At 39.6% G+C, this 244,838-nt stretch overlaps 9 protein-coding genes across 25 annotated transcripts; 5 read left to right on the top strand and 4 right to left on the bottom strand.

Moving 5' to 3' along the window:
- Positions 1–3,443: 3,443 nt before the first annotated feature.
- On the top strand, positions 3,444–31,874 carry gopc (golgi-associated PDZ and coiled-coil motif containing). Of its 3 annotated transcripts, none has more exons than XM_054761552.1 (10): positions 3,444–3,630; positions 10,984–11,246; positions 13,345–13,509; positions 13,744–13,767; positions 16,996–17,171; positions 17,903–18,068; positions 18,141–18,236; positions 22,741–22,905; positions 22,985–23,150; positions 24,562–31,874. In XM_054761552.1, the coding sequence occupies exons 1-10, from the start codon at positions 3,588–3,590 to the stop codon at positions 24,675–24,677; spliced, it is 1,380 nt and encodes a 459-aa protein (XP_054617527.1). In that variant the 5' UTR covers positions 3,444–3,587; the 3' UTR covers positions 24,678–31,874. The 3 variants fall into 3 exon arrangements, with proteins under 3 accessions (XP_054617527.1, XP_054617526.1, XP_054617528.1); XM_054761551.1 differs by having other exon boundaries at positions 24,559–31,872; XM_054761553.1 differs by lacking the exon at positions 13,744–13,767 and having other exon boundaries at positions 24,559–31,872.
- cep85l (centrosomal protein 85, like) lies at positions 26,150–42,743 on the bottom strand. Of its 2 annotated transcripts, none has more exons than XM_054761550.1 (13): positions 42,433–42,743; positions 41,036–41,182; positions 38,109–38,983; positions 36,865–36,950; positions 35,512–35,626; positions 35,241–35,396; positions 34,874–35,026; positions 33,969–34,123; positions 31,414–31,531; positions 31,277–31,327; positions 30,387–30,485; positions 29,928–30,105; positions 26,150–28,791 (listed from the first exon to the last, which is right to left on the bottom strand). In XM_054761550.1, the coding sequence occupies exons 1-13, from the start codon at positions 42,479–42,481 to the stop codon at positions 28,625–28,627; spliced, it is 2,349 nt and encodes a 782-aa protein (XP_054617525.1). In that variant the 5' UTR covers positions 42,482–42,743; the 3' UTR covers positions 26,150–28,624. The 2 variants fall into 2 exon arrangements, with proteins under 2 accessions (XP_054617525.1, XP_054617524.1); XM_054761549.1 differs by having other exon boundaries at positions 26,153–28,791; positions 29,928–30,108; positions 42,433–42,734.
- Positions 42,744–46,443: 3,700 nt separating this feature from the next.
- On the bottom strand, positions 46,444–71,363 carry frk (fyn-related Src family tyrosine kinase). Its single transcript, XM_054761993.1, has 9 exons — positions 71,279–71,363; positions 70,779–71,210; positions 60,009–60,130; positions 54,120–54,283; positions 53,821–53,989; positions 51,016–51,174; positions 48,866–49,047; positions 46,861–47,020; positions 46,444–46,756 (listed from the first exon to the last, which is right to left on the bottom strand). Exons 2-9 carry the CDS (start codon positions 71,183–71,185, stop codon positions 46,548–46,550), a joined length of 1,572 nt encoding a protein of 523 aa, XP_054617968.1. The 5' UTR covers positions 71,186–71,210; positions 71,279–71,363; the 3' UTR covers positions 46,444–46,547.
- Positions 71,364–80,971: 9,608 nt separating this feature from the next.
- On the top strand, positions 80,972–142,388 carry lama4 (laminin, alpha 4). Of its 3 annotated transcripts, none has more exons than XM_054762224.1 (40): positions 80,972–81,279; positions 89,941–90,042; positions 91,281–91,408; positions 91,495–91,563; positions 95,243–95,457; positions 95,825–95,925; positions 99,511–99,691; positions 101,033–101,116; positions 101,210–101,361; positions 102,084–102,194; positions 103,577–103,688; positions 105,058–105,222; positions 105,660–105,853; positions 108,178–108,294; positions 109,126–109,274; positions 113,211–113,352; positions 113,435–113,528; positions 113,609–113,725; positions 115,856–116,041; positions 117,701–117,840; positions 118,938–119,102; positions 120,443–120,588; positions 120,674–120,836; positions 121,133–121,266; positions 122,942–123,113; positions 124,592–124,723; positions 124,811–124,953; positions 126,967–127,096; positions 127,176–127,313; positions 128,689–128,822; positions 129,017–129,181; positions 131,816–131,969; positions 132,040–132,197; positions 132,284–132,473; positions 134,596–134,751; positions 137,191–137,350; positions 138,237–138,361; positions 140,788–140,881; positions 141,744–141,851; positions 141,952–142,388. In XM_054762224.1, the coding sequence occupies exons 1-40, from the start codon at positions 81,175–81,177 to the stop codon at positions 142,095–142,097; spliced, it is 5,577 nt and encodes a 1,858-aa protein (XP_054618199.1). In that variant the 5' UTR covers positions 80,972–81,174; the 3' UTR covers positions 142,098–142,388. The 3 variants fall into 3 exon arrangements, with proteins under 3 accessions (XP_054618199.1, XP_054618198.1, XP_054618200.1); XM_054762223.1 differs by having other exon boundaries at positions 141,744–141,863; XM_054762225.1 differs by lacking the exon at positions 80,972–81,279 and adding an exon at positions 88,766–89,005 and having other exon boundaries at positions 141,744–141,863.
- A 3,543-nt stretch (positions 142,389–145,931) lies between these two features.
- On the bottom strand, positions 145,932–151,369 carry LOC129172471 (gap junction Cx32.2 protein-like). Of its 3 annotated transcripts, XM_054762228.1 has the most exons (3): positions 151,198–151,347; positions 146,814–147,528; positions 145,932–146,051 (listed from the first exon to the last, which is right to left on the bottom strand). In XM_054762228.1, the coding sequence occupies exons 2-3, from the start codon at positions 147,503–147,505 to the stop codon at positions 146,048–146,050; spliced, it is 696 nt and encodes a 231-aa protein (XP_054618203.1). In that variant the 5' UTR covers positions 147,506–147,528; positions 151,198–151,347; the 3' UTR covers positions 145,932–146,047. The 3 variants fall into 3 exon arrangements, with proteins under 3 accessions (XP_054618203.1, XP_054618202.1, XP_054618201.1); XM_054762227.1 differs by lacking the exon at positions 145,932–146,051 and having other exon boundaries at positions 146,788–147,528; positions 151,324–151,369; XM_054762226.1 differs by lacking the exon at positions 145,932–146,051 and having other exon boundaries at positions 146,788–147,528.
- A 3,140-nt stretch (positions 151,370–154,509) lies between these two features.
- LOC129172443 (gap junction Cx32.2 protein-like) lies at positions 154,510–159,982 on the top strand. Its single transcript, XM_054762160.1, has 2 exons — positions 154,510–154,988; positions 158,208–159,982. Exon 2 carries the CDS (start codon positions 158,227–158,229, stop codon positions 159,082–159,084), a length of 858 nt encoding a protein of 285 aa, XP_054618135.1. The 5' UTR covers positions 154,510–154,988; positions 158,208–158,226; the 3' UTR covers positions 159,085–159,982.
- A 1,194-nt stretch (positions 159,983–161,176) lies between these two features.
- On the top strand, positions 161,177–181,751 carry nt5dc1 (5'-nucleotidase domain containing 1). Its single transcript, XM_054762159.1, has 12 exons — positions 161,177–161,503; positions 165,591–165,682; positions 167,275–167,346; positions 167,462–167,571; positions 167,680–167,759; positions 167,837–167,918; positions 171,054–171,228; positions 172,139–172,236; positions 173,565–173,686; positions 176,992–177,165; positions 178,172–178,337; positions 180,751–181,751. The coding sequence occupies exons 1-12, from the start codon at positions 161,411–161,413 to the stop codon at positions 180,861–180,863; spliced, it is 1,377 nt and encodes a 458-aa protein (XP_054618134.1). The 5' UTR covers positions 161,177–161,410; the 3' UTR covers positions 180,864–181,751.
- Positions 181,752–184,626: 2,875 nt separating this feature from the next.
- Positions 184,627–212,485, top strand: dse (dermatan sulfate epimerase). Of its 3 annotated transcripts, XM_054761201.1 has the most exons (6): positions 184,627–184,880; positions 190,383–190,839; positions 198,202–198,455; positions 204,105–204,344; positions 204,460–204,667; positions 206,552–212,484. In XM_054761201.1, the coding sequence occupies exons 2-6, from the start codon at positions 190,427–190,429 to the stop codon at positions 208,296–208,298; spliced, it is 2,862 nt and encodes a 953-aa protein (XP_054617176.1). In that variant the 5' UTR covers positions 184,627–184,880; positions 190,383–190,426; the 3' UTR covers positions 208,299–212,484. The 3 variants fall into 3 exon arrangements, with proteins under 3 accessions (XP_054617176.1, XP_054617178.1, XP_054617177.1); XM_054761203.1 differs by lacking the exon at positions 184,627–184,880 and having other exon boundaries at positions 190,727–190,835; positions 198,202–198,322; positions 206,552–212,485; XM_054761202.1 differs by lacking the exon at positions 184,627–184,880 and having other exon boundaries at positions 190,727–190,835; positions 206,552–212,485.
- A 1,297-nt stretch (positions 212,486–213,782) lies between these two features.
- Positions 213,783–236,610, bottom strand: map3k7 (mitogen-activated protein kinase kinase kinase 7). 8 transcript variants are annotated; one of them, XR_008566872.1, is made up of 19 exons: positions 236,357–236,582; positions 235,844–235,962; positions 235,657–235,767; positions 233,203–233,268; positions 232,983–233,028; positions 230,220–230,358; positions 228,846–228,974; positions 227,434–227,558; positions 227,194–227,324; positions 226,770–226,851; positions 224,200–224,315; positions 223,963–224,110; positions 223,501–223,581; positions 219,858–219,925; positions 217,990–218,035; positions 217,375–217,436; positions 217,182–217,297; positions 215,574–216,023; positions 213,783–215,499 (listed from the first exon to the last, which is right to left on the bottom strand). XR_008566872.1 is itself a non-coding variant. In XM_054761207.1 (18 exons), the coding sequence occupies exons 2-18, from the start codon at positions 235,934–235,936 to the stop codon at positions 215,843–215,845; spliced, it is 1,740 nt and encodes a 579-aa protein (XP_054617182.1). In that variant the 5' UTR covers positions 235,937–235,962; positions 236,469–236,610; the 3' UTR covers positions 213,783–215,842. The 8 variants fall into 8 exon arrangements, 7 of the variants coding, with proteins under 7 accessions (XP_054617182.1, XP_054617181.1, XP_054617180.1 ...); XM_054761207.1 differs by having other exon boundaries at positions 213,783–216,023; positions 236,469–236,610; XM_054761206.1 differs by having other exon boundaries at positions 213,783–216,023; positions 235,844–235,959; positions 236,469–236,591.
- Positions 236,611–244,838: the final 8,228 nt, after the last annotated feature.

Genomic DNA, 244,838 nt, shown 5'->3' with positions numbered 1-244,838 from the left:
TGGTAGGTAGACCTCAATGGGTCTTGAATCATACTACCTTCCGACCAGTTGGTGGCGGTGCTGCACCGGCATGTGACGTACAAGAAAACGAAAAAGCTCGACATGGCCAAGATGGCGGCGTCCATCGTGGAGTGTCGCGAGGATGCCTTCAGAAAAATATTCAAGTTATACAAGCGGAGAACACCCCCGCCAGATTTCAGTGAAGTTGTTGATTTTTCTAAAAGTATGACAAGTGACAAGGTGAAGAAAATATCAAAGAATCGGGAAGAACAGAGCATTTGTACATGACACAGTAGCTTATTTTGTTTTGCAAGACTTTTTAACCAAAAATAAAATTTTGAGTCGTCATTCTGTGTTTGTAAAATTGTAAGGTCAGTTTACGCTAAAAAAAAAAAATTGTAGTTTATTTTGCTGCTAGCGTGTTGCGTTGCATTACAGATTGTGATTCTTGATTTGTCCACATTTGATTTGGTGGTGAAGAAAAAGCAGTAAGTGACACTAAGTTTGTAAGACTTGTGTATGTATGTGCCAGGTAGTCCCCGTCAAAATAGACCCTGATGCAGTGAGTGATGGTGATGCTGCCAGGGTTGGATTGCAGCCCATCAGAGACTGGAGTGCCTTTAATCTGCAGGGTTACCCAGGTATTACCGTAACACTGACCTATGGCACTGATAACCAACCAAGTGAATCTTAGTACACTTTCTCCTTAAATGACTTTAAATCTTTACACATCCTGTTTGTGTGACTTTCAGGCTTCATATTCATCAGTAACCCGTTCCTTCGAGGCTCCCAGGCCTTCTGGGTTCGTCAGTGTTTGAAGACTTATCCCCAAAAGCCAAATGTCTGCAACCTGGACATGCACATGTCTCCTACTGACACGCAGGATATCTGGGCCAAGAGTGTACACAACCTCAGGTGCGTGCACGTACACACGCACGGCTTAGCTGACTAATGTGATCACTGCTCTACCGTTAGGGGGGTTCACGCGTGCAGTTTGCGTATGTGGGTTGGGGTGGACTGGCGATACACCGATACATGTGCATGCTTGCATGCATGCAACGTAGTGTAACTGTAAAGTAGTGATGGGAAACTTGATTCCTATTACTCAAGGTCTTATCAGTCACCCACTGAAGGGAATCAGGTACTGGATTCACCCGTCACAAAGCACATGCAAAGAAACTGGCACATGCACAAGTGAAAGAAACTGGAGTCTGAATGGACTACCCATGAGTCAGTGAAATGCAGGTCTTTGTCGAGTACCCGTGAGTGTGAAAATCGAGTTTTTGTTGAGCATCCTTGAGTCAGTAAAACTTGAGTCTTCGAGCACTCGTGAATCAGTGAAACTCAGTTTACATGAAACTAGTATTCATTGAGCACTCACAAGTCAATGAAGCGCGGGTCCTCGTAGAGTACATGTGTATCAGTAATACTGGAGTCTTTGTTGGGTACCCATGAGTGAGTGAAACTCGAGTTTGTGAAACTCTGGTGACATAAAACTTGAGTCTTCATTGATCACCCGTGAGTCAGAGAAACTTGACTCTTCGTCGAGTAGCTTAGTCAGTGTAACTCGAGCATTCGTCGAGTACCCAAGAGTTTCAGGAAGTTGAGTTTTGGTTGAGCACCCGTGAGTCACTAAAACTCAAGTCTTAGTTGTGTACTCGTGAGTCAGGTTGCCTTGAGTCATTGAAACTCTAGCATTTGTCGAGTACCCATGAGTGTGTAAATCGAGTCTTTATCGAGCACCTACGAATCTTATGAAACTAGAGTCTTCTTCGAGAAGCCAATAGCTTGTGAAACTGGAGTCTTCGTCGAGTACCCAACTTGAGTATTGAGTATCAAAAACATAGTGAATCTTAAAATCGTCAAGGACCTGTGAGTCAATGAAACTGAAGTCATAGTGAAGAACTTGTGAGTCAGTGAAACTCGAGTCTTTGTCAAGAATTGAAACTCAGGTTAAGTGAAATTCGAATTTTCATTGAGCACCCGTGAGTCAGTGAAACTCCAGTTTTCATGGAGCGCCGCTGATTCAGAGAAAATCGAGCATTTGTTGAATACCCATGAGTCTGTGAAACTTGAGTCTTTGTCAAGCACTCACGAGTCAATGAGTTGAAGCTTTGTTTTGTACCCTTGAGTGAGTGAAACTAGGAATGAGCGAGTACACAACTATCTGTATCTGTACTGTGAGTGGGCGTGATTTAACTGACAATGGGTGGGGCTTAAATCTGTACATTATTTTAAGACTGAAATTGACATGGATTGATCAGAAGTTGCTATATTTATAGTTGATTATTCAGCTATAATGTATGTGTACTGTGTATGTGTGTCAGTGATCTGTAAGACTTTATTATTGAATTATTTTTTAATGATGTATGTGAAGTTGGCGATTCATGCAAACATCCAGTGATGGCAAACAGGGAGATAATCTGTCAGCCTTGTTCACTGTATTTTTCCCAAAAGCACCGCGTTCAGTACTACGAGCAGAGTTTTCCAACTGGCTTTATATCACCAGCCAAATTAGCGAGTCTGTCTAGAGGGGGCGGTCGCTGTGTTTGACTGGCCAATCACGGAGCGTGAAGAGTGAATACATAAGTAGTTACCCAATGAGGATTTTCCTTCATCACGATTACGGATAATGATGAGCTGTACTCGTTTCATGCTCGTACTCGGCAAAAATACATTATCCGTAACAAATACTTGTCCAAAACGAGTGTCCGGCTCATCCCTAAGTGAAACTCCAGTCTTCGTCGAGGACTCATGGTAGCTAGGAAGGAGAAAGGACAACAGCAGATGTGTTGATTTTTTCACAGGGTTAGTGTACATGTATACTATGTATTTATACAATACAGGTAGAGTAAGAGTTGCACAGTTAATGACGTGTGAATGAAGCAATAAGTACACTGCGTGTTGCCTTGCTTCTCAGTGTGATTGCACCAATGCACTCAACAGACTACATGTAAGTACGGAAGTGTGGAAGGTGGGACACATCTGAAGTGTTGTCTGTGTTTGAATCCCTCCAGTCGTCCTGCTGGGAAGAGAGAACCCAAAACACTTCTGGAGAGGCTGCGCTGGGTCACTTTGGGCTATCATTACAACTGGAACAGCAAGGTAACCTCAAGTGATGAAAATGAAACATCAGTGAGCAATTTTGCATAGGGTAAAATAATAGCACAAGAGTAAACCTCGTTAATCACGATTAATTGGTTCCAGGCCCGACTGTGATTAGTGAATTTTCGTGAAGTAGGATCCCTTACTAAACCGAGAAATTGGAAGTGGTTATGTGATTATTATATTGGAAACAGCGTTTGTCAATGCACATGTGCTACTTGGATGGATAAGTAAATAGCGTATGAATAAGGTACATACAATTTTTTAAAAAATGCTTTTAAGGGACCCATGCTATGTGCATAAATGCTTTCCTTTCTTGTTACGTCCACAGACGTACTCTGCCAATCACTACACTCCATTCCCGGATGAGCTCCGCCTCCTGTCCTACCAAATAGCAGCTGCCTGCGGCTTCCCAGGCTTCAGTGCAGAGGCAGGAATCCTCAATTACTACAGGTCCGACTCGTCTTTAGGGATCCACGTGGATGAATCGGAATTGGATCACAGTCGGCCGCTCCTGTCATTCAGGTATGTGGGTAGAACAATACACATTTTCATGTGTAGTAGGGACGTACATCTCTTTGTGATAAACAATTCGATTCAAATCTATATACAAAGGTATACGATATATTTTAAAAACAGAACGATTCAATACGAGTCGATGCCGTGCACAATGATGTAGACATTAATCTTACAAAGTAAAGATGGCAATTATATGAAAGTGGCATTCTTCTAGTATTTTCTAATGTGTAAAAGAGTACCTCATATCCCCGAGCATGCTGTAAGTCACTGGCAGAAATAAAGTCAACAGAGTAAAATGTCAAATGTATATATTGTTTAGACAAAGACCAAAAAAAAGACTTGCTGAGTGAACCTGTTTTACTCTGATGGGATCAGTATGTTACATACTATATTTTATATCTATATTTTTATACCTGTTACATTTGGAACATTTGAGTTTTAACGTCTTGATGTTGCTAGAAATGGAAGTGGAGCCACCAAAGTAAATTTCATTGTATACTGTCTGCAATGACAATAAGCCATCCATCCATCCCTCTACAGTATCTATATGAAATATAACTATGAAAATACAGTACAGACGTCTTAACATTCTGTCCAGTCAATCATACAAAATAAATAGTGCAAAGCCCCTTAAGTCATGGCACATCTCTTCAAAAGTGGGAAAAATGTGTCCAAGCACCGAAATATTTGCACATGGGTGCAATGAAAATGCTGTTTTAGCTTGGAAAAGTAAACAATCCCATACTCAAAATGTCACAACAATAGTAAGCGTGCAGCATTTCAGACTGAGCATAGTGTTTTCAACACGCCACGTAGGTAACAAAGGTGCAACATTTCAAAGTAATCAAGTTACAAAGCAAAAAAATGACCATACTCACCTCTGTTGATGTGGCTGGTCAAGTTTTGCGCCCTTGTAAAATCCGAAGACGTTTCAAACGTTAGTTGTTTTTTTTTTTGCTGATGTGTTGAAAATCTTCCGCAGTGCTATTTACATCCATTCTTGTCTTCAGTCATGACAAGCTATGGACCAGCGTGGCAATCCTGTCACCGGCAGGTCAGGCTCTCATGTTGTTTAAAAGACATTCTGTCAACCAAATCTTACCGATACAGGAGGATGCTACCGGCGCAGCTGAATCGTTCACTTGCAAAACCGGATATCCGGTCGCATTGATTTATCGTTCACAACCCTAACGTGTAGCAAGTGCACGGTCCCTCTAAGATTGGTACGGTTTACATATTATCCGAGGACGCTGCCGAATCGGTACTTTTGAAACTTTGGCAATGCTTAAATGGTGTCCACACCCGTACCTGAAAAAGGAAAACAATCCGAAATCAATGTCTTTTTATTTTTAGGGAATTATGTGACATGCAAATTGAATAGAATAGTTATTTAAATACTTCAATAATATAAATAACTAACTAATAAGTTCACCAATGTGAAATCAAATCCACAAGAAATTGTCATAATTATCACAACAAAACCAACAGCAATACATAACATTCCGCACAATTCAAACAAATATTTTTTGATACACAATTGTGGTTATGTTAGACTAACGCAGGGGTGTCCAAAGTGTGGCCCAGGGGCCATTTGCAGCCGCATGGCTGTTTTTTTTTTACCTGCAGCACATTCTAAAAATAAAATTTAACAAGACAAACAAAACAACAAGAGCAAAAAATCAGCAGCAATATTACAAGAATAAAGTCAAAATATTAATTTTTACGAGTTTTATGAGAATAACGTCAGAATAACTTAATTTTAGTTGCACAAAGCTAAAAATATATTTTTTAAACTACAAATACAGGTATATTTTATGGGAAAAAAAGTCATGTTATGAGAATAAAGTCAAAATATTATGGAACTAAAGTCATAATACACTCCTGATCAAAATGTTAAGACCAGTTGAAAAATTGCAAGAATGTACATTTTGCACTGTTGGATCTTAAGGAGGTCCTAAGTAGAGCTTCAAAATGCTAAAAAAAAAAAAAAAAAAGAAATGGGAGCGAGACTAAAACCATTTTTTGAATAATTTATTCCAAACAAGCATTAAAGTGAAATAGGCAGTTCATCAGCTGATCAAAAGTAAGACCACAGCCTTTAAAAGCCAAAATCTTGGCAAAAATGTGGATTCAATGTCATTTTCTGTCAGGTATTCACACCGTCATGATCTCTTGATGGCAAAGGCAAAAAAGCTTTCTCTCTTTGAACTCGGATTGTTGAGCTGCATAAGCAAGGCCTCTCACAGCAGTAAGACATTCATTTGAAACTTCTTCAAAGATCTTGAGGGTTATGGGGGAAAAAAAGCCAAGTGGTAGACACAAAAAAGACATGGGACCATACTCGGCACAAATGAAGGTTGTTGCTAGTGCTATCAGGCGGCATCTACGAGAGAAGGCTTTTAAGAACAAAAAACATCCTCAAAGGCCTCGTCTCTTTCAACGCCACAACATTGCCCGTTTGGAATTTGCACGAGAGCGCCAAACATGGGACGTCTCTGATGAGGAAAAAATTTAACCTTGACGTTCCTGATGGCTTCCAACGTTGCTGGCATGACAAGGAGATCCCACCTGAGATGTTTTCCACACGGCACGGTGGAGGGGGCGCCATCATGATCTGGGTTGCTTTTTCCTCCAATGGAACAATGGCGCTTCAGGTTGTGCAGGGGCGTCAAACGGCAGCCGGCTATGTGGAGATGTTGCAGGGGGCATCCCTCATGACTGCATTTTGAAGCTCTACTTAGAACCTGCTTAAGATCCAACAGTCCTAAATGTAAATTCTTATAATTTTTCAAATGGTCTGAAAATTTTGGTCAGGAGAGTATTAGAAGAAGATGAGTTACAAGAAAAAACAACAGCAGAAAAGGAGCAAACAGCTGTATGAGAAAAAAGTGAAAATATTAAGAGAAGTATTTTAACAAGAATAGTCACAATTTTACAAGAATAAACTTGTCATATTATGAGGGGAAAATAATGTCATTTTAGTTTAAATATTAAATTAAAAATGTATTTTTAAGTATGTCATAGTTTGAGAAACAAAACAAAAGTTGGGGAAAAATGTACTATTATGGGAATGAAGTCGTAATATTACAAGAAGAAAATTTACAAAGAAAGTTGAAATATTTGGGGAATAAGCAACTGCAAAAATGGGTAAAGAGTGAAGTTGATACTAATAATAGACTTTTTCTAATAGTGTTTTCTTGAAATATCCAGTATATAACTTCTTAGCAAATCTACTTGTACATGTGTTGCTTTACAAAACATCAAAGTGGCCCTTTGCATCCTTTCATTTTTCACGATGTGGCCCTCGCTGGGAAAGTTTGTACACCCCTGGACTAGCATTATAACGGTCTTTGCTGGTGAATCCTGAGTGTAAGAGTTGTGTCTTCATTGAGTAACTTACAAGACGTCACTTGCGCAATATCACCATCAAGTAGAATTCCACTGGGCTCAAGTCTGGAGACATCCTTGTCTCCTCCATCATCTTCACCTTCATCTTACTCAGCAAGAATCACTCATGTGAGTTTTCCAATGTTCCGCAGCAAACACACGGACTTTGCATGTTTTGTATTTTAGTTTTGGCCAGTCAGCCATCTTCCTCCTGGGCGGCACACAAAGACAGGACCCGCCCACCGCCATGTACATGCACAGCGGGGACCTGATGGTCATGTCGGGGCAGAGCCGCCTCCTTTACCACGCTGTACCTCGCATCATCCCAGCGCCTCAGGAGGTGGCGTGCAGCTGGCTTTCTGACCAACAGGGCGACACTGACGTGGCGCGGGTGTCGTCGGAGGACTGGGCTGTGTGCTCCAAGTATATCCAGAACTCCAGGATCAACGTGACTGTCAGACAGGTTTTGGGGCCAGGTCAGAGCTTCCCAGAGACACCTCTGGCAAACGAACAGCAAGCAGAAGGGAAAAGGAGACGTTGTAGTTACTCACCTGAACAGACATGATAGCATATTAGTGGCTTTTCTTTCAAGACTCAGGCTAAATACACACTTAATGAACACTTTGAACTGATACAATGTTGTCCTCATGTACACTCCTGATCAAAATCTTAAGACCAGTTGAAAACTTGCAAGAATTTACATTTAGGACTGTTGGATCTTAAGCAGGTTCTAAGTAGAGCTTCAAAATGCAGTCATGAGGGATGCCCTCTGCAACATCTCCACATAGCAAGCTGCCGTTTGACGCCCCTGCACACCCTGAAGCTCCATTGTTCCACTGAAGGAAAAAGCAGCCCAGATCATGATGGCGCCCCCTCCACTGTGCCGTGTGGGAAAACATCTCAGGTGGGATCTCCTTGTCATGCCAGTAACGTTGGAAGCCATCGGGAACGTCAAGGTTACATTTTTTCTCATCATAAAATAAAACTTTTCCAACTTTCAATGTCCCATGTTTGGTGCTCTCGTGCAAATTCCAAATGGGCAGTTTTGTGGCGTTGAAGAAGACGAGGCCTTTGAAGATGAAAACTTATTGAAAACTTATTTTTTTGGGGGGGTGTACAACTTGACTTGTTTGTTTCATAGGCCTCAGGATCTTTGAAGAAGTTTAAAATGACTGTCTTACTGCGTCCAACCTCAGCAGTAATGGCACGCAGAGAGAGGCCTTCCACGTTCAAAGAGAGAAAGCGTTTTTGCCTTTTGCCATCAAGAGATCATGACAGTGTGAATACCGGACGGAAAATGACATTGAATCCACGTTATTGTTGAGTTTTTGGCTTTTAAAGGCTGTGGTCTTAAACTTTTGATCAGCTGATGAACAGCCTATTTCACTTCAATGCTTGTTTGCAATCAGTTACTTACTCACATTTCTTTTTTGCATTTTGAAGCTCTACTTACAACCTCCTAACGATCCAACAGCACAAAATGTCAATTCTTGCAATTTTTCAACTCGTCTTAACATTTTGACGAGGAGTGTGGTAGACCGTGTTTATATGAACGTGTATCCGTAGAACATTTCAATAGTGTTTCTCACATTCTTTATCAAAATGCTGCCACTTGCGGCTTTGTTTGGCTCCATTTTGGCTTATTTTGCAGCAGGGATCAAAAGAAAAGCAGATCTTTGAGGTGAGAAACACTATTGAATTGAAGACATAACGTGGTGCGTTTGTCAACAATCATTTCTCCAATGAAAGCTTCAGAGTTATTTTGTACCTTATTTATTTGTTACATTAGAATACATCACATTTTACAATTCACAATTCCACATGTCCGAAATGGAGGAATCCTACCCCGTCTGTGTTTCACATCAGTTGCTAATACATCTGTTTGTTCACTTCCTGTATTCCACGTGTGCCATCTACCAATGCTGAAATAACATCACGAAATCACGAAAATAAGAGTTCATCTTTGTAAATCATTATAAATAAATTATTGAACATTCACAATAAACACAAAAGTTGTGTAATGTGTGTCCAGACAATGTAAGGATTGTAAGAAATGAGAAACAAGCAGTAAGTGCAAGAGTGATAAGACATCCAGTAGCATTGTACTGCATGTACGCAGTGCTTGAGGATTCTTCTTCCTTGCACTTTGTAAACATCCACTGCTTGTACTGCTTCTCGAAGTGGCCCGTTTGACTGCATTGTTGGAGTTCTTGACTCAGGCCGTTCCATCATTTGAGTCTACATCGCGATACATCAGCGTTGTTCGCAGGTGTACGTGTTTTAAGTCGAATTTGTCCCAAAAATCATATTTCTCCTCTCTTGTTAAGGATTCTATAACGTTTTTGGATTGCAGGTTATTGTTTGCTTTTATGCATAATTTTAGCAGTTTGAAGGTTTACCCGATCAGCAAATTTCCTCACATCTCCACACAATAACTAAGAGAACAATAAGGAGTATGGTGTGATTTTTGGTCCGGAACGGATTTTGTTTTATTCGGTATTGAAGTATTTCTTTCCACTTTATGTTGTATATTTTAATGTGGGATTTCCAGCTCATTGTGTCGTCTATTATAAAACCTAGAAATGTATTTTCGTTCACCCTGTCAATGTCTACGCCATCTATTGTGCATAAACTTCTGTTGAGGGATAGATACCATCTTTTTAGCTTTGTCATTTAATCTGTGACCTTTTGTTTTATTAGCTATAAAAACGTGTCTTATGTTAACATTCAGACCTTCAGGAACAGATTAAACCAAGGTTCTATTGTTTTTCTGAATAATTTGAATGATTATATCTTACAGCTAATAAAAAAAATAAGTATCTCCTAAAAATGTATTGTTTAAAAAAAAAAGTTGAATATTGTAATCTATTGGTAAAGTTTTTTTTTTTATTGGCAAGCATGGACGTCTAAAAAATGTAACAAAAATGGAAAAATTTGCAATAATTTTACAAGAATAAAATAAAAATATTAAGAGAAGTAAGTTGTTGAGAAAAAGCCATAATTTTATGAGAATAGCATTGTAATATGAGTCAAAATAACCTCATTTTACCAGTATAAAGTTGGAATTAAATTCAAAATTAAAGACAAAAGACATGACTTTTTAAAAAGTCTTAATAATATGAGAAAAAAAAACAAGTTGTAACTTTCGGAAAATTAGGTTGGAATATTTTAAACCCCCCCCCCCACAAAAAAGCAAAAAAAAATCAAAGTAAAATGTAATTTTTACGAGACTAAAGTCAGAATATCAAGAGAAAAAAGTCACATTCAAATGAGAAAAAAGTCACAATTTTAAGAAGTAAATTATGAGTAATAGTAATTTTAGTAGCATAGAGTTTAAACGTTTTTAAAATCTTAATATGAGAAACAAAATTGGAATTGTAAAAAGCAAAAATGAGAAAAAACAACAAAGTTGATACTCTTAGCCTTTCTCACCTCCTATCACAAAGCTGAGACATTTTTATTAAGTATATACTTAGCATATGTACATGTATATACCGTATATGTATACAGTATACAGGTGTATACTGTATATGTATACAGTATACATGTATATACCGTATATGTATACATGTATTTACAGTATGCAGTATGTACAGTACAGTGAAAGGAAATGCTTCCTACGCCAATGCAGTAGGTGGCGGTAATGCACCTTTTACGTTGAGTGCCACAACAAACAAGAAATTACACGCACACAATTTTTTTTCACGACAGCAGCGGTCGATTATCTATTGCTTTTCCTTGGGATCAGTCAGACCTAAATAGTCGCATCGCACAGTCTTCTGTGAGACTTCCTGGTCAACAGTGACTTACTGGCTTGTATGAGAAAATAGAATATATGTTTAGCATACTGTAACGTCATCGGATTTTGGTATTATTTAGCAGCAGAAACCAAAGAAGAGCCACACAGTCGTCGCCATAACAAGCAAACGTAGCGTAGTGGATGAGCTAACGTTAACGTTTGCTGGGTTTTAGCCATGTCCGCCTCTGCTGGATGCTCTCCGGCGGGCCACAACTCGGCCCTCAGCCCCGGCATGTCAGTGTTCCGCTGGTTGGAAGTGCTGGAGAAAGAGTTTGACAAGGCCTTCGTGGACGTCGATCTTCTGCTCGGAGAAATCGACCCAGACCAAGTGGACATTACGTACGAAGGCAGACAGAAGATGACCAGCCTGAGCTCCTGCTTTGCTCAGCTGTGTCACAAAGCCCAGACTGTTTTCCAGCTCAACCATAAACTAGAGGTTAGTAGCTCTTCATTTCCATCGCGTCATGGATGACTTACACGCCATACATATCTATAGAAATGGGATTGATGCCGAATGTTGTCTTGAAAGCTCAATCATTAACCTCAATTATTTTATGAAACGCTATCATGAACAGCCTTTCAAAACAAAGTAAAACATTACCACAGTCTGGTTTACGCCAGTGGTGTCCAAAGTGCGGCCGGGTGGCCATTTGTGCCCGGCGGCTGTTTGTTCATTGGCCCGCGGCAAATTGTAAATATATAATTTAACAAGAAAAAAAACAACAGCAAAAATCAGCAATTTTACAAGAATGTAAAAATATTAAGAGAAATTAGAAAAGTACCAGCGTAGACCTCTGCTGAGCACTGTAGTTCCCCCCATTTTATGATTCACCTTAAATATTAGTCCTACATTTATTTTATCTACATGTTTAGCTGGCTAATATTAGCATGCTAGAAGTACAAACATGCTAACACCTAGCATAATAGTGGTGTTTGTGTCTAGCTATGAAATTGGCTAAAAATGCTACTATGCTAATGTTAGCATGATTAGCATTGCTAGCATGTTAGCATACAGGCTAACACCTAGTATTAGTGATAAGTCTTTATATAAGTGTCTGTCTATAAAAATGGCAAAAAATTGTACTTTGCTAATGTTAACATGATAGCAATGTTAACATGGTAACACCTAGCATGATAGTGCTAAGTGTTTATATATGTGTCTACGCTTGAAAATAGCTAAAAATGCCAGTATGCAAACATTAGCATACTAATACGTAGCATGGTAGCGGAAGGTTGAATGAGGTGAATCTGTTGAGAAAGGTGGAAGTTAGTAGCAGGTAATAGCAGTTTTATGAAAACATGAATTTTGGGAAATTTAAAATTTTTTTCAGTATAAATATACAGTTGTAGGGAAAAGGGTGTATTTTGGGAAAACTTTGGATCACCTGCAAAATTTTATCAGTTCTTCTGTAACCCATTTTTGACAATTCCTGGAAATTTAATTCAAATCCATTCAGAAGAAACGCCGGCAAAACACAACCTCCGTGCCCGCGCTTGCACGTTGCGCTGTGCTTGGCGGAGGTAAGATGTTATACAATTATGAGAAACAAACAAAATAGTGAAGAAAGTGGTAACTCTTGGAAAATTAGGTCAGAGAAAAAGTTACTATGTTTCGAGAATTATTATGGAGATAAAGTCATAATTACGAGAAGAAATCTGACAAGCAAAAAGTTGAAATAGTTGGAAAATTTTAAAAAAACCTGTAATTTTATGGGAAGAAAAGTCAAAATATTAAGAGAAAAAGGTAATATTCATGCGAGAACAAAAGTTGTAATTTTAAGAGAATAAACTCGGAATACATTATTATGAGGAATAATAATCTCATTTTAGTAGCGTAGAGTTTTTGGAAAGTTAGGTTGGGGATAAAATTTTAATAGCATGGGAATAAAGTCAAAATATAATATTTCAAAAAGAAAATTTGCAAAGATTATATATGAAGGAAGTTGAAATATTTGGAAAATTTAAAAAAAATTCATGCGATTGAATGAATTTATTGATTATCGTCCCAGGCCTAACTTTGGCCACAATTTGGGTATTTTCTTTCCTGAGGGTTGAAGCCACCTTTGCTGCTAGCGGTTTAGACACTAGTGGTTGTGTGTGAGGGAGCAGGAAATGTACACAATTTCTTTGGTGTTGTCCCATAAAAAGATAACATCAAATATTAGCAGAAATATGAAGGGTGTACCCACTTTAGTTACAAAAGCGTGCTTTCAGGGTAAAATAAAAGTGACTGATGTTCCACATTGATTAGTTCCAGCTCCACCGATGATATGATGGATATTTCTTGTCCACTTTTACAACACAATGCAGAATTACAAGTCACATGGGGGGATGAGTACCCGACTCCGTTGCTACTACGGAGTACCAAGTCAAGTAAAATCAAACAGGACCATGTTTTGGTACCTAAACGCATCCTGAGATACGACGTGTCCCAAAGGCCTAGCTAACACAGAGCCAGCCTGTGAGCGGAGACTGTTGACCTGGATGCTTCTGCTGTTCCGCCCCCCCCGTGCTTACCACCTTCACCTTTCCAGGCCCAGCTCGTAGACCTGCGTTCCGAGCTGACCGAGGCCAAGGCGGAGCGCGTGGTGGTGGAGAGAGAAGTCCACGACCAGCTGCTGCAGCTTCACTCTCTCCAGCTGCAGCTCCACGCCAAGCAAGGGCAAGCTCCCGACTCTGACTCCATCAAACACCGACTGGTAAGCTGACGGTGTCGCGGTCTCATTTGCTTTTTCTTCTGCCTTTTCTCCCATATAATGACTTGTCTTTCTCTTCCTCCCTTTGCTGTGTTGACATTATGGTCTGTAAATCCTCTCTTCCGCACTGGCAAGGCCACATGTTGAAATACTACCCACTACTACTGAAGCTGGTTTTGATCACTTTTCTAATCTGTGACTTCTCTCTCTTCTTCTGCTGCCTCTTTTCCACTAAAGCCTGCCTGTACAGTGGAGCAGATGGTAAGTCTGTGTGTGTGTGTGTGTGTGTGTGTGTGTGTGTGTGTGTGTGTGTGTGTGTGTGTATTTGTCGTTCTTTAAGCCTTTGTACTGATGTCCTTGTTCTTGGATCTGTTCCTTTTACTTTTTGAGCAGTGTAGTGGAGATTTTATGAGTGTTTACTAGTAGTAGTAGTAGTAGTAGTAGTAGTAGTAGTAGTAATAATAATAGTATTAGTAGTGGTGGTGGTGAAGTAGTAGTTCAGAGTTGTACTCAAAATCATACAGTGGTGGTTCTCGGTTTACGGCGTTCCGAGTTTTGCTGTTTTGTGGATACATACGCATGCGCATGAATGAAATATTAGCTTAATATTGTTTGGTAAGCGTGAGGCCTGCTGGAGAACTAGCTACAGTGCGGTGCGCCGCAGGAGGATACACTATGCAGCTCACATGGAGCCATACTACTATCAACAGTGGACTGCCAGGACCATCCTTAAGGCAGGGCTCCAGACGTACTTAGTTTTATAGGGGCACAGTGGCCCCTAACGTAGAAGAAAACTGCACTTTTTGTGAGACATGAACACACATGCAGGGTTTTGTGAAGGCGTGGGGGTGGGCTGCATGGGACTGCAGCCGCTGTGTCGTGCTGCTGCTGCATCTGCAATTTTTTTTATGATGACAAAAAACGTTTATGACTTCATTATTTATGAACTTATTTAAGTAAGGTTTTTCAACAACCAGCAGAACATGAACCGAGAACATTGCAAAACTGTTAATTTAATGGCAGCGTGTGTGCTGCAGATGGCACTAATGTTTACAAGCTTGGTTGGAGCGCCTCTGCGAGTGAAAAAGGCTTAGAAGAAGATATTCAGGAAGTGTTGCCAGTGTTTACATAGGGATGGTACTGTATGTTCCCTAAATAATGAAAGAATAAATGGCCAGCGATTGGACTTTGTATTGTACATGGTGAGGTTGAACTGCTGTGTGCGTAGCCTAGTTTACACTTGCACACACTTTGTCCCCACCCTTGTACACAATGCTGCGTGCCAGTGAGTAACTTGGTCGTAAACAGGTGTGAATGGAGGACGTGTAAGCTGTGCGGGCCTGCGTGCCAATTCGAAAAGAAACTTTTGAAATGTAAAACATTTCTGGCATGCATAATGTTCGTGCCAGTTGCATGAACTAGCCAAACAATGGAGGCGGTGCCATGAATGCTTCCCGGATGCGGGAAGTGGTGCACGTACTACTGTATGCCATACACTAGATGTAAACACTACTTGACTCAGGTGTAAATAAGTCGTGCAGTGGGTTCGTACATTATAGCGATTTAATTTATCTTATTTATGATGTATTGTTTAAAACTAAGACATGAATAACATCAAATTAAAAGCACAAAAAGAATGCCGACCCACCATCCACCAGTTCAAGCCTGGAGTTTTTCCAGAGAGATTATTACATCGCTGTTTGACTTGTGTGGTAAAAGGCAGTGTGCTAGCATGAATTAGACAAATGAATTGAGACAAATGTGCACATTAGCACTCAATAAGTCATCAAAACTTACCTTTATGCATTCCCACATAGTATCAGCATTTGACACCAAATATGAGGTGAAAGAAAAATGGTAAAAATACAGTATAGTAGTCTATCTGTGCGGCATGAGATAAAGTTAGCACACGCACAATGGACATGCATCAAGTGAGACGGATGTAACAGAGAGAATCCGGCCACTTTTCAAAATAAAACATTAAAAATAATAATAATAATGGAAATTATTTTTTCTTTCTGTGAGGCCTGGTACCAAATGACCCACTGATCTAAATGACACGTATTGCCATGGCGACTTGCAGGACAATGTGGAGGCAAAATGCTTGTCTCTTCAGTTGCAGCAGGCCCCTTGTATGCTGGGACACTTCCTCTGTTGCGCCAGAAGGCAATTTGTTGTGTAACTGTATTGATAGTGAGTGCAGTTCATGCTTTCCACCAAAAGAGGGCATTGTTAACACACTAATGTTATGTTCTGCATCATCGTGGCCAAAGTGCAGCCTGAGGGCCATTTGCTGCCTCTCTGTTTGTTTGTTTTTTTTTATTTTTATGTAAAATATCATTTTAACAAGAAAACTAAAAAAAAAAAAAAAAAAGCACGACAAGACAGCAAAACCGGAAAATATCCGAAATTTTACAAGAATGTCATATTTTGAGGAAAAATAACGTCATTTTAGAAATATTACAGATAAAGTCATAATATTGGAAAATTAGGTTGCAGAAAAAATGATATTGTCACAAGAATAAAGTCAGAATATTATGGGAATAAAGTCAAAATTACAAGAAGAAAATTTACAAGAAGAAAGTTGAAGTAGTTGGAAAAAGAACAGCAGCAGGAATAAAAAAAAAATGCTGTAGTCTTATGAGAGTAAAGTCAAAATATAAAGAGAAAGAAGTCGTATTCCAATGGGGAAAAAAGGTTGGTTTTTTTACGTGAATAAACGGGAATAAAATGATGAGGAAAAAGACCAAAAAAAATTGTAACATGAAAAACAATCAAAACAAAATTAAGTTGTCATTTTTGGAAAATTAGGCTGAGGAACAAATTTCAGTATTATGGGAATAAAGTCAAAATATTATTGGAGTAATTTTTGAGTACAAAATTTACGACGATTAAGAAAGAAGACAGCAAAAATGGGGAAAAAACGTAAATAGCAAGGTTGATACTAACAGGTTTTTCCGTCTATATCTCAAAGCTGAAATGCAGTTTTTTCTTGAAATATATATCACTTTTTAGCATATGCTTTATAAAATATCCAAGTAGCCTTCACATCTTTCCTTTTGCAGTATGTGGCCCGTGCTACATGGTGATAGTGTCATGTCAACTACAGCTGCAATGGTAACAAAACTACTTCAGAGAAACACGTTTATTGCATTTGAAAGGGTGTACTTGCATCATTGTGATTTATTTCATTACATTCGTGGTTATCAACAAAATGTTGACAATGATACGGTTCATGTGTAATGACGATGACATCCTGGTATGATGAAGAATACGGTGGGTACACTTTGTGATTGGGCCCATTCAACGCGGCTTGCAGCTTTAAGAAATGTCCACAAGGGACAAATATAGCCATCTAGTGGATGTCTAATTCCTTGAGTCATGAGTCCTCATCCTAGATGCATGCGGTTGCGCTGCAAACTATTAAACGGTATTGCGTGCGGTGCTTGTTGTTGTGTTGTGTTCACATGTCATTGTGTTGTGTTGTAGGAACAGGAGCTGGAGGCCAACAAGAAGGAGAAATTGACTGAAGCGAGGATGGAAGCTGACGTTCGACTGTACAGGAAAGAAAACGAGGCTCTTCGCCGGCACATGGCTGTACTTCAGGCTGAAGTGTACGGCGCTCGACTTGCTGCCAAATACTTGGACAAGGAACTGGCTGGCAGGTAATGGATTCAGAAGTTGTGGTTTGGCTAACACTGTTGCTGCAGTGTATTGTGTTTTTAGATGTTAGAGCACACGGGGCCAAATCACGTTGCACGGTGTTCCCTCGCGCTATCACGGTTCACCTTTCGCGGATTCGCAGAATTATTTTTTTTGTTCCAGGCCGAACCTGGCCCTTTAAAAAGAACTGCATTGTGGGAAGTTGAGTGTCTGTCGCTTCCCTCTCTCGTTTGTTTGCATCGCCCGTTGTTTTCTGCGTCCTGATTGGCTGTAGACTATTGTCAGTCAATCTCCTTCGTGCCGTCCTGCCGTGTCTCCTGTGTCATCGCTAGCTTGCTAGCTTGTCAATGAATGTTGGGTTCGTCCGCAGCAATATGTTTGCACAAGGATACAAAAACACTACAGTACAGCAGAACGGCGCCAGGATGAAAAAGGCACGGTCACAGGAGTGAAATATGTGTGAGTGACTTGATTTCTTGTGTTGATCATGAAAATTTAAACAAAAGAACTTTTTGGAGAGTGTTAAAATAAGAGAGAAACGTGAGAAACTCTTATTGCCTGTGTGAGAAAGGAGTACAACATGTATGGTGAGGGGTTTTACAGCCTTAAAACATTTAAAAACTGTCAAAAAATGAAATTGATTTGGCTTATTGTGGGCTTTTTTGGGAACCTATCCCCCACGATAAACGAGGGAACACTGTATTTCACAGCTTTTCCAACATTTTGCTCCCAGGGTGCAACAGATCCAGTTACTGGGCCGTGACATGAAAGGGCCGGCACACGACAAGCTGTGGAACCAACTGGAGGCTGAGATCCATCTTCACCGCCACAAAACTGTCATCCGAGCATGCAGGGGGCGCAACGATCCCAAGAAACCCCTTCCCTCGCCTGTTGGGCATGTGGGTATCAACATATGGCATTCTGTTCTGTCACTGAATTGTGTTTCTGAAGCTGACATCTTGTGATCGTAGGAACCCGACATGCTGAAGAAAAGTCAGGGAGTGGGTCCTATCAGGAAGGTGTCGCTCATCAAAGATGACCATGAGGGTCTGGGCATCTCCATCACGGTGAGTCAGCCTGTAGCTCTGTAGCACTTTCACCCCCTGTGGTAAGGTTGAAAGTGGGGTGTTTTTTCAAAGAAATATTAATTAATAAATCATGCTGTTGTTTTGTAGTTGAAAACGGCCTATTATTAATCACAAAATATGCATATTCAAGCAAATGTTACTTATTTTTTGCCTAAAATAATCATTGCCAATAATCATATAACAACAACACGGGCTACTGTTGTGGCCGCAGTCCAGCTAAAACACAACTCTAAACCCCCCGACTCACTTCCTGTCCACACGCCCAGAAGACATTTATTAGAACACACACACAAGCACAAGTCTAATTTCTATCTTAAATTGATTATTTTCTCTAATTATAGCTACTGTATTGGGAAATAGGAGTGTAAATGTGACTATAGGGGTGTTATTTCATGTCTAGAGGGCTCTAATAATGTTGAAAAGTGTATTTAGAAGGTTCTAACTGAAAATATTCCATTCATAAATAAGGAATCCTACTTGGCGGAAATTCACTCTGTACATTACTGTACATTAAATACAATAGTACACTTATTACAATACATGTGCATACAATACAATAGAACACTTATTACAATACATGTGCATACAATACAATAGAACACATTACAATACATGTGCATACAATACAATAGAACACATTACAGTACATGTACATACAATACAATAGAACACTTATTACAATACATGTACATACAACTCCTCCCTGAGCTACCACCTTATCGTGGTGGAGGAGTTTGCGTGTCCCGATGATCCTAGGAGCTAAGTTGTCAAGGGTTTCTATGCCCCTGGTACGGTCACCCACGACAAACAGGTCCTAAGTGAGGGACCAAAGAGTAGCTCAATAGACCTCTATGATGACAAAAAACATTGGACCACATTTTCCCTTGCCTGGACGTGGGTCACCGGGGCCCCCCTCTGGAGCCAGGCCTGGAGGAGGGGCCTGATGGCGAGCGTCTGGTGGCCGGGCCTACACCCATGGGGCCCGGCCGGGCACAGCCCAAGGAGACAACATGGGTCCCCCCTCCAATGAGCTCACCACTCAGGGGAGGGGCCAAAGGGGTCGGGTGCAGAGTGAGCTGGGTGACAGCCGAAGGCGGGGACCTTGGCGGTCCAATCCTCAGCTACAGAAACTAGCTCTAGGGACATGGAATGTCACCTCTCTGGTAGGGAAAGAGCCTGAGCTGGTGCATGAGGTTGAGAAGTTCCGGCTAGATATAGTCGGACTCACCTCAACGCACAGCAAGGGCTCTGGAACCAGTCCTCTTGAGAGGGGTTGGACCTTGTTCCACTCTGGCGTTGCCAGCAGTGAGCGGCGACGGGCAGGGGTGGCAATTCTTGTTGCGCCCCGGCTTGTGGCCGGCATGTTGGAGTTTAACCCGGTGAACGAGAGGGTAGTTTCCCTCCGCCTTCGAGTGGAGGGACGGGTCCTGACTGTTGTTTGTGCTTATGCGCCAAACAGCAGTTCAGAATACCCACCTTTTTGGAGTCTCTAGAGGAAGTCCTGGAGAGTGCTCCCTCAGGCGATTCTGTTCTGCTGGGGGATTTGAATGCTCACGTTGGCAGCGACAGTGAGACCTGGAGAGGCGTGATTAGGAGGAACGGCCCCCCTGATCTGAACCCGAGCGGTGCTTTGTTATTGGACTTCTGTGCTCGTCACAGATTGTCGATAACAAACACAATGTTCAAGCATAAGGGTGTCCACATGTGCACTTGGCACCAGGACACCCTAGGCCGCACTTCCATGATTGACTTTGTGGTCGTATCATCGGACTTGCGGCCGTATGTTTTGGACACTCGGGTGAAGAGAGGGGCGGAGCTGTCAACTGATTACCACCTGGTGGTAAGTTGGCTCCGATGGTGGGGGAGGATGCCGGTCAGACCTGGCAGGCCCAAACATATTGTGAGGGTCTGCTGGGAACGACTGGCAGAGTCCCCTGTCAGAAGGAGTTTCAACTCCCACCTCCGGGAGAGCTTTGACCATGTTCCGAGGGAGTTGGCGGACATTGAGTCTGAATGGGCCATGTTCCGTGCCTCTATTGTCAAGGCAGCTGATCGGAGCTGTGGCCGTAAGGTGGTTGGTGCCTGTCGTGGCGGTAATCCCAGAACCCATTGGTGGACACCAGTGGTGAGGGATGCCGTCAAGATGAAGAAGGCTCATGGGACTCATGGGACTCCGGAAGCAGCTGACAGGTATCGGCAGGCCGAGCGGTCTGCGGCTCTGGCAGTTCCTGAGGCAAAAACTCGGACATGGGAGGAGTTCGGAGAAGCCATGGAGAACGACTTCCGGACGGCTTCCAAGAGATTCTGGACCACCATTCGGTGTCTCAGGAGGGGAAAGCAGTGCACAATCAACACCGTGTATGGTGGGATACTGTGCTGCTGACCTCGACTCAGGATGTTGTGGATCGGTGGAAAGAATACTTCGAAGACCTCCTCAATACCACCGACACGTCTTCCTATCAGGAAGCAGAGCCTGCGGACTCCACGGTGGGCTCTCCTATCTCTGGGGCTGAGGTTGTCAAAAAGCTCCTCGGTGGCAGGGCCCCGGGGGTGGATGAGAGCCGCCCGGAGTTCCTTAAGGCCATGGATGCTGTAGGCATGTCTTGGTTGACACGACTCTGCAGCATCGCGTGGACATCGGGGGCAGTGCCTCTGGATTGGCAGGCCGGGGTGGTGGTCCCCCTTTTTAAGAAGGGGGACCGGCGGGTGTGTTCCAACTATTGTGGTATGACACTCCTCAGCCTCTCTGGTAAGGTCTATTCAGGGGTTCTGCAGAGGAGGATCCGCCGGATAGTTGAATCTTGGATTCAGGAGGAGCAGTGTGGTTTTCATCCTGGTCGTGGAACTGTGGACCAGCTCTACTGTACACTCTCAGCAGGGTCCTTGAGGGTGCATGGAAGTTTGCCCAACCAGTCTACATGTGTTTTGTGGACTTGGAGAAGGCATTCGACCGTGTTCCTCGAGGAATTCTGTGGAGAGTTCTCCGGGAGTATGGGGTATCAGACCAGCTAATTCAGGCTGTTCGTTCCCTGTATGACCGGTGTCAGAGTTTGGTTCGCATTGCCGGCAGTAAGTCGGACCTGTTTCCAGTGAAGGTTGGACTCCGCCAGGGCTGCCCTTTGTCACCAATTCTGTTCATTATTTTTATGGACAGAATTTCTAGGCACAGCCAGGGCATTGAGGGGTTCCGGTTTGGTGGCTGCAGGATTGAGTCTCTGCTTTTTGCAGATGATGTGGTCTTGCTGGCTTCATCAAGCCGTGAACTTCAACTTTCACCGGATCGGTTCGCAGCCGAGTGTGAAGCGGCTGGGATGAGAATCAGCACCTCCAAGTCCGAGTCCATCGTTCTCGCCCGGAAAAGGGTGGAATGCCATCTCCGGGTCGGAGATGAGATCCTGCCCCAAGTGGAGGTGTTTAGGTACCTTGGGGTCTTGTTCACGAGTGAGGGAAGGATGGAACGCGAGATCGACAAGCGAATTGGTGCGGCGTCTGCAGTGATGCGGACTCTACATTGGTCTGTTGTGGTGAAGAGAGAGCTAAGCCAAAAGGCAAAGCTCTGAATTTACTGGTCGATCTACGTTCCTACCGTCACCTATGGTCATGAGCTTTGGGTAATGACCGAAAGGACAAGATCGCGGGTACAAGCGGCCGAAATTAGTTTTCTCCGTAGGGTGGCTGGGCTCTCCCTTAGAGATAAGGTGAGAAGCACTGTCATCCGGGAGAGACTCGGAGTAGAACCGCTACTCCTCCGCATTGAGAAGAGCCAGATGAGGTGGCTTGGGCATCTGGTCAGGATGCCTCCCGGACGCCTCCCTGGGGAGGTGTTCAAGGCAAGTCTGGCCGGTAGAAGGCCTCGGGGAAGACCCAGGACACGTTGGAGAGACTATGTTTCCCAACTGGCCTAGGAACGCCTCGGGATCCGCCGCGAGGAGCTGGCTGAAGTGGCCGGGGAGAGGAAAATCTGGGCCTCCCTGCTTAGGCTGTTGCCCCCGCGACCCGATCTTGGATAAGCGGTAGAAGATGGATGGATGGATGGATGGATGGATGTACATGAGACAAAGGTTCAAGGCAGACGGCTCCAAATTTGTTTCACTGAAAAAGTCAAAGACCATTTTGATATTTTTCATTTTGTAAAAATAATATTTTGACTTTTTTCCTTCATTATAACTTGTTCCCGAACCCAAATTTCCAACTATGACAACTTTTGTTTTAATATTTCAAAACAAGTTTTAATACAAGTTTTTTTCTCTGTGGTATTTTTACTTTATTCTTGTAAAATTACTGGTGATTGTTCCAATTTTGCTGTTTAAAATAAGTTACTGTAATGGATTGAGATCAAGGTTGCAAGGTCCACCTACTGAGCTCATGTGTGTGTAAATATTTTTGGCAATATGCATATAACCATAAAGGCAAAAAACATACCTGATTTACTCCTAACTGTGTGTGTGTGTGTGTGTGTGTGTGTGTGTGTGTGTGTGGTCAGGGGGGAAAGGAGCATGGTGTTCCCATCCTCATCTCAGAGATCCATCCAGGGCAGCCTGCAGACAGATGTGGAGGTTTGCACGTCGGAGACGCCATCTTGGCTGTCAACAGCATCAATCTGAGAGATGCCAAACACAAAGAGGCTGTCACCATTCTCTCCCAACAGGTAACACCACTTCACTGGTGTACACACACACACACTCACGCTTCTCCAAAGCTCTTTCTGCATCATCTCTTTGTACCAGTCGGGGCAGATAGAGTTCGAAGTGGTGTACGTGGCTCCAGAGGTGGACAGCGATGATGAGAATGTGGAGTACGAAGACGACAACGGTCATCGCTACAGACTCTACCTGGATGAGCTGGAGGAGAACAGTACCGCGCCACCCTGTGGCGGCTCAGCATCTTTACAAGGTGTGTTCACAATCCCTCCATAAAGTGGACAGAATGCATCATTCATCCGTTACAGAAGGTCCGACTCTAACCCAGGGTTAGTTAGGGTTAGTTAACCCAGGGTTAGTTAGGGTTAGTTCCTCATAATATTACACAGAACAAGAATTTCATTGCATAGTAGAACTACTGTTTTACTGTGCATATGACAATAAAACTCTTGAATCTTGAATATTATGACTTATTTTAACTCGATGCTACTAAAATTACATTTTTTCCAATAGTCTGTCAAGTTTATTCTCCTAAAAGATAACAACTTTATTCTCTTATTTTGACTTTATTCCCATATTGCTGCTGTTTCTTTACATTTCCAACAAGTTCAACTTTCTTGCTGTAAATGTTCTTCTTAGAATTATGACTTTATTCCCATGTTTTGACTTTATTCTCATAACATTAGAACTTTTTGTACAACCACATTTTTCAAAAATGACAACATGATTTGATTTGTTGTTCGGGGTCGTGTTCATGAGTGAGGGACGGTTGGAGCGTGAGGTCGATAGGCAGATCGGTGCCGCGTCTGCAGTAATGCGGTCGCTGTACCGGACCGTCGTGGTGAAGAGAGAGCTGAGCCGGAAGGCAAAGGCCCTCGTGACCTGGACAAGCGGAGGAGGATGGATGGATGGATGGATGGATGGATGATTTGTTGTTTTGATTGTTGCTCATATTTTATAGCATGTATATATTTAACCATATATAAAAAAATCATGTCGTATTTCTTTAATATTTTGACTTTATGCTGCTAAAATAGCATTTTGCCCTCTCATAATATTACGTTATTCTTGTAAAATGATGACACTTTCTCATCAGATTACTTTTAATAACTTTTTTCTCTTAATATTTTAACTTTATTCTTATAAAATGACTGCAGATTTTTCCATTTTTGCTGCTGTTTTTTTTTTTTTTAGTTCAATTATATTTTGAGAATGTTCCGCGGGCCAATAAGGAAACAACTGCGGACCGCAAATGGCCCCCCGGGCCGCACTTTGGACACCACTGGTCTAACCCAAACAAATGTGCCCATAAGAAGTAAGAAATAATGCAAAGCTAATTAGTCTGTTCCAGAAAGCCAAAACATGTTCACGCAAAAGGTTTATAAAGTTGTACATGCATAAAACAATTGTACATGAACAAACGGGATAAATGAACATTTAAGGTTACTTTTACCTTCATTGAAGACAAGATTGTTTCCAAAGACACGATGTGGCGAGATCAACACCTTTCTGTTTTGCTAAGAGTTATTCCTTGATTCAAAGACTAAAAAAATTGATCAAAAAATCCACAGATTTGTTGGGGCTGTGAATGCCGAACCATAAATGTAAAAGCAACTTTTGTGTACCTAATGCATCGTCTGCGGGTGTGTTTTCTCCCTCAGCAGCTCTAGAGAAGATGTCGGTGAGCAACGGCGCAGAGAACGGAGACGTGGGACTCTCCAGTGAGACGCCGTCAGAAGAAACTCCTTCCAAGCCTCCCGACGCTCGCAGCTCCTCTTAGGAGACACACAGGATTTGTATCTCTTTCCCAAGTACTGAATCACATCTGCAGCACGCAGAAGCAGTTTGTTGTCCCTTTTTTCTCTGTGGATGTTTTAGTGTTGACATTAGGAGGCTTGATGGCACGTGGGAATGCTAGCAGGAAGACGTGACTAAAGAATACAAGTTGGGTTGGTGATGGGAGGCTCCTGATTTTCTACCCAATTTCCTGGCATGTTTAGTGGTTTTAGTTGGCTTTGTACGCCTGCAAAAAGCCATGGCACTCAAAGGATCCAAAGAGAAGTAAGTGGACGCTAAGGGTGTACTCACACTAGACCACTTGTATGCACCGTGATGGACCCCTCCCGCACCTGGCAAATGCATCCCATCAATTCTGCACGGGCGTTTTACTGCAATTTCTCTCACTTGATCGCATCAATTTAATGACTCGTCTTTATTACACAAACAAACGTGCTTGGTTCCGTTTGTTTGTCCACTGTTACACTGCAATTTCCCTGACTTGGCGCATTACTTCCACTCGTATTTGGAGTTGGGATTATTTCTATTGGAAGGTGGTGGCTGTCATCATTCCATGCCCTGCCCCACCTCCGTGCCAAAGGAGGGGAAACGTTCATCGGATCGGAGCGCTCACACGAGCCAAACGTGCAGGACTTGTGAAGCGGCCAAGTTTGAGTACACCCCAAGTTCCTCGATTCCCTCCATAAACGAAGCATGTTCCTGCTAAAAATGCCTTAGATTGCTAACGTCCTCAGCGTCGCAACACAACCCTCCTATTTATATGGCAGCCACTGCAGAATAGACTTCTCAACCCGACGTCATGCTGGGAGTGATTGTTACATCTGACACCGTGTGATGTCATGCACTTCAGTAGATTCTAACCATGTGGATGGATAGCTGTTCAAAATGCTTTTTCTTTATTCTAGTGTAAGAAAGTTGACCCCCTGACACTTCAGAAACGTTTGTTTCCTTCACTTGATCCCTTATGCCAAAACATCATTCTTAAACCAAAAGTCATTCTTTTGCTTTTCTTCCTTTCCTTTCCACACCTTTATCGCAACTGTATTAAGCCTTGAAATAAAATGTGCTTCTAATTCTACTTTTTAGTACATACCAGTACGGTAATTAAAAAAAAAAAAATCCTGAATACTTAGTTGTATATTGAACGCCTTAATACAAAATAGAGTAGCACCTGGGCTTTCCAAGGGTACGATGAATTCCCATAGGAAATAATGCACATCCAACTACAGTAATCCCTCATTTACAGCGGTTGATCGGTTCCAGACTCAACCTGATAAGTGAATTTCCGCACAGTAGGATTCCTTATTTATAAATGGAGTGGAGCAAATAAACGCTGTTTAAATTCTAAATACACTTTTTAACATTATTAGAGCCCTCTAGACATGAAATAACACCCCTACAGTCAACTTTACATTCCTATTACCCAATATAGTGGACAAAATAAGAGGAAGTAAGACATAAGACTTGTGCTTGTGTATGTTATTATTGTAAATGTCTTCCAGTGCTAGGCGAGCTGAGTGGGGGGGTGGACAAGAAGGAAAGTTTTAGCTTGACGTGGGTGACAGCCGCAACGGCAGCCGTGTTTTTATTAGGTATTATAATTCAACCCTGCAATAAAAGCCTGTTCTGGCTATCATTGCTGAATATTACAGTATCATTACTGACACCTGCTGACCAGTGGTGAATACTTTGAATGTGTGTTTTATAGTCTCATATTAATATACTGCCGTCCCGTGTGACATCACGCTTTGAATTTCACGGCTTCACACTTTACGTTTTTTCAGACTATATTAATAAATCATGGTAGTTGTGTGGTTAAATATAGCCTCTTAGTCAAAAAATGTGCATATGAATTTTATGCCTGAATTCAGCATTGTCAAGCATGAAAATGACAAAGTAGAATACAAATATAAGGCATTCAGAAAATGCATTCAAAGAAATGTATGTAGCATTGTACACTGGTCACTAGGGGTCAGTAATGTCACATTGATGAGACAATAGCCACTGCATAGTGTGAGTCTATATTACCGTATTTATGTCTTATTTTCAACTAGATTAGCTAATGGGAGGTGACTAAAACTAACGAGGGATTACTGTATGTACACATGAATATACATTCCTATATATGTCAAATAGTACTTTGTTGCAGTAAGAGTGGAAGAAAAGTGGGAAACCCCCCCCCCAAAACAATTCATACTGTGCCTCCTTAAAAACACACAGATCACAATAACCAAAACACAGTTGGAATAAGCAATCATAAATATCATCGATGTTATACGCTTTATAAACCAAAAAAACAAACAAACAAAAACATAGCAATGCTTTTGTTTCAATTGGCTTTAATAGAAAGCATAGAATTGAAAGACGTTAGCATGATGCCAAACAAATGAACGTCTAAACAAATGTAAGTAAGTACATACATAAGTATGTAAAAAGCTGCAACCATTCAATAAATAATCCCTTAAAATAGGAATATTAGTCAAACATGACTGAACCGTTTGTGTTGCTAAGTATTTGGGTTCAATGACGTTAGAAGATAAGATGAACAATGTAAAGCACATACAACCAGTTACTTGATTGCTAGTTGGAACAAAGTAAAATATTCCTTGGGCACATTTATTAGTTGAAGGTTTACTGTGATTTAGATGCTAAATTGATTTAGGGAAATAATGGCAAATACTATCAGTTGGGTGGAAGACTTCACCCATTCATAAAACATATGTAAGCTTATTTGCACACAAACCGTAAAAGGTCACAGAAATACACAAAAGATACTACTGGCACCCATTAACATCTGGTAGATTGGGAAAACCGTGGTGCTGTGTTAATGGAATACTGTACTCCGTTATAGTTATAGTTTGCTGGCGTGCTTTTATTTTGAAGACCAAACTTTACCGGACCACAGGAAGTGTTGCGCCGAGTCGGCCCGAGTGTTGCCGAAGAGACGAAAATGCCTGGGTTGTTACAGTGAGTTGTGACTAAAGAAAACTTGCATGTGTCCCTCATATAAGAGATATGACATACACGTCAGTAAGTATACTGTGTTCTCAGTTCCTGAGGCTGCTAATGTTGACAGAATAGTAATGTCGATGCGCACTTGCCAGGAAGTAATATTTACCAGCGCCTCCTCCACCTGCTCCCTATTTTCCACCGCTAGGGGTTTCTCCTCAGCCACCATTATTTCAAATTAGTCCATCCCCTTTCGCTACGTGGACAACTGGTGACTGAGGTGTGAAGGGGGAATCAAACACACGTACACACGCACGTTACATTAAATGATATTAAAGACTGTCTAGCTGACGTGACCCAGGTACAAGAAACGTCCAACATGTAACGGGCTATGGCTAGCTAACGAAGACACCGGTGGGCAAGTCCACGTGCACATAGAGTGACAGCGGGGATGGCCGATCACACCCGAGCCAAAAAAATCAGTTGAGCCAATTGATGAGCTTTTGTGGGCGGTCTTAAATGTAAACCGGCTTCGGCTGGAGCGGTTTTCCGCTTGGTCCTAGTGCTACAAAGTGTCTTGTTTTAATACAGTATAGCGTAACATTGTTTTTGGACGGTACAAATTAGAGGGGAACAAAGCTTTTCGAAAAGGTGCTGCGGACACTACCCCCAAGTTATAATATTACAACTTTTTACCTGAAAATATTAGTCTTTATGCCTTATTTATTATATCTAAAAAACGAATTATTGAGTAATTAACTACTCACATAATGAAGCCAATGCTTTCACGTGAAATTAGGTGTACTATATTCCGGAGGTGATCTACTTTGAGTTGATGTCTCGTGTGAAAAATGCTGACACATCAGCATGGTTTATGCATTCATAGCCATAGTGAGTTTACCTGGATGAGGGAAAATTGCGTTTGAATTGAAACGGCCTTCATGTGCTTGCATAGAGTTGAACACCACCAACAATTTCCCGTCACTTCTTGGCCCTGCTGTCCACCACGTAGTGTGCGTAGCAGTCCGCAATGTTCTTCCTCAGCTCCTCAACGCCTTTCCTCAGCTGGCCCACCTCCGTCAGTTTCAACTTGGCTTCTTCCTCCTGCACATCCCCGCACTTGCTTTCCTCTGCGGGAATGTTCAACGCTGCACACAAACATGCGCAATGTAAATATGGAGGACAACGGCACGGACTTTGTTTTAGCACAATATGTACTACAAGCCGGGCGCAAGTACTGGAATGCAACGGTTGAATCACGTTTGTTACGTCTGCATAATCATTTTATAAACTTCCATTACTGCTATCAGTCATCAAGAGCAACTTCGGAGTCTCAAGCCAACTGGCAGTTTACCCTTTCCTTATTTAGAAATGAAATATTTTTGTACCCTAATAAGCACCTTCTAAATGCGGTTTTAAACATTATTAGAGCTCTCTGGACATGAAATAACACGCCTATAGCAATGATTCTCAATTATTTTTCCGTCCCCCAAGGACAGAAATGATTTCACGCACCCCCTATTTGAAATACTATTGAGAAACTGATATCTATTTATCTGGACTGAACTCGAAACTGAAACCAGCGAAATGCAGCAAAATGGAGAGCAATGAAGCATACGAGCGTATTCAAGAGTCAAATTGCATTCTGAGTATGAAAAATTCATACATGTTTGGTCTGCACTAACACTGAAAGTCCTCCCTGCCCCCCCCCCCCCCCCGGCAGTGCCCCGCACGCCCTCAGGGGAGCCCGCCCCACTACAGTATTTAAGAAGCCCTGCCTTATAGGCACTCTTACACTCCTATTACCCAATATAGCAGTAATTAAGACAAAATATTAGGAGACAAAAGTCATATTACGAGAAAAAAAAATAGCATAAAGTTGAAATATTACAGACAAAAATATGCAGCTAGAAAGAGTTGTATTATGAGAAACAAACAAAAATAAAGTGGCAATTTTAAGAAAATTAGGTTGGGTAAAAATGATAATGTTACGATAAAGTCCAAATATTATGAGAATAAAAGACATTACAAGAATAAAGCAGAAAGGAAAAACAAGCAAAAAAAAGTAACGTAAAAAGAAAAAGTTGATATTGATAAGACGCTTTGTCACCGATGACAAAAAGCTGAGATGCAGGCTCTTTTTTTCTTTAAATCTAAAAAACATGCCAGCATATCTACATGGGTTGGCCCTCCAATCATTTTTTTTGGACCAAGAATGCCCGAACTTGCAGGGACGTGAATGCGGAATGACGCTGTGGTGTGCGTGAATGTGTGGCGTACGTACACGTCATTTGCAGCAACAGAGACAAGTTGAGCTCCTTTCCTTGAGCTCTCTGAGCCAAGATGCTGCAGAGAGCCTGAAGGTCCAGCAAACAAAGGGACATCTCTTTCAGAAGCCGTCCCACTTGTGGCATCTCCGCGTGGGACAGAGAACGCTCCCGCAGCCCGTCACCCGCCTGTGGCTGCTTGATAAACACAAGATCCGCATGTCAACTTCCCTAAAGTCCTGCTCGGAAATGACCTCAAACACGATTAGTATCATTTTAATATTAAAAGTAGTGAATTTGTATTTAGCAAATATACTAAGTGCTTATTTATCAGCCGATACCTGATTAGCTAGAAAACAAAAAAAAAAAAAAAAGAGTGGACGTGAATCTGAAACACGGTCCAGAGAAGAACCAGTGGTCCATGTGTTCGTATCAACAAGTAAGAGACATGAAATAAACGTTTGTTCAATTGATACCTGCGGCGAGGCCGAAGACTCAATGGACGGACTCTCTTGGCCCTCAGGAGGACAAACGTGTGAAAGACTTCGTCCCTTGTGTAGTCTTGCACTGATTGCCTATCAAAGCACAGGGACGTGTTTTTCATCAGCATCGAGGAAGAAAAGAACACTGCAACTCTCACAAAACAATCCAACGCTTGGCTGGAAAAGCAACATGAATTCATCCTCAGCAATCAACCTCAAAAAAGCCAACAGACAGGAAGATGCAGCCTCAAACACACGCCTGATGAAAACGATAAAACCAGCTGAAACATTTGAGTAAGCAATCTATTTTCATGAAATAACTCATGGCAAAACAGGAAGATGGCGTCTGTGTGGTGTCCCCCTGCCTCATCGTGTCTTTGGGGACCGTCGTCAACAATCACGTCTTCAATGAAGGTAAAAGTCAACTTAAATGATCATTTATCTCATTCATCATTTACAGTATGTGTTTAATTTCTGCATGTTAAACTATAAAAATGCGTTTTGTGTTAACATTTTTGGTTTTCTGGAACGGATTCATTGGATTTACATTCTTTCTTATGGGAAAAATTGGCCATTTCGGTTAGAGTTGGACCTTCTGTAAGGAATTAATGATGCTAACCAAGGTTCCACTATATTTAAGTAAAAAATACAATGAGCTTTAATATGCACATGCATATATTTTTGAACTAATACAAGTAATAGGCTGGATTCAACCACAAAACCGCATGATTTATTAATTTATTTTTGAAAAACGATGATAGAGTGAAGCTGCGAACCCTGAAGTATTAAAGTAGTATTAGTATTCGAGGCCAAAAAGCCGCCTCCTACTCCATCGCGAGACCAGCTGTTCCAAGTACGTTTCCATCACTTGTTTGCTAGCTTACCTTTACGTGTGAGCTCAGTCGATGAATCTGTCCTTTCTGGTGCTCGATGAGCTGGTGGGGAGCAAAGAAAAGCAGTCGATGTGCATGTGATGCCCATGTGTACATACAGCATTTCACAGTGATGTGCTCCAAACTACCCTGCTGCTATGGTCGCGCTTCTCCAGAAGCTCAGCGTTTTCTTCCTCCAGCTGCTTCAGATCCAACACAGGCAACCTCACACCGTCCTCCAAGCACTGCTGCACCTTCTGCTGCAGGCTGTAGATGTCAACAAGGTGATATCATGCGAATACATGTTATTATGAGCAGGGAAGTCCTTCTATAGAGAGGAAATACTCATAGCATTTCCTCTCTATAGAAGGACGGCAGCTAATGCACACCCCCACCCTTTCAGGATGAGGCGCGTATTGCAAAACAAAACACTTCAGTAGAGCAAAACAATGATTCAGTTAGGGTTTTTGATTACACTCGACCCGGCGGTGAAGTGGTTGCGAAACATTTTTTTAGTGTGCCTACAAGACGGGTGTTTAAAGGGAGGCCATTTGCAGCCCACGGCTGTTTTTTTTTTTTTTTTTTTTTTGTATGCTGCACATTCTTAAAAGTACAATTTAACAAGAAAAGCAAAAGACTTTTTTTTTTTAAATAAGAATAAAGTCCAAATGTTAAGAGAAAAAAGTTGTAATCTAACAAGAAAAATAAAAATTACAAGAATAATATGATATTACCAAGAATAATAATGTCATTTTAGTAGTATAAAGTAGAAAAATTAAAGCAAAAGATGTTACTTTTTAAAAGTCCTAACATTATAAGAAACAAAAAAAAGTTTAATTTTTTTTTTTAATACTAGGTTGCGGAAAAAACTGTAATGTTACAATAAAAATGATGGGAATAAAGTCATAATTACGAGATGAAAATTTACAAGAATTTACAAAAAAAAAAAAAAAAAAACACCAGCAGAAATGGAAAATTACATGAATAAAGTCAAAATATTAAGACAAAAGTGTCATATTCCAACTAGGAAAAGTAGATTTTACAAATAGTAGCATAGAGCTGACATAGTAACGAAACAGTATGTTATTTATTTATTATTAATAGTTTTAATAGTATTAGAGGCATAGTATGGGGGAATAACAACATAATTAGGGAAGCTCTCATCAGGGTTTTAGGCTGCCGATACAGATACCGATCATTCACGAGTCGGATCAGCCGATACTGATACCGATCACATAGATAATGTACTTTTTTTTTTTTAAATGTACTATTGGCTATATCAGGGAACAGCAATGTTTTTTCCTTGTGAGAGCTACTTTTACAACTTTAAAATGCCAGATATTTTCCTATCTTATTTCAACCCAAACAAAGCCAATATGCTTGTTTTACCAGAACATGAACAGAACGCTGGTATCCACAACTCAAAGCATTTCTTTCTAGTGTTCGCACATTAACTGAAAACCTGAATACGTTTTTCTTGAAATATACAGTACAGTATATAACTTGTTAGCATATGTACATGTGTTGCTTTACTAAATATCAAAGTGGCAAAGTTGCATCCTTTCATTTTTCACTATGTGGCTCTCACTGGATAAAGTTTGCACACCCTGGCCTAGAATAATAGTTTGTTGGTACATTTCAAATGGTGCAAAAATAAATGTAAAATCTCTGGAATTAAATAATGCTAACAAAATTAGAGGTGCGCGAAAATTATCGGACCGATATGAGGAATTATGACAACATACCGATAAATCTGAAATCTAAAACTGATAATTTATAAAAATGCTCCAATGAGACAAGAGCACGCGTATTGTTATGGTGCTCAAATCAAGCGCTCCTTTTCTCTCCTGCCTGCGACATTTACGGCCGTCGTAACTTCCCCTGAGCTCACTTGTTTACAAACATTCCCGGTTTCAGAGGAAGTGCTTGTGCTTGTGCGTGTGCTAGTTGCACCAAATGCTGCGCGATGACGGCATGAAACAAACGGAGTTTCACCACATCAAACCTGGTCACCACCTGAACCTGGGGCCCGTGGAAAAAGGGGGGGGGGGGGGGGGGGGAAGAGACGACCCGAAGGCTCAAGCGTGATTTCATCACGGAAATGATGGCACTGGACGACCAGTTCTTTACCATCGTTAAAGATCCCATCTTTTGTCGGCTAGTAAACCCATTGGAACCACGCTCTGTACTTCTGAGCCCCCGCTATTTAAAAAAATGTTATTTTTTTTAGGTTTTGGGAACGTTCTGGTAACCAAAAATGGCTAGCTGGGGTATAGCGATGTCATGTTATTTAATTAGGAAAAATCTACAGGTACAGTTGATCAAATCCAACTTGGAGTCGTTCTTACCTACCTTAGTCGACAAACTACAGTTAATTCAACATTGTAAAAATAATAGATATAAAAATCTGTGGATTGTTAGCATCGGTATCAGTCTTGAGAAGCAGGACATTATCGGGAAAAATAAATATATTGTGTATTCCTAATAAAAATGTCTCTTCTGTACTAGAAAAATAATCTCTCTCTTTTCAAGTCTTAGTGGACAACTAAGTTAAATATGAAATAATAGCACATCCAGCAGCCTCTCAGGGAACATGTGCCCAATGAAACACAATGAAAACCAGGACACGTCCTGGGAAAACAGGATGCTTGGTCACCCTGAATGAAGGTGACGTGCAAGAATCTGCAGTCCATTTGAAGCGTACCTATGTACAGATGCAATCAGCTCCTTCTCTCTCCTGTCTTGTGTCCTAATCTTGACGTCTTTGTCTCTCAGCAGACCACAGCAGTCGTCTAGGTCCTTCTGTATGCCACACATCTTCTTCTCCAGGTCCTCGGCTTTCTTCTGCACCTCCTCCAGCTGAGAACAAAAACAACACTGTGTGCTCAGATGGAAGGAATTTGTGTAAAACTTCAAGATATCCCCGTCTTTCGACAGGGGAGTAGGTTTTTTTTCCGGCTTTATTCGACAAGTTCTGACTCCTGATATGGCCAGCAGCCTCCTGGAAAATGAGGAGAACTCCAACTATTATGCACATCCTGATTTATTAAAAGAATGCATACTTTGTCTACAATTTATATTATGGAGATTTTTCCAGATCATTCATATTGTGTGCTAAATGAGAGCAGGTCTTCCCTACGTGGTGCACCAAACAGAATACAAACCTGCCAGGAGATGTCTTAACCCCCTAAAACCCTCTCCGTTTTAAATTAAAAGTATTTTTCTTTCCTATTTCAACTACTGAAATGACTATTTTTCCTCATAATATACAGCAACTACGTTAGTACGTTGGTGTAACACTTTTTTCTCTTCATATTTTGGCTTTATTCTTGCTGATTGTTCCACTTTTGCCTATTTTTTTGTTTTCTTGTTAAATTATATTTTTAGAATGTGCTGCGGGCCAATAAAAAAAAACAGCCACAATCCACAAATGGCCCCCCGGCAGCACTTTGGACATGCCTGCATTAATGCGTGCCAATAGTGCAAAAGCCTGTTGAGTATTCATCTCCTGCCGTGAAAAAGGGCACAAACTGTGCATAAAGCATTCATCTGCACTGGAAGTTGTGCTGCCATTGCCAGTGAGGGTGGGGGTGCTGTGTGAGTGCGCACCTGCAGGGTCTGGACCTGCACCTCGTCCAGCGTTGGCAGATCCGCGAGGTACTTCTCCAGAGTTTCTATACGTTGCTGTTTTTCCTGGTTCTGTTCACTCTCCCTCTGACATTTCTTCTTTAAGCTGTTGATGTAACGATCCCTCGTCTTTATCTGCAGACAAAACCCAAAACAATGATGCACTCCACTTCCACAGCTCATTCTACGCAGGGTCAGCCTATCCCACCTGACTTTGGGAGAAAGGAAGGCGGCATAGTCACCGGTAGGGGTGTGGTGAGACTAAAATGTGATGACATTTCTCATTTAAGAGAAAAGCTGACTCCATGTATCGCTCGTACGACAAAGTCCACCGTTTGGCAAGTTGTACCTTTTCTTCCAGTTTCCTGAGGTCTTCTGTATATTTCTGAGTGGCTTGCTTGTAAAGCTCGTTAAGGTGGAGCACTTCCAGTTCAGCCACTGCCAGTTTCCTGCCGAGTTCTTCACGACAGCTCAGCCGATCAGATGCCACTTCCTTCACCGACTCCTATTACAGCAGATACCACACATTACAGGGAGTAATGTTTTAACATAACCGTGTGTTGTAATAAGGGTGATTTGAAGCCTTGAATTTCTATTGATGACAGATGGTTAAAAGTTACCTTCATCTGCAAAATCTGAGGGTCTTCAAACCACCTCTGACTGTGCAGCACCTGCTGGGCTCTCAGCTCATTCTCTCGAATGCGGGCGTGGAGCTGCAGGATCTGCTGATTCTGCCTAAAAGAAAGATCTTGCATCCGTCACAGGCACTGGCAATGTCCAGTCCAAGAACAAACCTGGCACATTTTACACGCTGCAAGGATAAAAGGTGAATGCATGGATTGCTTCATTTACTTTGGTATTACACCTAAATCAGGGGTGTCCAAACTTTTTCCAGAAGTGAAAAATAGTGAAAAATGGATATTGTGTAAAGCAACACATGTAGATATGCCAAGAAGTTATATATATATTAAAAAACAAAACTGCATCTCAGCGTTGTGATATAGGTGATTAAGTATTAATCCAAACTGTTTTTTCCTCATTTTTTTTAAATGTTTCAAATATGTCAACTTTCTTTTTCAACAATGTGCGTACATTTTCTTTTTTAATGTTATAATATTTTGACCCTACCACCATAATATTAAAACTTTTTCCAAAAATGACAACTTTTTTTGTTTTGTTTCTCATATTATGGATTTTTTAAAAAAAATTATGTATCTTTTCTTTTAATATTTCAACTCTATGCCACTAAAATGACATTATTTTCCTCATACTATTACGAGTATATTCTCGTGAAATTATGATTTTCTTTCACATTAGAATAGGACTTTTCTCTTATATTTTGACTTTATTCTCATAAAATTACAGCCATGTTGTCCATTTCTGTTGCTGTTGTCATCACAATTTTCCAACTCTTAAATTTTCCTCTCATAATTATGACTTCATTCACATATTTAGACGTTATTCTCGTAAGATTATAACTTTTCCCTGCAACCTAATTTCCCCCAAACTACAACTTTATTCTCTGTTTTGTTTGTTTGTCATAATCTTACAACTTCAAAAAAAATATTTTTCCTTTATATTTCAATGTTATTACGACGTTATACTCATAAAATTACAGCCTTTTCTTGTTAGATTTTTTTCGCTTCATATTTTGACTTTATTGTTGCAAAATGACTGCTGATTCTTCCCATTTTTGCTGCAGTTGTTTATTTTTTTAGTTTTCTGGTTAAATTATATTTTTAAAATGTGACACAGGCTAATTAAAAAAAAAAAAAAAAAACAGCCGTCGACTGCAAATGGCCCCCAGGGTGCACTTTGGACACCCCTGACCTAAATGATGCATACTGAAACACAAGAAACTTGACTCAGACAGTGAGAGTGACATCGTCTTCAGTGGTTGATTTCCTACCATTAGAAGACAAGCACAAGCTTCGTTTGCATTCATTGTTCAGCAGAAGCAGGTAAGTATTTACCTGTCTATCTCCAACTCTCTTTGTCTCAGCATTCCCTCTTTAACCTTCACCAGCGTGTTGATCATCTGGGATGTCCCCTGCAGCATCTGCAACGTAAACAGTTAGGTACAGTTAGACTCAACATGGAAGTCAATGTTCAACGGATCAATTTTGGTGATTTATTTGAACTGTTCTCTTTCTAGGGTGGAATGATTTTTTTTTTTTAAACAAGAATTGGGTGCACAAGTTTGAATTTATTTTGAATTTGTTGAAGATGCACATTGCACAGTAATCCCTCATTTATGGCGGTTAACTGGTTCCAGACCCGACCGTGATAAGTGAATTTCCGCAAAGTAGGATTCCTTATTGCCGCACGGTCGCCAAGTGGTTGTTACCATGTTGGCCACACAGTCAGGAGATCTGGGTTCAAATCTCCATTGGGCATCTCTGTGTGGCGTTTGCATGTTCTCCCCGTGCGTGCGTGGGTTTTCTCCGGGTACTCCGGTTTCCTCCCACATTCCAAAAACATGCATGTTAGGTTAACTGGCGGCTCTAAATTGTCCATAGGTATGAATGTGAGTGTGAATGGTTGTTTGTCTATATGTGCCCTGCGATTGGCTGGCGACCAGTCCAGGGTGAACCCCGCCTTGCTCCCAAAGTCAGCTGGGATAGGTATGTATGTAATAGGCCTGGGCGATAAACCGAAAATTTACCGTTACCAAAATTTACCACGATAACCGACGGTCGATAAATTCTGTGTTTTAATGAAAAAGAAAATAGCCTTTTTGGTCAAGGGAACAGACGATGAGGGAACGGCTGTACAGTGCCAGCATGTCACTCGCATATGCGCCTAAAAATGGATGAGTAGAACAAATAAAAAGGGAGCACGCGTGCGACTACGCTTTTCAACACTTTCATTCGCATTTTGCGAAATAAGTCCATACAAAGTGAATCACAGTAGAGTAACATTTTGGCGCATCTGTATATAAATCTAAAAGTCTCCTACAACTTCCCTTGGTCCACATCGACAACTCACGTTGACGCGCCATGACATCTCAGCCGTACGCATCGTATGATACTACAAACTAATAAATACTTGACTTAAATATATGGCTTTTTAAACCATGATTAGTTTGCTGTTGGTAGCAGTTTTTAAGGATTCCATGCTTTATCTGATGTCACAAATAGACGGTCACAGAAAGACAAATGTCAGCTACGTCCTGCACGCAAAAACATCACAGCATACGAGAGCTGATTGATCTCACCTGGTCCTGCAATCCTGCTTCAAGTGTTGGTCCTTGCCAGGGCGAGAATCCATTTCCACCACAGACCTTTGCTCCGGTACCGAGGAACTGGCCGAGTTCTCCTCCATGCTCAACTTTAGAGCTGTACTCCATCTGCTCAGTCAGCCACATTTGAGTACGGACGGCCGGCTGAATGGGAGAGTCTCTGTCAACCCGGTGACTAAGAGGGGACTCCGCTTGCTGTGGTGAACCAAAGCAATGAACCTGACCACCTCCCAGAGCCAGCTTAGCCTCTGCTAGACTACCATAGTTCATGTCCAAACTGCTCTGTTTAACGGGTGAGGATAGGGTTGAGGAAAGAGACAGGTCTGTTTCAAAACCAGTGGATTTACTACCATGTTGGCTCCAGTAGCAGGGACCGGCGCCAGGTGAGCGCTGCAACAAGCTATGACAGAGTAAGGAGGAAGATAAAGGTAAATAAAGGTCCCCATTTAAACCACGTGGTTCCTTTCTGTAGCCGTACAGCAGTCCTCTGTCTAGAGAGCCATGTGAATCTGTGTTGTGCTGGTGAACTGACGTCCGACTGGAGCCCTTTTCAGCCCCGGATGACAACTTAGTTAGAGAAGACCACCTCCGGATGGGCTGCTGGTCCCTCATGTCCACACTACTCGGTGCACTGAGAGGAGAACTAGCTGGAGGGAGCAACTGGCAAGACTTGCTCCAGTGACCTGAGCTGCTGGGTGAGGGTATCCTTTTCAGGCTGCTGTAGGATGAGGTGCAAGGGGATGGCTTGACATGGCCGACGGGGATGCTGCTGCCAAACGCATCCTCTTGACCAGAGTGACGGCGGGATTGTGGCTGCAGAGATGAAGGTGTGGTGCTTGAGCTGGAGTCATCTGAAGGAGGGTGGACATCGGAAAGAGACCTTTAAGGTTATACAACACGCATGACCATAATCAAGCATATCATTTAGGGCTGGGCGATATGGATCATATTTATGTTTAATATCAATATATATCCTGATATTTATTCCACAAAGTGAGCTTAGGTAAAGTCAAATAAATATGCATGCAAATAAGTTTCATTCAATTGTACAAAAATAGCCACTAAAATAAAATAGTCCATTCTCTTTTTGAAATAAATCCAGAAAAAAAGGAAAATATAATCATCAATCTTTCTAATAAAACTTTATCTATGCTCAAATCCTCAGCCAATACCAAAAGCGCAAAAGAACAAAATATGAAACAAAGTGCCCCGTTTAAGAGGACATTTTTAACTGTCAGCAGCAAATCAAAAATACTTTACTTTGAACGGTATTATTTTTAGAACACAGAACCTCGTAGGAGAGACAAAAAAGTGAGTAAAAACACCTTCATCACCTTTAGAACTACAAATGAACTGGATTCTTAGTTTGTTCAATTTAAAACTGGCCATCACTTCATCAAAATAAAATAATTGTAATATTTGATCATGGCTGGCACCTCTCAAAGTCTAGACGGCGTAATAATTACACTCGGACTCGCCCCCTAGTTAGGACTAGGAATCGTTTTTCCATCACACCTTCTGACATACTGGCAGGTAAGTGACTAAGTCCGAATGAGTATATGACTAGTCATTTAATGAAGATTAAGAAACATTCCACTCTGTAAAACAGGGTGAGATCCACCCCAGTGGGGATGCGTGGACCTCCACTATGCAGTGTGCAGCGCTAGCTGACGGCTGCATGGGGAGCAACCGCTGATGCTCCGTGACCACACGCTAACTGCACAATAATACGTCCTTTCACTTTTAAGTCCCCAAATACCAGAAAACTCTCCAACGACGCCGGAAAAAGTAGCCAGATTTGTCGCTAGTCGCTTTTGAGAAAATATGTCGACAAGAGGGTTCGGAATGTGGCCAGATTTAGCAACAGGGTCGCCAAGTTGGCAACACTGGAACTTTTTGCTTCCTTCATGCTTATGGGGGCTTCTGCTCCTCCTCTTCTCTCCTCCTTTAAGCTGTAGCCCCGCTCAGGAGCGTAGAAACACACACACACACACACAGATGAGCGAGACGTCCACGTCAACATACAAAAAAACAACGCAAATCCAATCTATATTTATATGAATGATATGTTTGTTATTGGTATCGTGCGTAAAGAAATATCGATATATATCGGGCAGCCCTGATATAATTCACACATCCAGCAATCCCTCCCCTTTCTCGCACAGACTTTTGCAGCTTCACGCTATTGTGTTTTTCCGGAAATATATTAATTCATAAATCATGCTGTTTCGTGGTAGAACACGGCCTATTATTAACTCATTCAATACCAGAAACGTAGTTATACAATTTTATAAACCCCAATGTCCCATCCCAACAACATATTTATACGTTTTTTATGGGGGTTTTTGCGCGAGAGGCTAAAAGAGGTTGTAACCTTGTGATTGATAATGGTTGCTGGTGGTACAGTACGTAGCCCTGGATTCATCCAACTCAGTTAACAATTAGTTGGACCAGTGTATCCCATTTTAGGTTCGTCTCACGAGAGCCTCGTAATTAAATACAAAGCTTCAGTATCACTTTTAAGGTACTGTATAATGTGAGAAGAGCTGCGTAGCCAAGGTGGCTAAAACGTGTTTATTTGAAAGGAACTCATCTTGAACATTTGAGTTGAACCATAAATACATGACTTCATATTTCTGCAATGAATTCGGGTGATGATGTTTGTATCAAACGTGTTATCAAATGTCTGCGATACAAATAGCTTTTTAACTTCTGGAAAGCAAATAATTTTGACTTCAGTCATGTTGCAAATACCAGGACTGGGCTTAAAAGTCTGGTCCCTGAAAGGAAATCAATACATGTTTATTGATTTAGCACCAAAAAAAAAATTATTCAAACCCCAAATATTAATTTCGATAAATACTGAGTAAATGTCATGACTGTTTTTGGTAGAGTCCTCCTACCTTCCACGCCATCAGAGCAGGTACCAATGCCGGTATCGCCACTGTCTGACACACTGCTGTGTCGACGTCGGAAGACACTGGGCTGCTTGCTGTGCCAGGTTGATTCATGGCTGGCGACACATCCTGGAGAGATTCCGCTATTTGAACCTGAAACACAGAAAGTTGGCTATGAGGTTTAATGCAAAAATGCATTCTTTAATTGGAAAAAAGATTTTTAACATTTTGGAAATGTGTATTCCCCGTGTATGTGGGCCCCACGAGGAACGTGCTGGTCAAAGGCACTCTGATGAATGCTTAGCATCCATTGCATCAAACTGGACTACAGTGGATCTCTGTCTAATCGAATACAGTAATCCCTTGCTACTTTGTGCTTCGAATTTCACGGCTTCACTCTCACAGTTTTATTCTGTTTTGTGGCAGAATACAGACAAAAAAAATGTCAGAAAATTTTATATATTCTTGTCCTAAAAAATACAAAAATACAAATGTAAGGCATTCAGAAGACGCATTCACAGACTTGCTCTATAATATGCTGTCCAGAACACTCTCCCAGTGCTAATATACGAGTCTGTTATGTCTTATTTATGTCTAATATGTCTTATTTTTTTGTTTTGTCTACTATATTGGGTAATAGGAGTGTAAAGGTGACTATAGGGGTGTTATTTCATGTCTTCACTGCATTAGTAATGTTAAAAACTGTATTTAGAAGGTCATAAACAGGTTTTTTTATGCTACAACTATGAAAATATTCCATTTATAAATAAGGATTCCTAATATTGGCATATCGGTTATTGCCAAAAAAGCCTAAATCGGACATCCCTACATTATTCTCATAATATTTTTTATTTATTCTTATAACTTTTTCCCACAACCCAATTTTCCAAAAATTACAACTTTTTGTTTTTCATAATATTATGAATATTATTTTAAAAAAATAATATATTTCAACTTTATGCTACGAGACCATAGATATTATTTTTCCTCACATGACATTCTCATAAATTTACAAATATTTCCTGCTTACTGTTGATTTTTCCATTTTCTTTTCCATTTTTTCTTTTTAAATGATAGCTTTATAATGTGCCGCAGGCCAACAAAGAACAGCCGTGGCAGCAAATGGCCTCCGGGCCGCACTTTAGACACCACCGGCGTAAGCACGGGGTATGAGAACACACAAGCCTAATTAGAATCAGGTGTGTTGCTAAACTACACTCCATTGCAGGTGTGATAGACAGACGACATGTCGACGTCCTCTCAAATGTGGTGTCACATTCTAGTCACTTGTTTTAGCAGCTGCAGTTTGCCCTTAGCAACACACATAAAATGTATGTCTCTAGGCGCTTCAACATATATCGGACGACATGTCACAACATCAACGGAACGGTCATGACTCTCACCTGTTTTAGAAGACTGGTACCCATCGTCAGGATCAGCTCTGTTCCACATTGGCAATGTTCAGAGGTTTTATGTAACAGCGGAAAAGCAGCTCTAAGGTCGGCGGGAAAAACACTCAACGTGCGGAATGAGGCCAGTGTGGGATTTAGACACGGTTACTACGCTAGCCGTGGTATTTTAGCGAGGTAGACGAGCTCTATTAGCCATTCCTGTAAGTACCTAGTCTGAAGACATTTTCTGGTAACGGTCTCCTTCCTATAAATTACATTGGATGACGTCAGATGCTGCGTGGAACAACGTCATTAAACTCCTCCCCTGCCAGCACGCTGTCTTCAGCAGTCTTGGCGAGGCACATCTATTGTCGATACCGATACGGATGTCGATACTTTTGTCGGAAGGTGAAGATAATTTCGCCTTCGTTGATGATTATAATCTTAAAAAAAACACAAGAAAAATATTTTAAAACGAAAAATGGTATCGAACTTATTAGTGAACAATTTTTCTTGTTGTAAATTGTGCAAAATAAGTAAAAAAAAAGCAAAAACTACTTTTGGCTTTCATTAAAATACTTTGACTTTATGCCCGCAACCCCCCCCCCCCCCTTCAACAGCTTATTCCCCCAGTATGCAAATACAACAATATATATGTACATATTACAACAGTAAACAACACAACAAATGAAGTCCTTAACAGTCATTTCTGTCATGCTTGTAATGTCCATGAATCACCGAGGTCACAGGTCACTCAATGCGGATTCAGCGGTACGAATCCGGGCCCAGATTCTGTCCTATACGGCCCTGGACCTACAATGAAAAAGTATTTTAAATTTTGATGGGGCGCTTTTATTTTGACGGGTGTCGCTTTTTTAGACTTTACACTGCTGGTTGACCAGAACTGCTTGAAATAGACTGCAAGGCGTATTCCACAATGCGGTTTTTAAAATAATACATCGCTAAATTATGCTCCTGGGCCACGGCGGCAACGTAAGCGACTACAGAGCTGTGATTGGTCGGCTTTTCTTCGTACATCATTTCCGGGTTTTCCTTCTCGGCGAGGCGCCAGAAAGTCCGCCATAACAAAAAACGGAGTAAATTGTGGCGCCTATGAGCAATTAATGTTCGAAAATAAAAACACCTACATAATACAGTAGCATTCTGATGTTGTTACACAGTCTGGTGCTGTTTTTAATTTTATTTTTTGCCAACAGTAGTTTTCAGTTGCATTCACGAACACCAGAATTAAGAGCATTAATATTAGAACATCAACAGGTCTCTACGTTAGTTTTATGCGGATGTAGCGAGGCGCCATTGTTTACTACTACACCGTAAGTTAGCTCGTCAAAGAGAAAGAAGCGAGCCCCCTAGTATTTCATTAGAGAATAGCACGTTAAGCGCGAGCGAGAGCAGGTGACCCATACATATGAACGACTCAAGACGCCGTCAGATGAGCCGGCGTAGTGACGTCACTGTTGCGTAATCCAGCGACAACCTCGGCCTAACATCCTGTAGTCAGTCAAACCTTTAAAATAAAAGCACATCAGTCAAATGCAGTATAACACGGCACTGCAAGGTGCATTTCAATGAATTAGATTATCTTTAAAAAGTTACAGTTCAGTAGTTTAATTCAAAAAGGCAAACTCATATTCTGTAGATTCACTGCACACAGAGTGAAATATTTTAAGAGTCGATTTCTCAGCCATCATTAGAAATGCAGTTTTTGTATGATTCCAATTGTTTAACAACTTGCACATTCCCTGATCAAATACAGGGTAGAAAGCAAAGACGAGGCTGCCGCCAGCACCCTTTCTCTGCTTAGTGAGCAAGCTTCGCCTACTGTCGGAGTTTTATTATGAGTTTTTCTTAATAATCCCACAATAAAATAAACTAAAATGTCATACAGGAGACACTTTCAGTACTCACATCATCCTCAAAAAGGGTGGGGGCGTGCATGAGCTGGAAGGCGCTAGTCATTGCAGTCCTTCCATAGAGAAGAAATTTACGGTATGCTCTCCTGAATGAATGAATTTGACTGCTAAAATGGAGGATTATACAGTATAGGCAGACTCACCAGGAGGTGACCAGACTTTTACAACAAAGTATCAGAACTTTTCCTGGAGAAGGATAGGGTGCATGTACTTCAGATACAAATAAAACACACAAATGTTTTTTCAGTTAATAAAAAAAGAAAATGGGACTAAGCAATATTTCAAAGTAAAATTTTTAACTAAAGTAGATTATTGTTTTTGTTTTCTTGTTATCCTCTAAATGAGAGACCTGAAGAAAACCTTCCAAGAGAACATGCAAACTCTACAGCGGCGGTGGCAAAAGTGTGGCCCATTTGCGCCTGTGGCACATTTTAAAAACATAATGTAACAAAAAACTGGAAAAATCAGCAGTAATTTTACAAGAATAAAGTCAAAATATTAAGAGGAAAAAATGTGTATTCTAACCAAAAAGTCACAATGTCGTCAAATTATGAGGGAAAAATGTCAGTTGAAACATTACAGAAAAAAAGACGACTTTCTTAAAGTCGTAAGATGACAAATAAAAGCAGCAAAGTTGTAATTTTTGGAAAAGTACATTGGGGAAAAGTTATGGGAATAAAATCAATACTATGGGAATGAAGTCATATTACAAGATCATTTATGAAGGTGATGTAAGAAGAAAGTTGAAATATTTAGAAAATTTAAAAAAACAGCAAATATGGGGGGAAAAAAGCGCAAGAAGCTGTTTTTTTTCCCTCCTTGAAATATACTGTATACTGCTCAGAAAAATAAAGGGAACACAAACATCTTAGATCTGAATGAAATAATACTTTTACGTAGTTGACTGTGCTGACAAAATCACACAGAAAATTATTTGAATGTATTTATTTATTGGGGGACAACCATTCACACACATTCATTCGTATGGACAATTTAGAATCTCCAATTAACCTAACATGTTTTTGGAATGTGGGAGGAAACCGGAGTACCCGGAGAAAACCCACACACGCACGGGGAAAACTCCACACAGACATGACTAGCGGAGATTCCGACCCAGATCTCACTTAGCCACCGTGCGGCCTCGTCTGCTACATTTACACAACAGAATGTGAAATTGATTGTCACTTTGTGTTGCTTCTAAGTGGACGGTTTGATTTCACAGAAGTGCAATCGATTGACTTGGAGTTACACTGTGTTGTTTAAGTGCTTCCTTTATTTTTGTGAGCAGTGTATATACTGTAACTCCTTAGCATATCCACGTGTGTTGCTTTACAAAATATCAAAATGGCCCTTGCTGGAAAAAGCTTGGACAGCCCTGCTCTGCACTGCCAAGAGTCCAACCCAGAACCTCGTAGCTGTGCTGCACTGTGAGCTTTAACAAAACCAAAATCTAAATCATTCTTTATGCGTTCACTTCATTGTTTCATTTAACATGATAAAAAAAAAAACAATTTGGTAAGGTTATCGAAACACTGATTTGACTTTTAATATATTAAAATGTACAAAAATCAACACATGTTGGCGGCCACTGCGGTTATTTGGTTAATAATACACAATTAGTCAAAGTAATGTACGTAGCTTACGTGTACCTGCAAATCAGCAAGGCAGGCAACTGAGTGCAGTGACAAAGGAGCAGTGTTGAACAATGAAGCTCAGAAGTACAGAAAGAATGCTTATTTTGATACATAAATTCCACAGAACCTGCCACGAACAATGAACATGCTTTCCATACTAAAAGGAACAGAGCCTGTAAAATAGTACATGCCTGGAACCGAGTCTCACATTACTCACTACTTATGCAATCTGTTAGTTGAGGTAAGGTGTTGTAAGCATGATTCACTCACTCATGTCTTTTGTTTAAATCACAGCAAGTCGACAGTGGAAAGAATGTGCACGAGGAAGAATTGCAAGAAGAGCTGGTTTATCAAGACGGGTAGATAGTCTTTCAGCAGCACCGGAGTTCATTCCGTTGACAAAATGCAGATGCTGGACAGGAGCAAAAGCTCACAGGGTGTCACTGGATTTCACCTGAAGTCGATACGGCTCTGATTTTAATTGTGGAATTTCAAAATACATACCGAGTACATGTATGGATTCAAGTGATCTGAATACAATTTGCTTTCTCTCTGTGTGCTAATAGCGGCAAGCATCATCATAGGAGGTTGCGTTCAGCTCAAAGAACTCCTCCAGCTTCCACTGCAAGGTCTCAAATGTCGGCCGATCGTTTTCGCTCTCCTTCCAGCATTCCATCATGATGTCATACAAGATTTTGGGGCAGTTGGGCGGACTCGGCATTCTGTAGCCCAGGGGAACTCTTTGGACAACTTGGTAGTTTGTCATGTCTTGAAGAAAAACAAGTACGTATTATCAGAGCCTAGCAAAGGTGAGGAAAAAACTCGGTATGATGGTTCGGGTGTGAATCATTCCGGAAACTTGAAAGTCTTACCTGGGTACGGCATCTTGCCAAATGTCATAATCTCATAAAGCAAAATACCAAACGACCAGACGTCGGATTTGATGGTGAATATGTTGCTGTGGATGCACTCGGGAGCGGTCCATTTCACCGGGAATTTGGTCCCTTCTCTTGCCTCATATACACTGTCGCTCTGGATTCAAAGCAAGACAAACACACAAATCAATGTGGATTCAGTTCATAAGCGCAAGACCGGGAAATACTAATAGAAAGATTAAATGCAACATGTTTATTGGCCCTGACTGACTCTTCTTCCGATTTAATGCGTTACTCCGGATATTTTCCCCACTCAATGGTCTATAAATCTCTAATGTACCATATTCTTGGTCTTTTAATGTGTTTGTGTCAATGTGTTGTTTGGCCAAGCGGCACGCGGCTTCGGCGGTGGTCGAAGCAAAAACTCGGGTGTGGGAGGAGTTCGGTGAGGCCATGGAGCACGAGTTTCCGTCGGCCTCGAAGAGGTTCTGGCAAACTGTCCGATGCCCCAGAAAGGAGAAGCAGTGCCCGGTCCACACTGTTTACAATGGGGACAGAAGCCTGCTGACCTCGACTGAGGAGATAGTCGGACGGTGGAAGGAATACCTTGAGGCCCTTCTCAATCCCACTGACATACCTTCCATAGAGGGAGCAGAGGCTGAGGACACGAATGTGGACCATTCCATCACCGCGGCTGAGGTATCACTCCCCAGTGGCTGAGCTCCGGGGGTGGACAAGTTTCGCCCTGAGTTCTGGCTCTGGATGTTGAGGGACTGTTTTGGTTGACAGCTTCCCTCAAAAAGTAGTCTATTCCAGGGTGCTGGAGAGAAGGGTACGACCGTTAGTCGAACCTCGGCCACAGGAGGTGCAATGTGGTATTTGTCCCGGTGGCGGAACACTGGACCATCTCTACACCCTTGCAAGGGTACCGGAGGGTACTTGGCAGTTTGCCCAACCGGTCTACATGTGCTTTGTAGACTCGGAAAAGGCATTCGACAGTGTCTTTCGCGGTGTCCTGTGGGGGGTTCTCCAGGAGTACGGGACTGGTGGGGCGCTCCTACGTGCCATTCGGTCCCTGTACAACCGAAGCAGGAGCCTGGTCCGCATTGCCAGCAATAAGACGAGCATGTTTCCGGTGAACGTTGGCCTCCGCCAAGGCTAGAATTTGTCACCGATTATATTCTAGGTGCAGCCAAGGTGTCGAGGGAGTTCATTTTGGGGGCCTTTGGATCTCGTCTCTGCTATTTGCAGACGATGTGGTCCTGATGGCCTCATCGGTCTGTGACCTTAAGCGTTTATTGGGCTCGGGCATCTACGCGTTGAGGTGGCTCGGGCATCTACTCTGAATGCTACTCGGACGCCTCTCTGGTGAGGTGTTCCAGGCATGCCTAGCCAGGAGAAGACCCCGGGGCAGACCTAGGGAATCATGTCTCACAGCTGGCCTGGGGACGCCTTGGTGTCCTCCCTTTTTTTTTGTTAACTTTTTTTCTTGTTTTCTTTTTTCTGTATTATTAAATTATTTTTAAAATGAAGCTCCAGCAAATAAAATTCTCAAATAAAAAAAATACAAATAGTGATATGGCATACAGAATATTTGATGTGCATATTAAAGATGCTAAAGGCAATCCACTGTAGATCAGTATATTGTAGTGTATTACAAGTATGAGCTTTGTAATAAAGGCAACAAACGATACCGTAACATCCCTAATATACACTACATGGGTCAAGTGAAAATGTCGATGTTTTGCTTCCACGTGGCACAACTTGTGTAAAGAGATCTGATCTGAATACGGTACATGAAAAGGCGTATTGACTTGTGAGTAAAGAAAATACTTGCGGACCTCGGCCAGGGTAATGTGCTGTTGGGCTTCGGTTTGCTATCCCCCATTCCCTGAGTCCCATCTCTGGGCCTTACACCCCCCTATATCTTTTTGCAACAAAGAAAGTGCGTGGGTCTTTTCTTGAAACGGGGTGCACGGTACAGTACGTGTGCATGGCAAACCTGAAAGACCCTGGCAAGGCCAAAATCTGCCACCTTGCAGATGTTGTTCTCCCCTACTAGCACATTCCTGGCTGCAAGATCTCGGTGAATGTAGTTCTGCAACTCCAGAAAAGCCATGCCTGATGCCACCTGGGCAGCCATCTCAATCTGGTCAGAGAGCTGTAGTTTGGTACCTTTGTCCTCTGAAAAATACAAAATGACGAAATCAGTCACCCTTGTTTTTCCCCCAATGTAAATAAGCTATATATATATATATATATATATATATATATATATATATATATATATATATATATATATATATATATACACACACACACACACACACACACACACATATATACATATATATACACACATATACATATATACATATATATACACATATACATATATATACACATATATATACATATATATATACACATATATATACATATATATATACACATATATATACATATATATATATACACATATATATACATATATATATATACACATATATATACATATATATATATACACACACATATATACATATATATATATATATATACACACATATATATATATATATACACACATATATATATATATATACACACATATATACATATATATATACATATATATATACATATATATATACATATATATATACATATATATATACATATATATATACATATATATATACATATATATATACATATATATATATATATATATATATAAAAAACTGCATCTCTGCTTTGTGATGTCTATTTTGCAGGGTTTTTTTGTAAATTTTCCAAATACTTCAACTAAAAATAATCTTTACAAATTTTCTTCTTGTAATATTATGACTTTATTCTCATATTTTAACTTTATTCCCGTATCCAAATTTTTCCCCCCAACCTAATTTTCCAAAAATTAATTTTTTTTTCTCATATTACAACAAAAAAATATACTTTTCAATATTTCAACTCTATGCCACTGAAATGAAAATTTTCCCCATTACGATGGTATTCTTGTACAATTACAGCTGATTTTTCGATTTCTGCTATATTTTTTTTCCGACTACTACTAATCTTCTCATAATATGACTTTATTGCCATAATATTTAGACTTTATTCAACGTCTCTTTTTCGCAACTAACTATTCCAAAAAGGACAACTTGAAACGTTGTTTCTCGGAATATTACGACTTTACAAAAAAATTATGACATTTTTTCTTCAATACTTCAACTCTATGCTACTAAAATGAAAAATGTATTCTCGTAAAATTGAGACTTTTTAGCTAGAATACTTCTCTTAATATTTAGGCTTTATTCTCATAAAATTCCAGCTGTTTTTTTTTATTTCCGCTGTTTTTTTTTTTTTTTTTTTTTTTTTTTAGAATTTTCCAAATATTTAAATTTTCTTCTTCTTCTAATTATAACTTTATTACGATAATATTTTGACTTTATTCTCGTAACATAACTTTTTCCACAAACAAATTTTCCAAAAATTACTACTTTATTCGTTGTTTTGCTTCTCATATTACGCCTTAAAAAAAATAAATAAATAAAAACCCGTCTTGAATACTTGAACTTTGTTACTAAAATTATTTTTTTTCCTCCTGTTACAACATTACAACTCTATGCTACTAAAATGACATTTCCCCCCGTATTGCAAGTTTATTCTCATAAAACTTGCAACTTTTTTCTCTCAATATTTTGACTTTATTCTTGAAAAATTACTGAATATTTTTCCATTTTTGCTGTTGAATTTTTTTTTTTTTTTTTTTTTAACCTATCTTGTTAAACTATATTTTTAGAATGTGCCGTGAGGCCAATAAAAAGCTGCACTTTCAAGTAAACAATGGTTGTCAACTTTCCATTGTCGGCCCTAATATGGTTGACATATTCCGGATTCTGTACATGATGTACAGCACATACAGGATAATAAAGAGACACCTACTGTAGATACTGCAATAGTATGTGTACACGTCGACGGTTTAATAAGAAATCATCATTGTACACCACTAGCTCACTGAAAAGAGTAGTGGTACACTGGTACTTTTTTTCTAATTTGAGAAGCTGCAGTAAAGAACAATTAAATTTACCATTTTCTATCATAGAATATACAGTATATATACACACATGAAGAAATGTTTGTTAATCTTACTTTGCAGGTATTCAAGCAAGCTGCCGTTCTTCATCAGCTCTGTGATGATATAGATGGGCTCTTCCATGGTGCACACGGCATACAGTTGGATTAACTTGGCATGCCGTAGTCTCTTCATGATCTGAGCCTCTCTGAGAAAGTCCGCGGGAGCCATGGTACCTTGGGTAGACAAATGATACACACACAGTCATGCGATGAAATTAAGATAACCCACAAAAAAACAAACACATGGTCTTTGAATCATTTTAATATGTGGAGGTAAAGCTAACAGGCAGACACAAATACAGTAGATGAGTGCAAGCATTTACCATAAGACAGTTTGATTCTCATGAGGCACGCAGGAGAAAACCCTTACTGTCAAAAAAGTCCATGATTTCAATATGATGACTGTCACAACGTGCTTTTTGTACGCAGCGAACCTTCGTTAGCGACATTAATAGGTTCCAGAAGGTCTGACTAACAAACTTGCTCGAACCAAATCAATTTTTCCCCATAAGAAATCACGTAAATCCAATTAATCCGTTCTAGAAAGCTAAACATGTCAACGCAAAACATGGTTGCTTTTACCATCACTGAAGACGTGATTGCTGCCAAAGACACGATGTGGCCGCAAGGGCAACACGAATGCCACCTTGGTGTTTTGCTGTGAGTTATTTCTTGAATTCAATAGCATTTCTTACCTCAAGCCTCTGCTTTTCTTTTGCTCACAGCTGCAAAATAAGCCAAACGGAGCCAAAGAAAGCTGCAAGTGACAGCATTTTGATCAAGAAGAGAACCATTGAAGTGAAGCAATAACTAATAACGGTGGTGTCCGTGTTGATCTTGCTGCTACATCGTGTCTTTGGCAATAATCACGTCCTCAGTGAAGGTAAAAGTAACCTTAAATGTTCATTTATCCTTTCGTTCATCATTTACATGCATTTAGAATCGTTTGATTCATGTAAAACTAGAATTGTTATATTATAAAAACATGTTTTGAGGCTTGTAACTGTGGTGGTTAGCAAAGAACTGCAGCGTCAACCGCAGATGACAACAGACGGGTGACGAAACTTACTTCCACTTCCTGTTTCCATGTACTGGCAAGCTAATGATGTGGTTTCATTTATTCCAAACATGCATACAGGTTACATTGGAATACTTCACACTTCCACATGTACGAAAAGGAGTAGGAAGAATCCTACCTCTCTCCTTTCCACATCAACTGCTAATGCATTTGTTAACTTCCTATATTCAACATGTACTCCTTTCCAAATCTGACACAACGGAAGAAAACGATCAGTAGAGTTAAGGTGTGTAGATCAATATATCATTTAACGTTCCCTCCACTCTTATTGTTCCCGTTGATGTAGTTCACTTCATATCCTTCCACCTGAGAATTCATGCCTTTCTCAGCGTCAATCCTAGCTTCTGAGGTCGTGATGATGTTAAGGGTTCCTTGAACTGACTCAGATATTGCTTGATATGATTGGAGTTTGCATGCATACTTCTGAAAAGTACGGATTTAACTAATAACGTTATTGTGTTTAATTCTTTAATTCTTCTTTTGTTGTCCGGATCGATGATAATCGTTTGTGGTCTGGTTAGCAAAGGTTTCCACTTCCAGGTCTTCCTGTCCTAGAGTCTATTGTTGTATTGTGAATGTAGAAACATTGGGTTCTAATTCCAGTACTTCTTGTTGTGCAGGTCTTTGCAATGTGGTACTGGATGTAATCCTTCCAACTGCATGAGTCTTTGTTTGCGAGTATCCTCCACATTCTTTGTCGTCATGGTGATGTGATGTGTAGCATTCATCCACATCCTTCCCATCTTTGACAACAGGCACTCTGGCTTCTTCTGGTCCTCCGTTTAGCGTGATGTAGATTTTGCAGTTGGCGCTCCAAGTGCCTTGGACGTTCCCCTGCTTCCTCAAGTTGTGTGCTTTCTTGGCGATGTCGGCGTTGCGTTTTGTCCGATGCTCAGTCATGTAGATGTTTGAACCCTTCAGCTTCTTTCCCCATCTCAGCAGCGCAGTTTGGAATTTTCTGTTGGTGAACTTGACGATGACGGGTGTGGCGCCGTTTCTGCCATGCGGTGGAATGCATGTATTCATGCTGCCGATATCTACATTCATCTCCTTTGATTGTATCGAATTGGCCGTTTGTTGCACCGGTCATGCAACATTCATCTGCTTCTCTGTTCTCCACTGCCCTGGCATGTACCCTGAGTATAATTCGGAGCCACATCGGGATCATAGTTCATTTGTGCATTGTTGATCCATCTCATCGATAGTGTTCTTCATTTGCGCGATGATTGTTTCCTTTCTCTTAAGGCAGCGTTGATATTGTGTAGTACCTTGGTATCTCTTTCGAAATGCTCTATTTTCCTCATGGATCTCAGAAGTCCAACCGCTTTGGACTTCAGCAGTTTGCCGGTTAGCTTTGCTTGCTAGATTGCAAACGAATCCGTGCCTCTCGCCGGTCCGAGTTCAAGTCAAGGGTGTGCGCCAGCTGTTTTGATCTTGTGATCCCGAAGTGTGGTCAGGAAAGCGGCAAAATAGATAAAAACTCCTGCAGCGACAGCAGAGCTCTTGCCGTGAACGTCCTTTCCGGTCAACAACATGAAAAGCACGTTTTGTGATAAAAATACATCAAGAACACATGACGTTCTCATGCGGTACATTAATAACATGACAAGACGCTAAACGGAAACTGTACGCAAACCAAATTTTACATTACCGGTACGCTAACCGAGGTGGCGCTTGGCAAAAAGGCTGAATTTGTCTTTGGGAAGACATTTAGAAGAGATTTGGAACTGGACACTGCTTACCAGGTTTGAGTGTCTTCACTGCAACTGCTGTGGTGTCGTTCCAAAGGCCCTCATAAACTTCTCCAAACTGACCTGCTCCCAGTTTATGCAGCAGCTTGATGGAGCAGCGGTCAATCTCCCATTGGTCCACGGTGTTGTAGGACAGACCGTGAGTCTGTGGCGCCTCGATCTACATACAGAGAAGCAGTCATTTCAGGTTTCAGTTATTCACATTCATTCAGAGCAAAACCGTAATCATTTTTTTAAAAACACTTCAGAAAAGGGAAGTTTGCTTTTTGAACGTCGTGTATAAAGGACACCTTTTTGCATGGTTCTCCCAGACGTACACAGAGCCCATCTGCTTGTGTCGAGTAGTGTCGCACCAACATCTTCAGCGTTTCAAAGAGTTTGACCCTTGAGACAAAGTAGTGACCCTTTTCAGTTCTTCTTAATTTATAATGCTTCACCCTCCCATCATCCAGCACTGAAACACAAGACAGCACTGGATTAGATGAACACAATACTTCACTGAGTTTACTGCATGGTTGTGAGCAATAAATACACTTTGATTGATTGTAAGCAACCATTTCACCATCCCCGTGAAACACGTGAACCGGGGGTGTCCAAACGTTTTCCACCGAGGGTCACATACTGAAAAATGAAAAGGATGCAAGGGCCACTTTGATACGAGTATGTGGGATGAACTTTGGTCTTGACGTTCTTGCTCAGTGGTGAAATCACATTTCCCATAATAGAAGGTACCAAACGCTTCAATCTCCACTTCCTTGCTAGCCGCTTGACTTTCATCTTAGCCGCCTCGATATCAGCGGGTAGCCAGGAAAATCACACAGGCGTCGCTCTCGTGGCGTGTAAAAATGTGCTTGAAAAGGCAGCCAGTCGTGGCGGCGGGGTTAATCATACGACAGGAGATATGTGATGGTGGTCATTGAGGGATTGACGATATCAAAAGAAAGAAAGAGACTATTCATCTCCAAAAGAAATTCACATTTCCAGCAGCTCTGCAAAAATGCCATAATGAACTTAATCACAAAATAAAACCACCAAGGCAAGACATGAGGGATAAAAATAAGAAAATTGTAGAAGAATAAATAAATAAATCAGGAACAGCTCACGTCAAATTTGTAGTGCAATGATACATAATAAATAGTAACACACAGTAATAATAATAATACATAATAAGGTAATAAGTCAAGTCCAGTCCTTCCACAACATGTGATGTTACACATATCCGTATCTGGTGATATTGGAATTGTGTCGGTTATCGACAAAAAAGCCAATATCGGACATCCCTATAAATAATCGTACATTTTTTCCTGTAATATTATGACTTTAGCCCCAGAATTATTTGACTTTATTTTTCCCCAACCTAATTTTCCAGAAATGATAACTTTCCAACTATTTCAACTGTTCTTCTTCTTGTAATTATGACTTTATTCCCGTAATAGTTTGACGTAATCTTCTGAAAATTACAACCATTCCTGTTGTTTGTTTTTCATAACGTTATGACTTTAAAAAAAGTCTTTTTTCTTTCATGTTAAAACTTTATGCTACTAAAATGACGTCATTTTTCCTCGTATTATGTTATGTTATTCGCTGCCCTGCGATTGACCGGCGACCAGTCCAGGGTGTACCCCGCCTCTCGCCCGAAGTCAGCTGGGATAGGCTCCAGCATACCTGCGACACTAGTGACGATAAGCGGCAAGGCGGAGCTAGTAATACTACACGTCAACCAATAAGGAACTAGAAAATTGTACTGCACGACAAAAATCAGCATTCACTCTTCAAACTCTTACTGTTGCACAACCTAAACAAAAACGGGTGCCCAAAGTGCGGTCTGGGGTCCATTTGTGGCCCCCAGCTTGTTATTTTATTGGCCCTGTGCATATTCTAAAAATAAAATGACACTTTATTGCTGTCTAAGAGAAATTCACACGAGATATTGCACTATTTGCTTCATGACTTATCGCCCTCGGTAGAAAAAGTTTGGAAACCCCTTCTGGAAACCCCCTACTATTTCAGATTCCATGATGACTGAATTGTTGAAAGGATTTCCTTATAAATGGAATATTTTCGTAGTTTGAGCATTGAAAACCTGTTTACCACCTTCTAAATAAAATTAGAGCCCTCTAGACATCAAATAACACCCCTATAGTCACCTTAATACTTGTATTAGCCAATATATTAGACATACAAAAAGAAAATAAGACATAAATAAGACATAGTATAGACTCCACCTAAGGTGGCTATTTTCTCAATGTAACATTACTGACATCTAGTGATCTGTGTAGAATACTACATATGATCACAACATCTTTGAATGTGTCTTCTGAATGCCTCATTTCTATTTTACTTCATTTACCCATTTTTATATTTGAAAATGCTTCATTTAGGCAAAAAAAAAAAAATTGCTTAAATAACATATTTTTTGACTGCTAGGCGGTAGTCAACCACAAAATAGTTTGTTTTGAAGGCCAAAGTGTCCAACTGTCCAAGTTTCAGCACTTCCTTTGACGGGAGTGGATGTTTCCTGCTGAGCTCCACTGTTGCAAATGGAATTTGAACCATTTTGTAGTTTTCCTGACCACACATCATCTTTGTCTGGTGCGAGGCACGGATTCATTTAAATTAAACAGAATGACGACCACCACTAGCAAGTCAAGCTAAGTTAAGTTTTAAGAAAATAAGTTGGAATAAAGTGATGGCTTGTGTCTTTAAACAAATAAAAGGAAGCATAATTCCAGGCTAGAATGAGATACCTCACATTCAACATGGCCGCCACGTCAAACACAAGTTGCAATGTTGCCCATAACTAATAATTACGTCTTGACATTGGGGATGCACCCATCCACTTTTTTCCCCCACTTCCAATCCAAACCCGATACCTGAATATGGATATCTACTCATGCCGATGCTATTTTGATACCAGAGCTCTGTTTGCTTTAATATAGTCATCATCATCATCATCATTATTCTTGACTTTTTATGAGGCTATAATAAACTGTAGGGTACAATATATCACAAAACGTACACCGCTTACATTTCATGATATCTTTTCATGGGACCACACTAAAGAAACACGTTGATAAAGTCGTCAGTGTAGAGCTTGGTGTAAATAACAGTGGAAATCTACTGTCCCTGCTGGCAACAACACTCCCCATGATAATGTCCAAATTGTGAATATTTAGTGTGGATAGCATTATTTTCGCCACACTGTCTGCTCCGCTCCTTTCGTGGATACTGTATTTTCCAGAGTATGAGCTGCGTTAGTCAAAAAATGCGTCATGAAGAGGAAAAAAAAACAAACAAAAGTGGCACTGGACTATAAGTGGTAGCCAACAAGGGCACAAACCAAAGCTCCACAAGGTGAAATAAGCCATATTTTTGCAAGTGTTTGGACATTTTTTCCTCTTCTGATATGTTGCGGACCAAACCACTGTTTCTGGAAACCTGAAAAATGACAAATTTGGTCTTTTAGACCGTCTATTAGCGTAGTTAATGGCTGAATAGTGCGCCAAGTACACTACCGGTCAAATGTTTTAGAACACTCAATTGTCATCAACAAATGACTTTCTCCAGTACGATGCTGTTCAGCTGATGTTCACCAGGTGTGTGTGTTCTGAACACTGTTTTTATGCAGACAGAGGAGGTAGTAAGTACTCCAGAACTTGGAACACCTGTAGGAATTAGTTGCACCAACTGCCAGGGCTTGATCAACCTCCATTTCTGCAGAACAGCTTTAAATTGTTGACCCATTTTGTGGTCCCAGAAACAGGACTTTTTGAATAATTCTGAAATACACATTTTTAACCTTACCTTTTGTGTAACCTCTGGAACTTCAACACTTACCTTTGTGCCATTTCAAGCTATTCATTGAACTTGAACGATTTGAATTTCAATAAATAACTGGGAAAAATTGGGGCGTTCTAAAACTTTTGACCAGTAGTGTTTCTGGATTCTGCTCCCATTGCGGTGGCCAAACTTGCGCAGGGTGTACTATTTGTATTTTTATTTGACACAGTTGTAATGAAGAAAGGAGCTCTGCAATCAGAAGATGAAACATTGTGAGAGCTGTTAAAAAAAAAACAAAAAAAACAAAAAACAACCTACAACAACCGTTAGTGACATCAGCAACAATCCGACTCTTCATAGACGGCTTCATGAACAAAAGTAAATGGACTCATTTGTGTTTCAAGGGCACATACACTCCTGATCAAAATCTCAAGACCAGTTGAAAAATTGCTAGAATCTGCATTTTGCACATTTGGATCTTAATGAGGTTTTCAGTAGAGCTAATATGCAAAAGAAAGAAGGGGGAGTGAGTCAAAAAAAAATTTGGAGCTGCCGACTGCAGCGCAATAACCATCAGACGACATCTATGGGAAAAGGCTTTAAAAAACACAAAACTAATTCAAAGACCTCGTCTCCTTCAATGCGACAAAACCTCCCGTTTAGACTTTGCCAGGGAGCATCAAACATGGGACATCGAAAGGTGGAAAAAAAGTTTTATTCTCTGATGAGAAAAAATGTAACCTTGACTTCCAACGTTACTGGCATGACAAGGAGATCCCACCTGAGAGGTTTTCTACCCGGCACAGTGGAGGGGGGTCCATCATGATCTGGGGTGCTTTTTCATTCAGTGGAACACTGGAGCTTCAGGTGGTGCAGGGTCGTCAAACGGATGCAGATGTTGCAGTGGGCATCCCTCATGACTGAGGGCCCTCGTCTGTGTGGTAACAGCTGGTTTTTTCAACAGGACAACGCTGCAGTTCACAATGCTCGCTTGACCAAGGACTTCTTCAGGGAGAATAACATCACTCTTTTGGACCATCCTGCATGTTCCCCTCATTTAAATCCCATAGAGAACATTTGGGGATGGATGGCAAGGGAAGTTTATAAAAATGGCCATCAGTTCCAGACAGTTGATGCCCTTGGTGAAGCCATCTTCACCACCACACCACCATCAAGCATGCCAAAAGCAATTTTTGAAGTGATTAACAAGAACAGTGGAGCTACTCATTACTGAGTCCTACTGAGAATTTTTTTTTTATTATTATTTATTATTATTGTTGTAAACTTTTTCTCAGCTGATAAACAGCCTATTTCAGTTTAATTGTTGTTTTCAATAAATTACTTTTTCAAAATGCTTTTTGTCTCACTCCTGCTTCTTTCTTTTGCATATTGCAGCTTTACTTAAAACCTCATTAAGACCCAAATGTGCAAAATGCAAATTCTAGCAATTTTTCAACTGGTCTTGAGATTTTGATCAGGAGTGTATCGTGCTGGTTGGTAGCGGATGAAATATTTACTTCCCTCAAATACACCTTCATTCATAACCTTTATTTAATATTTTTTTTTTACTGGATTCCTTCTACAGCTGGGGGTCAAATACTTATTTTCCCCGCTGTATGTTATTTTGAATGAAGATGTCTGAGCCAAATGAGCTTATCAAAAAGTAACCAACGAGCATTAAGTCCCCATTTTAAATGATTGTAGTTTGTTTTGTTTTTTAAAAAGCATTCGTCCACACAGTGCATGGGGACAATGTGGTAAACACCAGCCAGGATGAACATATTCAGTGACCTCACACTGTGCAGCAATATATTCATTGAAAATGAGAAAATGTTTCTCTATTCCATGATTGCGTTCTCATTTTGAATACTCTATTACTAACCGGCCACTGACAAGTTTAACAACTTTAAAATGAATAGAATAACTTTTTAAAAAGGCTTTAAAGTGTTTCATCATTGTCTCAATCTCCAGAAATACAATATTCTTAGTTTTGAGAATTTTCGAAAATTTTAACTAGCCTGTTCGATATATCGCATTTCAAATGGACTCACTCCACCAACTTCAGGTGGGTTTATTAAGATGAAATCCTCCATGAATGGAAAGGTAACAAGAGCCTCTACCAGAGGTGAGTGCAACACCTCAGACACACAACATTCAGCCAACAGGTGTCATCAGTCAAAGGTACCGAAATTTGGAACATCTCAGTTGCTATGAGAGACTCGACTAACTTCAATTCATTTCAAATCCATCTCAAACAATAGCTTATGAGGAACCAGCTGTGTGACCATTCATATTTCATCTTATACATTGTTGTACGTCGTTATGTAATACAACTGGTATAGGAGTATTTTAGTGGTGGGGGAGAAACAAGAAACTGGAATGAACTGCTTGTTTCTTACCTGAGAGGGAGAGTTCCCCTTTCTGGCTTTCACAGTTCCTGATTAGGAAGGTTCCATTGTGGTTCTTTCCAGTTAACAGCATCTTCTCTGCATCCAGCCTTTTGGTCTCCGGAAAATACCATCTGTACATCAAAGTCAAAACGGAAAAGTCATACAGAAGCCAAAACTGCCCCCGTAACCCGGATCTGTGATAGGTCTGATGCTGATAGTTCATTTGGTCTGATTTCTTCTCGGGTTTGGGAACAATGGATGCAACGTATTGCACAAAATATTCTATTTCCCAAACACGATGTAATATAACTTATTATTTTATTGGCGAAACAATAATTGATTTATTTTCATCAGCTTATTATTAGGTGGCTTAATATTAGATGAGGAAGGAAAAAAAAAAGTGTACAAAAATCCCTTGTTTATCACTTAATTGATTCCATAAGTGAACCAAGATAAACGAATTTCCACAAAGTAGGATTCCTTATTTATAAAATCCAATATTTTCCAAGTTAGAAAATAGAAAACCTGTCTACAACCCTCTAAATACGTTTTTTTTAATATTATATAGTGTATGTTATTTTTTTTTTGTCCAATCAGATTTCAGGTTCTATATGTTGCCATATCAATGTAATTTGCCCAGGACTTTCAGAATAAGGGTCCCAGACATCCTGGCGAGACTGTCGGGTCGCTGTCACATACACATTACTACCAATGGGGCTGTTTTTTTGGGTCAAACGTCTGAATCAACTTCCGCCTCAAAGCCAGCTTACAGGACCCCAGTTCCCATTGGCTGAACAGAGCAAAGAGGCAGGACCCCTGTCCTGATTGGTTGATCAGAGATGAATTGTTCAAGAAGATCAGTTACGCCCACAATGTTTGACTGAGGAGAAATCTCTGCTGAACAATGTATTTTACTTAAAAGGTTTTATATTTTTATCAACTGATGATGTTGTAGATGTTTGGAGTTGTTGGAACCTTTTAATCACTGAGCCGTGGCTCAGGCTATCTTACGTAATGTGCTGGAGTTCCCCTGTCTCGAAACACCAGAATGGCGCATCGCTAGCAAGGCTATTGCTCTAAAAAAGGCAATTGTTCTTCGTAACTCTGCCATGGCATACATTTACTATCAGTACTATAGTGTTTTTTGATACTGGCTCTCATGGGGTCTGGCCAGCCCACAGAAGGCCCAAGTACCAAATGCACTGTCCGAGACTGATTTCAACAAATCAAACAAAATATGAGTTATTTGAGCGCTACTATGGGACGAATCTGATTGGCCAAAATAATGATGATTGGCCAAAATGAGCGGGCAAGTTGCAAAAATGGAACAAAGTTGCGTGGTTGTGCATAATTTGCGGGAATTTGTAGAATTGGCACGATCGAAACTTTGCAAAAGTCCTGGAGGCTCTGGAAATAGTTTCACTACTAAAGCAATATCATGACCTGTAGTATGTAGGATAATATTGTTTTAATAACTTGTTAGCTGAGTGAGTAAATATTTATTACAAATAGATTTTAGAATCACTGTTTGCATTGATGTTTATTGATTGAATTATTAACCGAGTGCCTTAATATAAGTACAGTATAAAGTACATATACAGCCTAACTTATGATTAGCTGAGTGATTACAAGTACTTTACAGAAACAGGGCTTTCTTAAATAATTAGCTGAGTAGATGAACAACTGTTTGAAGCATATTAAAAGGTTAAACAGAAATAGCGAGTGCTCACATATAGTGAAGGCCAGCCGGGACCAGCAGCCAGATGTGGTAACATGAACAAGTCAATAACCTTGAGACAGACTGGAAAGTAAGTGCTTTTTCTGCAAGAAAAGTGTCGACAACTCAGCGAAGGTTCCCACTATGGCCTACTGGCGTCACCCAACTTCGTCAAAGAATCCGGGAGAAAGTTATCTTTGGAGAGACTGGCGCCAATGGTCCGAGGAAAACAATTATAAAAAGGTGGAAGGAGCAATCGTTAGGGACCATCTCTCGTCATCTGAGGTGGAGGAGACGGGGACCGGAACTCTGCAACTTATCCTATTCTGTCTGATTTATTCTCAATAAAATTTCTGGAACGTTATCTGGTGTGAGTCTTCTTTCCGTCTCATAACTGGAGATTAACGAACACGTAAGGGGAGGTGAAATTGTCTTAATTTCCTAAAGTGGTCCTTCATCTCCAACAAGTAGAACCAGCCAAAGCTACCGCTATGCGCCTGAAAAGTAAACAACTCTGTGGAGCAGAGCTGGGGTGCAAGCACTAGTTTTCACTTCATATGAAAACAACAACACGAAGGCGGGATGGCTGTGGACCGTACACCAATCGTGCTTTTATTGTGTTTAACACCGTGTTGGCTTCTAACCGAAGCAAAACCAGTTTTAGGAAAACGGGAGACAGTGCAGACCACAAATACTTAAACTGGCAAATGTCCAAAACATTCAAGTCATTAAGTCAACATAAAGACAAAAACAATTCAGCTAACAATTAGCGTTACAATTCACTTCACACTTTGCGATCATCACTTTGTTTTATATGCATGACGTTTCTACTATGACGTATTCCATTGTTTTGGGTCATAGAGAAAGGATTTCCACCAGAAACTATGCTGTTTTGGCTCTACAGCCAGAGTGAAGTCAGAAGCACAGTGTACAAGTTGGATCTTATACCTATAACTCGAAAAGTCACTCATACTGTACACAGTATAAAATTCAGTAACAAAACATGACAATTAAATGGAACAGGATACCTCTCCATCTCATCCATCTCTAATAAGACAACTATGCTTAGTTATTACTGTCACTTTCATAGGAGTAGAGTCTTGAGCATGCTTAAAGATACCGTAGCGACGCGGGCCCGTATTCACAAAGCTTCTCAGAGTCCTTTCAGAGAGCTCCGAAAAAATCCTAGCAAGGAGTCTTACATGAAGAGTGATCAACTCTGAGCAAGGGACAGAAACTTGTGATGAGGTGTGGTTGACCCCGTTGCTAGCTATGATGCAATCGTTTAAAACCTGTGAATGGTTGTAACAAAAGGGAACAAGAAGAAAAACAAACGTGCTCAGCGCTCCTAGTAATGAATGGATCGTCAAATCTATCCATTCAGACGCACCTGTCAGCAATTCCTGTGATTGCTGGCAGTGTTATAAAAAAAAAAAAAAAGCGCTTTGATTTGGCAGAATGATGACGATGTCAATCACAAACATTATCCCGGTATGATCATGCCCGTAGCGTGTTAGTAAAATCATACAGAGAATATTCCTCCTTCCTCTCTGTCTTTCTGCCATCTTGTCTGTTTAAAACACTTAGGCTTCTTAAAAGTCCTCCTCTTATCACTTTTTTCATCTTAGGAGCTCTCTTGAGGCCTATGATGCTTAGTGAATAACTATGGGAAAACAAGGGAAAATTTTAAGAAAAATTTGAGTGCGGCCCAGAGACCATTTGCGGCCCGTGGGCATTAAAGGGCATCAACTGTTTGGAACTCATGGCCATTTTTATAAACTTCCCTTGCCATCTCCAAAATGTTCTCTATGGGATTTAAATGAGGGGAACATGCAGGATGGTCCAAAAGAGTGATGTTATTCTCCCTGAAGAAGGCGTCCAGCGAGCATTGTGAACTGCAGCGTTGTCCTGTTGAAAAACCCAGCTGTTACCACACAGACGGAGGGCTGCAATATCTGCACGTAAGCAGCAGCCGTTTGACGACCCTGCACCACCTGAAGCTCCCGTGTTCCACTGAATGAAAAAGCACCACAGATCATGATGGACCCCCCTTCCACTGTGCCGGGTAGAAAACATCTCAGGTGGGATCTCCTTGTCATGCCAGTAACGTTGGAAGGCATCTGGACTGTCAAGGTTACATTTTTCCTCAGAGAATAAAACCTTTTTCCACCTTTCAATGTCCCATTTTTGATGCTCCCTGGCAAAGTGTAAACGGGCACTTTTTGTGGTATTGAAGGAGACGAGGTCTTTGAACTTGTTTTTTTAAACCCTTTTCCCGCAGAAGCCGTCTGATGGTTATTGCGCTGCAGTCGGCACCAGTAAGGGCCTTAATGTGGGTGGAAGACCGCCCTGTGTCTTGATGGACAGCCAATCAGATCATCCGGCTCAGCGCAGGTGTGATTTTTTTGGGTCTACCACTTGACTTTTTTGTTCCATAATGCTTAGGATCTTTTAAAAAATGTAGAATGACTGTCTTACTGCTTCCAACCTCAGCAGCAATGGCACGCTGCGAGAGGCCTTGCTTATGCAGCTCCACAATCCGACCACGTTCAAAAAGAGAAAGCTTCCTAGCTTTAGCTATCAGGAGGGCATGACAGTGGGAATGCCTAACAGAAAATGAACATTTTGAGCAGATTTTGGCTTTTATAGCCTTTGGTCTTAAAGTTTTTCTCAGCTGATAAACAGCTGTTTTCAATAAATTACTTTTTCAAAGTGCTTTTTGTCTTGCAAAAGCAAGAAGGGGGACTTTTGCATATTAGCTCTACTTAAAACCTCATTAAGATCCAAATGTGCAAAATGCTAATTCTAGCAATTTTTCAACTGGTCTTAAGATTTTGATCAGGAGTGTATATTTGATACATTACGCTTATAATTCAGTCCACCTGGAATTATTTGTCCGATATTGGCTTTTTTGCTGATATCTGATACGCCGTTATTGTCCAACGCTCAATTTCCGATATCAACTGATAGCAATACAGATGTGTAACATCACATATCTCCTGTCGTGGAATTAACACATCATGCCTATTTTTATTGTGATGGCCCAAATGCAAATGCAAACATTGTGCAAAATAAGAAAACGACTTCAAGTTAACTTATGGAAAAAGTGCCATACGTGCTCGTTATTACAGCCACCCACACTCCTTCACAACGCTGTTTGATACGGCCATCATTTGCGTGCTGATAAATATCTCGGGAGCCCATCGGCCTATATACAGAATTTTTAAAAATTGGTTTTCATAATAGGGAAGAAAAACATTTACATTTTTATGCCAATATCGGGACGATAATACTGGTGGGACGATATTAGCGGCCATCCCTGCTTATTTCATCTGGAAGAGTGACATACAATCTTCTGTATGTGCTTGTGTGTCCCTTTTTTCAGGAGAACTTTAAACATCAGACCACATCAAATTGAATTTTTGCAGTTTTTTATCTTACTGAATAAGACACCCCGGAATGCACATGAATTCTGAATGATAGACGATTAAAGAGTACGTGAGTGTCCCTCCTTTTTTACTTCCCAGACAGTGGGTAGGTTAAGCTGTGCGCCACATATTTGTAGACTTGTAGACTTGTAGACTTGTGTTTTTTTGGCACCGTGGGTGATGTAGTTGGTAGATGTCTGGATCACTGCATGTGATCCATGAAGCCATCCAAAGGTTGTCTCAGATTGACTGACTACTTGCAAGTCATGTTGCCAGCTTGCTTGCTAAAAGTTTAATTAAATACTTTGAAAGCAACTGGATTCAAACGCTTGGCGGGTTGGATGTGGCCCCCGGGCGGTAGTTTACCCACCACTGTTATATCTGAAAATGGAAGCTGCTAGTTTCAAGTACCGTGTCACTCATCCATACGGACCAGTAGGTACTGCTGTTATTCATATGCGTAATGCGCCACAGAAAACAATGTACAGTAAAAATTGCTTTCAGTATGTGCAGACAGCATTACACATTGTTGTACTGCTGGACTGTGGTTTCCTTAGACTACATTTCACTGGATTTTTCACAACGACGACAACAAAAAAAAGCAAGATGCCGAAGAAATTCACAATTTAACAAGCTCTGGAAATTCTGTTGAGCGTTAGTGCAGCTAATAATATCAATCCCTTGCATACCTGTCAACATTTGCATTTAAAAATACATGACATTTAGCAAAAATAAGTACGGTAAAAAGGTGTTTGTCCTTAAAAACTGAGCTTTTGGAAAACTTTGGCTTCCGAAGCGCTCGCTTCTACAGTCAACTTTCTTACCATCACGTCTCAAAATTTCCAACACAAGCTAAACTTTTTTTCCCCCTCATAATCTGAAATTAAATCAGTCGAACATTTTCCTCTCTTAGGTTAGTTAGGAGTCACAAAATTATTTCTATTTGCTAAATGCTGCAATTATGAGTTGTTTTTTTTTGAGTTTTTAATTTTCTTCAAAGTCAAACATTTACATACATTTCCTTCAGTATTTGCTGGAGTTCTGGATCAATCCTTCCGACAGAACTGGTGTAGCTGGGTCAGATTTGTAGGCTGCCTTGCTTTCATGCGCCTTTTCAAATCTGCCCAAAATGTTCTATGTGATTGAGATCATGGCTGTGTGGTGATAACTCCAAAACCTGGACTTTTCTTGTCCTTTTAAGCCACTTTCTGACCATTTTGGTTGAATGCTTAGGGTCATTGTCCATTTGGAAGAGCCACTGGCGGCCAAGCTTCAACGTCCTGGCCGATGGCTTGAGATGTTGCTTCAAGTGCAGCATCAAGTGCACCAATCTCATCCTGCAGCAAAACAGCCCCGCAACATGATGCTGCCACCTGCATACTTAACAGTTGGAAAAAAATTGGTCTTTGTTTCCATTTGCAAACTGCAATCTGGCTTTTTTATGTTGCTTTATGAGTAATGGTGCCGTCTTGGCTGAGTGAGTGTGTCGGTACAAGACTCTTGACTCTTTTCTCCCTCCACCCAGTCACCTTTGGTCCCTGGCAAGACACTTCACCCTCCTTGCCTCCAGTGCTGAATGAATGTTTGGTGTTGGTCGGAGAGAGGCCGTAGGCAGCCATATTCCCGCAAGTCTACCCCAGGGCAGCTGTGGCTACAGACGTAGTTACCACCACCAGCAAAAAAAAGTATCAATTATCATTATTATTATTATATTATTAATATTATGTCAAACAAGAAAACAGTGTGCTGTTTGAGGTGTGGCACATGCACAGGTGTGCCGCCAATTAACCCAAATGTGGTCAGTTAAACTTTCAGAAGCTTCTAAAGCCATTCCATCAGTATGCTGGCTTTCCCACTCTCTTCAAAGACAGGCACCTTTCTGTATGTTGCAAACCACATACACGTGTCGTTTACTTGCCCTGTGCTGGCACCCTTTCTGGGAAGAGGTGAAAAATGCTATAAAAAAAAAAAAAAAGGTACACTCCTGATCAAAATCTTAAAATTGCTAGAATTTGCATTTTGCACATTTTGATCTTAACGAGGTTTTAAGTAGAACTACAAAATGCAAAAGCAAGAAGGGGGAGGTGAGACAAAAAACATTTGCAACTTGTCATTTAAACTGGTTTTAAGATTTTGATCAGGAGTGTATTATTGAAGATAAATGGGACTATAGAAGCAGAAAATACGCTGGACGTTGATACAACACACAAAGTGAATTAAGCACATACACATCTATTTACAGTAACATATTAGGAATGACTGCAATAAAAATCGATAAGGACCTGGACCTTCGCACGTTATATAAAATCATGGACAGCATCCTTAAAACTGATAATGGAAATGGAGAAATTCACCTTTCACTATTAGGGATAAGATAGACATATTTCTTAAGTTATATTCATAATGTTAAAGAAAAAGTGTTATAGGATAAGATAATATGCACTCCATATGAACTCTGATACTGTAATGTGCAAATAAAAACATTCGACTTTGAAGAAAGCAATAAAACTTTAAAATATGTTCTCTCTCTTTCTGACAATTGCAGCATTTCGCAAATAGAAATCATATGTCATCCTAACTGACCTGAAACAGTCCCTCGACCATGATCAGGGAATTCCCGTGCCTGTAAACATCATGTTTACAGGCAAAGATTAGCAATGAGATCACATTTTTCATCCACTCAAACCATTTTTAACATGTAAACAAGACAGGAAAAACCTGTATGTTGCCAAGAAGCTCGACAATGAACAAGAACACAATTCTCCATTGACAAAAGGGCAAAGCCAGTGTTTGAGGAAAAATGAAAATACTTTTAGCGAGCAACTTGCAAACAAATGAGCAGGAAAATGGCTCGGTCATGTCTATTAATCTTCACAGCAGACATTCACTCAAGTCCCAGTAAAGATACACATCCTAAAACCAATGATTAACCACCAACCATTTCAGGGCCTTTGACAATTATTAACTTGTTTGAGACAATCTTTGATGAAAATAATGATATTATTGATACCATACTAGCGTGATGAGTGATATTTTTCAGTTCTCTTCTATGTTTATTGTCACAAATATATACACTGACATTTGTTTTTAATCTTTTAATATTGCACCTTTATTCTACTAAAATGACTTTTTTGTCCTCATAATATTCTGTTTTTAAATTACAACTTTTTCTTGTTTTTCCTCAGGCTGCTGCTGATTTTTCATTTTTGCTGTTTTTTTAAAAACATTTTTTAGTTTTGTTGTAAATTATATTTTTAGAATGTGCCGCGGGCCAATAAAAAGAAAAAAAAAAAAAAAACAGCTGCAGGCCACAAATCAAACAACAAAATAATGCAATTACATTTGAAATGTTATTTTATTTAAAAAATATTTAAATAAAATGAAATTGTTTGGGCAAAATGAAGTCAACCATTATAAAAAAGTAAAAAAAAAAAAAAAAAACAATAATAAATAAGCAAGAGCTACTATTGTATTCAAGGTTTCCCTAGGATTTTTGAAGCTGTGGTGGTTGGCTGCATGATTTCTGCATAATTTATATGACTTATTTATTTAACTTTTTTACAACCAGCAGAAATCGAACCGAGAACATTGCAAAACTGTTAATTTTATAGCAAAGTTGCAGAGAGCCCTTAAATTGAGAGTAAAATGTCGAGCCTCCTTTTGTTACCTGACCTTATTTAGTCCAATAGTACTATGTGAATAGTACAAAAGTACAACATTTTGTACTATTTCACACAAATCTAAATTTTATTTGATGCCTGTTTTAGAGTAAATTGGAAATTAATTGTTCAATAATTATTTTTTTGAGTTGAAAATAACAACAAAATAAGCCATTTACCTATTTTTGTTAGAAAAGTGTGTCCTGTATAAAACAGTATAAACAGAGTCCAGGGTTATGATAGCACAGGTGTATCCAGCTTGCAGCACTATTAATACCGGTACGTTGACAAAAAGAAAGCTATTTGTGTTTTATGTGACTGCCAACACTTTATTTACAAAGCACATCTCCACTCATTGTGCTCATTTGTCATTAAATACAGGTGTCATATTTGAATAGAACGCTTATAAAAATATTAAGAGTTGACGCAAATATTCTTTGGTGAACTACTCAACTTCTGCTGGTGAGCTACGGCTAGCATACGAGCTAACTGTTGGAGAACCCTGTGATAGCATCACTATCTTAATGCTGGACACACAGCTAGTGTTTTCAAGACAACCTATAATTCTGATAAGAGAGCAACATTGTTAAGTGACACTTTAAAAAAGTAAGTTAGCGTGTACCCCATGAACACGATAGCCACTTACAGCTCGCCCGTGGGACAAAAACGAGCTAGCTAGCTAGCCGCCGCCGGAGAGGCAGTGAGAGCCAACAGGTCAGACAGCCCATTCTGGTGCATGCGCAGTGAAACATTTATGATATTCTAAATTGTTTTCAAAATTATTGTGGTCAATATGTGTTTTAAGGTGTGGTGTTTTTATTTTGTTGTGGCGGTGTGCCATGATCAATTACATGTAGCGGAAACCCTGATATTGGCTTTCTTTCAAATCCCAAAGCCCTCCCGTGTTCAACTTATTCCTTGATATTGTAGATAATATAAATTTGTTTTAAAGTTGCGATATTATGAGCAGCAAAATAATGAATAAAGTTGCAGTTTTTGGAAAATTTGGTTGTGGAAAAAGTTATGTTATGACAATAAAGTCAAACTATGGGAATAAAGTCAGAATTTGAAGAAGAAAATTTACAAGACGAAAGCTGAAGTAGTTGGAAAATTAAGCAGCAGAAATGGGGAAAAAAAAAAATCACTGTAATTTGATGAGAATAAGGTCAAAATATTAGGAGAAAATCTGTAATTTTTTTTAAAACTCATAATATGAAGATAAATGTCATTTTAGTAGCATAGAGTTGAAATATTTAAACAAAAATACAATATTTTTAAAATGTTATAATAATATGCAAAAACAAAACAAGGCTGTATTTTTTTAATTAGGTTGGGAATAAAGTGTTAATAATATGAGAATAAAATCATAACAATGACAAGTATATGAAGATAAAGTTGAAATATTTGAAAATTAAAAAACAACAACAAAAAAAACAGCAAAAATGGGGGGGGGAAAGAGCAAAGATTGATTTTCATACTAATGACAGGCTTTTACACCTGTACCACAAAACTGAGATGCAGTTTTTTCTTGAAATATATAACTTCTTTGCATATTTACATGCGTCGCTTTACAAAATATCCAAGTGGCCCTTGCGTCCTTTCATTTTGCACTGGAAAAAGTTGGACACCCCCTGTATTAAACAGATTGTTCAGGGGGAAAAATGATTGCCTTTGTTCTATGTTTTATTTTGATTCTAATCATGATCAAATTGAAGGCAATATCACAAAATCAGTCAATGGATCTTGAAAAATGTCCAAAATTAAGTGTCGGTATCGGCGATACTTGCCCTGTATAGTATTTGGTATGGAATCGATACCAATATTGACACACCTTTACAATCCTTACGCAAAACTGAAAAGGTGCAGCACCTTTGAAGTGGGCAACACATGTCACCATAAAAAGTGTGTTTTTTTTTTTTTACATTTTTAAAGAATCAGACTGCAAAACACTTCAGGAAATAGAGAATATACTCACGGTTCTGCGTCGATACTCTCAACTCGGGCCACATAGTTAGCGGGGATGTATCCTTGTTTTGATGCAGAAATCCCAGTAATCGCTTTGGCGAACCACCAGTCTTCTGCACTTGTGTCCACCACTTCCAAGATGTCGCCAGTTTTGAAGCTCAAGTCCTCCCCGGTGCGAGCAGAGTAGTCATAAAGTGCCACAAAACGATCCTCTGCTACACTCGCCGGCGGTTCTACCACCGCTTTGGCTTTTCGCTCGACGGCGGTGGGGTTTTTAAAAACAATGTCAGGTATGTGAGTATTTTCTTTTTTCTGGTCGTTCGTCTTACTTTCAGTTTGATTTGTTTTTTTAAAACAAGACAGACATCTCTCCCAGCACGCTGAAAACCTCGCTCGGACATCCATGGTCTTCTCCATCAATTCCAGCAAGTCATTGTGCGATCTTCAAGTGATCATGAACACAAAAATTACAATAAATATCAAATGTTTTTTGGGAGATTAGCACTTTACCTTGGTGAGCATAGTCCAGGTGAATGTTGCCAGCATGTCAAACACCTGCACCTGATGAGGACTGGGGAGTGGCTCTCGCTCAAAGGTGAAGTTATGTTGCGTTCAGGTGCTACTGGGGAATCGGACACTTGGTTATACTGGAGCCTGCGTGAAGTTGACTCGCACAAGGTAAAGTGATCAAATAATATCAGTGGCTTGCTGTGCTTGTGCCAAACAAAAACAGCATGCATATTAGCTCTAGGTAGCAATAAATAATACACACATTTAGACCTTATTGTCCAATTGAGATGGGTCTTTGTATTTTATATATATTTTTGTACTAATCTGTTCCTGCTGAGCATGCTGTATAAATCAGGGGTGTCCAAAGTGTGGCCCGGAGGCCATTTTGGCCAGTGTCTGTTTTTCCTTTAATTGTCCCATGGCATAATTTAACAAAAAAAATGCCCCTCCAAAAAACCCAGCAAAAATGGAAAAAAAATCATCATTATTTTACAATAATAAAGTCAAAATATTAAGGGAAAAAACGTACGTAATCTAACAAGATAAAGTCGTAATTTTACAAGAATAACATCATAATATAATGCGGGCAGATAATGTCAATATAGTAGCATAAAGTTGAAATGTTAAAGAAAAAGTTAAATGTTAAAGTCAAATTATTTTTTAAGGTAAAATACTATGAAAAAAACAACAAATAAAATTGTAATTTTTGGAAAATTAGGTTACGGAAAAAGACAATGTTACCAGAATAAATATTATGAGAATGAAGTCATAATTACAAGAAGAAAGTTGAAATAGTTGCAAAATTCTAAACAGCTGTAATTTTACATGAATAAAGTTAAAATATTAAAAGAAAAGTCATATTCTAAAAAAAGCAAAAAGAATAAACTTGTAATAGTATGAGAAAAAATTATGTAATTTCAGTCAAATTACTCAAGAAAAAGTATATTATTTTTTAAAAGATGCAACATGAAAAACAAACAAAATAACGAATAAAGTTGTAATTTTATGGAACATTAGGTTGGGTCAAAAAACCTATAATATTATGGGAATTAAGTCAAACTTTTATGGGAATAAAGCCATAAAATACATTTATGAAGATTATTTAAGAAGAAAGTTAAAATATTGAAAAAAAAAAACAACAGCAAAAAGTGGTTTGATTTTTCAGTATGTGGCCCTCGCTGGAAAAAGCGTGGACACTCCTGATGTAAATAAAGCCATATAAAGTATGTCACCACCCATGCATCGATATCATAAAAAACAATACCGATATGAACCGATATCTAATTTTTATGCCAATATTGGCTGCTAATATCAGTCGGCTGATTTAATTTGACATCCCTAGATTGTGGATTATTTCCAGTCTTATTTCTAGTTGTTCTTATTATTTCTACTGTGGAAGGTGCAGCTCTCATGAGATACTTGCAAGAGGAGTGTTTTTTGTTGTTGTTTTTTTGAACCTGTCCAGTTCGACAGCTTAATCATGCAGACAGTACGGGTGGATTAGATGTTCATTTTGGCAGAACAGATTTGCTGAACAACAGGTGATTCGCGTATACTCCTCCTGTTGTATAACACTTTTATTTGTAAAGCCACAGTACAATACACGGTGTAAGAGGGGACAGACAAAAAGGAAAGAACACAGTGATGGAAGATATATATATACATACAGTGATAACAACAACTATAGCAATACCAGCATCACTTTGCTAATGCTTACCATATAATGCTTATCCTGTAAGACTGCAATAATAGCAATAATAATATGCCAATGTAGGAGTAAAGATGCAGGAAATGTTGCTGTTCAGTGGATCGCAGACGTGCCTACATCTGAGAGTTCAGCAGATTTTTTGTGTTGGCGATATCCTGCTGGAGTTCAAGGAGGAGCTATCCCAGCTGACTTTGGGTAAGATGTGGGTTAAACCAACTGGACCAATCAATCACAGCGCAAATATATACAACAACAACCAATCACACAGACCCACAAAGCTACCATGCATGTTTTTCACAGTAGACGCATGCAAACCAAACTCTGTGAGTTGAGATTCAAAACCTGAACTTCTTTGTAGAGGCTGATGTCCTAGCTCAGGGGTGTCCAAACCTTTTCCACCATGGGCCACATACAGAACAATCAAACCGCTTTGATATTTAGTTACTTTGATATACAGTATACATGCTAAGAAGTTATACAGTGGTGTGAAAAAGTGTTTGCCCCTTCCTGATTTCTTATTTTTTTGGATGTTTGTCACACCTAAATGTTTCAGATCATCAAACAAATTAATATATTAGTCAATGACAACACAACTGAAGACAAAATGCAGTTTTTGAATGAAACATTTTATTATTAAGGGAGAAAAAAAATCCAAACCTACCTGACCCTGTGTAAAAAAGTGATTGCCCCCTAAACCTAATAACTGGTTGGGCCACCCTTAGCAGCAACAACTGCAATCAAGCGTTTGTGATAACTTGCAATGAGTCTTTTACAGCGCTGTAGAGGAATTTTGGCCCACTCATCTTTGCAAAATTGTTTTAATTGAGCCACATTGGAGGATGAGCATGAACCACTATTTTAAGGTCATGCCACAGCATCTTAATAGGATTCGGGTCAGGACTTTGACTAGTCCACTCCAAAGTCTTCATTTTGTTTTTCTTCAGCCATTCAGAGGTGGACTTGCTGGTATGTTTTGGATCGTTGTCCTGCAGCTGAAGTTGGTTTCAGCTTGAGGTGACGAATAGATGGCCGGACATTGTCCTTCAGGATTTTTTGGTAGACAGTAGAATTCATGGTTCCATTTATCACAGCAAGTCTTCCAGGTCCTGAAGCAGCAAAACACACCGAGGCCATCACACTACCACCACCACATTTTACTCTTGGTATGATGTTCTTTTTCTGCGGTGTTACTTTTACGCCATGTGTAATGGGACACACACCTCCAAAAAGTTCAACTTTTGTGTCGTCAGACCACAGAGTATTTTCTCAAAGATCTTGGGTATCATCAAGATGTTTTCTGGCAAAACTGAGACAGGCCTTAATGTTCTTTTCTTCAGCAGTGTTTTTTTTATCTTGGAATTCTGCCATGCAGGCCATTTTTGCCCAGTGTCTTTCTTATGGTGGAGTCATGAACACTGACCTGAACTGAGGCAAGTGAGGCCTGCAGTTCTTTGAATGTTGTTGGGGTCATTTTCGTTGGCCGGCCACTCCTGGGAAGGTTCACCACTGTTCTATGTTTTCACCATTTGTGGATAATAGCTCTCACTGTGGTTCGCTAGAGTCCCAAAGCTTTAGAAGTGGCTTTATAACCTTTTCCAGACTGACTAGATATCAATTAATCTCAATTAATTTATGTTTTTACGGGGGTAGGGGCAATCACTTTTTCACACATGGTTTGGATTTTTTTTTTCCCTTAATAATAAAAAGTTTCATTAAAAACTTTGTGTTCAGTTGTGTTGTCACTGACTAATATTTAAATACGGGTGATGATCTGAAACATGTGTGACAAACATGCAAAAAAAAAAAAAGAAATCTGGAAGGTGTAAACACTTTTGCACACCACTGTATGTTCTTTACTGTGCAGCCTTTGCTATCCATCCATCCATCTTCTTCCTCTTATCCAAGGTCGGGTCGTGGGTGCGGCAAGCTAAAAACAAGAAGCTCAGACTTTTCTCTGCCAGGCTGATTCGTCCAGCTCATTTAAAACATTTTAAGAAAAAAACTGCATCCTAGCTTGGTGATATATACAATAGTTGAAAAAGTGTATTGTTAGTATCAGCTTCGGTCTGAAACCTGTTTTTTCCATTTTTTGCTGTTTTTTTAAATTTATTTTACAAATATTTCACCTTTGTTCTTATTACTTTTCTTTGCTTAATTATGACTTCATTCTCATAATATTTTGACTCTATTCTCTTAACTTTATAACTTTTTCTCCAACCTAACTTAAAAAAATAATAACTTTATTCTTTGTTTTGTGTGTTTGTCGTAATATTACAACTTTAAAAAATAACACATTTTTACTTCAATATTTGAACTTTATGTGACAAAAATTATTTTTCCCCATAATACTCAGATTGTATTCTCATAAAAATACAGATTTTTTCTTTTTTTATGTCATATTTTGACATTATTCTTGCAAGATTATTGTTGTTTTTTCCATTTTTGCTCATTTTTAAAATGTTCCAAATTTTTAAACTTCCTTTTTGTAAATGTTCTTCTCATAATATTACAACTTTATTCCCATAATATGCTGACTTTACTCACACAATATAACTTCTTGCCCAAACAAATTTTCAAAGAATTAGAACTTATTTGTTTTGTTTTTATAAAAAATCCGTAAAAATGTTTCTTTAATATTTAAACTCTATGAAACTAAAATTACATAATTTTTCCTCATAACACAGGGTTGGGCAAATGTGGAGATGCGATTCACAACAAGACAGGAGTCGAGTAGGTGGCACCAATCAGTTTACGCTCCACTAAACTATCGAGCATGGATGGCTTGTAGGACTCCTGACGCAGCTGACAGGTACCGGCAGGCCAAGCGGCACGCGGCTTTGGTGGTGGTCGAGGCAAAAACTCGGTTGTGGTAGGAGTTCAGTGAGGCCATGGAGCATGACTTTTAGTCAGGCTCGAAGAGGTTCTGCCTGACGCCCCAGAAAGGGGAAGCAGTGCCCGGTCCACACCATTTACAGTGGGAATGGAAGCTTGCTGACTTTCACTGAGGATATAGTCGGACGGTAGAAGGAATACTTTGAGGCCCTTCTCAATCCCACTGACATACCTTCCATACAGGGAGCAGAGTCTGAGGACAAAAACGCGTACAGTTCCATCACTGTGGCTGAGGTATCTGGGGTAGTCAGTGGCAAAGCTAAGGGGGTGGACGTTCACCCTGAATTCCTCAAGGCTCTGGATGTTGAGGGACTGTCTTGGATGACAAGTCTCTTCAACATTGCGTGGAAGTCGGGAACAGTACCTCTGGGTTGGCAGACCGGGGTAGTGGTGCCCCTTTTCAAGAAGGGTGACTGGAGGGTGTGTTCCAACTATATGGGGATCACACTCCTCAGCTTCCCTGGGAAAGTCTATTCCAGGGTGCTGGAGAGAAGGGTACGACCGTTAGTTCAACCTCGGCTACAGGAGGTGCAATGTGGTTTTTCGTCCCTGTCGCGGAACACCGGACCAGCTCTACACCCTTGCAAGGGTACTGGAGGGTACTTGGGAGCCCAACCGGTCAACATGTGCTTTGTTGACTCGGAACAGGCATTCGATTGTGTCCCTTGTTGTGTCCTGTGGACGGTGCTCGGGAAGTACAGGATTGGTGGCGAGCTACTACGTGCCATTCGGTCCTTGTATAACTGGAGCCTGTTTCGCAATGCCACCAGCAAGTCAAGCCTGTTTCCAGGGACATTGGCCTCCGCAAGGCTGCCCGTTGTCAGCGATTCTGTTCATTATTTTAATGGACATAATTTCTAGGCGCAGCCAAGGCGTCGAGGGAGTCCAGTTCGGTCCCTTAGGATCTCATCTCTGCTATTTGCAGATGATGTGGTCCTGATGGCCTCATCAGGCTGTGACCTTCAGTGTTTACTGGGGAGGTTTGCAGCTGAGTGTGAAGCTTCTGGGATGAGGCTCAGCACCTCCAAATCCGAGGCCGTGATTCTCAGTCGGAAAAGGGTGGGTTGCACCCTCCGGGTTGGGAAAGTCGAGGAGTTCAAGTATCTCGGGGTCTTGTTCACAAGTGAGGGAAGGTTGGAGCGTGAGGTCAACAGGCGGATCGGCGCAGCATCTGCAGTAATGCGGTCGCTGTACCGGACCGATGTGGTGACCGGTCGATCTATGTTACCATCCTCACCTATGGTCAAGAGCTTTGGGTCGTGACCAAATGAACGAGATCACGGTTGCAAGCGGCTGAAATGAGTTTCGTCCGTAGGGTGGCTGAACCCCCCCTAAGAGGTAGGGTGAGGAGCTCAATCATCCAAGAGGGGCTCAGAATAGAGCCGCTGCTTCTTCACGTCGAGAGAAGCCACTTGAGCTGGCTCGGGCGTCTAGTCCGGATGCCTTCCGGATGCCTCCCTGGTGAGGTGTTCCAGGCACGCCCAGCCGGGAGAAGATGTCATAGGGCATGTCATAGGGCAGACCTATGACATGCTGGAAGGATTATGTCTCACAGCTGGTCTAAGAACACCTTGGTGTCCTCCCGGTGAAACTGGAAGACGTGGTCGGGGACCGGTAAGTCTCGGCCTCCCTACTGAGACTGCTGCCCCCGCAACCTCGACCCGGATAAGCGGAGGAAAATGGATGGCTATATGGAGAAGGAAGCTGAGTGAGCAAGAAGTGAGAGTGAAACGTCGGAGCACACGAGGACCGAGAGAGTAAGGACCGGCATGAGTTGGTGGTATCAATGTGGAGTTGACATAAATCCAGTGTTTCTGCTGCACTGAATGGCACACAGTGTTACTTACCATCATGTCTCTGACAAGCAAGGAGAACACTGTTCCAAGATGACAACCAACAAAGAACTGTTAGCTCTAACAAACCCTCTAGTGGTAGGAACTTTTTTCCACCTACCCAAAATAAAATAGAAAAAACGCCCCAGGCCAACTGGACCAGATACAGTAAGTAAGTCACCATAATATTGATTCTGATTCATGGAGCACAGTGTTTGATATTATAGCTACAGTATATACACAGTCCGTCTACACCAGAAAAGCAGTTCCTCTGTGTCAACTCCTACAATAACAATATTGCTATAGCTTGGTTAATATGCAGGTCATGGCATGTAAATAAAGCGTTGATGTTTTTGGATTTTGATTTTTTTAGAGGGGCTTTATAGGCAAAATAGGTTAGTTGCCTCTTGCTAGCAGTTTTTTCACTACCTAGGACGTACAGAAAAGGGAAAACATGTGTTCTTTTCTCACATAAAGATTTTTTTTCCCCAAAAATAGGTGCAATTTTCCTTAAATGATCTTTACGTGCAATCAGCTAGCAATTAATTTTACAATAAATAAAAATATGAAATGATGTACTGTTTAGAGTTTCCAACTGTTATTTTTAGTAAAATGTTATGATGCAGACAAGGACAACAGTAAGTTTGAAGAGTGTGAATGATTATTTCATTTGTTGTGAAGTAAAGTTTCTTATTTGCTGAAGTGTAGTACTAATAGTTGCAACTTGTAGTCCCGTTGCTCATCTCTGTTGTACAATGTCTGCTTTCGTCTTATTCACTTGTCTTTGTCCCCTTACGCACTTTTGTCCATCATCCACAATCCTTACGTGAGACATGGACACATATCTCTTTCTCTGTTCTGTGCGTTCCAAAGATCTAAAAACAGATAAAAAGAGAGAGTAGTGCACGTAATGGGATCCTCCTATGCCACCTACCGCTATTAAAACACCTCCAAAAACCTCTGACAAAGTTTTATATCCATGCCGTGACCATGGAGTAACAGGTACATTCATGATAACATGTAATATTCACAGTATTTTGCGTATTTTGGCCATTTTAAGCATTACCGGACCTTCCTTCCTGAGCGAGTCGATATCACACCGCAACATAGAAAGGAACACCTACACCTAGCATTAACTTGTCCAAACTCAGAAATAAAAACACAGCAGCAGTGGTGTCAGCTCAAATATGTAGCCTTACTGTTTTTGTAGTGGTCTGAGGCGTTGTGAGCGCGACGTTGATGAGCGGCGGCCGAGTCTGTGGTGAGGCTTCGTAGTTGCTAGCCGGCTAGTAGCTAGCCAGTGTGTTATGGGTAAGTGTCAATGTGCCAGTAACATAGTTCGATCGGCGTAACAATGTTGATAATAATAATAACAATGTTGCTGTAGCTTAGTTAATTAAGTCGCACTATATGTAAATGGAGCATTATTGGTGCTTTTTGGAGTATTTTTTAGAAGGCTTAATAGGCGGAATAAGTGGTTCCCAAATGTGCAGTAATGAGCTGTCTCTTTTTATCTGTTTTTGTAAATGAGCTGTCTCTTTTTATCTGTTTTTATATCTGTTTTTATAAAGGTGTTGATGTCTCACATAAGGATTGTGGATAATGGGCAAAATTCCTATAACAGTACAGTTTTCCTTTAACGACAGAAGAATGTCATATTCCGCACGACAGATCACGCTTTTTTCCTGTTTAATGCTTTTATTGTTGTGTTTCCTGTGATGGAGTGAGCAGCGGAATCAGTCTAGTGCTGTGGTGGTTACTGACACCTAGTGACCAATGTGCAATACTACATCCACAAGTTGGTGGTCTTAATGGCTTATATTTTATTTGTATTTTAGTTCATTTAGCCGTTTTATGCTTGAAGATGCTTAATTTTGGCAAAAAATACATACAATTTGCTTGAATATGCATATTTTTAAATTAATAAGGAAACACCATGCTAGGGTGAGGGAGCAATGTTCCCTCCTGAGCATACCCGCTGCTGTAGTCTGTGTCGATGTGTCGCCTCCTCTTGCTACAAATGTCCACATGCACTTTTTGCACGTTGGGCGACCATCTTCCTCCAAGCTGTGGTTGTCTGTATTTTTACAGTAGTTGAATTATTCCTGAACAGCCAGTTTGGTTTGGAGGACTCGTCTCCTTCAGCCATCATAGAGCCTACAGGGCTGTGTGCAGGTGGAGGGGTCGTGATACTCCACACGACCTGAGGGATTTCTGACCTCCACTTTCTCTCATACCGCAGAGAGTATGATGAAAAATTTTAATGGCTTTGAAGCAGTGACTTTTTCATACGCGGTAAACCTTGAAACCGGTAACTGGTCCATGCCTATTGTCTGGAAAGCGCTAGAGAATCTTCTTCTTCTTTTGTTTATTGGCGGTTATCAAGCAATATCTCTGCTTGTCGAGGTCTGTTTTATTTTGCTCTGATCAACCACTAAGAAGATGGAGAAATGCTGACGTTACTGCTAGCTGGCCCTGTGAGGTGAGTCTGAAATCTGATTGGTTAAAGAAACATCCCCATTTCTAATAGTCGAAGTGACACGAAGTGACACAGCACAATTGATTTTGAAGGCCTTGGGCAGATTACATTGACATGGCGACAAAATCTGACTTAATATACAATATACAGCTTGTACTAAGATTGTACTATCAGAAGCTGTAGTTGGATAATAGACTGAGTAAATTCATACAATTTCATGGAAAAAATCCAGAATTCAGGTTTTAAATGCAGATCACTGCTTTTGATTGGAGCCTTTTATTTATTTCCTTGTGCCACCGTCGCCTTTTGTTAGATCTTACTTGCTCTCCCTTTATTTGCAGCTTGGATAAACAGAGGTTGCAGGCTATGGCTTCTTAGCACTATTGCTAGTCACGACTGTTATGTGTTTACCGAGTTGACGAGTGATGAATGGCACATTTCCCTTCTCTTGCTCGCTGTGTACCGAAATTGGTACGCCTCTGTACCCAATCGAAGAATCCAATTCTTCTCGCTACTGACCAAATACCAAACCTTCATGTCAATGGTCAATGTTCCAAAAAGATTACAAAACCACCAAGTTAAAGAAAAATGCTGCTTTTTTGAAAAAAAAACCCTTGTTGCTATGAAACTGATTGTTGCTGGAAAGGCTTGGAGTTGCTCCCATGCCTTTCTGTCTATCTTCTCTTGCCCTGCCCTGTCGTTCCCAGCCTTTCCATCTGTATGTGATTTAGACGCTGGCTCCCTGGAGAGTGGGGGAGGGCAGTTCCACCAAGTGAGAAGAATCAGAGCAGGGAATAAGGGAGAGAAAGGGAGGAAGTTCACACAACTATGTTTATTCGAGGCGGCCTGGGCCAGAACTAGGCACAGTGACAGATCTGTACGGCTGAACAGTGGCACAGCAGAGCAGAGGGAGCTGCCCAGAGGCCGTGGTCTGTCTGCACGGACAGACACCGATAGGGAGGACACAACTGGGCAAACAAAGAATATGGCTAAATTGACACGTTACCTCTGCCTTTTTGGCATACTCTGTGGGATTGTCTATTCATCTTCTGCTGCCAGACTTGGAGAACAGCAACATACCTTGTTGAAAGTAAGAGCTTGAGTGTATTTTTGGCTGGTACACTGTCCTTGCCAGCACTTTTTTGACTTCTGCCATGAATGGAATAACATATACCGTGTATATATTTGATCCTGAATGGATGATGATAAAGTGGGATGGTGCACGTTTGAATCCTTCTGTTTTGTTGGTTTGGAAGTTGCATAGTTTAGCTGTGGAACCCCAAGTTATTTTTGTCCTTGCTGTCAAATTTCCTAATGGCTAAATTTTGAGATCATGAGTATGTCATTATCACCAGGCTCTGAGTTAGAACTTTCACCATTGCCATGCCCCTTTTGCCGCACCCTGATGAAAGGAAAACAGCTGCTAAACATGCCATTTGCTTTGATAATTTCTTTTGCTCTGCTTTATTAAATGTCATATCATATTTACGCAAAAGCCCAGATTCAACACCAATTACTTTTCACATTCAAACTATTTCTTATTGTTGTTTATTACTATTGCCTCTGGCCTAACCCATTTTTCATATGCAACTTGCATTGTGTATCTACTGAATTCACTGCCATTGATGCCTACATTATACAAATACAGCATGAGACAAAAGCCGGATTATTTTTCTGACACAATTTCCCATTTAACAACCATTCTTAAAAAGATGATGACATTCAACAATGAAGGTACAGTAGTCCTTTGTTTGATTGGTTCTAGACCCGACCATGATCAGTGAATTTAGGATTCCTTCTTTATAAATGGAATATTTTTGTAGTCAGAGCACAGAAAACCTGTTTACGACTTTCGAAACACGATTTTTAGCATTATTAGAGCTCTCTAGACATGAAATAACACCCCTATAGTCACCTTTACACTACTATTACCCAATGTAGTACACATAATAAAAGGGAAATAAGTATAATCGGTATTATATTACTGATGGGGCTGCACGGTGGCCGAGTGGTAGTGTGTTGGCCACACAGTCAGGAGAAGATCTGGGTTTGAACGTCCGTTGGGCATCTCTTTTTGCATGTTCTTCCCATGCAGGTGTGTGTTTTCTCCGGATACTCTGATTTCCTCCCACATTCCAAAGACATGGATGTTAGGTTAATTGGCGACTAAATTGTCCATTGGTATGAATGTGATTGACTGGCGACTAGTTCAGGGTGTACTCCTCCTCTCACCGAAGTTAGCTGGGATAGGCTTGAGCATACCCGTGACCCTGGTGAGGATAAGCGGCATAGAAGATGGATGGATGAATTTTACTGACACCTAGTGACCAGTGTAGTATACTACATATCAAAACTTGAATGTGTCTTTTGAATGCCTTATACCTGTACATTTGTGCATTGTGGTTCGAACATTGTGCCCTCACTCGGACTGTGCAGACCTGCCCATTCATGCTGGAGAGACAGCTTCCATTATTAACAGATTTATGTGCCGAATCATGCTTCAGAATTTAAGTCAAAGTCAACCTAGTGAGAAAACTTGTCCGGAACCAAAATAATCATGGAAAACGTACCTACTGCTTGCAGTTCATGCAAGACGTGCTTTTATTGACAGCTCCTCCACACGGAAAGTTGTGTACTGCAGTGAGATGCGTCCAAGCGGAAACGGCGGTTAGGCTGAACTACTGTTCTGCACAACAGAGCCATGTTTGTCAAAATCGTCCCCCAGACATGGCCACGGCCCCCCGGCCACCACGTAGCTCGGCCACTGCTCCTTAACCACAAATATAGTATTCTACGCTGGTTATTCGGTGTCAGTAACGTTACATTGATTAGACAATAGCCACCGGAGGAAGTACGCTGTCAATGCTAACGTGTGAGTATTTTATCTCTTACTTATGTCTAAGATGTCTTATTTTCTCTTATGTCTACTATATTGAGTAATACAAGTGCAAAGGTGACTATAAGGGTGTTATTTCATGTCTAGATGGCTCTAATATTGTTAAAAACTGTATTTAGAAGGTTGTAAACAGGTTTTCTATGCTGTAACTACGAAAATAATACATTTGTAAAGAAGGAATCCTACTTCTCAGAAATTCATTTATCAATGTCGGGTCTGGAACTAATTCCAAGGTCCGTTGTTGTGCCATTCAACCACAACTGTCACCTCACGTTACAGCGTGATAATGCAGGGCCCCGTGTTGCAAGGATCTGTACACAATTCCTGGAACCTGAAAAAGTTATTGCATGGTCAGCATCAGGCATTTCACCCACAATCATGTTTGGATAGGTGAGAAAAATTATGGCCACTTCTCCTTGGCGTGTACAGTCATCCCTCGGTTAATTGGAGGTTAATTGGTTCCAGACCCGACCGTGTTAAGAGAATTTCTACAAAGTAGGATTCCTTTTTTATAAATAGAATATTTTGGGAGTTAGAGCATAGAAAACCTGTTTACGACCTTCTAAATGCAGTTTTTAACATTATTAAAGCCCTCTAGACAGGAAATAACATATAGTCACCTATAGTGACCTTTACACTCATATTGCCCAATATAGTAGACAAAATAAGAGAAATTAAGACATAAGTAAGACATAATGCAAACTCACCAATGTTAGATTGGGAGAGTTCCTTGTTCTTTTTTTGCATCCTGTTCTGTACAGTACTTCCTGCAGTGGCTGTTGTCTCATTAATGTGACATTACTGACACCTAGTGACCAGTGTAGAATACTACATATCATCACAACGTCTTCTGAATGCCTTACAGTATATTTCTATTTTACTTAATTTAGCCATTTTTATGCTTGAAAACGCTTAAAACATCTCGATGTGGAGTTTGGATGTTCTCCCCGTGCGTGCGCGGGTTTTCTCCGCGTACTCCGGAATGAACGAGTGAATTGTGCACGGAAATCCAGTGTTTTCCACAACGTCTGGAAATTATGCTCTTAAAATGATGTTATAATGACCAAATCATCCAGTCTATTGGCAAATCCTATCAAAGGCAATTGTTAAGTCTCACCTGTGAAATGTTATTGCCTGGGATTTGGTTTGCAGCACATGAATAAGGCATCTTCTCCGCTCCGACTCTTCCCACATCCAATATGGCAGCGACATTGATGTACGGCTCAGCACTTGATGCGGCGTCTACATATATATATCTATGAGCTACACCGCTCACCATTAGAGGTGTTTGCACAACCCACCACGTCCTGCCACCCCAAATACGGTTAAAACATCGGCTCAAGTATATGCTGCGTGTTGACTGTGATGGCGACAGCAATGTTGCTTGTGGCGCTTAAAGGGCCATATCGGCTTCCATCATAGGGAAAAAAACAGATACCAATATTGACCAATATTACATTTTTATGCCAATATAAATAATATTGGTGGGTCGATATTATCGGAAATCACTAATAATTACCAATGTATATTCAGCATTTTTATTATAATTATTATTATTATTTTCATTTTTTACAGAAAACGAATGTGTTGATTTTTGTATGCATTAACTTGCGAGTCTCGTTTTGCCTCAGATTAACTTTTACTCCGCCTCTTTTACGGCGGTTAATTGGTTCCAGACCCTATCATGATAAGTGAAGTAGGATTCCGTATTTATAAATGAAATATTTTTGTAGTTAGAGCATAGAAAAACTTGTTTATGACCTTCTGAATACACTTTTTAACATTATTAAAACCCTGTAGACATGCAATAGCACCTGTATAGTCCCAGTTACACTCCTATTTCCCAATATAGTAGACATAATAAGACCAAATAAGACATTTAAGACATAAATAAGACTATTCTGGTAATAGAGAAGCTGAGTGAGGGACGGGCAGGAAGTGACTTTGGGGGTGTGATTTGGATGTAGCTGTGGTTGATAGAGTATTTGTCAAGTTGTCTTTCTGCACTGCTAGAAAGACACCATTTTGGGCAACATACATTCTTTAGTCTGGAAAGGTCATCCAAGGATGGGGTGTTTGTAGCTCCATTACATTTTTTGGAGATAGTTTGTTTCCAAAGATGGACATAAGAAAACTTTTCTCCCTCCCAGGGGTGTCCCATGAGGATTTATTTACCCCGACTCACTCCCACTGAGATGACCTTCTCATGACCCCAAATATTTCCCTTTTTTCAGACTTTGAGCGGAAGTTTGCGTGAATAAGTTCAGAGTCTAACCGTGCTTCAAAGGATGACAGGGGTCAGTTCTCTCCACTTGGTTGTGAGATTTAATCATCAAGATGATATCATTTCATCTCACTGCTACTATAGCGTGGATACAGTCTGAACCTCATCAAAGATGTCATTTTCAGGTTTATTTCAACACAAGAGTAAGCTGTCTGTTGCAGAGGCGTCACATTTCATCAGACAGGGCAGTGAGAGGGCATGGCTGCCAAAGCCCAGCAAGGGTGTTGACTTGGAAGGGCACTCGTTTGAGGAGACAAGTCATGCTTTTGTGTTTCAAAAGTATCGCACAGAGAGCATGTCAGGAAAAACCCAATTATGATACAGACTGCAAAAGCAGCTTGAACAATTGACAGACTATGTGACTTGCTGAACACCATCTTTGTTGTTCACTATAGTGGGAGGAATATAGAAATGCTTGAAATGACAGGCGTGCTCCTTTCTCATGTCACGTATTGTAAACTGTGCGTCATGCTTTACCAATGTGTACAACTATACAGGAACCTATTTTTCATTTTTAAAGATTTAATTGTTTTGCAAGCAGCTTAGGGGGCTGGTCAGAGATTTTATGAGGAAGCACACAAAGGAAAGGGATCAAACAAGTATAAACACTAATAACATTCCCGATAAATTAATGAAAAGTTGATACTCATATGATTTTTCACCTACATCACAAAGCTGAGATGCAGTTTTTTCTTGAAATACTTCATATATAACTTCTTGGCATAGTTACATGTGTAGCTTTACAAAATATCAAAGTGGCCCTTTCATCTTTTCATTTTAACTATGTGGCCCTGGCTGGAAAAAGTATGGACACCCCTGACCTAGATGGACCAAATCAATATGAAGCAACAGAAGCAGTTCGAGGTTTGGTCCGTCAAAGTCAAAGCTGATGTGTGTGAATATCTTGTTTTGCCTAAAACACAAAGATAATAGGTCTGGATGACTAAGGAAATTAATTTTTTATCTATTAATCATTGACAATACATGTGAGTGCCAAATATTTTGCCAACGGTTGTATCAACATCTTTTTGCTGATAGAAAGTTGTCAAGGTTAAAATAAGTAGGAATAATAATGATTGTAAATCCCCCAAAGTTTGCACTTGTTATATTGCAAAAATAATCTAGTCTGAGTGCGTATGGAAAGGCGTTCTTATTCCCAATTTGGACCTTTGCTATATATGCAAATGTAGACAAAGCTAAAGCGTGCTACTTTTTAATATATCATGCCAAACAACAAACATGGATCCCTCACAAAAAATGCCCAAAACAAATGAAACATTTCCACACCCTATTAACAGAGTTTTCCCATAAATGTTGAGTTGCATACTTGGGATTTAGATCATGTTGGATGATATCCATCCCTTACGTCTTGGCCATCTGTTGCATTTCTTATAAACACTTCAACCCCCTTCATGCATTCTACACTGTATACGCTCTGCAGCTGTTACACACGTCAAACTGTCAAACAGCCAAAGTCTAAGCCAGCCTTAAACACTTTAGCAGGCTTACATGGTAAACAGCAGATCCTCTGACCGAAACATTTATTGTTTTTCTTTGTTTATTTGTCAATTGTTTCATTTTTGGCAGCCTTTTGAAGAAAAAACATTGCATTGGTTGCATGTTTGTAAAAAAGTGACAAAAGAGTTTGACTGCACATGCACACTGCATAACCGTGATGGTACACAGAAAGTTTGACTTCCAAGTTTATGTTGGATCAAAATACGTGGTTTTATGGTTATTGCAACTTACACATCAGAGGTGTCCAAATTTTTCCAGTGAGGGCCACATAGTGAAAAATGAAAGGATGCAAGGGCCACTTTGATATTTTGTAAAGCAACACATGTAGATATGCTAAGAAGTTACATATATTTCAAGAAAAAAATGCAGCTTTGTGATATAGGTGAAAAAGCCTATTATTAGTATCAACTTTGCTCTTTGCTCTTTTTTCCTATTTTTGCATTTTTTAAAAACATTTTCCAAATATTTCAGCTTTTTTCTTAAATAATCTTTGCACATTTTTTGTAATATTATGACTTTATTTCCACCATATTTTGATTTAATTACCATAATATTATAACTTTTCTCCATCCTAATTTTCCAAAAATTACAACTTTATTTTGTGTGTAGTTTGTCTCATATTATGACTTTAAAAAATCATGCATTTTGTCTTTAATATTTCAACTCTATGCCGCTAAAATGATATTATTTTTTTTCATAATATGACAGGTGTATTCTCATAAAATTGTGTGCATTTCTTTTTGTAATTATGACTTTACTCCCATAATATTTTGACTTTATTCTTGCAACATTATAACTTTTTCCACAACCTAATTTTCTACAAATTACAACTTTATTCCTTGTTTTGATTGTTTCTCAGAGTATTACAACTTAAAAAAAAGTTAATATTTCAATTTTATGCTATAAAATGATGTTATTTTTCTTCATAATATTATGATGTTGTTCTTGTAAAATGATGACTTTTTCTCATAGATTACAACTTTTTTGTATAATAACTACAGATTTTTTTTTCTTAAATTATAATTTTAGATTGTGCCGCAAACTTTCCCCTGGCCGCACTTTGGACACCTCTGACTTAAGTCTATATGGACACCACAGGCCTAACTATAAGCCTTCATTTATTTCACCCAGCCAATGATCAAAAAAAGGTAATAATCATGATCACATGGTTCTAACTTAATAGAATAAGTGTGATATTAAAAATATGGGAACGGCTACCAAGTAAACTGCAACGATTTTCTATGACACTGGCATATAGAAAATAGTTGGTTGCTTCCAGACCTGACGGATTCCTTATTCATAAATTGAATATTTTCATAGATAGAGGACAGAAAACCTGTTTACGATAGGGCTGACAAATGATTAAAACATTTAATCAAATATTAATCACAGTTTTCAAATTAATTAATCATGATTCATCACCATTTGTGTGAAATATGCCCGTTTTTGCTGTATTTTATTGTTAACAGAGAGATAAATGACAGAACTCAGTAATATATACAGCATTTGTATGTATTAACAGCTCCAAATGAACAGAAAAATTTAATCAAGCTAAAAGATAGCACACGTCTGAATATGTATTTGCCTAACATTAGTCTCTTTAATAGTAGCAGAGCATTTGAATCACGCTTTACTAGCGTTATGAGTCACATGGGGATGCGTTCAAAGACACCACGTAACTTTGACTGTCAATGTATTTTCCGAGCATACTTAAATGCAGCAAATTGTACGTTGTTGAGTTACGTTAGCGATTGATAAGACTCTCCACTTGCTGTGTTTCTTTGACTTTCTGTTTATTTAGACCACACATACATCACAAGAAATAATATAATTTTAATAATAAAGAGGTTGTTGTGATTTTCGGAGTGTCTGTGAATGCATCTCGCAATCATCTAGTGACAATATAGAAGCGTCGTTCCCAGGACGAGCAAACTCGTGATGTGTTTGTGTGTTGGAGATATATACATGGTGTTGGAATTGTACTGCTGTTGATGAGTTCAGGTCAGAATAACGTTATTAAAGAGCGGTCGACTCCGTGTGACTCTGTGGGGACGCTCTTGTGGCCTGTTCTTCTGGTGCTTTTGTGTCTCCCTGAATATTACAGGAACATTACTGACAGTGAGTGACCAGTGTTGAATACTACATATCATCACGTCTTTGAATGCATCTTCTGAATGCCTTATATTTGTATTTTAGTTCAATTAGCCATTTTCATGCTTGAAAATGCTTCATTTAGGCCCAAAAAATACGTGAAATGTGCTTATATATGCATATTTTTCAATTAATAAACATTATTTAAGTAATATAGTGAAGCAGTGAAATTCAAAGCGTGAAGTGGGGAGGGATTATTATATTGAAATATATATTGTATATAATTAAAAGCTAGGCCTGTCAATAGACACTGGATTTTGTCAGGAAGTGGGCATGGGTTCTTCAGAACATTTCTTCTCTAGACTATTGTTACTTTACTTCTGTAAAACCTTCTCTTGTTTGCAGATGTCCTGGAATACACAGACTCATTATACGCTTGAATAATGGGGCTAGGATATCAGCTGGTGGTCGAAAATTGTATATTTCTTTGTTTGCAGTCTGAAATGATGAAACTGGGGGAGGGTTCAGGATGTTGGAGAGTGTGTGGGCTGAGTTTGCATTACACTACTGTGAAAAATTCTGGTGAGCAAGCAACAGACAGGAAGTAGGCCTTAAAAGTAGGCCGGGGGGGGTATCATGTCATTTTGTCAGGTTTTAAATGAATGTGATTAATTATTAAGGGGGAATTTATGTCCATATTTAAATAAAGTTATTGAAATCATATCATGAAAACTATATAATGTTGGCCATGCTTAATAAACCGAGTGTCGTTTTACAATGCACTATACAGTGTACAGACTACATAGAATTAGAACACATAGAAAACATTCAGTGGCTCTCAGTTGCAGCCCTGTCTTTGTCAACAGAATGCAGGCAATTCAATAGCAAAATCTATGACATCATTGCCAGTTTGATATGATGCATACTATATATCTGAATCTATATTACTGGTCTCTCATCAGGTGTGTGCGAAGGGATTTTTCCTCAGCGAGCAAAACAAATGCTTGCCATGTAACTGCAAAGGACACGCGGATCACTGTGAGGACATCACGGGCATTTGTAGCGTAAGTTTATCTTGCAAATTACTTTGAACAGTGTACAGTAATCCCTAGTGTATGGCGGCTAATTGGTTCCCGACCTGACCGTGATAAGTGAATTTCCGTAGTAGGATTCCATATTTTGAAATGGAATATTTTTGTAGTTAAACCTGTTTATTACCTTCTAAATATGGTTTTTAACATTATTAGAGCCCTCTGGACATGGAATAACACCCCTATAGTCACCTTTACACTCATATTAGCCAATACAGTAGACATAATAAGACTTAACATTACTTTGCTAAATATAAAAAATACAGTTAAACTTCAAAGTCAAACATGATGCTAACTTGATTTACAAAATTTACAAAACATTTTTTTCCTATTGAGGTGAATTATAATTGAAGTAATTTGTCTTCACATCATAGACCTTTATTAACCGTTTTCACGTTTCATTCATCACCCTTAATTATCAAACAAGGCAAAAGCAAAGTAAACCACTGTACAAATCTCACTGCCAGCGACACAATTGACAACTTTTTAAGAGTCCTGATGGACATCTGATGGACATCGTGGAGGGGGGAACTGGAATGTTTGCAGAGCGACATTATCACCTTGTAATGCTCAAAAAGCAAAACGTGTGCTGATATGACAGGATTTCACGACTGGTCGACCTTAACGTCTTTGGAGCTATATTTTTCCTGAAAATGTTGTATGAACTCCAGATTTTATGACTTTTAGGGTTTGACCTTGGAGTTGTCATTGAAACTTTAAATGAAAACAGAATGAATAGTCACTATCATACTGACTGCTAATTATAGTATATATTTTGAATATTATTTTCATAATATGAAGAATTGTATTTATTATTAGTAATATATTTATTATTTATAAACTAAAATAACATCAATTTAAGTATTATATATATTAAATGGTATTATATAATCAATATTTTTATTTAATGTAATACTTAAAATTAATCATTTTAATTTATTAAAAAGATAACTAGATTATATTAATTATGCACCACTCACTACATTATACCATTTAAATTATTACATTAAAAAATGCTAAGAATAAGGATAACAGTGTGTACCAGTGTTTTGCAAAAAAAAAAAAAAAAACAGTTCAAAAGACACTGTAACTTTATGTTGTCTATGCCCACACAAACGCAGATATATCAATATCGCACATAATGCTCGTCATGTGATGAAGTTCATCAAGTTAATCAGTAAGGCTAATTTGTTGACTTTTCTCTCCTTCAGAATTGCAAGGATCATAGTACTGGAGACTTCTGTGAAATGTGTGAAGATGGCTACATGCTGGCACCTAGTCAGGGTGGACGCCATAGCTGCCAACCCTGCGCCTGCCCTCTCCCTGTGCCTTCCAATAAGTAAGGATAAGTAGCTGTTCTTTTTCTTCTACAAGAACGCTACATCTTGGAAAAGCAATATGTAATACTCTCCTGTGTCTCACCAGTTTTGCAGTACATTGTGACATTCAACGCTGCAAATGCAAGGAGGGCTATGCTGGTCATTCCTGTGAGAGGTGAGCTCTAAGTTGGCCCACGCATCCCAAAACATCCCATAGTTTAGTTATGTCATCTAGGAGGGCCACCAAAGAAGCCAACAATGCCTAAATACAGTGGTGTGAAAAAGGGTTTGCTGCGTGTTTGTCACACTTAAATGTTTCATATCATCAAACAAATTTAAATATTAGTCAATGACAACACGACTGAACAGAAAATACAGATTTTAAATGAAACTTTTTATTATTAAGGGAGAAAACAAAATTCAAACCTACATGGCTCTGTGTGAAAAAGTGATTGCCCCCCCCATGTTAAAACATAACATAACTGAGATTAATTGAGATCTACCAGCCTGGAAAAGGTTCTAAAGCCATTTCTAAAGCTTTGGGACTCCAGCGAACCACAGTGAGAGCCATTATCCACAAATGGCGAAAACATTGAACAGTGGTCAACTATTCTAAGGAGTGGTCGGCCAACCAAAATTACCCAAAGAACGCAGCAATGACTCATCCAAAAGGTCACAAAAGATCCCACAACAAAATCGAAAGAACTGCAGGCCTCCAGGCCTCACTTGCCTCATTTAAGGTCAGTGTTCATAACTCCAAAATAAGAAAGACACTGGGCAAAAACAGCCTGCATGAGAGAGATCCAAGATGAAAACCACTGCTGAGCAAAAAGAACATTAAGGCTTGTCTCAATTTTGTCAGAAAACATCTTGATGATCCCCAAGACCTTTGGAAAACTCTGTGGTCTGACGACATAAAAGTTGAAATTTTTGGAAGGTGTGTGTCCCATTATATCTAATACATAAAAGTAACACTGCATTTCAGAAAAAGAACATCATACCAACAGCAAAATATGGTGGTGGTAGTGTGATGGGGTGGGGCTGTTTTGCTGCTTCAGGACCTGGAAGACTTGCTGTGATAAATGGAACCATGAATTTCTGCTGTCTACCAAAAAAATCCTGAAGGAGAATGTGTCTTCTGTTCGTGACCTCAAGCTGAAACCAACGTGGTTTCTGCAGCAGGACAATGATCCAAAACACACCAGCAAGTCCACCTCTGAATGGCTGAAGAAGAACAAAATGAAGACTTTGGAGTGGCCTAGTCAAAGTCCTGACCTGAATCCTATTGAGATCCTGAAAATGACTCATTGCAAGTTATCACAAACGCTTGATTGCAGTTGTTGCTGCTAAGGGTGGCCCAACCAGTTATTAGGTTTAGGGGGCAATTACTTTTTCACACAAGGACATGTAGGTTTGGATTTTTTTCTCCCTTAATAATAAAAAGTTTCAATTAAAAACACATTTTGTGTTCAGTTGTGTTGTCATTGACTAATAATTACATTTGTTTGATGATCTGAAACATTTAAGTGTGACAAATATGCTAAAACTAAATAAATCAGGAAGGTGGCAAACACTTGTTCACACAACTGTAGGTGTTTTGTTCATAACATTTCTTAAAAATGTAATATTCTGAAGGGTTGCTCTGTATTTGGTGCCCACAGTTGACCACAAACCACAAATCACGCTTTTGGTATATGTAACTACATGACACAAATTTTAAATTGTGCAAAATGCTGGAAAGTTCTCAGTCTGTTCAGCTCCAGGAAAGATGAGTTTTTGCAGTTTTCTGGCTATTTCGGAGCAGTGCCAGTGTCAAGACAAGCTGCTTGGTCAGGTATCCAGTGTTTTTTGTGGAAGACAAGAATTTCCTTCATTTTCCAAAAGAGTTCCCTTATTTACAAATGCAAATGTTGACAGGTATGACATGAACACAAGACTATCCCTAAGGGTCACATTGGCCGCCCAACAGTAAATTCCTTGTCGCTAAGGAAACAATCAGCTGGGTTTAAACTTGCACACATTTTGTTCCTGTAGTGGTACGCAATTTTCAGTGTCAGTGGCGTGCCAATGAGTAAACTGGTCATAAACAGGTATGAGGTATATAAACTGTGCAGGGTACCGTGCGAGTGCGCAAGACTATTTTGAACATTTCAAAATGTTCTTGCGCACTCGCACGGTACCCTGCACAGTTTATATAAATTAAAAATGTTCAAAGGTGGCCGCACGGTGGTCTAGTGGTTAGCGTGTTGGCCAACAAAGTAACAGTCTGGAGATCGGGAAGACCTGGGTTTGATTCTCCCTTGGGCATTTCTGTGTGTTTGCATGTTCTCCCCGTGCGTGCGTGGGTTTTCTCCGGATACTCTGGTTTCCTCCCACATTCCAAAAACATGCAGGTTAGGTTAATTGGAGACTCTAAATTGTCCATAGGTATGAATGTGAGTGTGAATGGTTGTTTGTCTATATGTGCCTTGTGATTGGCTGGCGACCAGTCCAGGGTGTACCCCGCCTGTCCGTGAACTACTTGTGAACGCACCACGAACACACTACAACCTATGGGTTAACTTTTCCACCACCTCTTGAAGCAAATCGGGGGTAATCCTCAAGTAATTTCTGTAGCCTCTTGGATTTTCCTGGTGAATTTCTGTTAATAAGTGATGATAATTCTCAAACCAAAGTCTTCTAGTCAGCAATTCCATCACCCACACTGTCCGTGCCTCCCTTTTTCTAGTTTATGCCTCTTTCCTGCTCTTTCCGCATTCTCTTTCTGCAGCTCTGAGATAATATAGACTTACCTTTCTTTTCTGCAATGAGAGCTTCTTCTCTGGAGTTCAACATCTTGCAAATAGAGGAATTAATGAAGCTAGGAGTGATGCCTGCTGTTGCATGGTATCACACTGGACAAAGCGGGACCAAATATTGCTCTGACTGTTTTGCGGATGCATGTACAATGTCGTGCATTAGATTAGTTGTGCGGGGTGTGGTCATTTCATGCCAATGTTCACCATTTTCAGTCACAAATTGCGTGCCAAGTGCGTAATTTATGCTTAAATTACATAACTTGGTTAGCATGAATCTGTTCCAGATGGTCCGACTCTAACAGAAACACACTTGAACAGAATCAATTCTTTCCACAAGGAATCATGTAAATCCTTCTTAAAGTGCCCAGCACGAACGACATGTACTGGGCTGTTAAGTCTGTTCAATGTTTGCGTGTGTTCTTAGCAATTTGCAACTTGGAGCCGAGATCAATGTTGCCAGATCACTTGAGAGAAAGCGACTAGCTCTCTGAAAACAAGCCAAAAACAACAGGGAACCTTCGGAATTTGCAAGCGGCTTTACAAAAACAAGCCCAGAAAACAGGGAACTTCGGAATTTGCAAGTGACTTTACAAAAGAACAAGCCCACATAACAGGGAACCTAGGAATTTGCAAGTGACTTTACAAAAACACAAGCACCTGGCAACCCTGGCCGAGATATCTTGTTTATATGTGACAACAGGTCAACCCAAAGGAGCAAAAGCGCCACCTAGCGTTTTGGGAGGCCAATAATTGCATTGGAGATAGTCCATGTAAATTGGGTTGTCACACTGAGGTGTGAAAAATGGAGAGACCAGCTTATTTCAGTAATCAGTAAAGTGCGTGCAAACGTACGTGGTACAGGGGTACAAGTCAGATGTGGTTGCTTTTTCAGGCTTCTGATTGTCAAAAATGTGCATGCCGATGAATGTGTTCTTATGTGGACAGACAATTTTTTTACTATGTTGGTGTGGATGGTGATTTTTGTTAACACTGAATTAGGAAAAAATTGTTTTTAATGCTTACTAACTGTAAAATCCACACTTTTTTGTCATCCAGGTGTGCTCCAGGTTACTATGGCATGCCAATGACAATTGGTGGTTCCTGCAAGAGATGTGACTGTAACGACAACTCTGACCCAAACCTGATCTTCAATTGGTGCCACAATGTGACAGGTCACTGCCAGCACTGCTGGGGGAACACTGCTGGGCCCAATTGTGAGAGGTGTGCTCAAGGTTTCTACGGTGATGCCATCGGTGCCAAGAACTGCCGAGGTGGGGGGTACACATGAATGTGAAAGCGACTTGGTTTTATTTTAGCACAAGAGGAGCAGAGGTATTACGTTACATTGTTACAGGACTATGAATAGGGTTTACACCTTGTGAAGGAAATATCCTTTTGTTATACCAACCATGTCACATCTGGCACATGATTAGGGCACAACAAGTTGAAATAGCTTTAGGTCAATTAGATTTTTAAACCTGTGTAATTAATAAATTGGTTCAATTAAAGCCACAAGGTTATAATGTAACTGAATATCTCTGTTAGGCCTTTCAACACTAAAAATAACTCTTTCCCCGCATGCCTGTGACATCATTTGACCTCTAACACAATGCTGTATGTGTCTTGTGTCCATCCTAGCGTGCGAGTGCAATCAATGTGGCACATCCTCATGCGATGACCGGACAGGAGTGTGTCACTGTAAACCAGGCGTCACGGGGTCGCTCTGTGACCGCTGTGAGGTAAGAAAATGCTCGACCAGCTAACATTTTATATGTTACAAGGGTGGTGGCTGTGCTGTTGGTCGAACCACCAAACAGGGTGAGCAGTACTTAATAAACCACAAAATGAAAGGTTGACATTTATTGGTTAGAAAGCCAGAGGAACAAGTATCTCTCTCACTGTCACATACACAGTACATCAAAGTAAATTATATTCCATTCCTATGGAGTTCCTTCTTTTTTAACAAAAGTTCACCCACCAACCAGCATACTTTTTTTCACCATTTCATTGGCAGTCCATTGAAATGTGCCCGTCATTTAGATTCAGACTAAGGACGTTAGAAGAAGGTAGCGTGGTGTGGCTAATGCATTCAAGCTAACTTGTTTTATTTAAGTCAAAACCATGTAGAAAATATTCATATCTGACGAAAACAATGAAAGTCTGCAGTAGTGGCTGGCGTGTCTTTATGGATGCAAGGCTTGGTGTAGCAGGACCAGTTTTGTGTGACTTTTACCTGCTGTTGGACTACTGTGAGGCTGAGAAAAAGTAGCAAAGAAAATACTAACTAATACTATCGGAGAAAAGCAATAAAAAAAACTGGAGCAAGCTAACTAAGAGCACAATGGTAACAAGGAAATGCAAGGCACAAAATAGGTTGCAGCAAATACAACACGGACAGGAACTAGTAAGGGCTAGCCATCTTGAGAAACATATGCAAAGACAATAGCAAAGAAAACAGTCCAGTGTCTTTCTGTTGCAGAGACAGGCCATATGTCTAGACTGGTTACAGGTGTGCACAGGTGGCCCTGCTCTACAAACATTGGGCACGACAACACCACGACAACACCACATGTGTGGCAGGACAGAGCCTTGAAGAAAGTCTCCCAGACTTGAGACACAAACTGTGGCCCTCTGTCAGACACCATGAATGAGAAAGGTGTGCTGGACAAGGAGATGGGCTGTTTGTAGCGACAATGGTAGCTTGGGAAATATGCCATTTTGGAAACATGACAGTGTTATTGCGGAACAGAGGAAACGAGCAGGAGGACGATGAGAGGGCTGGTTCAGGGCGTAGACAGAGCAGCTGGAAACAAACCATCATCAACCTTCATATCCTTGTTCATGCATGGCCACCAGAAGCGATGAGCGATGAGAAATTATGTGCAGCTAGCGCCAGGGTCTCCCCATTGGATCATGCTTCCAAAGGTTACCTTTACTGCATCACTACTTTGTCTAGCTTATTACAAAGAGTCGCATTACTTAGCTGGTAGGGGTGTAATGATTCGTCACGATTCATGGTTGCCAGTATGATTCAAGTACGATATTGATTCATTTAAAAAGATACAATCGGTAACGATTCTTTAACTTTAAATCAATTCAGTAACTTTTAGCCAAAAATTCAACTTGTCTGACTGTGAAATAAATCCCTGGATACTGGACAGTGCAGGTGAAGTTTCCTAAATTCTCATTGTTTGTATTGGAATCAGGTCTAAATTAATTATGGATATAAACCAACAAGTAGTAAACAACAATTAATGGCACGTGCATTCACATTTCATTTGAATATGATACCTCATTCATTTCTCTACTCCAAAATATTAAAGAAGTTAGAGCAAATTTCATAATAATAATAACTTTTGTTTTAAAAGTCAACAGAGTAACCATGTACAGTTTTTTGATAATCAAAAAGTCCACGGATGAAAACCAAGTGTCATTCCATGTAGGCCTCACAACACATGCCGCACTATAAATTGCATGTACACAGTAATTCCGGGGCAAAATTAACATAACAGATTCTAACAAAATTTCATCTGAAGATAGATATTAAAGTGAATTTATATCCTACATAGGCTTCTTGAGACGTCATCTGTACTTCTGTGAAGAAGGTGTCGGACGTTTCGCTCCTCATCCGAAGAGCTTCGTCAGCGAACTAATAAGTGCTGGTAGCTTAGGCCTTAAATACAGTAAGAGTGGGCGGAACAATAGATGCTAACGAGCCAGTATCAGAGTCGTTCATACCCAATTCAGGGAGCGACACTTCCCTTTTATCGGAGGTGTTAATAGCAGGATAGGATTATACCACTACTCCGCCCAGGCTTAGTGTAAGGAACCAATAGTAGGAGGGTGTTGGCACACCAATTCCGCCCACTCTTACTGTATTTAAGGCCTAAGCTACCAGCACTTATTAGTTCGCTGACGAAGCTCTTCGGATGAGGAGCGAAACGTCCGACACCTTCTTCACAGAAGTACAGATGACGTCTCAAGAAGCCTTTTCCTCGATGGACAACTCCTGTACGACTGAGAGCCTACACAGACGTATATCCTACATACTTTTTATCTTGTTCTGAAGCTCCCGTCCATGAGTTTGAAAGGCTTAAATTTGGACTTAACTTTTGTAACACTCCTATGACTCGATGTGGCCGAACACTATATAAAGTATGTAAGTATAAATCCAGTATAAAGTGTGACGATAACAGTCACCTTTACATGATGTCATTTGTGTGCCCCACTCAACAGGCATGACTAATCAACTTACGTCAAATCCAACTGTTACACGAGTAACGTTTAATGCCTTTATCATTAAAAGTGCTAAAAAAAACCCACACAACCACATAAAGCCTGCCGTACTTAAATCCAATGCATTATTTCCTAGTATCGATTCAATTGATTGATTACCTTTTAAACGATGTCGTCCGGAATGGCAAATTGCTGAACACAGATCAATGTAGTTGGATCATAGGAATGTAATTCGATACATCAATGTAGTGTATTAATCGTTACATCCCTATTAGCTAGTGACTGAAAGCACAAGATCTCTGGTACAAGTGGTTGTGGAGTTTCCTCCGTAGGGCGGCTGGGCTCTCCCTTAGAGGTAGGTTGAGAAGCATCCGATTGAGGTGTCCGATCGGTAGGAGGCCTCGAGTAAGACCCAGAACACGTTGGGGAGACTTATGTCTCTCAGCTGGCCTGCGAACACCTCAGGATTTGCCAGGAGGAACAAAGTAGCTGGGGAGAGGGAAGTCTGGGCCTCTCTGCTTAGGCAGCTGTCCCCGTGACGTGATGTCAAATAAGCGGAAGAAGATGGATGGATGGATGGCATTACTTACGAAAGTCTAACATGTTAAACACATGGTGTCAAAGGCACTTTACAGTAGAGCAAGCAATGCAATCAATCCAATGTACCATAAAACAGAAGAATACAAGACATATACAGTTTAAATGAGAATAACTAAGCAAAAATGTGATTAAACATTACAAGCAAGTTTAAAGAGATGGGTTTTAGCATGAGATTTAAAGGTGGAGAGGTCAGTGCATTTACGGGCGGGTGCAGTGAGGGAGTTCCAGAGGGAGGGGGCGGCGAAACTAAAGGCTCTGTCTATCACATGTACAATGATAAGGGACATTCATGGTTTGCCATGCACCTGCTGCTTTGTTGGCATATTACACGTTTTTTCCGTGGTGAGGGCCGTGTGAACAAAGATTATTTTGGCAAAGAATGAAAAAAAATAGTTTTCCTGTTCTTGTTTTTGTTGGGTTGTTGTGGTACGGGCCATAAATCAGTTAGATACTGGGCACTAACATTGTTTTTTGTACTTGTAATGTAGGAGGGATACTCAGGTTTCTCCGGCTGTCAGGGCTGTCAGAGATGTGAATGCGGGCCAGCTTCTCTTCGTCCCACCTGCCATCCACTCACTCACAGCTGTCTGTGCCGCCCGGGTGCCGGAGGTCGTTACTGTGAGAGGTGTCTCCCAGGGTTTTGGGATTACAACCCTTCTGGCTGCAAGCGTAAGTCATCCAGTCATCATACAGAATACCGATTGTTCTCTAGCGCTCTTGACTAAACATGCATTTCCTCCCAGCCCATCAAGCATATAAAATGTATTTCCTGTGACTAATCCAGTGGTGTGCCGTCAGGGCCAGCAAGGACTTCTCTGCTGGCCTAAACACTCCCATAAGCATTGATCTACATTTACAACATAAATTCTAGTACTGTTCCATAAAATGGGATGAATTTATTCCCACAGTCTCTTATCTTTATTTCATAGCATGTCTCTTATATGTGGCTGAGTGGTTAGCATGTTGGCCAGACAGTCAGGAGATCGGGAATACCTGGGTTTGAATCTCCGTTGGGCATCTCTGTGTGGAGTTTGCTGTGTTTTCTCCGGGTACTCCGGTCTCCTCCCGCATTCCAAAAACATACATGTTAGGTTAATTGGTGACTCTAAATTGTCCATAGGTATGAATGTGAGTGTGAATGGTTGTTTGTCTATATGTGCCCTGCAATTGGCTGGCGACCAGTCCAGGGTGTACCCCGCCTCTCGCCTGAAGTCAGCTGGGATAGGCTCAAGCATACCTCTGTGACCCTAATTAGGATAAGCGGCATTGAAAATAGATGGATGGATGGGTCTCTCATATGTTGGGTTTTTTTGTCCAATCAGATTTCAGCTTCTATGTGTTGCCATGTCATGGTAATCTGCCCTGGGCCTTCAGAATCAGGAGCGCTGGCTCATGTCACTTAAACACTATTAGCAATGGGGTTGTTTCTTTAACGAGTCAGATTTCAAATTTGCCCCACAGGGCCAGCTAGCTGGCCGACAATAATGTGAGCATTTCTGTGTCCTCTAATTGGTTGATCAGAGAAAACTCTTTGATGAATAATCTCTAGCGATCTGGAAAGGAGGATGGATTTTGTCCATAAATAATCTGCAGTGAGTATGATGTATTTTATTTACATGTTTATGTTTTTGTGATGATATTCGATAGATAGTGATTCTGAACTGCTCCAGATTATGTTGTAGTGTAGAGGTTTGGAGTTGTCTGATGTCTGTTACTGGTACATTTGGCAGAGCGCAAAATTTACAGGCAGCTTCCACCGGCGATCGCCATTTCAGATAGCAAATTCACGGCCCCAAACTATAGTACATCCACAAACCTGATGAATATCTGCGATTTTAATGTTTAATGTAAAAAAATGCAATTAAAATTTTTTTCACACCACTACTATACTAATATAATTTTTTGTCCTCATCCGCAGCAGCTGTAGACCTCTGATTAACCACTCTCCCAGACAAAACGTCTTCCAGACTTATTGCTAATGTTTATAATGTGTGTTGATCATTTTCTCAGAGTGTGATTGTGAGAGCAATCATTGTGATACACACACTGGAGAGTGCCTACCAGAGCCTGCAACGGTTAATCTGTGCAATATCAGTAAGATGATTACACGACTACACCAGCAAATCTCATACAAATCACATCATACAAAATGATGATCCTTATTGAAGTCATGTAAATGATTTTCAGGTTGTGATGAATGCATCTGGCATGTCATCGGAGACCTGCGGCTGTCCAACAAAACGCTGGACCATTTGAGGGTCGGAGTGTTGAACATCTCCACCGGGGCTGCTGTTAACGACAGAGTCAAATACTATAATTATACTGCTCATCACCTGCAGGTAGATACACATCAATCATAATTACAATAAAAAACATTATTATATGCCCTGGGTAGCATGTTTTTCGGTTAACGTTGAGCATTCACGCCAAAATTTTGCTTCAATTTGAGTACATTTTCTGGTTAGCGGACAATATGGCGCATATCTTGTCGTGTTATTAATACACTGCGTGAGTGCAACTGTGTTCTTAATGTATTTTTATCACAAAATGTCCTTGTTAGCAGCCTATTAGTTTGCTAATACATGGACACAGGAAGCGGAAGTCAGCTTTGTTGCCCGTCTGTTTACACAAAATGTTAACACAAAACACATTTTTCTAGTTTTACATGCATAAAACAATTCTAAATGCATATATTGACACAAGAAATGGATAAATTAACACTTAAGGTTACTTTTACCTTCATTGACGACGCGATTGCTGGCAAAGACACGATGTGGCAGCAAGATCAACACGGACACCACCTTTGTGGTTTGCTATGAGTTATTTCTTGAATTGAGTAGTGTTTCTCATCTTCTTTGTCAAAATGGAACAGATGAATTGGATTCACATTATTTCTTTTGGGAAAAATTATTTGGTTACAATATGTTTCGGTTAGAGTCGGACCTTCTGGAAGATATTAATGACGCTAACCAAGGTTCCACTGTATATTACAATATTATAGCTACTGTACAATTAGATCATGTTGAATTGTAACTGCTCTGACTTTCTGTGTGTATTTCAGAATCAGTTTCAAGGCTGGAGGAACAAGTTGTCTGGAATAAAGGCTGAGGCTGAGGGGTTGGAAGACTCCACACAGGACGTGATATCATACATCAAACAGCTTAGCGAAGCGGTTAGCAAATGGTTTCATACTCTGTCAACTCTTAAAGGGTTCCTGACATGATTCATCAACTTTGCTTAAATATGTTATATATTGTTTGGAATTATGTTCTACATTGTTTGTTTTTTGAAAGCGAATGGTAAATTATCAAAAATTACATTTATAGTTCACGGCACCAGCCAGTTCATCCTCATTGTGGTACTCAGGTAAACAAATATAGCGGTGTATGAGACAGAGGATGTTTACAGTCATTATAGCAAAGATTTGCGCGATGTGTCAGTAGTTTTTGAAGAGATGAAATAGATAACTTGCAGAACATGAACTTAAGCCTTAAGGCATAGAGATGAAGCTTGGTCGCCTTCAAAACACAGACTGATAAGTGTAAATTTCTCTGGAGTTGCTTATCCTTCAATTATTGTTTTCAATTGGCTTCTTAATTAGCATAAAGGTGTTTTTATAGCCTGCTTGAGTGTATATGTGGCCGCACGTAAACACGCAGTAAACATATCGCTGTCAAAAGATGTTTATATAATGCTTTGCAGCCTTGTTGCTGTAGTGGAATAGTGTTTAGAAGACATGTAAAAATGACTTACTCTCTTCTGCCAACTTGACATAGAGGTCATTCTTCATCATGTTACTTTATCCCTGTGTACTGGCGGAATAGCATCCTTTTCAAAATGTGTTTCCACTGTACTTTTTAGCCAAATGCTTCTTGTAAAGGTGTTCTTTCGAAGTAGTCATCAGTGAAATGGTTACTGCAAAGAACAGAACTGGAGGTGGGCGTGCATTTGTCAAAGTATCACTCGGATACTGCAAACATCCAGCAGCAACAAACGTTTTGGCATGACTACTATTTTGATAAAAAATATACTGAACCAAGTCGACAATCTACCTTAAGAAACATTTGCTTACTCTGCTTTAGCTGAGAGGTGTCACCCCGATGACATCACTTCTGGAAATGAGGCTGAGCTGCGAGCTAGGTTGTCATGGCTAGCACCATCAACTATAAATGCAATTTTTGCAAATTTACCATTCGTGCTCAAAAACTGAACGATGTAGAACACAATTACAAACAATATATGATATATTTAAGCAAATTTGATGAATCATGTCAGGGACCCTTTAAGTGAATAATTGAAACGGGCTTTGGAAAGTTCAAAGTGTAATAGAAAACAACGGCTAATTTGTCAACTGTATGTGTGTTTAAAGCATTGAGTATGCTGTAATTGTACTTTTAAGCATTGAATATGCCGGCATTGTAGTGTATTCATCTCTTTCTACAGCCCATTTGACTTCAAGGCCCTTTAAAGTGTATCCTGTTACACGAAAGTCTTATATTGTATTGTTTTCTGGATATATTAAGAAATGTTCACCCTCATGAATGTGTTTGGTAGGAAAGCACAGTGAAGGCTTTGGGAAGCCAGCTGGACAAGAACGCACTGCAGACCTTAACAGTGGCTGAAAACTTCAGCAAAAACCTCACTGACCTCAACACGCGCATTGAAGGTACCAATCACCCAGCTCCCATGATTGAGTTTCCACACACAATACACAACAAAAGCTACCAATCACATCCTGGTCACGTTCTGCAGGTTACCCTGCAGAGGAAACACATTACGGCCTGTGATGTTGTTTTTTTGGACACTACTCAAAGCTTATGAGCATAAGTGAGGGTAGGAACAAAGACAGACTGGTAAATTGAGAGCTTTGACTTTTGGCTCAGCTCCCTCTTCACTACAATAGGTCGGTGCAGAGTCCGCATCACTGCAGACGCTGCACCAATCCGCCTGTCAAGCTTGCATTCCATCCTTCCCTCACTGATGAACAAGAGGTACCAGAGGTACCTGAACTTCTCCACCTGGGCGAGAACCATGGACTCAGAGTTGGATGTGCTCATTCTCATCCCAGCAGTTTCAGATTCAGCCAGCAACCGATCCAGTTGGAGTTGAATTTCAAGACCTGGTGACGCTAACAGGACCACATCATCTGCAAAAAGCAGACACACAATCCTGCTGCCACCAAACTGGATCCCCTCAATGCCTTGCCTGCACCTAAAAATTCTGTCCATAAAGGTTATGAACAGAATCCGTGACGAAGGGCAGCCCTGGCAGAGTTCAACCCACACTGGAAACGAGTCTGACTTATAGCCAGCAGTCGATCATTGAACTGTGGTTCAGCGTGGCCTGGTGCCATGTGCACATGCTTATGCTTGCACATAGTATTTGTCAAATAACAAACTACCACTCGGGTTCAGATCACGGGGGCTGTTCCTCCCAATCACGCCTCTCCAGGTGTCACTGTCGCTGCCAATGTGAGTGTTGAAGTACCCCAGCAGAACATCTCTGAGGGATCACTCTCCAGTTCTCCCTCTAGAGAATCCAAATGGGGCAGGTGGGCTGAACTGCTGTTTGGCAGACTAAGGCAAACAACAGTCAGTACCTGTCCCCCCCAGGTGGAGACTACACTCTCGTGCACTAGGTTAAAAATCAAAGTACAGGCCCTGAGCCGGGGGGCAACAAGAATTGCCACCCCCGATGCCAGAATGGAATAAAGTCCAGCCCGTCTCGAGAGGTGTGGTTCCAGAGCCTTTGCCGTGCGTCGAGGTGAGTACTCAGACCATATCACAGACCACAGACAGTACAGACCATATCTAGTTGGAACTTCCCGCACAAGGTCAGGCTTATTCCCACCAAAGAGGTGACATTCCACGTGTTCGAGAGCTAGCTTCTGCAGCCTCCTATGAGCGATGAGCTCATTGGAGACATGTTTGGAGAGTTGTTCTCTATCCCCTCTATTATCACCTGCCATTATAGGCCGAGTCTACCCTGTTAGCCCACACCGGATTGACGTTGCTTATTTATGTTATTGTCTGCAGACATGATCCATGAATGGGAGCTGTATAGTGTTTACCAGGAAGTGGACCCTGAGGTGGTCAGAAGAAACACAGACGAAGCCTTGAGTATTGTGAGCGACATGAGAAAACTCGACTTGTCTGCACAAGGACCCATCACCATTGAAGAGTCAACAGAAGCCCACGACTGTAAGGACATATACTTCACACACACGCACACGCATACAAAGTTAAAAAAAATGCAGAAATGTACACACTCAAAATCGCATTAATGTACATTTGTGTAGTCCTGATCATTATGATGGAGAGGCACTGAGGCACTTACCCAACCTTAATTATCACGTACCGTTACACTTCTAGTGGGTTCTTTAAATGTAATCACATACAGTACGCGTGTCTATACTTGCATAAAGTCTAAAGCAGTTCATGATGAAGCAGTGTACTGAAGTCACAACCTAATTTTGGGTGCTAAAGTGAAGTAAATTTCAATAAAATCATTACAAGAAAAACAGATACTATCAAGAGTGTATCCACATTAAAGTGAGGTTTCTGCAACAAATAATGCTTTGACACACATTGTGCCAGCACAAAATTTGTAAAGTACCTGACCACTATCGTATTTACAGTGCTAAGGCGTATTCGTCAGTTGGAGAAGAAGTCATTGATTACACATGGCCATCTCCCCCCACTCAAATCGGCTTTGTCCAACTTCACTACAAAGCTGTCGGACGCGCAGTCCTTCCTGCAGAAAGCTGCCAGAACAATCGAGGAGACACAGGAAAGGAACAGAGCCAATATCCTTAAATTCCAGAGGAATGAGGTGATTTCCCACGACCTTCATGGTCCTACTGAATGTTTCTATTCTCTTGTCTCTCCTGGCTTTTTCCTCTCCTACGTATTTCATTCACTGATCTGTCCAGCCATTGTACAGTGTGGGACTTACACACAAGGGTCGGCAACCCAACTTCTTGAATTCACTGGTGTTTCTCATCTCAAGTCTCTGCTTTTCTTTTGATCACGGCTGCAAAATAAGCCAAAATGTAACCAAAGAAATTTGCAAGTGATAGCATTTTGATAAAAAGGTGAGAAACACTATTAAATTAAACAAATAACTCACAGCAAACAAGGAAGGTGGTGTCTGTGTTGATCCTGCTACCTTATCATGTCTTTGGCAACGATTACGTCTTCAGTGAAGGTAAAAGTGAGCTTAAATGTTCATTTATCCCTTTCATTCATCATTTATATGAATTTAGGATTGTTTTATGCAGTAAAACTCTAATTGTAAAACAATAAAAATGTGGTTTGTGTTAACATTTCTGAGGCTAGCAAAGAACTACAGAGTCAGCCGCCGATGACATTATAGACGACAGACGGAGCTGACTTCTGCTTCCTGTTTCCATGTGTGTTAGCAAGCTGCTAATAAGGACTTTTATATTTTTTATATGGTAAAAATACATTTAAGAACACAGTTGGACTCACGCAGTGTATTAATAACACAACAAAACGCACAGCAACCTCAAAATGTGCGCAAAACGAGGCAAAATTTTGTTAATTTTTTTTTTAACCAAAAAACATGCTAACGGGGGCGTATTCTAGCCAAGGTTTCATTGTCTAATATTTTTGTGTCTTCGATAACAGCAATGTCTCTTGTGTCTTCAATTCAGAACTTAAAGATTTTTGTGGCCTTCTACGTCGCACCCACGTTTGTGCCACGGCCCCATGGTTAGCTCATCCAATCCCAGCCCTTTTTCAAAGGACAACCCTTTGACTGATCTTTTAAGGCACACAGAATACTGTATTGTGTTTGTTTGTAGCTTTTTCCGTTGTTTAGTAATCAGCAGTAGAACATAGGTAAGTTTCAGGAAAATATCAGTTCCCGACTAGAAAAGGCAGACACCAGCTTTTTGTGAAAAGATACATCTTTCACTTTGACACTAATATTTTTTGTTTTTGTGACAGCTCAAATATCTAAACAACTATACCAACATAAACAACACAAATAGGTTTGTTTTACATTAAAATAACAATTTATTTACAAATATAATACCATGAAGTATTTATTTTCACATTTGGAACTGAAGTATGTGTGTGTGCGCGTGTGTATTTGCGTGTGCATGAGCTAAAATTTCCCTACAATACGTAACCTTCTTGCACACTACACTCCTCCACGATCTCTCACTTTTTCCTTCCTGTCATGTATGATTTTCCATTCACTTGATCTTTGCTGAGCTCTTACCAAATGCACTTCTGCCACCTTGTGGCTGTTTTTATGGCCTAAAATTGCTCTGAAGTGAAATGCATTAGTGGAGGGTTGCGCCATCATCTCTTTTTGCCTCTCGCGTAAAAAAATGTAAAAGACGTATAAATACTTTGATGTGATGGGCATTCGAGATTACAAAAACGTATAAATGCCATTCATCCTTTTTCGATGCCGCTGATCCTCACTAGGGTCGCTGGCATGCTGGAGCCTATCCCAGCTGACTTCAGGCAAAAGGCGGCGTACACCCTGGACTGGTCGCCAGCCAATCCCAGGGCGTATACATAGACAAACAATCATTCATACCTATGGACAATTCAGAGTCGCCAATTAACCAAAAATGCATGTTTATAGAATGTGGGAGAAAACCGGAGAACCTGGAGAAAACCCACGCACGGGGAGAACATGAAAACTCTACCTAGAGATGCCCAACAGAGATTCGAACCCAGGTCTTCCAGATCTCCTGACTGTGTGGCCAACATGCTAACCATTCGGCCACCTATAAATACGTCTTTGGTATTGAATGAGTTAAGAAGCACTGATGTAGTCCACATTGCTGATGTTGAGTGAGCTCCAAAAGACTGGGTGGTCAGGTGGAAACACATTTTTCTAGCCTTGCAAATGATAGGAATGGAATATGTTCCCTCTACTATCAACAAGCCTTCAACATGTCTTGCTCAAAGCAGAGGGAAAATATTCCATTCCTAACACAAATACTCTAATATGTGAAACTATGACAGCATAGCAAAATAACCTAGTGTTTTTTCCTATTTCTTAAAGCAAACGTTTTTTGTCGTGGATCAGATCAATAAAGATACAAGCATCAAAAGTTCTATTTCTTGGAATATTTACAATTTTCCACGCTTTTGTTGTTTATTGACTTTTAGGCCAAGCAGCAGAGGATGACGACGGAGCTCACAGCAATCCATAACACGACAGAAAACGCCAAAGAGCTTATTTCTAAATCAGAAGAGACCGTGGCTGAAGTGGATATGTTGGTGCAGGTACAGTATGACAGCTAAGGCATCCATCTTCTTTTACACTAAAGCACATCTATGGGTGGCAAAGGGGAGAAAAGCTGTCTAATGACGAACATTATCACCACGGATTGCAAGCAGAGAGATATAATTCACTCACTCATTTCACGTCACTCTCACGTTTTTTTCCAAAGATATAATAATAAATTATCGCTGTTTTGTGGTAAAATAAATCCCATTATTAATTAAACAATAATAATAAATATACATATTTAAGCAAATATTATTGCCCAAATTAAGCATCTTCAAGGATAAAAATGGCTAATTGAAGTAAAATACAAATATAAGGCATTCAGAAGACACATTCAAAGATGTTGTGATGATATGTAGTATTCTACACTGGTCACTAGGTGTCAGTAATGTTACATTGATAAGACAATAGCCCCCGCCGGAAGTAAAAAAAAGGGAACAAGAAACTCTCCCAGTGCTAAAGTGTGTGAGTCTTTTTTGTTTTATTAAAAGTGTGATTTGTGTGATGCTAACATTATGCTTTTTCACCTACAGTGTATATCACAAAGCTGAGATGCAGGCTGTTTATTCTTTACACATATGTAGCTTCTCAGCATATCTACATGACTTTAAAAAATGTGAAATATAAAAGTGGCCTATCCCTTCTTTGATTTTTCAGTATGCGGCCCTGGATGGAAAACTTTGCACACCCTTGGCCGGCCCTAATTCAATACATGTTACTGTTAGTTGTTAGGAAAGGATGGGGCGTGTACTCTATGTATGTGTATGTAAAGCAATGAGTGTTTGTATGTGTATATAACCCAGCCTCCTCTTTGCTTTTGTGGACAGAATAGTACACATTTCCATGCTGCAATTGATGGTGCTGGGCAAAAGCTGATAGAGAAGATGGAACAACTCTCATTGGCTGATATAGACTTGGTTCAGAGGGCAGATGAGCATGCTGAGGAGCTGGAACGACAAGCCACCAAACTGGAAGAGTAAGAAAAGTTTGAATTTAACACTTGTTATTTTGTAATAGGACACCCTCTGTGATAAAGGCTGGGCATTGTTTGTGTGATCATTTAAGAACAATACATTTTAGATGTACAGACCAGTGGACGTTGTTACCACACAGTGTCCCATGGTGCTATCAACGTCATTATTAATTCCTCATTTTTAGAGGTGATTCCCAACTCACGAGACGAGACAGTGCACGAAATTGGCTCCACGAGAATGACACGACGAGATTTTAACATAAATTTTAAGAAAAGTACAATGAAAAAATATGACTAGGCAAAAAAACGTTTTCATTTACCCGAGTCACAAAACAATGCAGGTGCCTTTTGAAATGTTTGTTGTCCCACAAATTGATGCTCAATGATATTATTGACAACATTATTTGTGACCAAAAAAACCTCTGTCAAGATCTATATAATAATAATAATAATAAATAATAATATCTCATAACAATGCAATATTTCCTTTAATATGTCATCTTTGGTTTGGTTTGGTTTAATTTTATTTGAACGTGCATGAAGGTTACAATGGAATACATCTCATGAATCATTTCACAGTTCCACATGTCTAAAAGGAATATTATTCCATACAATAATCAGTGTAATAATAAATAAATAATAACAACTAAAAACAAGCATGACAGAACAATAAGTATAATAATCAAGACTCTTCTGCCTTATATTTAGCAAACATCAACTGCTTGTATTGCTTTTTTAATTCGCTCGTCTTGGTACATGGTACATATGAGATTTCCAACTCATTTTTTCGTCTATTATGATCCCCAGAAATGTATTTTCTTTCACTCTTTCAACATCCGCTCTGTCTATTTGTATTTTGATCGTACAAATCCTTTCTGCTATTGCCAAATTGCATTATTTTAGTTTGACTTAAGTTCAAGGATAATCTGTTTTTATCAAACCATGTCTTTAATATGACCATTTCATCCTTGACCTTTTTAATTAGTTCTTGTGTGCTTTCCCCAGAACAAAAGGCAGTGGTAGCATCCGCAAATAATACCAACTAACACCAACTTTAAGTCCTTTGTCACTTTATCTTTCACTCTATGAAGTTCCGGAATTGGTGTTTGTGGCATGTATTTTTTCACAGGCAATCTGTATTGTCTGTGTCAAATCAGTCGGGGTGTCAGCATCAATAGTGCCAGCTTGTCGTTGAACAATGCCAGTTCATTGTTTCATTTTATTGACTTGTCTTTGTCTATTTACCACAGGGCTGTCAATTTATCATGAAAAACAACTTTATAAATATACTTGAAGACAAGTCTTTGTGTTTGTGTTAGTTATTAATATCAACATTTAGGCTTTTTCTAGTTACATACTTGCGTTTTGCTCTATTTTTCCACTTTTGCTGAATTTTCATTGATTTTATTTAGACCGGCATCCGACCGGCATTTCACAGCAATAATTATTTACAATCGGGAGTGAAGGTTCCCAAATAATAAAGCTCATGATAACATCATTTTACAACAGCAGGGCTTACAAGCTTCGGCATCACGGCGAGCCATTATGTCATTTTCATGTCCATCAAACAGACATGAAGTATAACAAACCAAGAGAACAACAAAAACATTAGACTTAGTGTTTTTATTTTTGACTCTTCCCGTTGTCGTTATCAGTGGGAAATGGACCTTTGGGTCTGCATGGGTATTAAGGTATTATCTTTTAATGTTGGAGTCCTGGATGCTTTTAGCAAAATTGGCCCGATCAGTCGGAAAACATTCCAGACAAGGGTTTTCATCATCTACGTCTGCAGGTCACATGTAGCCTGAGGAGACCTGATGCTGTTTTCATTTCCAGACTGAATGGACTTGCCATGTTGTCCATTGAGAATGAGAGAGCAAAGAAAACGGACATACAAAGCATCGTGGATGAGTACGGGAAGCCTTTAAGAGGCCCGGCTCCCTTGAGTCCTACCCAGCCTGGGGCTTGGGCGTGCTGCCCTCCCAGTCCCCCTGAAGCCCCACCCATGGCTTGTATTTAATTACCGAATTAATGCGTGATGCAAGAATCACTGCCGATTTTCACTTTTAATCTACTCCACGGGTGTCAAACTCAAGGCCCGCCACGTCATTTTATGTGGCCCGCGAGAGCAATTAAATAGGTCAAACGCGTGCTTTGATCAAAAACTACATTTCCCACAATGCTTGTCGACTACAATACGAAGTGACGGCTCACCGCCACTAAACGGCAGTGTCTCCACATCAATGCCAACGAGTTGAATTGACAAATAAATAATGATCCCAAAATGTCCAGGGAGAGAAAAGTTGATGCGGATGCAAGACCGTTTCAAGAAAGATGGAAAAGTGGGTACTTGTTTGTGCTTCAAGGAGAAAGACCGGTATGTCTTTTGTGTTACGAAGCGGTGTCGGTTGTTAAAGAGTACAATCTGCGTCGGCATTTTGACACTTTGACGCTAAGTACGCCAAAGCTAGCCTTCAAGAAAAGCAACAAATTTATTTATGTGTAGCTGCTGTTTCAATTATTTAGTATTTGCAGGTTTTATGTATGCAGACAAATTATTGTAGTCAAACCATCAGTTGGATGCAAGACTGTGTGCAGCCTTTTTTTTGTAAAATGCTACATCTGTCATACATGTTAGCAGCTCAAAATTGTAGATTTTACAGTAATTAAGCCCATTTTAACTTTGACAAAAACGTCTGGAACAAAGTTAATGTCATAACTTGTGTTTTATGTTATTTTTCTTAATTCACTTGGATAATTTGATGCTTGATTGATGGAGTAGTGTGGGTTTCATAAGCTGACAAATTCAAATGATTTATGTTGTATGTATAACAGAGCAACAAGTCAAGATATTTTTTTCTATGCAACTGTAATGTTTGTCACTTGAATAAGTCATACATTTTGAAAAAATAAATAAATAAATAAATAAAAATTTAACATTAAGGAGTTGTTACGTTTATTTTACATTACATTCGATTACAGTTAATTTTATTTATAAGTTACATCTAGCCCATTGAGGGCAGCCATTATGTTGATGTGGCCCTAAGTGAAAATGAGTTTGACACCCCTGATCTACTCGCTAAATATAGCCACCATAAATTGTCAACACAGATGTCTTCTACTTATGAGGTGTGTTATGAAGCAGAACCGGTGATAGCTGGTGCTTGTAAAGTTGGCGCTCAGCGAAATGTAGCAAGCGTAAATAGAACGGCTCGGTGATTAAGGGTGTAGACAAATCCGAACATCTATGTGTTTTAATCTGACAAATTTTAAGTGACTTTTATCAAAGGTGGAATTACTTCAGCTTCTGCTTGGACATTAACACGGTGGCAGCTGTTCAACTCAGATGGACAAAACATAGTGTGTACGTTAAGCACTTAATGTGTGGTTCCAATAATGCCTTAAACACCGCCACTTCCGTATTACATGTATTAGCATTCATAGTAACGATACCATAGTTTACAGTCTGATTGGCTTCTGGCTGCCCTGTTTTCGTGAGACAGCTTTTCTCCAAATGAAAAATCTCATGACGTTTTAATCTCACAAAATCTTGTGACGCAAGATCTTGTGACATCCCTACTAAGTATGCTTACGAGCATTGCTATCACTTACAGGAAGTTAATAGGGCTTGGCCTTGTCAAAGTTAAGCATTCTGGAACCTTCAGCACCACTCATTAAAAGATTGAGGTCCATGTATGTATATATTTGACCCTGCATGAATTAGAGAAAATCCAAACAGAAATTTTGCAACATTTTGCACCAAATTCTTGTTTTTAAAAATAATTGAAGATGTACGTTGTATAATTGAGTGATCAAAAATTACATTCTTGTGTGTGATGTGTTTGTAAATGCCTGTCTTCAGCCTGCCTACAATGCTCATAGATCAGAGATGCAGAAAATTGTACGTAATAACGCTGAAACATCTGTTATCTTTTCCAGAGATCTGAGAGAGAGTGATGCCAATGGCTTTGTGCAGAGGGCCATAAGTGCTGCCAACGTCTACACCAACATCGTGAAATACATCAGCGACGCCAACATCACATCACTCACCACCTTGAACTTATCCCACACAGCAGATGATGTAAGAACACGGAATACACAGCAAACATGAAGTTTATTCTTGTAAACATTCTCTTGCGTTGACCGTCTGGTCCATACTTTAGTCCATCACTGGGATCAACATGCAGCTTAAGGATCTCGTGGTAAAAAGCGACAATGTCTTCAAGGAGTCCGTTTCATTGCATTCTGAGCAAACAGGTTGGCCACATTCAAACATTGCTCATGACCAGAGTATTCTGGAAAATGATTCCCTCATGTTCTCTACATCCTGACTCCAGACGTAAAAGCCGAGGTGGTTGACAAGCTGAAATACATTGAGGGGACGAAAGAGACCTTGGAAAAGAACACCAAAAAACTCCAAGAAACGGTGCTGGATATTAATGAACTCCAGACGGGTAAGGAGAGAGCATTTCAAGACAATTCATTGCTTCATTTCCTTGTGTAGAGCTGTCAATAATAAGGCATTCACGGGGCTAACTAATTTGTTTCATTCATGCGGTTAACATTTTTAGCGTAATTAATGCACTGAACACATCAACAGCAGTACAGTTGTAACACCATATACTGTTTATACACTTTCAGATCATCAAATTAATTTAAATATTAGTCAATGACAACACAAATGAACAGAAAGTGCAGTTTTTAAATCCATCCATACAATTTCCTCCGCTTATCTGGTTCCGGGTCACGGGGGCAGCAGTCTCAGTATGGAAGCCCAGACTTCCAGGTCCCAGGCCACCTCCTCCAGCTCCAAGGCGTTCCCAGGCCAGCTGTGTTTTTAAATGAAACTTTTTATTGATCAGGGAGAAATAAATCCAAACCTACATGGCCCTGTGTGAAAAAGTGATTTCCCCCTAAACCTAATAACTGGTTGGGCCACACTTAGCAGCAACGACTGCAGGCAAGTGTTTGCGGTAACTTGCAATGAGTCTCTTACAGCACTGTGGAGGAATTTTGGCCCACTCATCTTTGCAGAATTGTTGTAATTCAGTCACATTGGAGGGTTTTCCAGCATAAAACACCTTTTTAAGGTCATGCCACAGCATCTCAATAGGATTCAGGTCAGGACTTTGACTAGTCCACTCTAAAGTCTTCATTTTGTTCATCTTCAGCCATTCAGAGGTGGACTTGCTGGTGTGTTTTGGATCATTATCCTGCTGCAGAACCCAAGTTGGTTTCAGCTAGAGGTCACAAACAGATGGTCGGACATTCTCCTTCAGGATTTTTTGGTAGACAGCAGAAATTCATGGTTCCATTTATCACAGCAAGTCTTCCAGGTCCTGAAGCAGCAAAACAGCCCCAGACCATCACACTACCACCACCATATTTTACTCTTGGTATGATGTTCTTTTTCTGAAATGCAGCGTTACTTTTACGCCAGATGTAATGGGACACACACCTTCCAAAAAGTTCAACTTTTGTCTCGTCAGGTCACACAGTATTTTCTTGGCGATCATCAAGATTTTTTCTGGCAAAACTGAGACAAGCCTTAATGTTCTTTTTGTTCAGCAGTGGTTTTCATCTTGGAACTCTGCCATGTAGGCCGTTTTTCCCAGTGTCTTTCTAATGGTGGAGTCATGAACACTGACCTTAACTGAGATTTGGTGTCATTTTGGTTGGCCAGCCACTCCTGGGAAGGTTCACTACTGTTACATGTTTCCGCCAAGTGTAGATAATGGCTCTGTGGTTTGCTGGAGTCCCAAAGCTTTAGAAATGGCTTTATAACTTTTTCAAGAATGATAGATCTCAATTAATCTCAGCTATGTTTTAACAGAAGGAGCAATCACTTTTTTCACACAGGGCCATGTAGGTTTGGATTTTTTTTTAAACTGCATTTTGTTTTCAGTTGTGTTGTCACTGACTAATATTTATATTTGTTTGATGATCTGAAACATTTAAGAGTGAAAAACATGCCAAAAAAAAGAAATCAGGCAGGGGCCACCACTTTTTCACACCACTCTAATCCTGTCCTGCCATTTATCTTTCTGTTCATAAAATACAGTAAAAATTGGGACATTTCGAACACAGTTGCAAATGGTGATTAATCAGACTAACATTTTGAATAATTTGACAGCCCGAGTAGTTAAATAGAATCATCATCTATCTCTATATAGCACTTACTTGGAATTATTTCCCTTATTTGAGTTTGTCTGTCACTATACTCTGGTATGACACTTTTAGCATGCAGTAATGCAAAAGAGCTGCTAGACGATGGGATCCAAGCACATAAATAAGATTCTATGACACTTTTACAACTATAAAGGGGAACTGAAGAACTGACAGGTTTTTACTGAATAAGAGACCCAAAATGTGCATGAATAGATTATAGGATTAGCGATTTACAACATAAACTTCATAACATATCGAGGAGGGACACATGTTATCCAGGTGTGTATGTGTATGAATGTGAATGTCCACTTTGCATGTTATCCATATGTGTAAACATTTCCACAATATTTATTCATGTCTGCCTCACGCTTGTGGACCTACAGTATACATGACTCATCTTCTGTAACCCTTTCCAGACAGAACTCCACAGCGACTGGAGTACACGCTTAAGGTGGCAGGGGAAACGTATAACCACTCAGCAGAAGTGCTGAAGACCATTACCCCTATCAGTACCAAAGTGGAGGAATGGGCCAATAATCTGAGAAACAACAAATACTCTACCACTGCATATGAACAAGCCATCGTCTCTGCAAAGGAATCAGGTATCTTTACTACCTAGAGGAAAAATACTGCATCCAAACGGCAAATACACACTTATGTAATTGGACGATGACGCCGTAGCCACCTAACAATGGTCATTAAACTAAAGTCATAGTCCATGCTGCATTGTATCATGCATGGATGTCCAAACTTTTTCTAGCGAGGGCCACATAGTGAAAAATGAAAGGATGCAAGGGCCACATTGATATTTTGTAAAGCAACACATGTAAATATGCTAAGAAGTTATATATATTTCAAGAAAAAAATACATCCCAGCTTTGTAATATAGGTGAAAAAGCCTATTATTAGTATCAACTTTGATGTTTGCTCTTTTTTGCCATTTTTGCTGGTGGTTTTTTTTTCAAATATTTTAATTTTCTTTTTACATAATCATAATTTTTTTCATATTATTATGACTTTATTCCTTTAATATTATACCTTTTTAACTAACCTAATTACCTAATTACAACTTCAAAAATTACAACTTTATTTTGTTTTCTTTGTTTCTCATAATACGTCTTTCAAAAAAATAATGTACACTACTGGTCAAAAGTTTTAGAACATAAAATTTATATACAATTTATACAATTTCTCTGGAGGAAAAAAACTATATTTTTCAGTGTTAAGATGGTCTGTCTCCCTTCCATTGTTATTTCCCTTTTTTCTTGCCATTTTTGTAGCAACAAATGGCTTTCTCCAGTACAGTGCTGTTCACCAGGGTATAGTACCACAGTGTGTTCCGAACACCGTTTTTATGCAGACAGAGGAGGTAGTAAGTACTCCAGAACTTGGAACACCTGTAGGAATGAGTTGCTCCAACTGCCAAGGCTTGATCAATCTCCATTTCTGCAGAACAGCTTTAAATTGTTGACCCTCTTTGTGGTCCCTGAAACAGGCCTTTTTGAATAATTCTGAAATACTCATTATTTTTTCAGTTTTGGGTAAACTTACCTTTTTTTTAACCTCTGGCACTTCACCACTTACCTTTGTACCATTTCAAGCTATTCGTTGGACTTGAACGACGTGAATTTCAATCAATAACTGGAAAAATTAGGGCGTTCTAAAACATTTGACCGGTAGTGTACTTCAACTCTATGCTGCTAGCATGACATGATTTTTCCTCGTAATATTATTGTGAGTCTATTGTCGTAAAATTGGGACTTTTTTCCCGTTAGAATGCAACTTTTTTCTCTTAATATTTTGACTTTATTCTCGTAATATTGCAGTTGTTTTTTTCCATTTCTGTTGTTTTTTTCCCCAACTATTTAAACTTTCTTCCTGTAAATTTTCTTCTCGTAATTATTACTTTACTCCCATAGTTTGATTTATTCTCGTAACATTATAACTTTTTCTGCAATCTCACTGTTTTGTATTGTCTTTTTTCTTTAACATTTCAGCTTTATGCTACTAAAATATGTTATTTTTTCTAATAATATTACAACGTCATTCTTGTAAAATTATGACTTTTTTCTCTTAATATTTTGACTTTATTTTTCCAAATATTACTGCCACTTTTGCTGCTGTTTTTTTTTTTTTTTTTTGCTTATTAAATTATATTTTTGGAATGTGATGCAACTCCCGCAAGTGGACACACTTTGGACACCCCTGGTATAATGTACTGTACATGATTTCCTGATTAATACCCATCTTTTTTCTGTTAGTGGAGAACCTAAATGTTCTTCTGCCTGAGCTGTTGGAAAAACTGAAGGTGGTTGAGGACAAGAAGCCGGTCAACAACATAACAGCAAATGTCATGAGAGTCCGAGAGCTGATAGCGCAGGCCAAGAGTGTGGCAAAGAAGGTGAGTCCATGTGAAACAAGGTAGCTGCATCATTTTTCATTTGCAAACTAGCACAAATGTCCTTTCAGGCAGTCTTGCCCATTACGTTTGTTTCAAACAAACATATACAGAGCCTTGCAAAAGTATAGGGTGGCCCAACCAGTTAATAGGTTTAAGAGGCAGTCACTTTTTCACACAGTGCCACCTAGGTTTGGATTTTTTTCTCCTTCAATAATAAAATGTTGAATTTAAAAACTGCATTTCGTGTTCAGTTGTGTTGTCTTTGACTAATATTTAAATTTGTTTGATGATCTGAAACATTTATGACAAACATGCTAAAAAAATAAGAAATCCAGAATGGGGAAAACACTTTCTCACACCGCTGTTTATATGTCTTAAATGTGTTATTTTACCTAATTATGTTTAGTATATTGTCTTATAGGAGTGTAAAGGTGACTATAGGGGTGTTATTTCAAGTCTACAGGGCTCTAATAATTTTAAAGACCGTATTTAAAGTTTGTAAACAGTTTTTTATATGCTTTAACTATGAAAATATGACATTTATAAATAAGAATCTGACTTGGCGGAAATTCACTTATCACAGTCGGGTCTGGACCAATTGACCACCATAAACGAGGGATTACTGTATCTACTAAATACTGACATGAAGGGGGCAGTCATTTACGTTACATTATATATTTTTAATGAATTGACACAAATTTTGTAAAAATCTATTTTCACTTTGACATGAAAGGAGCTTTTTTTTCCTTGTCATAAAAGACAAGCGATATTGACCATGATTTCATTTATAAAAGCAATAAAAGGCTAAAATATCCAAGGGGGTGAATACTTTTGCAAGGCATTGTAAATTACATGAAAATCTCAATCCAATTTTGACATCAATGTCCAAATTGTAGATGCCGTAGAAGCCATACGATGCAATCAAACATCCATTAACTACAGTATATACAGTATAGAATTTCATGAAGCATTCAACTACCTTTATCGGTAAAAAAAAAAAAAAAAACAACAAAAAAAAAACAAACAAAGAAGAAGCATGCCTCAGAAATTGCACAGTCAGTGTTAGTTTATCTTATTTTATTTCTTTTCTACTTTAGGTTCAAGTGTCAATGAAGTTCAATGGTCAGTCTTCAGTGGAGGTTCATCCTGACACCAACCTGGAAGACCTGAAGGCAATGACGTCCATCAGTTTATTTATAAGAGTGGACCCAGACAAGGATCCAATAGAGGACCGTTTCATTTTCTATCTGGGAGACAGAAAGGTATGGACATTACTGTGTTAATAATGGGTGCACAAATGAAAGAGTTGATTAGCATATATTAGCAGTGACGTTGTATTGTCGGGGTGCAACGGTATAGGAAGTGTGCCTTGTGCCAGGTGTCTATTCAGTAAACAAATATAATGCAGTCTTTGGCTAGCAGGAGTCATGCTAATAGAGAAGCCAGACCTTGAAAACGCTCTTCTGTGGTTAAAGTCTCCTGTTTGGGAACTTGGCCTTCCCGGTGAAGTACAGTACGTACACAGACAAAGATAAGTGACCGGTGTCCTGTTCAGTCATGCGCACTCATGGAGTTGTGCTATCTACAGACACTGCATTGTCATTGACTGTACACCTTTTACACTACAACTTACTGAACGATGAAATGTATGACTTATAAGGTATGATAGTCCTGTGATCATGTCAAATGTTGATTTTCACGGCTTCACACAATTGCAGTTTTTCAAAAACACATGAATTAGTAAATCATGCTGTTTTGTGGGTGAATACGGCCTATTAGTAAAAAAAAAAAAAGTATTTTTTGCCTAAATGAAGCATTTTCAAGCACATGGCTAAATGAACTAAAAATACAAATAAAAGTCATTCAGAAGACACATTCAAAGACAATGTAGTATTCCACACTGGTCACTAGGTGTCAGTATTGTTACATAGATGAGACAATAGCCACCGCAGGAACTAATGTAGAAAGTAAGAAAAGTCCAAGGACCTCCTCCGATGCCAACATGTGTAAGTCTATTTTATATCTTATGTCTTATTATGTATTATTTCTACTGTATTAGGTACTTGTAGTGTAAAGGTGATTAAAGAGGTGTTATTTCATGTTAAAAGCGTATTTAGGAGGTCGTAAACAGGTTTTCTATGCTCTAACTATGAAAGTTTACCATTTATAAATGAGGAATTAATTGTGATAAACGAGGGATTCCTGTATTGGGCTACGGGATGCACAACTTGGCAGAACACGAGCATTTTTGACTAGAGATGGGGAACGAGGTTACAGGCTAAAACAAGCTTTTGTCAAATTTAAATAAATCACACTGTTCAAACTGTTCCTGTTGCACTTTCCTAAAAATAACTGTTCTGAATATTCCAGTTTGGAGTTTTTTTATGTGTTTATGTTGAAATTAATTTGAGCTGTTTACACAAAAGCTAAGCAGTTTTACATTTTACTCTCTAAAACCAACATACATACCAAACACTGATGAAGACATAGCACTACACCCTTACTGTACATGATTGTATTTACCTTTATGGCACATCCAGGTATACTGCATATTCAGACTGTGAGTATTCAATGAATGTTCTGTTTACCGCTGTTGCCTTAGGGTCAGAAAGACTACATGGGACTGGCCATCAAGAATGACAACTTAGTGTACATGTACAACTTTGGCGGCGAATACGTTGAGATCCCGCTCAGTTCAAAACCGGTCAGCCAATGGCCTGCTGTCTTCAACTATGTCAAAGTAGAGAGGTATTCTCATGGGTCACACATTTCATTCAAAGGACAGTGAAGTCAAATTCATTTCATGTTTTTGTTTTTCCCCCCGCAATGGCAGGTTGGGTCGACATGGGAAAATCTATCTCATTGTCCCCAGCCAAAGCTCCACCGATGAACAGAAATTCATTCAGAAAGGCGAAGCTCCAGGCACTGACTCACTGTTTGACGTCGACCCAAAAGATATGGTCTTTTTTGTTGGGGGTGTCCCACCGGATGCTAAGGTACTTTCCTTTACAAAAAGTCAATTCAGATGTATTTACAGTAACCCCTTGCTTTCAGTCTTCAGTCTTATTTTGTGTTATTATGTCTACTGTATTGGGTAATAGGAGTGTAAAGGTGACTTTAGGGGTGTTATTTCATGTCTAGAGGGCTCTAATAATGTTAAAAACCAGATTAAGAAGGTTGTGAACAGGTTTTCATTTATAAATAAGGACTCCTACTTTGTAGAAATTAACATAAACAAGGGATGACTATCTCCATTTTTACCAGAATGTAATGATACCTTCTTTCCATCCAGCTCCCCCCTCCATTGAGTCTTGCTCCCTTTGTGGGTTGCATCGAGTTGGCTTCACTGAACAATGACGTCATCAGTCTGTATAATTTCAAAAAAACTCACCAAATGGATGTGATTGCATCCACGCCATGTTCCAGGTACCTTTTTTTGCTTTTTGTGCTCTGTGACGTTTTACATGGAGAGCATCACTATGACAGTGGTTCCTGTTATTGTACAACTATTGACCTTATTGAGGGTTAATCAAGTTGAATAAGTATCAAAAATAATTATGGACTACATAGATGGATGAAAAATATGTATTTTCATTAAATTATCTAATGCAGGGGTGTCCAAACCTTTTCCAGCGAGGCCCACATAGTGAAAAATGAAAGGATGCAAGGGCCACTTTGATGTTTTGCAAAGCAACACTTGTAGATATGCTAAGAAGTTATATATATTTCAAGATAAAACTGCATCTCAGCTTTGTAATATAGGTGAAAAAGCCTATTATTAGTATCAACTTCACTCTTTGCTCTTTTTTCCCATTTTTGCCTTTTTTTTTTTTTTTAGATTTTCCAAATATTTAGATTTTCCACATTCTTCTTAATCTTTGTTAAATTTCTTTGAGTAATTTTATGACGTTATTCCCATAATGTTTTGACTTTATTCTTTCTTTTTAACTTTTTCCCCAACCTAATATTCCAAAAATTACATCTTTATTTTGTTTTGTTTGTTATTCATAATAATACCACTTTTAAAAAATAATGTATTTTCTCTTTAATATTTCAACTCTTTGCTTCTAAGATTACACTATTTTTCCTCATAATATTCAGTTCATTCTCATAAAATTGTGACATTTTTATCATTAGAATGTGATTTTTTGGCTTTATATTTTGACTGTTTTTTTTCATTTCTGCTTTTGTTTTTTTTAATTTTCAAACTATTTCACTTTTCCTCTTCTAAATTTTCTTCTTGTAATTATGACTTCATTCTCATTTTGACTTGATTCCCCTTACATTATAACTTTTTGTTGTTTTTCATAATATTACAACTTAAAAAAAAAGTTTTTCTTTAACATTTCAACTTTAAGCTCCTAAAATGAATGTTGCTTTTCATCATAATGTTACAGTTAGCATCGTAAAAGTCAGTCTTTTTGTTGTTAGATTACAACTTCCATCCATCCATCTTCTATGCCGCTTATATCCTCATTAGTGTCGCGGGGGTATGCTGGAGCCTATCCCAGCTGACTTCGGGCGACAGGCGGGCTACACCCTGGATTGGTCGCCAGCAAATCGCAGGGCATAGATTACAACCTTTTTTCTCCTAATATTTTGACTTTACTCTTGTAAAATTACTGCTGATTTTTCCATTTTTACTGCCGTTGTTTTTTTTAGTTTTTTTAGTTTTCATGTTAAATTATATTTTTAGAATGTGCTGCAAGCCAATTAAAAAAACTGCCTCGGGTGGCTCCTGAGCTGCACTTTGGACACTCATGAGAGGGACGCCGTCCTGCATAAAAAAATGAGTAAATCCTCTGTTCAGAGTCACAATCTTTTGCATTTGGAATTGGTTTGTTATTCTTATGCTGATGTGTTGTGTTTATCTTACAAACCAGTGGTCCCCAACCTTTTTGGACCCCCGGACTGGCTCATGTTCCCACAAACCTCCGGCAGCCCAAAACTGACATGCATTTACATAAAATTCTATGTAGTTATTTACAAATGTATTTTTTGAAGTGTTTTTTTTTTTTTTTACATTGCACCTGAAAATGTACGCGTACTTGGGGACCTGTGTTAAAATCTAATGTTCTGCATTTTCTTTGTGTTTTTGCAGATACAAACTGGCTTTCTCCCAGAGTCGTATTGCCAGTTACTTGTTTGACGGAAAAGGCTATGCGCTGATCAACAATATTGAGCGGAGAGGGAAATTTGGTTACGTCACAAGATTTGATATTTCAGTGCGAACAGTTGCCAACAATGGCGTTCTTTTCATCATGGTCAATGGCGTAAGTTGAAGCATGCAGCATGTCTTTTTTGCCCATACATAGCGTCAATCCAGTTTTTAAAAAATATATTAGCATGTCAGAGTATCAGCTTTTGCTGGCATAATTACACATTGTTTTGAAAGCGGCAAATCGCATGTACATAATGTACATAATACAATGATGCACCGGCGTCACGGCATCAGTGTAAAGTGACACCGGCTGACTCCTCCCTCTCCAAACCTATTTCGGGTGTATTCGGCATATAAGACGCAGCGGTGTTTAGCCCAGAGGGAGGATCCTCTGTCTCTCTCTGTCCCTCTGGTGGACAGAGGCAGCTGGTGATCACTGCAGCGCCCCGGCAGCCATGTCCGATTAAATGCTTTTCTAGGCTGAAATGCATGATGGGAAGCCGTAAAAATATTTTTTTTAATTTTAAATTTATATTGCTACTTGAATTGTGTATTTGTTAGCTACCTTTTGAATGTTAAGTTGCCGTGTGATGATTTTAGCCTTTTAGGTAAGATGACACCGTAAGTCAGACAGTTATATTGAGTAATGAACTCCTGCAATTTACAAATTCGTTGACAATAGTGATGGATAGTTCACCCAGAAGAGGCTTGGAGGGGGAGAAGCCAGCTTACCTTGACATCAGTACATAATCGTTATTAATATATTTTGCCGTTAAATTTGCGGGTTGCAAAACAAAGTGTAATTATGTCAGGAAAATCCTCCAAACTGGCCATTTGTGTATTGTTAATTCTACGTACATGATATCATACGTCATAATTTCATTAATTCATTCCAAAATGTCCAACAAAAAGAGAAATGTATGAAAACCGAATCCATTTTTCCTATAGTAAATCATGTAAACCCAATTAATCCATTCCAGACATCCAAAAATATGAACAACAAATAAATTTTATAGAGGATAATTATAGTTTCACATGAAGAAATTGATCAAATTGAAAATTGATAAATGAACATTTACCTTTATTGAACACTGTTGTTGCTGAAGACGGTGATGAATGTCGAGGGAGGAGGGGAGTGGACGCCCTCTTTGTACTTCCATGAATTCAATAGTGTTTCTCACCTTCTTTATCAAATTGTTGGCACTCATACATTTTCTTTGGCCACAGGGGGGGTTATTTAGAAGTCAAACAATTAAAAAAACACAGACGGTGAGTCAGCAGTGTGTAGGATGCTTTATTTGAGCACTCGATTCCACGGAATGATACAATACAAGGCAAACAGCCTAATTTCTTAAAATCGAGACATTGTACAAACAACACGGCAATGGGTTTTTTTCTGGAAAACTGAATCAAGCGAAAACTGGGGCATTTGAAAACCAAGGTTTGACTGTAATATAATAATAATAGTTTAATTTCAGCTGTGAAGTTGTCCTACATTTGTTGGTGTGCATTATCATGTAAGAACTGGATTGTGATGGAACAAACATGAATGAATGATTCGCTCCGGTATACCCTTTCCTTTCTTTCCAGGATAAATTCTTCCTATTAGAAATAAAACATGGATTCCTGCGCCTCATGTATGACTTTGGCTTCAGCGATGGGCCAAAACTTGTGGAGAATAACACACCCAAACTAAAAATAAACGATGCCAGATATCATGAGGTATAGTTTTGTCTTTTTATTGGTAAAACAACCTTTATTTTATGTTTTGATGAATAATTCCCTGTTTGTGATTGGCCCGTAACGCAGGTATCAGTCATCTATCATCAGTCAAAGAAGGTTATCCTTCTGGTGGATAAGAGCCATGTTAAATCTATGGAAAATCCAAAAACCACTTTGCCATTCTCCGATATCTACATAGGTGGCGCTCCCTCACACATTCTCCAGTCCAGGTGAGTACAAGAACATCTTACCTTCACAGAACATGTGGAGAAAAAAAGACAGAGAGGATAAATATATTCTAATTAAATCACTACATGATGTTTTCAGTTGGCTGATAGGACTTGTTTTGGGTTTTTTCTGATGAACAACAATGTAAAATTCTTAATTCCTAACAAACAGTTGGTGGTAATAAGTTTCTATACAATCATGGGCATGGATGTCATTTTCATTTTTGTTTTTTAATTTATCCTTAATGTAATTTAAACCTAATTTTATTGGTCCTTATACAAGCGGAGCTGGAGCTTGGTTCGCATTGCCAGCAGTAAGTCGAGGCTGTTTGACCTTTGCCAAGGCGGCGCTTTGTCACCGATTCTGTTTATAATTTTTTTGCTATGCTCTAACTACAAAAATATCCCATTTGTAAATAAGGAGTCCTACTTTGTAGAAATTCACTTAACAAATAACCGCAATAAACGAGGGATTACTATTTATAGTTAATATATATTTAAACAATATTGGGCTGTGTATTGTGTTGGCCAGAATCTCAGTTTGGGCATCACTGTGTGTTTTCCCTGTGCCTGAGTTTTTCTCCCACATTCTAAAAATATGCATGTTAGGTTAACTGGAGACTTCAAATTGTCCATAGGTATGAATGTGAGTGTGAATGATTCTTTGTATGTTTGTGTCCTGTGATTGACTCCAGGTTACCCTTGAACTTAAACGTTCAATAAGTTTGCTTTGGAAAAGTCACTCTTGAAGCTTAACGTTAGCTCACTTCATCCACTCTAAAAACAGTTTTGATGTGTGCTTCTCAGACCTTCACTGAGTTTCACTGACTATAACTACATTATAAATAAGCCGGTGTTTTATTGTCTCTTGTTGTACAGCGCACATGTTGATGAAATGATGGTAGAAGAGAATCGAAAGTGCAATGTTTAAAATCCCCAGAGACAATAATGAGAGCTCCTGGGTGCAGACAGTGTATAACAGCTGTCTGAATTGCATCACAAACTGCTGCAGCTGCTGCTGCTGATGGAACGTTCACTTTCCTGATGACTATGGAGGCTAATTCCCGTGGCACATATAAAAAGGGCGTGATCCTACAGCTAAAAGTTCAATGTCTGGTGTACAGAGGCGTTCCTTTATGGCAGGGGTCACCAACCTGTTTGATTGCGAGCCAGCAGTTGATCTTTGGGACTTTGCCAGTCGATCGTGAGAATATTAGACAAAATATTTATTATTACATCAGTGCCCTCCCCTCCCGGAGAGTGACAGGCATGCATTTTGACCACTGAACACATCCGTACACCTCACCGCCCTCCAGGCACACAACCCACAAGCTCCAGCCAGGAGCCCAGTCCTCAAAACCCAAAAGGTTTTAGACGAGTATCCGTTACGGATAATGCATGTTTGCCGAGTACGAGCATGAAATGAGTACAGCTCATCATTATCCGTAATCACGATGAAGGAAAATCCTCATTTGGTTACTACTTATGTATTCACTCTTCACGCACAGTGATTGGCCAGTCACACAGAGCATCGGCCTCTCCCTACAAACAGACTCCCTCCAACCAGAGGGAGGAGTACGCGGTGCATTTGGCAAAACAGAGTTGAAAACTGCTTGTGTCGCGTTGGTCACTGTTGGTCACTGCCGCCACTCCGGCTGTTTTTTTTAGGTTTTCCTTAGCTCATCTCGTATCTAAAGTTACTTGGTAAACTTCTTTCGTTACGTACGCGGTGCATTTGACAAGACTGAGCTGTAAATGGCTCGTGTTGCGTTGGATGCTGCAGGTGTTTTGTTTTTTTTTCGTCTGCTTACTTCTAATTTGGCTGCTGATATAAAGTCAGTTGGAAGATTTAGCTTTTAGTACTGCATGTGGTGATTTTGAGAAAACTGAATTACATCGCCACGGGCGTCATTCGCGGCCACTGGAATCGATAAGGGAATCTTTTCCAAATTTGGAAAACTGAAATGTATGTTGAACCTACTATAAAATCCAGTGACAATGCATCTGTCGTTCCAGGCCTGAGTTGTCTGATGTGGTCAACCTCAAAGGTTGCGTCAAAGGTTTCCTGTTCCAAAAGAAAGACTTCAACCTGTTAGAGGAGCCTGGCACCATCGGCATCAGTAGCGGCTGCCCCGAGGAGTCTTTCGTAAGCACAACACTTTAACTTCGTTCAGTATTATAAACAAAATGACATAACACAGCCATACCTCATGACTACCTTGCAGGCATCACACAAAGCCTATTTCACGGGTGAGAGCTACCTCGGATCCTCGGCAAAGATTTCCCCATTTGACAATTTTGAAGGAGGCCTCAACTTTAAAACATTACAACCCAATGGACTCTTGTTGTACCACGAGGAAGGGGTAGGAACAAAGTCTGTTTTTACACACTGCAGAAAAAATACTAATTCAACACAGTAGAACGTCTGATTACCTTCCAAGGTCACCAAATGATTAAACTCCACCAGGCCATAAAAATATGACACTCTTGGGCTATGCTGCTGTCCAGGAGTGTCCAAACCTTTTCCAGCGAGGGCCACATAGTAAAAAGTGACAGGAGGCAAGAGTCACTTTGATATATTATAAAGTAACACATGAAGATATGCTAAGAAGTTATATATATTTAAAAAAAAACTGCATCTAAGCTTTGTGATACAGGTGAAAAAGCCTATTATTGGTATCAACTTCACTCTTTGCTCTTGTTGTTTTTTTATTTATTTTCCAAATATTTCAACTTCCTTCTTAAATAATCTTCCTAAATATTCTTTTTGTAATACTATGACTTTATTCCCATATATTCCCAACTTTTTCCCAACCTAATTTTCCAAAAGTGACAACTTTATTTTGTTTTGTTTGTTTCATGTTAAGTCATATATATTTTCTTGAATATTTCAACCCTATGCTACTATATTTGACATTATTTTTCTGTTGACATTATTTACAGCTGTTTTTTCCATTTCTTTATTTTTGTTTTTTTTAATTTTCCAACTATTTCAACTTCCTTCTTGTAAATTTTCTTCTTGTAATTACGACTTCATTTATTTATTTTATTTTATTTTCATAATATTCTAACTTTTTCCGCAACCTAATTTTCCAAAAATCACAACTTTATTTGTTGTTTACTTTTTGTTTTTCATAATATTACGACTTTTAAAAAATAACATATTCTTCTTAAATATTTCAACTTTCTGCTACCAAAATGAAGTTATTTTTCCTCATAACGTTTTTACTCTATTCTTGTAAAATTACTGCTGATGTCATCATTTTTGCTGCTTTTTTTATCATTAAAATATATTTTTCAAATGTGCCGCGGGCTAACAAATAAACAGCCGCAGGCCGCAAATGGCCCCCGGACTGCACACACACACGAATGATAACAAATGATCCTTTTACCGTTGGAACGGCTAAGTGTTAGCTTTCAAACTTGGCCAGTTTGTCACCAATAGTGTTTTTTTTAATGAAATTATTTTATGACCTGGTCTCTGACTTTTTGCTTGTTTTCCACATTTTCCAGACTTCCAGTTTTTTAGCTGTTTTACCAAAAATTGGTCATGTTGAGATTTTAGCTGTGGTGTTTGTAGTTATGTGGACATGTAATTATTACCATGGCAACACAGATACAAACCAGCAAAAACCCTTTTTTCCCGCATTATTAGATCTTAAACTGTACTGCATTTTTCTTTAATGGCCATCATCAATGCTTTCTGTTAAATAACCTCCATTTTTGTTCTCACTTTAGCCTGATGAATTCAGCATTTCCCTTGAGAATGGCGCAGTGGTGATGAACACGCGTGGAACAAGAGTTAAATCCCACAAGAAGCAGTACAATGATGGAAGGACCCATTTCTTACTGGCCTCGGTCAACCCCATGACGTGAGCGTCTCATGTTACTTCCATGGAATGCCTCGGTTGTGATCACCATTCTGCTACTCAGCTACGTTACCAAGTAGATCTTCCTGAAGGAATATGCAAATCAGCAAAGGAAAATATATTTGGTCGCAATGAAGCTACATGTATGGTTGGACAGATACTAATGTACTTCTGGACTCCTTCTCTTTATACTCAAGGTATTTGTTATTGGTGGACGATAAAGACAAGCAGGAGAAGAAACGCCCTGCATCAAGCGCTACATCCTCCTCAGTTTCTCCTCTAAAGAGCTTCTACTACGGGGGGTCACCAAGCAGCAGCTTCAAGAACTTCACAGGCTGCATCAGCTATGCCTACATAAACAGGTAGGTCACCTCCGCAGCCGTTGACAGGCTTTCGCGACCGAGATAAAGGAGATTGGGTTTGTGAAGTAAAGTGTGGCATAAAGTTACGGATTTAGTAAGGAACTCAAACAAGGCACTAAAATGAGCGATTTCAAGGAACAGTACAAGCAGTTGATGTTTACAAAGTACACGGAAGAAGACACCTGATCCATGGTGTGCATACAATGCTATGTCTAACCACTCGTACACTCGCTACCAGCTCTTCATTTCTGGTGAGTACATCGTCTGTACTCGCTCATTATCAAACTACGTTTCTGTCGACTATTTTATCAGTTATCATCAATTTATTACTATCATTAAGTCTGTAGTTTCCTTACAGTAAGTATAAACCTTGACTGTCATTGCACTTTCATTGCACTTTAGCACTTTCCTAGGTATTTACAAAAGGCAAAAACTAATACTGCAGGTGATCCATGTATTGCAACTGATGTGAAACTGATGAGGGGTAGGATTAAACAAGCTTTGCTTCTTCCTACTCCTTTTTGGACGTGCCAAACTGTGAATTGTGCTATGTGATGTGCTCCAGTGTAACTTGTGTGCATGTTCAAGATCAACCAATAGGAAGAGGGTGTTGGCACACCAATTCCTCCCACTCTTACTATTATTTAAGGCCTAGGCTACAAGCACTTATTAGTTCGCTGACGAAGCTCTTTGGATGAGGAGCGAAACATCCGACACCTTCTTCACAGAAGTACAGATGACGTCTCAAGAAGCCTTTTCCTCGATGTTCAAGATCAATTAAACCATTACCATTACCAAAGTTGCAGTCAGAAGTTTACATAAGCTCATCACGGGCATAGAGGTCAGAATAACATCGGCCTGAATGATTTATTTAAGGGGTGTCCGGGGGCCATTTGCGACCCACAGCTCTTTTTTTTTTTTTTAGTGACCATAAAAATATAATTTAAGAAAAAAATGGCACTAATTTTACAAGAATAAAGTCAAAATGTTAAGAGAAAAACGTTGTAATCTAACGAGAAAAAGTCATAATTTTACAAGAATAACGTCGTAATATTATGAGGAAAAATAACATCATTTTAGTAGCATAACATTGAAATATTATATATACCCATGATATAAGAAATCATATATTTTCTTATAATCATAATAATATGAGAAACAAAGAAAACAACAAATAAAGTTGCAATTTTTGGAAAATTTGTTTGCGGGAAAAGTTAGAATGTTAAGAGAAAAGTAAGAATTTCACTTATCATGGTCGGTTCCGGAACTGCAATAAACAAACGATGACTGTATTTCAACTTTCTTCTTAAATAAGCTTTGTCATTTTTTTAATTTTTGGATTTGATTATTATGATTTTATTCCCATAACATTAGAACATTTTTCAAATTTTTACCCAATTTACCAAGTTATTCCTTTTTTGTTTTGTTTCTCATAATATTATGACTTATATTTCAACTAAATGCTACTAAAATGAACTTATTTTTCCTCATAATGTCACAAGTTTATTCTCATGAAATTGTGACTTTTTTCTATGAATTTTTTGTTTAAATATTTTAAGACAAAAATGTATATTTTCCTTCTTCTTGTAATTTTATAGCTGTTTTTTCATTTCTGCTGTAGTTTTTACTATTTCAACTTTTTTCTTCTAAATTCAAAATTTTCCTCTAGTAATTATGACTTTACTCCCAAAATATTTAGATTTTATTCTTATAACATGATGGGTTTTTAAGTTTTGTTTGTTTCTCATATTGTTCCAACTTAAAAAAAAAGCCTTTTTAAAAAATTACTGCCACTTTTGCTGCTGTTGTTTTTTCTTTGTAGTTTTCTTGTTAAATTATAGTTTTAGAAAGTGACACGGACCAATAAAAAAAACAGCTAAAGCTGCAAATGGCCTCTGGGCCGCACTTTGGACACACCTGGTGCTATACTATTGAATATGAATTATCGGGGGGGCTAATCATTTTGACCACCTCAGTTTTCATCAAATCTTTATTAAAGACATCTTGAAAATGAATTTCCTATACAAAAATGTACCAAAAAATCAACTGTAATACAACTGTAGACAAAAATTTGTTAGGCTCACCAAAAAAGGTGAGGCAGATGTGAGCAAACAGGAGTCTTTATTTAATCCAAAAGGCAGGGCAAAAAAGGCAACAGAACGTGAAGCACACGGCTTGGAAAAATGAGTAAAAAAGGACAACTAAGTGCAAAAAAGGTAGAGGCCACAGCCCTGACAAAATACCTACTCACATAAAAAAGAAAATAAAAATGCTACTTAGTACAATAAAAATTAATTATCTACAGGTCGTTGCCTCGTCACCAACCTCAAGCAAGTCTGAAAACAAGGCGGAAATAAGTCAATTGCCACAATGCCAAAAAAAAACAGCAATAATAAAAAGTCTTATTCACATTTATGGGCAATTTGGAGCTTCCAGTGAAACTAGCATGCGTGTTTTTGGACTGCACGAGGACACCTGAACAAGACATGGAACCACCTGGCTGTCATGGGACTATCATACAATAAATGCGTCTGGAAATGTTTCCGTGGTGGTGCTAGAAAAGGGATTCCCTCGATTAGCTGCTACTTTGACTAGCATGGTGTGACTTTGGCTTTGTTACGGCTGTTCATGTAGACAAGACCGAGACATCGAGCCGGAGGACTTTCAGCGCTACACGAACAACGTCCAGACTTTCCTGCAAGACTGTCCAGTGCAAAAGCCTCCTGCCGCTCTCTCGTCAAGACTCAGGGATGACAAACAGAAAGCCAAACAGAGGCAATCGCAAAAGGTACAGAAATGAGTTGTCTTCTTATCATTGGTATGTAGCCAATATTAACAATAAATACGTGCTGGCTTAGGTTAGCAGAGATGAGTCCAGCCAGAAATCATTGAACCTGAACATGACTCCCTGCCAACTCCCCTCACGTCCTGAAGCAGCACGGCATGCCTATCAATACGGCAACTTTGCCAACAGTCGGCAGCACTACACAGAACTCCCACCCTCATTTTCGGAGAGGTAAGTCTTTACATGTTGAAGTCTCTGACGTGATGCCTATGCATCAATGCTGTCATCATCACTATCAGTGCTTTATTTTCTCCAAGGTCCAACTTTTCTTTGTCCCTAAAGACCAGGACATCATTTGGCCTCATTTTTTATGTATCTGACGACCAAGAAAAAAACTTTATGTCTCTGTTCCTGGCCAATGGCAAGCTTGTATACACCTTCAGTGTAGCAGATGAACGAGTCGAAATCTGGAGCAAGGACAGCTACAACAACGGCGCCTGGCATGAGGTAAGTTTATCTGTCAATGACTAATTCAATTTGATGTTTGATGTTCATTTATCCCTTTCTTTCATCATTTATATGCATTTGAAATTGTTTTATGCATGCAAAATGTGACAACATGTTGGAAAAAATGGATTTGACGTTTCGGTCGACATTTCAGTCCAACCTTCTGGAACGGATTAATGATGGTAGCCGAGGTTCCACCGTACTGTTATTTCTGATGTTCCTGGACAGTGCATGGTTTAGGAGGGGACACACAGGTAGAGAAGGGAGAACACAGTGATATAGGACAACGATGGTTACAATAGCACCTGCTGAGATAGGTTGGAGAACCTGAGGAGAGACAAAAACAACAGCAACAGCAGAGGAGAACAATAATAATAAAGCAGGGGTGTCCAAAGTCTATTTGCAGGCCGTGACTGTTTTTTTAAGTGGTTATCGGCACATTCTAACAATATTATTTAACAAGAAAACTAAGAAAAAAAACAAACAGCAGCAAAATGGAAAAATCGGCAGGAATTAATAATCTAGCCTAATGTAATCTAACGAGAAAATGTAATTTTACGAGAACAATATTATACTATGAGGAGAATTAACTCCATTTTAGGAGCCTAAATTTGAAATATTAAAGAAAAAAAGATGTTTTTTTTAACGTTGTAATATTAATAATGGATAAAGTAATTTTTTGGAAAATTAGGTTCTGGAAAAAGTTAGAATGTTACAAGAATAAAGTGAAAATATTGTTTGGGAACAAAGTCATAATTATGAGAAGAACACTTACAAGAAGAAAGTTGAAATAGTTGGGGAAAAAAGAGCAGAAATTGAAAAAATAGCTGTCATGTTATGAGAATAAAGTCAAAATATGAAGAGAAAAAAGTCGTATTCCAACAAGAAAAAAAGTCTCAATTTTCCGAGAATAAACTCGTAACACTATGAGGAAAGGAGATGTCATTTTAGTAGAATTTAGTTTAAATGTTAAAGAATAAAAACTTACTTTTTTCAAAGTTGCAATATTATGAGAAACAAAAAAACTATTTCTGTAAAATTAGGATGGGGAAAACCGTTCTAACATTCCGAGAATAAAGCCAAAATATTGGAGGATTAAAGTCAGAATTGTGAGAAGAAAATTTACCAGAAGAAAGTTGAAATAGTTGTAACAAGTTTTTTTTAAACCCAGCAAAAATGGGAAAAAACAGCTGTGATTTTACAAGAATAAAATCAAAATATTAAGCGAAGAAGTCGTATTCCAACGAGAGAAAACGTTTTTTACGAGAATAAACGCGTGATATTATGAGGAAAAATGATTCATTTTAGCAGCATGGAGTTGAAATACTAAAGAATTTTTTTTTTATTTTTTAAAAGTCGTAGTATTAGCACAAGCAAACAAACAAAATTAAGTTGTTATTTTTGTAAAATTAGGTATGGAAACCATTCAAATTTTATGGGAATAAAGTCCAAATATGATGAGAATGAAATCCTAATATTACAGAAAAAAAATCGACAAAGATGATTTAAGAAGAAAGTTGAAATATTTGTGGAAAAAAAACAACAGCGAAAATAGGAAAAGAAGAGCAAAGACCGAGGTCGATACTAATATGCTTTTTCATTTATATATATATATATATATATATATATATATATATATATATATATAGTTTAAATATTGGAAAATTAAAAACTGAAATGGAAAAAACAGCTATAATTTTATAAAGGCACAATATTGAAAAAGTTTTATCGTAACAAGAAAAAAAAGTCACACTTTTTTGAGAATAAACTCATAATATTATGAGGAAAAATAATGTCATTTTTGTAGCAGATTTGAAATATTTAAAAAAATGTTATTTTTTCAAAGTTGTAATATTATTAGAAACAGTAAAAAAACAAAATAAAGTTGTAATTTTTGGAAGATGAGGTTGGGGGAAAATTATAATGTTATGGGAACAAGGTCGAAATATTTCAAGTCATAGTGAAGTCATAATATTGCGAAAAGAACATTTATAAAGATTATTTGAGAAGAAAGTTGAAATATTTGGAAAATTTTAACAAAAACAGCAAAAATGGGGGGGGGAGCAACGTGTGAAGTTGATACTAATAATGGTTCTCCTGCTCTCTCTCGCTCTCTCCGAAGGTCACCTTCATCCGTGATGGGAATATGGGAAAATTGATCATCAATGGGCACACAGCGCTGGAAGACAGAGTCGAAGGCAACGTTGTCTCCTTTCATGTCAGCAGTCCCCTCTATTTCGGAGGGGTGCCTCCTGAGCGAGCGCAAAAAAATATTCAGGTATGGAGTCCAGAAAAATCACAATTAACTGCACCCTAAAGCATCAAATGATAACTTTGTTTGTAAAGTTTGTTTACTATATTTGAATGTTTTGTGTTTTATATTTTGTTTCTTGTCTTTTGTATCCCGTCTGATATTTTCCTGCTACCTTTCAACGATTTGACAGCTGTTATGAACAGGCGATAAAGCACGGGTGTCCAAATTGTGGCCCGGGAGCCGTCCGTGGCCTGTGACTGTTGTTTTATTGGCCCTCGGCACATTCTAAAAATGAAATTCAACAAATTAAACAATCAACATAAACAAACAACAGCAAAAATGAAAAAAAAGCAGTAGTTTTATGGGAATAAGGTCAAGAATATCAGGAGAATCAAGTCATAATGTTAAGAGGAAGAAAAATGTAATTACATTTTTATTTTACGAGAAAAATGTCTGTAATTTTACCAGAATAAAGTCATAAAAAATTGAAGCATAACGTTGAAATGTTAAAGAAAAAATGTGGGGGGGTTTTTTAGCGAGGAGAAAAACTTCACAGTAAAAATGTGTTTTGTCACCTGAAACAAAAAGCTGAGATGCGGGCTGTTTTTTCTTTAATTATATGCAACTTCCTAGCATATCTACATGGAGTGGTTTACATAATGTAAAATATCAAAGTGGCCCCTGCGGCCATTTGATTTTGCTGTCTTCGGCCCTCGCTGGAAAAAGTTTGGACACCCTGGAGATAAAGTGAGCGCTACGGCATCTACACCACCGATGACGGAATGTTGGTTTAGCAAGGGGTGTCCATACTAAAAAATGAAAGGATGCAAGGGCCTCTTTGATATTTGTGTATATATATATATATATATATATATATATATATATATATATATATATATATATATATATATATATATATATATATATACATATATATATATATATATATATATATACATATATATATATATATATATATATATATATACATATATATATATATATATATATATATACATATATATATATATACATATATATACATATATATATATATATACATATACATATATATACATATATATACATATACATATATATATATATATATACTTATATATATATAAGTATATACCTGTATACTGCTTAAAAAAATCAAAGGAACACTAAAATATCACATCCTAGATCTAAATTAATGAAATATTGTTAAATATTTAATATAAAAATATATAAATATTTTGGTCTTTACATAGTTTAATGTGCTGCCAACAAATTCACACAAAAATTACCACCTGAAATCAAATTTATTGACCAATGCTGGTCTGGATTTGGAGTCACACTCAAAATTAAAGTGGAAAAAGACACCACGTGTTGTCTATTCCATTTGCTCAACAGCATGTGAAATGGATTGTCAGTCTGTGTTGCTTCCGAAGTGGACAGTTTGGTGTCTTTTTTTCCCATTTTTGCAGGTGTTTTTTTAATTTGCCAGATCATCCTCGTAGATTGTTTGTAATACTATGACTTTATTCCCAGAATATTCCTACTTTGTCCTGTTTTCCGTAAGTAACAGCTTTATTTTGTTTTGTTTGTTTTTCACAATACAGTGACTTTTTAAAAAAAGACATTTTCCTCATAATATTATGAGTTTATACTGGTAAAACTGCAATATTTTTTGTCACTTTTTTCCCTTAATATTTTGATTTTGTTCTTGTAGATTACAGCTGTTTTTTTTTTTCATTTTTGATGTAGATTTTTTTTTATTTTTATTGTTTTTACATTGTCAAACTATTTCAACTTTCTTCTTGTACAGTAAATTTTTTTCTCGTAATTATGACTTTATTCCCATATTTGGACTTTATTCTCGTAACATTACAACTTTTTCTGCAGCCTAATTTTGCAAAGAATTCAACCTAATTTGTTGTTTTGTTTGTTTCTCGTTTTATGACTTTTTAAAAATAACATCTTTTTTGTTTTAGTATTTAAACTTTATGCTACTAAAATGATGTAAGTTTTCCCTCATAATATTACGATATTCTTTTTCTCGTTTTTTTCTCTTAATATTTTGACTTTAGTCTTGTAAAATTACTGTCATTTTTGCTGGTTTCCTTGTTAAACTACAGTATATTTTAAGAATGTGCCATGGCCTTGGCCTCTACACGGCAACTACACTCTGGAAGCCGTTTCAGGTCACGCATAACACCGTTCCCGTGTGGATGAGAGGGTGAAAGGACAAAAATACTTGGCCATTTTGACCTGAAAATGTTCCCGGGTGGACATGCCATTAAATTCACCTGATATTCAAATATCCACAAAATGAAAATATTTCACTGTGTCTTTGAGAGGTGTTTTTATATTGTGGCAATAGTTATTTACATGAAACTGGAAAAGTGCGCTGTAGTGTTTTTTATTTGTTTGCTTATTTATTGAGGCTGAAATGTGTTATTCTTTTTGCATCCCTTGTAGAGAAACTCACTCAACAGCTTTTCTGGCTGTCTGAAGAATATTCAGCTTAACGGACGCTGGTTGGCATCAGTGGATGAGACATTTGGGGTCACTCCGTGTTTTGAGGGACTCACTGAACCAGGAACATTCTTCGCGGAGGAAGGAGGCTACGTACTTTTGGGTACCTTTCTTTGAGATTTTTCAATGTTAAAATCGCTAACATATTTCTGAGTGTAAAATTAGCTTCTCATAAAAACACAAGGTCTGAAACCCAAAGTTTTGCTGCACAGCCTTCAATAAATATACTTGTTTCGGTGTCGGTGTTAGGGATGCAACGGTACATGGTTTCGGCCCGCCCTGCACAGGACAATCCACCTTACGGAACGGCGGTTTATGCGATACATTTTGCAAAGTGTGTGCGTGCACGCCTGCTTGTCCCATGTCCCACTACATAAAAGTGAACGAAAAGGCAAGGCACTCTGCAACAGAGTATATATCGGAGAGTACAGGCGACAACAGCCCCGCCTGTCTGTGTCGGCGCCTCCTGGCCCCCGCGTCGAGGTGCGGTGCACCTGTTTTTGAACACTTTATCTCCATAAAGGGACAAAGATGAGTGCATAAAATGAAAGCAGCATGCTGCCATTGTTCAGTAGAGATGAGAACACTGCTTCACACACTGCAGCTATTAACGCTGCACTTAAAGTAGGGCAGTAGTTCTCAACTGGTGGGTCGTGACCCAGGTCTTGAAGGGTCACAGACAGAGAGTCAAAGATCACATTCAAATAGGTAATTGTAATTTTTTTTTAGGACTATTTTCAAAGTGGGTCACAGGTCACAGGTTGAGACCATATGATGATGCAAGGATACTAAAAATAAATTAATCATCACCCTGTCCAAACTCTTACTGTTGCACTTGCACCTTCCTAAAAAGAAACACTGTAAACCAGCGGTGTCCGAAGTGCTGGTAGGTTCTTTCAACGCTGACACAAAAAAAAAAAAACAACAGAAAAACAGTTTACTCAGGCAGCGATTTCTTCAATTTGCTCCGTTTTCCTTCCCTCCCTTAGATACATTTGACTTGGGACCTCGATTTGAGCTAGCGATGGAGGTGCGGCCCCGTGTTGCAACCGGTGTGCTCCTCCACGTGCCCACAGCAGACGACTACTTCACCATGTACATCCATCAAGGAGCAGTAAGTTTACAGTATATACATTGTATGTACATTAGCCCTGCATTCATTATCATTCATTATCCAATTAATCAACAACTATTTTGGTATTCGATTAACTGTTTTTTTAATTAGAAATGTAAATATCCTCAGATTTCAGCTTCTCAAATGTGAATATTTTTTTATTTCCTTAGTCATCCATGAAAGCAGACCTATTATCTTTGTGTTTTAGCAAAAACAACATATTCACACACATCATCTTTGACTTTGGATAACAGTGATGGACATTTTTGTCCCTTTTCTGATATGTTGCTGACCAAACCGAACGGTTTGTATTTGCTGCATGTTGATTTGGTCCGTCCAAGGCAGGGATATCCAGCTCAGTTGATTGGGAGCCACATTTTCAGAAAACTACGGAGCGGGGGGAGGACTCCTCCTTTGTGTATAACATGTTCATTTTACACTTTTACTTCAAAATGGCAAATAAAGTCATTGCCAGAAAATCATAAACTGAAACAGACGCACTATGATAATGTGAGTCAAAGATCCTCTACGTGACAGGAGCTTGGTTGTTTTTAAGGACCGACAGCAAAAACACTCGTCAAAGATCCTGTATATGACAGTAATACTGTTTTAAAGGACATGCTGCAAAAAAGCCAGTCAAAGATCCAATATAAGACTGTATGGTCTGCTCCCTACTGCAATAATGCCAGTCAAAGATCCTCAATATGACAGAAGCCTGTTTCTGTTTTTAAGCACTCTGCAAAAGAAAAAAGAAAAAAAACGCTAGTCAGAGATCCTCTATATGACACGAGCGTTGCTGTTTTTAAAGACTGACAGCAAAAACACTGGTCAAAGATCGTCTATATGACAGGAATACTCTGCCACCTGCTTCAAAAATGCCAGTCAAAGATCCTCAATATGACAGAAGACCTACTGCAAAAACAGTTGTCAAAGATTCTTTATTTGACAGAAACACTCTGCTGCAAAAACACATGCCTCCGTTTTTAAGGGCCTACTGCAAAAAACCTAAAACACTAGTCAAAGATCCTCTATAAGACAGTTCTCTGAGTTCTCTGCTTCCTGCTGGAATACTCTGCTACCTGCTTCAAAAATGGCAGTCAAAGATCCTTGATATAACAGAAGCGCTCTTCCATTTTTAAGGAACTGCAAAAAAAACATTCACGGCTAGCTCGGGGCTGGTCTATGGTCTAAAGCAGTTACCAAAAACAAGCTTCAGATGAATGAAGTTAGAAAATAATGATTGGTTGCATCCCTGCAGAACTGTGTATTTAAGTCAGTATTTTGACTATATTGTCATTTTTATGCATATTTCCCAAACCCAAGCTGAATAAACTTGAATGCCCATTGGGTGTAAGCATACCAGGTGATGTGCATGTGTGTACTGAGGGAGGGTGTGGCCTTAGGAGCTCAACACCCTTTATTAGATGTGCACAATTATTAGGCAGCTTCTTTTCCTCTGGCAAAATGGGCCGGAAAAGAGATTTAACAGACTCTGACAAGTCAAGAACTGTAAGACATCTTTCATAGGGCTGCAGAACTCCTGAAATTGCCAAATATTAGGACGTGACCACAGAACCGGTAAATGCTTGGCTGCAAGTACCCAAAAGGGTGGAGAGAAAAACATGCAAATTAACTGCCAAAACGTGAAGCTCCCAGGAACCCATCATCCTCCAGTGCTGTCATATTCCACAACTGTACTCTACCTGGAGTGGCCAGGAGTCCGGTACACGGTGTTCAGTGCTCAGAGACATGGCCGAGGTAAGAAAGGCTGAAACCCGACCACCACTGAACAAGACACACAAGTTGAAAGGGTAGGAAATAAGATTTTTCAAACGTTTTATGGACTGATGAGATGAGAGTGACTCTTGATGGACCAGAGGGATGGGCCTGTGGGCCAGAGAGCTCCACTCCAACTCAGACTCCAGCAAGGTGGAGGTGGGGTCCTGGTAAGGGCTGGAATCATTCAAAGATGAGCTTGTTGGGCCTTATCGGGTTGAAGATCCCAAACCTGCTACCACATTTTTCACACAGTCAGACAGGAAAAAGTGTGCATCTTTCAAGAAGACCATGATTTTAATGCAGGACGATGCTCCATCTTATGCATCCAAGTACTCCACTGTGTGGCAGGCTAGTTAAAAAACATCCTGACCTACCCCATTGAGTACTTGTGGGCCCTCAAACGTAAGATTTACAGTGAAGAAAAAAGGTACACCTCTCTGAACAGCATCTGGGAGGCTTTGGTTGCTGCTGCACAAAAAGTTGATGGTCAAATGATGAAGAAACTGACAGACTCCATGGACGGAAGGCTTAAATAATACAACTAATAATCAATAATGCAGATCGTCTAATAATTGTGGACGCAGTGTATCTATGCGACAAAGTCAAATACAGTGGAAAAAGTTGCTGAATATTGTTGTGTTTTCCAGGTGGTGGTGATTTCAAGTGATGGGACACGCGAGTTATTCACCAGAGTTTCTCCTAAAGACGGTCTGTGTGCCGGCAACTGGCACAGAATCAGCGGTGAACCACACTCATCTTACTACTAAATTAGTCTTGCATATTAACTGGACACAATTTGCATTCTCATTTTGATGCTGCAACAAATTCTGGGGCATTTAGAGGACTAGCGAGAGGATTAATCAGCCAGCTCTTTTTCTCTCATTTCTATGTGTGAGCAATAGCATCGACAAGTAGGACACAGTGGACACATTGGAGTGGAGGCCGCTAAATGCGTAAATATTAACTTATTGATGACCAATATAAAGGCAAAAGAGCCACACATTCAAACCTAGTCCATGCCAATAGTTTACATTTGGAACTCTTTGAATGCAAATGTATAAAAACATTAAAAAACCTAGATACTAAGGGTGTGATAGTATGCCATAATCACGGTTGGGTGCGTACAGTCAGCATACAGAAAAAATGATTAGACCACCCTTGTTTCTTCAGTTTATTGATCCATTTTAATGCCTGATACAACTAAAGATACATTTGTTTGGACACATATAATAAGAGTTATATAAGAGTTTAATTTAAGAGTTGATACCTAGCAAATTCTACTTGATGATAACCAAAATCACTTAAGTTCTTACATGAATAGCTATAGCATTGCACTGCCAAAACAATTAAATGCCACTTTTGCTAGCCATGACTCCCACTGAACTTTATATTTGTTTACAAAGTCGATGCCTGATGTGCTAAAGGTGGGAAATCTCTAACGAACTGAAGGTTCCGTAAATAAAAATCCCATTACAAATACATGAATAGATGCTAATTAACAGTAAAATCAAGCACTGGCCGTCTACTTTTTGGTGACATTATCAAGGCATTCACTATTTACTGCTCTCTCCCCATTGGTCACTTCTGTCTTGCATGTGGACAGTGATGAGAGATAGCAACATTCTGGAGTTGGAAGTGGACGATGAGGTCAGTCGTGTGGATGGATTTTTGAATCTCCGCTCCGCAGTCGCCAGAAAGCCGATCTTCATAGGTGGAGCTCCGGGTTGGCCATCGCTTCTTGTTTCTTGACGTGGTACAACTTCATGTTTGGAATCCCGCTAAGCGTTTCTATATCTCTGTCTGCCTCCCAGGTCTCCATCTGTCAGCCAGCCATGTAACCAAGGAGCCTTATGTCGGCTGCATCAGGAACATGATGATCAACAAGAGCAGAGCCAGCTTCAGCAAAGCGGCTTTGATCAGTGGGGCGGTCAGTGTAGGGACCTGTCCAGCTGTGTAATCTAACCATCACGTCACCATCACTGCTATTCCCAATACAGCGCTGATCCAGGATAAGAAACATAAGCATTAAAAGCCAATCACTGGCCTTATATTTACTCTTTCTATGGTATATGTTTTGTGTTAAATGTGTAACTAAGTTCAAATTTGAAAACAACGTCAACAACGAATGAATCCAACTAAACCCAACGTGGAAAAAAGGTCATTGTGAGAAAGAAACACTGCTGGGATAATGTATTCATCAGCTTTACACACATGACTGTCATACAAATACAGAATATTTCACACCCTCCCTGCGTGGCGTTTTCATTGTTTCATTTGTCATCCCAACATTTTGCAGGTTCTATTTAAACAAAACGTGAAGTGGTCTACAAAGTGGAGATGCTTGATACAGTAATCCCTCGTTTATCACTGTGGTAAGTGAATTTAATTGAAATCCGTATTTATAAATGGAATATTTTCATAGCTAGAGCACAGAAAACCTGTTTACGACCCTCTAAATATGCTGTTTTAACATTATTAGAGCCCTCTAGACATGAAATAGCACCCCTATAATCACCTTTACTCTCCTATTACCCAACATAGCAACATAATAAGAGAAAATAAGTCATGAATAAGACTCGTTCTTGTGTGTGTTGCTGTAAATGTGTTCCAGTGGCGCAGACAGGAAATGATGTCAGTGTAGGTTACGGCCGCAATAGCAGCCCGTGTTGGGGATTATTGTGCCTGTTGTGAGATCATTCAAACCTGCAATAAAAGCCTGTTGTTCCGGCCATCAAATCTGGTGCTTGTGTGTCTCATCCAACATTACAGTAACATTACTGACACCTAGTGACCAGTGTAGAATACTACATATCACAACGTCTTCAAATGCGTCTTCTGAATGCCTTACATTTGTGTTTTACTTCATGTAGCCATGATTAATATCGGGAAAAAATATGTAAAATTTGCTTTAAAATACATGTTTTTGGATTAAACAGCATGATTTATTTATTTATACATTTTTGAAAAACCGTGATCGAGTGACGCAGCAAAATTTGAAGTGCGAAGCGGCGAGGGATGACTGTACTGACCAAAGGGTGGTGTCGTAAGTACTCGGGTACAACGGCACGCTGTATTTAAGGGTTGGGCACGGAACTCGGTTCGGTTCATTTTGGGCACAGTACGGAAGACAACTGCTTTAGTTTTGTGTAAACGACTTTAAGAATTTTGAAAATTAAAAAAAAACTACAAATTGCTGTCAGGAAATTAAACGATAAATATAATTCAAATAAAAATGAAAGTACAGCATATGTAAAAACGTATACAAGGAGGGCCACTTAGACACATGTTGTGCATTAAAGATACTAAAAGAAACGTAGGTCATAACATCCACATAATAGTGACTAATATCCCATGTGTCCAATATGTCTCATTAAGTTGTGGGCTGTAAATGAGAGTTTAAAGAGTGTGATTGATGATTTGATGTTGAGTAAAGTTACAGAAAAAGCCGACAGAAACATGATCAGCAAAAAGGGCGAGGCGTGTGGTGGAAGGAAAACATCAGCTGGAGCGAACGAGGCTGACCAGGATGGGTACCACCGCAGGTAAGACACAGGTGTACACCACTCAAGTGATCAAGAAGGAGCAACAGAGCGTAGCATTAAGAAGGTGACACATTCATCTTAAGACTCATAGTAGATTACAGTACATTTTCTTGAATCCAGTCGTGTTTCTCACCTCAAGTCTCTGCTTTTGTTTTGAGCGTGGCCGCAAAATGGAGCCAAAGAAAGTTGCAAGTGGTAGCATTTTGATGAAAAAGTTGAGAAACACTATTGAATTCAAGAAATAACACATAACAAAACAGGACGGTGGTGTCCGTGTTGATGTCACTGCCACATCGTGTCTTTGGCAACAATCACGTCTTCAGTGAAGGTAAAAGTAACCTTAAATGTTCATTTATCCCTTTCATTCATTTAGAATAGTTTCATGCATTTAAAACTACAATTGTTAAACTGTAAAAAACGTATTATATATTTTTGAGACTTATACGATAAAATAAATGTTATGGGAATAAAGTCATCGTTACGAGATGAACATTTACAAGAAGAAAGTTGAAATAGTTGGAAAATTTTTAAAAAAACAACAGCAGACATGGAAAAAACAGCTATAAAGTCCAAATACAGTGTTCCTCGCTCTATTGTGGTTCACCCTTTGCAGAATTTTTTTTGTGCTTTTTTTAATTGCAGCCTATAAATGTCTGTTACAGGCCGAGCCTGGCCCTTTAAGAAGAATTGCATTGTGGGAAGTTGAGTGTCTATCTCTTCCCTCTCTTGTCTGTCTTCACCGCCCTTTGTTTTCTGCATCCTGATTGGCTGTAGACTATTGTCAATCAATCGCCTTCATGCCCCCTGCCATGTCTCCTGTGTCATTGCTAGCTTGCTCACTTGCTAGCTTGGAAATGAATCTTCGGTTCGAAGGAGGAGGACTGCAGCAATATGTTTGAACAAAAACAAAAAAAAAACGCTACAGTACAGCGGAACTACACCAGGACGAAAAGACACGGTCACAGGAGTGAAACACGCGTGAGTGACTTCATAATTTCATGTGTCCGACTTGTAGGTTGATCATGAAAATTCAAACAAAAGTTTAACTTCTTTGTGTGTTTAAAGAAGAGAGAAATGTGAGAAAACGTTATTGCTTGTCTGAGAAAAGAGTATAAAGTGTATGGTGAGGGGTTTTACAGCCTTAAAACATATATAAAACATATATAATCATTGTTTTCACTTATTGCGGGCTATTTTGGGAACCTATTCCCCGTAATAAACGAGGGAACACTGTAAAAAAAAAAAAGCTGCAATTTTACAAGACTAAACTTGTAATATTATGAGGACAGATTATGTAATTTTAGTAGCGTAGAGGTGAAATATTAAAGAAAAAGTACATTATTTTTGAAAAGTTGTAATTTTATGAGAAACAAAGCAAAATAAATTTGTAAAATTAGGTTGAGGAAAAAGATAATAATATTATGGGAATAAAGTCATAATATTATAACAAGAACATTTATGAAGATTATTTAAGAAATAAATGGACAAAAAAGAGCAAAGACAGAAGTTCATACTAATAATAGTTTTTTTTCCAGCTACAGTGTATCACAAAGCTGACATGCACTTTTTTCTTGAAATATGTAAAACTTCTTAGCATATCTACAGTCAAGATTCAAGAGTTTTATTGTCATATGCGCAGCAAAACAGGTAGTTATACTACGCAATGAAATTCTTGTTCTGTTAATTCTCCCTGAAAAAAGAAAATACAAGAAAATGAATAAAAACAGAAGAAACAATAAAAACAACAATAAACATTTAAAAGTAACAATAATATGTTCAGTGTTATGAGTGTGTGCGTGTGTTGCGTGCGGCGTGTGTGAGTGCTTTGTTGAGAAGCCTGATGGCCTGTGGGTAAAAGCTGTTGGCCAGCCTTGTGGTCCTGGACTTCAAACTCCTGTAGCGGAGTGTGAATAATGAGTGTCGTGGATGTGTGCTGTCCTTGATGAGGTTGTGTGTTCTTCGTAGGACTCTAGATTTATAAATGTCTTGCAGTGAGGGGAGGGCTGCCCCAACAATGTTCTGCGAGGTCTTGATCACCCGCTGGAGTGCCTTCCTATCACGTGTTGTACAGTTACCGTACCAAACAGTGATGGAGGCGGTAAGGACACTTTCGATAGTGCATCTGTAGAAGCAACTGAGGATTTTGGTTGGCACGCCAAATTTCCTCAGTCTTCTCAGGAAGTACAGTCTCCTTTGGGACTTCTTCATAATTTGTTGGGTGTTGTGAGACCAGGTGAGGTCCTCGCTGATGTGTGTGCCAAGGAACTTGAAGGTTTTCACCCTCTCCACCTCAGTCTCATCAATAAACAGGGGTTTATGCGGCTCCTTTTCCCTTGTTCTTGGGTCGATGATCATCTCTTTGGTCTTATCTGTATTGAGAAGGAGATTGTTATCACGACACCAAGCTATGAGGTCCGCCACCTCTCTTCTGTATGATGTTTCAACACCACCAGTGATCAGGCCGATGACTGTAGTGTCATCCGCAAATTTAATGATGCTGGTGTTGTTGTGGGAGGCCACGCAATCGTAGGTGAAGAGCGTGTAGAGGAGCGGACTCAGCACACACCCCTGTGGGGTCCCAGTGCTCACAATTCTTGAGCTGGATGTGCGATTGTGGACTCGGACTGACTGGGGTCTGCCTGTTAGAAAGTTCAGCACCCAGTTTACCTGCTTTACCTTGCTGAAAAAAGTTTGGACGCCCCTGGTGAATAAGTTCTATACATTATAAGTTTCATTTTCGCATCTCCGAGCAAATATGTTGCGTTCAAGGGCAGTCTCAGTTTCATTCTCAGTGAAACATGAAGACAAAAACACATAAAAATGATTTTTTTAACAATGGTCTGGTATGTATGCTGTGCATTTATCTCATACTGTATTTATAAATCATTATCCGCTTATGGTGAACGACAAAAAAAACAGCCTACTTTTGGAGAAAAATAAAATGATTTGGACCACAAATACACAAATTTGCTGCATTCCACTTTTTCCATTTCCCACAGCAATTTAAAAAAAAATGAGCAAATCCGGTAATGTTACCTGTCAAGGGTTAACTTTCGGATTGCTTCATAATATTGTTTTCATATTGTTTTGATAATATATTCACAATCTACTGTTTAAGAATGAGAGCAGACCTCCTTCTTCTCTTCTCTTGTATCTTGGATATCGTCAGCTGGAACATCTCGGCGATGTTGAGGATGACGGAGAGGACGGCCATCGCCAGCATAAAGATGATGAATACGCTTTTTTCTGTGGGACGACTGATGAAACAGTTTGTGTGCGTTTGACAGCTCCCGCCTTCGAAGGTAATCTTATCCGGCATGAGTATGAAGTCGTAGATGAAGTACTGGCCCACGATGAAGGCCACTTCAAGAAGGATCTTGAAGAGGAGCTGCAGCATGTAGCTGACCAGCAGGGCGCCTTTCAGGTGCACCTTTCCATGTTCATCAGAGTATTTGGGCGATTTGATCACCCCGTTAAGCGCGTCCTTTTGCTCCAGGCGTCTCCTGAGCTTGTTCTCCTTGCGAATGACCAGCAGCACGTGGCCCAGGTAGATCAGAGTCGGTGTTGAGACAATGAGAATCTGGAGCACCCAGAAGCGTGTGTGAGAGATGGGGAAGGAGGCGTCGTAGCAAGCGTTCTTGCAGCCCGGGCTTTTGGTGTTGCAGTCCATGTTTGCTTGTTCATCCCCCCATATCTGATCCACGCCAGCTGCCAGGATGAAGATTCTGAAGATGAAGAGAACGCTCATCCACACCTTGCCGAGGAGGGTGGAGTGTAACTGGACCTTGTCCAACATCTCTGATAGGAGGGACCACTCCCCCATGATGGCAGCCAGCTGTCACAGGTCTACATCGGGAAGAAAACACAAAGGAACCGATCAACTTGATGACAAGACATGCAATATACTGCATGTTCCGTATACTAGCTCAGGGGTGGCCAAACTTTTTCCAGCCGGGGCCACGTAGTGAAAAATGAAAGGACGCAAGGGCCACTTGGATATTTAGTAAAGCAACACATGTAGATATGCTAAGAAGTTATACATATTTAAAGAAACAAAATGCATCTCAGCTTCATGAGGTAGGTGAAAAAGCCTATTATTAGCATTAACTTTGCTCTTTGGTCTTTTTTGCCATTTTTCCTGTTGCTTTTTCCCCAAAAATATTACAAATTTCCTCTTAAATAAGCTTGGACAATTTTCTTTTCGTAAAATTACTGTATGACTTTATTGTCATCATATTTTGACTTTATTCCCGTCATATTATAACAGTTTCCCAACCTAATCTTTCCAAAAATGACAACTTTATTTTGTTTTGATTGTTTCTCATAATACATAATAATACATTTATTTTTACTTTAATATTCCAACTCTACGAATTACTCTATGAATAATTTTTCCTCATAGTATGAGTTTATTCTTGTAAAGTTTTTCTTGTCAGAATACGACTATAAGACTTTTTTCTCGTAATATTGTGACCTTAGTCTCGCAAAATGACAGATGTTTCCATTTCCAATGTTTTGAAATTCTCCAACTATCGCAGCTTTCTTCTTGTAAATTTTCGTCCCGTCGTTATGACTTTCTTGCCATAATATTTTGACTTTATTCTAGTACCATTAGAACTTTTTCCGCAACCCAATTTTCCAAAAAGTCCAACTTTATTTGTTGTTTTGTTTGTTGCTCATAATATTATGACAAAAAACATCTTTCTTTCAACTTTATGCTCCTAAAATGACTGATTTTTCTATTTTTGCTGTTGTTGGATTTTTTTTTTTAACAACAGCCCAATAAATAAACAGCCATGGGCCGCAAATGGCACCCCATGCCGCACTTTGGACACCCCTGTCTTGGGTGACCAAATGACCTGTTTACCCAGGACATGTCCTGTCCTGGCCTTCTTCTTTTTTTTTGTTTTGGAAAGTGATGAAAATGTCCTGGTTTTCATTGTGGATCATTAAATTGAGTGGCGTCGGGGCACTCTGCTGCATGTGACGTAATCCCCGAGAGGATGCCGTGTGGGCTGCTTTTTGAAGTAGCGCTGCCAAAAAGCCGCAAAAAGCCAAAGAAATCGTTAAAAAAAACATATGCACGGCGAGTTCAAGTCTTGTAAAAGTGGGTTTGTAACTTCAGAAGGCACATTTTTTCCCAAATGATTGGTTACATTCCAGAATTGAAAAGCATTTGGCCTCATGTTCCTGTGTCGTTCCGTTTTTGGAATCTCTTTGGTTTCTCTGCCGTCAAATTTTGTGGCTTCTATCTGTCAAGGTTTTTCTAAAATATATACATTTATAAATCACGCTGTTTCATGGTTGAATACACACTTTCATTAGTAGAAAAATACGGGGGAAAAAAAATTATCCCAATTTTTTTGTAGTTTTTAAAAATGTTCCAAATATTTCTACTTTCTTCTCAAATAATAATACATTTAATAAATAATAGTACATTTTCTTCTCGTAGTGTTAGGACTTTATTCCCAAAATATTTGGACTTTATTGCCGTGATATTAGAACTTTTTCCCCAACCTCAGTTTTAAAAAAATGACGTTATTTTTTCTCGTATTTTTTCTTGTGTATGTATTTAAAAGACCGCATGAAATACAGGAAGTGAGTAAATGTACTGCAACAGATGTAAAACGGATGGGGGGGGGTAGGATTAAATAAGCTTTGCTTCTTCCTAATCCTTTTGGACATGTGGAAGTGCAAAAGTAAATGTGATGCATTCCATTCTAACTTGTTTGCATTTTCAAATACAATGAAACCATGACCATAATTTTACAAGTTTATTCTCAGAAAATTACGACTTATTTTCCTCATTTGAATATGACTTTTTTCTCTTCATATTTTGACTTTATTCTTGTAATATTACAGCTGTTTTTTCAATTTCTGCTGTTGTTTTTTTCTCCCAAGTATTTCAACTTTCTTCTTGTAAATGATGACTTTATTCTCGTAACGTTATACCTTTTTCTTGTTCTCATAATATGACTTAAAAAAAAACATTTTATTTAATATTTCAACTCTAAAATGACGACTAAAATGACGTTATTTTTCCTCATAATATTATATTATTCTCGTAAAATTACGACTTATTTTCCTCATTTGAATATGACTTTTTTCTCTTAATATTTTGACTTTATTCTCGTAATATTACAGCTGTTTTTACTATTTCTGCTGTTGTTTTTTTCTCCCAACTATTTCAACTTTCTTCTTGTAAATGATGACTTTATACCAATGATATTTTGACTTTATTCCCGTAACGTTATACCTTTTTCTTGTTCTCATAATATTACGACTTAAAAAAAAAACATTTTATTGAATATTTCAACTCTAAAATGACGTTATTTTTCCTCATAATATTATGACATTATTCTCGTAAAATTACGACTTATTTTCCTCATTTGAATATGACTTTTTTTCTCTTAATATTTTGACTTTATTCTCGTAATATTACAGCTGTTTTTTTCAATTTCTGCTGTTGTTTTTTTCTCCCAACTATTTCAACTTTCTTCTTGTAAATGATGACTTTATACCAATGATATTTTGACTTTATTCTTGTAACGTTATACCTTTTTCTTGTTCTCATAATATTACGACTTAAAAAAAAACATTTTATTTAATATTTCAACTCTAAAATGACGTTATTTTTCCTCATAATATTATGACATTATCCTCGTAAAATTCCCTTTTTTTTTTTTTTTACTTTTGTCTCTTTACATTTTGACTTTATTCTTGTCAAATTACTGCTAGCTTTTCCATTTTTGCTGTTGTTGTTTTTTTTGTGTGTTTTCTTGTTTAATATATATTTTTACATAATTTATACATTTAGAAGGTGCTGTGGGCCGCACTTTGGACACCCCGGTAATAAATGAATAAATAGCCAAATAAAATGAGTTAAATAGATCAAGAGATTAAAGATAAAAAAGAACAAAAACAGAACATTTTGGAGCCATTTCCTAGGTTTTACAAAGTCAAGTAAAAAAAGTTGTAGTCATGTTTGTTTCAAGTTGACTGTCATTGTTAACTCTTGTAATTGATCCGTATTCATGTAGCATTTCATCACTAATAAGAAGGATTATATAAAGTAGTGCATAAAATAACAACATCTTCACAAAGACTGCAATGCAAATTTTTCATTGTTTTCATTGTTTTTCGTATTGTCGGAGTGCTAGGAATTGAACAATAACTTCATTGTTCTCATCTTGGATTCACATTTCAGGCTAAATAAAGCAACCACAATATAAAATATAGAGAGAGAAAAACAAGTCTCTCTTTTTAGTAGAGTTGTACACCAAAATAATAACAAGCATCAGTTTCAAATGAATCCTTCTACACGCCAGTCGGTCAAAATGAAGAACTATTTTCTGTATTTTGCTGCAGCTTTTGTAATAACAAACCATCAGGAGGTCATGACAGTGTGAATGTCTGACAGAAAACCGGATGAAAATCAGACTTTTCTTTCAAAAGCTGACCTGTTTGAGCTTAAAAAAAGAAAAAAAGGAATAGTTGAAGTTTTCAATACATTACCAACGCTCAGTCCGGTTACAATCCACCACCGAAATCGAAGGAATACTAGATTTTGTTTCAGTGTATCATTGTGTTCAGAGCACAGTTGCTTATTGACAGTAAAAAAAAAAAAATAATCATTCCTACCTAAGCAACGGTTCCTGTTTTCTTCTTCTGGATCTTTGTCTAAAAGTGTCTCACTTCTCTCTTATAACTTAGCTTCACTTTGCAGAATCATCAGATTTGTTGCAGACCAGCGCACTCCCTCACGCAGTGTGACTGTCACTCTTGCACAATAGCACGATCGTTGTAGCAGCTGATAAAAACCAACACCTTCCACTTCCAGTATGGCTGAATAACGTCTACTCCTTTTTGGGTTACTACACTACGCAGGTAACCTCTAAAGACCCAGTGAACTTTCAACCGCTTCAAGAGAATACCATGAAACCCTCGGTGTCTTTTCAGTCGCGCTGGGACGCCCACTAGACGAAGAGTGGAACCTTAAATTTACGCCAACATTTTGCCTCGGTTTGCCAACATTGGTTGTGTTATTTATACAGGGCGTATCAAAAGAACGTAGCCACTATAGCTACAACTGTATGTTGGTATGGACATCATCATGTCACACAGGCCCGTTTTCCGGTGGGCAAAAACAAATTTCCTCCACAAATTTAAAGGAGTCTTAAACTGCGACGCAAAAGGAGAATTTTGGTTCTTCTACGCTGCGATACCCAGGTTAACCCTTTGTTTCACGCAATTTGCACTGGCGTTTTTGTCTGGTTGGTCCTCAACATCAGTGGTCCCCAACCCCCGGGCCGTGGGTCATTTGGTACCGGGCCGCACAGAAAGAAAAAATAACTTCCATTATTTCTTTTTTGATGTTTTATTTTGAAAAGTGGCCGGATTTTCTCTGTTACATCCGTCTCACTTGACGCATGTCCATTGTGCGTGTGCTAACTTTATCTCATGCTACACAGATAGACTACTATACTGTATTTTTAGCATTTTTCTTTCACCTCATATTTGGTGTCAAATGCTGATACTATGTGGGAATGCATAAAGCTAAGTTTTGATGACTTATTGAGTGCTAATGTCCACATTTGTCTCAAGTTAATTCATGCTAGCGTACTGCCTTTTACCACACACGTCAAACAGCGATGTAATCATCTCTCTGGAAAAACTCCAGGCTTGAACTGGTGGATGGTGGTTTCGAAATTAATTTTGGGCTTTTAATTTGATGTTATTCATGTCTTAGTTTTACACAATACATAATAAATAAGATAAATTAGATCGCTATAATGTACGACGTGGGAACACAAGCCGGTCCGTGGGTCAAAAAAGGTTGGGGACCACTGCTCAACATGACCTTCATTTGTTTGGATGCACATTTGTTTGGATGGTTGCGTTAGCCTCCGCATGTCCTGCACTAGCTTAACTTCAGCTCTGATTGGCTGTTCAGTGTCGTCGAGGTCATGTGCTGGTGTCACCTATGGTTTCGATTGGAGATGGCCCCTCGGAAAAATGTCCCGTGGTGTCAAATCAGGTGACCTCGGCGCTTCAAAGCAATAACACGGTCACCAAAAAGCTCCATCTGCCGATCAGTTACAGTTCTCCTCCGGTGCGGCGGAGCACCATCTTGGGCCCCACCAAGCACGTGCCGAAAAAGCTAAAAGTGATGTCGTCAACGAGCTATCACGCGTGTCCGCTATTTCACTTACGACAAATGGTTGGACTTCATGTGCAACAGAGAGCAATACAATTACATTTTGCAACAATGGTTTAACATTTGTTTAAAAACAACTGTTTTATTATTAGTTTTCTATTTTAAAAACACTCACAGTCTAATTTATTTGAAATATCACCCAAATGGGAAGCTTTTATATATTTTTTAAGAAGTTCTGTTCTCATTTTTTTCAATAAAAGCATTTTAAGTTTTTTTCTTCCTTTTTTGTACCGAAAATGTACCAAACCGAAATTATATTTTAGTGTACCGTTACACCCCTAGTCTTTTTCTATGAGTTATTTCTTGAATTCAATAGTTAACGGAGGAAACTACATATGTGAGCGGAGGGTGTGAAGGACTCGCATGCTTAGACACCCAAGACTACTCGAATCAGGTGATAAGCATGTAGAGGACTCGTTTTGGAGACAAGCGGCCTCTACCCTCAAAATTCTGTGGCGATTGCACAAAAATGTCCAGTAGCATGTTCAACATTTTTGGAATAGAAATTAAAATTCTCTTTTTTCAACGAGCTAAGCACTCAAAAGTAAAACTACATCAGCCGTTCCGAAAACAATCACGTCAAGTCCAGTGTAAGTGTGCGTTATGCAATTGTGAAACTATGGAAAACGAACGATTCCTTAACAGGAAAAATAAGCAAATCTGCTTCTTTTGTGGACATACGTTGTCTCCGGCTGTGGAGAACACCCTCTCAGACGGGGTGGAGGATACCTGCACACATGGATGCCACACTCCTGGTATGCTGCGTGTGCAAATGTTTCTGCATATTGGCAGTACTCGTCCGCTCAGGTCAGGTTTCTTAGTGTGCAGTGCAAAAGAGGCATCATAACAGCAACACGCATACAACACTTACAGTACACTTACTCCTTTGTGTTGCTGTCCTCAAGTGGCACGGACAGGAAGTGACGTCGGAGGTTCAGAGTTAAGTTTTAGCTTGGCGTGGGCTACGGCCGCAACAGCACCCTTGTTACGGATTAGTGTGCCCGCTGTGAGGTCACTCAAACCTGCAATAAAAGCCTGTTGTTCCAGCGATCAAGTCTGGTGCTTTTGTGTCACTTGGAACATTAAAGTAACATTACTGACACCTAGTGACCAGTGGAGAATACCACATATCACCCCAGCGTCTTGGAGTGCCTCTTTTGAATGCCTTACATTTGTATTTCACTTCATTTTGACATTTTTATGCTTGAAAATGCTTAATTTAGACTTAAATATGCATTTTTTATACTAATAATAGGCCGTAGTTAACCATGAAACAGCATCATCCATCCATCCATTTTCTATGCCGCTTCTCCTCATTAGGGTCGCAGGGGTATGCTGGAGCCTATCCCAGCAGACGTCGGGCGACAGGCGGGGTACACCCTGGACCGGTCGCCAGCCAATCGCAGGGCACATATAGGGCACACATTCACACCTGTGGACAATTTAGAGTCTCCAATGAACCTAACATGCATGTTTTTGGAATGTGGGAGGAAACCGGAGTACCCGGAGAAAACCCACACAGGGAGAACCGAACCCACGTCTTCCCGATCTCCGGACTGTGACTGTGTGGCCAACATGCTAACCACCAGGCCACCGCGCGGCCCGAAACAGCATCATCTATCATAATCTTGAAAAAGTGAAGCCGTGAAATGAAAAGTGGTGAGGAATGAGTCCAAGTCCAAATAGAAATCAATATGGAAGCGTTACCAAGAGTGTAACTAATATCTCGTCGCTGGTGGAGCCTGGTTGTACTGGTGTGTTCTTGTGTGTACTGTGTACAGTTGACAAATGGAAGGGAGTAACTTGAATCAGCGTGGGGGCTGGGTGTCGCTCTCTACAGTTGATACTGTGTGTTGTATGACGGATACGAATGCAGCCTGTCAGACATCAGTACCAGGAAATGGGATTGCTGACATTTTCATAGTCATCACGAGTTTGACAGACTGAAACAAGAAGCTGTGGGTGGGCGTTGTGATTTTGTGACTTACTCACAGCGAAAAGAATTGCAAGATGCTATTTAAGTTGACAAACCCGTCTGCTGTTTTCATTCTTTTGGACAGAGAGTTTCCAATAACTTGAAGTCTGTCAGGCAAGTACTTTTTTTTCATGTTTGCTTCCATCCAACGTTAAAAAGTGGTTTTGTAGAGCACAGAATCAGCTTCTATCACCGGGAATGTGTTCATCTAAAAACGATTGTTCAAAACTCGGCGCCTATATTTGACAAAATAGAAATAGATGTACACACGTGCCCGAATAAATATTTTATCATTGTTGTGTAACTTATCAGCAACATGTCAGAGCTGGGGGGTCTAATCTTTTTCCAGCGAGGGCCGCATAGTGGGAAAAAAAAAAGGATGCAAATTTGCCATTTTGATATTTTGGAAAGCAACACATGTCGATATGCTAACAAGTTATATGCTGTATAGTTCAAGAACAAACTGCATCTCAGCTTTGCGATATAGATGAAACTTCCCAGTTTTTTTCCTATTTTTTCTGTTGCATTTGTCAAATATTTCAACTGTCTTCTGAAATAATCATGCAAACTTTTCTTCTCGTAATATTCTGACTTTATCCCATAATATTTTGCCTTTATTCTCATAATATTAGAACTTTTTCTCCAACCTAATTTTCCAGAAATGACCATTTTATTTGTGTTTTGTTTATTTCTCAAAATATAATTTTGAGAAATTATATTTTGTCCAGCTCCTCCTGGACAAATGACGTCTTTTTGACTTTCTTCTCGACTTTATTCCCGTAATATTTGACATTTTTCTCGTACAATTACAGCTGTTTTTACAATTTCGGCTGTTGGGTTTTTTTCAGCTATTTCAACTTTGTGCTTGTAATTTTTCTTTGTAATTATGACTCTGTTTCCATAATATTTGGACTTCATTCTGGTAACATTATAACTTTATCCCCAACTTCATTTTCCAAAAATTACAACTTTATTTGTTGTTTGTTTCTCAAAATATTACAACTTTTATTTATTTTATTTAATTTTTTACTTTTTTTTATTTTCTTTTTTTTTATATTACAACTTTTAAAAAAACAACTTCTTCTTTTGTTAATATTTCCACCTTATGCTACCAATACGTTATTCTCATAAATTACTTTTTTTCTTGATATTTTTATTTTATTACTGCTGATTTTTCCATTTTTGCTGTGGTTGTTTTTTTTGTTTGAAGTTTTCTTGTTGAAATATATTTTTAGAATGTGCCACAGGCCAATAAAAAACACTTTGGCCACCCCCTGGTCTATAATGCATGTAGGTGGTTTCTCCTAAAAAGTGCACTTTTCTGCACTATTTCATAGTTTGTCTTTTAAGGAGCACATGCCTAAATCGTATTGAAAGTCCTTGTCGAACGACATAAAAAGACTAAATGCAGTATTGAACTTCAACACGATCTTAAAGGGCCAGTATTGCTGATACCAACACTAATTCCTATACTTTCTACCACTTAGTATTTTGCGTTTTTGCCTTTAATTTGTTGATCATGATGATAATTCAAATAAAACACAGGACAAAGACTTCAGGCAAACAAAAACATGATGTTCATCAACAAACTGTGAACAATTGAACAATATAGAAATACAGCGGAACCTTGGTTAGCGTCAGTAATCCATCTCTAACCGAAACGTATTCCAAGCAAATCCCTTAAAGAACCTCGGTGTGATATTTGACAGCCGTCTTTAGTTTGATAAACAAATCGGTTCGGTTTTTTCCATGTCAGGCTCCTGGCAGATGAGGTGGCTCGGGCAGCTGGTCAGGATGCCTCCCGGACGCCTCCCTGGGGAGGTGTTCAGGGCACGTCCGACCGGTAGGAGCCCCCGGGGAAGACCCAGGACAGGTTGGGGAGACTATGTCTCTTAACTGGCCTGGGAATGCCTCGGGATCCGCCAGGAGGAGCTGGACAAAACAGCCACGGAGAGAAAATCCTGAGCTTCTCTGCTTAGGCTGCTGCCCCGTATCCCGACCCCAGATAAGTAGTAATAATAATTTGATGAATCATTTTTTGAGTGCCCTTTTAAAGTGTAAATATTACAGACTGTAGGCCTTCGGGTACACAGTGGAACCTCGTAAACGTTAATTAATTCCTTTCAGAAGGTCTGACGAATCCCGAAACCGAATTATTTTTTTAGGAGGGTGACAGAGCTCGGGCATCAGTGACTCCCGATTCATCTACACTTTGTGATAAAGAGACGACATTGTATGACAACCGAGACAGTGGACGCGAACGGAGGCAAATTTTTTGCGCAAACCAGGGGTGGCCATTATGTCGATCACGAGCTACCGGTATATCGCCAAGGTAGTTCGGGTCGAACTACGTCACTTTGTAGTTGTCATATGACATCAGTCAGCTGACATTAAGCTCCCCTCCTGATTCGCGCTTGCTCCCCCGCGGCGTTTCAAGCTACACACGAAGATGCAACTTTCATCTTTATTATCGTGAGTATGGATGAACTAACTCTGTGGTAAGATGTCTATATCGATAACTAAAGTTAGCTGTTCACTTGTAGCGGCTAGAAAAAAAAGTGTATTGCTTACTGGCTTTGCTTGGCGTCATGAACTCTACTACAGAAATCAGTGTTTTCTACACATTCGCTTCTTAAACTATTATTTCATGATGAAATTAAAACTGTGCCCATTGGTGAAACCTTTTCAATATGTTGCCTTGACTTCGGCTGCATTGTCTTTTGCATCACCATTTTAAATTCTTGTACATCGCTAATGTTTGATAGCAAATGCTAACTGGATGTAATACATGAACTGTGTGCCCTAGTGAACGTTACATAGCTAATTTGACTGACATATTACCAGTACTCAGGTTATGTACACAACTATTTAGGAGTTATGTGGAATTATCTTTACTTCCATACTGAAATATGATAGCAACTACTTTGATTACCTGTAAATTTTGAAAATGTGAATGTGAAATACTAATCATTGATATTTACAGTAGAATTTTAGAGTTTACTGGTTACATTTTGTATATGTTTTACGTACTTGTATTTTTTTAAAATAAATATTGTAAATATATATACTTTCTGTATTTATAGTAGTAGGTAGATCTTTGGGACTTTTTGGGTCATTTTTAAAGTAGCTCGCAGGCTAAAAAAGTGTGAGCACCCCTGGCGTAAACTTTCGCCGAAATAAACGGCAACGCAGCGTACGCTAACCGAGGTTCCCCCGTACTATGAATGACTTTGTGTTAGATGACACTTAATATTGAACGATGCCTTTCCTGTAATTGCCAGGCAGGTTCTTTCCTTGTGTGTAATATCAGTATGTGTTCCCGTCCTACTTCAGATGTCAATCATTCGCCATCATGAGTGATTGGTCGTACCTGTCCAAACTGCTCATCAAGGTCCAGGCTCATTCCACGGTCGTGGGGAAGATCTGGATGAGTGTCCTCTTCCTGTTCAGGATCTTCGTACTGGGAGCAGCTGCAGACAACGTTTGGGCAGATGAAGTATCCGAGTTCTACTGCGACTCCAAGGAGCCGGGATGTCAAAACGCCTGCTATAACGCCATGTTCCCTATGTCCTACGTGCATTACTGGGTTCTGCAAATCACCTTTGTGTCAACACCCACCTTGGTCTACCTTGCCCATGCTGTCCTCGTCATACACAAAGAGAAGAAGATGTTGGAGCAGGAGCAGAGTAAAGCCAGCGGAAACATAGTGAACAAAGGTAAAAAGTACACAGATGACCGAGGGAAGGTGAAAATTAAAGGCATCTTGTTTTACACGTACTTGACCCAGCTGGTGTTCAAGATCATCCTGGAGGTGGGCTTCACCGTCGGTCAATTTTACGTCTTCGGGCCTCTTGTCATTGTCTCAAATTTCCATTGCAAAAAATGGCCACCCTGTGCTCACGACATCGGCTCCAGGTGTTTCATTTCTCGTCCCACAGAGAAGACCATCTTCATTTTCTTCATGCTCGTAGTTACTGGTGTTTCTGTTCTCCTCAACATTGTCGAGATTGTGTATCTGCTGTGCAACAAAAGGCAAAGCAGGAAAAAACACCTGGCCGCTTTGCCTCAGGTGCACACTGTGACGCCGTGCACAACCGAGTCCACATGGAGAGTCATGAGCAGCCAGTACGGGGGCTACCCTTTGTTGCCTTTACCTGCTCAGGTTAAAACACACATGGGCGGTGATGACAGTCATATCCACGCCGAATAAAGACCACGAGTACCATGTGCCATTACTTCCTACTGCTGTTCTTCAATGGAGGATGTTTCGAAGAAGCACAGGCTCTGTATTGATTGGAACCTTGGTTAGCATCATTAATCTGTTCCAGATGGTCCGACTCTTACTGAAACATACTCTAACCAAATCCATTTTTCCCATAAGAAATAATGTAAGTCCAGTTAATCTGTTCCGGAAAGCCGAAAATGTTAATACAAAACACGTTTTTATAGTATATGTACAAAACAAATGTTAAATGCATATGAATGATGGATGAAAGGGATGAATGAACATTTAAGGTTACTTTTACCCTCACTGAAGGCGTGATTGTTGACAAAGACGCAATGTGGCAGCGGGATCAACACGGACACCACGTTCCTGTTTTGCTCGGTGTTTCAAGTTTCAAGTCTGCAAAATAAGCCAAAATGGAGCCAAAGAAAGTTTCAAGCATTTTGATAAAGAAGGTACTAGCATATTGGCATAAATCTGTTCCTCACTGTTCCTATCGGTATTGTTTTTTTCTGAGGGTAACGATATTGGCGCTGATGCTCTGTGCTCCACACAGCAACAAGCTTGCTAGCTTGCTATTTCCGCAATGTGGAATTCCTCCCAAGTTTGGCCTTTAGATTGTAAATATGCATTTTGTAATGAAAGCACTGGTAATGTGAGTGTGGGAGGGGTTTTCATGCCGTGAGTTCCGTAATGTGTTGTCATACGGATGTTTACACCACATAGAAATGTGTATTTTTCCCAATTGTATCGTTGCCAGCATTATTTAATTGGATTCTTATATGTGAATTTATTAAGACTAACCTAACTTGTTGATAGTACGTATTATTTTCATGATTTTTTTTTTTTGTGAGTTTTGTTGAGATCAAATGTTTAAAATAAATATGGCACTTTTTCCAGAACTTACATTGCATGTGGCAGTATTTGTCTTATTTTCCACAAACAGTGTTCTTTGTTAAGTGCATCCAGTGGCATCACAGCAAAAGAAGCATCATGTGTTCATTCATCACACCAGATGTGACCGGACGTTAGTTTGAGGGAAGAGCTACAGTATATTAGGTGCTACTGATGGGCGGATTTGCTATTGGAGTTTTGCCTGTGGGCGGACCAAAATTGGCTCAATGGACGTTTATTTATTTATTGCTGCGCCTCACAGGCCGCTGTGTGGCCTAGTGGTTAGCATGTTGGCCACACAGTCACGAGCTCGGGAAGATCTGGGTTCGAATCTCTACTTGGGCATCTTCACATTCCAAAAACATGCAGGTTAAGTTAATTGGCGACGCTAAATTGTCCATAGGGTGTGATTGGTTGTTTGTCTATATGGCGACCAGTCCAGGGTGTACCCCCGCCGAAGTCAGCTGGGATAGGCTCTAGCACACCCCGGTGACCTGAATTAGGATTAGCGGCATAGAAAATGGATGGATGGATGCTGCGCTTCACAGTGTTATATTTATATTAAATAGAAATTGTGATTAGTCAAGCACGAGGGGGGGGTATACCATGAAGTAAATTTAGTGGGTTAGCGAAGTGTGTTGAGTATAAAGTATATATTTCATATATATATATACTTTATATACATAAAGTATATTTTTTCAAATTGTTTTATTATTGTTTTCCATAACTTAGCCAACCAGTCAAAGTTCTGATGGCATGAATCCATTTTTTTATGCATGTAACCCTGTTCTTAAACCTTTTCATGTCCAGATTTTTGATAGGCAGCCGGCCCACGACAAGCTTTCCTGTGCACGTGATCTTACCAGACATCCCAGCAACCCAGTGAGCCCACCAATGAATTATTTCCCTATCATTTATGTATTCAAGGCTCCAGAAGATAAAGGGATATTGCTCAGTATAGTGGTGTCATTCAGGGTATGTGTGTTTGTATGTACTGTATATCAGTCAACAGAACTGGCACTGTATTTACTTGGTGTCGGATCGATAACAACATTTGCAGTGCAGTGCAGTATCGCCCACCTCTAGAATGGGTGCGTTGTGGCAATGGATAATGGCTGCAGTTCACCATGAATCCAGAGGATGGCAGTAATGCCGGCTGAATAGACACAAGCTACCGTGCAGCCTTAAGACGAAGAAGACGCAGGCGCCTATCTACGAGCAAATGACTGCAATGGTGGTGGAAGAGATATAACAAGGCATCGGTCGGCGCTGATGACCACCGCAGGGAGGACTAGTTCAAACGCTGCATTGTCATCGTCGGCCAGTAACGCCTGAATCGCTAGTCCTGTGGCGCCCATTACACGATAACGTGTTTCTAGTGACACCTCTTACCTTTCCTTTCCGTGCTTCAGCTACAATGTCGGAATATTTCCGTTTGTCAGACTGCGACGTTATCGGCTTCGATTTAGACCATACGCTCTGCCGGTATCATCTGAAGGAGACCTCCAAGGTGAGTGGATGATGATGATGATGATGATAAAGGATGCTAGTTCCAATACTGTACAGCAGTGAAGTAGCACTGTGGATGTATGCGTTGTTTGTATGTTATGTTGAAATAAACAGGTGTGTTTTATATCGGAGAATAGGAAAACGTGTGCCCACGTGTCCGTTTAAATATAGATATTCGTCAATAGAAACAGGGATTTACCATCGATCCAGTTTTTTTCTGGAAGCCTGAGGGATTGGGAAAATCGCGGTAATCTAATGCTTGTACATACGTGCGTGTTGCTGCGCAGAACTGTACGTGTGGGTAAAGTTTTTCGTGTTGTTGTGAAATAGGACACGGCCATTGGAATTGCATGCGAATAAATAGAAGCCTTGTCACCTCTACAATAAACCTCAATTCAATTAGTTACATATTACAGTATTGCTATTAAAAGCACCCTAATTAGTAAGACTGGTCTGTATCAGTGTTTAAAATAATATATAACGAATTAAACATAGATTTTGGTATACGCTGTAGTCCAGGCGTGTCCAAAGTGCGGCCCGGGGCTGTTCTGTATTGACCAATGGCACATTCTAAAAATATCATTTCACAAGAAAACAACAACTGCAAAAATTAGAACAATTTATTATGAGGAAAAAGTTGTCATTTAATGAAAAAGGTAGGGATGTTTGATATTAGCTTTTTTTTGTCAATATCCGATATACCGATATTGTCCAACTCTCAAGTTCCAATTCCAATATCAACCGATACCGATATGTGTAACACACTTATTTTGGCACCTAAATTGCATTTAAAAGAAAACAGGACCAAATTTCACATAAATAGTGAAACATTTGACGGTACAAACAATGAATGAACACAAGAGGATTATTTTTAAGTGAAATAAAACTGTACCGGTTTCTCTGTGTCTCTTTAACAGAAAAGTTGCAACAGTCCATTGTTTACCTTTGAGTAAGATCTCTGCAGCGGAAGCACTCCTCCACCACTCTCCAGTCAGCGAAAGATGTTGTTGTTTTGCTCCAACATTCGTAAAATCCTTAGCGAACACTTATTTGCACGTTGCCGTGCTGTGAATTAACTCTCGTAGATTTTTCATACTGAGCGTTACAGATTCAGAACATATGAGACACAGCGGTTGGGCACTGGATTCGGGACGAATGAACATATAGTATGTTGGTCCGTCCTTTCACTTTTAAATGTTCGATTTTCTCGATCAATTTCTATCTTTTGAGGAAGCCATGGTTCTATTCGGAGATTAGCGGCATAGAACAGGGATGGATGGATGGTTCCCAGCAAGTAAACCATTTCATTGGCTCATTTCGCGTTTGCTGTCACGTTAACCGTAACACTTGAAGTAATTACGGCCACAAAGTGCAGCTGCGATCCGTCCACGAGCTTGATGATATGTTATTATATTTTCCATGCACTTTAATTGGTCACGGGTCCGTATAGACGGGCCAAATCATGCAGTCTGTGGGCCAAATCCTATCAAAGGCAGTTGTTAAGTCTCACCTGTGAAATGTTATTGGCTGGGATTTGGTTTGCAGCACATGAATGAGGCGTCTTCTCCGCTCCGACTCTTGCCACATCCAACATGGCGGCGACTGTTGGAGATGAAATTCTCCACAACCTCCTAAAGGTCAAAGGACCACTTTGGAAAATGAATTAAGCCGATTTCACCTCCCCCCTTGCGTGTTTTTTTAATCTCCAGGTCCGAGAAGGAAGAAAGACTCTCACAACAAATTAGATTTTTTCCAAATGTATTGAAGAATAAGTCAGACATAATAATTGAAAGATTGATCATACGTAATAATTGAAAAATAAGTCAGACACAATAGTTTATGCAGTCTACAGGTACCTGGACCCCGTTTCACAACGTTGACGTACGGCTCAGTGCTTGATGCGGCGTCTACATATACGGTATATGTCTATGAGCTACCCCGCTCACCATTAGCGGTGTTTTGACCACCCACCACGTCCTGCCACCCCAAACACGGTTAAGCAAAACATCGGTTCAAGTATACGCTGCGTGTTGACTGTTATGGCGACAGCAGTGTTGCTTGTGGCGCTTAAAGGGCCGTATCGGCTTTCATCACCATCATACTGACCGATATTACATTTTTATACCAATATCGGGCGGATAATATCAGTGGGACGATATTATCGGACATCACTAAAAGAAAAAGTCATAATTTTACGAAAATTAATTACGAAAAACATTTTGAAGAAAAATAACATCATTTTTAGTGGCAAAAAAGTTGAAATATTAAAGAAAGACCTTATTTTAAAGTCAAATTAACAAACAGAACAACAAATAAAGTTGGAACATTTTTGGAAAATTGGGTTGTGGAAAAGTTATAATGTTATGAGGATAAAGTTAAAATATTATGAGAAGAAAATTTACAAGAAGAAAGTTGAAATAGTAGGAAAATAATTACAAAATAGAAAAAAACATGTAATTGTATGAGAATAAAGTGAAACTATCCACAAAAAAAAAGTTACATTCTAAAGAGAATTTTACAACAATAAACTCATAATATTATGAGGAAAAATAATGTAATTTTAGTAGCATAGAGTTGAAATATTAAGAAAAAATACATTATTTTTTAATGTCGTAATATTATAAGAAAATAAAGCACAGTGAAATTTTTATATTTGTAAAATTAAGTTGGGAAAAAGTTTTTAATATTATGGGAAATAAGTCATAATATTATGAAAAGAAAATGTACAAATATTTAAGAAGAAATATTTGGAAAATAAAAAAAAAATGTGGGGAAAAAAGAGCACAGAGTGAAGTTGATTCTAATAATACACTTTTTCAACTGTATCACAAAGCAGGAATGCAGTTATTTTCTTGAAATATATATAACTTCTTAGCATATCTACATGTGTTGCTTTACAAAATAATAAGTGGCCCTTGCATCCATTCATTTTTCACTTTGCGGCCCTCTCCAGAAAAGGTTTGGACACCCCTGCTTTAGTCAAAGAAACTTGAGGCAAAACGTAGTCAGTATTACAAAAACATAACACAGTAACATCATTTTTTGGAAAAATATTATCAAGGACTCCCAATCTATGGCTTAAGGACTACTGGGGGTCCCCAAACCCCAGTTTGAGAATCACAAGTATAACAAATGTCATGTTGATTCCAGGGTTGGGTATTGGCAAGAACTTCACAACATGATACCATGATATCATACAGTACTGCGATAGTGTGATGTTTGTTGATATGTTGCGATACTCTACATTTAGGGAGAATTTGAGTCAAAAAACATTGTAATTTAAAATGAATCATTTCCAATTAATTGCAAAAAAGTGGATTAAGCTTCTCATCCCGTAAATGTCAAAGTACACTTCACAACTATCTCCCTGAACACAAATGTGTGTCATTGTTTGAACACTCTACTGAACAGATATGGAAATCATATAGTATACAGCGAAACTGCGGTTAATGCTGTTTCTGCTATTTGTGTACATTTTCTGGTTAGCGCACATGTACATATGGCGCATGTCTTGTCATGTTATCATTACTCTGCGTGAGTGCAACTGTGTTCTTAATGTATTTTTATCACACAACGTCCTTGTTAGCATCCCATTAGCTTGCTAATACATGGAAACAGGAAGTGGAAGTCATCCCTGTCGCACGTTTATGATGTCATCAGCGGTTGACTAGTTCTTTGCTAACTAACACAGTCAGGCCACAGGTCTCACAAAACGCATTTTTATACTTTTACAATTATAGTTTGACATGCATAAAACAATGCTAAATGCATATAAATGACGTTTGAAAGGGATAAACGAACGCAAACTGAGACAAAATATTGGCATATATTTTTTATGTTAACCAAACAAAAGTTTGCTAACCGAGGTTCCACTGTATCTCTTTATATTCACAGCAGATAGTGATTACTTTTCCTATGCTTCTTACTTTCAGTTCCATTTCAACATGAACTTGACTGATAATCATTCTCGATCTCAACAATTTACTTTTCAAGTGACAGGCGCACCCTGAGAATGTTCCTGTGTGGTTTATCCCAATGAATAATGTGATCATTTCTTTCTTTCTTTTTTTATTTTTTATTTTTTACAGCTGATCTATGAGAGCTTTGCCAGGTATCTGGTGGAACATAAAGGTTATGATAAGGACCTGTTGAACCTAACGCCTGCTACGTGGGATTTTTGGTAAGTCAAATGGAAGTGCAAGGGAATAAAGGTAAGTACCATGACGTGGTATGTGACGTGTTTTGCTCCGAGTTTTTTCTTGAATTCAATAGTTTTTCTCACCTTTTTTATCAAAATGCTGCCACTTGCAACTTTCTTTGGTTCCATTTTGACTTATTTTGCAGCCGTGATCAAAAGAAAAGCAGAGACTTGAGGTGAGAAACACTATTGAATTCAAGAAATAACTCATGGCAAAACAAGTAGGTGGTGTCTGTGTTGATCGTCCTGCTAGATCGTGTCTTTGGCAACAATCATGTCAGAATTGTTTTATGCATGTAAAACTATTAGCAATGCAACAATTAATCAGTGATTAATCAGTGATTAATTGATTACCCAATTAATCAATGATTGGTATTTTTATTTTTGATGTAAAAATATAAATATCCTCTAATTTCAGCCCGTCAAACGTGAATATTTTTGTACGTCCTTAATAAAAAACAGACCTATCATCTTTTGTTGTGCAAAACACAATATTAAAACAAATCTGTTTTTTTCTCTAAATTTTGTGGGTGAGGCTTATACACCTGAATTAACGGTTGTTTTTTGTTTTTCTTGGTATCATGATTTTTAAAAAATGTTTGTTTTTTTTTGCTTTAATGTTTCAGCTTGTTTTTACTAAAATGAGTATTTTTCCTCAAGAACGTTATTATAAAGTACTTTTTCTTGTCAGGTTACAACTTTTTTCCCTTAATATTTTTACTTAACTGTTGTAAAATTACTGCTTATTTTTGCAATATTTGTTGTTGTTGTTGTTTTTATTCCTTTCTTGTTAAATTATGTGTTTAGAATATGGCGTGGGCCGCAAATAGCCCCTGGGCTGCTCAAAACAACATGCGTTCTAAAGAGTAATAATACATTTGCATCATAAAAATGCCTTCTCGAAAAAATCAGACCTCACAAATCGCTCTGTGTTATAAGTGGCTCCCACCGTATCCCTGCGCGCTGTCGCCTCTCCATTCTTGTGTATGTCTTATGTCTTATTTTCTCTTATTATGTCTACGTACTATATTGGGTAACAGGAGTGTAAAGGTGACTATAGAGGTGTTATATCATGTCTAAGGGCTCTAGTAATGTTAAAAACTGTATTTAGAAGGTCACAAACAGGTTTTCTATGCTCTAACAAAATATTTGATTTATAAATAAGACACTTCACTTATCACGGAGGTATCTGGAACCAATTAAGAGGATTACTGTACTGGATTGTATCTCGACTCAGGTATGGTGATACATGTCTTATTGCGAAGTCGTTGCCAATACCCACCCTTATTCATCAATACATATTTATAAAGGTTTGAAAGATTTGAATTATGACGATTCAAAGCTTAAAAGATTTTCCAAAAAGTACAAAAATAATGTTTTAATCAAAAATGTTCGAATATGCAGGGTGGCGAATGCTGAATGGTGAATATTGTGGGGGGGGGGTCCACTGTACACCATAAGAGTGGCATCTGGGCCAAGCATCGCCCAGCACCAGCCAGTTCCACGGCTATTTGCCAGAAAACAATACATTCAAAAATGTAACAATGAATTCAATTGGTTCCTTTTGTTTCCAGTTTTAAGGGGTTAGTGGTGGACCTTGAAGATGGAAACTTGGTGAAGCTGGCTGAAGATGGAACCGTACTGAGGTATGCTTTGGTACAACATTCGATTGACTTCCAGCAACATCTTGTCATTTACTTTGAAATTGTTGAGTCCGATGGAAGTAGAACGAGTCATAACGTACACGTTTTCCTTGATTAGAGCAACACATGGAACTACTGAGCTTAGCACAGAGGAGATCATCAAACATTATGGTCCGGCAAGGGAGTGGAAGCATTTTAACAGCCTCAATACCTCTTTCGCTAAATCTGGTATCTTTCATAACTCTGCTTATTGCACTTCATATTGTATATTTTGTTCTGTCACATATGCAGTATATTTCAGGTATTTGCTTTGTTCATTTGGTTTCCCCCACGCAGCCAAATACTACATGTATGACAACTACTTTGATCTACCTGGTGCGCTTCTCTGCGGAAGGGTTGTGGACATGTTGCACAAGGTAATATTTTTTGTTAAGCTAGTTGCATAAAGGTGTTTGAAATAATACTTTTTTTGTGGTTTATATTGTGTTCACAGTGGGGAAATGAAGTGAATTCAGACTTTTGGAAAGACATGGTTGCTGCCATTGACCACAATTACAACACATCTGCATTCAGAGGTACACATCTTATCCTAACTCTTGATAGCACTCTGTGCTGTGTATAAAATGTTATGACTATGGTGCTGTGCAAAGTATTTTGGTGATATTCTAGTCCTACAGTGAGGTAAAGTATTTGATCCTCTGTATTGTGTGCCTTGTTTTACAATTTTGGCGTGTAAAAAAGGCAGGAATGGGTCCTCCGTGCATTATGATGCACTTGAACGGAGACGCTGAAGAAAATACCTTTTGGTGTGGTGGGTTTATTATAATAAGCAGCTTCGATAGTGACCAGACCAAGCATGAGGGCAGATAGCATGCAGCAGTGTCAGAAAGCATGCGAATGCGTAAGCAAGGACGGAGGACCCATTGCTACCCTATTAGCACCTTCCCTTCACTTTCAATGATAATTGTGCGCCCTTTGATACTTCCACACACACACACACCCATGACCACGCGACAAGTCCCTTCACAGCGACCTAAACCTGTCTTACACTCTATTTTGGTATATTTACAGTAATCCCTCTATTATTACGGTTAATCAGTTCCAGACTTTACCGCGACAAGTGAATTTCTGCGAAGTAGGATTCATTATTTTTAAATCCAACATTTTTGTAGTTAAAGCACAGAAACCCTGTTTACAGCCTTCTGAATGCTGTTTTTAACATTATTAGAGCCCTCTAGACATGAAATAACACGGCTATAGTCACACCTATAGTCACCTTTACACTCCTATTACCCAATATAGTAGACCTAATAAGAGAAAATAGAGACTTAAATAAGACTCGTACTGAGTGATGCTGTAAATGTGCTCCAGTGCTTGAGTAGGGGGGCGGACAGGAGGTGATGTCAGGGGTTCAGAGTTGCGGTTTAGCTTGGCGTGGTTTACGGCAGCAATAGTATCGCGTGTTAGGGATTTTTTTGCCTGTTGCGAGAGCATTTAAACCTGCAATAAAAGCCTGTTGTTCCAGCTATCAAGTTTGGTGCTTGTGTGTCTCACCCAACATTGCAGTAACATCAGCACAAGACTGGACTACTGCAACGCACTTTACGTTGGCCTGAGCCAGACCTCAATTTCGCGTCTGCAGTTGGTCCAGAACGCTGCTGCCCGGTTTTTAACAAACACGCCCAGATGTGAGCACATCACCCCGGTGCTGTCATCACTCCACTGGCTTCCAGTTCGTTTTAGAATCGATTTTAAAATTTTAGTATTTGTTTTTAATGCCATTAACGGCCTTGCTCCGTCGTACTTGTCGGAGCTTTTAACTATCCGCAATCACGGCAGGGCCCTCCGTTCCTCGGGACAGCTTTGGTTAGAAGTCCCACGGGCAAAATACAAACAGTGGGGCGAACGCTGTTTCTCCGTCGCTGCTCCCAGACTGTGGAACAAACTGCCCACTGACATTCGCACCACTACTGAAGTCGGCCTTTTTAAATCGAAATTGAAAACTAATTTTTTTAGACAGGCGTTCAACACCGACTAGGGCGGTCTTGTATTTTATGCATTTTTAGTTCTTGTTGACTCCCATTTTATGTACTTTTAAAGGCTTTTAGCACTCTGCAGCACTGAAGCATTTTCTTATAGAGTTTTTATTCTGTGTTTACTTTGTGTTTATGTTTTATGCTGTGTTCTTATGTTTTGTCTTATTGTGAAGCACTTTGGGAGCCCGTGGGCTATTGTAAAGTGCTATGATTGATTGATTGATTGATTGATTGATTACTGACACCTAGTGACCACTGTAGGATACTATATATCATCATAAAGTTTTAAGTTTGAAACTTTAAGCCTCGAAATGGTCAGGATTGGCAGATAATCTGTAAAGACAAGAAACGTCTGACCTCTGTACTTGCCAACAAGACTTTCTCTGCCAGGAGCCCGATGCAGGAAGGAGGACTCTAAAGCAGAATTGGCTGCTGTGTTTAATCGAATTAAAGGTCGTACACGACGAGTAAGTCCAACAAGACAAAGACTTCCAAGACGTGAGGCTGAAGGATTGGTCAAAGGTCAGGCGATAGACGGTAACAAGTTAGCAAAAAGTCAGAACACTAGAATGTGACTTGACGTTCAAGGAACCAGAACAAAAGAGTGAACACATAGCAGCAGCATAATGAGTAACACCTGCGCCGGCAGAGGGAGGCCCTGGAAGAGGGCGGAACCACCAGGATCAGACATTCTCCACCAAGTACTAAGTCATCACCGTTTGTATTGGTTGATCGTGGGAGGAGGAGTTTGGGAAAGCCATGGAGAACGATCTTTGGATGGCTCAGAAGAGATTCTGGACCCCCATCTGCTGTCTCAGGAGTGGGAAACTGTGTACGGTCAAGACCATGTATGGTGGGGATGGTGTGCTGCTGACCTTGACTTAAGATTTTGTGGACTGGTGGAAGGAATACTTTGAAGACCTCAATCCCACCTACATGTCTTCCATTGAGGAAGCAGTGCCTGTGGTCTCCACGGTGAACTGTCCTATCTCTGGGCCTGAGGTTGCAGAGGTGGTCAAGAAGTTTCTCGGTGGCAGGGCCCCAGGGATGGGTGCGTTCCGCCTAGAGTTCCTTCAGGCCTTTAATGCTGTGTGGCTGTCTTAGTTGACATAACTCTACAGCATTATGTGGACACTGAGGCTGCTGTGTCTTATGTCCCTGCAGTGATCCTGTAGCCTGCGCATGAGCTTGAGCAATGTGGTGTAAACAAAAAATAATAGGAGTGTAAAGGTGACTTGTCATGTCTACAAGGCTCAAATAATGGTACAAATGTAATTTACAAAGTCATAAACAGGTTTTCTATGCTCTAACTACGAGAATGTTCAATGTATTAATATTGAATCCTGCTTAGCGGAAATTCACTTATCACCTCTCTGAAACCAATTAAACGTGATAAACAAGGGACAACTGTATTACGGATAGTAGTAGTAGTAGTACTTTATTAATCCCACAGCAGGGAAATTCATCTGTTACAGCAGCAAGCAAGATACACAAGTATGTACACAAGTAAAGAATGCATAGTCATAGACAATGCATGCAATGCATAGACATAGTGAAATACAAAATGGTTCAGGTGTTGTAGAGCCTGATAGCGGTTGGTATGAAGGACCTGCGGAACCTCTCCTTCTTAGTGATTACCTGTCTCATCTTGATGGATTTTTTTGGTCTTTTTAGAGGATGCAGGGACTTATTTTCCCAGTGTAAAGAGGGATCCAGGCCGGTACTTACAAACCTGTTCCGATTCGGTCAAGACTTGGCTGCGGAGCATGAAGAATGCGGGAAAAGTCCTCCTCCTCATAACCAGCTCCCACAGCGATTACTGCAGGCTCATCTGTGAACACATCCTGGGGTAAGGTTTCTGGTTTAAAAATTCACAGACCCTCATGTAAACTGACCTCTTTTATGCATTGTTTAATACAATGAATTTATCAAACATCTCTGATCAGTGCCCACTCAGATGTCTTTTCTCTCATAAAGTTTCCGCTTTTTGTCAACAGTAAAATCCTCATCTTTGAAATAAATGCTACATATTAAAATTTTTTTTACCGCTGAATAGCAGGGTTGGGCAGCGAGGGCCGCAAAAACCTTTTTGTGGGACCTTACATGCCAGGTGTGTCCAAACTCTTTCCAGCAATAGTGAAAAACGAAAGGATGCAAGGGCGGCTTTGATATTTTGTAAAAAAGCACATGTAGATTTCATGATTAAACTGCATCGCAGCTTTGTGATACAGGTGAAAAAGTGTATTATTTGTATGAACTCTGGTCCCATTTTTGTATTTTTTAGATTTTCCAAATATTTGACCTTTCTTTTTAAATTATCTTTGTAAATTTTCTACTCGTAATTTTATGACTTTACACCCACAACGTTTTCCCGTCCCTGATTTTCCAACTATTACAACTTTATTCAGTTTGTTTCTCGTAATATTACAACTTAAAAAAAAAAATGTCACAATTCCCACAAATTTGCATTGTTTTTTGGCATAATTGATTTTTTATTTGTGGGAAAAACAGACCCAGCCGTGGTTATTTCAAGTCTTTTTAGATAGTTAGAGAGGTAGCTACACATGTAACTTTATTCATCCCATGAGAGAAATTAAGGAAGTTAATGTACGAGGAACTGAATCCTTGTGCTAGGAAACCCATACATGAAGTGTCGTCATCATAGGAAGAAAACCCGATTATCGATTATCGAGGTAAAGAATCTAAAGTGTCACATTAAAGTTTTCCTGCTTGCATTAACTGTTCTTCTCCTGTTGCAGGAAGGACTTTGAGGAGCTTTTCAACGTCATCATCACAAATTCCCTCAAGCCTGGTTTCTTCTCCTTAAAACCACAACAGAGATCTTTCAAGAACCTAGGTGCAAACTTTTATGACTTTTGATGCTAAAATGTGTTGCTTTTTGTAGTATTATGAGTTTTTTTTGTTTCTCATATTACAACTTAAAAAAATAATGAATTTTTTCTTTAATATTTCAATTCTTTGCTACTAAAATGACATTATCATAATCATGATATTGCGAGTTTATTCTCATACAGTTTACAGATTACAGCTGGGTTTTTTTTTCATTTCTGCTGTTTTAATTTTCCAATATCACCTTTCTTCTTGTATATTTTCTTCTCGCAGTTATGACTTTATTCCCATATTTTGTCTTGATGCTCGTAAAGGTACAACTTTTTTCCCGAACTAATTTTCCAGAAATTACAACTTTATTTGTTGTTTTGTTTGTTTTTCATAATATCACAACATAAAAATATTTTAATATTTTAGCTTTATGCTATTAAAATTACGTTATTTTCCTCACAATATTATGACTTTATTCTCGTAAAATTACAACTTTTTCTTGTTAGATGACTTTTTTTAAACTTTTTTTTCCTTAATGTTTTAACTTTACTCTTGTAAAATTACTGCATATTTGTCTGTTTTTGCTGTCGCTGGAACAAGTTTACTTGGTAAATTATACTTTTGGAATGTGCTGCAGGCCAATAAAAAAAACAGCCACGGGACACAAATGGCCCCCAGGCCACAATTTGGACACTCCTGGTCTATACAGTATGCGTATCCCTCTTTTATTGTGGTTAATACGTGAATTTCCGTGAAATAGGATTCCTTATTTATGAATGGAATATTTTCATAGTTAGAGCATAGAAAACCTGTTTACAACCTTCTAAATTCCGTTTTTAAAATTATTAGAGCCCTCTAGACATTAAACAACTATCGTATAGTCACCTTTACACTCCTATTACAGTGGTCAAAATGCGTGCCTGTTGGTCACTCTCCGGAAGGGGAAGGGCACCGATGTAATGATACATTTTTTTTCCCGAATATTCTCATGATCAACAGTTCCAAAGATCGACTGTTGGCTCGCAATCAATGGATTTGTGACCCCTGTTTTATACAGTACTTGTATTTTACTGAATTTTGACAATTTTGTGCTTGAAAATGCTTACATTAGGCAAAAAAAATACACAAAATAAACACTACATAACAATAGCGTGATAAGACGTGCGCCACATTGTACGGTAACTGGAAAATGTGCGTAAACCAAGGCAAAATTCTCGTGTACATTTTTTTAATGTTAACCAAAAAAAATCACGCTAACTGAAGCATACGCCAATCGAGGTTGGACTACTGGATTGTATTATTATCACATTGATTTTTATGAATTCATTGTTTTGTCTACCCCAGTGAATAATGTGGAGGAAACGGAGGATCTGCCATCATTGGAAAAACCTGGTTGGTACTCGCAAGGCAACTGGCTTCACCTCCATGAACTGCTGAAGACCATGACAGGGAAAACCGAACCCAAGGTATTCCCACCACCCTGTGTAGTACAGCATCCTGACTCGTACTTGTACTTGTACTAGGCAAAAGGTGAAGGCAAAGAGGACCACCTTTTGGTTCACACTACTTTGATGAATAAATAGAAAGGATGTGTCTGGTAGCATGGTTGCGAAGTTGGCTTTTATTTTTCTCTCTACACACCCTTAAGTCTTACCTTCTACATCTTCAACAAAGAATTTGTGTTGAAAGAGTGGTTGTAGAGTCTGGGTGAGGCTGGGCCGCATCAAGTATTCACTCGATTCATTTCAACCAGATGACTAACTTGTCAACAAACACCACTGGAAGCTGGCACGAGCATGAGCGCTAATAATACATACGGTAATCATAATGAACTTCAGCTATATAGTATCTTTCAAAAAGGGCTTTACAGGACAACAGCAAGGGTTAAAATCAATAAGAATAAAAGTGCAGAAGAGTATAAATCAATAAGTACATGCAAAACGGGGAGTTTAAACCAATCCAGTATGTTGATGAAAATGAGTTTGAGGCCTGCTGGGAGTGATGTGGGCTTCCCAGCATGCTTTGCGACACTTTTATTTTTTTAATTGCTCAAATGACATGATTAGCATTAACTAGGGGTGTCCAGATGCAACTTTTTCACGTCAGATACAACATTGATATTGCAGCCTTGAGTATCATATAGGAATCAGAAATACTTCTGACTTATTTTGTAGTGTGGAATGTTAGAAAAGGCTTGATGAAGTGATATTATGCAAACAGAACAATAGTCAGCAACAGTAGGTAAGAAAAAAACTGACATATACTTCTTTAAGCTTGTGGGGTATCGTTTTATCCACAGTGTAGTGGCAGCTAGGCATAATATAGCGAGGTACGAGGTGCTCAGTGAAGCGGTTAAACCCGACTCGCCACCGACAGGGCCTGACTCTTTCCTGTTATAGCTAATGACTGTTCGCCGTCCTGTGGGAGTTTCTCGCGCTTTGCAAATGTTCTCAACAGCGTTGGGTGTTTGATGGAGCCGCGGTCTTTCAAAAATCCTCATACTGCTCAAATGCGTGATGAGCTTGGTCATATCAAACTTCTCCGCTTCTGTCCCACCACCGGAAACTTGTGCATGACAAGTTTTGCGCTCAGCTGCAACCTCTTTTTTTGGACCTTAACGAAAAATACCGCCACACGTCCAAAATCACTCCTTGTCCTTGGTATTGTCAGCACGATATCACACTCTGTTGTGGTGATCGATGGATAAAAGTGACGGAGCGGAGTCTGAATGGACTGCCAATATCGGAGATTTTAGATGCAGGCCGATATAATTTTTTGCTGATATTGGACCGATGTTTGATAACAATATGTTGCTGTCATTTTGTTTTGGCGATTGTTCTGTCTAATGACACCCTGTTCACTTCAGTGACAAGCTCGTGGTTGCCCTAGCAAGTGCCGCTGAACTCCCCAAGGCTTCACGCCACTTTGATACACTCAACAAAAATATAAACGCAACACTTTTGTTTTTGCTGTCATTTTTCATGAGCTGAACTCAAAGACCTAAAACTTTTTCTATGTACACAAAAGGCCTGCCTATCTCAAATATTGTACACAAATCTGTGTTAGTAAGCATTCATCATTCATGATTCATAATCTATCCATGTCATAGGTGTGGCTTATCAAGATGCTGATGAGACAGCATTATTATTGCAAGTCTGCCTTCGATTGGCCACAATAAAAGGCCCCTCCAAAATGTGCAGTTTAACTGTATTGGGAATGGTCCGGAGGGGTCTGATAACCCGTCAGTATCTGCTATGACCACCATTTGTCTCTAATACCGTGTACGCCAGAGCATCAAACATACTCAATGGGTAACATGTCAGCTGAGTATGATGGCCATGCAAGCAATGGGATGTTTTCAGTTTCCAGGAATTGTGTACAGATCCTTGCAACATGGGGCCGTGCATTATCATGCTGCAACATGAGGTGGTGCTTGTGGATGAATGACACAACAATAGGCCTCAGGCTCTCGTCACAGTATCTCTGTGCATTCAAAATGCTATCAATACGGTAAAATGTATTGTGGATGGAGTGGCCCATGGTGGCAGCGGGCTCATGGCATGGGCGGGCGCGTATGTTATGGACAACAAACACAGCTGTGTTCTATTGAAGGCATTCTGAAGATGGCGAGCATGTTTGGGATGCTCTGGATCGGTGTATACGGTATTTGAGGCAAGTGGTGGTCACACCAGATACTGACTGGTTTTCGGACCCCTCCAGAACCATAAATACTTTAACTTTCTTCTAAAAATAGAAGAAGGCATAGAAGATGGATGGGTTGGGGGGAGGCAACATGATTTTCTTTCATGGGACCTCGAATTCCTGGCTGCACCCCTGCTGCAAGCTATATGATATGAAAAAAGGAACCATAAAATTACCTTAATTTAGACAAAAACATTTGACTTGCTTTTTGAAGAGAACATATATCACTGGTGAAACTTACAGAGGATAGACACCCTCTATAAGGAGACTTTGGATGCGAGAGTATTAGAGTATTAAATTAAAGCTTTATAACATGCTACCGCCGCAAGATAGTTTTCGTGGCATGCGTTTGCAGTTACAGTAGGTTCCACACGGCAGACATGATTGTTTTTGTTTTGGCACGTTTGCACTGCGTGAAGGAAAGTGGGAGGACGCTGCCCAAGACACTACACTGCACGCATGGATCGCTGGTAGCCATAGGCGATCGGCGTTGAAAGGCATTTATCAGCATATGCCGATCACGTGATTTTTTTTTTTTTAACGGCAATCAGCCGATACTGAACGGTGGCCGATTGATCGAAGCATCCCTACTCAAAATAATACGTTTTTCTCACAGAATTACACCTTTTCTCGTTAAATTTCTACTTTTTTTCCATTTTTGCGACTGTTGTTTGTTTTGTTTTATTAGTTTTCTTGTTAAATTATATTTTTAGAATGTGCCATGGACCAATTAAAAAAAAAAAAAAAACACCCACGGACTGCAAATATCCCCCAGGCCGCACTTGTAGATTTGCTTTTTGTGTAGTTCACTGCTGTGGGGACGTACCCCAGACTGTACAGTTTGTAGAGTTGCCCGCCTTGAGCCTTGTAGGCTCGCTTTACGGAATGCACTTGGGCTTGTTTCAACTCGCATGCGCTCTTTCCAGGCAGAATGACGAGCCAGAATCACCGTGCCGTATCTAATCCCCATGTTGGAGCCACGACCAAGCCACGTTGCTGCTCTATGAACTTAGCATGTTGAAAGTAAGATGGTCATGCTTTCACGTGAACTTTTACGATGATCCTGCAGGTTGTGTACTTTGGAGATAGCATGAGGTCGGACATGTTCCCCGCCAGCAGTTTTGGGAAATGGGAAACGGTGATGATTGTGGAGGAAATGGAGGGGGAGGGAGTTCCCAAGAGTGACGCAGCAAAATTGAACGAGGCCCAGGTGGAGCCGCTGGAGAAAAAGGGAAAGTATGAGGTAAGGTCAACCTGGTCACATTTTCCGTCCTCTAACGTCAAACTCTGTTGATCTCTTTTCCTTTCTTTAGCCTGCAGCCTCTTATGTAACCTGTACATAAGTCTGTAGATATTTCATTGCATTCACACATAAAATTGTACACCATTTTTAACCTATTTATTCATCTAATTACTTTTTTGTCCGCTAACTCTTCCCCCATTTCTCATTCAGGACATCTAAGGCTATCTAGCAGTAGTTTTCTCAAAATTCCCACATTTTCCATAAGTCAATATTGTCTGTGACACTTGAGTCCATTGGGTGGTCGTCTCCCAACCTGATGGTTGCTGGGTCGATCCACAGTCGGCAAGTAGATTTCAACACATTTTTAGGATATTTCAACACTTCAGCTTCAGCCTTCATATGCAATTTTTACTTAAATTGTTTCATCTAGTTTATTACACACTCATGAATAAACCCTTAAGACCAAAGCGAGATTTATAAACACAGCGGTGCCTCAGTTTTCCTTATTAATTCATATAGACACACACACACAATCTTTTTTTCTCTTTTAAGTTTAGTGAGTGCGACTTGTATACTGGAAATTACAGTCAGTCTATATTATGTCTTATTTGCTGTTATTATGTCTACTATATTGGGCAATAGGCATGTAAAGGTGACTATAGGGTTGTTATTTATGTCTAGAGGGCTCTAATGTTAAACTTGCATTGAGACGATCATAAACAGGTTTTCTATGCTGTAACTAGGAAAATATTGAATTTATAAATAAAGAATCCTACCTTGCAGAAATTCACTTACACGTTTGGAACCAATTAACCGCCATAAATGAGGGATTACTATATTACATTTTGTTTTTACAGTTCCAGTATATTTACAGTATATTTGAATATTTCTTTTTTGGGGTGGAATCTTCAATCATTATTAAAAACAAGAATTTCATTTTTAATGACGTGTTTGTTTACTCATCCAAAAATAAGTAATTTGGTTTGTGTGTTGACCCTCTCAACAGGAAAGCATGAAGTCACCCTCCGCCGTGTCCAACCAGTGGGGTTCCTACTTTGTCGATACACACAGAGGCGGTGGAGAAGATGAAGAAAGTCCGAAACTGACCTGGTGCTGCCACTGTATTCACAAATACAGCGCCATGGCCATCCCCAGTGTTGAGCACATAGCAAGTACGTAAGCGTGGACACACACTGAGCAAAACCGCAAGCCGTGGAATAGAATTGCGGGTTAGTCGGGTTAGTTTTGGCAATCACGGTCCCACAAGTAGTGGGTGAATGTTTTTTTTGGGATGTTCTTCTTGCTGCTAGCTTAATTTAGCTGTACTGAGGTACACCAAGGGCTCATATAAAAGAAGTGTTGAGGTATTCCACCGTGTCCCTCGCGGCGTCCTATGCAGGGTGGTCCGGAGTTTGGTGGCATGCTACTCCGTGCCATTCAGTCCTTGTACAACCTGTGCAGGAACCTGGTTGAACATTTGCCTCAGCCAAGGCTGCCCTTTGTCATTGTTTTATGGACAGTATTTGTAGGTGCAGGCAAGGCGTTGAGGGCCTAATCTCTGCTATTTGCAGATGATGTGGTCCTGATCCGTTTTTACTGGGACAGTTTGCAGCTTCTGGGATGAGACTCAGCACCTCCAAATCTGAGGCCATGGTTCTCAGCTGGAAAAGGGTGGATTGCAACCTTTGGGTTTGGAGTGAGTGCTTGCCCCAGGTGGAGGAGTTTCAAGTATCTCGTGGTCTTATTCACAAGTGAGGGTACAATGAAGCGTGAGATTGACAGGCGGATCGGCGCAGCATCTGCAGTAATGCAGTCGCTGTACCGGACCGTCGTGATGAAGAGAGAGCTGAGCCGCAAGGCAAAGCTCTAGATATACTGGTTGACCTTTGTTCCTACCCTCACCTGTGGTGATGAGCTATGCGTAGTGACCGAAAGAGCAAGATCGTGGATACAAGCGGCCAAAATGACTTTCCTCCATAGGGGGCTGGACTTACCCTAGGCTTGGTCATCCGGGAGGAGCTCAGACTCCGGGTCAGTAAGTGCAGATTTTGCGGCCCGGCCACCTCTTCCAATTCTACTGGGGATACGACGAGGCGTTCCCAGGCCTGCTGTGAGACATAATCCCGCATCCGGACTAGATGCCCAAGCCACCTGCCCAAGCAGCGGCTTTACTCTCAACTCCTCCTGGATGACCGAGCTCCTAACCCTATCTTGAGGGTGAGTCCGGCCACCTCAAGTTTCCCCACTCTGTCCATTTTTTGTGAGTTATTGTGGGAGGAACTATGGCATGTTGCATTCTGAGAAGGAGGATTCAGTCACTTCACTTCTCTCCTCTGTGCAAACTTGGCTGCTCATGGTAAAAGTTCAGGCAAAGTTCCAGCCAGATTCTGTGTTGCCACTTGTCACACACGTGCAACATGGTGTACTCTGTTAGCAGCACATACCTGACTAACAGTTAACAAACAGGCTCTTGCGTCCTGCTGTCAGGAAAGGTTCACAGTAGGAGTTTATATGTATGGACGACCAGAGCATGGCCAGAAACATTGGGACACCTTGCCGTGAGAAAATATGGAATTGGACACCCCTTTTGAAGCTTTAAAAGCTACTGTATGGTTCTTGTGGGAAGCCTGGGTTTTGGGCTGTATTTGTGGGAGTTACCGCTCTTCCATGCCAAAAAACATTTGCACGGTCATTGATGTTTCATAACAAAGACCTGTGATTGATCCCAAAGCTACTATAGTGACAGTCCCTGTGAATATTTTCATTCATCCATAGCAACTGGACTGTTCAAGTTGTCTTAGAAGACGTTTCGCCTCCGTTTTGTCTAAACTAAAGCTGTCCTATCTCATCTTGAGCATGAATGGATGAAGCCTGCTCAGATGAGAGGCGAGACATCATCTTAGACAACCTGAACAGTCGAGCTTTTATAGTTTTACAATTATAATTTTACAAACAGAAAACAATTTTAAATACATATAAATGATGAATGAAAGGGATAAATGAACATTTAAAGTTACCTTTACCTTCACTGAAGACATTAGGGAAAGGGGGGGGAAACAAAAATTGTCTCCCAATATTTTTCCATGTGTTATTTGTGAGTGTGGTGCAACTCTAGTTGTGCTATGTGAGTGCATGTGTTCAGAAGGCCTTATTAGACAGAACCTTAAAGTATTATAATAATAATGTCTAACAAGCGTCAACCACTGATGACATCATAGACGGGCCACAGAGCTGACTACCGCTCCTTGTTTCCATGTATTAGCAAGCTGCTAACAAGGACGTGTTGTGATAAAAATACATTAAGAACACCGTTGCCCTCACGCAGTGTGTTAATAACACGACAAGACACGCTAACCAGAAAATGTACGCAAATCGAGGCAAAGTTTTGCTGTACATTTTCGACGTTAACCGAAAAACACGCTAACCGGGGCGTATGCTAACAGAGGTTGCAACCTCAATTTGTTGCTTTTAAGAAACTGACTGTGCAATCCACTGTTTCTATTTTTTTTAATGCTGTTGGTTTTACCGACGGGTAGCCTTTGTATAGCATGAATAACTTGTTTTTCAAACTCTGCTGTTTTCTAGATCTCCCCCTGGATTACAAGTTTCGTAGGTTTTCGCCTGATAAGCCATGCACCACCGGATACTTCCCCAGACCCCCGGATTCTTTGCTAAAGATATGCAAAAGTTTGTCCTAAAAAAAGAAAGTGTATCATTAAAAAAAGACTCATTCCTTCCACCCGCCTACAGCCTCTTTGTAGACATTTGCCTCCACTTATCTGTACCTTTCCCACCCAATCCAAAATCATTTGTGGAGCACCAAATGCCCCTGTTCCTGAATCATTCTGAAAAACGTGTTGAATGTAACCTCAGCTAAAGAGTCTGTGTGTGTATTTGAGCATTGTTTTGTAGTTTAGTACACAGTACATTTTGAGAGTACACAAGTATGGGTGTGTGTCTGTGTATGTTCGTCTATCTGCAGAGTAATTACTTGTTTAAAATGTCGTGCTCTCATGTGTTATATACTGTATTATGCTCCTTTTAATTTCTTACTATTTGACAGTTTCAGATCTCATGTACTTTAAAAAAAAAAAAACAACAAAAAAACGTCCACATGTGGTTACCTCAATGATGTTCCCTTACACAAACAACCCAGGTTATTGCAGCTGTTTTTTCTTTCACGAGCATCTGTGCCATCACTGTTATTGTTGAAGTGTTCTTAGAAAACGTGGTTTTCTCGATGAATTTGAGTACCTTGTACGGTCTTTTTGCCTGTGGCAGTTATGTGGAAAATATTCATGTTAAGGCAGGGGTCTCCGAGTGTACATGATGCCTCTATTCAATGACAAATGACCACAAAATACCATAATAAAGACAATGATCACACTGTTTGAGTGAAGAGCTGCTTTGAAAATAAAGTAGAATTTAAATGGCGCCAGTCACATTAACAGCACCTCTCCTTCTTTGTTTTTGTCGAAGTAGCTCTAATAGCGCTGAAACTAGGAGAGCCCTGTCTTAAGGTCATGAAGTGTTAAAGAGCTTGCACAATGCTATTTCAATAAAAGACGATGAATGTTGAAAAGCAATGCTAGATGCTTATTTTTTTGCAACATTAACAGGGGTTTCCTCTTGCGTGGCCAATTATGACAAGAAACTATTGTATTATGTACTATTACATATTTAAATTGTACAAAAACATTGCATTGCAGTGGTTTTTGGTACTCAACTGTTTGTGTACCAAGTGAGTGGCGTAGTATCAGTGGTGTGCCGTGAGGGCCAGCAAAGCCTTCCCTGCTGGCCTAAACACTATCAGAAGCACTGACCTACAGTACATTTACAACTTTAATTCTAGTATTTGTTCCATGAAAGTGTATTATTTTATTCCCAACAGTCTAGTATCTTAATTTTGTAGCATATATCTTGGCTGCACTGCTCCCAGTACATGTAATGGTGTTAGATTTTTTTTTGTCCAATCAGATTTCAGCTTCTATGTGTTGCCATATTAATGTAAGCTGTCCAAGGCCTTCACAATCAGGAGTTCTGGCCCAATGTCACTTAAAGTCTATTAGCAATGGGGTTGTTTAACCAATCAGATTTAATCGCCTCACAGAGCCAGCTAGCTGGCTCACAATAACATCAGCATGCTTTCTGTCTTCTGATTGGTTGATCAGTGCAAAACAAAGCAGAGAAGAAGGAGAAATTGACAGGATAATCTTAAAAATGCATTTTCAAGGCGGACATTTCTAGACATTGTAAGGAGAGGTCGACCAAACTGGTAGCTAGCTTTCTTGTCTCAGCCAGGGCGCTACAACTGGTCAGTCTCTCTATTCTGGTGAGTTTTGATGTTTTTGTCACGTTAATAGATAAATATTGATTCTGAACTGCTCCAGATGATGGTTTGGCGTTGTTGGATGCCTGTTACGTGTGTCCGAGTTCCAAATTTATAGGCAGCTTCCACTGGTGACGGCGCGTCAAAGCTAAGTAATGCTAGGAGTTACCAGTAGAAATGTACTCTGGGCTTGTATTGAAAGATAAGCGTTTTGTGTTTTAGTAATAATGGTATTGATCGACAATACGTGACACACCTTGCCTTGTAATATGTTGTTCTCGTATATTATTGATGGTTTGTATAATTGTGACATGATAGTAGTGATAGATTAAGTCCCCACTGAAGGCCCAGGTACCAAATGGACCGCCTGCCACTAAGAAGCATATACTCTATACTGTATGTAAATACATGGCTAGTTCATTGGTTAATTGATCATCAGAACAGAGTGAAAGGACTCTTCTTTTCTCCAGCTATGGCACAAAACAGGAAGTAAAGAAGGAACAAGGAACTCTCCTAATGCTAACGTGTGAGTCTATGTTATGTCTTATGTACTGTATGTCTTATTTTCTGTTATTATGTCTACTGTATTGGGTAATAGGAGTGTAAAGGTGACTATAGGGGTGTTATTTCACATCTAGAGGAGCTTTAATAACATTAAAAAGCGTATTTAGAAGGTGGTAAACAGGTTTACTATGCTCTAACTACAAAAGTATTCAATTTATAAATAAGGAATCCTACTTTGCGTAAATTCACTTAGCACGGTCATGTCTGGAACCCATTAACTGCCATAAATGACTTTAGGACATTATCCGTATAATATTTCTACTTTATTCTACTTTATACTATATTTCAAGGGTGTCCAAAGTGTGGACACATTTATGAGTGTGGGGGGCATTTATGGCTGGTGGCACATTTTACAAAAATTATTGAACAAGAAAACTAAAAACAAAAACAATGACCAGCAAAAATGGACAAGTTCAGCAAGTACTTTTGCAAGAATAAAGGAAAAAATATTAAGAGAAAATAGTTGTAATCTAATGACAAAATGTCGTAACTTTACAAGAATAACATCATTTTTAGTAGAATGAAGTTGAAATATTCAAGAAAAGAGAAGGCATTATTTAAAAAAAAATGTTATAAGAAACAAACACAACACAAAGGTTAAAAAATTTTTTAAATAAAGTTGCGGAAAAAGTTATAATATTCAAATTCTAAAGTCAAATATTATGGGAATAAGGTCATATATGAGAAGAAAATTTACAGGAAGAAAATTTTTAAAATATTTTAAAAAATGGTTGGAAAATCATTTTAAAAAAAACAGTAGAAATGGAAAAACAACTGTAGCTTTACAAGAAAGAAATATTAAAGTCACATTTTAATGAGAGAAAAGTTGCAATTTTATGACAATAAACTTGTAATATTATGAGGACAAATAGCATAGAGTTGAAACATTACAGGAAAAAAAAGTAATATGAGAAACAGCTAAGCAAATAAGACATAAAGTTGTAATTTTGGAAAAAAAATTGGTTGCGGAAAAAGTTACGTAACAAGAACAAATTAAAAAATGCGGGGATAAAGTCATCATACAAAAACAAAATTTATGAAGATTAAGATATTTAAGATATTTTGTTAAATATTTGGAAAATTTAAAAAAAAAACAGCAAATATTGGACAAAAAAGAGCCAAGTTCATACAAATAATATGCTTTTTCACCCTTATCACAAAGCTGAGATGCAGTTTTTTCTTGAAACTTATACAGTATATAACTTGTTAGCATATCTACATGTGTTGCATCCTTTCATTTTTCACTATGTGGCCCTCACTGGATAAAGTTGGGGCACCCCCGTCTGTTTCTGTATTTCCTTCCAGTGTTTCAGAGATGCAGTGAGTGAGAATGAGGTGGCTTCTCATTCCTTCTTCAACATCAGCTCGCACACTTTTCCAGCAACAAATCTACAATTCCCAACCAGGACTCGAATAGAACATCCTTTATTCCTGCTGGCTGAGCTATATGGCTTCCAGGCTTAAGGTGGAATACTTCCAATTGATAATAAGTTAATAATTTGATTCACATCATGCATCATTAAACACCGCCCTTCCACACGTGACACACGTCAGACATTTTGAATTAGCACAAGTCTGTGGTCGATGGACGGGTTCGGGGGGGTTGGAGGAGCTGAAGGTCCCCTTTAAAATCCGTCTCCCCCCGCCCCCTTAAACACATCCACACATTTAGTAGCATGTTGTTCCCTCCTCGCTCCTACATTCCTTTGCACTTCTCCGACTTCCTCTCTGTGAAATCACTTTTCCAACGCAACATCCTTGCTGTTGTCGGATGAAAAGAGCTGCAATGTCTTAGCAAGCTTCGAGAATCTTCCTCTGGCAGGTAAGCTTCCTTCACCTAAACGCTTTAACTTGATAGTCGATGGCAACAAGGCTACTTTTGTATTTGGGATTACTGGCTTGATTGAGAATGTACACTTTCGTTGGAGGGCATTCCAGTTTGTAAAAGTCCTCCACTTTGGCGGTGTGAATGTGGAATTGCACAGCATCGTACACGGTGTCAAGATTGATAAACTTACATTTTTATCCCCATGACGTTTTAGTAGAGGAGGGGTGAAGTTTTTCATCGCTGCCCGACCAACTTTAACATATTTGACTACCAAATTCATCTTCATCATTAAACAGAGTAAAGCAGGGGGTGTCAATACTTTATCCAGCGAGGGCCACATAGTGAAAAATGAAAGGATGCAAAGGGCCACTTTGATGTTTTGTAAAGCAACACATGTAGATATGCTGAGAAGTTGCATATAGTTCAAGAAAAAACTCCATCTCAGCTTTGTGATACGGGAGAAAAACTCTTATTAGTATCAACTTAACTGTTTCCCATTTTTGATTTTTTTTTTTTGAATTTTCAAAATATTTCAACTTTATTTTTAAACAATCTTCATACATTTTCTTTTCATAATATTATGACTTTATTCCCATAATATTATAACTTTTTAAATTAATATTATAATAAAATAATATTATAACCTAAATTTCCAAAAATGACAACATTATTCGGTTTTGTTTGTTTCTCATAAAATGACTATAAAAATAAAAAAATTTCTTAAGTATTTAATCTCTATGCACTTAAAATTACATTATTTTTCCTCATGATATAATGAGTTTATTCTCATAAAATAGTTTATTTTTCTCGTTAGAATGGGACTTTTTTTTTCCTTTAACATTTTCATATTCTCATAAAATTACAGCAGTTTTCCTCATTTCCAACTATGATTGTATTCTCATGACTTTTTTGCTAATATTTTTACTTTTATTCTGATATTATTATAACTTTTTTTGCAACCTAATTTTCCAAAAATTGCAACTTTATTTGTTGTTTTCCTTTTTCTCATATTGTGACTTAAAAAATACATATTTGTTCGTTAATATTTCAACTTTATGCTACTAAAATGACATTATTTTTCCTCATAATATTACAGGTTTATTCTCATAAAAGTCAACATTTTTCTCTTAATATTTTGGTGACACTTAACACTGAAATTGAAAAAGTGCTTGGTTAACACTGAAACTAGGTTTCTTAAATTAGTTCAACACTAGTAGTACTAGTGTACTAGGACTAGTAGTAGTCTGGTAGTAGTATATTATATATTATACAATATAAGCCTTTGTGTACTTTGGCTTTCTTTCAAACGGGCAATGATTCTTTTAAACCTGGTCTATAAATGCATCCGATACAAATCTAGTTATGTCAAACCAACTTTCAAAATCCAAAAATGCAGTAGAAAATGTTCACATTTTATGATTATTTTATGTAGTTACATTAATTGAATGTGTAATTTCTGGTCACGAATGATTTAAATGTTACACTCTCTATTATTATTTATATTAATTACAGCTGCAACGATTAATGGATTAACCAATTAATCAGCAACTACTTTGGTGTTCGACTAATGTTATTTTGGTGTAAAAATGTAAATATCCTCTAATTTCAGCCTCTCAAATGTGAATATTTTTTAAATGTCCTTGTCCTTACTGTCCTTACTGTTTGTGTTTGCTTCATATTTGGTCCGTGTAGGGCCTGACCGATTACGCGATTAATCAAAGCTTCAGATTAATTGACCAAGAAAATAATTGCTAGTTAATACAACCCCTGGCAAAAATTATGGAATCACCAGTCTCGGAGGATGTTCATTCAGTTGTTTAAATTTGTAGAAAAAAAGCAGATCACAGACATGACACAAAACTAAAGTCATTTCAAATGGCAACTTTCTGGCTTTAAGAAACACTAAAAGAAATCAAGAAAAAAAGATGTGGTAGTCAGTAACAGTTACTTTTTTAGACCAATCAGAGGGAAAAAATTATGGAATCACCCTGTAAATTTCCATTCCCAAAACTAACTCCTGCATCAGATTAGATCTGCTCGTTAGTCTGCAGTTAAACAGGAGTGATCACACCTTGGAGAGCTGTTGCACCAAGCAGACTGACATGAATCATGGCTCCAACACAAGAGATGTCAATTGAAACAAAGGAGAGGATTATCAAACTTCTTAAAGAAGGTAAATCATCACGCAATGTTGCAAAAGATGTTGGTTGTTCACAGTCAGCTGTGTCTAAAATCTGGACCAAGTACAAACAACATGGGAAGGTTGTTAAAGGCAAGCATACTGGTAGACCAAGGAAGACATCAAAGCGTCAAGACAGAAAACTTAAAGCAATATGTCTTGAAAACAGAAAATGCACAGCAAAACAAATGAGGAACAAATGGGAGGAAACTGGAGTCAACGTCTGTGACCGAACTGTAAGAAACCGCCTAAAGGAAATGGGATTTGCATACAGGAAAGCTAAACGAAAGCCATCATTAACACCTAAACAGAAAAAAACAAGGTTACAATGGGCTAAGGAAAAGCAATCGCGGACTGTGGATGACTGGATGAAAGTCATATTCAGTGATGAATCGCGAATCTGCATTGGGCAAGGTGATGATGCTGGAACTTTTGTTTGGTGCCGTTCCAATGACATTTATGAAGACGACTGCCTGAAGAAAACATGCAAATTTGCACAGTCATTGATGATATGGGGCTGCATGTCAGGTAAAGGCACTGGGGAGATGGCTGTCATTACATCTTCAATAAATGCACAAGTTTACGTTGACATTTTGGACACTTTACCATCAATTGAAAGGGCGTTTGGGGATGATGAAATCATTTTTCAGGATGATAATGCATCTTGCCATAGAGCAAAAACTGTGAAAACATTCCTTGAAGAAAGACACATAAGGTCAATGTCATGGCCTGCAAATAGTCCGGATCTCAATCCAATTGAAAATCTGTGGTGGAAGTTGAAGAAAATGGTCCAACCTGCAAAGCTGATCTGGCAAAAGCAATCAGAGAAAGTTGGAGCCAGATTGATGAAGAGTACTGTTTGTCACTCATTAAGTCCATGCCTCTGAGACTGCGAGCTGTTATAAAAGCCAGAGGTGGTGCAACAAAGTACCAATGGTGTGTTTGAAGTATTCCTTTGTTGTTGTTTTTTTCATGATTCCATAATTTTTTCCTCAGAATTGAGTGATTCCATAATTTTTTCCCTCTGATTGGTCTAAAAAAGTAACTGTTACTGACTACCACATCTTTTTTTCTTGATTTCTTTTAGTGTTTCTTAAAGCCAGAAAGTTGCCATTTGAAATGACTTTAGTTTTGTGTCATGTCTGTGATCTGCTTTTTTTCTACAAATTTAAACAACTGAATGAACATCCTCCGAGACTGATGATTCCATAATTTTTGCCAGGGGTTGTAATAAGTGATTGCTAGTTGCAGGTTTAAAAATAAATGATTAATAAATATATTTTGATATATTTTCCTATGAAATAGTTTTTTCCAAAAAATAATTACCTTGTCTTTGCTGATCATGCCCTGTGTTGAGCGTCATTAACCTGTTCCACAAGGTGTAACTAACTTAAACATACATAACTGGATCCATTTTTACCATAAGAAATCATGTAAACCCAATTAGTCCGTTCCAGACAGCCAAAAATGTTAACACAAAACACGTTTTTATAGTTTTACAATTATAGTTTTACTTGCAGAAAAGGTTTAAGGTTACTTTTACCTTCATTGAGGACGTGGCTGTTCCCAAAGACATGATATGGCACCTTTTTGAGTTATTTCTTGAATTCAGTCGTGTTTCTCACTCAACTCTCTGCTTTTCTTTTGATCACGGCTGCAAAATGTGCCAATATGGACCAAAAGGAAGTTGCAAGTGGCAGCATTTTGATAGAGAAAGGGGGGGAAACACTGTTGAATTCAAGAAATAACTTAACAAGGAATAAGAGCAAGACACCAAGGTGGTGCCCGTGTGATCTCACTGCCACATCGTGTCTTTGCCAACAATCACGTCTGCAACGAAGGTAAAAGTAACCTTAAATGTTAATTTATCTCTTTCATTCATCATATACTGTATATGCATTTAGAATTGTTTTTTGCATAATAAAAAAGTGTTTTGTATTATTATTTATTTTATGTATTATTTAGTATTTGTGAGACTTGTGACGTAACTCTTAGTTACCAAAGAACGACAGAGTCAACCGCTGATGACTTCCGCTTCCATGTATTAGCAAGCTGCTAATAGGATGTTTTGTGGTTAAAAACACATTATATTTACATTAATAACATGAAACACGCGCAGAATATTTGATGCAAACCGGAAAATGTATGTTAAGAGAGGCAAAATTTTGGTGTAAATTTTCAGTGTTAACAGAAAAACATGCTAGGTTCCACTGCACATACAGTATGTAAGTGTAACACATTTTCGTTTCTACAGTCTTGGAAAAAATGATTAGACCACCGTTGTTTCTTCAGTTTCTTGTTCATTGTAATGCCGGATACAACTAAAGGTACTTTTGTTTGAACAAATATAACAAGGATAACAAAAATAGCTCATAAGAGTTACATGTTTTGCCAGTACAATGCTATAGCTATTCATGGAAGAACTTAAGTGATTTTGGTTATTTATCAAGAAAACCATGGAAGTTGCTAGATATCAGCTCTTAACTTAAACTCTTATGAGCTATATTTGTTGTCATCATTATATTTGTCCAAACAAATGTACTTTTAATTGTACCAGCCATTAAAATGGATCAATAAACTGAAGAAACAAGGATGGTCTAATCAGTTTTTCCATGACTGTATATGGACGAGGCCTCGGAGAAGAAGCTCATGATCATTTAAAACACTCCTCCCCAGAAAAAGAATGTATTGCCTGTGTGGCCCGAGTAGGTGATATATGGAACAAGAGAGTTTTTTTCAGCTTTTTTGGGGGTGGGGGGTGGAGTTTTTTTTTTTTCCTGAAACACTGAATTTGTGACTCTGGAAAGCTTGCTGTCACACTGTAAAGTTTCTATAGTCAATAATGGATTTGACAGTGAACTGTCCTAACCACTTAGCCAGTGACACGCGATGGACAAAGACAGAAATAGAATCTACTTTTATTGTCTAAGGTTCTAGTCGTTTTTGGCTATCTTTGTTTTTCAGCTGGCTTTTCCTAAGTGCTCCGCTAAGCTCATGGAATTTACTTACTCGAAACAGAAGGCCAGCTCTAATAATTCTGTAAAGCACTGCAGTTTGCTTTAAAGGCTGTTTCACTTTCTTCAGGAATGGACCATTTATGACCTCCAGACCTGCTTGTCTGATTGACCAATGTTTGTCCTGAAATGCATATGCTAGCACAGTGAACACGTGATATTGAGTGCTAATACAAACAATAGAAAAGCTGACCTTTTCAGTTTGTTGCTCAATTCTGCTGGAAAGGCTCTTCAATCAACAGCTGTATGTGATTATTCTAAAAATGTGTGGCTGACTTCTTCCATTCCTTTTCGCCTTCTCAGCTGAACTCCTTTGGCAATGGCACAGCCCCCCCTCTGATCAGACGATGAGGACCCACACCCGTGGGGCCCCTACAGTGTTCCTCATAAGTCTGTTGCTGCTCCCGCTGCCTCTGACTGCAGCAGACCCGAGTGGGGGAATCCCCTTCATGGGAGGCAACTACAATGGCCATCCCATGCTGTATTTCGATCGGGCGGACGTAGTAGAGCTTCAGTTGGCAGCCGGAAGTACCCATAGGGAGATGGCGAGGCGCATCCGCGATGCCGGTGAAACCATGCTGGAACACCCAGAGGAGTATCTGCCTCCCTGGAGCCCCGTGGAGTTCAGTGCCCGATGGAATGAGGTTTATGGCAACAACCTGGGTGTGCTGTCCATATTCTGCCTGTTGTACCCACACAGAGCTGGAGCCGTGGACCTCGCCAAGGACTACATGGAAAGAATGGCAGCTCAGCCTAGTTGGTACATTTTCTATCTTTAATTACCTCTTTCCTGATTACAATACATCACCACAAACTCACTATAAAAGTCCATCATTTCACTCGCATATGCGCCTAGAAATGGACTGTGCGAGTAGAAAAAATAAAAAGGGAGCACGCGTGCGACTACGTTTTTCAACACTTTCATTCGCATTTTGCACGTGAAATAAGTCCATACAAAGTGAATCACAGTAGAGTAACATTTTGGCGCATCTGTATATAAAGCTAAAAGTCTCCTACAACTTCCCTTGGTCCACATCGACAACTCACGTTGACCCGCCATGACATCTCAGCCGTACAAGCTGCACTCGCTGACGTAGCTAACTAGCTATGTTATTAGTTGGATACTGGAGCGCTGTGGGAAAGATGACTGCTCTGTGATGTACTATAGTGATTTCCAACTCATGCGCTAAAAAAATTGACAATTCACAATTGACAATTCAAATTAAAACATTATGAAAGCGTCTCTATAGGAAACCATGATTAGTTTGCTGTTGGTAGCTGTTGGTTTTTAAGGATTCCATGTTCCATTTGATGTCACGAATAGATGGTCACATGGCTACAAGAACATGTGAAATTCTCTTTTCATTGTGTAAATGATCATTTTGATGATTATCTATCCAGTTTCTAAAGACAACATGGCACACACATATAGGCAAATAAAATGACAATGGAATGTCTGCAATTGAATAGAATTGTTAGAAAAATGATAAAGTCACTATATTGGTAAATAGTATTATTGTTATTATTATTATTATTGGAAAATATTACCTGGCATGGTTGTGGTAGGTTGGTTTGATATCAACGGCGTTCTTCTTGTGCAGTGTGATTAGTAATGTAATTGCATGTAACGTGATGCCAGTCAAGTTATGTGGCTGTATGTGGAGCTCAGTACATGTGTACAGGATGTAGTACGCCAGTGTATGTACCATTCATTCCATGATGTTGAGCAAATGAACACGAAATGCGTTTCCTGCAATTATTTTCAGATTCTAAAGATATATAGTGCTCGGGGATTTATCGTGCATAGAGGGCTCTAATAATGTTAAAAAGTGTATTTAGAAGATTGTAAACAGGTTTTCTGTCCTCTACCTGTAAAATATTCCATTTATGTATCCTACTTGTCTGAAATTCACTTATCACGGTTGGGTCTGGAACCAATAAACAGTGATAAACAAGGGATTACTGTATTACCACTCCAATACAAGCAGTCCATGCCAGACTCCACCCCAGCACGTCTATCCAGCAGCGCCGAATGGAGCCCATATGATCACAACAACAGTGTATGCTAACATGTTAACAAAGTAGCAAGGAGTAGGAGAGGCGTCGGCCGTGTGGCAGTACTTTTTTAAGTCCAAAAAAGACGTTGCAGCAGAGTGCAAAACTTGTCATGCACGAGTTACCCGTGGTTGCACAGAACCTGGGAGGTTTAATACGACCAACCTCATTGCATTTGAAGCAGCATCACAGAAAACGGTATGAGGATTTTGACAAGACCACGGTTCCCTCCCCAACGCTGTCCCAAACATTTAGCAATAAATCACTTTCCTCTTCTATGGCTGTTGATTGCCACACTGTTCTTTGTTGTCAACACTGGTACCCGTCACAAAAAAAATTGTATTTGACTTTGGAGGTCCCACCGTATTCTGTTTATTTATAATCTAGGGCATGTTTTATGAAGCTATTTTGTTCCTCAACAATACACTGGCATCTCAGGGGTTGTTACTTTTCTCTGTGAACAAAATCCTCTTTAACGATGCATTGTTTTTGAATAGTCTATGGTTCAGGAAACATGTGTCACAGATGTTTCCAGAACCCCATCTCTACTTGAAAGGAAATGAAACATTCAGATGTGGTTATGGGTAATCTACTGCACTGCAGTATATTGGACGGAGGGACAGGGACACATCTTTAACTAAACATGCACGTTCTTAATTATCACATTTTCTTTAGGTCTATTTACTGTATACAGTAATCCCTCATTTATTGCAGTTACTTGGTTCCAGACCCATCTGTGATAAGTGAATTTTTGCAAAGTAGGATTCCTTATTTAATAAATGGAAAACCTGTTTAAAACCTTCTAAATACTGTTTTTAACATTATTGACATGAAAAAACATCCCCATAGTCACATTTACACTCCTTTTACCCAATATAGCAGACATAAAAACAGAAAATAATTACATAATATAGACTCGCACATGTTAGCATTGGGAGAGTTCCTTGTTTCTTTTTTACTGAAGGACTTCCTGCAGTGGAAATTTTCTCATCAACATTACCGACACCTAGTAAGCAGTGTAGAATACTACATATCATCACAGTGGCTTTGAATGCTTCTTCTGAATGCTGAATTTCACTTCATTTAGCCATTTTTATGCTTGAAAATGCTTAATTTAGGCAACAAATATGGAAAATGTGCTTAAATATCCCTATTTTGTTGCCTAATAATAGGCTGTAGTGAACCACAAAACAGCGATGATTTATTAATGTGGCGAGTATTCAAAGTGGCGAGAGATGACTGTATAGTAAATCCCTACTATTCGCGGGGGTTATATTCCCAGACCACCGATGAATAGCAAATAATGCAAGTACTTGAGACGCCTTGAAACTTGAAACGGCTATGTATTTAATTAATTACATGAAAATGTGTTGCGTAATTAACGCATGTGCATCATGTCAAGCCACACTTCTCTGTTATGATGGCAGATGGAGGCACAATAGCGGCCTCACACAGTGACTGCCGCTCTTTTATAACTTTATTCTGACCTGAACTCAACAGCAGTGCAATTCCAAAACCATATATGTATCTCCAACTCACCAACACGTCTCTGGTCCCTTAGTCATCGGAACGACACTTCCTCATTGTCACTATACAACCGCAAGATGCATTCAGGGACACTTCGAACATCATAAGAATGTTAATTATGCGTGTATGTGTAGTGTAAGTAAACAGAAATGATAAAGAAAAACGGTAAGTGGCTATTCTTGTCACTCAATGTAACTGCGGACATAACGTAACTACAATTTGCTGCATTTAGGTGTGCTCGGAAATTCCAGAAAATACATCTACACTGAAAACATGTGAAATTAAATAGTGTCTTTGAATGCAACCCCAACTGCTCATAGCAGTTAGTGTTATTTAAATGTTCTGTTACTACAAGTATGAAAGAGACTAGTGTTCGGCATATTTATTAAGCTTTGAACTCTGTGGCTTATACAGCGGTGCGGCTAATTTATGACATATTCTAATCTCGTGACATCTCCTATAGTTCAGAACTACTACTAATTGTTGAAATACTGTGCCGCTTGTGAGTCGGTGAGGAAACGGCAGCTCTTTCTTTGGCAGGAGCCAATCACAAGCTATAAGTGAACTCGCGACACCCAACTCAACCCATTGGAAATCGCAGGAGGTCATTACTCAGTATAACAGTCTGACTCACTTTGTCTTCTTAGCCAGAACGCTAAAATTATCACACAGCAACTTAACACTCAAAAGGTATGCATCAGAAATATACAAGACAAGTACCAATACGAGTTTAAAATAAAAAAACTGCAACTATTTCAACTTCTCCTCATAATGCATTATTCCCAGCAGAGCAGTTCATTGGCCAATGGCTGCCAAGCCGCCCGGCAGCTCAGAGACTCATGAGATCCCTCTGGTGGCCTGGCATCCATGGCTGGCGGGCAGTGTTGTCAACTTGACGACTTTGTCGCTAAATCTGGCGACATTCCAAACCCTCTTGACAACATATTTTCTCAAAAGCGACAAATCTACTTACTTTTTCTGGCATCGCTGGAGAGATTTCTGGTATTTGAGGACTTAAATATTGATCTGCAGTTTGTGTTCTCACTGATCAGCAGAGGGTGCTCCTGAAACATCCGCCCCGCCCCCCCAATCACAAGCTCCATGCATCCATGAAGCAAAGCATCGGCTCCAAAATGTGCTGCTTGTGGACTGTCATGGCGAGCGGGCTCTCTGCCGCCAGCACAGGGGGGTTCAAAATCCTTAAACTTCTAAACTTTGCATACAACCCCTGGCAAAAATTATGGAATCATCAGTCTCGGAGGATGTTCATTCAGTTGTTTAAATTTGTAGAAAAAAAGCAGATCACAGACATGACACAAAACTAAAGTCATTTCAAATGGCAACTTTCTGGCTTTAAGAAACACTAAAAGAAATCAAGAAAAAAAGATGTGGTAGTCAGTAACAGTTACTTTTTTAGACCAATCAGAGGTAAAAAAAATTATGGAATCACTCAATTCTGAGGAAAAAATTATGGAATCACTCAATTCTGAGGAAAAAATTGAGGAATCATGAAAAAAACAACAACAAAAGAATACTTCAAACACACCACTAGTACTTTGTTGCACCACCTCTGGCTTTTATAACAGCTCGCAGTCTCAGAGGCATGGACTTAATGAGTGACAAACAGTACTCTTCATCAATCTGGCTCCAACTTTCTCTGATTGCTTTTGCCAGATCAGCTTTGCAGGTTGGACCATTTTCTTCAACTTCCACCACAGGTTTTCAATTGGATTGAGATCCGGACTATTTGCAGGCCATGACATTGACCTTATGTGTCTTTCTTCAAGGAATGTTTTCACAGTTTTTGCTCTATGGCAAGATGCATTATCATCCTGAAAAATGATTTCATCATCCCCAAACGCCCTTTCAATTGATGGTAAAGTGTCCAAAATGTCAACGTAAACTTGTGCATTTATTGAAGATGTAATGACAGCCATCTCCCCAGTGCCTTTACCTGACATGCAGCCCCATATCATCAATGACTGTGGAAATTTGCATGTTTTCTTCAGGCAGTCATCTTCATAAATCTCATTGGAACGGCACCAAACAAAAGTTCCAGCATCATCACCCTGCCCAATGCAGATTCGCGATTCATCACTGAATATGACTTTCATCCAGTCATCCACAGTCCACGATAGCTTTTCCTTAGCCCATTGTAACCTTGTTTTTTTCTGTTTAGGTGTTAATGATGGCTTTCGTTTAGCTTTCCTGTATGTAAATCCCATTTCCTTTAGGCGGTTTCTTACAGTTCGGTCACAGACGTTGACTCCAGTTTCCTCCCATTTGTTCCTCATTTGTTTTGCTGTGCATTTTCTGTTTTCAAGACATATTGCTTTAAGTTTTCTGTCTTGACGCTTTGATGTCTTCCTTGGTCTACCAGTATGCTTGCCTTTAACAACCTTCCCATGTTGTTTGTACTTGGTCCAGATTTTAGACACAGCTGACTGTGAACAACCAACATCTTTTGCAACATTGCGTGATGATTTACCTTCTTTAAGAAGTTTGATAATCCTCTCCTTTGTTTCAATTGACATCTCTTGTGTTGGAGCCATGATTCATGTCAGTCTGCTTGGTGCAACAGCTCTCCAAGGTGTGATCACTCCTGTTTAACTGCAGACTAACGAGCAGATCTAATCTGATGCAGATATTAGTTTTGGGAATGGAAATTTACAGGGTGATTCCATCATTTTTTCCTCAGAATTGAGTGATTCCGTAATTTTTTCCCTCTGATTGGTCTAAAAAAAGTAACCGTTACTGACTACCACATCTTTTGTTCTTGATTTCTTTTAGTGTTTCTTAAAGCCAGAAAGTTGCCATTTGAAATGACTTTAGTTTTGTGTCATGTCTGTGATCTGCTTTTTTTCTACAAATTTAAACAACTGAATGAACATCCTCCGAGACTGGTGATTCCATAATTTTTGCCAGGGGTTGTAGAAACAAGCCCACAAAACCCTCAGGTTGAAGTTGCAGATGTCCGCCATCTGCTGGTGTAAAATAGTAACTACACGAGGCATCATACAGTATTTGTCTCTCTGAATTGTACAATTCAGCAATGTCGCTTGTCGCAATTTTGCACTTTGGCACTTAAAGGGTTAAAATTATTTGATTTTCATGAAGTGATCACGTTTATTTGTTGTTTTTGTCTCTCCTATGAGGTTGTGTTTTTTTTCTACAGTATCTGTTACATCATATGCAAATAATATGCAAATTAGTCAATGATGTCATCTAGCGACCTCTGGCAAGTTCTAGGACAGCCAATAGCTGCTTTTCTTACTGAGGAGTTGGCAACAGTGCTGCCGTGCGGCTTGGCGACCTTTGGCCAATGAACTGCTCTGCTGGGAATAATGCATTATGGCAGTGGTTTCCAGACTTTTCGCAGTCATGTACCCCTTCAGACATCTGACTGGAAGTCATGTACTCCCTACTTCTGCACACTTAAAAAACAAACTGCACAATGAAACATTTTGATATATTATTTAATAATGTATATAATATCGTGTCTTATTTATCAACTGCACACATAGGCTACTAATTTAAAACAAGGTTTTAGAGTTGTCTTCTGTTTGTTGAATTTATTTATATTATAAATAATTATTAATCATATATTCCATTATATTAAATGGTGACAAGATGTGGTAAACTCTGATCTGCAACAACATGGTACATAATAATTGTAATGAAAACAAAAGCACAGAATGTACGTAAGTCAATAAGGAAATGAATTCAGTACGAGGCTTATTACTGAGCCAAATGGACATATGAGCACCTATGCACATATTATACACAGAGCAAAAACACACAACAGCACATAACTAACATTATTAAAGCTCACCTCTGTACATTTACACACAGCATTAACATTTGTGAACAAGGGCGACGTGAAAGGAAGAATAGAAAATACACGTCTGTCTGTGCAGCGTCTGCGTCACACATGGTGTGTTCAAGGACCGCTGAACAAAACAGACCGCAACACTCAAAGAAGACCCATTATTTGTGCAAAATTGGGGGCTTTCTAACATAGTCAGTGCATCCATTCAACAAACAAATGACTCATACAGCTCAGAAAACGCACTAATTAGTCACAGCGCCACGTAGGGAAGACCAGCTCTCATTTAGCACACAATATAAATGATCTTGCAGATCTTCAAGATGAAACCATTGTCAATCAATCCGGACGTAGAAGGCAATGGGCGATGCAGACAGAAGTGAGCAAAGAGAGAGACACACTAACCTCTTGCTAAAGCACAGAACAACAGCATTCAACTTCCCACAGTGCAGTTCTTCTTAAAGAGCCAGGCTCGGCCTGTAACAGTGTTCATACGCTGTTTAAAAAAAAAAAAAAAAAAAAAAGCGAGTCTGCAAAACATTTTGCCTGTTTCTGTGGCCTTGTTTACATAATATCTATTGGAACTGAAAACCACAGTCCCATACAACTGATGTTAGTTAGCATCCATTCAGTAACAAGCAAGTAGACTACACCTTTTTTGTTGCTTTATCAATTATAGACATGCTAATTAAAAGATGCTGTTTTGTCCTGCAGGTTGGTGAAAGATGCACCTTGGGATGAAGTTCCTTTGGCACACTCTTTGGTTGGGTTTGCCACAGCTTATGACTTCCTGTTTGAGTACTTGAACAAGGACCAACAGGAGCGTTTTCTTCAGGTGATCGGCAATGCATCTCATCTTATGTATGAGAAGTCCTATACCCGAGGCTGGGGATTTCAGTACCTGCACAACCATCAGCCCACTAATTGTGTAGCATTGCTCACAGGAAGCCTGGTTTATATGACACAAGGTCAGTAAGAGTGTGTTATAATATGTGTCTATTTTACCCTCCCCAGAGTATATACAGAGCATTTCACAGTGACAGGGATTGAAATATGTGTCAAGTCGTAGATGAATTTTACCTTATTGTTCATTATATCAGATAAACCAGCCACCAAGAAGTCACAGCCCAGTGTACTTTGTAGTACCGGTCCCAAGCCCGGATAAATGGAGAGTGTTGTGGCAGGAAGGGCATCCGGCATAAAACTTTTAAACAAATATGCGAATCACGACAAAGCTTTCCATACCAGATCGGTTGCGACCCAGGTTTACAACGACCACCACTGGCTTTGTGGGTGCCAGTTGACACTACGCTACTGTTGGTCGACAGCAAAGACTGATGGGGGAGATGTGGGAGGAAAGACAGAGAAGAGTGATTCTAAACGTTGGCACAATGAAAGGAAAGGGTAGGGAGACAGCTGACATGATGGAGAGAAGAAAAATGATTATATTCTGTATCCAAGAGACCAGATAGAAAGGTAGCAAGGCAAAGGGGGTGGATAATGGGAAAGCAGTTGGGCCTGATGACATGCCTGTGGAGGTGTTTAGGTGAGACAGGAGTTTTAATAAGAATAACATTGTTCAATAATGTCTTACAGAATGAAAGCATGTCCGAGGAATGGAGGGACGGTGAATCGGTACCAGTCTTTAAGAACAGAGCATAAAGCTGATGAGCCACACAGTGAAGCTCTGGAAAAGCATGTCGATAGCAAAGCAAAACGATAGAACATAGTGAGCAGCAGCATGGTTTTGTGCCGAGAAAGAGCACCACAGATGCAGTGATCGTTCTGAAAGTCCTGATTAAGTACAGAGGACAGAAGGAGCTACATTGTGTCTTTGTGGATTTAGAAAAAGCGTATGATAGAGGAGCTGTGATATAGCATGAGGAAATCTGGGGTGACAGAAGTATTATTATTGCAACCAAGTAGTGGTTGTGGGGCTTTTGCGTCTCAGAGACTCCTAGAGCTATGCCAGCGGTAGACTAATCTTCTGGTAGGGCTTCCCATGCTGGACTGGTTAGGCTAGACAAAGAGCAATCCACTGGTTCACAAGGTTGGGGGTTGAGCACAGGGCTCACAGCCCTGTTGTGTAAAAAAAGCAAGTGCATTATGAAACCGGCAACCGAAGGGATCAACACTACTGGGAGTGATGGACTTCCAGGGCTATCTTCAGATGCTAGAAAAAATGTTATTGGTGAAAGCAGAAAGCACCAAATTTAAGACAAGAATAACATTTTGAATGTACGATACAGGCACATTAGTATGAGTGACATCAGTGATGAGAAGCTCCAGCATAGATATATTAGGAGTAAGTGAAAGCAGATGGACGGATCAGGGAGATTTACAACAAGCACATGGGAAATAATGCTGTACTCTTGGAGAGGTGGAAGAATGAGCTGGAGAGGAGAGGTATGAAGGTCAGTCGTAGCAAGGCGGAATACATGTGTCAATGAAAGGGAATCAGGTGCAACTGTGAGGATACAAGGAGGTGAGGAAGGTGGAGGAGTTTAAGTCAACTGTTCAGAGCAATGGAGAGCGTGGAAAAAGGTGAAGAGTCCAAGTTGGATGTTTGGGAACCAAGGTCAGACAGGCCAGAAGGAGATGCAGGAGAAGGGAGAGGTTTCTAAATGTAGGTGGTATGACTTGAGGAAGATGCCAAGTACAGGGCACATTGGAAACACGCGATCCGCTGTGGAGACTTCTACTTGTAAGAGGGTCTAACCTACACACAGACATAACACTGATGTACTGTAAGAGTGGAGATGTAAGAGCAGACTTTAATGAACGAAAATACTAAGTACAAGTAATACAAATAAAACAACGGGCAAAACCTGAACAGTCCAGTTGTGATAAATTTCAATGCTCTCAGAACGGGCAAAAAGAAGGCACAGTAGTTTACAGTATTTCCAGAGCACAATTTGGACACAAGGTCATTCAAAGTGATTTACAGAAAAGAAGGCTATAGTCACTTCATAAAATCATCAGACATATACACAAGCAGAGTTTTAAAGTTTCTGACCTGAGCACTGGACTAATATGGTCATACTTCCTGGTTTTACTCGGGACTAGAGGATGCACGGTGGCCTCATGCTGAGCATGTTGGCCACACAGGAGATTGAGACGATCTGGGTTCGAATCTCCGTTTGGGCATCTATGTGTGTTAGGGTTAGCATGTTCTCCGGGCGTTTTATCCGAGTCTTCCAGTTTCCTCCCACATTCCAAAAATATGCATGTTGGGTTAATCTAGTGCTTCTCTAATAGTGGGGCGGGCCCCCCATAAACTGTCAGTGGAATTTGACTCTTGAATACGTTTCTATGCTTCACAACTCTCCATTTTATTGCATTTTCTTAGTTTTCAGTTTCGGGTTCAGTCTGTACAGTACTGATAAATAAATAGATGTTATCAGTTTCTCAGTAATATTTGAAATCGGGAGCAGGGGGATATTTCTGTCCCCTTGGGAGGCATGACAGAAAACAATTGGGAACAGACTCTAAATTGTCCATAGGTATGAATGTGAGTGTGAATGGTTGTTTGTCTATAAGTGCCCTACGGTTGGCTGGCGACCAGTCCAGGGTGTACCCCGCCTCTCGACAAAAATCAGCTGGTATAGGCTCCAGACACCCACAACCCTAGTGAAGATAAGCGGCATAAAAGATGAATGGATGGATAATCAGGGCTCGTGCAGTAGCATTCTGGCTGTAATGCAACTATTTTAAAGCTCGTTTAGAGAGACCGGCGAGCCCATTACAGTAGTCTAGCCTGCTGGAGACAAAGGCATGGATTAGTCTCACTGTCTTAGATACTGTTCCCTTGATTTTGGCAATGTTTTTAGGTGGTTAAAAGCTGCTGATGTTATTGATTTAATTTGCCCGTCCATTATTATCCCTAGATTTCTAACCTGATGATTTGGTTTTAGAGTTTCAAGGTGACTGATAACACTTTGTCTTTGTTTCTGTGGGCCACAAGCAATAATTTCAATTTTGCCTGAGTTTAGCTGGAGAAAACAGCTTTGCATCCACACACTGATCTGTTTGATGCAGTGACAAAGTAAATCTGCAGGACCATGTTCATCTGTCATCAATGACAAGTAGATCTGAGTGTCATCTGCATAGTTGTGGTAGGAAACATTATTAGCTGTTAGCTGACCTGAAGGAAGCACGTATGGGTCCCAAGATTGACCCCTATCGAAGCCCAGAGGTTATAGTCATTTGGTCTGAGACACAGTTCTCAATCCCAACAAAGTACTTCCTTGTCCTCCACATAGGACTTGAACCAGTTTAGAGCAGTACCACAGATTCCCACCCAGCTTTCTAACCTCTATAATAAGATCATATGCTCAACTGTGTCAAAGGCAGCACTCAACTCCAGCAGAACTAAAACTGAGAATTTTCTGTGCTCAGACTGATATCATTTTATCAGAGCTGTTTCAGCTGTGGTTGGGCCTAAAGCCTGATCGTAAAGTAAAGGAAAAACAGGGCTGATGAGTAAAAAGAAATAACAATAAACATGAAAAAAGGCACTGCAGTGGTGGTTGAGACCAGATGGGGTGGCTTTCTTGGGTACGAGACTGTCAGGGATTAGTACTGGGGTTGTGGGCTGAACTCCAATATGCAGACACTAGTGTAGAGCATGTGGCAAGAATTTATTGATACTCCGAGTACGTGAACAGGGGTGAGGGAATTCCCGGTGGGCCGTGCAGAGAAGGCTGGGCAGCAAACGAAGCAGCTGAGTCAGGCAGGGAAGAATGTGAATCACACACTAGGGTTGACAACACGTTGGTTATGGTTCCTCCTCTGGGCAGGCCTTTAGTTAGTCCATCAACGATTGTGATGATTTTACATCAGGGCGCTGCAATCAGGGACTGAAAGGCAGGCAAGAGGAGAAGGGGGAGGAGGGATCTGGAGGGACCTTGACAAAGACAGGAGGTTTCCTACAGCACTCCTACCTTTTCCTGCATCACACTCAGCTTTGTAGGTGTGATGCAGGATGATTATGTCCTTCAACTCACTGATGATCCAGAGTTTGGATAGAATGACCAACCCTTTGTACTCATATTACCTAATATAATATATATATATATAATCAGAGAAAATAAGCTATTTAAGAAGATAAATAAGACTCCAAAGTCCAAAGTACGGCCAGCTGATGTTTTTTTTTTCATTGGCTTGTGGCACATAGTTAAAAAAAAACACACACACAAAAAATGGGGGGGAAAAACAGCAGTAATTTTTACAAGAATAAAGTCAAAATATTAAGAGAAAAAAGTTGGACTGTAATGCGAAAAAGCCATAATTTTAGTAGCATTAAGTTGAAATGTTAAAGAAAATAGACATTTTTTAAAAGTCATAATATTATGAGAAACAAAACAATGACTGAAGTTTTCGTTTTTGTAAAATTAGGTTGGGGAAACATTTTTAATGTTGTTCAGTTCAATTGGATTCAATTTATTTATCAACAGCAATTATCTCATGGCGCTTTACACATGAAGGTCACATTCGTAAATGAAAACCGAGAACCAACTGAAACCCCACATGAGCAAGCACTTGGCGACTGAGGCAAGGAAAAACTCCCTCTGGGGAAGAAACCTTGAACAGAACCCAGGCTTTGTGGGGCGGCCATCTGTCTCCACCGGTTGGGCTTTGATATAAAAATAGAGTAGAGGGATAGATGGTAGTCAAGCCAGAAGTCTTAGTCTTCATCCAGGGAACATAGAGTGTCTCTGATACATATCAGGTAGGGATGTCCCGATCCACATTTTTTGGCTTCCAATTTTTTTATAGTCTTGCCGATCCAATCTGGTACCTTTTCTTTTTTCTAATAAGTTTCAAAATACTGCTGATTGGCAGCCAGTCCCGATCCTGAAGATCGGATTGGGACATCCCTAGTTTCAGGTGTCAGTTCTAACTATACGCTTTAACAAAGAGGTTTTGAGTTGACTTGGGGGAGATGGTTCCACAACAGAGGAGCCTGATAACTAAAAGCCCATTCTACTTCTAAAAATTCCAGGAGTGGCAAGTCATTGTAAATTGTGGGAGCAAAGTGTTCTACTGGGTTGATAAGGTACTAGCATCTCTCAACATTAAAGGGATAGTTTGGATTTTTTGACATGAAGTTGGATGACATCCCCATCAGCAGTGTAGTGCATCAACTGTGACTTACCCCCCCAATTGGTCCCGTAAGCCCAGTTCTGGTCGGAGATGTGATGAAGTTGGAAATGTTCTTCCGCAACGGAGCACCGCGGCCATCTTGTTTACATATGAGGCATTTTTGTGATGCAAATGTTTTAATCATTTGAACGCATATTGGTTTGAGAAGCCAAGCTCTTTATTTAAATGGCCCCAGCAACTAAGCGGATCTACATTCCTCGTCACGGCTCTCCAACCAGAACTGTGCTCATGGGACCCATTGGGTGGAGGGTAAGTCACTGTTGATATACTACACTGCTGATGGGGACGTCATACAACTTCATGTCAAAAAATCCAAACTCTCTTAAAGGACATGTCACAAGATGAAAATGATATATACGTCCTTGTAAAACTGCTTGAATTCAAATAAATCGGTTGAACAATAGAGGGACTGTATTTAAACATCTGTGCATGTATGTCACTGTGTGTTCTAGGTTATCTCCAAGAGGCCTACCTGTGGACCAAGCAAGTGTTGTCCATCATGGAGAAATCCATGGTTCTACTTCAAGATGTCACAGATGGTTCTTTGTATGAGGGAGTAGCCTATGGGACGTACACAACCCGCTCTCTGTTCCAGTACATGTTTTTGGTACAGCGCCACTTTGCCATCAGCCACTTTGATCATCCCTGGCTCCTAAAACACTTCAATTTCCTGTACAGGACTATCCTTCCTGGTAATTTGACACTGTCATGCCCATTTGTTGGCTTTTGCCAAGCACGTATATTTTTGGAGTAACTTGCAGTTCATACTGTAGACAATACTGAAGTTGTGTCTGTCTGAATTATCAGGATTTCAGCGAACGGTAGCCATTGCCGATTCCAACTACAACTGGTTTTACGGCCCAGAGAGTCAGCTTGTCTTCTTGGACCGTTTTGTGATGCGCAATGGCAGTGGAAACTGGCTGGCCGAATTGATTCATCAAAACAGGGTCACGGACGGAGTGGGACAGGCTGGGAAGGGCCAGCGATGGTGTACTCTCCACACAGAGTTCCTCTGGTGAGTGAATATGCCATCCAGTTTTTCTACTTAGACGTAGGGATGGGTACTGAAACTCATTTTATGGATTAAAGTATTCAGACAGAACTCTATCCTTCTGCTGTGGTGCTGTCATCACTGAAATACTCCCATGCGTCTGGCTAATGTTGAGTGTCTTGCTGAATTGCCTACATGATAGTAGCAACGTACAAAACAGGCACGCATAAGTAGGGGTGGGTATTGAATTCGGTACATTCGAGAAGGTTAAAGGAAAACTGCACTTTTTTGCCTGTCATCCACAGTCCTTATGTGAGACATGAACACACGTCTTTCTCTTTTGTGTGGGTTGTAAAGATATAAAAAGAGGCAGCTCATTACTGCACGTAATGGGACACACCTGTGCCGCCTACAAACACTGCGATTAAAACACCTCCAAAAACCTCCAACAAGGTTTTATGGTTTCATATACATGCTGTAACCATGTAGTAACAGGTACATTCACGATAACATGTAATACTTACAGTATGTTGACGTATTTTGGTCCTTTTAAGCATTACCGGAACTTCCTTCACATTGATTTCACATAGAAACGAACACCTACACTGAGCATTAACTTTTTCAAACACAAAAATAAAAACACAGCAGCAGCTTCATTATGTAGCTTTACCCTTCGGCAGTGGCCTGAGGCATTGTGAGCATGTTGTGATGCGCTGCGGGCGAGTGTGTGGCGAAGCTAGTCGCTAGCTGGCTAATAGCTAGCGGGTGTGGTGTGCCTACGTGTCTATACGCCAGTAACGTAGTTCGATCAGCGTAGCAATGTTAATAATAGAGCTGCAACGATTAATCGATGGATTTTTTTGGATTCCTTAGTCATCCATGAAAGCAGACATATAATCTTTGTGTTTCAGGCAAAACAGGATCGTCACATCAGCTTTGACTTTGGAAAAGAGCAATTTAAATTTTTGCCTCTTTCTGATTTCTTGCGAAGCAAAACCCTGAAGAACATTCCCATACAAAGTATGAGATTTATCCACTTGTATTTGTGCAAAGGAAAATGCGTACATTTATGCACACGTCTTACATGTCGCATTATACATGCATGTCATATTATATGTAAATTGAGCTTTCTTAGTGTTTTCTTTCAGAAGGCTTTATAGGCAGAATAAGTGGATTCTTAGCTCCGTCTTTTTATCTGTTTTTATTGGGGCTGAGCCGGGTACTCGTTTTAGACAAGTATCCGTTACGGATAATGCATTTTTGCCAAGTACGAGCATGAAACGAGTACAGCTCGTCATTAACTGCACTCGTCCTGAAGGAAAATCCTCATTGGGTAACTACTTATGTATTCACTCTTTACGCTCTGTGATTGGCCAGTCACACAAAGCAACCTCCCCTCCCTAGGCAGACTTGCTGCAGGCTGCAGCCAGAGAGGAGCAGTGCCTCAGTCACGTACTCGGCGCAAATGGCAAGACAGAGTTGAAAACGGCTCGTGTCGCGTTGGTCACTGTCTCCACTCTGGATGTTTTTTTTAGGTTTTCCTCAGCTCGCACTTGCTTGTTAAAGATGTCCCATCAGCCGGAGGTCCAATCGGGGCTTGTAGAAAACCACCATCGTTGGCGGGAGCGTGGTCGCAGTATTGGAGAGCAAAGCAGCAGCAGCAGCGTCTTTCAAAACCCATATAAGCGCCTTTGCTCATCAATGTATAGTCAAAGTAGGAGTAGGTTTACACTTAAACAGGAGAAAAGTCCTGTTTAAAAGCAGCAATGTAATGTTTGTCATTTAAGTGAACAATAGCTAGTCAAATGTTAGAAAAAATGTTCCAAAATTAAACAAGATTTGCTCTTCAAAATATCTTGAATCCGGGAAAAAAAAGTCCACTTTTCATGCTCTTCCATTCTGTTTTAGGTATGACCCGGACCTCATTCCAAAACCCCCATCCGATTTTGGCACGTCTCAGCTGCATTACTTTGAAGACTGGGGCGTGGTGACCTATGGCAGCGCTTTACCTGCGGATACAAATCGCTCCTTTCTTTCCTTCAAGTCGGGGAAGCTGGGGGGACGTGCTATTTTTGACATTGTTCACAAGAGCAAGTACAAAGAGTGGATTAAAGGGTGGAGGAACTTCAACGCAGGCCACGAACACCCTGATCAGAACACCTTTACTTTTGCACCCAACGGCATTCCCTTCATCACAGAGGGACTATATGGCCCTAAATATACTTCGTTGAATAATGCCGTGTTGTTTGGTCCTGCCCACTCAGGGAGTTGCTTCAAGCCATGGGCTGGCCAGGTGACAGAATCCTGTGACTCCAAGTGGTTGAAGTACAAGACAGGGCCTGCAGCTGATGCTCAGGGGAAAGTAGAAGCTGCCATGGAGAGACAAGGGATGGTCTTCATTCGCGGGGAAGCACATTCTGCTTACAGTCCAGACCTGAAGATCCGGAACTTTCAGAGAAACCTCCTCCTCCTGCACCCACAGCTCCTATTGCTGGTGGACCACATCCATCTGGATTCCGACAGCCCATGCAGGGCCATGAGTGCGTTCTTCCACAACACGGAGCTTCCATTCCAGGATATAAAAATAGACGGTGTTCATGGAGCATTTGTATCCCACAATGATGACAAGTATAAAATGTTCTGGATGGATGACACGGGTAACGGTAACAGAGGGATGGTAGGGTACTGGAATTACCCACGAGGGTACCCGTATAATGGCTCTAACTATGTGAATGTCACAATGCCATTAAGATACCCTCACACCCGAGTGGCCTACATTTTTTTGGGACCAGGTGTGACTCTCAACAGCTTCAGCCTGCGCGGTGATGACCAAAGAGTGGATATTTACTTGGCCACCGCGGAGCACACCTACACCGTCTACCTGCTGACCGGAGTGGTCACCAGCAAGCCTCTTTTCGCCATGGTGCTCACGGACCACAAGAAGATCGTATTCGAGAAGACACCGGCCGCGGCGGACCGCTCGCTTTTGGAAGTAGAGGAATACGTCAACGTGATGGAGGACAACCTCCAGCACGTCAAGCCGGTCTTCCAGCAAATGGAGAGACATATTCTCGGAAAGGTTCTAAACACAGGCCGATTCCGCAAGACGGCAGAGCGCCTGCTTCAGTTCTCTGACAAAAAGAAGACAGAGGGGGTTATTGAGAAGCTGTTTGCCATGTCCAAGAAGCAGAGTAAGGATAAGGTGGGCAAGAAAGTAAACCTCGGGGAGAAGCTCTCTGGGAGTCTGCCGGACATATTTGCACAAATTGAGGTAAGTGAAAAGAAAGCTCGACAGAGGACATCTAAGCGGGTGTATGAAGACAGTCCAGAGGAGGGAGACGCAGACCCGCAAGCCTTCATAGAATACACAGACAGCCGCAAAAACAGGAAGGGTGGCTTCGTGAAGGGGCGGAACTTTAAAGAGGTAAATGTGTTGTTGACTACCGGAAGCCAGCGGCTTTCCAACATGGCTTCTTCCATTAGACTATTTCTCCTCTTGAACACTGCCACCTTCTTCTTGCTCCTGGCGGTCTTATTGACTCGCTTTCACAGGGGTCGAAGCTTACACACTCAGAGGTGTTTTTATACCATCGTTACGATCGACTGCTTGATCTTGCTGTACCTCTACTCCTCTTGCTCTCACATACAGTGTTGACATCATTAGTTAATCATTCACTCCGTAGCCTCAGCTGCCCTGGGGCAGATCCTTGCATATTTGTGGTTCTTCTCAACGTAATACATTTTTTAATCATTTATTCGCTGGATGTCCTGTCTAGTGGTGCATTTTCTTTCCAGCAATAGGCACAGAAAAGGGAGTCCTGTGAATATTCTCATTTATCCAGGTCATTGTATTCTCAGGGCATTGAACTGTCCTTTCTAGTCCAGTGGCGACTGCTGGCCTTTGAAACAAGGGAAGCTCATTGGGGTCTGACAAACATTTAATAGGATTTTGTCAATGCTGTCCGCTGCCACTGTAGCTGGGCTCTAGCTAGCAAGCTACTGCTTCCACATCGGTGAAATGATTTAACGAACCAACGAACGAAGAAACTGCAACGCTGGGATTACAATGTGTAGTGTATACAAAGTGAGACAATAGCTGTAGAATTGAATGCCTGTGAAATAATTCCCATCCGCTCTGTCCGCTGTCTCCCCTCGAATCTGCGTGACTGAGTCGCGTGGAGATAGGGGAGGGAAAAAAACGCAGCTCACTCCTCCGGCTGCTCTTAGTCAAAATCAAGGACCACCCTGCTCCATAGACCCCCCGTGAAGCTCGACTCCCCAAGAAAGTGATGCTTTTTGCCGTTTATCTGATAATGGACTTGCTTTCTTGCTGTGAGCTTCCATGTGCTGAAGATAGCGCTTCATTGGAGCGCAACCATAGCGTCCGTGCTGCTTTCGAAGCAAGCAAGATCACAAAGAGCGTACTCATGAAATTAAGCACATTCCAGCGCACTTTTAATGCAGTTTTAAGTCTATCCATTTAAGTTTAACAAGGCATATTTGACCAATTACTGTATTTTATTGAGCAATCACCATTGATCTAGTCAGACTAGAGCTGCCTCACACAGCCGTTCAGCATGAACTGATGAAACCTGCTTGGATGAGAGGCAAAACATCTTCTAAGACCGCCTGAATCACCCAGTTGCGATTGATTCAATGGCCTGAGGGTGTTTTTACTAATCTGGGGTCATGTCGCAGGGGCAGCAGCCTAAGCAGAGAAGCCCTGACTTCCTTCTCCCCTTCTGCTTGGTCCGGTTCCTCCTGGGTGATGCTGAGGCGTTCCCAGGCCAGTTGAGAGACACAGTTTCTCCGTGTCATGGGTCTTCTCCGATATCTTCAATCGGTCGGACGTACCCTGAACACCTCCCCAGGAGAGGGGAAATGCCCGAGTCACCTTATCTGGCTCCTCTCACTGCGGAGGAGCCGTGGCTCTATTTAGAGTTGGATGACAGATCTTCGGCCGCCTGTACCCATGAGCTTGTCCTTTCGGAGGGTAGCGACGTAGATGTACTGGTGAATCGAGAGCTCCCTCAGCTCGGCTCCCTCTTCACCTCAACGGACCGATGCAGAGTCCGCACCAATCCGCCTGTCAGTCTAATCACTCTATCCTTCCCTCACTCGTGAACAAGACCCCGAGGCACTTAGCAACTCCTCCACTCGGGGTAGGTTCTCACCCTCGACCTGGAAATGAAACTCCACCCCTATTGGAGGTATGCTACCATTTGTTGGCGGTTACCAAACACACTGTGGCGTCTTGCCCAAGGAGACACATGCAGTGACTGGGATGGAGGAAGCGGGTTTCGAACCAACAACCCTCCAGTGACGGGATCTCCTGAACCACACGGTCGTCACTGATGTTTTTTTTAATCATTCATACCCTGGCCAAGTATTTAGTTAATGGCCGTTTTTATTACGTGAATCATAGCTGAAAATGAATGACACACGGAAGTCGCAGAAGAATGGAATTTATGCTGACTCATGATTTTTTTTAATTTTGGCAAAAACTTCTCTACTGAGTTGCAAACTATAACAAAGTTAATACTGTGCTTTCAAATAAATGCACCCGCAGTCGTAGAAAAAAGGTTTGTTTTTTTTAACATTGCCTTTTGTTGAACACAAACTTTGTGGAAAACACTGGTAGGTGCGAAAATAATCCAAAAATGACTTCCTTCAGGCTAAAATGGCCTCTTGCTTATACATCTGGCACTTTGATATGTGCATTGTAATCTGTCAATGTCTATTCCTGTAGAAAGTCTTTTTTCTGTTTCACTTCTGTGTGGCTGAAGGTGTTTTTGGCCCCCGAGATGTTGTAAACTGTTTGTGTAAATGTGGACAGAGCCAAAACGAAATGTATTGTCGAGCAACGTTTCCTTGTTTGGATTTGGCTCCAGCCAGTTAAATCAATAGGCATGTTCGTGTTGGTAGTGATCTTTTCAAGCACAGTGAAGTCGATTCTTAGCCAGTCGCACAAAATAAAACCAAGTCATTATGTAAGCCCTCCCTTTTGTTTTCACTCTTCATGAGAAAAATGAAATCACCCAAACCGGTGAAGCAACAAGTTGTTCCATACAGTAGCAGCGTCTCTCCGGTCTTCTCTCATGTCAATCAGTTGACCTCATGCTTTTTGTTGTCCACTAAATTGACCTAATTTGCATATTTCGTTGGCATAACCGTTGTGATACTCTTTGACTACAAGTACATGTGATGCTTATGTTTTAACAATAAAAAGAGCTTTACAGATGATTTCGGGGGAAAGAGTTTGGTGAAAAGTCCTTTGCCAGGTGGACATTGTGAACTGCAGCGTTGTCCTTCCAGTCATTACCGCACAGTTGAGGGCCTTCATTCATGAGATGCCCCCTGTGACATCTCCACATAGCCAACTGCCGTTTGACGCCCCTGCACAACCTGAAGCTCCATTGTACCATTGAAGGAAAAAGCAGCCCAGCTCATGATGGCGCTCCCTCCAAACCTCTCAGGTGGGATCTCCTTCATGCCAGTAACGTTGGAAGCCATCAGGACCATCAAGGTTACATTTTTTTTCCTCATCAGAGAATAAAACTGTCTTCCACCTTTCAATGTCCCATGTTTGGTGCTCTCCTGCAAATTTCCAACAGGCAATTTTGTGGCATTGAAGGAGACAAGTCCTTTGTGAAAGTTTTTTTTCCTTCTTAAAACCCTTCTCTCGCAGATGCTGTCGGATTGCACTCGGCTCCAGTAACAACCTTCATTTGGGCCGAGGATGGTCCCGTGTCTTGACGGACAACCAATCGGATCCTCCGGCTCAAGGCTGGTGAGATTTTTTTTTGGGTCCACCACTAGACTTAAATAAGCCATATCTAAGACTCATGTGTGGTCGTGTGTGTTGCTTTAAATATGTTTATTAGGGGAGCCGAGTGAGTGGCGGACAGGAAGTGACGACGGGGGTTCAGAGTTGAGTTTCGCCGGCTTTTATTGCAAGTTTTAATTGCCTCACAACAGACATAATAATCCCTAATAAAAACACTGGCTAATGTTGCGGCTGGAGCGCACGTCAAGATGAAATTGAACTCTTGACTCCTTGTCCTCCCCCGTCACTCAGCTTCCCTAGCACTGGAACACATTTACAGCAACACACAAGGGTCTTATTTATGTCTTACATATCTTATTTTCTCTTACAATGCCGACTATATTGGGTAATAGGAGTGTAAAGGTGACTATAGGGTTGTTACTTCATGTCTAGAGGGCTCTAATGATGTTAAAAAAACATGTTTAGAAGGTCATAATGTTGGATTGGGTCACTTTGTCCACTTGCAGTCGCTATCATGCAATAAACAAGGCACAGAGGCGGCAACAGAACAGCAAAGAATGAAAGAAAGAAAGTCTGCTTCATGTGCCTCCTCTGTATGGATAGAAAGCGATTAGGTTAGTCAATTTTTTTCACATTAATATAATCATTAAATTGTTTACTTTCAGTTAAATATATTAAATCTAAAAAGTGTATATAATAAGTATATGAAATTATTCTAATTAATTGTACAATAATATAAAAATAAATGTTAAAACAATGAATACTGCAATTCCCTACTAAAATAATATATCTTTGATAAGTTTCAATGGTGCAAAAAAAACTACTTTTAAAATCTCTTCTGTGTTCTGTATAAAAATCGGCCAGTCTTACTGGACAAACAAATGTCAAAAAAATATGAAACAATATTTATTTTTTATATTTTGGCAATATTTATAACAATACTCTATTCACACTCCTATTATCTATTACTCCTATTACCCAATACAGTAAACATAAGAGAAAATAAGACATAATATAGACTAACACATGAGTAATATTGGAAACTTCCTTTTTTTTTTTTTTTTTTTTTTAACTTCCAGTTCTGTACAGTGCTTCCTGCACAGGCTTGTGTGTCATTTTAGTCATTTTTATGTTTGAAAATGCTTAATTAGGGCAAAAAAATGTGGCGAATTTGCTTTTTTTTTTTTTTTTTTTTTTTTTTTTTTTGCTAATAGACCATATTCAACGTATTAAGATATTTTGGAAAAACCACGATAGAGTGAAGCCGTGACATTTGAAGCGCGAGGTGGCGAGGGATTATTGTAACTCAAAACTCACTTGAACTGCCATTAAGATGCTTTTAAATGAGCTGCCATCAGTTTCGGTCTAAATCAATTAAAGGAAAACTTCACTTAAAAAAAAAAAAAATAAAAATGCCCATCATCCACAATCCTTTTGTGAGACAGGACCACTTTCGCTTTTCTGTGCGTTCTAAAGAGGGAAAAACAGCTAGCATGTGGGAGCTAACAATGCACGTAACGGCACACACCTATTTAGACTATTAAAAAAAAAAAAAAAAACTCCAAAAAAACAGCAACAATGTTCCATTTACCCAACTGACCTGCATATCAACCAAGCTACGGTGACAGTTATTGTAGCAGCTAACACGAAGAACTATTTTTCTGGCGTAGTGACACAGTGCCTCACGCCACTACCAAGACGTAACCAGCCCATTCCAAAACTGTACTGACTAGGAAACGAGAACAAGCATATGAACAAATACAAATAGACAACCAAATGATCTGTAACGTATAAGCTCACATTGCATGTTTAGTGTATGGTGAGTGTGAACGGTTGTTTGTCTATATGTGCCCTGCGATTGGCTGGCGACCAGTCCAGGGTGTACCCCACCCCTCGCCCGAAGTCAGCTGGGATAGGCTCCAGCATACCCGTGACCCTAATTAGGATAAGCGGCATAGAAGACGGATGGGTGGATCGTTGTCGATGGCGGCTCTCACAAACTCTGCCATGATTAGTAGTGGCTTTCTATGCTGCTATTGTTGACGGAAGTAGAGTTAGTTCCTATCTATGGGCTATGTGAAATCAATGCGCCCAGGAAAGAAGTTCCGGTAATGTTTAAAATGATCAAAATACGGCAAAATACCGTATTACATGTTATCGTGAATGTGCCCGTTACTGCATGCTCACAGCATGTATAGAAAACGTTGGTTTTATAGTCCAAATAGGTGTGTCCCATGACATGGTTAGCGCCCTCATGCTGTTTTTCTCTCTTTTAGAACGCACAGAAAAGAGAAAGACGTGTCCTCAGGATTGTGGGATGATGGGCAAAACAAAATTCCCAAAAAAGTGCAGTTTTCCTTGAACACAGGTGTCATTTATTATGTTAAAGTGCGGGGTCGGGAGGGGAGAAAAGCAACAAAAACAATTTAGACAATTGAGTTTATTCACGACGCCTTCGTCACCGTCAACTGAAGCCACACACTGAGTTGTTTACGTTGTTTGTGCATGTAAAGTGAAAATGTAGGAGACAAAAGATGCGTGACCATTCATCCCCGTGCATCAGCAACTCAAGTCTTAGCGATAAATGACTTCACCGGGTAAAGCAATGTGTAAAAATACTTCTGGGATATGAAAGCGATTACATCCAAGCCTCCTTTGGGTGCACAGCAAGAGGGAAGCATACATTATTCTTACCTGTGACATCCAATGTCCGTTACATTAATATGAATTAAATGTCACGTAAAACAAGTCAAGCACTTAAAATGCAGGCGACTTCTAAGGCAACATGTGAACTAAAACCAAACTACCGTATATCAGGTACAGGCTCGCTATTACTTCTCAGTGAGAATTTCCACACCCCGTAAAATACGTCCTAAAGAACAAAAAGGTCAACTACTGAATAGAAAAGAGAAAAACATTTACAAATCAAAACAACACTGGAGTCCAAATATGTTTTATGCGGAATCCACAGCTTCTCTAATTTGCAAGGAAAGCTTATTTTTGTGTTTTTGCGGTACAGATATAAGTCTTTCTAGAACAGGGGTGTCCAAATTGAGGCCTGCGGCACATTCTAAAAATATAATTTAACAAGAGAACTTAAATAATAATAAAAATGGAAAAATCAGCAGTAATTTTACCAGAATAAAGTCAAAATATTTACTTTTTTTTTTAGGAGTATAATGTAATTTTATGAGGAAAACTAACATTTTAGTAGCATGAAGTTTAAATATTAGAGAAATTGTTGTTTTTCCTAAGTTGTGATATACAACAACAAACAAAGTTGTAATTTTTGGAAAATCAGGTTGAGGAAAAAGTTATGTTATGGGAATAAAGTCCTAATTATGAAAATTATAACATTTACACAAAAAAAGTTAATTGTTGGAAAATAAAAAAAAAAACAGCTGTAATTTTTTAAGTTAAAATCAAAATATTAAGAGAAAAAAAAAGTTGTATTCTGATGAGGAAAAAAAGGTGCAGTTTTACAAGAATAAACTTGTAATATGAGATGAAATATTAAAGAAAAAATACGTTAGTTTTTAAAAAGTAATATTAGAAACAAACAAAATTGGGTTGGGGAAAAATGTATAATATGGGAGTAAAGTTACACTACAAGAAGAAAATGTACAAAATTTAAAAAAAAAAGAAATATTTACAAAAAAAAAAAAAAACAGCAAAAATGGGGGGAAAACAACGCAACAAGTGAAGTTGATACTGGCTTTTTCCTGAAATATATATAACGTCTTAGCATATCTACATGTGTTGCTTTACAAAATATCATCCTTTCATTTTTCACTGTGTGGCCCTGGTGGAAAAAGTTTGGCCACCCCTGTTCTAGAAGGACGATGCATCCAAACGGAGGACGTAAACACCTGGTGTCTGTCAGGGCCAAAGCTCAAATTGAGGGTGGGGGACATGGAAGATGAAATACTGTGATACAGGGGTGCATCTTCGGCCTAACGGCACCCCCCCCCCACATTCCCACGTTTGTTGCTGAACTGCTTGCTTTTTTCACACATTTGTGGACGATGGCCACAAAAAAAAAAAATGTTACCGAGTCCCCCAGAAGATGCTGAGGAATGAAAAAAAACAAAACATCAACTGGTCATCCAAGAGGCCCTGAGAGCAACATGTAGAAATACACACCAGCCTGCCGTCTCACACGGCCACCATAGAAGCGAAGCTCCGCTCTGAAAGCCAGCAGGCTCTGGGATGCAGTGATTGTTTGGTCTACAATCACAGAATACACTGTGAGGATGTGCAATATATGTACACAAGACACCTTCCTGTTGGACAGGGGCAAAGGGACCACAGTGTGCGACATGCAAGGCGTGTCAGCACTGGACTGGAAAGAAAGGGTGATGAGTTTGTGTGTATACTTGAGTGGATGTCGGATTGCAGGAGTTCACATGGCATCACAATGTCCCCTGTCTCTTCTGCTGCTGGACGCGGATCAGCTCCAGCTGTTTTTTGCACTTTTGGTAGTATGTGGACAGACTCTTGTTTTCTTCCAGTAGTTTTTTGTGCTCTTGCACCAGACGGGACGTGTTCTGCTGGTCCTTCTCATCTTGGTCCAATTCAGCAATGAGTTCCTTTCTGTACAGGTGGGTGATAAAACGCAGACCTGGGTCATTCATTTCCTCATTTAGAAATAGAATGTTTTCATAGGTAGAGTGTAGAAAACCTGGTTATTTAACGCCAGAGTGTCCAAAGTGCAGCCTGGGGGCAATTTGTTCGTTTTTTTTATTGGCCCGCGGACAATTTTAGAAATAAATTTAAACCCCCCCAAAAATGAAAGAGAAAAATCTTAAATGTTGATGTTAAATGATGAGTGGGACCTCAGTTTTGTTCTTAATAAAATCCAAAAGACAATTTTTCCAATACAATTAATCCCTTATAAACACCCTAAAATATTAACTAATTATACAGATTGGACGAAAACCCAATGTGGGACATACAGAAACAGATTTTCCTTCAACTACTTATGTATTCACTCTTCACGCTCTGTGATTGGCCAGTCACACACAGCGAGCGCCCCTCCCCACACAGACTTGCTGCAGGCTACAGTAAGAGAGGAGTCGTGCCTCGCTCACGTACGTGGTGCAATTGGCGAGACGGAGTTGAAAACTGGTCGTGTCGCGTTGGTCACTGTCTCCACTCTGGACAGTTTTTTTTTTTTTTTAGGTTTTCCCCTCAGCTCAGCTCGTATCTAAAGTTACTTGGGAAACTTGTTTTGTTCCGTACGCGGTGCCTTTGACAAGACAGAGCTGTAAACGGCTCGTCTTGTGTCGATCACCGAGTGTTTGTTTTTTTCCCTCTTGGCTGGTGATACAAAGCCAGTTGGAAAACTTTGCTCGTAGTGCTGAACGCGGTGCTTTGGGGAAAACTACAGTGAACAAAGCTGACAGATGATTTCCCTGTTTGCCATCACTGGATGTTTGCATGAATCACCGACTTCACACACATCATTAAAAAATAATTCAATAATAAAGTCTTACAGATCACTTACACACGTACACAGTACACATATAGCTGAATAATAAATAATAAATACAGCAACTTCTGATCAATCCATGTCAATTTCAGTCTTAAAATAATAATAACCACGCCCACTCCGAGTACAGATCATTTAAATGGGTGAACTGACAGATACAAATAGTGGTGTACTCGGTCATCCCTAGTAAATATGGCAAATCCAATTGTTTGAATCATCTAATCTATGATATCTTGTTAAAAAGTGTGACTTTGACTTACTTTCTCTGGATCAGCAGGGCGATCTCTGTCTGCACTTTCAGATATTCTTGAGCCATTTTGCAGTGCTGCTCAAAAACAGCCATGGACTCTTTTGAGTTGGGGAAAGGAGCGAGGGGCTACAAATAGAAGGCTGTTGTTTACCACGCGTGTAAAGTCCTGTAGCATTAGCAGGAGTGTGTATTAGCGTGCTTACCTGCAGCTGGTGATCAAGAGTGAGGTAAGCCATGGGAATGGAATTGTCTGAGCCGTTGGTGTCTGTGAAAGAGAACGTGTATGTTCAGCTATCACATCCGAAGGGATCAGCGTGTCCTTGCCTGGACTTTTTGATACTGAAGAAATGTAAATGGCTATTCTGACTTTAGAACAGATTTTCACAGCCTAAGCTATTATATACTTTGTAGTACGGTTGTACTTGCCAAGGTCCGTAGGTTGACCACAGCTAAAGCAATGGCAACCAAAGGCACTATTTCCCGCTGTGAAATTTGCTCTAACTTCTTTAATACTTGGGGTAGGCTTGTTTTATGTCCATCACTAATTTCTACCTGATTCCTTTACAAAAAACCAACGGGAATCTAGGAAAGTTCACCTGAACTGTCCAGTATCCAGGTATTTATTTCACAGTCCCACTGGTTGAATTTTTGGCTAAAAAGTTACTGAATTGATTTAAAGTCACTGAAGTTACTGTTTCGGATCGTATCGTTCTAAATGAACCAATATCGTCCTTGAATCGCGTCGGCAACAATGAATCGGGACACGAATCGAATCGTTATTAAAACTATGTGAAACATTTCAAAAGCAAAATGGATACCTTTGAGCTCATCGGGGGAGAAGTAACCTCTGCTGTTTCTGCATCCCTGCAAGAAGAAAACAAAATACATCACTAACGGCCGGAGCCGGCTGGCCCATCAGGCAAAATAGGCAACATTTATGCTTCGTGGTTGAATACGGCCTACTATAAGTAAAAAAAAAAAAAAAGGCATATTTCAGCAAATTTAGCATTTTCAAGCATAAAAATGACTAGATGAACTAAAATATACATAAGGCATTCATTCAGAAGATGCATTCAAAGCCATGTTGTGATATGTAGTATTCTACACTGGTCACTAGGTGTCAGTCATGTTAAATTGATGCCACCACAGGAAGCACTGTACAGAATGGGAAGTAAAATAACTCTACCAATGCTAACATGTGAGTCTACATTATGTCTTATTTTCTCTTACTATGTGGAGTATATATTGGGTAATAGTGTAAAGGTGAATATAGGGGTGTTATTTCATGCCTAGAGGGCTCTAATAATGTTTAATCATGTATTTAGAAGGTCATAAACAGGTTTTCTATGCTCTATGAAAATGAAAATATGAAAACATTCCATTTACACACCAGGATTCCTACTTTGTGGAAATTTACACACAATCTGGAACCAATTCTTACATATTTTTTTTTTAAATGTGCACAGTCACACCTCGGTCTTCGTATGCCCCGGTTTCCATTTTCGTCTAAAATTTTAGCCAGAATGTTGCCTCTGTTATCATATAATATTGCACATAAAAAACGTGTCCGTTTACCCTGTGCTGTGCGGTTCTGCGAAATCAAATGTCACTGATTCACCGTCTGTGCATTTTTTTAATGTGTGAGTGTGACTGCTAATAACCCGCCATGAGGCCAAAGAAAATTGCAAGTGGCAGCAATTTGATAAAGAAGGTGAGAAACACTACTGAATTCACGCCAGGATGTACTGGAAACCCGCACCAACAGTAACTTCCATCTGTTCCTCATTTGTATTTATTTCACATTATTTTCTGCGTGTAAAACTCTAACTGTTCATAATTTTGGGTGTCTGGAAGCTATCGATTACATTTACATTATTTCCTATTTGAAAAATGTTATTTTTCGTACAATTTGGTTTTCGTCAAAACTTTTGGATGAATTAATAACTAAAACTGACACACCACTGCAGGTAGGGACCACTATGTCAGATCAACACGAATACCACCTTAGTGTTTTGCTATGACTTTTTTCTTGAATTCAACAAGTCTCTGCTTTTTTTTTTTTTTTTTTTTAAATCTTGGCTGCAAATAAGCCAAAAATCTCACCTTCATCAAAATGTGTGCACTTGGAATTTTCTTTGGCTCCATTTTGTCTTAATTTGATAGAGTTGAGGTAAGAAACACTATTGAATTCAAGAAATAACTCATAGCAAAACAGGAAGGTGGTGTCTGTGTTGATCTTTCTGCCACATTGTGTCTTTGGCAACAATCACATGGTCATTTATTTTCATATTTATATGTATTTTATATGTAATTTCCAATTTTTTTCTGTTTTTAATTGTAAAACTATAAAAAAAAATGTGTTTTTGTCTTTTTGGAACTGATTAATTGCATTTGCATTACTTCTTATGGGAAAAATGGATTTGGTTAGAGCACGTTTTGGTGAGAGTTGGGCCTTCTAAAACAAATTCATGACTCTAGCCAAGGTTCCACTCTGCTAATAAGTCCAATCTTGTCAATAGAACCATCTGGTGTTAAACTGAATTGAGCAATTTTAGCATCTTTAGTGACAACCAATCCAAATCTACCAACGGAAGCCGGCAAGATCCCTGCCTTTCATTTAGGAGGGGAAACACAGAAAATCATGAGTACATATAAAGCTTCACAGACTACTGACTGTTTGGCTTACCTGGGTGGACTCTGTGCCAATGCCTGGCAAATCCTGTACGGAGCGACGTCTCTGAGGCTCGCATGTGGCTATGAGCGGGGTGGAAAAACAGGGAAGGTACAGACAAATTAGTGAACATTTTGGAAAATCTGGGAGTGGTGTTTGTGGGTCACCCATGTTTTTTTCCCCCCCACACGAGGAACACAGACCCTGAAACAGCAGCTTACTTAACCCTCTAATGTTGACCTGTCTGTATGAAATCCATGTCAGAAATGTGCATACACTCACGGGCTCATCATGGACATAAAAGTCATAATAAGCTGGACGCAATTGCACGTATTGTGGGTACAACTTATTTGGATGTGTCATCATGTTACAGATGTCTGGAAGAAGACCCTAACCACATATGCTCAAGCCTTACCTCCTTCATAAACGGAGCTACAGCAGCTCGCAGTGACAGGAAGTGTCTCTCCTGAGGCTCATCAGTCCCACCAGGCGGAGGCAGGCTCCCATTGACACCCCCACCCCCTCATAGATGAAGGTTGACGAAACTTTTGAAACATCTAAAACATTCTACGCTATGTATGTAGAGTGGGAAAAACACTTTCGTATGATTCAAATTGAAGCCCAAGGGTGAAAAGTTGCTTTACAATGTGTGTCTATCTATTTAGGGCTGCTTCCACACCCACGCGCACACACACACCCACGAATGGCAGGGTCTGATATTCTTACAGAGATATTTGGTGTAGAGATGCAACAATTAATGGGCGCCACACACGGGAGGCAACATCACCTCGACGCCATTCATTTACAATGGAACCTGCGCGATAGGGCGATTATCGCGTGTCACCATCCAGCCAAGCGACACGCTAAAGTTTGTGCTCGTGCGTGTCATGCGACGCGATCCTAGAAAGCTTTCATCGCTGTCGCCCAGAGGAGGACCAATCAGCGGAAGTTTTATTGATCGACCAATGAGCGGCCAGGATGCTAATCAGTACGCTATACTTCCAGTGTCAGATTTCCCGGAGCTATTTGATGTTTCTAAAAAATAATAATATAGCGATATAAAGAAATAAAGCAGCAGCTTGGGAACTCGTTGGCGCCAGAGTAAACATATCGGTTAAGTTTACATTAATTTACACGGACATTTATGTAAGTTTATCTTCAATACCAGCAAGATCCGACACTAGCAAGAGTCCTCGATCAGCTGATAAACAGCCTATTTCAGTTGATTTGTAGTTTTCAATAAATTACTTTACAAAGTGCTTTTTGTCTCACTCTTCCTTCTTTCTTTTGCATATTGTAGCTCTACTTAAAACCTCATTAAGATCCAAATGTGCAAAATGCAAATTCTAGCAATTGTTCAACTGGTCTTAAGGTTTTGATCAGGTCTGTATATACTGGGGCGGGCTCATCTCGCTGGTATGGTGTCCATAAGGGACGAGGTTGAATGACTCTTCTCTGAAATGCAGATTATCGACGTAAGATAATACATTTTCTTACATTTTGGAGCCATAAAAAGACTCAGTTGCAGTGCAGTTAATTGGTTCCAGACACGACTGTGATAAGTGAATTTCCACAAATAGGATTCCTTATTTATAAATGGAATATTTTTGTAGTTAGAAGCATAGAAAACCTGTGCACGACCTTCTAAATACGCTTTTTAACATTATTAGAGCCCTCTAGTCATTAAATAACACCCCTATAGTCACTTTTACACTCAGATTACCCAATATAGTGGACATAACAGAAATAAGACTGAAATATGCCATAATATCAGCACACACGCAGCATTGGGAAAGTTCATTGTTGTTCCTTTTTGGCTCCAGGTTTCTGTACAGTGCTTGCTACTGTATCATCAGTGTAACAATACTGACAACTAGTGATCAGTGTAGCATACTACATACTGTAGCAACACAACATCTTTCAATGCATCTTCCGACTGCCTTATATTATTTTATTTAGCCATTTATATGCTTGAAAAATACAAAAAATTTGCGTAAATCGTTTTATTTTTTACTAATAATAGGCCATATTCAACCATGAAACCGCAATGATTAATATATTTTTGAAAAACCGTGATAGAGTGGACCTGCAAAATGTCGAGAGACGACAGTAACTGTAACCTCCGAGGCAGACATTTATTTATTTAAAGATAAGCCTATCTTCAGTTTAGATGACTTCAATGGCTTCCATTCCTTTTAGTCTGTGTGCAGTACTTAACAAAATAAAAGCTTGTTTCCATTTGAGTACCATTTTGTTTGCTTTACCATCCCAACAGAAGCATCATTCACTCCATGTAAGTGGTTTCTGCCATCTTACACGTTTGCTGTCTACTAAGAGCTTACGACTTCCATTCTGCGCAAAGTCACTGCCCTTTTCAAAGTTCATGAACAACAGGGAAAAGAAGGTATGGGGGTTTATTGGCCAACATTTTTCGGCAGTCTATATAAAAGCAAGAACAAGGGGAAATGCAAAGCACTCCAGCTACCCATGATCTGCTCCAGCCAAGCCAGTCAGATGACAGGAAGGACAGGCAATGAGTTAGATGCTACATCAAGGAGACGTCCTCTTTTCAGACAAAGTGTTGTTTCAACTATGCCCAGAAAAATTAAGGTTATACAGTGGAACCTCGGTTTTCGTAGGATTCGATTTTCGTACGTCCAAACAGTGCCCAAACAAGCATTCATGCGTGGGTGACTCAGTCTGTGTCCAGAATGGATAATGGTTCTTTTAGAGATGGGACACTATAGACAGATTCCTCCTTTAATTTCATGTTTGTGTGTGGTTTGATTGGTCATACTAAGCACACAGAACCATTAACAACTCTGTTTTCATCTCTCTTCTTCCTCCTAATAAGCAATGTGCATATTTCTGAGTGTTTTGTGTGTTTTTTTTGTCATCACGGCAGCAAAATAAGCCACCATGAAGCCAAAGAAAGTTGCAAGTGCCAGAACTTTAAGCAGCAAATTATGAAGGTCGTGTTTGTTACCATTACAACAGGATTGAAATGTAAAGGTAGGACTCTTTAACACAAGTTGCAGGGGGAATGGTTTAAGAGAGACACATAACAGAGAGTGAGGCGGGCCAGTGTGTGTAATGATGGACGTACCTGCTGCTAAAGTTGACAATAAAGTTCAAGTGAGCAAGTATACAGTTCTAACCCTCTACTCTTTAAAATAAATCAAACTAAATAATAACATTTTATGAAAATATGATTTATTTATTAAAAACTATAGTCATGCTCTATAAAATGTGTATTTTGCAAACACCTGGACTGTAAATGGTGAATAAAGCCTATACTTACATTACTTCCTATGGAAAAACTTGCATCGGTTTTCGTACGTTTTGGTTTTTGTTGGACCTTGTGGAACGGATGAATGATGAAAACCGAGGTTCCATTGTGTATTGGATGGGAGGTAAGAAGGTTCTGATTCTAACTAGTGTTCCGTTTGAAAAACACGAGGCTCCTCTCTGTGTGTAACTCCAGGACAAGCTCACCAAGATCCTCTTTTGGCATGAAAGAACTTCTTAAACAAATCCTGCCGCGGTTATCTCTTGGAGTGATACACAGAAGAGGGTTGCGTAAGGACAAGGCAAGCCAAGATCTCGACCAAAACAAACTCATCCATGTCAGCAGGCCGCCCCGTTAGTCCAGTGATACCTGTGACGACGATCTTGGGAACATCCAGAATGGTGCCAAATGACGCTGTTTTACGATGGCCTCGTTTATACTGGGGACGTGCTGCAAAAACACATACACATGCATACAGCTGCATACACAAAGAGCGTGCAGACTATGATAGACTTCAAGCCAACAACTGCACGGGAAAGGCAGGCCAGACACACGTATGCAGGGGTTATTTAGTGCCAGGGCAGCATGCGCTCCATTCGCTCAGGATCATGCAGTGGTAACGTGTAGATGACTGGCCAGCACTACACTACATCTCTACTAGAACAGCCATGCAGAATGCAGACAACTACACAGCTCAAATAGGTCTGGCATTGCGGGTCATACAAGATTTAAAAACAGTGTACGTGAGCACCCAACATGGTAATAACTCAAGCCTAACCTCAATCACCATAAAATACAAATATTTTACAGGTAAATTATGCCTGCCATTACCTGCTGGTGTAAATCCTATGTTGGGCTCCAGCTCTGAAAGGTCAGCACTCATTCGTTTGCTGTCCGAGGATGTCAGGCCTTGTGGTCGAGCAGACAGACTCTCAAAACTGCCTCCTCTTGAAAGAGGCAGAGTTCTCAACGGGTCTACCTGAAAGATCACATAAAGAGTCACGTCAACTATACCTGGAGTACCCAGATGTATTTATTTACAGACAAACAAAGACAAATATGCTTTGCCTTTGGCTTGAAGTGAGGCGCAAACTGTGGTGTGATCTTAATCGTGTCACTGCTCCCCTGTGAGTCACTGTGCTCAATGTTTGCATCACTTTTGTTGCTGGTGTCCACATACGAGGCTGTTCCAAAGAAAAGACATCATTAACGTTACATTAACAGTTTTTCCAAAAAAAAGTGCAGCGTTTGCTAACATACTGAAAATAATATGCAGAGAATAGATGACGCTGCCACCTGTATGTTTCACCTATGGTGTGGCGTTTTTGCACCAAATATACTTTTTGGAATAAAGTAATCCCCCGTTGATTGCAGTTAATTGGTTCCAGACCCGACCGTGATAAGTGAATTTCCACAAAGTAAGATTCCTTATTTATACATGGAATATTTTCGTAGTTAGAACATAACACTTGTTTACGACCTTCTAAATAACATTATTAGAGCCCTTTAGACATGAAGTAACACCCCTATAGTCACCTTTTATACCCATATTAGCAAATATAGTAGACATAAGAGTAGATAAGCAATTTAAGACATGAATAAGACTGTTTCAGCTCTCGAGGATTATATTTATATTGCAGTTCTTTTAGCCATTTTTATGTTTGAAAATGCAAAAAAAGGAAAATTACCTTAAATATGCATTTTTCTTTTTACTAATAATAGGCCGTAGTTAACCACAAAACAGCAATGATATATTAATTAATATACAGTAGTACCTCGCATAACGTAAACCTCTTTTTACGTCAATTCCACAGAACGTAAAGAATTTGTGTAAAGTTTTTCCTTCGTATTACGTAAGAAATTCCATTTAACGTAAATTAATGCCTTACAAATTACACTAACAGTGCATCAAACCATGGGCATTGAAAAATAACAGTTGGATAACAAAAACACATAAAATAAATCACACAGAAATCGAGATTAAAGAAATAAAAACGTAACAGAAATGTGACAAATAAATTAATTAATTAAAAGAAATTTAAATAAAGATAATAATAATAATAAAAGTAAGTTACACCAGGGGACATGAACAATGAAAATTAAATTAAATTAAGGATATTGAAGTGGCAGCACAGATTTATAGTCTTGATAGCTTTCTTGTTATTAGCAGAGGATATGGATTTGAAGTACAGTAAGTAAGTAAGTAAGTTTTTTTTTTTTTAAGTTGGTGCAAGTTCAGACTAACAGAGTACTGTACACTTGGTGATGCCTTTCAGTTCTATTCATTTACAGTAATCTTATTTATTACCTTATTTTATATTGGAATGTTACTCTACTATGTTTATGCTAACGTTTTCTTATATTTTCCCACCATATTTGTGGACTTTGAATATTTTGAAGGGCCAAAGGGGTGACTTTGGGAAGATCTCGGAACGGATTAGGCTATTTAGATGTATTTTACGCTTCGTATAACATAAAAACCCTATAACATAAATGTTCTCCAAACGGATTATTTACGTTGTAGGGGCGTCTACTGTAGTGAAGCCGCAAAAATGAACCGCGATGTGGCGAGGGATGACTGTAGTGGCCAAAAAGTTGAACCTTTTCAGTCCATCATATATTTCTGGGAAACCTGGTTAATAAAACAGTAATTAGAATGAGGTAACAACATACTACTATGACATTGAGTATTGTCCCGGATGTAAAAATGGTTCAATTCAATTTTGTACTCAATCTTCCAAATTAAAAAGAATTCCGAAACCCCACTGGATTTAGTAGTACAGTCGTCCCTCACCATTTCACGCTTCGACTTTCGCAGCTTCACTCTATCACGGTTTTTCCAAATATATTAATTTTAAAAATCATATTGCTGTTCCTTGTTTTGTGGTTGACGACGGCCTATTATTAGTAGAGAAATGTGCATATTTAAGCCAATTGAATGCAAAATGAACTGAATGAAGTGAAATAGAAGGCATTCAGAAGAGAAAGGCCTGGGTATGCGTAACAAACGTAGCAACATCATTCGTGAACAAGTTACAGTGTTTACAGATTAGTGGTTGTGTATCAGAACTCTGTGTGTGTGTGTGTGATCATAATGTACAAGTACGTAAGCATTATTACTATATAAGAGTGTAGTAAGTGTATCAAATGAAATGGTTAGGGGTATGTGTGTCAGTGTTGCTAGGTCTCACGAGAGAAACAAGCGACGAGTTCTCTAAAAAAACAAGCTCAAAACAGGGAAGTTGGAACTTCACAGAAAAAAACGGACCAAAACTGCTTATAATAAAACAGACCTGGCAACACTGATGCATGTGTGTCTGTATTACTGTATGTCTTATTTATGTCTTTATTTTCTTGTATTATGTCTAATTATTTGGTTATATGAGTGTAAAGGTGACTATAGAGTTGTTATTTCATGTCTAGAGGGCTCTAATGTTAAAAACCATAGTTAGAAGGTCATAATCAGGGTTTTCTATGCTCGAACTACCAAAATATTCAATTTATAAATAAGCAACCCTACTTCGCAGAAATTCACTTATCACGGTCAGGTCTGGAACCAATTAACCATGATACATGTGGGACGACTGTACACGCAAACAGTGCTGGTGTACTACCAATTTTGAAGGTGACTCAAGTACCTGTACTAGTTGCAGAGCTGCTCTGTCCGTCGTCTGAATACTGGTACGGACATTGCAGGGGTTCTTCAGATCCTGGAAAGTACTGCAAGCAGACATAAGGAAAGGGTAAGCCATGCTGGATCTGAAGGATAACCGTTTTATTTCTGTGTTTATTTTTCTTCTGAAGCGTCATCTTCTCATCATTTCAATGACCAAAGCAGCAGCTTTACCAATATACTTCAGTATTAGGACTCGGCGCTGACTTTCGTCAACTCAGCATGGCAGCATGTGTGTAACGTGGAGACATGCTTGTTTAAATAAAATTAGCCTGTGTTGGTTGAGCTATGAGTATGCACCAAATTGTACCAGCACTGGCAGTTAAGAGTTGTAAATTCATTTGTAAATTCATGCATGAAAATAATTTCATTGGAATCGTCCAGATTACCCTCATCAGATGAGTCATGATCTTCACAATCTCCTCCATGGAAGGCCTCTGAGACGGGTCTTTCGACCAGCAGCGGGTCATCAGACTTTCAATTGGCTTGGGTAAATTTGTGATTAAAGGTGGTCTTGTGCCTGGAAAAATAAGCATTCCCGTTTATCAAGCTGTGCATTCATGCACTATACAGGGAGTGTCGCAAAGATGCTCACTGGTCAGGCTTGGGCCTCCACCCCTCTCACTCACCATTGTGCACTGCCCACATAATACGAAAAGCCGGTCCTCCAATCTCATCAAAGGGCTTCCTGCGTGTGATCACCTCCCAGAGAATTATCCCCCAGCTGAATACGTCACATTTCTCGCTGTAATTGCTACCTGGAAGACAAAGGAATATGGTGCCATGAAAATCTTTTCATTTAAAAAAAAGAAAAGGGTTCTAATAACATTGCGCTGTGATCCATTGCTCCAGTATTGGTGCAAAATTAAAGTATCATTTGAGTACAAACCTTTAAGTTGTTGCGCTGATCTTTTTTTTTTTTAATTTTCATAATGACGCTTTCAGGGTAACGTCAAAAGGTCATGTTCTCAGGTTTTCCCCTCAAGATTCAATTCAGATGAACAGACCATTTAAAGGCTCAGATAGTCTGGCAGTAATTTGCTTATAAGAGGGTGAAACCAGTACTTATATATTTATAATACAGTATGTAAACAATTTGATAATATTCTAACTTGATGACATACTCAATTTGGGGCTCCTTGTGAATAACTACCTTATTGTGGTGGATGGGTTTGAGTGCCCAAGTGATCCAGGGAGATCCAGGGTCTCCCATGCAAACAGGTCCTAGGTGATGGCCAGATAATGAGTGATTCGGAAGACCTTATGCAGGGCAGGGGATTGCGGGAGAGCGCCTGATGCTCGGGCTTTTGCCTGTGGGGCCCAGCCCCAACAATCCACGTATTTGTGGACTTGGAAAAAGGCGTTCAACCATGTCCCTTGAGGTGTCCTGGGGTGTGCTATGAGAGTGCATGGCCTGCATGCATGTAAGTTTGTAAGTGCAACCAAGGCAATGAGGGTTTCTTGCCTCAGGTGGAGGAGTTCAAGGATCTTGTTCAAGAAGGCGGGAAGGCTGGAGCGTGAGACCGACAGGCGAATCTGATCACTGTACCAGACCGTCATGGTGAAGAGAGAGCTGACCCAGAAGGCAGAGCGGTCGGTCTATGTTCCCACCCTCACCTACGGTCATGAGCTTTGCGTCGTGACCAAAACAATGAGATCGTGGATAGAATCGGCCGAAAAAAAACTTTCCTCCAAAGGATGACTGGCAAGTCTGGCACCCTAAAACATAGGGTGAGGAACTTGGTCATCTGAGAGGAGCTCAGCATAGAGACACCGCTCCTTTACATAAAGAGGAGCCAGTTGAGGTGACTCAAGCATCTAGTCCAGATGCCTCCTAGACACCTCACCAAGGGAGCTGTCTAGGAGAACACAGGAGGGATTATGTCTCACAGCTGACCTGGGAACACCTTGGTGTCCTCCCAGTGGAACTGGAAGAAGTAGGCGGAAGAGACTGATGCAACCGAGACCCGAACCCAGATAAGTGGAAGAAAATGGATGGATTTTATGTTTAACTACATCTCCAAAAAGCCTAATAAAATACTTGCCTTCAAATACCTCTGGGGCCATCCATGCTGCACTTCCTTTGTTGTTTGTCATATGAGTCTGAATGTCACATGCCGTTCCAAAGTCGCATATCTTCAGCACAGTGCCGCCAGCCACAAGCAGCAAACTAGAATTGAAGCATAAGAATGTGTTAAAAATGACAAAAATACACATTATTACAATGTTTTCAACATTTATGCATGAAATTATGCTGTAGGAAAATGCTAGTTTGTGTTTGTTTCTATATCTACGTTTGAAAAACACAACCAAACTGTTTTCATTTGCGTTATATGAGTGGAGTGAGTCGAGTTGCAGTTTGAGGTAAATCCAGGGTGCTCGGGCTTCATTTCAACTTCAAACTATATGCAGGATGGATACACAATTGCGGTCAGACATTTACATATCGGGTACATATGTAATACCAACTTGGGGCCTTGAATGATTTATGGGAATTCAAACCATTCTTTTTTGAGCATGGAACGGTATGCCAGAGTCACGGTGTACGAAAACAGCGGCAAAATCTAGCAAAAATGTTCGTCGAAAACATAATCATACAAAAACTAAGGCGTATGAAAACCGAGGTTTGACTGTAGAAGGGTATGTGGTGGGGCACTTTCATAAATTTTGTGCATTGAAAATGCTAAATGCAACCCAATGTACGTCAATATTTGCTAAGCTATCTGAATAAAGACATTTTAACATTGTGTTTTCTGTGACAAAGCAAAAACGAATTAGCGTAACAGCTAATATTAATATTCATTCTCAATAATATTACATTAATTGTATTTTTAAGTTACTTTGACACCCGAATTTTGTCCCGGCAATGGTACACGTGCCAATGAGAAAATTGGTGATAAACAAGTGTGCGGGGCTGCGTGCCGGTGTGCAAAGAAAATGCACAAAACAATGCGGGCAGTCCGTATCAAAGTCAGTTGATTTGTCTCCTTGCATGCAAGTTGTATTAAATTACATCCGTCATTATTCTCAAAGCACTTGTCTCGTCTCTTATCTGTTATCTATCTAGCGGCAGATTTTGAGCACCAAATTGGCTAAAAATGGCTTATTGGGCCCAATTTGCACATCTTCACTTGGGCGGGTATTAAGTTTTGTTGCCAGCCGTTTAGACATTAATGGCTATGTGTTGAGTTATTCTAAGGGGACAGTAAATGTACGCTATTATACAGTACAAGCTGTACACTCGTGTCTCCAATGGTGTCCCATGAAAGCATATAACAAAATAATTCCTGAAATGTGAGGGGTGTTCTCACTTTTGTGAGGTACTGTGTGTATTAATGATCAGATTCTTTATTTTTCGTCTACAACAATTGAAAAGTATACATGTACTACACAAGTAAGGTGACAAAGAGCATACTTTGGTGGCTTAAGGTCCCTGTGGATGAGAGCCTTTGGTTTCATGCCATGGAGGTAGGCCACACCCTGGGAACACTGTAAACACCAGCTCATGGCATGGGAAGCAGTGTAGCAGGGGAGGGGTTCAGCACCATGCAGCACTACAAACAAGAGAGCGTAGTCACAACAACAGCAATGACAACATTCGAAAATCTCACATGCATAGAGGTCTGCCAATATACATCTCATTAACGGTAGTTCTTTGGTTCAATCAAGGAGAACAATGCAAGTGTACTCCTGTAAGTGATTTCATTGGCTTAACCCAGGGGTGGTCACCAAATATTTCCAACGAGGGCCGCACACAGAAAAATGAAAGGATGTGAGGGACCACTCGGATAATAATCAAGATACTAAAACCAACCCAAAGTAGGTCAATATATGCCAGTGCTTCTCAAATAGTGGGGCAGGGCGGGTGTGGTGAACTGTCAAGGGGGCGTGAGAGGCAGGGAGTACTTTCAATGTTACTGCAGACCTGTCAACATGTACACATTTATTGTACTCAACATGCAATGTGACTCTTGAATACGCTTGGATGCGTCACAGCTCTCAATGTTGTTGCATTTTCCTGGTTTCAGTTTCGAGTTCAGTCTGTACAGTACAGATAAATAAATAGATATGATCAGTTTCTCAAGAGTATTCCAAATTGGGGGGGCGTGAAAACATTTCTGTCCTTTAGGAGGGGGCATTACAGAAAATAATTGAGAACCACTGATATACTCTATGCTAAGACATCTGAAGAAAACATCTTTTATAGCTACCGTCAGTCAGTGCTTCTCAAATAGCGAGTCGCACCCCACTGGGGAGGCAGAGCGGGGTGTTTCAGGTTACCGGGACTTTGAAGCACTATTAAACTCATCCTACAGAAGTATAGCACGTCAAATATGGCATAACATAAAGGAAATGCATTAAAACAAATGTACTTGCTCAATGTCACGATACTCTCAGCTCACGAGACGAGACGATATTTTAACATTACTCAAAGACAAAAATGACAAAATATAGCACTGGACAAACATTTTTAAATGTTTTATAACTTTGCATGCATGACCTACTGTAAGTGTGATTTTTTTACTGTTAAACTTTTTTTCACAAATTGAAACAAAAAACTAAAAATGATAAAATGTTTCTACAAATCATTCCTGCTGATGTGTAGTTATATAAAGACAGCAGATTAGCTTTGTTTACGCTACAAGAAATAGAGTTCCCATGATGATAGAGTGAAGAGGCAAGGAGTAGATCCGAATTAGACCCTACTATCACGTTTTGATCTGACAAATCTTAAGTACGTTTTATCAACTGTAGGATTACTACAACTTCTGCTTGGACATTAACACAGCACAACTGTTGAACGTCGTCGCAAGGATTACAGTGTGCGTAAAGCCCTTAATGTGCAGTTCCAAAACCACACTGCCACTTCCATATTACATGTATTATCATTCAGTAGCAACGCCATAGTTCATAGTCTGAGACTTCTGGCTGACTCTTCCCGTGAGATAGCTTTTCTCTAAATGAGAAACATCGCCACATTTTAATCTTGTGAGATCTCAACAGCAAAACATATCATATAAAACATATTTTCAGGCATACATTTTCTAATGTGTTAAAAAATTTCTGTCACCTACGGGGCGTGAAAAAAAATTATTTAGAAGCACTGCTGCAGGTGACAAAGCAAATAGTTACTTGTGTAAAATGCAATAGTACTATATACTATAATATCTAATCAGAATCAGGTATCCTGCAAGGTTCACACAATACGGGGAATTTGTTCTGGTGGGTTGGTGCAACAGTAAAAAAGTAAGTTTAAAAAAAGTAAATACAAAGTATAAGATACAAACACAAACATAAAAACTATAAAATTGATAGTGTATCAGTGCAAAACAGAACCAGAAGATGTATTGATAGAGTTGAATAAAACCATAGAATTATAGCATTATTTACAGGAATATTGAGGGTGCAAATATATATGACATATTTCCAATTATACTGTACATGATTAGTGCAGGGTGCAATTTAAGTGTACAGCATGAGCAGTACCAGTGATGCACATTAATGAACATGTTAATGTAACATAGTTTATGGAGAGTTGGGGGCTATGAATGAATTCATTTAAATTTTCAGAATGTGCCGGGGGCCAATAAAAAAAATTAGCTGAAAAATGAGCCAAAATGGCCCCGATGCTGCACTTTAGACAACCCTGGCTTAACCTCTTAAAATGCGGGGATTTTTTTGGCTGTACAAATCCCTGGTTATTCATAGTAGAGTGTAGAAAACCTGTTTACGACATTTAAATACGCTTTTGAACAATATTAGAGCATCCCCCTATAGTCACCTTTGCACTCCTATTACTCACTATAGTAGACATAAGAGAAAATAAGACATAAGACTGAAGTCAGTCAAAAATGTTTTTTGTGAGAGAAATTTCGATTCAGAAGGAACTACACACCCCTGTAGCAACAACACTCAAAATGATAAAAACCCACATTATAAATTACATTTATTTTCCAAATGTACAACTTGTCAACTCATAGCCAATTTACTTTTACTAATTACATTAGGTGCGCTGAGCTATTTCAATTGTTTCTTTTTTGTTGGTTTATTGCTACTGCTGCCAGTTCATAAACGTTACAAATAAACAGAAAATCAAAATGGCTCCATTGTTAAAAATAAAATGAATAAAATGCACATCTTACTGTAAGTCCGTTACCAGTATTAAGCGTACACTCACCATTGTAGAGTGATCCACCCTCTGCATATTCCATCACAAGGCAGACCTAAAAAGTAAGGAAAATAATCCATTATTACACTGCCGTAAGTTATTATACGAGTTGCATGGTAGTTTAAGCAACACAATGCACAATTTATTACTTTTTAATTATCATTTTTTAATCACATTGCACCCATAGGTACATAAAACTATGTTATATAGAAAACAGTTGTTAACTTACTGGATTATTGCATGAGCCATACAGCTTCACAATATTAGGGTGATTTACCCGTGAAAGCTGGCGGAGCTGGAGGGAAAAAAAAAGGCATAAGTGAAAGGCACAATCATACAGGTGAGCATCTGAGGTACACAGTTATTATTTAGTGGTGTACATCTTTTTTGTGTGCAGTATTTAAGTCCACTCTGTATATCACACGTACAAAAGGCAGTACAGTTTTGACGTTCCGTGATTCGAAATTCCGTGTCACGCCATTTCGTGCCTACGTAAATAATTCATAAATAATAAAGTACAAAAGGAAAACGAGAACTTGTTACATGCGCGTGGCGGAAGAATACATAGACGAGTACTACATAGTTGCACAGAAGGGCATCACTAGCGCTGCAGCTATTAATCGGTGATTAATCAATTGTCCAATTAATCAACAACTATTTTGGCATTCAATTAATAGTTTTTGGATTTAAAGTTCGGTCCATAGAGGGCCTAGCCGATTACTCGGTTTATTGAAACAAGAAGATTCAGATTAATCGACAAACAAAATAATTAGTTACAGCCCGAGATGTCACTTTTGTTCTTTTTAGTTAACTTTTACACTTGATCCTCCATTATGTCTCAAAAGCATGTTGGAGACTCTTCTGGTGGCGGCACCTCTAAGAAAAGAAAAGTGAAAAGTGAGGCGAAATTATCCAAGGCACTAAAACGCTGCGACTATCATTAAGGATAAATATGGTAAGGATCTGCTCCTATGAAATGGACTGTGATAACTAGGCAGTGTAGTGGTCTCATTATTGTTACTTCCTCCTCTCAGTAAGCCTGTCTCTCCCTCCTTTCAACACCCATTCCAGGATGCAAGACATAAGGAAATAATGAGTTGTTCTCTATTTTAATACAGTTTCATTTATTCTTGTTATTGTGTTTGATGAATACTTGCACCCCTGCTTTTATGCCTGCTCGTCAGGGTTGAGCTCAACTTTGTGACCAACAACAACTCTTGTTGACTATTTAGCTTGATAGCTTCCTTCGTAGCGAGTGAATGATCGTAATTAAAGACTGACGGGAAGTGTTATCGCAGCTGGAACTAATAGTCGCGTTACAACAGTCACTTTTATTGCAAATGTGGATGCAAAATTGGAGAAGGTGTTTACTGAGGTGGGCTGTCTTCCCTCTGAACGAGTTGTATAAACACAGGAAATTATATACTACAAGCCGACCAATCACAGTCCGCAGCTCGAGGATTTTTTGGAGGCGCACGTCACGGGTGTCCAAAGTGCGGCTCGGGAGCCATTTGCGGCTCGCAGCAGTTTTGTTTTACTGGCCCTCAGCACATGATTAAAATATAACTTAACAAGAAAACTAAGAAAAAACAAAAAAATATGTAAAAATCAGCAGTAGTTTTACAAGAATAAAATGAAAATATGAAGGGGAAAAAAGGGGCACTTAACTAAAAAAGAAAAGATGTAATTTTACAAGAATAGCCTCGTAATATTATGAGGAACAATAACATCATTTTTAGGAGCATAAAGCTAAAATATTTTTAAAAGACGGGTTTATTTTAAGTCATAATATGACAAAACAACACAACAAATTCAGGTTGTAAATTTTGGAAAATTAGGTTGTGGAAAAGGTTATAATGTTACGAGAATAAAGTCAAAATATTATGGGAATAAAGCAATCATTACGAGAATTGGGGGGCAGCTGTAAGTTTACGAGAATAATGCCAAAATATTAAGAGAAAAAAAGTCGTATTCTAACAAGAAAGAAGGCAATTTTACGAGAATAAACTCTTAATATTACAAAAACAAATGTCATTTTAGCAGCATTGAGTTGAAATATTTTTTTTTAAGAATTTTTTTAAGTTGCAATATGAGAAACAAAAAAGGGTTGCAATTTTCTACAAAATTTGGTTTTGCAGGGAAAAATAATATAATATTATGGGAACAAATTCAAAATGTTATTGGAATAACGCATATTATGAAAAGAAAATGTATAAAGAAGAAGAAATATTTGAAAATGGTTTTAAAAAAACTGCAAAATGGGGGGGAAGCAAAGGGCAAAGTTCATACTAATAATAGGCATGTTGACCTCCACCACAAAGCTGAGTTTCCTTGAAATATATACAAGTATAACCTCTTAGCATATCTTGCATCCTTTCTATTTTCAGTATCTGGCCCTCGCTGAAAAAAGTTTGGACACACCTGCGTTACGTACAGAGACTAAACCCGAAACTGAAACCAGCGGCCAAAATGCGCACCTGGAGAGCAGCGAAGTTTTAGACTTCAACAACAGCCGCTGAACCTCACGTTAATACCTCCCCTCACAGTGTCGATCAAAAGTATTTATTTAAATGACTTCTGTATTGAATCCCATGATTGGATTGCACTAGTGTACATGTTGCAGCATACTCTCATCTGTGTCTATTGAAACAGAGACAAAACAGAGACCGAGTTGTGTGGGTACCTCAACAATAAAGGCTTTTCTCTCCGATTCACTTTCAATGGTCTTGATTGCAACATCTTTGCCTTTCCACTTGGCTTTGCAAACCACCCCAAACGCTCCTCTTCCCACCACCTGAAAGTAAAGAGTGTCAACAAAAGGGTGTTCGCTTATGAGGGGCAGTACTCAAGATATACAGTGTACAGCTTACCTCCTCCACCTCGATGTCCTCATAATTAATTTCCTCAAATGGATATCCAGGGGGCGTCTCCAGCATCTCGGTGGATGGTAAAGACAGCGACATTACTCGCTCACGTCAGCCACCAACTGCTAAAGAAAAAACATGCATGGAACAGGTCGTAAATTCGTAGTAGATACACTACAATAGCACTATTGTACGGTTAACATGCCATTGCCCAGGATCACGGCGACGTTCCTTAAGAAAGTACATAAAATAGAGACACATATGTGTTACATATATAATAGATAATGGGCAATATGCTAGTGATCGACAACATAAACTAGGAGGGCTAGCTGTAGCTGCTATAGAACTGCCAGTTATTTCAAAAGTACATTCCACAACACACGACCCACTATGCATGACCGTCATTGACTCATATCATATGATTACCTATAGTAAACACAAATAAACTGGGGCCTACAGTTCTTTAGCGGGCTATTAAGTGAGCTTTAGCTGGCTGGCCTGGATGCTAACGCCACATACCGGGGCTTTTTAGCTCACCAGCACCGGCTCTCGGGACGTGGAGATGTCTATAATTCATCAACAAAAACTCCATCAATAACGTCCTTGGAACAAAAATGTTTTTTCACTCTACCGTCGACAATCAGGCATAACTGGTCTAGCAGGATCCGTAAATGTATATTTGTATTCTTCGCAAGAACTCCATCAGGAAGTGAGTGCGCACTTCTATTTCGTCCCCAGCGCACGGAACAACAACAATTTCGCTCGAACTTTTAAGGGAAGCACGGCCAATTGATCAAAATAAATGAATTATTATTTCATAGTAATACTAATGACAATAATAACAACAACAAAAATGTCTGTTTTTTTCAGGTTACCAGCAAAATTCATTTTCCCAAAAAAATTTGGTTGTAAATGACGTCACAATGGACAATACTGTACTGCATATTTTTATATTGATTCGATACAAAGTAAACACAGGACCAACATTGCCGACACCGATATTAATATCGAATCCCTTCAAGATCGTTGAAATAGTTTGTGATTTTTGCTGCTCATAATTATAATCAGAATAAAACATAGGACTAATGCTTCAGGCAAACAAAAAATATTAATCATACAAACAAACATACTTTGTATCAACACTGTATATAAATACAACAAGATAAACAATATCAACAATATAATAAAGTCATTCTCTTATTCATTTTTATTACATGCAATGTAGTATGTGTCAACATTAATGTTTTTAACAATGTAACAATATGAACCACAAAACACAACAAAAAAGTTTATGAAATTGAACAGAAGATAACTGAAAATCTGTGTTGCATCACGCTAGTATCAATCCGATCCCAATACCACCATGTGTATTGAGACTACCGATAATTGGATCGATCCGGCCCATCCGCTTAATGAAATGTAGTTTTTTTTCCCCAGAACTGTGACTTTGCATGGGTGACTAAAATAAATCTGCAATGAGAAATGTAATAAAGAAACCCCAAAATACACAAATAATTTGAAGATATCGTTGTTGAAACGTTCTCCCCTGGTTACGTAGCAAACTAACAAGGTCTAACGTTCCCTAAAAATTGCCTGAAGGGGTACGTAGCCCTTCAGACATTTGGCCTGAAACCAAATATCCTCATTAACTTGGAATATAGAACGTAATTAATTGGTTCATTTTATAGTAAAAATGTGCATATGCATGGTCACATTTGGATAACGTTTGACATGAACACTGATAAATAGATAAGTAATCATCCTCCATATCTTTTATTCCAGTCTGATGTTGGCATGCTACCCTTTGAATGCCTTAAATTTGAGCTTCACTTTTTTTGTCCACTCACGATGGCTATGGTTTAAATCTGCATATTCATTTAATACCAAACCGAAGGGAGTCATAATCAATCAAAATAATCAATCATAATAAAGCAGTATCCCAAGTACAAAAATATACACTACCAAGTGACGCAGTGACGGGTTTTCACCGCTGCTCCAACTCCCAAAACACATGAATGTTAGGTTAAGTGAAGACGATCAATTGTAAATAGGTGTGACTGTTAGTGTGAATGGTTGTCTGTTTATATGTGGGATTGACTGGCGACCACTTCATGGCTGCTTCATGTGTCAACAAAAAGAGAAATTTGTCTTGTGTTAGTGTCTTATTTGCAGAACGTGCGACAACGTACTCCTCAGATACATAACACAATAGTGCCATCTAGGGGCACTGAAGTGCAATAACATGCAATATACAGTAAATAACAGTCCTAAAAGGACAAGCGCTATACTGTAATGACTGACCATATGAGTACTGTATACTCTTTCAAAATAGAGACATATCTGCTTCATTTTGGAGAGCGTATTTAATGTTTGTAATGTACTGTATGTAAGTTATGGCTGACAACAATGAGCAGCAAAGGCAATTTGCACTGGCCGGCGCGAGAAGCGTTGGCTATCATTTACAGCTTGCGGGAGAAGCTATCACATTAATTTACCCTTGGGAGTCCAGGGTAGTTTTTAGCGATTTTACGTCCTTTTTTCCTTCCTTCCTACCTTTTTTTCCATCTCCAATACATCTCACCTTAAAAACTGTTTATCAGTACAGTCTCACGTGTGTGACCTCGTCACCCAAAAATCAAAAATACGAGCAGGGAAATTTTAAATTGTTTTGTGTGTGTGTGTGTGTGTGTGTGTGTGTGTGTGTGTGTGTGTGTGTGTGTAAAAATGTCTAGCATGTGTAATGAGCCTACTTAGAATGCAAATGCAAAATGTATAATTCAAAAACCCATGCACAAATGTGGAACACAATAAATATAAACATAAATAGTTATTATAATATTTATTTAATAACCTGTCCCAAAAATGTTCTTTGTAAACTTCAAGAAAGGTGAATGTAACATTATTGATTATCCACAGGAAAAAGGCAGACCTGCATGTGCTTTCAAAGCCACGATGCGTGTCTTTGCATCATTTGGCCACTGGATGGCACTGTTGCTTGTTAATGCTTTGATTGATGGCTGACAAGCTTTTTTCCACCAACAGGAAGTAGTGCCTGTTCACTTTTGCTTTGACAGTGCTTACAAATGAGATAACGTGACGACACAACGGCAAAATCACAGTGAACATTGTTGATCAGAAATCTTTTACTTGATTCATTTTAAAGATTTGTAGGCGGTTTGAAGTCTGGACTTGTCGAAAGGTTTGCTTCACTTATCGTGGTTGGGCCTGGAACCAATTAACCACCATAAACGAGGGATTAATATAGACACTTTTGTTTGTTGTCTCAAGGCATTGCTTTATTCCGAAGTAACGCTGCTAAACAAAATGTCACCCAATGTGCAGTTCTTTTTTTGTACAACACTGTTAGGAATGACAGCTTGCTATAGTTTAAATAATCTATTATATCCACCAAGTTAACGTAGAGTAAAAAGATAAAAGTTCACAATGTGTCAAATTGCTCACAATTGGGGGAAGCAGCAGTTTCCTCTCTTTTCTGGGGAGTAAACTCCTGAGCCAAACGAGCCCCTAAAGGTTACCACACACACACACACACACACAAGATGTGGCTCTTTTTCCTTTACTTATCGTTTTGTGAGTGTTGAACCAAAAGCTTTCCTCAGCTCGTTCGACATCACCCATCTGGGGTCTCGTCCTTGCCGTACACCCTTCTCCACACCAAGTATGTGATCTATAAAAACACAACCTGACGTGCGAATGTGCACCTTGATAGCTGGTGTACCCAGTTTTTGGAGACATGGCAAAAAGGAGCCGCACATATTAAGTGGTGAAGTGAAATTATATGTCAGAAATAAACATGAAGTGGAAGCCAATAAAGATTTATCCATCATTGCATGTAAACATCGTGCTGTTATTGACTTAAAAACGTTTGTGTAAAGTGTTGTTATTTTACATGACACTGATGGATATCACTTTCATTTTTCATAAACACCATTACGCACCAGTGTACTAGCCGGACTAAAAGATACATGAAAAACACAACGCAGCGCTTGTATATTTCATCATTTGATGTTATAATCATGATAATATTATGTGTTCGATGAATATTAATTATAACAAACAGGTTGTCAATTAAATACTTCTATAGGGTTTACATTTCCAACACACAGAGCTAATATGTCCTCCCTTTTCTTTGGAGAATTTATCAACATTTTTCTTGCATATGTCAAGTATGTCATCAACAGCAACATTTATTTACCACGGCCTTTATTTGTGTGGATAGTGTCAGCGCCGTGCGCATAAAGTTAATCTTATTAGTTTCCTTTTCCACAAATGACGGGGTTTTCTTTTGCTGTGCTTTGAACACACAACATTAGTTCCTCATAATAATTATAATTTACTTAATATTTTGATGGTGTTAATGTCATCATTACGTTAAATATATATCCGTCTGGAATTACAGCAATTCATTTTTGACATAACTCCATCCCTGTTTTAAGTCTTTGTGTACATCGTTAAATTAAACGGATTTTGCTAAGTTTATATTCATCTCAATTGGGAAAAATGTAGAAACATGCTCACTAAAAATGGAAATGTGTGCCTTGATATCGTTTGCCTCGGTTCACTCTGCTCCATTCACAGCAATGACAGCGATCAATCTTTGTTTTATTCGTTATGCCACTGCTGTGTCTTCCGAACGTGACACTTTTCCCTGTATTTCCACCTCCATTTCCATGAAAGTTCGCTTCTTCATCCTCGTCGTCGTCCTACCAGCCGTGATTACAATCCACTCGAGGCTCCTTAAATATGGACGACACATTCATGAGTCACTTTGCGTTGACCTTCTTCAGTGAAGTGGAGGCGTGAAAAGGGCGTAACTTGAGGCGGAGTGCGTACGCACACTTTTCCTCAAGGTGGAATCTATAAACCACAAAATGCATTAATATGTGCGTCCTTCACTTTTTAAAGGTGTCAATATTTTTGTCCGTATGTACATTTCGGGTTTGTGGCGTACGGAGACTATTTAAATTTCCACACACATTTTTATATATGAGGCCCCTATGCCGCCGTCCTCACTGCCTAAACCCCATGGTTGTGTAAAGGAAAATAAAGTGCTTCAGGCCCCATTTAGGGCCGTTCGCGGTGTATGTCGGACTCCCACTGTTCATGCACAAGCACAGACCTCGCCGCATCCACCCGATGCTAGTTGGCCCGGCGCAAAGTGAGCAAAGTTGGAGACCGGCAGCCATTAGCCATTCCCCGCCCAAGGTGTCTGTCTGAATGTTGTGGATTTAAAGACAGAATACCAGTCCTGCCGGTCTTGCTCTTGGAAAGACTTTATTTACCAGTTTGAGGCATGTGCACGAAGCTACTAAAGCTGTTCAACTCAGATTCAGTTTAACCGGTGCGACTGGCGCCATTGTTCGCAAAAACCCCAAGTCAGCACACTGGAGCTACGAACAAATAAAAAGTGAAGTGGATGCTGCATGTGGACCACATTCAGAGCACGCTGCAGCCTTTGGAATTGAGTTGATGCAGAGAGTCAGGAAGCCAGGTGAAGCCATGCATGTGCTTCGTGATGACATCTATCAAAAGGTTGCCATTGTTTACGGTGACCGCACTGAACTAGACCAAGATAGGTCACTGACCCAAAAGATTGAAAAGGTTAGGGACTGGCCCACCCAGGCGCCCACAATCAGACGAGCAGGTGGAGCGCTTCAACGCCACTTCACAAAAGACACTTGCGGCCACCGCCGAAAGGTGCCACTGGCACTGGGGCTTAATCCCCTATGCAGTCATGGCTTATAGAGCCTCCAGAGGTCAACACCATGACAAGCTCAAAGTCTACAACTCCGGGACTCCGCTAGACAGTAGCTGGGTTCGACAGGCAACCAACGCATCGGCACCGCTGGAGGTGTCACCACCAGGTTCTGATGAAGAGTCTGACATGGGCATCGGACCTCCGTCACATCCGTCACCGTGACCAGCGGGGACATTGGTTCCAGTCCACTCGTTTCAATGTACCCTAGTCCATTCTCTGCACAGCCTAAGCAGAGTGAGGCTGGTACTCCACAGCCTGCACGGAGAGTGAGACGGCGCCGCCCTCTGATCTTTTCGCCACGGATTACACCGCCAAGGAGAGCACCTAATATGTTTGGTGGCTGGGTTAGTCATGTGAATCCCTGGTGTACTTTTATGCTCACATGTTTACATGCACCTTAAGAAATTGCGCTACGTGTTGTCAATGGTGTTTTATACTAAGTGCCTTAAGAGTTGGCTGCTAAATGTGAATGTGAAATATGCACTTAACCATACTACCTATCTTCTAGGATGCTTCCAAGCACACAACACTGTATTATGGCTGAATATAAAAGAATATTCGCACTATTTGTTTTTGTATGGGTCTTTCATGGATATTCACTACCCACTAGAGCAGGGGTCACCAACGTTTTTTCTTGCGAGAGCCACTTTTAGAAAATGAAAATGGCCACGAGCGACTCATTTTTGTAGAAATGATTTTCATACCTCTTTTCAACCCAAACAGATCAAATATGCTTGTTTTCCCAAAACATTCACAACATGCTGGTATCCACAACTCACATTTTATGTTTCAGAATACTTTTCTTTCTAGTGTTGTCACATTATTAACTGAAAACCTGAATGAAAAGCAGGCTTGCAGGCACCTCATGTGGTCGTGGGGGGCTACCTGGTGCCCGCGGACACCACGTTGGTGACCCCTGCACTAGAGCTATATGTATACAGGTATACTGTACCTTTTAAGCAATACCTAATACAGTATGCAATGACTGTGGGCAGGGGAATGTGACCACTAGAGGGGAGTGTTTGACTGATAATGTCCTTTGGTAACTTGCTTTGTATTGTCATGCTGGAGTGTTGTTAAGGGGTTGAATGTCATCCAGAGAGGGGGTAGTGTTAAAGGGAGCCTGGCCCTTTAAGAGGAATTGCATTGTGGGAGTTGCGTGCTGTAGTTTTGTGGGTTGACACAGGGCTCTCTCTCTCTCTCTCTCTCTCTCTCTCTCTTCCTCTGCACCGCTTCAGTGCAGTCACGCTCTCCGCACTCTGCTTGATTTGAAGGCCAATAAGTTTGTGCAACAAGACAACGACATTGTATGCCTGTTCAGCCTCTGTACTACGGTTAGGAGATCACTGGACGGGGGAAGAAAAGTAGCACTTGTCATGGTTCAACATGACACGTTACCACACACACACACACACACACACACTCATACAAGATGTGGCTCTTTTTCCTTTACTTATTGTTTCTTGAATTCATTGTTCTCGTTTTGGCCGCACTCTCGTGTACTGCTTCTTTTCCTCGTTCTCCAGGAAGTCCTGCCACACATCTCACTCTCTTCCGTCCTCACTGCTGTATAGACTCACTGACCTGGAAGCCAAGGTGCCAGCTTGGCTCTTTGATCATCCTGGTCTTGTTGCTTTTGCCACGTGTATCTTTACCATTCGCTATGCTTGGTTCAGGGCTTTTTGGTTTAAAATAAAACCTTGTTGGAGGTCTTTGTAGGCAGCATAGGTGTGTCCCATTACTGAGCTGTCACTTTTGTTCTGTTTTTATATCTTTAGAACGCCCAGAAAAAAGAAAGACATAAATGTTCATGTCTGACACGAGGATTTTGGATGATGGGCAAAATTCCAAAAAAAGTGTATTTTTCCTTTAAAAGAAGTTCTTGGTCAACAAGAAAGTCCAAATACTTAACTGGTTCAATTTTCAGGCCCTGAGCCATTACAATTGATAGGATATCCTCCGGTAACTCTGCATTAACAACCAGTTTAAGTTTCTGCACACAAAATTGTACAAAAGCAAACTAAGAATTCAAAGGCTTGAGACATTGAATGTGAACAACAAATACAATGCCATTGTGCACTTTTCTGGCATCTACCTAACTGGCACAATTCTCTTATTAGAGGCCGCTTTGTTGGTCAAGATGCATTCCAGCCTGCCAAAAGTCTGAATTAAACAGCTGTACAGTACTTTTTATGCCATGTTGGGGGACGGAGCGTGCTACCAGACCTGACAAATCCTGTTAGTGCCGGTTTCGTTGTTGCTGATGTGTCGTTAGCTAACACTCTGCACCTCTCAAGTGTAGCCTTGTTTGTGGCACCACCTGAAGCGACCTTGAGTTAGCACCACTCTGCTCCTTGACAGAATGTTCTGTAGGCTCTAAAGATGAACGCGTACACCACTATCTGTATCTGTATCTGTTCACCCATCTAAATTATGGATGGGAGGGGCATAATACGTAATTATGGAACAAAAAAGTGAAGTGGTAGACCCAAAAAAATCACACCTGCGCTGAGCCGACTGCAGCGCAATAACCATCAGACGGCATCTGCGGGAAAAGGGTTTAAAAACTAAAAAAGGAATTCAAAGACCTGGTCTCCTTCAACGCCACAAAAGTGCCCGTTTAAACTTTGCCAGGGAGCATCAAACATGGGACATTGAAAGGTGGAAACAAGTTTTATTCTCTGATGAGAAAAAATGTAACATTGACGGTCCAGATGGCTTCCAACGTTACTGGCATGACAAGGAGATCCCACCTGAGATGTTTTCTACCCGACACAGTGGAGGGGGGGGTCCATCATGGTCTGGGGTGCTTTTTCATTCTGTGGAACACTGCAGCTTTAGGTGGTGCAGGGTCGTCAAACGGCGACTGCTTACGTGCAGATGTTGCAGCGGGCATCCCTCATGACTGAGGGCCCTCGTCTGTGTGGTAACAGCTGGTTTTTCAACAGGACAACGCTGAAGTTCACAATGCTTGACCAAGGACGTCTTCAGGGAGAATAACATCACTCTTTTGGACCATTCTGTATGTTCCCCTCATTTAAATCCCATAGAGAACATTTGGGGATGGATGGCAAGGGAAGTTTATAAAATTGGCCATCAGTTCCAGACAGTTGATGCCCTTCGTGAAGCCATCTTCCCCACTTGGAGCAATGTTCCCACTAGCCTCCTGGAAACACTCGCATCAAGCATGACAAAAGCAATTTTTGAATTGATTAACAAGAA

This window comes from Dunckerocampus dactyliophorus, chromosome 19 (assembly GCF_027744805.1).
Source record: "Dunckerocampus dactyliophorus isolate RoL2022-P2 chromosome 19, RoL_Ddac_1.1, whole genome shotgun sequence".
Classification (NCBI taxonomy): domain Eukaryota; kingdom Metazoa; phylum Chordata; class Actinopteri; order Syngnathiformes; family Syngnathidae; genus Dunckerocampus; species Dunckerocampus dactyliophorus.
Note: the sequence above shows the minus strand (reverse complement) of the source record. Positions and strands in the feature narration are given on the sequence as shown.

Coding starts and splice junctions, on each gene's coding strand:
- gopc (XM_054761551.1), top strand. CDS start 3,588: ATGAATCGGAATTGGATCACAGTCGGCCGCTCCTGTCATTCAG. Junction 13,768..16,995: donor CCTGTACAGTGGAGCAGATG/GTAAGTCTGTGT, acceptor GTTGTGTTGTAG/GAACAGGAGCTGGAGGCCAA. Junction 22,906..22,984: donor TCACCATTCTCTCCCAACAG/GTAACACCACTT, acceptor TCTTTGTACCAG/TCGGGGCAGATAGAGTTCGA.
- nt5dc1 (XM_054762159.1), top strand. CDS start 161,411: ATGTCGGAATATTTCCGTTTGTCAGACTGCGACGTTATCGGCTTCGAT. Junction 161,504..165,590: donor ATCTGAAGGAGACCTCCAAG/GTGAGTGGATGA, acceptor TATTTTTTACAG/CTGATCTATGAGAGCTTTGC. Junction 178,338..180,750: donor CAGTGTTGAGCACATAGCAA/GTACGTAAGCGT, acceptor GCTGTTTTCTAG/ATCTCCCCCTGGATTACAAG.
- lama4 (XM_054762223.1), top strand. CDS start 81,175: ATGGCTAAATTGACACGTTACCTCTGCCTTTTTGGCATACTCTGTGGG. Junction 101,362..102,083: donor ATACTGCTCATCACCTGCAG/GTAGATACACAT, acceptor TGTGTATTTCAG/AATCAGTTTCAAGGCTGGAG. Junction 127,097..127,175: donor GCTGCCCCGAGGAGTCTTTC/GTAAGCACAACA, acceptor ACTACCTTGCAG/GCATCACACAAAGCCTATTT.
- dse (XM_054761201.1), top strand. CDS start 190,427: ATGAGGACCCACACCCGTGGGGCCCCTACAGTGTTCCTCATAAGTCTG. Junction 204,345..204,459: donor GTACAGGACTATCCTTCCTG/GTAATTTGACAC, acceptor CTGAATTATCAG/GATTTCAGCGAACGGTAGCC. Junction 204,668..206,551: donor CTCCACACAGAGTTCCTCTG/GTGAGTGAATAT, acceptor ATTCTGTTTTAG/GTATGACCCGGACCTCATTC.
- cep85l (XM_054761549.1), bottom strand. CDS start 42,481: ATGTGGAACAGAGCTGATCCTGACGATGGGTACCAGTCTTCTAAAACA. Junction 36,951..38,108: donor AAGCAGGATTGCAGGACCAG/GTGAGATCAATC, acceptor TTTACGTTGCAG/ATGCTGCAGGGGACATCCCA. Junction 35,027..35,240: donor TCAGGAAACTGGAAGAAAAG/GTACAACTTGCC, acceptor TTTTGTCTGCAG/ATAAAGACGAGGGATCGTTA.
- LOC129172443 (XM_054762160.1), top strand. CDS start 158,227: ATGAGTGATTGGTCGTACCTGTCCAAACTGCTCATCAAGGTCCAGGCT.
- map3k7 (XM_054761207.1), bottom strand. CDS start 235,936: ATGTCGCTGTCTTTACCATCCACCGAGATGCTGGAGACGCCCCCTGGA. Junction 235,768..235,843: donor AGGACATCGAGGTGGAGGAG/GTAAGCTGTACA, acceptor CTTTACTTTCAG/GTGGTGGGAAGAGGAGCGTT. Junction 227,325..227,433: donor TATGTGGGCAGTGCACAATG/GTGAGTGAGAGG, acceptor TTATTTTTCCAG/GCACAAGACCACCTTTAATC.
- frk (XM_054761993.1), bottom strand. CDS start 71,185: ATGGAGAAGACCATGGATGTCCGAGCGAGGTTTTCAGCGTGCTGGGAG. Junction 60,131..70,778: donor GAGAGTATCGACGCAGAACC/GTGAGTATATTC, acceptor TTTGATGTACAG/ATGGTATTTTCCGGAGACCA. Junction 51,175..53,820: donor AGTGAAGACACTCAAACCTG/GTAAGCAGTGTC, acceptor TGTCTACCCAAG/GTACCATGGCTCCCGCGGAC.
- LOC129172471 (XM_054762227.1), bottom strand. CDS start 147,505: ATGGGGGAGTGGTCCCTCCTATCAGAGATGTTGGACAAGGTCCAGTTA.